This window comes from Vigna unguiculata, chromosome 11 (assembly GCF_037176805.1).
Source record: "Vigna unguiculata cultivar grain cowpea cultivar isolate G323 ecotype 2 chromosome 11, ASM3717680v1, whole genome shotgun sequence".
NCBI lineage: Eukaryota > Viridiplantae > Streptophyta > Magnoliopsida > Fabales > Fabaceae > Vigna > Vigna unguiculata.
In genome coordinates, this window is record NC_140802.1 from 45,209,456 (window position 1) to 45,497,813 (window position 288,358).

General features: G+C 30.1%; 21 protein-coding genes, 1 long non-coding RNA gene and 1 pseudogene across 31 annotated transcripts; 13 read left to right on the top strand and 10 right to left on the bottom strand.

Annotated features, from left to right (window-relative positions):
- Positions 1–1,046: 1,046 nt before the first annotated feature.
- On the bottom strand, positions 1,047–6,456 carry NUC-L1 (nucleolin like 1). Of its 4 annotated transcripts, none has more exons than XM_028054893.2 (21): positions 6,249–6,456; positions 6,076–6,124; positions 5,472–5,617; positions 5,121–5,372; positions 4,882–5,004; positions 4,663–4,770; positions 4,451–4,561; positions 4,161–4,268; positions 3,958–4,059; positions 3,757–3,846; positions 3,624–3,656; positions 3,452–3,514; positions 3,229–3,321; positions 3,079–3,126; positions 2,910–2,998; positions 2,700–2,817; positions 2,307–2,401; positions 2,135–2,225; positions 1,964–2,055; positions 1,447–1,799; positions 1,047–1,330 (listed from the first exon to the last, which is right to left on the bottom strand). In XM_028054893.2, the coding sequence occupies exons 1-21, from the start codon at positions 6,279–6,281 to the stop codon at positions 1,299–1,301; spliced, it is 2,229 nt and encodes a 742-aa protein (XP_027910694.2). In that variant the 5' UTR covers positions 6,282–6,456; the 3' UTR covers positions 1,047–1,298. The 4 variants fall into 4 exon arrangements, with proteins under 4 accessions (XP_027910694.2, XP_027910693.2, XP_085525248.1 ...); XM_028054892.2 differs by having other exon boundaries at positions 3,229–3,324; XM_085669122.1 differs by having other exon boundaries at positions 5,121–5,617.
- Positions 6,457–27,198: 20,742 nt separating this feature from the next.
- Positions 27,199–32,577, top strand: MOD1 (NAD(P)-binding Rossmann-fold superfamily protein). 2 transcript variants are annotated; one of them, XM_028055001.2, is made up of 13 exons: positions 27,199–27,488; positions 28,485–28,798; positions 29,107–29,216; positions 29,387–29,442; positions 29,522–29,606; positions 29,698–29,745; positions 30,593–30,667; positions 30,750–30,861; positions 30,952–31,003; positions 31,095–31,146; positions 31,263–31,320; positions 31,959–32,057; positions 32,154–32,577. In XM_028055001.2, the coding sequence occupies exons 2-13, from the start codon at positions 28,522–28,524 to the stop codon at positions 32,306–32,308; spliced, it is 1,179 nt and encodes a 392-aa protein (XP_027910802.1). In that variant the 5' UTR covers positions 27,199–27,488; positions 28,485–28,521; the 3' UTR covers positions 32,309–32,577. The 2 variants fall into 2 exon arrangements, with proteins under 2 accessions (XP_027910802.1, XP_027910801.1); XM_028055000.2 differs by having other exon boundaries at positions 27,318–27,488; positions 28,465–28,798.
- GH9C1 (glycosyl hydrolase 9C1) lies at positions 32,566–37,137 on the bottom strand. 2 transcript variants are annotated; one of them, XM_028054999.2, is made up of 12 exons: positions 36,866–37,137; positions 36,463–36,675; positions 36,012–36,212; positions 35,306–35,392; positions 35,053–35,217; positions 34,767–34,890; positions 34,486–34,649; positions 33,886–34,225; positions 33,748–33,792; positions 33,575–33,619; positions 33,288–33,329; positions 32,566–33,219 (listed from the first exon to the last, which is right to left on the bottom strand). In XM_028054999.2, exons 1-12 carry the CDS (start codon positions 37,073–37,075, stop codon positions 32,918–32,920), a joined length of 1,938 nt encoding a protein of 645 aa, XP_027910800.1. In that variant the 5' UTR covers positions 37,076–37,137; the 3' UTR covers positions 32,566–32,917. The 2 variants fall into 2 exon arrangements, with proteins under 2 accessions (XP_027910800.1, XP_085524854.1); XM_085668728.1 differs by having other exon boundaries at positions 32,566–33,207; positions 36,866–37,135.
- Positions 37,138–39,554: 2,417 nt separating this feature from the next.
- LOC114169249 (uncharacterized) lies at positions 39,555–42,934 on the bottom strand. Its single transcript, XM_028054305.2, has 6 exons — positions 42,373–42,934; positions 41,998–42,150; positions 41,719–41,838; positions 41,524–41,568; positions 40,757–41,340; positions 39,555–40,332 (listed from the first exon to the last, which is right to left on the bottom strand). The coding sequence occupies exons 1-6, from the start codon at positions 42,917–42,919 to the stop codon at positions 39,652–39,654; spliced, it is 2,130 nt and encodes a 709-aa protein (XP_027910106.1). The 5' UTR covers positions 42,920–42,934; the 3' UTR covers positions 39,555–39,651.
- A 1,890-nt stretch (positions 42,935–44,824) lies between these two features.
- On the bottom strand, positions 44,825–46,339 carry LOC114169251 (lignin-forming anionic peroxidase-like). Its single transcript, XM_028054308.2, has 4 exons — positions 46,001–46,339; positions 45,697–45,888; positions 45,446–45,611; positions 44,825–45,363 (listed from the first exon to the last, which is right to left on the bottom strand). Exons 1-4 carry the CDS (start codon positions 46,217–46,219, stop codon positions 44,966–44,968), a joined length of 975 nt encoding a protein of 324 aa, XP_027910109.1. The 5' UTR covers positions 46,220–46,339; the 3' UTR covers positions 44,825–44,965.
- Positions 46,340–48,091: 1,752 nt separating this feature from the next.
- LOC114169253 (lignin-forming anionic peroxidase-like) lies at positions 48,092–49,624 on the top strand. The gene is made up of 4 exons (XM_028054310.2): positions 48,092–48,441; positions 48,554–48,745; positions 48,833–48,998; positions 49,082–49,624. The coding sequence occupies exons 1-4, from the start codon at positions 48,226–48,228 to the stop codon at positions 49,477–49,479; spliced, it is 972 nt and encodes a 323-aa protein (XP_027910111.1). The 5' UTR covers positions 48,092–48,225; the 3' UTR covers positions 49,480–49,624.
- Positions 49,625–49,775: 151 nt separating this feature from the next.
- Positions 49,776–52,728, bottom strand: LOC114169254 (disease resistance protein Roq1-like; the record flags this gene model as incomplete). Its single annotated transcript, XM_028054311.2, has 4 exons — positions 49,776–50,548; positions 50,762–51,556; positions 51,692–51,967; positions 52,072–52,728. Coding segments are annotated over 4 exons (2,487 nt in total), but the record flags the coding sequence as incomplete, so codon positions are not given.
- A 53-nt stretch (positions 52,729–52,781) lies between these two features.
- LOC114169250 (disease resistance protein Roq1-like) lies at positions 52,782–59,196 on the top strand. The gene is made up of 6 exons (XM_028054306.2): positions 52,782–52,844; positions 52,995–53,654; positions 53,759–54,034; positions 54,167–54,961; positions 55,038–58,776; positions 58,927–59,196. Exons 1-5 carry the CDS (start codon positions 52,782–52,784, stop codon positions 55,848–55,850), a joined length of 2,607 nt encoding a protein of 868 aa, XP_027910107.2. The 3' UTR covers positions 55,851–58,776; positions 58,927–59,196.
- Positions 59,197–64,197: 5,001 nt separating this feature from the next.
- Positions 64,198–65,702, top strand: LOC114169252 (lignin-forming anionic peroxidase-like). The gene is made up of 4 exons (XM_028054309.2): positions 64,198–64,541; positions 64,654–64,845; positions 64,931–65,096; positions 65,179–65,702. Exons 1-4 carry the CDS (start codon positions 64,323–64,325, stop codon positions 65,574–65,576), a joined length of 975 nt encoding a protein of 324 aa, XP_027910110.1. The 5' UTR covers positions 64,198–64,322; the 3' UTR covers positions 65,577–65,702.
- An 862-nt stretch (positions 65,703–66,564) lies between these two features.
- LOC114169248 (uncharacterized) lies at positions 66,565–69,562 on the bottom strand. The gene is made up of 6 exons (XM_028054304.2): positions 68,867–69,562; positions 68,585–68,737; positions 68,301–68,423; positions 68,178–68,222; positions 67,401–67,984; positions 66,565–67,291 (listed from the first exon to the last, which is right to left on the bottom strand). Exons 1-6 carry the CDS (start codon positions 69,447–69,449, stop codon positions 66,617–66,619), a joined length of 2,163 nt encoding a protein of 720 aa, XP_027910105.1. The 5' UTR covers positions 69,450–69,562; the 3' UTR covers positions 66,565–66,616.
- A 1,512-nt stretch (positions 69,563–71,074) lies between these two features.
- On the top strand, positions 71,075–75,359 carry LOC114168524 (photosystem II stability/assembly factor HCF136, chloroplastic-like). Its single transcript, XM_028053377.2, has 9 exons — positions 71,075–71,473; positions 71,569–71,804; positions 71,900–72,030; positions 72,303–72,435; positions 73,045–73,167; positions 73,793–73,867; positions 74,034–74,149; positions 74,664–74,747; positions 75,092–75,359. Exons 1-8 carry the CDS (start codon positions 71,173–71,175, stop codon positions 74,728–74,730), a joined length of 1,182 nt encoding a protein of 393 aa, XP_027909178.1. The 5' UTR covers positions 71,075–71,172; the 3' UTR covers positions 74,731–74,747; positions 75,092–75,359.
- Positions 75,360–80,968: 5,609 nt separating this feature from the next.
- On the top strand, positions 80,969–83,952 carry PPAN (PETER PAN-like protein). Its single transcript, XM_028053150.2, has 7 exons — positions 80,969–81,074; positions 81,175–81,378; positions 81,748–81,978; positions 82,371–82,463; positions 82,546–82,733; positions 82,911–83,104; positions 83,623–83,952. The coding sequence occupies exons 1-7, from the start codon at positions 81,072–81,074 to the stop codon at positions 83,739–83,741; spliced, it is 1,032 nt and encodes a 343-aa protein (XP_027908951.2). The 5' UTR covers positions 80,969–81,071; the 3' UTR covers positions 83,742–83,952.
- Positions 83,953–84,634: 682 nt separating this feature from the next.
- Positions 84,635–86,447, top strand: LOC114169830 (uncharacterized). 2 transcript variants are annotated; one of them, XM_085669513.1, is made up of 4 exons: positions 84,635–84,748; positions 84,964–85,282; positions 85,527–85,636; positions 85,895–86,447. In XM_085669513.1, the coding sequence occupies exons 2-4, from the start codon at positions 85,112–85,114 to the stop codon at positions 86,445–86,447; spliced, it is 834 nt and encodes a 277-aa protein (XP_085525639.1). In that variant the 5' UTR covers positions 84,635–84,748; positions 84,964–85,111. The 2 variants fall into 2 exon arrangements, with proteins under 2 accessions (XP_085525639.1, XP_027910953.2); XM_028055152.2 differs by lacking the exon at positions 84,635–84,748 and having other exon boundaries at positions 84,782–85,282.
- Positions 85,740–104,358, bottom strand: LOC114169828 (ENHANCER OF AG-4 protein 2-like). Of its 2 annotated transcripts, XM_085669511.1 has the most exons (16): positions 103,905–104,358; positions 103,143–103,219; positions 99,174–101,114; positions 98,631–99,090; positions 97,911–98,019; positions 97,650–97,762; positions 97,019–97,206; positions 95,902–96,562; positions 95,325–95,817; positions 94,538–94,630; positions 94,233–94,333; positions 93,129–93,326; positions 89,582–89,687; positions 87,366–87,612; positions 86,137–86,701; positions 85,740–86,037 (listed from the first exon to the last, which is right to left on the bottom strand). In XM_085669511.1, exons 1-11 carry the CDS (start codon positions 104,013–104,015, stop codon positions 94,263–94,265), a joined length of 4,317 nt encoding a protein of 1,438 aa, XP_085525637.1. In that variant the 5' UTR covers positions 104,016–104,358; the 3' UTR covers positions 85,740–86,037; positions 86,137–86,701; positions 87,366–87,612; positions 89,582–89,687; positions 93,129–93,326; positions 94,233–94,262. The 2 variants fall into 2 exon arrangements, with proteins under 2 accessions (XP_085525637.1, XP_085525638.1); XM_085669512.1 differs by lacking the exon at positions 103,143–103,219 and having other exon boundaries at positions 103,905–104,357.
- Positions 104,359–108,417: 4,059 nt separating this feature from the next.
- Positions 108,418–110,209, bottom strand: LOC114168598 (ATP-dependent Clp protease proteolytic subunit 2, mitochondrial-like). Its single transcript, XM_028053481.2, has 2 exons — positions 109,797–110,209; positions 108,418–109,110 (listed from the first exon to the last, which is right to left on the bottom strand). Exons 1-2 carry the CDS (start codon positions 110,104–110,106, stop codon positions 108,692–108,694), a joined length of 729 nt encoding a protein of 242 aa, XP_027909282.1. The 5' UTR covers positions 110,107–110,209; the 3' UTR covers positions 108,418–108,691.
- A 2,268-nt stretch (positions 110,210–112,477) lies between these two features.
- On the bottom strand, positions 112,478–113,554 carry LOC114170709 (uncharacterized). Its single transcript, XM_028056248.2, has 2 exons — positions 113,085–113,554; positions 112,478–112,927 (listed from the first exon to the last, which is right to left on the bottom strand). Exons 1-2 carry the CDS (start codon positions 113,457–113,459, stop codon positions 112,649–112,651), a joined length of 654 nt encoding a protein of 217 aa, XP_027912049.2. The 5' UTR covers positions 113,460–113,554; the 3' UTR covers positions 112,478–112,648.
- Positions 113,555–114,497: 943 nt separating this feature from the next.
- Positions 114,498–118,739, top strand: LOC114169444 (Metal-dependent phosphohydrolase). 2 transcript variants are annotated; one of them, XM_085668758.1, is made up of 6 exons: positions 114,498–114,750; positions 114,846–114,895; positions 115,130–115,227; positions 115,832–115,930; positions 116,265–116,437; positions 118,579–118,739. In XM_085668758.1, the coding sequence occupies exons 1-6, from the start codon at positions 114,592–114,594 to the stop codon at positions 118,597–118,599; spliced, it is 600 nt and encodes a 199-aa protein (XP_085524884.1). In that variant the 5' UTR covers positions 114,498–114,591; the 3' UTR covers positions 118,600–118,739. The 2 variants fall into 2 exon arrangements, with proteins under 2 accessions (XP_085524884.1, XP_027910399.1); XM_028054598.2 differs by lacking the exon at positions 118,579–118,739 and adding an exon at positions 116,602–116,918 and having other exon boundaries at positions 114,499–114,750.
- Positions 117,197–119,971, bottom strand: LOC114169443 (cytochrome P450 86B1-like). The gene is made up of 2 exons (XM_028054597.2): positions 118,562–119,971; positions 117,197–117,865 (listed from the first exon to the last, which is right to left on the bottom strand). Exons 1-2 carry the CDS (start codon positions 119,837–119,839, stop codon positions 117,458–117,460), a joined length of 1,686 nt encoding a protein of 561 aa, XP_027910398.2. The 5' UTR covers positions 119,840–119,971; the 3' UTR covers positions 117,197–117,457.
- A 6,942-nt stretch (positions 119,972–126,913) lies between these two features.
- LOC114170583 (isoflavone 4'-O-methyltransferase-like) lies at positions 126,914–128,379 on the top strand. Its single transcript, XM_028056092.2, has 2 exons — positions 126,914–127,748; positions 127,981–128,379. The coding sequence occupies exons 1-2, from the start codon at positions 126,966–126,968 to the stop codon at positions 128,281–128,283; spliced, it is 1,086 nt and encodes a 361-aa protein (XP_027911893.2). The 5' UTR covers positions 126,914–126,965; the 3' UTR covers positions 128,284–128,379.
- A 27,664-nt stretch (positions 128,380–156,043) lies between these two features.
- On the top strand, positions 156,044–157,380 carry LOC114170426 (uncharacterized). Its single transcript, XM_028055902.2, has 2 exons — positions 156,044–157,043; positions 157,091–157,380. The coding sequence occupies exons 1-2, from the start codon at positions 156,044–156,046 to the stop codon at positions 157,378–157,380; spliced, it is 1,290 nt and encodes a 429-aa protein (XP_027911703.2).
- Positions 157,381–167,841: 10,461 nt separating this feature from the next.
- On the top strand, positions 167,842–168,443 carry LOC114168372 (uncharacterized). Its single transcript, XR_003600665.2, has 2 exons — positions 167,842–167,969; positions 168,155–168,443. It is a non-coding gene; the product is annotated as an uncharacterized LOC114168372 (long non-coding RNA).
- A 59,852-nt stretch (positions 168,444–228,295) lies between these two features.
- On the top strand, positions 228,296–230,594 carry LOC114168919 (serine carboxypeptidase-like 35). Its single transcript, XM_028053898.2, has 8 exons — positions 228,296–228,641; positions 228,739–228,843; positions 228,939–229,127; positions 229,249–229,328; positions 229,441–229,722; positions 229,825–229,964; positions 230,049–230,141; positions 230,215–230,594. Exons 1-8 carry the CDS (start codon positions 228,395–228,397, stop codon positions 230,471–230,473), a joined length of 1,395 nt encoding a protein of 464 aa, XP_027909699.1. The 5' UTR covers positions 228,296–228,394; the 3' UTR covers positions 230,474–230,594.
- Positions 230,595–272,057: 41,463 nt separating this feature from the next.
- LOC114168457 (serine carboxypeptidase-like 35) lies at positions 272,058–276,495 on the top strand (annotated as a pseudogene). Its single transcript, XR_014986122.1, has 8 exons — positions 272,058–272,426; positions 274,394–274,651; positions 274,748–274,852; positions 274,955–275,143; positions 275,241–275,320; positions 275,445–275,726; positions 275,819–276,034; positions 276,119–276,495. The product of XR_014986122.1 is annotated as a serine carboxypeptidase-like 35 (transcript).
- Positions 276,496–288,358: the final 11,863 nt, after the last annotated feature.

Below are 288,358 nucleotides of genomic sequence, written 5' to 3' on the forward strand. Positions count from 1 at the left end.
ATTTCCCCTTAGTCAAATGGATTATTATAATTGAACATCATAAAAAAAGAGTAAAAAATTTCCGCATATTTCAAAAGTAAGATAAGATTTAATGTTTTTTTTTTTTGCTTTCTTATCAACAATGCAAAAGAGTAGGTATTCAAATTGGAGGTATGGAATTTTGACCAAAAACTACTTTAATTTTTAAATATTCTAAATCAATTTCTAAAATTGATTTGCACATATAAAAGATTGTTTAACTTCTCGAAAGAATTATTGGCGTTGATGTTCGTGTCAAAAAGCATGCGTTAAAACAAACTTTATACATGTCAAATATAATACAGATTAATGAAATCATGAAAAGTTTTAATAGGCAGCAACAATGTTTATCTTATTGACCAAGTTTTTGTAGTAAAATATGATAATAACAACTATTATAGCACAAACATATCAGACACTGAAAACACATACGATCAAAGATAACAAGTGATAAATATAAAAGAAACATTCACGAAATAAAAAACAAAAAAGTCAACATTGTCAGGGAGGTATTTTTTGAAAATGAAATCCTTGATATTAAATATATACACTATACAATTGAAATATTTTAACTAAATAAAAAAATAATTATTAGTTAATAAAAAAAGACACTGTATTCATAATATAACTCTACCTGTGCAAAATAAATGAAAAATATAAAACATAATATTTCAAACTTTATCATGAACCGATTACCCTAACTAAATCAATTCAAATTTATTATATTTAAATTTAAATTGGCAGAAAAATTATTAACTGAATTAAGCATATGTAATTTCATTTTAAAGTCAAATGAATCCAAGTTATAAACACCACAAGTATCACTAATTATTAAATGATTAATATTTGCGGAAACAAAAGTACAACGGAAATTTAATGATTCGACACTAATAACTTTAATTTTAGAAGTTTACTTAGACATTAATTTTGGAATATGTATAATTAAGAGAATGTTTGAATTAAACCTATCTATTAACAAAAAATCAAATACGTAATCCATTCTTGTAGAAGAACCCAAAAAGATTGAGTTTTCCGATAAATATATAAATATATATTTATATTTGCTTCGGCTTAAAGTAATCCGCGATGCTGAAGAGCTACAATTACTGTAATATAATAATGCATAAAAGACAAATGTATCAAATCTCAAAATTTCCCAATACAAGCAAAATACTAAGAATTCATACTAACAAATACCAAAACTGATGTGACAAAAAACCTAATAGAAGGTGAAGAAAACAAATACTAATTCAGTATCTGCAAGAAAGACTCAGGCCACTCTAGTCTTCATCGTTAAACTTGGTCTTTTTCCCTGCATAATCATAAATCACATAAAACTAGTGAATCATCCGTGCAGCAGTAAAACAGTTTTATGCAGCAATTGCACATGACAACTAAAACAAGGTAAATCCTAATAAAAAACTATACCTGTGCCTTCCGCCATGGATCTATTTGGTGGTCCACGACCTCTTCCACCACCGCCTCTTCCACCAAATCTACCACCACCACCACCGCCTCTTCCACCTCCACCAAATCGGCCACCACCACTACCACCAAAACGTCCACCACCACTGCCGCCAAACCTACCGCCACTGCCACCTCTTCCACCAAACCTACCACCACCACCTCTTCCACCACCGCCTCTTCCACCTCCACCGGATCCTTGATTATCCCTAGGCTTGGCTTCATCCACTGAGAGGGTATAACCTCCAAGTTCACTTTCATGGAGTTCTAGAGCTTTGCCAAAGCTATCAGCATCACCAAAGTCCATGTAAGCAAACCTGTAAATATTACAAATGTCAAATTGTAGGTAAAAGAACAATCCTGACAATCATTTATGCATGACTAAAATGGAAGGAAAAAATGCAATTAAGTCAAGCTACCAAATCACATAATAGTGAAACAACAGGACGAGAATAGAAAATAGAAGACACAGATAACATACCCCTTGACAGCACCAGTGTCGTAATCTTTCGGAATTGATACCCTTGTAATCTCTCCACAAGAACCAAAATGTTCTTCCAAACTAGCCCTTATCTAAAATAAAGCCAAAATATTATACACACCTATAATAGCAATAAATTATAGCCAACGGGTACTGAATTAGATATATTACCTCATCTTCCCCAAGTGATTTATCAAAACCCCTAACAAATAGTGTTTGAGACTGGCCTCTTCCACTTCTCTGGGATGAGTCTTTCCAATTGCTACAGTAATGGAAATAAGAAAATCGGTTAAGTGATGTTGACGATGATGCTTACAAAAAAATAATATAAAACACCAATTACCTGCTATTGGGAGTAAAAGCACCCTTGTCCCGGACCCTGGCTGAATCCAGACGCAGGGGACGATTCAATAATTCTTCTCCATTCAACTCAAGAGCCTAATAATAAATAATGAAGAGATTCTCAACTAAATAATATTAATACGCATATACTCAATTCAGAACACACATAATAGCCAAAAAGGAAAAACTACTGATAGATAATACCACACAACATAGAAAATAGCCCCTTCAATGCTAATAATCTCTAATAGCTTTTACTTTCTTAAACGAGAAAAATAACAGGACAAATCCTTAAAACTTTAAAAGTTCACCAAAGAACAGAATTAAAAAATTCTTGTAATAAAAAATTTACAAGAATTAAATGTATATAGATCATAAGGTATCAGAAACTCACCTTCTGCGCAGCTTCAACTGTTGCAAACTCAACATGACCAAATCCTTTAAAATTACCCTCCGGATCTGTAGCAAGACGAACATCAACAACTTCTCCACAATCCTGGAAGAAATTTTCCCTGCACAAATACCAAACATCAAATTAGTAGTTAAATAAGTTAAAAAGGCAAGAATAGGTAAGAACAAATATTGAATGAGAAAGAGCACATACACATCAGCTCGGGTAACACTGTACGCCAGGTTCCCCACAAAAAGAGTATTTGAGCCGCTCTCTGCATTTGGTGTAATTGGAGTATTGGGCTGCAAAATTGCCACATAAAACATCACACAACTGGCATTCAAAGCAAGAAAGAATACAAAAGAAGATTAAGTTTAAATACAGTTTTCTTTCCGGATGAAGCAGCATCTACCATCTCAACATCCCTAGCCTGTTTTGCAAGAATAAAGTAAATATTAGAATAGCATCAAAAAAAGATCGAACAAATTAACCGTAAAAACATAACATAAGAAAAAGAATTGTCGCTGCTTACTCTTTTTTGCGGAGTTTTGGAGGGTTCCTCCTCACTTTCTTCCTCACTATCATCATCTGAACTGTCACTACTTTCTTTGACTTTTTTCACAGCCTTCTAAGAAAAAGGGAAAAAATTAAACCTTACTTTTAAACAAATAAGAATGCAAACAACATTAAAATATAAAAGTACCAAACCAGAACAATTCTACTAAACCAATAATAGGCCAAAAGGGAGTTTGTACCTTCTTCTGAGGCTTTTCACTTTCATCAGAACTATCATCCTCGTCTATATCCATCTTCTTTCCCTGCGGATAGCAACAATTCAATGAATTCAAATTGACAAGTGATCACCAAATACAGAAAAAGCTTCATTCGAGGGGAATATGCATAAAATACAACCAAAATTGAACCAACCTTTTCCTCTTCAGAATCACTTTCAGAAGACTCCTGCAAAAGTTATATAAATTTCACCAAAATGTCAGAAAAGTTAAATTTATTAAAAAACTATAAAACCAAAACAATGGAAAAGAAGAATTAAATAAAATACCTCTTCTGAATCACTAGTTTTTGAGGTCTTAACAGGCTGCTTAGACACAGGCACTGACTTGACATTGGAAACCTTTTTGGTAGCCTCCTTCTAGAAACACAAACATTGGAATTGTTTAAGGTTGACAAAACCAGCTTATCATTGACTTGAAGAGCATGAACCAAAAACACTATTCAAAGATGATAAAATTGGAAAATTTACATCGTCTTCATCAGAGCTGCTATCATCAGAATCAGAGCTATCAACTTTCTTCTTTGGCACAGCAGAAGGCTTTGACACAGCAGTTGCAGAGGGCTTGACATCCTATGTATTTACAATTATAAGAACAGACATAACGCCTAAAAACAATTTACATGAACAAAACAGGTTCGATTTCCACTCACAACCAATAACCGACAACTTACATCATCTTCATCAGAGTCTTCACTTGAATCATCATCTGAGCTTTCCACTTTCTTAGCGGGAGCAACTGATGAGGCAGGCGGCTTTGTAGTTGCAGATGTTTTCTTTTTCTAATATTATCAACCAAATAAACCCAAGGACAAAAGCAGAAAATTATTGCACAATGTTCCCACATATAATGGAGAAATAAAGATTGTCTCAATAGAAACACACTGAACAATCTACTAGATATAATTTCTTATTTCAATTCCAGATAAAATATAGAAAATTTTGGTGTTAGTATAAAACTTACATCGTCCTCATCAGAGCTGCTATCAGAGTCAGAACCTCCACTAGGCTGAGTCTTCTTGTTAGAAGACGCTATATTCTTCCCTGCAGCAGGGACCACCTTGGTTTTTGGAACCTTAGAACAATATCAAAAAAACAAGAATGGTGAATATTTCAACAAACAAATAAATTGATTTGGCTTCCACCAGTTGAGATATGATGAAATGTATTACTCACATCATCCTCGTCAGAGGACTCCTCAGATGAATCAGAAGAGCTTGCAGCTGCAGCTGGCTTGCCTTTCTTTGCAGCGGCAGTTACAGAGCCATTCTTGGCAGCTGGTTTCTGAAACCAAAAAAGAAAGAAAAAGTAATGACAAAGCCGACAACAATACCAATGAGTGATAATTCAACTAACGTAAAATTTAAGCAATTTTAGTAATTTAATCATAAATACCTCATCTTCAGAGGAGTCATCTTCAGAAGACTCCGAGTTGCTAACTGGCTTGCCTTTCTTTGCTGGGGCACCATTTTTAGCAGGAGCCTTTTGTGAAGGCACGACAGCTTTTGGTACAGGCTTCTGATTGAAGAAAAATAGAAACACAATGAAGGAATAGATACAAGAAAGTATGACTATGTTGACAGGAAGTACAAATTTCATTTATAAATTCAACAATAAATAATCAGGTTTAATACCTCCTCCTCAGACTCTGAAGAAGAATCATCTGAGCTACTCTCCTTTTTATTGGGCAGTGGTGCAGCTTTCTTTTGTTTCGCGGCTGCCACTTTCTGTGGCTTCTTTGCACTCACTTCGTCCTCATCAGAAGAGTCATCTTCAGATGATTCAGAAGAACTGGAAGCTGGTTTTCCTTTCTTTGCAGGGGCTTTTACAGCACCATTATTAGCAGGGGTCTTCTTTGGAAGAGCAGCAGGTTTAGCAGCAGGTTTCTTGTACAAAAAACAATAAAAAATAGTTAGAGACGATAAAGATGACATGAAATTTAGACATTGTAATCCATTAAACCATAAATAAGACTTGTGCAATACCTCATCTTCAGAAGAAGAATCGTCAGAACTGCTCTCCTTCTTCTTTTGCACCTTTGCTTCCTTCTTTTGCTTCTGCACAACCTCTTCTATCTTCTGTTTTTTTGCAATCGCTTTCTCACTTTCTTCTTCAGCTTGTCGCTTGCCACCTGAAAGAGAAAAATAGTTCAAGAAAAAGAACAACTAAAAAACAAAATATCAAGATGAAGTTCCAAACCCGAAGTGACAGTGTTTGTGTGGTATGTTAACTAGTTCTCAACAAATACTTGGTACAGATTCTCACTTAAAAGCACAAGACAAACAAGACCAACGAAAAAGTTAATCATCTCAGTTCAAACTTGAATTATATTCCACAAAATGACAACCATGAGTTACAAAATCAACCAAACTTATTCATTCGTTTCAAACTGAATTTCAAAACAACATTGGTTTTAACCAATACAAGACAGACCCGAACCAAACCTAAAAACAAGCCATTAAGTAAAACTGATCAACAAAAATATAATATAGATAACATGATGTATAAACAAATAACATAAGGACACCGAACAAAATACAAAAAACACATCAGACAAAGCTCAAACAAAAGTAGAGAACTATATGGTACCCTTCTTCGCGGATTTGGATGGCGGAACAGCAGCTGGAGCGGCGTCAACCTTCAAGAAACCAAAACAACATCAAAAAATAAAACAAAGAGAAGTTAGCTCAGAAAAAATAGGTAAACAGAAAAACGTCGAACGAAAAATAAAATTCATATAAAGATTGAAACAAAGCACAAACCTTGACAGCTGATTTCTTGCTAGACTTGCCCATTTCAGATTAGAGGAACGTGAAAAGCAGGGTGGCGCCGGTTAGGAGGAAGAAAATGCGAAAGAAGAAAGAGGCTCTGCAAAACCCTACCGTTGCGAAGGATTAGGGTTTTGGGAACAACAGAGTGTGTCCGAGAGGATACAGCTGCTATATTTATATACTACGCGCCTCTCTTTGGTCAGGGGTTAGGGTTTTGGGCCTTGCAACAATGTCACTGCGCGTTTTGTTGACTAACGCTTTCATGGGCTTAGATTTTTTTTTCTTTCCAAATTAAATTATATATGCAGTTAAAATTGTAATAGTTTTTTTTATTAATCTTTGTAAAAAAAAACTCAATAAATAAAAATTTGTTTATAAGAATTAAATATTTTTAACATAGTATTTATAATATTACTTTTTTTATTATTCAAATTATTTATAAAATTAAATTTCAGTTAAATCTAAATGTATTGAAAATGATAAATCAAAAAATGTAAAAAAATAAGAAAAATATTTAGAGAAACTCTATTCAAAAAAGGATGATTAAGAGTGTTTTTTTTATATTATAATAACTAAAAAAATTTAAATCAAGTTAGATATTTTTATATTTCTTTATATATTCACAATGTTCCCTTCGAATAATGTTATATTCAGATTTTTTTAAAATGTATATAAATTATTTACTTAATAGGCTTAAGTATATACCCCGCACAAATAATATTTTAGTTTACAAAAATTATATACAATTTAATAGAAAATTTAATGCAGGTGTTTGAATATTTTTCTTCTCACTTTTAAATTAACATCGACTTGAATCGTCTAATTTCTTGCTCGAATTTTATTTTCAAAATAAGTGTGCAATGTTGTGCAATGTTGTGTGGGAATATATGAAATAAAAAATTACTTTTAAGTTATAAAAAAACATATCAAAAATTTTATATCTTTATCATAAACATATCATACAAAAATTAACTATTTATATCTTTGTACTAACAAGTTACCTTTTCAAAAAATTATATGTTCAAATTTAAAATCACATTTTTTTTATTGCACACATAGGAGTTTTTGAGAAGGTATTTCGGCAAATCCATAACTAAGGATAATAGCCATTTTTTTAATGAAAAAGTTAGAAAGAAACATGTAAGCCTTTTTTAGTTTTAATATATTATTTACTCAAACTTATTTATGTCATGTGATGATAATTCCTCAATTTTAATATGAAGAAGAATTTGAAATTAAACTTTCACATGTCAAATATGAGCTTTCCTTGTGTGGCGATGGATCATAATAACATAACAATATTGATCTCATACAACAAGAGATCATCAGGACTCAATGTTAAGTTCAAATTGTTGGTGAAAAAAAAAGGAATAATATATGGTAGGATAACTTTTTACTCATTATACATTTGCAAATGTAGTCTCAATCAACCTCCATCACTATCTTTGCCTTACATTTTATAAGGTTTCACACGACTTACACAACGACTTAATGCAAATGGAAAGGCAAATCAGACGTTGAAGAGGGAGGTTCAATCTTTAAGACACTAGTTAGACAATTCCTCCATTTTCATGAGCACTCTCTCTGTAACACTGACACAAACACTAGGACTAGCAATAACACCAAGATCAACAACAACAGCAACAATAACTACATATTGACCAACATAATGACTAGGAGGATGAAGATGTGCATGATGCATCAACTTCCCTTGAATACAAAGATTATCAAACATTTATAATTATTGCTAACATCCTCATGCAACCTTTTCAAAAATTCTAGTTTATATGAATTTGCACCATTACACTTTTTTTTTACACATTACATTTAAATTATATCATAACTTTGACATATTTGTATTAAGTTATTAAATAAAATGTATGTTTGTAATATAAATGTTGTTTTGATTGTATACATGTTTCTTTGGTTGAAATGTAAAACCATAGTTGGCAGCAAAATAGCCTTAAATAATTGATGGACAATACTAATGAAAATATTTGTTGATAATTGGTTATAATAACTTAGTGACAAAATATGTCTTTCAATAATAACTGACAAAATATTTTCGTTGTACAATTCAACACATAATTGTTCAGAATATTGACGGATATATCATTGATAAAGTTATTTTCTACCTTTTATTGGTGTTAAGTTTCGTGAATAAAATCAACTTCTCCATACTCAAGTTTATGTTATTTTTGTATTGTTTTGTATTTTAGTTGCTTTGTGGTTTTTTACTCCTACTCTCTATTATGAGTGTGTGAAATGAGTCAATAAAAAAAATTTTGATGGAAGAAAATAAGTTAGAACTCAAGGAAGCACGGTTTGATAAAAACTAATGATTTTTAGACATATACTCACATCGGGAGCATTAGAATCCTACCCAACACTACAAACACAGAGAAATGACTCACCTATAGTATACATTGCCCTAGATCACCCCGGAAGGCCAAAAAATCACCATTGGGCGTTAGGTTAACTCGATGGGCGAGTTGGTGACTCGCTAGGCGAAAATAAGGCTCACCCAACAAGTTACAATACAAAAAACATAGATTTTGGGTATCGTTGGACGAGAATGAAGTCATTAGGCGAGAATATCGACCATAATACGCGAATATGGTTTGATCATGTTTCTACAAGGATTTTAGGGCATTTTTGCACAAATATAAACACTTTGGGTGCTTTTGAGAGGTTCTTGGAGGTTGTTAGGGGTGTTGGAAAACTCTCTCTTCTCCTTCTCGGGTCTCCTTCTTCGTCCACTAAGGTTTTACCCCTTTTGGATTAGAGAGGATGATGAGCTACGAAATTGGAGACAAAGATGCAAATGAGAGGCATAATTGTAGCATGAAATAGTTGTCAATAACATTGGGGTGGGATTGCTTCTACTTTATGGTTCCAATTTCTTCCATATTATTCAATTTTGTAAAACCCTAGGTTCTCCACCATAGAAAACAATTTCTATTTGTTGAGTTTATGTGTAAAATGTTGGTCTCTTGGCAAGCGTACCAAAAGTCAATTGTAGTATAATAATTTGAAGTAAGAGTGTCGAAACCACGAGGAACGGATTCAGTTAAAATAATTAATTATCTCGATCAGCATATATATACAAAAATTTTAATTTGATAGATCATTGACGTTTAAACTAATTTGCATAAACAAATACAGTAAAAGCAGAAAATTAGATAAAAATTCAGTAAAAGAAACTGAGATTGAATTTCATCTATCTCCCTTGTCTGTAATGTGGATGAATATAATATATAACATCTAAAAATACCAATATTGATGCACACTCAAAAATCATTTATATCGATCCCTCGCGTATAAAATTCATAAGATTAGTTCCCTGAATATTGATTCCTCACATATTCAACAAACTATCCAGCATTACAGTCAAGTGTTAAAAGCAATTGATATATTGAGATCTATTCCTAGCATCACAGTATATCAAGTATCATTGTTCAAATCAGATTTTCAAAAATACCTTCCGGCCATATCTAAAAATCAAAATCAAAACATCTATTGATCAGATAGAAGTAAGCATTAAGAGCAGAACAATAATACCAATATTGAGTAAAACAGAAATGCTATGTATAAATATCACCAGATTACATCCAAGTTTGAGTAGATTACATTCAATCCCAAGGAAAGAGATTAGCCACTCATGGTAGCCAACAAAATCCTATGAGCTAAGAAGAAGAAGAAGAAGAAAATGAGAAATTGTGTTCTGCTTTCGTGGTTCCAGCTCTCCAGATCTTCAAGTGCGTTTCTTCTCCCAAAATTCCAAGCTCTCCTGTAGTTCTGAACCTCCAAAATATATATACAGCCCAAACTCTCGCTTGGGCTACTGAATCTCGCTTGGGCTACTGAATCTCGCTTGGGCTACTGAATCTCGCTTGGGCGAGATAAAGTACTTCAGCATGAAGGAAGGGTCTCGCTTGGGCCACTCATTCTCGCTTAGGCGAGATAGAGTTCTTCAGCCTGAAGGAAGGTCTCACTTGGGCGACCATGTTCTTGCTTAGGCGAGAATTGAAAAACTGGTAATGGCTTCTTCACAGAATCTCGCCTAAGCGAGATCAAGCTCGCTTGAGCGAGAAAGGCGGCAAGTGTCTCGCTTAGGCGAGAAGACTTTAACTTTGGGCGAGCCTGTCCTAGCTTGAGCGAAACACCTTAGCTTTGAGCGACCTATTGCAGATTTTCCTCCTTTTCTTCTCTATTTCTTGCTTTCTCCTTCACTCTTCTTGAGTTCTCTTCAATCTTTCCTGAAAAACACACAAAATAGGATCAAATGATTTCTTTAAATCAAAACTTGGAAGCATGTGATTGAAACTTAGATTTAGGGAGAATCAATATGAAATACACAAATTAAAAGCATAAATGCCAGATTTTGTTATGAATCTTTACTAAATTTTGGCACTTATCATAAAACACTAAATTCTTGTGTAAAATTATGTTGCTACAATCACTACAAGAAAAATTGATTATAGTGATATAAATATTCATCACTAAAAGGTATAAATATGTCACTAATAGTACTTTGTGACAAAATTAAAATTGTCACTAACAATTATGTCACTATTATACTTGTGACAATAATTTTAAATGTCACTAAAACTAAATTTTATTGTGACAAAAATAGTTGTCACTGTTAATTTTGTGTAATAGTGACAATAATGAAATATCACAAACATATAAGATAGTAGTGACAAATTTATTATCACTATTATATTTTTTTAATAGTGATAATAAAAAATTATGACAAATATATAAAAGAGTAAAATTAATTAGTTATTACTATTATTAATTATTATTATTATTATTATTATATTATTGTCAAATTTTATGTGATAATTAATTATTATCATTATTATTATTATTATTATTATTATTATTATTATTATTATATTTATTATTATTATTATTATAAATGATATAGTAATTGCTGTAAATAGCTAACATGTTATAATGAATAGATAAGTCACATTTACATTTTAAAAATAAATATCAATTAAAATAAATAAACATGAAATATAAATATATAACATCCATTACATTTAAAATTACAAAAACAAAAATATGTAACTATATATCCAAAAATTACATATAAAATGATACCAAATTCTACTTTATACAATTACATTAAATAAGTATTTTAAAAGTAACATTAGACAACATCTTCAAAGGATTTTGATCCTGCAAAATAACAAAAAAAAAAGTAAATCATTAGTATTTAATAAAAAATATTCGATAATATATTATAAATGTAAAAATATCCATTACATTTAAAATTACAAAAACTAAGATATGTAATTATATATCCAAAAGTGTACATATAAAATGATACCTAATTTTATTTTATACAAACATCTTCAAGGATTTTGATCCTGCAAAATAAAAAAAATGGTAAATCATTAGTATTTAATAAAAAATAATCGATAATATATTATAAATGTAAAAATATCCATTACATTTAAAATTACAAAAACTAAGATATGTAATTATATATCCAAAAATGTACATATAAAATGATACCTAATTTTATTTTATATAATTACATTAAATAAGTATTTAAAAAATGGCATATGACAATCTTCAAGTATTTGGTACCTAAAAAAAAGTAAGTCATTAGTATTTAATAAAAAATAATCGACAATATATTACAAATTTAAAAATATAATCATTGATATTAAACAAAATATTCCTAAACCTTGCAAGTGTGTTGGTCTTGTTCTTAAGGTACAAATTCAATATGCTTAACTAACAGTACATGCTTTTGAATTTTTTTTTCTCTCCATTCACATTTTTTAAATTGTCCTGTACAATATTAATATAAAATAGTTAACACCAAAAATATTCATGATAATAAAATAAATTTGTATGAATATGATTATACCAAACATAAAATAAATTTAATGGTAATATGACATTCAATATGTCAATATATGTAACAAATGAATATTAATAATGATGTATAACCAGATGGTTAATTGTTATGGGGTGATTATGATTATTTTTTATGTTTATTTTTCCTATGAAGTGTTTTAAGTATTTTTCTAAGTGTTTCCATACCTATATGGAGGCCTAATGTTTTAGTGCTTCCTCTTTTTAGAGCTTAATCAACATTCACATAAGGCTTGTAGTGGAATTAGTTTTTCAATCGAGACTCTTCTTCAAACAAGAGTATAACTTTGTGTCGATGCTAAATTATGTGGATTCAAGCATACTATCATTGGTTTGAGTTATTCTAGGGGAGAAAAATGAAACTAAGAAGAAAACATTTTATACTAAAAGTTGAATGGGTAGAGAAAACTACATGCAGTTATTCAAGCACTCATCAAATTTCACATATAGAGGAAGTATTATGTTTTCTTATCAATATTAAATTAAATTTTGAAAAATGTGAAATAAATTCTCACTACCAAAATCAATGTGTTATTATTTAAAAAATGAAACAATTAAATTTTTACAACATTTTTCCCTAGAGTAAAGAGGTAGATGGAAATTTTTAGGTTTAATTCCTAGTTAATACTCACATGATTATTATTACTATTAGAGTTTCATATAAAAAAAAAGTTACATATTTTCATAGATCAATGGCAGAAAAGAACAATATTCTCATAAGTCAGGCATAACAAAAGAGGAGATGAACAATGCCTTATTGAAAGACAACAAATTAAGAAAGAAAGAGAAATTAATACCCCAGAGAGATTAGTTCCTTCTACTTATGGACAAGATTTGATTAATGTGACACCCCGACTACTATACTAAATAATTATTATTTGATAAAAAGATATGGAATTGATTGTTTTTTTTACCATAAGATTATCCTTGAGAGAACATTAATAATAACATAACTTCATATTTATATATATAGTTTACATCTCTATAATTGTTCATGAAATATTACAAAAATATATATTTGTAAAATATTAAGAGTTCTACATCAGAATAGAAGATTATCTATATTTTTAATATCTCCTAAATAGAAATTATCCATGAGTCAATCTTCAGAAGATCCACCAATAATATCCCGAACAACTCTCACTGAGCAGGGTCCTCTTCTGCTCATGCAACAGGTACATATGAAAGAAAAATATGAAAGGAGTGAGGTCTTTATAAGCCTTAAATATCAATCTTAATAAACTCAACAAACAATGCAGACACCGGGGGCCTAGATTTGGACCTATAACCACCAAACTTGATCTTGTTTTACCAGACATATGGATCCATATTCCACTTCTGATGATCCAATCTGAACATCAAAAGTTACTTTGGGAAGTGATTAGGTAGTTGAGTATTTCTCATAAAACATTGGTACAATCATAATTATTTATTTCTCGAGAATATTAGCCATTCATCGGCTCACAAAAGAGATATATACTCACTACCTAACCTTGGCGATGCCGAGCAGGTATCGGATAGTCCCAAGTTTGGCCTATGAATATCCTAGTCCAGTGCGCTATTCTGAACTATCCAGATATTCACCTACTTGGTAAAACTTCCTTAGACCCCACCATGGTCCCTGCCTTTCATCCCGCAGTGTACCAAACTGTGACTTCCCAAATACAAACACTCTGACACTGGTTTAATATCAACTTATTGAAACCAGACTTAACTTTTACTTGACTGACATACTCTTGGATATTTTCAAAAGTCATAAAATGTGATGACTATCATGTCATTGTATAAACTATACACAAAGAATATAAAACAACGATAAAATGTCCATGCAATTTTCTTCTATCCACATTTATTTTTATTTTCTAATTATAATGATAAAATAAGAATCAAAGCAAGAACTTTAAATAAATAATTAGATAAGGATTATAACATTATGAATAAATATAATAACAAAAATATAAATTAAACGGGACCACTGCGTAACTGGAGATAAATAAAATAAAATAAATAAACAGAACCAGTGCATAACTGGATATAAATAAAATAAAATAAATAAATAGGACCAGTGCATAACTGGAGATAAATAAATAGGACCAATGCATAACTGGAGATAAATTAAATAAAATAAATAAACAGGACCAGTGCATAAATGGAGATAAATTAAATAAAATAAATAAACATGACCAGTGCATAACTGGAGATAAATTAAATAAAATAAATAAACATGACCAATGCATAACTGGAGATAAATTAAATAAAATAAATAAACAGGACCAATGCATAACTGGAGATAAATTAAATAAAATAAATAAAGAGGACCAGTGCATAACTGAAGATAAATTAAATTAAATAAATAAACAGGACCAGTGCATAACTGGAGATAAATTAAATAAAATAAATAAACAGGACCAGTGCATAACTGGAGATAAATTAAATTAAATAAATAAACAGGATCAGTGCATAACTGGAGATAAATTAAATTAAATAAATAAACAGGACCAGTGCATAACTGGAGATAAATTAAATAAAATAAATAAATAGGACCAGTATAATTGAAGATTAAATAAAATAAATTTAAGAGGATAATAAATAAAAATAAGTTAAATGAAAGTAAATAGAATAATAGATGAGTCAAAATAAATAAAAGATTAATATAAAACTCATGAGTTTATCAAGATTAATATAAAAAGAGCTTAACCTCACCCCCCCTTACCTGATTAGTTGGAGGGACACACTAGTAATACTTCTAGAAGACCAAGATCTTTTTGAATATTTGCTCTAAACTTTCTCTCTCTATTTTCTCTTTCTCTATTTTCTCTTTCTCTATTTTTCTTTCTTTCTCTCCTTTCTTTCTTTCCTTTCTTTCTTTCTTTCCTTTCTTTCTCACTTTCTCATTTTCTTACTTTCTTACGTAACTCACTTTCACTCTTTCTTCATTTCTTCCATGTATTTATAGGTTAGGATAAGATTCCTTTCATTAATGAAAGGTAATCCAAAACTTTCCAAAGTAATCCATGTGGATGATGTAATCTTAGGTCATTTTTCTTTCATCATCCATTTCTTTCATCCATTTATAAGCCATGCATGTGTCATCTTGCCAAGTAATGAATGTATGCATTAAATGTAAGGTTATCACTTCTAATTATTCTTATCTTCTATGTATTTAGATAAAACTCCTTTAAATCTCATTATCTTCTTTCTTTTTCTTTTATTTCTTTTCTTTTCTTTGTTTTTATTTTTCTTTTCCTTTTCTAATTTTTTTTTCTTTTAGAAGATTCTTTATTATTATTTTTTTTCACATACTTATTTAATTAAAATATTTTTACCTAATATTTTTATATATATATATATATATATATATATTATTTGTTTTGTTTTGTTTTGTTCTTATTGTTATTTTTATTAAGTAAAAACTACATTATGATAAAATATATATTTTTTTGTTTAAACTACATTTAGATAAAATATTAAACATTAGTAAAACCATAAGATTTTCTAATTGTTTTATTTAAAATAAATAATACAGTTTATTAAAAATAGGGATGTTACATTTCTCTCCTCCTTTTAGGAATTTCGTCCCCGAAATTCACGTGGTTGCAAAAAGATGGGGATACATCTCTCTCATTTTACTTTCTAATTCCCAAGTTGCATCACCTTCATCTTGTTGATTCCACAATACCTTTACCAAAGGTATGTCCTTTCCCCGAAGTTGTTTAATCCTTCGATCTCCAATCCTCACAGGAAGCACATCATAAGTAAGATTTTCTCGTATTTGTACTATATCAGGTTCTATCACATGAAAAGGGTCATGAATATATTTATGAAGTTGAGACACATGAAAAACATTATGAAGTTTTGAAAGGTTTGGAGGTAAAGCAATTTGGTATGCGACAGAACCAATTCTTTTAAGAATTTGATAAGGACCTATGAATTTGGGTGTAAGTTTTCTAGATTTGAGAGCTCTACCAACCCCAGTTACAGGTGTAACTTTCAAGAAAACATGATCTCCTTCTTCAAACTCGAGAGGTTTCCTTCGTTTGTCATAGTAACTTTTATGCCTATCTTGAGAAGTTTTCATCTTTTCCCTGATCATTTTGATCTTCTCAGTTGCTTGTTGAATTACCTCTGGACCCAAAACTAAGGAATTTCCATTCTCATACCAACACAACGGGGTTCTACATCTTCTCCCATATAGAGCCTCATATGGAGCCATTCCTATGCTTGAGTGGAAACTGTTGTTATAAGTGAACTCTATCAGTGGTAGAAATTGCTCCCAACTTTCAGTTTGTTCTAAAACACAAGCTCTCAACAAGTCTTCTAAAGATTGGATAGTCCTTTCCGATTGTCCATCAGTTTGAGGATGATAAGCTGAACTAAGCCTAACTTTTGTTCCCAAGGCTTTTTGTAAGCTATCCCAAAATCTAGATGTGAAACGAGGGTCTCTATCAGAAATTATACTAGAAGGTACTCCATGCAGCTTGATAATTTCTTTTATGTACAAATGAGCTAACTTTTCTAAGGAAAATCTAATGTTAATAGGTAAAAAGTGAGCAGATTTTGTTAACCTATCCACAATGACCCAAATTGCATCATGACCAGACACAGTCTTTGGTAAACCTGTCACAAAATCCATGGATATGCTTTCCCATTTCCATTCTGGTACATCTAAGGATTGTAGTTCCCCATAAGGCTTTCTATGTTCAACTTTTGTTTTCTGACACACTAGACAACGTGCAACAAACTCCACCACTTCTTTCTTCATCCCAGACCACCAAAACATTTTCTTTAAGTCTTGATACATCTTTGTAGTACTCGGATGAATACTTAAGCTACTCTTATGAGCTTCCTCCATTATCAACTTTCTCAACTCTTCTTTTGCAGGTATGCAAATTCTATCTCTAAACTTGATGATTCCATTTGAATCTTTGTGGAATTCAGATTCCTTTCCTTCAACTTTTGCTATCAATTTTTCTTGCAAAAATTGATCTCTTTCTTGAGCTCTCTTTATTTCTTCTAAGAATTCACTTGATATTTTTAACATTCCTAAGCATATGCTATTGGGTCTAAGTTTTACAGCTAAGTTCAAGTCTCTGAATGATTCTATCAGATCCAATTCTTTCACCATCATCATAGATGCATGTATAGACTTTCGACTCAAAGCATCAGCAACAACATTTGCTTTCCTAGGGTGATATTGCAGCTCAAAGTCATAATCCTTAAGAAATTCCATCCATCTACGTTGTCTCATGTTTAGTTCTTTTTGATCAAAAAGGTACTTTAAACTTTTATGGTCACTGAAAACTTCAAACCTTGCTCCATACAAGTAATGTCTCCATATTTTTAATGCAAACACCACTGTAGCTAATTCCAAATCGTGTGTAGGATAATTAAGCTCATGTTGCTTGAGTTGTCGTGAAGCATAAGCTGCAACTTTTCTTTCTTGCATCAACACACATCCTAATCCTTGTCCACATGCATCACAATATACCTCAAAATTTTTTGTAGGGTCAGGAAGGATTAAAACAGGTGCAGATGTTAATTTTTTCTTCAACTCCTGAAAACTAAACTCACATGCTTCATTCCATTCGAAAGGTTGTCCCTTACGTGTTAACTTAGTCAAAGGCAATGCTAATTTAGAAAATCCTTCAATGAATTTTCTATAGTAGCCTGCCAATCCTAAGAAACTACGTATTTCTGTGACATTCTTTGGTTGTTCCCAAAGCAATACCGCTTGAACCTTTGAGGGATCAACTGCAATGCCATTTTGTGATATCACATGTCCCAAAAATTGAACTTCTTTCAACCAGAATTCACACTTTGACCATTTTCCATATAATTGTCTCTCTCTCAGAATATGTAACACAATCCTCAAATGTCTCTCATGTTCTTTATGATTTTTAGAATAAATTAAAATGTCGTCAATGAAAACAACCACAAATTTATCCAAAAATTCATGAAAAATACGATTCATATAATCCATAAAAATGGCAGGAGCATTGGTCACACCAAAAGGCATTACCAAGTACTCATAATGACCGTATCTTGTCCTAAAAGCTGTCTTTTGAATATCTTCCGCCTTGACTCGAATCTGATGATAACCAGATTTTAAGTCAATTTTGGAATATACCACAGCACCTCTCAATTGATCCATCAAATCATCAATCCTTGGTAGAGGGTATTTGTTCTTAATGGTGATTTTGTTAAGCTGACGATAATCCACACACAACCTCATAGTGCCATCCTTTTTCTTAACTAACAATACTGGCGCACCCCAGGGAGAAACACTAGGTCTGATGAATTGTTTATCCAACAATTCTTCTATTTGTTTTTTCAACTCTGCTAACTCTAGAGGTGACATCCTATAAGGGGCTATAGACACAGGTCTTGATCCTGGTACCAAGTCTATAGTAAATTCTATTTCTCTTTGTGGAGGTAACCCAAGAACATCCTCAGGGAAAACATCAAGATACTCACAAACAACAGGAAACTTATTAATGTCTGGAATTTCCTTGACTTTTAAAGAAGTTAAGATCATGTATACTTGAGATCCTTTTGGGATTTCATTGTGATTGGTAGTACTCTCTTTTAATTCTTCTGAGTCAAAAACTTCACCTATGTGTGATTCAAAAATTAAAGTCTTATCATGACAGTTTAGGAGAACATGGTTGGAAGATAACCAGTCCATTCCAAGAACAATATCCAAATGAGACAAGGGTAGACATATAAGATTCACAGAAAAATTTCTATTGCCTATACAAATATGACAATTTGTGCATGCAAATGAAGTTGTGACTGGAACATTGGTAGGAGTAGACACAGTTAAATCATATGACAATAAAGAGACATGTAACTTCAAATGTTTGACACATTCATGTGATATGAAAGAATGAGTAGCACCTGAATCATATAGTACATTAACAAGGTGACCATTTATGATGCATTTACCTTGGATTAGATCTTCAGATTGAACAGCTTCAGTACCATTCATCGTGAAAACTCTTCCAGTTGTCTTTGGTCTTCCAAGTTAATTATTTCCTCTATTGTTGCTTCCCCCACTTCCTTGATCCTTAATTAACTCTTTGCATTCATTGCGATAATGACCCAATTTCCCACAATTGAAGCAAGTTACAGTCCTTGTGGTGTAGTTTCTTGACAGATGAGGTCCTCCACAATGGAAACATTTGATAGGATTGGTTATGCCTGAATTATTGGCAGCAGAGGAATGTCTTTGTCCTGAAGAATTCCACGAAGTATGAGATGGACGTTGGTAGGGTTTCTTATTATTAAAATCATTTATTTTGTGCCTTAAAGGCCCTCCTTGCCTCCATTGAGTTTGTCTTGCCTTAGTATCATCCTCATAAATTCTACAACGGTTTACAAGAGTAGGAAAAGACGAAATCTCTAAATAACCAACTGCTTGTTTAATATCAGGTCTCAGTCCACTTTCAAACTTGGAACAACGAGAACGTTCATCAACTCTATCATGAAAGTAAGGACAAAATTTTGACAACTCGTCAAACTTTGCTGCATATTCTCCTACAGACATGATACCTTGCTGAAGATTAAGGAATTCAACCTCCTTCCTCCTTCGAAGATCCTCTGGAAAATATTTTTCCAGAAACTTTTGTTTGAAGACTTCCCAAGTAATTTGTCTCCCTTCATCCTCCAATTGTTGTTTTGTAAATCTTCACCAGTTTTCAGCTTCTTCAATGAGCATAAATGTAGCAAATGTGACTTTATTTGCATCAGCACACGTCATTGCGATGAATATTTTCTCAATTTCTGCTATCCATGATTGAGCACCTTCAGGATTAAATCCTCCTTTAAATTTTTGTGGATTGTTCCTGCGAAAAGTTTATAATCCTTGATTTTCCATGGGTTCAACATTTTGTTTTTGGCTCATATTTTCCAGGACAATTGTCATTCTTTCCAACAACTCATTGGTAATGTTTGGTCCATTATCCATCTTTTCCTGAAAGAATGAACAATTTCCTTAGTTTTCTTTAGATTTTTTTTTTCAACTATTGTTAAAACTTATCCTTACTACAAGTATTAATTGTTGTTATTACTTACTTTTATTAGTCTACTTATCTTGCATTTCTCCTTTACAAGAAAAATGTAAGAACAAACAACTTGCACCTCTACTTACTAGTAGAGACTACAAACATGAAAGACACCATACCCAAGGTCTTGACAGAAGGAACTGCTCTGATACCACTCAATGTGACACCCCGACTACTATACTAAATAATTATTATTTGATAAAAAGATATGGAATTAATTTTTTTTTATACCATAAGATTATCCTTGAGAGAACATTAATAATAACATAACTTCATATTTATATATATAGTTTACATCTCTATAATTGTTCATGAAATATTACAAAAATATATATTTGTAAAATATTAAGAGTTCTACATCAGAATAGAAGATTATCTATATTTTTAATATCTCCTAAATAGAAATTATCCATGAGTCAATCTTCAGAAGATCCACCAATAATATCCCGAACAACTCTCACTGAGCAGGTTCCTCTTCTGCTCATGCAACAGGTACATATGAAAGAAAAATATGAAAGGAGTGAGGTCTTTATAAGCCTTAAATATCAATCTTAATAAACTCAACAAACAATGCAGACACCGGGGGCCTAGATTTGGACCTATAACCACCAAACTTGATCTTGTTTTACCAGACATATGGATCCATATTCCACTTCTGATGATCCAATCTGAACATCAAAAGTTACTTTGGGAAGTGATTAGGTAGTTGAGTATTTCTCATAAAACATTGGTACAATCATAATTATTTATTTCTCGAGAATATTAGCCATTCATCGGCTCACAAAAGAGATATATACTCACTACCTAACCTTGGCGATGCCGAGCAGGTATCAGATAGTCCCAAGTTTGGCCTATGAATATCCTAGTCCAGTGCGCTATTCTGAACTATCCAGATATTCACCTACTTGGTAAAACTTCCTTAGACCCCACCATGGTCCCTGCCTTTCATCCCACAGTGTACCAAACTGTGACTTCCCAAATACAAACACTCTGACACTGGTTTAATATCAACTTATTGAAACCAGACTTAACTTTTACTTGACTGACATACTCTTGGATATTTTCAAAAGTCATAAAATGTGATGACTATCATGTCATTGTATAAACTATACACAAAGAATATAAAACAACGATAAAATGTCCATGCAATTTTCTTCTATCCACATTTATTTTTATTTTCTAATTATAATGATAAAATAAGAATCAAAGCAAGAACTTTAAATAAATAATTAGATAAGGATTATAACATTATGAATAAATATAATAACAAAAATATAAATTAAACGGGACCACTGCGTAACTGGAGATAAATAAAATAAAATAAATAAACAGAACCAGTGCATAACTGGATATAAATAAAATAAAATAAATAAATAGGACCAGTGCATAACTGGAGATAAATAAATAGGACCAATGCATAACTGGAGATAAATTAAATAAAATAAATAAACAGGACCAGTGCATAAATGGAGATAAATTAAATAAAATAAATAAACATGACCAGTGCATAACTGGAGATAAATTAAATAAAATAAATAAACATGACCAATGCATAACTGGAGATAAATTAAATAAAATAAATAAACAGGACCAGTGCATAACTGGAGATAAATTAAATATAATAAATAAAGAGGACCAGTGCATAACTGGAGATAAATTAAATTAAATAAATAAACAGGACCAGTGCATAAATGGAGATAAATTAAATAAAATAAATAAACAGGACCAGTATAATTGAAGATTAAATAAAATAAATTTAAGAGGATAATAAATAAAAATAAGTTAAATGAAAGTAAATAGAATAATAGATGAGTCAAAATAAATAAAAGATTAATATAAAACTCATGAGTTTATCAAGATTAATATAAAAAGAGCTTAACCTCACTCCCCCCTTACCTGATTAGTTGGAGGGACACACTAGTAATACTTCTAGAAGACCAAGATCTTTTTGAATATTTGCTCTAAACTTTCTCTCTCTATTTTCTCTTTCTCTATTTTCTCTTTCTCTATTTTTCTTTCTTTCTCTCCTTTCTTTCTTTCTTTCCTTTCTTTCTCACTTTCTCATTTTCTTACTTTCTTACGTAACTCACTTTCACTCTTTCTTCATTTCTTCCATGTATTTATAGGTTAGGATAAGATTTCTTTCATTAATGAAAGGTAATCCAAAACTTTCCAAAGTAATCCATGTGGATGATGTAATCTTAGGTCATTTTTCTTTCATCATCCATTTCTTTCATCCATTTATAAGCCATGCATGTGTCATATTTCCAAGTAATGAATGTATGCATTAAATGTAAGGTTATCACTTCTAATTATTCTTATCTTCCATGTATTTAGATAAAACTCCTTTAAATCTCCTTATCTTCTTTCTTTTTCTTTTATTTCTTTTCTTTTCTTTGTTTTTATTTTTCTTTTCCTTTTCTAATTTTTTTTTCTTTTAGAAGATTCTTTATTATTATTTTTTTTCACATACTTATTTAATTAAAATATTTTTACCTAATATTTATATATATATATATATATATATTTTATTTGTTTTGTTTTGTTCTTATTGTTATTTTTATTAAGTAAAAACTATATTATGATAAAATATATTTTTTTTTTGTTTAAACTACATTTAGATAAAATATTAAACATTAGTAAAACCATAAGATTTTCTAATTGTTTTATTTAAAATAAATAATACAGTTTATTAAAAATAGGGATGTTACAATTAACATATAGTCATTAAAAAGCATGATGAAATTAACAATATGTATGACAATAAGAAACAACATGACAATAAGAAATTAATGGAGTTCCAAATTTCGAAAGATATATAAGACCAACCTGTTGGGAGGTGAAACAATGAGAGTGGAATGTCAATAGTGAAAATAATAAATAAATATTATTCGATCTATATCCAATAAAATATATCGGATTTATAATTCAAATCCATTTAACTAGATTAATTAGATTTACATTTTTTAAATTAAATTTAAATTGATTTAAAAAATAGATTGAATCTTCTTTATCAATTAGATAAAATCCAATGAGATATGTAATGTATTAAAAAAATATCTTTAGCACTTTAAATTTTAAATGTTGAATTTAAATTTAAAGTAAATATCTTATTTATTAATATCATAATAAACTAAAAATATCTTATTTATTGATTGTAAAGTGGCAGAATAGGTGTAACATGAGCAGAAGGACCTAAGTTCAAATCTAAGATAAAACAAATTCATTATTTTTTTTAACAATTACTAATAATAGTATAATAATAAAATGATATTATATGATCATAAATATTTTATAAAATTGCAACAAATTTTGTATTAATTATATTCTTTTCAAAAGATTTTTTTTTTATTATCTCACATTATGTTAACTAGTAACTATTTGTTACAAGTATATTTTATCATTTTACAAGGAATTTTTTGTGACAAATTAAAAAATAATATATAAATAGTGAAAATGTGTATATATTACCATTAATTACGTTATATCAAAAGTAAATAATTTAATTCCTTTTAACAATTATAATATCACAATTAAAAATTAATATTATATTATTATTAATTTATAAACAATTATTTTGTTAATTATACTCTTATAAAAAAGAAAAGTAATTCTATCGCATAATATTTTATATTAATGAACAATCATTTGTGACATTATATATATTTTGTCATTTTTAATGAATTTTTAAATAAATTAAAAAATAGTTGTAAATGATATACAAATAGTGACAAAATTTATATCTATCACAACTAATTACATTTTAATAAAAGATAAATATTGAATTATTTAATATATTTAAACTTAAAGCTATAATAATATATTTAATATATTTTATCACAAATAAATATATAATACTAAAAAGAAAATTATTAACACAAATATTTTAGTTTTATAATAATCAATAATTTATTATTAGTAATATATAAACATTATTTTATAAATATTTAATATATGCTATGTTAATTAAATATTTTTATGAAAAATGAAACATTTTTTTAAAATATATTTAACATTTTTTTAGTTTTTGTAATATAATTATTGTGACTTTTTTTTAATTTTGTCACTATTATAAATAGTAATTATGACAAATAAAAAGTTAGTCACAAATAAAATATATATAGTGATAAAATTTATATTTGTCACTATATTTTTGTCACAAAAACTCATATTTATTGTAGTGAATATATGCTTTTCCAATTAAAGTTAGTGTTTGAATTTTCATGCTTCATGCTTGACGTGAATTATTCCCATGCTTATATTTTTGAATCTTGAGGTGTTGGGAAATATCTTTAGAATCTAAACTTGAAATTAAATACATAATGGATGTTTGTATCTATGAATAAAATTTGGTTCATTAGTAATCTTAGACTTTTGAAACTAATGTATGATTTCACTTGTTGAGGATTGAATGGATTGAAACTTAATGAGTGATCATAGGCTAAAAGGCTATAGGAATAGGATTTGAGTATTATTGTGAACTAATTTTAACACAAATATGGAATTGAGATAATTTATAACGCATGAGAATGAAGTGGTTGAAGTATAATATTGACAAATTGTAAATTCACTATATTAAATTCTTGTTGCACACCAACTTTTGATAAAAATACAAAAATAGTTTTTATTGTGTTTTTGCGATATTTGTTGTTTAATTGAGTTGTGAATAAAAGAGTTGTCATATATTGCACGAGTCACTTAAGTGAGAACGATAAAATACTTATTACTTGCTATGTTACGACTGATGCACTTACCATGTTGATTTTGTGACTAACAATCATCGAAGATTTACAACGAATATATTAGTCTCTGTAGTACCAACATGTGTTAAATGTGTCGGTAAAGTTTCTCGATAACCATTTTACCAAAATAATATGACTTTATTGATGGATTTTAACCATTGATAATTTTGTTTTTCTCACCGTAATTATATTTAACATACTTTTGTCATTTAAGTGTTTTTATTTTGAGTTGAATACAATTATTACTCTATATATATTAAGACTTTTTTTTAAATCACATGTAATGATTTTTGGTGATATAAACATTCATACTTTATATATATATATATATATATATACATATATATATATATATATATATATAATTTTATGATTTTATCTTACTTTATTGTGATTTTATTTCGAAATTTAATTTACTTTTTATAGTAGTTGACTATTATTTTATTAATTCCTTAATTATCGAACTATATTATTACAGTATATTTCAACACTACGAAAAAATATTTTTATTTGAACATTTAGTTAAGACGAAAAGAATACCACACTTGTACTATTTTATTTCACTAGTAAAGATTCCTCGACAGAAAATTAAAAATAAGTTTTGGTAAAAAATAAAATTGTTATATTTAATCTATTATTACAAACAAGTTGTTAAGGAAATACAAGTTTTGTAATGCATAAACTTTATTTAGTTTTATATTTTGGGTATCTATCTCTATCTGCAATGTTTTTGTTGGAATAAAAATGTTAGCGAAGATCCAGGTACATCCTACGGCCACAACTTACCTAAGAAAATAAGTTAGCTTTAATAATGGATTATAACAATGCATTGCAATTTCTGCATTTAATCAACACATTAATAATTGATCTTTACAAAACAGGGAAAAAAGTAAATTTAATAATAGAAACTATTTACAAACAAAGCTAAGGAATTTTATTTATTTAGTACTTGATACATTTAACTAAAAACACCACAGAGCTCTTTAATAATAGAAACTATTTAATTAAGTTTGAAGTCTTTAATAAATTTGAAAATATTTAATTAAATTCTTGTTACATTTTTATGGGTTATTTAGTATTTAAAAAAATATGTATATTTTCAATTTAATTTTTGCGTTTAATTTTTATGTGATAAAAATTGTTACAATTGTGATAGTTAAAATATAAAATTATAAAATTGTATCTGACAACAATTAAGTGAAATAACGAGACATCAATTATATTATCTGATTAACAAAAATTTAAATAACAAGATTGAAAAATACAAACTTTAATAGTGCATGAACTGTACAAATTTCATAAAGACCCTAATAAAATTTTTAAAATTTGAGAAGTTAAAACTTATCAAACGTAGAAAGTGTAATACCTCAATTTGGATGTAAGAAAAATTATAAAATGAACAATTTTAAGGGAAAACGATTATGTCAAAACATACTTAAGTAAAAAAATTACACTTTAATTATAAGTTTTTAGAACTCAAAACATCCTTTTGTTTTGAACTTTTCAAATAACAACACAATTTCATAATAAAAAAAAGACTAATTTTCTTAATTCATCCTATTTTCTCGTCAATCTACTTACGTCAGAAATATCTACATCATTACTTACTTCTTTGGTCCGGTATAACACCTACATCATACTATCATCACACTCGACAAAACAAATAAATAGAAAGTTAAGACTTATTAATCCTATTAAACCTAAAAGCAAAATAAAATCAAATTATTATACAAGTTTCATACCATCTTTTAAACCGGCCCTATTTTTTTTTTTTATTTTTATTTACAAATCAAATTACCAACAAATATATATACTCCAATGCACATCATTCATTTATTTCCTTAGAGCACTGATCAAATTAATTACAAATTATAATCTAAACTGATTTTATTGTCAATAATTCTCACTTAAAGCACACATGATCTAATCTAATATACACACAAATGTAAATATAAAATTAACATTGGCTGAAAGGATTTTTTATAAAGTAAAAAGTAATATTTGACATTTATAATGAATATAAAGCTATTTTTTTAAAAATAATACCCACATAATACATGGCATCATCAACATAGGACACATCATTATTTTATCTCTAAGAGTATAAAGAGCTCAGTTTTTAAAGTAACAATAAAATATCAAACAAATATTTATATTTATAATGTCCCTTCTATTCCTAAACTCATTACATTAGTTGAATTTGAGGAATTTTACTTTCAAAAATTCCGAGGGAGTAAAAAAAATTTGAGACAAATACCAGTAAGAATATTTTTACCAAAAAAAATTACACCAGATAACTAGCAATAATAGTAGATGAGAGAGAGAGAAACTCGCCACATTGTGATGTGCTTTTCGACAATTACAAAGTCCCTCGACAATTCCAAAGTCACAAGTTAAACTCTCAGTGGCCTGCAGCCGCTATACACAACACAAGTTTTCTCATCCTCCAAACCTCAAACTCTGTTCTCTCTATAACATTGTCTCTGCTCATTTCCATTCCTCACATTGGCCCTTTTATCACATATCAGGTAACCCCCACCTTCCCCTTCAGGCCTTTATGCCATGTTTGTTAAAGCACTCGACTTTCGTGGTAAAATGTTTGTGGGGTTTTAGTGAGAAGTGCAGATTTAGTTACTATGCTTAAGAATGTTGCTGGGTTTTTCTTGATCGGCAAAATATGAGCTAAAGTTTTGTTCTTTTTGTGGATTCTGGGTGCATTTTGCTGCATTGTGTGCTGGACCTAGCCTTTTGTGCTCACTGGTCAGTAACTATTTTGTGAAAACTGGAGATTTTAGATGTGATTTGACTAAATGACTGATAGATTGGTAAACACCTCAGGATTTGTGTATTTCTCCTGTGGTTTTCCTTTTTTAAATGCATAATTGTTCGAGGATGTCAGATTGCTGGTTTTATGGGAGTGTCCTTGTAAAGGGATTTAGCAGTCGTAAGTCATGTTTTGAAAATATTTTTTATAGGTTGGTTGAATAATTTTCTAGTATTTATTCCTTTTGGACTCGTAAGTATTTGCTAAGTCTTTTAATTTAATGTCCACGTCCCTTTTGAAGCCGCTGGTTTCATTTGAATTAGAATGTTTTGTTCTCTTGTTGGAGATGACGTTAATTTGTTGGATTTGTGTTTTTGTGCTTGTTAAAATATATGAAGGGTATTTTTCAGCTACGAAGAATTCAGAGGAGTTATGGAGGTCCAATGAATATTATTTTGTATATTTATTCTTGACTACTTTCATACTTTGAGATTAATGTAATCTGAAGTGATACCTACTCTTTATATGATAATTTCTGTTCAAACATGAAAGTTTTGGACTTTATTACGACTTTAACACAATAATAATAATCATGTGGACTTTGTCAATCGTCTAAACTTTATTCTGTAATCAATCTGTTGATGACTAGAACCCACTGTTTTTCTATGTCACATTTAAATATAAGATCCGAAGAATAAGAAATCAGTTATGTCTAATCTCTAGTGACTTTTAAGCTATAGATGCCTGTTTTCTTTTGTAGATTTGGGGCCCCTTCTGCCATACTGCACACATTGAAGATGGCGACAACACCATTTTCTGGTTTGCAATTTGCAATGTCAAGATCATGCATTCCATCATCACAGAAGATTGCAGATGCAAGTGCTTTGGTTCTTGGTGGCAAGTCCAAGATTGAATCATGGAATAAACTTGCAAGTGCATGTAATGTTGCCTCAGTGCAACCTCTCCAGCGGGGCTTCACTTCATCGTCCATGAAATCTGTCAAAAGTGTCACAAAGGCTACATCTGAGTCTAGTGCAGAAAGTGCTGTCTCAGGATTGCCAATTAATCTGAAAGGTATCGTTCACTTGCTCTGATGCTCTTTGTTAATATTAATTTTTATTTACATGTCTCAATGATGTTTAACTAGAGTTTAGGCAACATGTTAAATTTCTAACTATTTAACCTGCTCATTCTATGTTTACTACAATTATTTCAAGGTATACTGAGCCTCTGATTAATATACAAGTCAACATAACCTGTTTCCTCGAAGCTACTTTAGAATTTTGTAATTTGAGTGATTATCTTTTTTATATATATGGGTTTTTCTATCATGGTGTATGAAAGTTATTATAGCTTTACTGAAAATGGCAATATATGCATAGGTAAAAGGGCTTTCATTGCTGGTGTTGCTGATGACAATGGATACGGATGGGCAATTGCAAAATCTCTTGCTGCAGCAGGAGCTGAAATTCTTGTCGGCACATGGGTTCCTGTAAGTTATTTGTTTTTGGGATAAAAAAGTGGTTACTTATTAGTTGTTATACAAATTCACTAGGTTCTGTCTGCTGACTTTTGGAACAACACCTCCTCCCCTCTAATGCATATGTTTTCCACCAGTCCAATTATGTTGAATCATTTACTAACTGTAAATAATTTCTACAGGCTCTGAATATTTTTGAGTCCAGCCTACGGCGTGGAAAGTTTGACGAGTCACGCGTGTATGGCTTTCAATACTGTTACTGATTTTGTCTGTTAGACTATGCAATGCTCTGCTAATACAAAACTATTTTTTTCCAGATTACCAGACGGATCAATGATGGAGATTACCAAAGTTTATCCATTGGATGCAGTTTTTGACAATCTCGATGAAGTGCCAGAAGATGTAAAAAAGAAAAGCCTAGGTTTTTTCTTGTTTTTCACGTCAGAATTTATATCCTCATGCTTTCTTTGTTTTTTTTTGGAAATTTTTACAGATAAAAACAAACAAGCGGTACGCAGGATCCACTAAATGGACTGTTCAGGTATACACTAAATTTTACATGGTTAAAATGGTCTTATGGTTGCCATCTTGGATAAAGTTGTTGAATGATATACTTTTGGAAAAAAAAAACTGGAATTTAGGGCTGAAAATTATGATTGCTTATTTTTATGCTTAAAATTCATTTCAGTAGACTTTTGTAGCCTTTACTAATCTGTTGTCACATGCTGTAGCGTGTATGACATCTTTAGTCAAGAAGAACACCCCTCTCCCCCACCAAATAGAAGCTTAGAAACATTTTTTCTTTGTTTTCATCTCTATGACAAAAAAGGCTAAATTAAGAATGTATTTTAATTTACCCTTACTCTTGCACATTTTGGTTGTTTTTCTTCTTTCCTTTCTTGTAAATGTGAACACATGATTTTCTTATACATCTTAAATAGTATTTCAAAACTAGAGCTTGACATGTTTGATATAAGATTATTAAGTTTTAACCAATATGTTTCATGCCTTGTTTGACTTTATGAACAAATAACAGTTATGGCGACCATGTTTCCCTTTATTTTTGAGTACGAATTTTGCATAGGCCATTCAACTACTATTCTTACATCGTATGCTTTGTATTACAAAATGTCTTAAGCTAAAGCCGCATCACTTTTATATTCTACATGAAGGAAATGATTCTTTACCGATGTCTTTTCATTTGGCTAGTTAAGCTTATGATACTTTTGTCCTGGGGAGTTGAACGACCCTGGCATTCAATGAAATATTTAAGCCAAGTGGTATTTTTGGATAATATTATGAACTGTGCCTCGAATTGTCCTCCTGATTCCTGTTTGACAGAATTTGTGACCTTTGATACATCGGTTGTTTATTGCTATACTTTTCAGGAAGTTGCTGAATCTGTTAAAGAAGACTTTGGCAGCATAGATATCCTTGTGCACTCACTTGCCAACGGACCAGAGGTACAATAGATACGTTAATAAGCTTCAAAGTTCCTTTTTGCATCTGGCATCTAGCTTTAGTAAGATGTTAACTTTGATATAGGTGACAAAACCATTGTTGGAGACATCTCGGAATGGATATCTTGCTGCAATATCTGCATCTAGCTACTCCTATGTCTCTTTACTAAAGCATTTTCTTCCAATTCTGAACACAGGTATGTCTCCTATCTTACATGGCTTGCATTGTATTACTTCCTACTTTCACCTATATCATTTTATCTTTTACTTTTATGATTTTGTTTTAGGTGGCTCTTCAATCTCTCTGACATACATTGCTTCTGAAAGGATCATTCCTGGGTATGTTGTTGATCATGTTATAGAAAGTACTTATCGTTCTTGGATTCATAATTTTAGACCCGCAATATTCACTATCTATATACCGGTACAGATATGGTGGTGGTATGAGTTCTGCAAAAGCTGCGCTGGAGAGTGATACCCGAGTAAGTTTCCTCCCCCCAATTCTCCATTTCGTGGACTGACTCAGTTGTGCTTCGATGCTTCTTATTCTTCTTCTCCTCCTCTCTCTCTATTTACATCATATTTCATATCTTTTCAGGTTCTTGCTTTTGAAGCAGGAAGAAAGCGCAGAATTAGAGTCAATACTATATCTGCTGGTAAACTCTCTCTTTTCCAATTTCGGGAATGTTCATTCTGTCTTGCTAAAGATTTCATAATGGGGAAGACTTGGTGGGGACCCATGTGTGCCGTGCTTGGTCTGTGACATTTTTCACAAGTGGGCATAGCATAGTCCTAAAATTTTGTTCTTTTATACCATGCGGATGCAAGAATCTACCAATTACATTGGTTGGGTATCTTATATTTGTTAAACAAATGCCAGACCATCTCTTTTGTTATGTATTGGTAATTAAAAATGAGCTGTTCATCTGGGCACCTATGTTTGGACTTGGTTTGAATTTCCACACCAAGATTTTACGCTCTGTTATATTTAATGCTGGCTCTAGTCAACTGTGTCCTTGACTGCCACCAAAATGATGCCAAATAGTTGAGTGGCACTTTATTCTATTATGTCAACACTTTCTATATAATTAACACAAATTAAGTCTTACCCACAATAGAATAACCTTGTAGTTCCATTTAGATTACGTGTTTTTTTGCTATTTCATGGTTCTCTCACCTACTTGCGTATAATTCCATCTCTGAAGTTAACAAATTTCCTTCACTGTCTGTTTATATGTTCACTGAATTTAGTTTTTGTGATTAACATGTTGACACTGTATTTTTTTTTCCCTAGGTCCACTGAGAAGTCGGGCTGCAAAGGCTATTGGATTCATTGATATGATGATTGATTATTCATTAGCCAATGCACCTCTACAGAAAGAACTATCGGCAGGTAACACTTTCTTCAGAATGATTCCTTGTAATGTAAAACTTCCAGTTTCAATCTGTGATCATATGCTCAACTGAGTTGAATTTTGTGTTCTTACAGAGGAGGTGGGCAACGCAGCTGCCTTCTTAGCATCACCTTTGGCATCTGCTATCACTGGTACTGTTCTGTATGTTGACAATGGTCTGAATGCTATGGGTGTTGGAGTTGACAGTCCAATATTTAAAGATCTTGACATTCCCAAAGACCAGCATTAAGTGGCAGAAACCCCACAAAAGCTAGTATCACCGGAATAAGCATAGGCATTGGCGATTTTTTCTTTTTTCTTTTTTGCAATCAAACAGTAGGATTCAGGGTTGAGCATTTGCTTTGCAATTTGTAGGCTTGTTTTTGGAGTTTTTCCCTTACGGCTTTTAAACCTTTCTTTTGGCACTATGCTAAAAAATGCAGGTCATATGAATATTAATGTAAGAATCATTATGTGGTCTATGCTCATCAGAATTAAAATATAAACTTGCAACAAAAATGTACTCTTGCGAGTTGTGACATTACAGAGAGTACCTTAGCTAACATTTGCTCTTGCACATGACAATGATTGGCATGACATGAAAAGTTTGCATGCACCTTAATACCATAATACAAGCTCGTATATAATTTTTTGGACTCGTTGGTAACTTTTCATACATTGATTGTTTGTAGGATCAAATAGGGAGGTTTCATAAACTGATATTACAATTAAGTGTGGACAGTAAGGTATGAACTGGGTTGATAAATTGATAATACAAAATTACAATCGTGGAGAGACAAGTTTAACTGTCAAATTTGTGGAAGAAGTGTTCCCTTTGTGAGGTGGTCTCTAAAAATGATCATTGGAAGCTTTTAATGGAAACTTTAGCTTGGGGTCCGCCTTGAACATATACAAATATACACTCAGAGCCAGGATTCAAGACCTTCTGCCATTGGGGAAGTTCATAGGTGTCCTTTTCTTCTGTTGAAGAGAGACCCCATAAAGAGCCTGTGAGGTCCTTAACCACCAACTTAAGATCTGAGATTGGCTTCGAAGAAGTATTCTTGATTATGACCCTGTGACGGTAGTAGGTTGCACCTCCAACAGTCCATGAGCTACTTATTGAGTGAAGAAATTGCACGGGGCAACCTGCAACACAACCTTATCATTCATTAGCCAGTGATAGCAAAAATAAAATTTGGAAAGCAGCGATCATTAGATTTAGATACCTTCTGATGTTTTAGATGCTGTTTCTTTTCCTGCATATGTGCCTATCAAGCCAACAGATGTTAGTTAACGGTGCAATGACAGCCAGAGCAGAAGTTTTCTAAATTAAAACAAGGTTAAGACTCTTTTTTCAACTTTACTAGTTTAGTTTACTGTATGCATGTTGGGAAACCAAAGTCAGAAATAATGTTACATAATGTAAAAGCTAAAACTATTAGCTTCTGAGTAAACATGAAAAATCACCAAATGAACGTGGAACCAAACAAGTTCTATATACTATAGTACTCACTCGGTGTTTTTTGCTGAGGCACTTGTGATTCATCTTGGTTGTAACCTGTGACATATAAGAGAAAAGTGATGATGATTCATAGTGTACGAGAAAGACAACAGAGCATAGAAGTTTAGAATAGCGATTATCCCTCACATCTGGACGTGGAACTAAACAAGTTCTATGATACTCACTTTGTGTTTTTTGTTGGGTTACTGGTGATTCATTATGGTTGTAACCTGTGACAAGAGAAAAGTGATTGAGGATTCATACCGGAAGAGAAAAAAACAACAGGGCAGATTAGTGTGTGAGGGATGAAGATTATTTCTCACCTTCACCTATATTACCATACAAACTCTGCAGTTTAGCAAAGATGCCCACAAGAGGAGCAGAACCTGAAAGTGTAGGCTCAGTTTGTTCATAATTGGATCTGTCATCGGAGAAGCCATCATTTTTATCAGGACCACCCACGAGGGCACCACAGATGACATTAGGATTTGACTCAGCACGGTTATACCACAGCTCAAATCCTTGAGTGCAGCCAACCTCACTGTGAAGAGAAAAGATTGAAGCAATGGAAGCGCCCCTGTGGTGAACATGAAGAGGATATTTTGCTCCATATCCAACCAAGTAGCTCGTATCCGCAGGGTTATTACCAAGGATATAATCAGCCTGTGTCAATCAAAATTCACAGTTTCAGTTTATTAATTAAACCACGCATTAAATCATGATGAGAAAAACTTTTATTAGATGCATTTTCTTAGGTGTCTTCGGTGCTACTCAATTAAAATTGGAGTTTCACTGGAGTGACTAGTAGTAATCTTTTATACAAACCTTTATTATGCAGAATTCGGAGACTCAGCAGAATTTTTGTTAGATAACATCAAACTAAAGATTTTTATGCAGGGCAGATTACAATTTACAAAAGATACCTGAGACTTAACAAAGTTGAGGAGCTCCTGAGGCTGAGTTTGTCCATCTGGACAGTTGAGATTTGCTTTTGTTGCTGAGAGGTAATTAGAGTAAACAGCTAAAAGGAATGTAGCAGAAGAAACATACTGCATGTTGTTCCATTCACGCACGTATAGTAAGCCACCTGATAAGCAAGAAATAAAATGAAATGATTGTAGTTTTCCATGAATGTTCTTTTGAATCCATTTGAGAAAAGGAGTTTAAGAGGCTTTTGAATTAGTTTTCTACATTTGCATCTAACCTGGTGTTTTCTGGACATTGTAACCATCATTCTTTTGCAAGCAGGCACATGAAAAATAATCTGCCTTGGCCTGGTATTGCTTTAGTGTATCAGCATAAGGACCAGCTTTCCCTTCCAGTAATATCTGCAAATTAGGTAAGTTGGTGAAATGATACTACATAGTTCTGTAAAGATCATCTTATAATAAATTATCTTCAAATATAGCCATTATACTTTCAGAACATGAAATTGATTTAAATTAAGTGGCTAGGAAGCAGGGATTATGTTTTGGTCACAAATAATTTACCTTTGTTAGGAGGATCTGCACACCAGCATATTTGTTGTCCCAAGAGAACTCTTTCATTGCCCAGCCAGTTCCACCCATGTACACACCATTGTCCACCACATACTTTAGGTAGTATTCATCTCCAGTTGCCAGGTGTAGCCACGTGGCAGCCCATAATAATTCATCCTATACAGCAGCAGCAGCAGAGTCAGGCTTTTTATTTGATAATGGATACTGATGAAAGTAAAAGCAGAATAGAGAAATGTTAACTCACTGAGTAACCGGAAGAAGTGTAGAATTGCTGAGCACTTGAAATAGAGTCATCATAGAGACCTCTGAACCTGTCTGCGAATGTGAACAGCTGCAGCAGATTCAACATTATCAATAACAAGTTAACAAATCCATTAACTTTAAGCTATTAAGAGGTTTTCTGTAAATATACCGTACTTAGCCTTAATCATTAAGGGAATGGAATACCATGTGTTTTGAGATTTGCTGTCCTTATTTTTAAATAGAATTAAATATATTTTTAGTTCCTAAACTTTAACATAATTGAAATTTGTCCTTATCTTAAACTTTGATACAATACAATTTGATCATCAAACGTTAAAAATGAATGAATATAATCTTTTTAATCCAATTGTGTTAAATATTTTTGAAGTGTCGAGCGACATTTTGGACTGACGTTTAAGTTGTTTATGCAGTTTGTAAAAGATGGGACTGACACATTTTAACTCAAATGTCAGTTTGGAACACCGTTTGTACATAAAAAAAATTGATGTCATTTAGTTAACAAGATTATATCTATTCACTTTTAAAATTTGGAAACTAAAATGTATCAAAATTTCGAATATCAAAGAATTTTAGGGACTAACATTTATCCCTTTTAAATATTACACCAAAACTCATTGTCCTTTCAATGTCATGTGTTGCTTTTAAGTGCTGTAAGTGATTTTTAACCAGTAGTTGTAAATCCTCACCTGTTTTGCATGAACCAGCAGAAGACCAGAGTAAGATGAATTGTAGGGCCTGAAAGCTAAAGCTGCTGCAGCCAATGCAGCTGCAGTTTCACCTGCCAGATCAGAACCAGGGTGTTGTTCATCAATTTTGTAAGCACCTCTTGATGTAGTCATGTCTTCAGCACGCTCCCAGCAGTAATGATCAGAAACTCCATCTCCCACCTGAAATTTGTCCCGACAAAGCAACATCTTATATACTTAAACTTTTGAAGAAGTCACATGAAGAAACTAATGTAAAAATTAGTGTTATGACTTTCTCACAAGAAAGTAGTTTGTTAAACTAAATCATATATAGATTCGAAGTGGTAATGATGTTAATGTGGTCTTAATCAGGAAACTAAAATTTTGTGTCATACTATGATCATTAATTCAGGCAGATGAAAATTGGTGAACGAACGAAAGAACACAGTACCTGTCCCCAAAGAACATTGGGTTGAGTGTGTGCTTTGACAAAGTAATCAGTTCCCCATTTAATGGCCCATAATGCATGTCCCATTTGGTTCAAGTTCGTAATTTCCTTGCTGAATTCAATGGCTCCCCATGCAAGCATTGTCACACTGTACGCCATTGGCAACCCAAACTTCACATGATCTCCTGCATCATAGTACCCTCCCACCAGGTCTACCTGCATCATCACGCAACAACAAAAATGAAAACAAACCCCAAAAGAAATCACACAGTGCACTTAACTACATAGAAGTTTTTCATATAACTTCTCCAAAATCTTAGCTTCTCTGAACACCATCGTTAAAAATGTGAACTTTAAACTTAACTCAACCCTATAAAATTGAGTTACGACGATGATGATGACTCACTCCTTGCTGAAAACCATCTTGGAGGCCAGAATCACCACGCCACTTGACTCGCTGCTGCAGTGGTAGCTTCCCAGATCTCTGTGCTTCAAAGAACATCAAACTCTTGTCAAGGGCATCACCATAGTTGAAGCTTGATGGTGCACTTCCCCCTAAGCGCACAAGAGCTATGAGAAGCACGCACAAAGAGATGTTCAGGTTCTTCATGTTCATGACGATGGTTAATTTGCAGCCTCAGGGAAATCAGAAAAAGTGACCATATAATATATATAGAACTATAAACTTTCCTTATGCATGCATTGCATTGCATTCCTAATTCTTGTATATATAAGAAAAAGAAGAAGAAGAAGAAGAAGAAAAACCGGTTTGGTGAATAGGTGGTAGCCATCACGTTCGGGTTGACATTGTACAAATGAAACATTCGGAAGTACGAAGAGGTTCTCACGTTTGGACGTGCCAATGTGTAAACTATATTCATACTTAATGGGTGGTGATACCCTGCTGCACCTCTATGAGGTTGAAGATACACTGCACCAATCTGAGACGTGGGCCTTCCTGAATGTTTTGTTTATCTTATTGAAGAACTATCTCGAATCCCTTTCATTTTCGAAAAATATGGAAACGAGAATCTTTTAGTACAAATAAAATCGTTAGATATGATATAAAACTAAATATAAATTTGTATAACTTTTTTTTATATAAATAAAGAAATTTAAAATAAAAATATGGTTTAATACCATTCTTGATCCCAATTTGTTGAAGGTTCTCAATTTTTTTTTACTTAATCTAGTCTCCATATTTTTAATGTGATAGTATAATGACATGTGTCATTATCCATCATGGTTGAATTCTTTAATGTGATATCAATATCAATATTTTACTGTGTCATCTACATTGTCAGATATTCATCTAATAAATGATGTCAACTGAAAGAACCACCTTAACTTTTTAAAATAAATATAAAAATTGCATTGAGAAAAAAAAAAATTGAGAGACAACGTTGATGATTTCGATAAAATTTGGGACCATTATTAAACTAAAAAATAAATCAATATTTATATTTTAAATTATGTTTACTGATTTTAAAATGAGAGATCTCGTGCCCCTATTCATAAGCACGTGGGTGGTGTATATGTAAGTTATTAATTTGCCAGAAAAGTATTTTTAATGAGAGTTAACTCCTTTGTTTTTTTTTTATCGTATTTTTACCTACACACATTAAAATATGGTGGACTATCATGATGAATTTATGGCCCACGTAGTTACTGGCAGGCCTGGGCCTGACCTGCTTTTAAAGTTTTTATGGCTGCAGTTGTGAACGATGGCCCTTCTATCAAAAGTTTTACAAAATGCAAATTTTCGACAATTTGCAAAGCCGAATTAAGAATATATATTTTATTTATAATACTAAATTGCCCTTTTTATTTAATGTGTGATATATTTTATTTCGATAATTTTTTTGATATATTTAATTTATTTTTTGTTGTACCCTGTCATAATAATTTTAGAGATGATGAACCTAAATCCTAAATATTGAATACATGTATGACAAATGTAAAATGTAAAAACATGAAAAAATTTCAATTTAACGTAGAATACGCTAGAATTTTTTTTAGAATTTTTTGAATTATAAGTAAGTAAATAAAATAGTGTCAATGAAAGTAAAAACAATTTTGGTATCAAAGTACCATCGTCTTAAAAGCAATGTTATAATCTTAAAAATAATTTCCTAACAAAAAACAATCCATTGAAAGCCATGTTAGTTTTGTGTAATGAGATTTATTATTGACTTAAATACTTTGTTCGTCCTCATTTGTAGTGTTTGTTACGAATGGTCCTCATTTCTACCACATGTTTAAAATGATCATCATCTTTGCAATTCGTATTTAATATCTTTGCAATTCGTATTTAATTTAGTCATTTTCTGTGACGCCGTTTAAATCAGTAATGAAGCACGGTACATGTGACACTGTTTGTATTATATTGAATTGTGGTGTATTACGTGTGTACAGTACATGTGTAGTAAAGATAGGGGATAAATAGGTGAGCTAGGGTTTTGAAAATGAATTGTTGGGTAGTTGGTGCCATCCTGTAGTTTTCTTCCTCCATTCCCAATTCGTTTGGGTGTCTTGCCGCAATCTTCTTCTTACAATCCCATTATATAGGTATGTCATGGTCCCAATCTTCTTCCTTTACCTATGGTTGTAATCGTTGGAGGCAACACTGTGTTGTAACACTTGAACCACAAACAAATCCCAAAACATAATCACGAAAACCCTAACCCCAACTGATTGAAATGTGCAAAATTTATCACAATCCCAAAAACCCTAAACCCACGAGCAAAACACTTACCTCGTTGATGATGATTATATGGAAAATTGAAGTCGAATGAAGAAATCACCATGTCCAATTGCTTCTTCTGCAAATCAGAGATGCAGAAATCGTCTCCCACCCACGACAATCCCTAATTGCAGTGACAATACCTAATTGCACATTTTGCCCCAAATTGAAATTTTAACATTAATAATCCACATCCAAAATTCAACGTAATACACGTAAGTGCCGCTTGTACAGTGCTTCGTTACTGATTTAAACGGTGTCACAGAAAATGATTAAATTAAACATGAATTGCGAGAATGATGACCATTTTAAACATTTGGTAAAGATGAGGATCATTCGTAACAAACGAAAATAAGGACGAAAAAAATATTTAAGCATTTATTTTTGTATGGTATATCTTTTTCAAAGTTTAAGATGACATGAATCGATTATTATTTTCTCATAACTAGCTAGCTAGTCATTGATATCCCGTGATAATTTCTTGTCTGAGACCTTTTCCCGGAATATTTGACAAGGTAGTTTGGTACTGCTCGCGTAAGCTTCTTAAATAGCCGCTGGGCGAGACGTTGGAACATGTTGTACAGTGGAAATTGCATTCGCCAAAAAATGACGACAGGGAAGAACACAGCACAGCCAAACAAAACGTAAGCCCATTTCTGGTGATTCCCCAACCGAATGGTCAGCAAAACTGTTGCACTGAGTGTGAGCATCGTGCACACCAACGAGAAGAAGAGAAAGGCAAACCCTAAGCTCAGTTTTCGCGGCAGATAACTCCGGAAATCCCACAGCTCATAAGGGGAGGTTAGTATTGACAGAAACATCAGCACTGATGCCAGTGAGCTCACAAGTGCCACAACGTCCGTCACAGTGTAGAACAGAAACACTCGAGAACCAAGAAACATTGGGAAGCCATTGTTCTGATTAGTGCCACCTGGGATGGTGTACGCCGCCGCAAAAACCACCGTGGCAACAAGGACAGCCACGGTTGAGCATGACTGCGCCGTTTCCTTAATCCACCCTTTTGCTTCTTTGTGCATCTCTCGATGCTCCATTTCCAACACATCCTCCGCCGTTAGCCCGTCTTTGTCACAGTGCATCAGGTAGTATGTTGGAACAATGTGTTTCACTCGCTGCACACCACAAATTCAAGTATTAGGAATACAAGTGTCACAAATTCAAGTATTAGGAATACAAGTGTGAATCTAAGTCCACATTTGATATAAATCAGAAAATAGAGCACTAAATAGAATAAAGATCCATAAACCTATTGTTTTAAGGTTATAGGTTGAGAATGATGTTAATCTCTTGTGTGATTAAGTTCAGATTTCATTGTGTTATGTCCCTCGGTGAAACTCCTCCTATAAGCCTAGCAGTGATATCATAATCGATGGATAAAATCGGTTCAGACGATGTTGTGTCTCCCCAGTAAAACTCTCTCCATAAACCTAACATCAAGTACTAATTAATTCACTATTTTGTTGAATGCATTAAAGAATAAACGGAAAAGGGTGTAATGATTTCTTCTTGTAAAGGATGAGATGAATAGGACCTTACTTCGTACCAGCGCAACTCGTCCTGGAGTTGGAATGCAACACCAGGTAGGTGCTGCTCTACGTAAAACTCCATTCTCGAAATTTGGTGCAAGAGAGTTCGACCTTCTGCAGTTATCCGGAATATCAATGATTTGAACGCCGAATGTTTCTTTAGCAAGTTGAAGATTTTCAGCTGACGGTGCTTCACAGCCATGTGCAGAACGTTGTGTTCGTCCTGGCTAACGTGACAAATGGCCTCCGGAAACCTGTCAATGATTTTCCCAACGATTTCCACGATTCCTGAGCCAGCTGCCAAGAGAAGTGGCGTGTAGTTCTTATAATGGGGAATGCTAAGTTTTTCTGTGGTTATAGGTCTGTAACTTGTAGAACGGGACATTTCACTATTGGTCTTGTGCATCTCCTTCATGTGGTGAGTGTGTTTTATCCTGTCTGATTTGGAAAGAACCGGGGACATAATAAGGGGGTGCAAGTTTTCGTGAAATGAAATCTGCCATGAAAAGTCCTTCTGCACTAACAACTCAGAAAGATGCTCTGCTAACTTATGCTGTTTCTTTAGTTTCCATATACGTCCAATCCCATCGAACTCTGCACATGCATGATCATGCAGAGAACTGATCAAACAGAAACTAACTATAAGACACAATTAATCTGGTTTGTTTTGTCAGTAGTTGACGGATGAGATAATCTTACTCATGTTAAATCAAATCGCATGACAAAATAATAAGATATAACATCTGTTAATGATTAAAGCTATCTGTAACTCGTAACCTTTAGCCAGCGTTCTCCAAATAGCATAGTTGATCCTCCACCGATCTGCAAATTTGTGAATTTTTGTCGCGTGAGCATTGACTTACACTTGTGGTTTACACTTTCCACTAGGAATTTCATTTTCTTAATTCTTGTGTGTGAAGAATGTGGTGATTATGCCTGCACATTAACAAACAATTTTAATGACAAGAGTACCTGAACTAGGAAACTTGGCCTCGTCTTGTTGGCCACTTTCTATATCTTTCCTTTGATGTGTGTAGTCAGCGCTTTCATTTTCATCATCATCATGGATTTCATATCCTTCCTCCGGAAGCACTGTGTCAGCCAAATTTCAATCAATGAGAACCAATTCATGTTGTGTGTGTCTCTATATACCCATTGTATTCAAAAGTGAAGTGTGACTTTTGAAAAAATTGATTGTAACATAATATATGTAGATTTAGGAAAATGGAATATTGAGACAGAGAGATGTACTTTTATATATAAGATTCTTCACTGTTCCCATGGCAGGGGCTTGGCTCCTAAATACAAGTGGCATATTGGATAGAAGTTGAAGACATGTCATTCCATTCATATCCTTGTGTTGAGCTAGTTTCTCATCCATTTTTATCAACCAGACAGCAACATCTGTACCAGAAAGAGAGAATCAACACCCTAGTCACTGTCTTCTTATACACCATCATGAAATCTTTTCTTAATTCTACACTTCTCTTTACATATTAAAAAAGAGTATACTTTTGCTTTAAGTATTATAGATCGATTTGGTATCACTACAAACCCTTATTCTTTTCATGGTTAATAATACTGAGTAGATAGAGACAGAAAACACAAAGTGAGACATTTACGTACCAAAAAACTGTCCAAGAATGCTAGCATGAAGAGCCGAATATTTGTCAAATCTAACAAAATGACTTGTTATGTCACCCTCAACATGTCTGGCCATATATTTGAGCATCTCAAGCCTGCCAAGCTTAGCAGCAACAAAGAGAGGTGTCTCACCTGAGTCATTTTGGATCTCTAGCAATGCCACCCTTCTCTTTTCTTCTTCTGGTGCTGCCTCTTTCTCAAACTTCAACACAACACCAACCATCTCAACCGCAGTACCAAGGACGATCTCATGGAGAAGGGTGTTATTCACACAATTCCCCTTCCTCAATGCATGCCACCGCTCCTTCTCACTCAGCATTTCCAACAACTCGTGGAGAAGCCTTGGATTGTTCGAACGTGTTGCAATGTGAATTGCAGTGTTCCCGAACAAGTCAAAAGGCTCCACCAAACGCTTCTTGTCTTCCTCAAAGATTTTCTTGAACAATCTCCAGTTTTCACTCCTTGCAGCCCTTTGAGCTTTTATCGTTGTCTCATCAAACATAGACACTACTTCTTCCTCTGCCACCATTTCTTTCTCTTTATCGATTATTGCAACTATACACGCAAGCCCTCTTCCTTTCTCTCTCTCTCTCTCTCTCACTCACCCACACGCACTACTCACACCAAACAACAAACAAACCCATAACAGGAACAGAACCAAACTATAACAATGAGAAACCCAAACCTTCGCGCAGAGCAAAGTAACAGTACAGTAAAACACAACAAAAAAGTCCACACTTCTTTAATCGTTAAAACAAAGTGGTGACAACTTAAATTGGAGAAACTGATGCATAAAACGCGTTTTGGAGCCTGATGAAAGAAAGACTTTGACCAATCTGAAGATGATCGATCCGAAGAACATGAGAGAGGGTAGAGAAAAAGAAAATTATTTTTTAACAATTATATTTTCATAACTTTATTTGACGTATATTTTTTCATTTTCTTATTTTTTTATGTTTTAAAATTACTTAAAATATCTCACTTCAAATTATAAAAAAATATTGTTGAAATATCATTATAAAAAAAATATAATATATTTATCAAATTAATTTAAAATTATAAAAGTATAATTAAATTTATAGTCTTTTAATAATTTTTATGATCAAAATGTATTTAAATTATTTATATATATATTTCTAACAAAGTATATTGTATATAATTATATGAAATAAATATTAAGATTGAGTTAATCAAAATTAATAAAGTAAACTTAATTTTAAATGAAATATTATATTAAATAAACAACGTAGAAAAGTGTGAATAGTAATTTTTTTTAAACTAAAAATGAATGATACAAAAATTATAAAGTAAACTATCTAAAAGAAAAAAAAAATTGTTAAGTAATATTGGCCTGCTTTTAAAGTTTTTATGACCCCGAACGGTAGCCCTTCTATCAAAAGTAATTTTTTAGACAATTTTCTATCAAAGTAGACAATTTGCAAAGCCGAATTAGGAATATATATTTTTATTTATAATACTAAATTGTCTATTTTATTCAATATCATATATATATATATATATATATATATATATATATATATTAATTTTGTTTTTCGATCTATCAAGTTGTTTATATAGTAAGAAAGAATATATATTTTTTTATCATACTGCATACACCATTCTTTGGTATATTTTTTGTTTTTTTTAACGCGTAGTTGACTTTTATAATTCTAAGTTGGTGTTTAGATTAGCATTCAGATCCTTTTAAAAGTATATTGTGAGCAAAATATACAAACTATTTCTTTCTGTGAAAAAGCAAGTTAATTAGCACCTTTCAACGAATTTCTATTGGCATCAGAGATGGTTAAAAGATAATGATATCTTGACTATTAAATTTTGACAATTTTTTCTTAGAATATGAGGATATTTTTTAAGTGATTTTGAAATATTGAGAATGAGAAAATACAAAGATGGAGAATCACTTAAAAAATAACACATAAAATTATAAAAGAAAGTTGTCAAAATTTAGTAGTCAAAAATATAATTTTTTATGTTTAAAACATGGTTTTGAACTATATCGTTAAATATAGTCATAAAATCACCTTAGATTTCTTTTGTGCAAAAACAACATTTCATAATATACAGACACATAAATAGAGCTTTGAAAAAAAAAAAAAAATTAAAGTACAGTGCAATGAAAAAAAGTTTCCTTTTAAAAATATATTATGTATTTTAGTGTAACAAAAAATTAAATTTATTTTAAACCAAAATAAATATAAACGAAAATTGACATTTGAAGAGTGTTAACCTTGGTCAACAACTTGTATCATCTACGACTGACTCAATTTTGGCCTTTCGGATTGAGATGGCTAGAAATTAAGCCTAGTTTAAAATATTTAGAAACTATTTTTAAATTTTTTTTCCAAGGACTAAAATAATAATAAAAAACGAGTAAATTCTGGAAGTGAATTGAAACTTCACAAAAACAAATAAATAAAGAGAACCAATGAAACTTATACTTTATTGATCATTGAAAACGAAAGGATTACATACAATTAAATGAATAACACTTGTTTCGGTGAAAATGAAATAATTTATGAAAGGAAACACAGTAAGAACTGATATGTCCATGAACTTAGTTGATAGAGGTACAAATCTTTCTGATAATTCCAGCTGAACCAGTTAAAGGCTGAATATCTCCCATTTTGATCATAGCAGCTGCAAAGTCAGACTTAAAGGTTGTTGGATTTTCGCTGTATTCGGACACAATAGAATCTGTAGAGCCTCCACTGAATAACACTTGATCAGAGTGAAGAAGACCCTTCTTCTGAATCAAATTCTTGAAGTAGTTGTTGTCAAATGAATTAGGTGTCACCAAATCTAGTGCTGCCAATTTCTTGTCATTTTCGTTGTTATTAAGGGAAGGACAACCTCGTCGACGAGTGCTAGCAAATCCAGCATCAATGTCACTTGCATTGTTGTATATCCTTCCACGGAATGTGAAACATTGAGCTTGTCCAATTGTGTGAGCACCTGCACTCATTGGAACACATATAAAAAACTATACTCTGAAACCGGTGAAAGAAAAATATAAGCAATTTGATTCATCAATTACCAGATAGAGTAACCATGTCTCTGGCAGTGAGTCCCTTCTTTTGGAATCTAGAAATAAGAGTGTCAAGATCGTCTGTGAAAAGTGGAAGGTCACTAGTAGCTTCACTTTTGCTTGCTGTGGTAGAATCTCTTCTTCCAAGATTCACTGTCCATGATGGACCACCCACCTGATCAAGAATTCAAAAAATGAATGATTAATTGCTATATGAGTTAAAACCATCAAACATTTGTGAAGCTAAGTTTGTAACTCACAGCAAATGATGCATCACGAGCAGCTACTGCCACAATGTCTGCACATGATACAACTCCTGGACAAACTTTCTCCACCTCAGTTTTTGCTTGATCGATGACGTTATATCCCCTTACTGAGTTAACATTCTGAAGTGCAGTCTTTTCGCTCTCAATGGAGGAGCTGTCATCAAGCAAAATTGATGCATCACAACCCTGCAACGCATATCAAAACATTCCCAGTTATTGTTCATGAATCTATATGTTCCAAATTAAGCTTATATATGGTGTTATTAACAGATAAAGATAAACTAATGGGTTTGTATACCTGAACAAAACAATCGTGAAAATGAAGGCGAATGAGAGAGGCAGCCATGCGGCGTTCTTTAGAAACTGCAGTACGAATCACAGTTCTGATGGTGGAAAGTGCATTGGGACATGTACTGTCATAAAACTTTGAAGACAATTGTGCATCACATACTGTGGCTAACAACACCAACGTAGTGACAACAAAACCTATAGTGATACTTGGATTTCTATGTGCCATGAATTTGTGTGGTTTTTTGGAAGGCTAAATAAGAATCGAATATGTATAAGTGTAACCTAACACTCAAAAGAAGAAAGGAAGTGAATGATGCTTAAGAAGAAAGAAAATGATTGAAGATGATGAAAAAAAGGGTGGAATGGTGGTGAATTTATAGGGCATGATTTGGTTGTGTGAGAAATTGGCATAGTGAAATGAATGTAATGTGCAAAAGCTGGCTGGGTCACTATTATCTGCTGCAACGTGTTTTTGTGAGTTGATGGCGCGGTAGGAGTTGACCAACTCTATAACTATGCCTATACTATAACCCAAAATGGGAATTTGGATTACTTCAATTTTGCTTTGCCAAGTTATTTGATCCATTAATTGCAATTTATTTGTTTAACAGAGGATTTGTTGCTCTCTATTTCACGTGCTTTCGTGTTGCATGCATTTTTCTATTAATCTTATCTTACCATTACAAAGCTTCCTTGAAAGACACCTTGTCGGCTTCTCCTTGTCTTTATGTTTTTTCACATGATATTGTTTAATTAACAGATTAGTTTGACCAAAACAAAGTTGCAAAGTGACTTGATTTTTGTGATTGAAACAGTATCCCACATCATAATTTTGATTCATCCATTTATACAAACAGAATAATAGATAGAATTGACGTCGATTATATACAAAATTTACTGAATATTACCCGTTCGATGACTTTATATATAATCTAAATTAATTAACTATCTTGATGCCGTGTTTTATATAAAAAAATTACCAATATGATAGCAATTAAATAATTACATCTGTATATATTTTTAGAAGGATATATTAAGAAATATTAAATTTATTTTCGACAAAAAAATTAGAAAACCTATTTGATTACTTTTAGTGAAAATATTTCAATCAGTTTTTTTTTTTTTTTCAAAACGAACTATTTTAGATAAGGTGTACGATGAACAGAATGAATTGCTTTATTTCGATAAGAGTTTACTAGTCACTCTAAAGAAATGTACTGATACGCGCTGAAGTCAAATTAAGGAAAATAAAAGTATTTATTTTTTTTCAAAAGAAAATAAATTTGTGGGTGGGAACTTTCTCTTTTTTGAAGGTTGACAAACTGTCAACATCAAGAATGGCAACTATATAAAGAATCAAATTCAGAATAGATAATTGTTATAATCAGAAAGTCAACTACAATTACGTTAGCAAAGTATGATAAAAAGTCAAACTGACTAATCATACAATTACCGTTAGCAAAATTGTATATAAAATAAGTGATTAATGATTAGAGAAGCCTTGGTCAAAAAAATTAATAAATTAATCATTAGAGTGACAAAGCAACTAAATATAGCATGGTAACAATGGTTAGATGCTAAACAGTACAATATTTATACGTTACATCTATTTTATTCCACGTACTTTTCCTCCCTTGTTAATTTACAAACAAATTTGATCCATGATTTTAAAAGTTTCCAATACTAATAACTAAGTACATGTATTTCAAAATGATAGTTCAATTAATATTTGTAGCACGTGTGTGTGATTATGGCACAACACAAACAAACAAACATGTTCGTACAAGTTTGTCATGGCATTTTCTTGGAAACTAGCCACCGTTCATGAACTTATACGATGAACGACTTGTCATATACTAAGATATATTCAAAACAGAAAATGTCAAAATAATTAACATGCCACCAGCTGGAATTAGCGACAAAAAGATTAATGAACGCAAGAATTGGTCATAAATCACAATGTCAAATCAAAAAGTTTTATACAATGCATATCGCAAGCTACCACCTTTAGCACAACACCGCGTTGAGCAGATTTTAATGACTGCGAATGATTCTAACACAAACTAAAACCTCCTATAAATTCACCACCATTCCACCATCTTTTTCCATCATCTTCATATTCATTCCCTCTCTTTATTCTTCAATACCAATTAGTTCTTAACTTCTCTTCAGTGTTGAGTTAAATAACAGATTCAGTTCATTGTAATTCATATTAGAACGTGACATTCATAGATGGCGCGCAGAACCTCAAGCACAGCAAGTTTTGTTGTCACTACGTTGGTGTTGTTAGCCACAGTATGTGATGCACAATTGTCTTCTAAGTTTTACGACAGTACATGTCCCAATGCACTTTCCACCATCAGAACTGTGATTCGTAGCGCAGTTTCTAAGGAACGCCGCATGGCTGCATCTCTCATTCGCCTTCATTTTCACGATTGTTTTGTTCAGGTATACATACACATCAGTTCATCTTTATCTCTTAATAACACCATATATCAGCTTAAGTCGGAACATATAGATTCATGAACAATAACTGGGAATGTTTTGATCTGCGTTGTAGGGTTGTGATGCATCAATTTTGCTTGATGACAGCTCCTCCATCGAGAGCGAAAAGACTGCACTTCAGAATGTTGACTCAGTAAGGGGATATAACGTCATCGATCAAGCAAAAACTGAGGTTGAGAAAGTGTGTCCAGGAGTTGTATCATGTGCAGACATTGTGGCAGTAGCTGCTCGTGATGCATCATTTGCTGTGAGTAACAAATTTAGCTTCACAAATGTTTGATGGTTTTTTAACTTATATAGCAATTAATCATTCATTTTTTTAATTCTTGATCAGGTGGGTGGTCCATCATGGACTGTGAATCTTGGAAGAAGAGATTCTACCACAGCAAGCAAAAGTGAAGCTACTGGTGACCTTCCACTTTTCACAGACGATCTTGACACTCTTATTTCTAGATTCCAAAAGAAGGGACTCACTGCCAGAGACATGGTTACTCTTTCTGGTAATTGATGAATCAAATTGCTTATATTTTTCTTTCACCGGTTTCAGAGTACAGTTTTTTTATATATGTTCTAATGAGTGCAGGTGCTCACACAATTGGACAAGCTCAATGTTTCACATTCCGTGGAAGGATATACAGCAATGCAAGTGACATTGATGCTGGATTTGCTAGCACTCGTCGACGAGGTTGTCCTTCCCTTAATAACAACGAAAATGATAAGAAATTGGCAGCACTAGATTTGGTGACACCTAATTCATTTGACAACAACTACTTCAAGAATTTGATTCAGAAGAAGGGTCTTCTTCACTCTGATCAAGTGCTATTTAGTGGAGGCTCTACAGATTCTATTGTGTCTGAATACAGCAACAATCCAACAACCTTTAAGTCTGACTTTGCAGCTGCTATGATCAAAATGGGAGATATTCAACCTTTAACCGGATCAGCTGGAATCATCAGAAAGATTTGCAGCTCTGTCAACTAAATCAAGATTTTGCCTTTCATTAAGCTCTTAAGAATTCGTTATTCAATGCTTTGTTGTTTCTATTTCATTCATCAATTGTATTTAATTCTAAATGTATGCATTCTTTTTGAATTTATGAAACTGAAATTCTATTTAGGTCCCATAACATTCATTCTTAGATACTGAAATGTAGCTAGGCAGACAGTACATATGCCAAATCTTAGAGAAGGAACTTAGGTAAGAAAATTCACAGAGAAAAGAAGCAGAGAAGTTTGCTTAAAATTGACAGCAACATTGCGAAGTGAAGGGTTCATCAGTGTGAGTGTTAAGGTTAATCAAAATGTTTATCAAGTTCTGCAGTTGCCAGCATATCCAACAGTGAATCCACCTCCTTGTTTTTCTCATCCTCAATGTTCATTCCTGATCCACCTTCCTCCTCTCTTAAGGCCATCACCCTTCTCCATGCTTTTTCCAAATCTCGGCTACTTTCACCTTCAAAAGACAAGCCTTTTCTAGATCCAGTTCTCCATATACGAAACTCCCTATGCATTTCTGGCAGATTCAAACTTTTTTTCTTGATTTGTTTTTTGAACCGATCACTTATCATCTGGCGACGACTCAACGCAAAAGAGGAACTGGGATCTTGACTCACGAACTTGATATCCTCCATGTTCGTCTCAGTTTTGTACACATAAACTCCCCATGAACGTAGACTCAAGTTTGTTTCACATAAAACTCGTACGTTCTTCCAATCCTTACCTACTCCAAAACCTAAATCATCCCACTCTTCCAAATTGAACAAAACTCGTAGGTCACACAACAACACATGATTCTTGGCCACACTGAAATTATGGTACCGTCTGCGTTCACCTTCAATGAATAAGTGCATTCCAACAGTTCTCCACCGACCTGGCATTTTTTTTCTCTTGGTTTTAGCATCCTCCTCACCGAACACTAAAGCTAGAGCAACAGCTGGGAACTTTATACGGGCATTGAAAATTGGAATCCCTCCCTCATTAACATGGTCGAACCATTCTGGAATCTCCCTTGTCGGCATTACCAACTCTAATCTTGTCATCTCTTTACGAACCTGTGAAACATTCCACACATCAGAAAAAAAAAAACTTACTTTTGTGTTTTCCACTCTCATATATTATATACTTTGTTATTTTCTTTTGTTATACGAATGAAATAATATGCAAATGAACTTGTGGAACTAGGTCCAAAAAGATCCCTTAAAGACCAAAATACTAAGTTGTTGGCTATGTAAATATATATATCAGTAAAAGTAGTGCTACTTAACCTGAGACCACAAGATGTTTGATGACTCCGATGTTAAGGAACTGCAGTATTTTGCATCTACTTTCTGAACACTTGACGGCAGTGCGGGAATTTCTTGAAGCTGATAACAATACCTCAGGTGAAGACTTGTCAACTTTGTAGATTCTTTAATGCATGCTGGGAGATGCACAACTGGGTTGCACGATATATTTAACTCTTTCAAGTTAGGAAAATGGTACATAATCATACGAACATCATCGTCTGATAGATAAGCATTGTCGAAATGTAATGTCTCGAGTTTTGGGTGCACTGAATGACTTCCTTTGATCCTTGTAAATGACTCTCGAAGTCGACGACATCCTCCAACTTTTAATGTGACAAAATTTGGCAACGTAAATAAGGTACTTGGTATATGTTGAAGTTCCTTGCAATCTGTCATCTCAAGAGAGTTAAGCCCAGTAAGTTTCTCAATGGATTCTGGAAGCTTCTTAATAGCTGTATCCAACATATTAATCTTTAATTTGCTGTTCATCGTTCCGCTGATCTCTGGGAAGAATGCTAGTTTTGTGCAGAGGTTTATGGAAAGATATTCGAGAGAAGGCAAATACATTGTTGGCACAAACTTTGTGAGTAGGTTGCATTCTGACGCACTTAGAAAAACAAGGTTACCCAGAAGTCCAACTGATTCATGAATAGTAACCAGGTTCTCGCATCCATCGAGTCTCAATTCTCTTAAATTTTTGGCCCCAGACACATCAGGAAATTCAGTAACCATATTACAGTAAGATATATTCATATAAGTCAAATGCTGAAATCTCTGCAAAACATAAGTAAATCACTTAATCAACAACAATTCATCCGCATCATGTCAATTGTTTTAGAAGAAGATGATTGAAAGAACAAATGTTTATATACAGTAAGATCAAGAAATCTAAAAAAGAAGCACTAGTACCTTAAATGGCTTTTCCAGTTTGAGTAGAGGACTTCTACGTAAATTGAATGCCCCAATTTTCCTGGGGTAAAATTCTGAAGGGAAAGATTGTGAAGGGTAATTCTTCCAATCAAGTAGCCTCAAGTTATTTGGGAGACAACTAGGCTCATGTGAAAAGCTCGTATTACGAACAATGAGAATTCTAAGGTTCTTCATCTTCTCAAATACAGTATCAGTACATTCAATTTCTTCTCTTTGAGGGGGATCAAGCATTAGTCCTTGAATCTTCCCACTTCCCTTCAAAACAATCACAAGTGAAATCAATTATGTTGTCACAATTTTAAGCTAAGATGTTTGAAAATGATAAAAATCAAGAAACAAAGTTGGTCACTGTCACTTACCATATTACCATCAAGCACTTGAAGAACATCTTCGTGAAACCATAATCTGCTGCGTTCACCAATTTCATTTAATGCTTCCTGTTTGACAATCTCTCTACCCATGTCTTGTATCAGTTCATGCATCTCCAAACATTTACTTTGGCTGTTAACAGTTAATAAAGATTTATTAACTAATGTATCAATGCCATCTCCTGAATTCAAGTCACACGCATCCAATACTCTTTCTACATATTCTGATCTTTGCCCTTTGAAGAAGCATGCAATGTCCAGAAAAATATTTTTCTCATTCAAGGGCAAGCTATCATAGCTGATTCTGAGAACTTTCTGAACATCTTCATGTGGACTATTTTCATATCTCTCTAATGCTTTCAACCATGCACCAAAATCCTTTCCTTTTATATGAGAGCCCAGAACTCTTAAGGCCAGTGGGAGGCCTTTGCAACAGCTTATTGCACGATTTGACAGATCTTCATATTTTGTTTCAGGAAAACTGTTTCCAAAGGCTCTTTGACAGAAGAGTTCCAGAGACTCTTGGTTGTTTAGCACTTTCACTTCATATCTGTTTTTGATTTCACCAACATCAAGTAAATGTTTATCTCTAGTTGTAACAATGATTCTGCTCCCATCACCATACCAAAATCTTTTCCCTGCCAAATTTCTCTTTCAAAGAAGCTTTCGAATGATAATTTTAATAGAAAAAAAATGAAAAAATGCATGCAATTAAAGCACGTGAAATAGAGCAAACAAGTGCTTTGTTCAACAAATTAATTGCAGTCAAGTGTATAATTATCAAATATAACAATAGTATGTATAAAATTATAGGTTGAACAAAGCACTTGTTTGCTCTATTTCACGTGCTTTAATTGCATGCATTTTTTCATTTTTTTTCTATTAAAATTATCATTCGAAAGCTTCTTTGAAAGAGAAATTTGGCAGGGAAAAGATTTTGGTATGGTGATGGGAGCAGAATCATTGTTACAACTAGAGATAAACATTTACTTGATGTTGGTGAAATCAAAAACAGATATGAAGTGAAAGTGCTAAACAACCAAGAGTCTCTGGAACTCTTCTGTCAAAGAGCCTTTGGAAACAGTTTTCCTGAAACAAAATATGAAGATCTGTCAAATCGTGCAATAAGCTGTTGCAAAGGCCTCCCACTGGCCTTAAGAGTTCTGGGCTCTCATATAAAAGGAAAGGATTTTGGTGCATGGTTGAAAGCATTAGAGAGATATGAAAAGAGTCCACATCGAGATGTTCAGAAAGTTCTCAGAATCAGCTATGATAGCTTGCCCTTGAATGAGAAAAATATTTTTCTGGACATTGCATGCTTCTTCAAAGGGCAAAGATCAGAATATGTAGAAAGAGTATTGGATGCGTGTGACTTCAACTCAGGAGATGGCATTGATACATTAGTTAATAAATCTTTATTAACTGTTGACAGCCAAAGTAAATGTTTGGAGATGCATGACCTGATACAAGACATGGGTAAAGAGATTGTCAAAGAGGAAGCATGGAATGAAATTGGTGAACGCAGCAGATTATGGTTTCACGAAGATGTTCTGCAAGTGCTTGATGGTAATCTGGTAAGTGACAGTGGCCAACTTTGTTTCTTGATTTTTATCATTTTCAAACATCTTAGCTTAAAAATGCGAGAACATAATTGATTTCACTTGTGATTGTTTTAAAGGGAAGTGGGAAGATTCAAGGACTAATGCTTGATCCCCCTCAAAGAGAAGAAATTAAATGTACTGACACTGTATTTGAGAAGATGAAGAACCTTAGAATTCTCATTGTTCGTAATACGAGCTTTTCACATGAGCCTAGTTGTCTCCCAAATAACTTGAGGCTACTTGATTGGAAGAATTACCCTTCACAATCTTTCCCTTCAGAATTTAACCCCAGGAAAATTGGGGCATTCAATTTAAGTAGAAGTCCTCTACTCAAACTGGAAAAGCCATTTAAGGTACTAGTGCTTCTTTTTTAGATTTCTTGATCTTACTGTATATAAACATTTGTTCTTTCAATCATCTTCTAAAACAAATGACATGATGCGGATGAATTGTTGTTGATTAAGTGATTTACTTATGTTTTGCAGAGATTTCAGCATCTGACTTATATGAATATATCTTACTGTAATATGGTTACTGAATTTCCTGATGTGTCTGAGGCCAAAAATTTAAGAGAATTGAGACTCGATGGATGCGAGAAACTGGCTACTATTCATGAATCAGTTGGACTTCTGGGTAACCTTGTTTTTCTAAGCGCTTCAGAATGCAACCTACTCACAAAGTTTGTGCCAACAATGTATTTGCCTTCTCTCGAATACCTTTCCTTAAACCTCTGCACAAAACTAGCATTCTTCCCAGAGATCAGCGGAACGATGAACAGCAAATTAAAGATTAATATGTTGGATACAGCAATTAAGAAGCTTCCAGAATCCATTGAGAAACTTACTGGGCTTAACTCTCTTGAGATGACAGATTGCAAGGAACTTCAACATATACCAAGTACTTTATTTACGTTACCAAATTTTGTCACATTAAAAGTTGGAGGATGTCGTCGACTTCGAGAGTCATTTACAAGGATCAAAGGAAGTGATTCAGTTCACCCAAAACTCGAGACATTACATTTCGACAATGCTTATCTATCAGACGAAGAAGTTCGTATGATTATGTACCATTTTCCTAACTTGAAAGAGTTAAATATATCGTGCAACCCAGTTGTGCATCTCCCAGCATGCATTAAAGAATCCACAAATTTGACAAGTCTTCACCTGAGGTATTGTCATCGCCTTCAAGAAATTCCAGCACTGCCGTCAAGCGTTCAGAAAGTAGATGCAAAATACTGTTATTCCTTAACATCGAAGTCATCAAACATCATGTGGTCTCAGGTTAACACAAACCTATGTAGTTTTCAATGGATTTGATCAAAGGACAAATATAACTTTTTTTTTTTTCTGGTGACAGGTTTGTAAAGAGATGAAAAGATTAGAAGTGGCCATGCCGAAAAAGAAGATTCCAGAATGGTTCGACCATGTTAATGAGGGAGGGATTCCATTTTTCAATGCCCGTAAAAAGCTCCCGGCTGTTGCTCTAGCTTTAGTGTTCGGTGAAGTGGATGCCAAACCCGACAGAGAAATAATGGAAGGTCGGTGGAGAACTGTTGGAATGCACTTATTCATTGAAGGTGAACGCAGACGGTACCATAATTTCAGTGTGGCCGAGAATCATGTGTTGTTGTGTGACCTACGAGTTTTGTTCAATTTGGAAGAGAGGGGGGATTTAGGTTTTGGAGTTGGAAAGGATTGGAAGAGCATACAAGTTTTCTGTGAAACAAACTTGAGTCTGTGTTCATGGGGAGTGTATGTGTACAAAACGGAGACTAACATGGAGGATATCAAGTTCACGAGTGAAGATCCTGGTTCCTCTTTGGTGTGGAGTGACGACCAGATAATCAGTGATATGCATAAAATAGCAAGCAAGAAAATAAGTTTGAATCTACCAGAAATGCATAGGGAGTTTCGTATATGGAGGACTGGATCTCGAAAACACGGGTCTTTTAAAGATGGAAGTAGCCGAGATTTGGAAAAAGCATCGAGAAGGGTGATGGCCTTAAGAGAGGAGGAAGGTGGATCAGGAATGAACATTGAGGATGAGAAAAATGAGGAGGTGGATTCACTGTTGGATATGCTGGCAACCGCAGAACTTGATAAACATTTTCATCAACCTAGCAACACTCACACAGAACCCTTTACTTTGCAATGTTGCTGTCAATTTTAAGGAAACTTCTCTGCGAATCACAGTTCTGATGGTGGAAAGTGCATTGCGAATGCTAGTCCGACAGGATCGTTAGGATCAACCACCGTATTTCAGAGATATTCAGAGATATTGTCCTCTTTGTAACGCAGAACTCCATCAAGTTTTATCTTTAAAAATATGGAAAATGATAAAATGACTACTAAAATTTGACTACTTTGTTACTCCCTGACGTGGCTTTTTAATTTCTGATTTCTTTTCCTTTTGAAACAATCCAAACTCTTGTCCAGCCTCTTCACGTGATGCAGTGGAGCAAGTCGGCAGTGAAGAAGGGTTCCAAGTTCCGAAAGTTCCTCGACGCCTTCTTCATTGTTGGGAATAGTCCAAGTGTGAGTCAAAAAGTCCCACATTGGATAGAAAAGACAAAGTTAAACACTATATAAGAATAAAGACCCATAACAACATTGCCTTAAGGTTTTGGGGTTAAAGTGGTGTCTAAGGTCTTATATGTGTAAGACTAATGTCATATAACCATATAGAACCATAATCTCCCAATAACCATATGCCATAACCATGCCCATAACCGTATATGAGAAATATATATAACTTATCAGTGGTATCAGAGCCGATGGTTCGGAGTGACTGACCGCATAACCACCACCATAAACAAAAGGGGTCACCGATGTGACTGACCGCATAACCATAACCAAAGGGGTCACTCATACACCTGAAGGGAAAATATACCATATGAAAAAGGAAAAAAAACAACAAGGGACTCACCCTTGAGGGGAGATGTTGGGAATAGTCCAAGTGTGAGTCAAAAAGTCCCACATTGGATAGAAAAGACAAAGTTAAACACCATATAAGAATAAAGACCCATAACAACATTGCCTTAAGGTTTTGGTGTAAAAGTGGTGTCTAAGGTCTTATATGTGTAAGACTAATGTTATATAACCATATAGAACCACAATCTCTCAATGACCATAACTATGCCATGACCATGACTATAAACCATATATGAAAAAATATAACCTATCATTCATTGACCGTAACTTCTTCCCAGCCATTCGCCTCATACTCCCCAACCTCGCGAGCGCGACTCTTACGGACTCAAGGAATTCGTCCTCGCCACCTCCCTCATCGACGCCCTTGGCATCTCCCGTTACTCCCTCGATGCCCTCCGACTCATCAATTGGCGTAAAAGTGGCGCCGCCACCAACGCTACAGTTGGAAATTTCGTCCTCGTCGCCATTGAGGTTAGTGCACGACGTCGTTTTGTCTGTTTTAGGGTTCTGTTATGTTGTGATGAGGTGAAAAGTGAAATGTTGTTGGTTTTGATCCAAGTGCTGCACAACAGGCAAGGGACCGCTTCAGGAGGGTTGACGATAAGGGAGTTGAATGAATTGCTTTACCGATTGGCTTCCGGTGAAAACAGATTTGTTTGTTGTTGTTGTTTACATTGAAGTTTCGCATGTGATTGTTGTAGGTGCTATGCGAGGTTGTATAAGTTCTGATAGTGGGAAAATTTTGAGAAAAAAATTGAATGAATTTCGAGACAAATGCACAAGAAATGAAGTGGATTATCATGATAATCCTGAAAGGAGTTTCTCATTTATACCAGTAAATAAATTGATTTAATATCCTAAAATTAGCTTTGAGCCTGTAATTAAAATTTGTTGCAGATATATAAAGTTGGGAATTAGTGAAAAGATATTTTTCATGAGTTCCATCCTGATGCAGAAGACTTGTTTAATGTTACTTGTGACTTAAAATTAGTTTGTGAAAAGCTAAGGGATTGGAATCATCAGCATAAGCGGCATGTTAGTTGTGATTTAAAAAAATAGTTTGAAATTTGTATAGTCTTCAATGATGTAATTAGTGTCTTCATTATTCTTTGAACTTGGGGCTTTAAATGTACTTGATACATGTTATGATAATTCTTGGTGAGAAATTAAGTGATGAGGAGGTGGAGCGGATGATTAAAGAAGTACACTCTAAGCATACAATGAATTTTTTTATTACAATTTTAATTTTATAAATACCTGCAATAGTTTTTTAGCAGTTGAAATTGATATTTTGTAATTACTGTTTCTAGTTAATTCTAATGGTATTAATCCTGTTTTAGTTTTAAATACTCATTTTAGTAGTCTTCTAGAGTAGTTTATCAAGTGGTGCAAAGGAAAATTTTAAATATTTGCATAATTTTTAGTAGTTATTTTTATTTCCATTAATCTTTTGCTATTTTTAAGTTTGCATGAATTAGTAAATAGTTTGTCATAGTTGTTTTAAGTCTATGTAGTTTTAAGTTCTGTTTTTACTGGTTTTAGCTAGTCTCTTAGGTTCATAGGTCATATTTTAGATTTCATCCTTTCTTAAATAGATAGAAGTAAAATTATGTACTAAGCCTCTTTTTGTTCTTCTTTAAAGTTGGCTACAATGTTATGTGATTTCTCATACTTAAATGGTTGCATGAAAAATTGATTTCTCATAATCTATTAAAGGAAGTGATGTCAAAGGATGTAATAGAGAAGATATCTTCTCTTTCTCTGATTTGCATGAACCAATTTTCTACAATAAGCAAATCATGTCACATTATATAGTTACTGTCATTTAATTTCTGTTAGACAAATTTAAATTCAGCATTCACATTTCTGTTTAGATATTTATTGTGAATATTGCTCATGCTGTCAAGGGCCTTACATTTCTTCACTAATGAAGTAGATGTAGTATTCATACATTTCTTCACTAATGAAGTAGATGTAGTATTCAGGACCTCAAAATTTATGTTAGTCTTGGGTTTCTAAAATTTGTTTTTGTGAATGACAGAGTTATAATCCAAAACTCTCTGATAATGGGTTGACAAAAAATGGACCAGAAGGTGACAAGAGTCATGTTTGTACAAGGGTGATGGGCACCTTTGGCTACGTTGCTCTTGATTATATTGCCACAGGTATTAAGCTTTTCAAAAATGGGTGTGTGTTGTTTGAAAAATTATTTCATAAACAGTTTAAGGAAAAAATATCCTTTATATTATAACCATTAACATTTTTTCAGTTGTGTTATAACCACTGATATTTTTTCAATTGTGTATATTGTGAAGGCGACCTAAGGACAAGGAGTGACATATATAGTTTTGGAGTTCTTTTAAGCTTGAGAGAAGACGAACCTCCAATAGCGGCAACATGATGAAGACCTTTGAGAGCAAAAAGAGAAGAAGAATAGCTAAATCTAAATTTGCCACAATTTCAAGAATATCTAATTTTCCATGACTTTTGTATGTATTATTAGTATTATTAATGTATTGTGTTATCTCATCAAACACATACAAGAATAGAAACAAAATACACTTTATTAACATTTTTTTAGTTAATATGTTTTTGTGGAAATAGAAAATAATGTATTTTATCAATTAAACATGGATTTCTTTTAGTAAAAGTTAAAAATTAATAAATTTTATATATAAATTAACACGTAATTGGATAATCATGAAAAAAATCCATGTGTCAGCTTAGGTAGACTTGTACAAAAAGTCTTCTTCAATTCCTCACTTATTTGTTCTAAGTCATCAAATATGTTTGACAAGTTTTGTGTCATTTTTTTGAAAACCAGTCAAGTTAGTTAATTAGTTTGAATTGTTAAATGTAATTACATGGGTGGTTTATAACAAGTACATGTAAGTTGGTGTGTACAAAAAATATTAATTTTTCAAGTTTTGGTAAACTTGTACAAAATGTCATTTTCAACTCTTCACTTATTTGCACTTGGGTCATCAGATATGTTTATTTGCACTTGGATCACCAAATATGTTTGACAGGTATTGTGTCATGTTTTTTGGAGACCAATGAAGCCAATTAATTATTTGGGTTTATAACCAGTTAAATGTAATAACATTTGTGGACCATAACAAGTACATGTGAGTTGTGTACAGAAAAAATTAATTTTACAAGTTTTGGTAGACTTGTGTAAAAAGTTCTTTTCAACTCCTCACTTATTTGTACTTGGGTAACTAGATATGTTTGACAGATCTTGTGTCATTTTTTAGGAGACAAGACAAACTAATTAATTAGTTTGGGTTCATAAAAAATTTATTGTAATTACATTGATTGTCTATAACAAGTACATGTAAGCTGGTGTGTACAAAAAAGATTAAGTTTACAAATTTTGGTAGACTTGTACAAAAAGTCATTTTTAGCTTCTCACCTATTTGCACTTGGGTCACCATATATGTTTGATATGTTTTGTGTCATTTTTATTTGATATCAGTGAAGCCAGTTAATTAGTTTGAGTTCATAACTATTTAATTGTAATTACATTGGTGGTCCATAAGAAATACATGTAAGTTGGTGTTAAAGAAACAATTAATTTTACAAATTTTGGTAGACTTCTACAAAAAGTTTTTTTTAGCTTGTCATTTATTTGCACTTGGGTCACCATATATGTTTTGACAGGTTTTGTGTCATTTTATTTGGAGACCAGTCAGGTCAGTTAATTAGTTTGGATTCATAAGTAGCTAATTGTAATTTGTAATTACATTGTTGATCTATAACAAGTACATGTAACTTGATATATACAAAAAAGATTAATTTTGCAAGTTTTGTTAGACTTGTACAAAGAGTCTTTCATAGCTCCTCACTTATTTGTACTTGGATCACCATATGTGTTTGACAGATTTTATGTTATTTGTTTTGGAGACCATTTAAGTCAATTAATTACCACTAAGCTTCAACGAGTAATAAATTCAAGAGAACCAACGTTTAGGAAATTTTTTTTGGTAACACTATCCTCCCTGAAAAAGAAAAAACTGAAAATTGTTATAGAAAGAACATCCCATTTTCATTTTACAAATAACTAAAGATTCCAACCATAAATACTTGGCTTTGCAAATATGCATTCCAAGTACTGATTTGACATTTGACCATTAAAAACACTTGATTTACTTACAAAATTATTGAACCACTGGAACTTGGCATTTTAAAGCAGAGGCCAACATTATATTTCGTAAATTTGGCAAGACTTGTTGAATAGCTCGTTTATGCTCGAAAGGCAAAGCTGGGAGTGCCCATTGTCATTGAAAAATGAATAGCAGGAGCTGGTTAAACCAAAAAGAAGCACAGAGACACCAAGAAGAAGAAAAAAGAAATCTATGCTACATTTGAACCAACGCTGTTCTCTCCTTTCCAAGCTTGCAGGTTGGGGAGAATGAGATGAACGATTGAGAAGAAGTTACGGTCAAAAGGCGTCGAGGAACTTTCGAAGGTTGGAGCGCGTTTTCACTACCGACTTGCTTCATTGTATCCTTATGAAGAAACTGAATAACAAGCTGAGTTTAGATTATTCTAAAAGAAAAAAAAATTAAAAATTAAAAAGCCACGTCAGAAAATAACAAAGTAGTCAAATTTTGATAGTCATTACATCATTTTCCTAAAAGGAAAATATTTCAGATAATAAAAGAACCATAAAATATTTAAAGTGCGTTTTACTTCTATTTATTAAAATATTTGATGTAGCGGACAATAATGAAAAATAAAGAAAGATAATGAATATGAAGAGGGTGGAATGGGGGGAATTTAGAGGAGGTTTTGGTTGCGTTAGAATCATTGGGAGTCACTAAAATCTGCTACAACGCGGAGTGTGCTGAAGGCGGCTTGCGATATAGATTGTATAAAAGCTTTTTGATTTGACACTGTGATTTATGACCAATTCTTGCATTCATTATCCTTTGATGTTATGTGCTAATTCCTGCTCGTGGCATGTTAATTATTTTGACATTTCCTGTTTTGAATAAATCTTAGTATAACAAAACTTTGCATGAAAAAAAGTATTCTTGTATGACATGTTCTTCCTCGTATATCATGAACGGTGGCTAGTTTCCAAGAAAATGCCAGAACAAACTTCTACGAACAGGTTTATTTGTTTGTATCGTGCATGATAACAGATACCTGCTACAAATTGAATTATCATTTTGAAATAGTGTGTCAGCATTAGTTATTAGTATTGGAAACTTTTAAATGATCAAATATATTGAATAAGGAAAATAATTTTTTAACTCATTTTTTTATTATTTTTAACTCACTACACTCATCATTCTTAAATTATGTATTTTAATTTTTTATAATGATGTGATGAAGTGATTTAAGGATGATGAGAGTGGTAAATTAAAAATAAATTAAAAAAATAAGTTAAAACATTATTATTCATTGTATAATTTGTTTGTAAAATAAGAAGGAAGGAAAAGTGCGTGGAATAAAATAGATGGAACGTACAATTAAGAAAATAAATAAATAAATATTTTATTTGACCAGGGTTTCTCTACTAAAATTCTTATTACCTCTCTCTTAGGCATAAATATTGTACTGTTTAGCATCTAACAATTAATCAATTTGATTTTTTTATATATACTTTTGCTAACGGTAATGGTACGATTAGTCAGTTTGACTTTTGTATACATACTTTACTAACAATTGTAGTTGACTTTTTCATTATAACAATTATCTATTATGAATTTGATTCTTTTTTAGTTGTCATTCTTGATTAGGGATGTCAAAAATATCCGTATTCACGGGTATCCACGGATAAAACCCGCAATAGATAGAAAATGGATATTAAAAATGGATATCCGCTACCCGCGGGTATGGGTATTTTTGATACCCGCATTTTAACGAGGCGGGTACGGGTATCATAGTATCCGTACCCGTGGATATCCGTACCCGTTAAATTTTAATTCACAAAAATATCCTTATATATATATATATATATATATATATATATATATATATATATATTAGTAAAAAAATATTATGATCTAATATTTTCTAAGCTGCACATCTTATCTTCTTCTGTCTTCATTCTTCCCGCTTCAAATATTGGTACGTTGTCTTCTTTTAAGTACACCTCTTGACATTCTTCTCTTTCTCTTCTTTGAAATTGGGCATATACATCAAATCCTATATAGACAGTGACGTTTATAGTATGCTTGTTGTCAAATAATGGAATAAAAATAAGAATACTTGGCACGTGGCAGTTGGGATTTATTATTTGATTATTTTTCAGAAATCAATCGGAGAAAGTGGACTTGTTGATCAAAACACTAATTAAAGAATTTTCATCGTGTTGAATGTCATTTTATATCTATTTTTATAATTATTTGGACTTGTATGAACATGAGTTTGTTTGAACTTTATTTAAAATTATGACAGTGATGTATTTTATTTTAATTTATAATTACATATTTATTTTTTAAATAATTTTGTAAATACCCGTAGATATCTCTGTGGATATTCACGGGTACCCGTGGATTTGAAAAAAATAGACGGGTACCCGCATGACGGATACCCGACAGATATGGGTACGGGTACGGGGCGAATATTTATCCAGCGGGTAGGGTACGGGGGAGCTACTATCCGTACCCTACCCGCCCCGTTGACATCCCTATTCTTGATGTTGACAGTTTGTCAACCTTCAAAAAAGAGAAAGTTCCCACCCACAAATTTATTTTCTTTTGAAAAAAAAAAACTTTTATTTTCCTTAATTTGACTTCAGCGCGTATAAGTACATTTCTTTAGAGTGACTAGTAAACTCTTATCGAAATAAAGCAATTCATTCTGTTCATCGTACACCTTATCTAAAATAGTTCGTTTTGAAAAAAAAAACTGATTGAAATATTTTCACTAAAAGTAATCAAATAGGTTTTCTAATTTTTTTGTCGAAAATAAATTTAATATTTCTTAATATATCCTTCTAAAAATATATACAGATGTAATTATTTAATTGCTATCATATTGGTAATTTTTTTATATAAAACACGGCATCAAGATAGTTAATTAATTTAGATTATATATAAAGTCATCGAACGGGTAATATTCAGTAAATTTTGTATATAATCGACGTCAATTCTATCTATTATTCTGTTTGTATAAATGGATGAATCAAAATTATGATGTGGGAAAAATCGAGTCACTTTGCAACTTTGTTTTGGTCAAACTAATCTGTTAATTAAATGTCATGTGAAAAACAAAAAGACAAGGAGAAGCCGACAAGGTGTCTTTCAATAAGATTAATAGAAAAATGCATGCAACACGAAAGCACGTGAAATAGAGAGCAAGAAACCCTCTGTTGACAAATAAATTGCAATTAATGGATCAAATAATAACTTGGCAAAGCAAAATTGAAGTAATCGAAACTCCGATTTTGGGTTATAGTATAGCCATAGTTATAGAGTTGGTCAACTCCTACCGCGCCATCAACTCACAAAAACACGTTGCAGCAGATAATAGTGACCCAGCCAGCTTTTGCACATTACATTCATTTCACTATGCCAATTTCTCACACAACCAAATCATGCCCTATAAATTCACCACCATTCCACCCTTTTTTTCATCATCTTCAATCATTTTCTTTCTTCTTAAGCATCATTCACTTCCTTTCTTCTTTTGAGTGTTAGGTTACACTTATACATATTCGATTCTTATTTAGCCTTCCAAAAAACCACACAAATTCATGGCACATAGAAATCCAAGTATCACTATAGGTTTTGTTGTCACTACGTTGGTGTTGTTAGCCACAGTATGTGATGCACAATTGTCTTCAAAGTTTTATGACAGTACATGTCCCAATGCACTTTCCACCATCAGAACTGTGATTCGTACTGCAGTTTCTAAAGAACGCCGCATGGCTGCCTCTCTCATTCGCCTTCATTTTCACGATTGTTTTGTTCAGGTATACAAACCCATTAGTTTATCTTTATCTGTTAATAACACCATATATAAGCTTAATTTGGAACATATAGATTCATGAACAATAACTGGGAATGTTTTGATATGCGTTGCAGGGTTGTGATGCATCAATTTTGCTTGATGACAGCTCCTCCATTGAGAGCGAAAAGACTGCACTTCAGAATGTTAACTCAGTAAGGGGATATAACGTCATCGATCAAGCAAAAACTGAGGTGGAGAAAGTTTGTCCAGGAGTTGTATCATGTGCAGACATTGTGGCAGTAGCTGCTCGTGATGCATCATTTGCTGTGAGTTACAAACTTAGCTTCACAAATGTTTGATGGTTTTAACTCATATAGCAATTAATCATTCATTTTTTGAATTCTTGATCAGGTGGGTGGTCCATCATGGACAGTGAATCTTGGAAGAAGAGATTCTACCACAGCAAGCAAAAGTGAAGCTACTAGTGACCTTCCACTTTTCACAGACGATCTTGACACTCTTATTTCTAGATTCCAAAAGAAGGGACTCACTGCCAGAGACATGGTTACTCTATCTGGTAATTGATGAATCAAATTGCTTATATTTTTCTTTCACCGGTTTCAGAGTATAGTTTTTTATATGTGTTCCAATGAGTGCAGGTGCTCACACAATTGGACAAGCTCAATGTTTCACATTCCGTGGAAGGATATACAACAATGCAAGTGACATTGATGCTGGATTTGCTAGCACTCGTCGACGAGGTTGTCCTTCCCTTAATAACAACGAAAATGACAAGAAATTGGCAGCACTAGATTTGGTGACACCTAATTCATTTGACAACAACTACTTCAAGAATTTGATTCAGAAGAAGGGTCTTCTTCACTCTGATCAAGTGTTATTCAGTGGAGGCTCTACAGATTCTATTGTGTCCGAATACAGCGAAAATCCAACAACCTTTAAGTCTGACTTTGCAGCTGCTATGATCAAAATGGGAGATATTCAGCCTTTAACCGGTTCAGCTGGAATTATCAGAAAGATTTGCAGCTCTGTCAATTAAGTCAAGTTTTTGCATTTCCCCCTATTTTTTATGCTCTTAATAATTCATTATTCAATTGTTTATTGTTCCTATTTCATTCATCAATTGTATTTAATCCATTCAAGCAATCTTAAGTTATTTCACAGATATTATTGCCGCAATCAAATGAGTGTTCCAAACAATTAGCATTCTAATCTTGAGTTTCATAAATGCATTATATGATCAAGGAAACAGTTTTACTACAGGGGATCTAGCACTATTCCTTTAATTTCTCTACTTCCCTTAAAACAATTATATATGACATCAATCAACTATTTTAACATGATCTAAAATGTCATGACAACAAAAATCATGAAAAAGAAAGTTGATTACTGGTGAAATCTACAGCTATGTTAATTATTTCACTAAAGTAATAAATAATAAAGAAACTGAAATGTAGCTAAGCAGATAACATATGCCAAATCTTAGATAAGGAACTTACTTAAGAAAAAGCCAGAAAAAGAAGAAGCAGAGAAGTTTCCTTAATCCACCCATTTGCTTCTTTGAGCATGACATAGATTCCTGCATTTTTTTTCCTCTTTTGTACATATATTATTCTAAAAAGGGCTGCTATCATTCTTTGCTTGCATTAATAAAAGATATACATTCTTTTTATTCTGTGCTGCATCAGAATTTAAATTATTCATTTCAATAAATCCCTATGTAGAAGTCCGAATTTATTTCCTAAACCTTTTTTTGTATGCATTCAATTTCTAGTCTGGCATGAAAAATGCTATCGGAAATTTCAAGCTAGCACATCGGAAGGATGTATGCTTTTAATTATCTCAATAATAAAATATGATTTTTGGTGTCTCGTGAATCAGGAATTAGGAAGACAAATATATGAATGAAGGAACTCATGGCACATTTTCAGTATTATGTAGGGCCACACACACGTCTTTATATATATATATATATATATATATATATATATATATATATATATATATATATATATATATATATATATCATTTTAGAAGTTTAAGATGACATGAATTATTGGTTTCTCAGAACTAGCCAGCTAGTCATTGATAACGTTATAATTTCTTGTCTGAGCCCTTTTCCGAGAATATTTGACAAACGTAGTTGGCACTACTTGTCTAAGCGTCTTGAACAGTCGCTTAGCGAGATGTCGAATCATCTTGTAAAGTGGAAACTGCATTCTCCAAAAAAATGCCACAGGAAAGAACACAGCACAGCAAAACAAAACAGAAGCCCATTTCTGGTGATTCTCCAACCGAATGGTCAGCAAAACTGTTGCACTGAATGTGAGCATCGTGCACACCAACGAGAAGAAGAGAGAGGCAAACCCTAAGCTCAGTTTCTGCGGCAGAGACCTTCGGAAATCCCAAAGCTCAAACGGGGATGTTAGGATTGACAGAAACATCACCACCGATGCCAGTGAACTCACAAGTGCCACAACATCCGTCACAGTGTAGAACAGAAACACTCGAGAACCAAGAAACAAAGGCGTGCCATTGTTCTGATTAGTGCCACCTGGGATGGTGTACGCCGCCGCAAAAACCACCGTGGCAACAAGAACAGCCACGGTCGAGCATGACTGTGCCGTTTCCTTAATCCACCCTTTTGCTTCTTTGTGCATCTCTCGATGCTCCATTTCCAACACATCCTCCGCCGTTAGCCCGTCTTTGTCACAGTGCATCAGGTAGTATGTTGGAACAATGTCTTTCACTCGCTGCACACTCATACACACCACAGATTCAAGTACTAATTCATTCACTATTTCATTGCATGCATTAAAGGATAAACGGAAAAGGGTGTAATGCATTAATATAGGAAGTTACTTCGTACCAGCGCAACTCGTCTTGGAGTTGGAATGCAACACCGGGTAGGTGCTGCTCTACGTAAAACTCCATTCTCGATATTTGGTGCAAGAGAGTTCGACCTTCTGCAGTTATCCGGAATATCAATGATTTGAATGCGGAATGTTTCCTTAGCATGTTGAAGATTTTCAGCTGACGGTGCTTCACAGCCATGTGCAGAACGTTGTGTTCGTCCTGGCTAACGTGACAAATGGCCTCCGGAAACCTGTCAATGATTTTCCCAACGATTTCCACGATTCCTGAGCCAGCTGCCATGAGAAGTGGCGTGTAGTTCTGAGAATGGGGAAGACTTGTTGCGGTGGTTATAGGTCTGTAACTTCTAGAACGAGACATTTCACTGTTGGTCTTGTGCATCTCCTTCGTGTAGTGAAGGTGTTTTATCCTGTCTGATTTGGAGGAAAGAACCGGCAATACAATCAAGGGTTGAAAGTTTTCGTGAAACGAAATCTGCCATGAAAAGTCCTTCTCCACTAACAACTCAGACAGATGCTCTACTAATTTATGCTGCTTCTTTAGTTGCCATATGCGTCCAATCCCATCGAATTCTGCACATGCATGATCATGCAGAAAACTGATCAAACAGAAACTAACTATAAGACACAGTTAATCTGGTTTGTTTTGTCAGTAGTTGACAGATGTTTGAGGATGAGACAGTCTTACCTATGTTAAATCAGATCGCATGACAACAAAATAAAATATAACATCTGTTAATAATTAAAGCTAGCTGTAACTTGTAACCTTTAGCCAGAGTTCTCCAAACAGCATAGTTGATCCTCGAAAGAACTGCAAATTTGTGAATTTTTGTCACACTTGTGATTTATATTCTTGACCTTAAGAAACAATTTTCTTGACCAGGAGTACCTGAACTAGGAAAATTGTTCTTCTCTTGTTGGCCACTTTCTATATCGTTCCTTTGACGTGTGTAGTCAGCACTGCCATTTTCATCATCATCATCATGGATTTCATATCCTTCCTCCGGAAGCACTGTGTCAGCCAAATTTCAATCCATGAGAACCAATTCATGTTGTGTGTGTGTCTCTATATACCCATTGTATTCAAAAGTGAAGTGTGACCTTTGAAAAAATTGATTGTAACATAATATATGTGGAATTAGGAAAATGGAATATTGAGACAGAGAGATGTACTGCTATATATAAGGTTCTTCAGTGTTCCCATGGTAGGGGCTTGGCTCCTAAACACAAGTGGCATATTGGATAGAAGTTGAAGACATGTCATTCCATTCATATCCTTGTGTTGAGCTAGTTTTTCATCCATTTTTAACAACCAGATAGCAACATCTGTACCAGAAAGAGAGAATCAACACCCTAGTCACTGTCTTATGAAAAAAGTATTCTTCTTTATTCTTTTCATGGTTAATAGTGAGTAGTAGATAGAGACATAGAACACAAAGTGAGAGATGTAGGTACCAAAAAACTGTCCAAGAATGCTTGCATGAAGAATGGAATATTTGTCAAATCTAACAAAAAGCCTTCTTATGTCACCCTCAGCATGTTTGGCCATATACTTGAGCATCTTAAGCCTGCCAAGTTTAGCAGCTCTAAAGAGAGGGGTTTCACCTGAGTCATTTACGATCTCTAGCAATGGCACCCTTCTCTTTTCTTCTGGTATTTCTTCTGATATCTCTTCTGGTGCAGCCTCATTCTGAAACTTCAACACAACACCAGCCATCTCCATCGTAGTACAGAAGATGATCTCATGGAGAAGGGTGTTATTCACACAATTCCCCTTCCTCAATGCATGCCACCTCTCCTTCTCACTCAGCATTTCCAACAACTCACGGAGAAGCCCTGGATTGTTGGAACGTGTTGCAATGTGAATCGCAGTGTTCCCAAACAAGTCAAAAGGCTCCACCAAACGCTTTGTGTCTTTCTCCAAGATTTTCTTGAACATTCTCCAGTTTCCACTCCTTGCAGCTCTTTGAGCGCTTATCGTTGTCTCATCAAACTTCAACACTTCTCCTTCTGCCATTATTTCTTTCTCTTTCTCCATTGTTCCATGCAACAATGCCTTCAACTCAAGCACTCGTTATATATGTATGTACTTGCTAATGCAAACTCTAGTTAGATAGTTGAATGCGTGCATTTTGATTTAGTTTTGAAATGATGTAATTAAGAGGGTTTATCATTATTTATACATGTTTGTGCGATTCTTGATTACTTCCACAAGGAAAGTTTCCTGCACTCTTTCTCTCTTTTGTATATATATTATTCTAAAGTGTTGTCATCATCATTCTTTGCTTACATGAATAAAAGATGGAAAATTGTATTTTTACTATCATTTTTTACTCCCATCATTTATTTTTTTGACGTGGTTTACTTTATATCATTGATTTTTTAAAATAAAAAGATAGTAATATATTAATTAATAACTTACATTAAACCATGTAAAAGAAATAGAAGATAGAAGTAAAAAATAGAGTCATAGGATCATTGACTAAAAGATATATATATTCAGTAATTTTTTTATTCTGTGTTGTATATCAGTTTTATTGTTTTCTCTTATATTTGAACGCAGAAAATTCAAGTAGAGATTAAATTTGTTTCAGATATGAAAAGAGAGTTTATTTGATTGAAAATGATAACACGGGCAACTTTACGAATGTCTGGAATCTATTTTTCCTCTCCACGTAGTGGCTGTTTGTGATTGAGAATCAATGTCTTAATATCTTTCTGCTTTAAACTTTTTACTAATCCCTGCATCATTTTAAAATTAGGGGAAACTTTAGAATTTTAATGTGTCTTAATGTCTTAATCCCTGCATAATATTTTAGTAATTTTAAATTTGGAATCTAGTTAACAAAAAGTTACATAAATGGGTTATTTATGGTCCCTGTTTTTAGCACAAGGATCTTTGTTCTATTCCTTTTAGTCTCTATAAAGAGAAAAAAAAAAAAAACTAAGGTCCTTTATATCACTTTTAACCTCATTATTTTCGTCATTCCCAATCACAATATATATTTCCAATGATTATTAATTAGAAAATAACCCAAATAATTTGTTGTCAGAGTATAAGTTATCTTTCAATTCCTTCTACAAATTAACAAAATTTCTCATTCATAACAGGTCAAATTTTGTAACCTTAGTAATTGAAGTAGTAATATTAAATAATCAATCTCAGGTTTCATAATTCAGAAATGGATATTGGAAAACAACCAAAAGATTATAAGGTAACAAAATTATATGTTGTAGCATGCAATATGGTATCTATTTTGTTTACTTTTTGTTTTTCTATTCTGATGCGGTGAATAGAAAAGAATGTAAAAAGTATTAGTTACGTACAAATGAGCCCGTGTAAGAATATTACTCAAAAATTTCTACTAAATTTCTACTAATATATTTGTTAGATCGAGGGAGTTTTACGAGAAAATATAATATCAATAGATCTGAATTTAATTATATAAAATATTAATATTATTTTTAACCTAAAATTTTAAGATAATGAATCTTTATTTTTGTACAATTCTATATTTTTTATTTCTAGTCTATACTTGAGATTCCTAACACTTATTTTATTTATCGTTTTAAGAGGAAAAAAAAATGTGGTAGAAAAATTAGTTCTGATGTAGAAGTGGTGGATAGAATAAATATAAAAGAAAAAAAGAAAGATTTGGAAATTGGAAGCATATGATCCACTGAGTGAAGGTGAAGTGGTTGAAATCACCCGCGAAGCCCGTTAGGATAAGGCAGAGAGAGAAAACACAGAGAACACGAAAATGGCCACTCTGCAATTCACCTTCACCGACTCAACCTCCTTGTTCAGGCCTTCTCTACATTCTTCGCGAACCTTCCCTCGGAATCGAAGCCTCGTTGTCAAAGCCTCTTCTTCTTCTTCCGACGACATTTCCCGGAGCAGGAGACGCTTCCTCGCCGAAACCGCCGCAATATCGGTTTCGCTTCCTCACTTTCCGGCGAGGGCCGAAGACACGCTTTCGGAGTGGGAGAGAGTGTACCTCCCTATCGACCCCGGCGTCGTGCTTCTCGACATCGCTTTTGTCCCCGACGACCCCAACCACGGTATTGTAAATTTGTGGTATTCTCTCGTGTCGACTTGGATGCTGTTGTTTTGGTTTGAATTGGAGTTGAATGAATGAACGGTGTTCGTATTTTAGGTTTTCTTCTCGGGACGAGGCAAACAATTCTGGAGACGAAGGACGGAGGAAACACTTGGGCTGCGCGTTCGATTCCCTCTGCCGAAGATGAAGATTTCAACTATCGCTTTAATTCTATCAGTTTCAAGGGGAAGGAAGGGTGGATAGTTGGAAAACCTGCGATTCTGTTGTACACTGCTGATGCTGGAGAAAGCTGGGAGAGGATACCTCTCAGTGCTGAACTTCCTGGGGATATGGTTGTTTATGCTTTGTTATTCATTCTAATAATAATATTTGTGTTTATTTCTGTGTTTGTGAAAATTGTGCTGAAATGTAATGGGGTGTATTGCAGGTGTACATAAAAGCGACTGGTGAGAAGAGTGCAGAGATGGTCACTGACGAAGGTGCAATATACGTTACTGCTAACAGGGGTTACAACTGGAGAGCTGCTGTTCAGGAAACTGTGTCGGCTACTCTTAACAGGTGAGTTTCCAATAATGCACAAGTGTCTATGTATGCATTGAACTGTCACGGATATGGTGTAGTGTCCTAATGCTACTCTTTCAAAATAGTAAGTGGAGTGTTAACAAAATTGAAATGTTTGAGTTTGGCTGTAGGGTGAGTGTTGATGGGTTTGTTTGTTGAAGAAGTTTGTCTTATTCGGCTTTGTGCTTCAAAAACTCATTGTTATGTGAATGTTGAACGTTTTCAATTTTATATGTCAAGGCATTTATCTATCTGTGTTGCTTCTTCAGAACAGTTTCTAGTGGTATTAGTGGTGCAAGCTATTACACTGGGACTTTCAATACTGTCAATCGCTCTCCAGATGGAAGGTATGTTGCAGTCTCAAGTCGGGGCAACTTCTACTTAACCTGGGAGCCTGGTCAGGTGAGGATTTTACTTCAGGATGACCTTTTTTTTGCCTTTGTTGTGTGTGGTAATTGTGCTATGCCTTTCCTAGAATTTGAGTTATGAGAAAATGTTCGCCTGAAATGAAATTGTCAATATGAAAATTCTGAAGTAGCAGCCATAAGCTGGTCAGGTGAAACAGATTACATCAGTTACTGAAGTAATGAAAATATTTTTCTCTGATGTTGGGTCTTCTTGGTTGTAAGGCCCAAAAAGTAAGCTAAAGTGATGTACAAAACTTTCCTTTTGGATTTGTCCTAGAATTTCTTTTCTTTGTTTTCATCCAGTTGATTCCATAGATAGAATATACCTCCGTGGAAAAATAGTTATTTAACAACAGACAAAATCAGAGGATTTTCTCTGTTTCTTCTTCACCAGCTTTTTTACTGTAAAAACTTTCTTCCTTTTTCAATGCTTAATGATTCTAAATTCTATGGTGGTGCATTAGCTCTTCCTTAGGATATATATATCTCAGATAGTGGATTGTATAGATGATTTCTTTTCTATTTAACCATGAGGTATCACATTGACTGGTGATTTGTCTTCTGCGTAGTAGGCAATAACTCTTTTATTTTATTTTATTTTCAGCCGTTCTGGCAGCCACATAATAGAGCAGTTGCCAGAAGAATACAGAACATGGGATGGAGAGCTGATGGTGGTCTTTGGCTTCTTGTTCGTGGAGGTGGTCTTTATCTCAGCAAGGGCACAGGGGTAAGTAGTTCTGAGAATTTCATTCCATGGTATGAATGTGAGATAAAAGTCTTCCATTTCAGTCCTTAATTGTGGATAATCTTTTAAATATTTTCCTAAGTCTTAAATTACTTTTAATTTTGTTACCCTTCCTCACTCGGACATTTCCATCTTTATGTTATACATTCATAGACTGGTTTTTTCTCCCTTCTCTCATTTATTAACAGGAAACTTCTGTTTTTGATCAAAGATCTTTCTTGCATTCAATTTCCTTTTGTTGTTGTCGTGTGACACTAAGTGCATGTTTGGAAATGGATTGATTTTGGAAAATAATGATTGCCCGGTACATGTTTTATCAAACTTATCTGTGTTCCCAATTCAACTAGCCCAAAATGTTTGAGTTGCATCTTGTTAAACTAGGGAGAAGTTGAAGAGGGTTATAGGAATGAAAGCTCTTTCTAACAAAGCACTCAAGTGCTTGAAACTTTTTTGTTTCTGTTGTTTTTGTACAAAATAGGATAGATTTCTAAACTGATGAGTTAAAATCTATTGATAAGAGATAATTGGCTCTGTTGCACTTTTTGCTTGCTGTAGATGTCTGCTTCATTTCTTTTCAAATATGAGCTAATATATATTATTGTTTCAGTTAACTGAAGAATTTGAGGAGGTTCCTGTTCAAAGCCGAGGTTTTGGCATTCTTGATGTTGGATATCGTTCAACGGTAAAGTGTTCCTTCATTCAAATAATTGCTTTATTAAGTAAGCAATTCTTGCGTGTAAACAATCTTGCGTGTAACAAGTATTGCAATATTCTTTTTAATTTTTAAACCAGAGAGCAATGAGGAAGCCATTCTTTTGTATATGTAATTTGCTAAATTATGTATACAGGATGAGGCTTGGGCAGCAGGAGGAAGTGGTATTCTTTTGAGAACTACTAATGGTGGCCAGTCATGGATCCGTGACAAAGCTGCTGACAACATTGCTGCAAATTTATACTCAGTGAAGTCAGTCTAACTATTACTGAGCCTCAAATTTATAATTATAGCGATTTATTTTCTACCCTTTAAAAACTAAAGTTTAATTGGGCAAGTTCCCTGTCTAACCACACCAGGCTCCACATGTTGCCTTTTTTTTTTATATTTATATTTGAGTAAATCACACTCATTTCCCCTATCTTTCTTCACTAATTTCTCCTAATTGTTTGAAAAGTGTTGTGTACCCTTATAAAGGGGTTGTTGTAAACGTAAAGAAAACAAATATATTATGCGAAATCTTAAAAAATATTAAGGGATTCCAATGTACTCTTTGTATTTTTTATTTGTCTTTATGATACTTTCCAATTTTATGATGGATGCAGTTGACTAGAAATAGAATGTTATCTTTTATGTTTTAAAAATAACGGAATGACAAATTTTCCCGGAAAGAGTATACAGGAGTTTTGGGAATTGGTTAATGCTATTTTGAAGGTTATAAAACTTCTGAAGTAAAATCTTATTGTATATGGTCTACTTGTTGCAGGTTCATTGATGACAAAAAAGGATTTGTATTGGGGAATGACGGAGTCTTGCTTCGCTACCTTGGATAGAGTTATAATTCAACATGGTAAGTAATGTTTTACTCCTGATTCTGGATGACATTAGCAGCATATCTTTGAACATCACCTGTAGTTTTTAGAAGCTGAAAATGCCAGAAGAGTATCTCCCTGTCTTTCTGGTTTACAATAAGATAGAAGTTGTAGAAGGAAAGAAAAAATAGAGGGGAGAAAAATATTGACTATTAACTAGACAAGACAAATTATGAAGTAAATCTGAAACTACCTTCAACAGTCAGGAACTTATTATCTGAAAGCTGGTTAGATGATTTTAAGTTGATCGTCCTTGGCTACATTAATTTTGCTAGGTTATCTGAATTGCGTGACTTTATGATTGAATTAAGTAATTTTGTAGGTTTGTTGCCTCGATTGCAATTTTGTAGCAGATTACATATCCATGATTAACATTCATTACTCTGGAGAGAGCTATGGGATCAAATCGACTCTTGCTGTTGTGCTAAACAAAAAATGTGAGGAAGTATAGGAACAAATTACTGTAAAGAGAGTTATGTTATGTCAATGTAAAATTGTAATGGCATGTTATTATCACATTAAAATTAAATTTTATAATGCATATATGTTGTACGGCAAAAGTAAAGTATTGCAAAAGCACTTCTTCGGCATCAGAGATCATCACACGATAGATTGTATCATTAGCTGTTATTTCAATAAGCATATTTGGATTCAGATGCATACTCTGAAAACCGACAAATTTATCAAACAGGCTTGATTTCTTTTTTTGAAATTAGTAGATTTAAAAAAAAATTATCCCTACAGTAATTCGTGCTTGAAGACACAACTTTACATTGAGAAAAAAAAAATATTTCAATGACTTTATCAAATCTACTTTAGAAGTCATTTCTTATTTTTATTAAAAATGCTAGTAAAGTTCTAAGTAAGTGAATGAATTGATTAAAAATTTGTTCAAAGCCGGTTAACGAAATTTGTTTAGAATGAATTTCTTAAGAAAATTATTTTTATAGTTTTCTTTCAAAATAGAGTGTAAAGTATTTGTCATTGTCTTTTCAAAAAGTTGTTTTTGATATGATATTATGTATTACTGAACTATGATCTTAAAAAGCGTCCATGAGCAGAAACATTGTGCATGCAACTACACATTTATTGTTCCTTAAATTAGTAACATGCAATGTTAAAATGTTGTCTTTAAATTAGTTTCGTGTGACTAGCTATTAGTGTCTGGAAAATTTTCCCCACTGATTTATTGTTTAGTTTTATTTATAATTAATTTACTGCATAAATACTTAATTTGAATGATTAAATGATTTGTCAAAGGAGGAGAGGTGGATATATGCAATTATTTTAGAAATTTAACATTTGTATAGTAGGATATTACTAAAACAAATCAAGATCAAATGATAAAAAGAAAGTTTAATTTAAACGTTCTTAACAGATCTCAAAAGAAAGTATAGTTCTGTTGTTGAAAACAACAAAATAATGACACAATTCATTTTATCATGTTGAAACGGATTAATCGTCGTAGTAAAGTAGTTAAAAATCTTGATTCATCCTATCCATGGACTTGACTAAATTAGTGTGGATTAATTTCTTGAATCAAAGATCTTCAAAAAAAAAAATGTGATCAAAATAAATGGTGCATATCATAATCATATCATCATACTCTAACGAATAACACCTCATAATTGGAGACCAAGATTTTAGAGTTGAAGTTAATCTTATATGTTTTTCAAGATGGTACGTTAGGGTTATATTCACAGTATTCCTTTTACTATTTCATGGCCTTGTATCCTAAACATTGTGTACACTCTATTTTTAATTTAACTACTACTATTGAGACAATGATCAAGAGTTTCTCATCACCATCCTTATCGTTGATGGTCATGCCACTCCTTCCCCTTTGCTCTCGCCTTCACACCTTACCACCTTCAGCACAATTCTAACACCTCCCACTCCACCAATTGTATGTCTTTTTTTGAACCCTAACCCTAACATTTTATCATTCTCTTATTTGTCTTTTACATTATTCTCATCTTTTTATACTCAATGTTTAATCACAATCATTTCACTTTTTTTTCTCTTTTTAAAAACTTATCTTCAATATTTACGCTTTTATTATTTTTGAAACTCGTTCTCCATTTTGACAACATAATTATTTTTGTCAAAGGTTAATACACACCAATTTAAGTTTGTCCTTTGGATTTTTTTTGTTGAAAATACACAATTTGTTTATGTTATTATTTATACACTTGTTATATTTAATTTAGAGAATAACATTATGCTTAATTTTTTTAATTGAAAGTATATAGATTGTTTATGTTATTGTTTATAGACTTATTATATTTAATTTAGTGAATAACATTATGTCTGATTTGTTGAAGAGGGAGCTTACGATTATAGTATTGTTGCTGAAAAGATTGGGTGTGACATTTTTACGCAATTAAAAAACAACTTTCCTATGTCGGTTAAGTTCAGTCCGGTCCAATTTAGTACGGTCCAGTTCGGTTCGGTCTAGTTCAGTTTGGTTCGGTTTAGCCCGATTCGGTTTGGTCCAAATCGGTTCGGTTTGGTCTGGCTCGGTCCAATTCGATTCGGTTTGGTCCAATTCGATTCGGTTCGGTTCGGTTTGGTTCGGTAGAATTCAGTTCGGTTCGACTCGGTCCGGTTCGGTCTGGTTTAGTTTGGTCCGGTTTGGTTCAGTCTGGTTCGGTTCGGTCCAGTTCGGTTCGATTCAGTTTGGTCAGGTCCGGTTCAGTCCAATCCGGTTTGGTCCGGTCCAATCCGGTTCAGTTCAGTTCGGTCCCGTTCGATTTGGTCCGGTTCAATTCGGTCTGGTTCGGTTCAGTCCGGTACAATTCAATCTGGTCTGATCCGGTTTGGTCCGATTCGGTCTGTTTCGGACTGGTTATGTTCGGTCCAATTCGATTCGGTTTGGTCCAATTCGATCGGTTTGGTTCGTTTCGGTTTGGTTCGGTCCGATTTAGTTTGGTCCGTTCCGGTTCGTCTGGTCCGGTCCAGTCTGGTTTGGTCCGGTCCGGTCAGGTCCTGTCTGGTTTGGTTTGGTTCGTTTTGGTTCGGTCCAGCATGGTCTGGTCTGGTCCGATTTGGTCTGGTGCGGTCCGGTCTGGTTTGGTTAGGTTGGGTTTGGTTCGATTCAGTTTGGTCCGGTCCGGTTCGGTTCAGTTCGGTTCGGTCCAGTTCAGGTCGGTTCAATTTGGTCCGGTTCGGTTTGATTCGATCTGGTTCGATTTGGTCCGGTCTAATTCGGTTTGGTTTGGTTTGGTTTGGTCTGTTCCGGTTCGGCCTGGTTCGGTCCGTTGCGGTCCGGTCCGATTTGGTTTGGTTCATTTTGGTTCGGTCCGATTTGGTCTGGTCCAGTCCGATTTGGTTCGGTCTGGTCTGATTTGCTTTGGTTCGATCCGGTTCGGTTCAGTTCGGTTCGGTCAAGTTTGGGTCGGTTCGGTTCGATTCGGTCCGGTTCGGTTTGATTTGATCCGGTTCAGTTCGGTCCGGTCTAATTTGGTTCGGTTCGGTTTGATTCGGTTCGGTTTGGTTTGGTCTGGTCCGTTCCGATTCGGCCTGGTCTGGTCCGTTATGGTCCGGTTTGATTTGGTTTGGTTCATTTTGGTTCGGTCCGGTTTGGTCTGGTCCAGTCTGGTTTGGTCCGGTTTTGTTTGGTTCACCTCGATCCGGTTCGGTTCGGGTAGGTTCGGTTTGGTTTGATTCGATCTGGTCCGGTTCGGTTTGATTCGGTCTGGTTTGGTTCGGTTCGGTTTGGTCCGATTCAGTTCCGTCCGATTCGGTTCGGCTGGTTCGGTTCAGTTCATTTTTGTTCGGTTCAGTCCGGTTTGGTTTAGTTCGGTTCGATTTTATTTAGTCTTGTCCGGTCTGGTTCGGTCTGATCCGGTCTGGTTTGGTTTGGTTTGGTCCAGTTTGGTTTAGTCCGATTTAGTGCAGTTCAGCTTAGTTCGATTTAGTCTGGTTCAATTCAGTCTGGTTCAGTTTGTTCCAGTCTGATTCATTTCAGTCCGGTGGAGTTTGGTTCGCTTTGGTCTGGTGCAGTTCGGTTCGATATGATCCAGTTCAGTTTTTTCGGCTTCGGTTCGGTTCAATGGGGTTTGGTTCAGTCTGCTCTGATTCGATTCAGTCCGATCAAGTTCGGTCTGATCTGATCTGGTTCAATGTAGTTCGGTTCGGTTCGGTCTGGTTTAGTTCAATCTAGTTTCTTCGGTTTGATTTCGTTCGGTTTTGTTTGTTCCGGTTCGATCCAATACGATTCAATTTAGTCCGGTTCAGTTCAGTCCAGTTCGATTTGATTCAGATCAAAATTATTCGGTTCGGTTTTGATCAGTCTGGTAGGGGTTGGTTTGGTCTGATTCAGTTCGGTTCAGTTCAATTCGGTCTGATCTGATTCGGTCAGGTTTGGTTTGTTCTAATTCAGTTTGGTTCGGTTCAGTCCGGTCTGATCTGATTTGGGCTGGTTTGGTTTGTTCTGATTCTGTTCGATTCGATTCAATCCGATCTGATCTGATTCGGTCCGGTTTGGTTCGGTCTACTTCGGTTCGGTCCGATTCGTTTCGATCTGGTTCGTCTCAGTTCGATTCGATCCAATTCCGTTTATTCTTGTCCGGTCTGGTTTGGTTCAGTTGGGTTCGGTCTGGTTGGGTTCGGTCCGGTTTGGTGTAGTTCAGCTCAGTTCGATTCAGTCTGGTTCGATTCAGTGCGATTCAATTTTGTCGAATTCTATTCAGTTCGATCTGGTCTTGTTTGGTTTGGTTCAGTCTGGTGAAGTTTGGTTCGATCTGATCCAGTTCAGTTCGGTCCATTTCGATTTGGTCCAGTCTGGTCCGGTTCAGTTGGGCTCAGTCTGGTTTAGTTTTGTCTGATTCGGTTTAATGCGGTTCGATTCGGTTCGGTTTGGTTCAGTCCGGTCTGGTCCTTTCCGATTTAGTCCAGTTCAGTTCAGTCCGATTCAGTTTGGTTTGGTTCAGTCTGATTTAGTTCGGTCTGGTCCGATCCGGTTCGGTCTGGTCCGGTTTGGTCCGGCTTGGTTCGGTCCATTTCGATTCGATCTGGTTCGGTTTGGTCCAGTTCAGTTTGATCCAGTTTGGTTCAGTCCGGTTCGGTTCAGTCCAGTTCAGTTTGGTCCAATTCGGTTCATTCTGGTTCGATTCGGTTCAGTCTGGTCTGGTTTGGTTCGGTCTGGTTCAGTTTGTTTCAGTTCGGTTCGGTTCGATTCCGTGAGGTTCAGTTTGGTTTGATTCAGTCTGATTCAGTTGAGTCATGTGCTGTTCAATCCGGTTTAGTTTGGTCTGGTCTGGTCCGATTTGGTTTGGTTTTGTTCGGTGCAATTCGATTCGATATGATCTAGTTCAGTTCGGTCTGATTCGGTCCAAATTTTAAAATAAATATGGACACGTTTGTTACAATAATTGTAATCAATAAAAAAGAAGAAATCTTGCACGAGGAAGAAATTGATGAGAAAGGTTTTTAGAAAGAAATTACACTTAAGTTATAATTAAATTTATTGAGTTAATTTTTCAAACTTTTTTTCCTGCACAAAAGTATAAGGTATTTTTTTAAAAGTGTGTTTACTTAAACATATTCTTATAAGTAAAAAATTGGATCAAACAAGACCAAACTTTGGTAAAAAGAAATTGTAGAAATATTTTGTTAAAAGATAATGTTTGAAATAATTTGAAAATTATTAATGTTGTGTATCTTAATGGTAGTGGACTCAAGACCCTTGAGTAAGGTCTTAAATTTTAATTTTGTGGATAGGATATTTAAGAAATGGTCCTCAATTTTTAAATAGAATCAATTTTCTTTAAGAAATATTAAAGTTTCAGTCTTTAATACGCTATTATATTTTATTTTTAATGTCTAATGATTTGTTATAAAATAAGTTTTTAACTTATTTACATCAATTTTACTATTCACTTACTATTATTTAAGTTAAAATATGAATAACAAGATCTAGAATATTAAAAACTTATACATAATAAATTATTTTTGTTAACTGTTTTAACAGTACACCCGATTCTATGATGAAAATATATAGAATATCAAATGATAAAAAAAATAATACTTTGATAGTTAGGCTAAAAATATTTTAAAGATAAATTAAAAAGAAAGTAACAAATACAATATAAATATTTTTTTGAAATTTAAATTTATTAAATACTAAAAAAATACATTTTAAATTAAGAACCTAATACCTATTCAAACTATTTATTTATTTTTTATCAATTTTAAGATATATTTCACCTTCGTCACTGTCTCCCATTTAGTTATATACTCTAAACCTTTGTGCAGCTCCTTCAGGCCTAAACCCTTTCGGCGGCACACAACCTTAAACAATGGTAATGTTTCTGTCTCTCTTTTTCTGCGTTTCTCTTTTCTCATTTCGATTATGGTTTTCCGTTATCGTAACTCATAGTATTCTCTGTTTGAATGGAACAGAGGAAGAATAAACATGGGTTTAGGAAACCCTTTGTGATGAAAAAGCTGAAGCAACCGGAAGAGCAACCCACCGTGGATCCTATTACGGGAAAGAAAATCCCCAAAAGTTTCGTCTTTTCACGAGGAAAGATACCGGCCTCTCTCAAACAGCTTCAGATGGACCTCAGAAAGTTGATGCTCCCATATACTGCTCTCAGCCTTAGGGTTAATTCAATATTCCCTTATTCTTCTTAACTTTCGTTGTTCATCTTTGACTTAACTGTGTAGAGATTGATGTAATCTTTTCAGGGCTGGATTCAAAATTGATTCTTGTTTTGTGTTCCTGCAACTAGAAATGTAGTAAAAATTATAATTTGTGAAAGGGTAAAACAAATTTTTCTGTGATTATATCCCCAGACATGGGGATTAATTGGCATAGGGTTAATTTCACTTTACAAGTAGTGTTGAGTTGGAGTCAATTTCAATATTTGAAAGGGAGAATTTTGTCTTTCATAGTGGTCTTACAAGGTTTTAGCGAAATTGTTTTGTGTGTCTTAAAGTTAAATGTATAAATTTTTGTCTTCTATGTTGCAGGAAAAGAAACGGAATAATTTGAGAGACTTTCTGAATGTTGCTGGACCAATGGGTGTCACGCATTTCTTTATATTGTCAAAAACTGCAAGTTCACCCTACTTGAGGGTTGCAACAACCCCTCAAGGGCCTACTCTTACGCTTAAGATACAAGAATATTCATTGGCTGCTGACATTGCGCGATCTCAATTGCATCCTAGATGCCCTAAGGATCTTTTCAAAAATTCTGCTTTGGTAAAGTATTCTTTGTACTCACTTTCTACTGAAGGGTTACAGATTCTTGAAAGTAAGGCATAATTGATAATTTTTTGTGATAATATTTATTCCTCAAATGCAATTCACCATGTTGTTATCACTAGTGATGTGATACGAAGAGATGATTTATTATGTTTTACTTTTAATCCTTATCAAGTTGAAGACTGATAAGATGGTCAAGAACTCTTAGTTTGTATGAAACTTTATTTTTTTTCTTATACATTCTTAACTGTTTGAGCTAGATGAAACTTTTTGCAACGGGTTGAAACTTTGGTTTTAAAAGATGTAACCAGTTACTTAGTAACTATTGATAGTTTAAGTTGTATATATTTGTTGTTTGTCTAACATTTATGTCTCTGTTTTCTTGTCAGATTGTGCTTTCAGGATTTGTGAGAGGAGAGTTACCTCTACAGCTTACAACTAACATGTTTCAGAATATTTTTCCAACAATTGATGTCAAAACTGTGAGTTTATATGCACACATCACATCTGACTTACTTCACACCCAAGTCCTTCATCTCTTACTGTGACGACTTTTTATTTCAGGTTAAGCTCTCCACTTGCCAAAGAATCCTGTTGCTTAATTATAACAAAGACACTAAGCTCATTGATTTTCGGCATTATTCCATTAGATTACAACCTGTAGGTGTTTCACGCAGATTAAGAAAACTTGTACAGACCCATCAGGTTCCTGATCTAAGGAATCTTCAAGACGTTAGTGATTTTGTCACAAAGTACGATACTTCCTTAATTAATCAAGTTTTCATTTTTTTTTTTACTTTTTGATTTTGAATGATGATCTGGAAGAAAACTTGTATGATATGATCCAATTGACCTTTGCATTCTGCTATCTGTACAAAATAATTAGCCAGGCTGTTTCCTCCTAATTCTTTAACTTTTTGATTTTTAAGGGCTGGCTATGGATCCGAAAGTGAAGCTGATGAGGAAGCAGCAACAATTACTTTGTCTAGTGATCTTGGTAGAGTTAATCGTGCTTCTACAAAAAGTGCTGTCAAATTGCAAGAGATTGGACCCAGGATGACTCTTCAACTAGTTAAAATTGAGAAGGGACTGTGTTCGGGTGAAATTCTCTTCAGTGAATATGGTATCTGATCCTACACTTCGACCTCAAGTAGATTCTTTTGTTATTACTAAAAATTCTATCGAAACACCAATTATATTAGCTGTCTAATATTCACCAAGAGTGTGGTGAATAGCAGTTCTTCATATCTTGATTTGAAAGTACCAAATCCAGAAGTACTTTTACTAAAAGCGTGGTGAATAGCAGTTCATTAGACATATTCCCTTGATGCTGATAGATGACATTGTCATTAAAGTTGTCATTTTTATTACTTTCTGGTATAATGGACATGGTGATCCTTCTGAAATCAATTGATTATGTCCTGTAGAGAAGTCTTTGCTTCTTGAGCAACTCTCATAAGTTAATTTTTTTCTTTTCCTCTTCTCCCTTGATCATTGCTTTTAGCCCCCTAGTCATTTTTCTTCTAATTTTGAAGTCTTCAATTGCCTGCATCATTTGTCTACGAACTTGTTCTTTGCACATGCTTCCCACATAACCCTTCTCGGTCTTTTCTAACTACTGTGCTTACTCTTCCTTATCAGGAAATACTGGAGGCAAAGGAAAAGGTGATAAAGAGATGGAGGGTGAAGAAGATGCAGAAGGCGACAAAGAAGGAGAACATGCAGAGGATAGTGAAGATGAAGATGAAGAACTTGATTAGTCGCATGTGGTATCAGATGGTGGTGTAACATTGAACTTGTGTTGTAGATCTTTAACACTCCAATAGATGCCACTGGAAAATTTTCACATCGAGTATTCTGGTGGTTGTGCAATACAATTCATATATTTCTGTCAAAATCCATAAATTTAGAGTAATCAAACGATGTTCGTTCGTTTTTACTATCATTTTATTTGTAACTTTACTTTCACCACTTGCTTCCTTTGAGGTTTCATTTTTTGCTTTTAAAATGTGTTTACATTGCTCTTAACCAGAATTTATAATGTGTTCACATGATTATTCTCTTCTGATGTTTTATAATGACTGACATTTTAATCAACTGAAACCTCCTAATCCGTAATATATGGAATCTAATCTGCTTAGATTAATTATTTCTTGAACACTTTCAATTGAAAAAATATATAAATTTTGTAAGTAAACTAATTCACAGCTTAAAAATGAAACTTCATTTTCTATAGAAACTGTGTAAGGGTTTCTATAAATCAATTTACAGAAGTAATTTTATTTGTTTATGAAGGTAATTGTTTTGGTTTATTTATAGAACATTCGTCTGTAATACAAATTCCAAAAGTTATTAGTGGCGAATAACATATATCACAGTGGGATCAAACACAATAGTATTGAGGTTGTGTAGAAGATCCACTCAACTGGAGAAATGAAAAAATGACCCTGAAAATTAATGTTATGTTAAAAAAAACGTAATTGCTTTTTGTTAATTAAATTGCTTTTGTTAAAAAAACATAAATTTAGAGTAATGAAATGCTGTTAAGAAAGATATTCCTATAGCCACTGAATGTTAAGCAATTATGAAGATGGTGTGAAGTTTGAGAAGCCTTAAATAGAGTGGGTTGTTTTTTATTGGTAGGGATGAATATCAACAGCTATACATAAAATACAAACCACCAAGATCTCCTTTTCATATTAAGAAATGCCAAAAATGCATTTGGAAAATGTCTATTTTTAAGTGTTTTTTCAACGCAATCTAGCTGGTACGTATTTATAGCTCTAATCATTAGTAATTCATTTTTAGCTTTGACGGATATTTATAAAAAAATAAAATTAGTCAAGGCTCGAGTAATCTTCATCGCAAAAGGGTGAAAGAAATCCTCGTTTTTTCTTTTCTGTGAAATAACAACCTGCGATCCACAGTTAACATTGTTCAGTTCTTCACCTGCATTTGTATTACCGTTCTGATTTGACGCAGTTGTGATGGGCTTGCATCGGTGATTCCAATGTCTAAGTGGAAAGAGCATAACGATCGAAAATCAGAATCGGTTTATCGACCTGTTTGGTTGAGTTGGCAGAGGACTTAAATTTAGGATATTTGCAATTGATTTTTAAAGAGAATCGCAATGCAGATCCAAACACGACCTAAGTATGAATACGATGAAAACCTACCGAATAGGCAAATGATGATGGTGTCATCTTTTGCATCAACATCTCCTCCAACACCAGTTTACATTCAACATTCTATTTCCAAATTTGATACTCTAGCTGGCATTGCAATCAAGTATGGTGTTGAGGTATTCTTCTTTCTGATTAAAGGTTTCAGGAATTTCATAAGGAAACTGAGTCACAAATTCTGTATCGAACGTGGAAAAAAGGCTGATGCATATTTCTATTGACTTTGGATGAAACAAAAGCATGGAAAAGTTTTATCTTGTACAAGATTTAATTATATGAAATGGTTTTGAACTTTTTTGTTGCATGTATATATTTTTCTCTGGGTAAGTTATGGATGAAATTCTGATGTTTGGGAAATTGTAGGTGGCAGACATAAGGAAGGTGAATGGACTTGTGACTGATATGCACATGTTTGCTCTCAAGACCCTTCACATTCCACTTAATGGAAAGCACCCTCAGCCAAGTTCTCCAGGGTAAGTTCAGTTTATTTATTCATTGACGAATATCAGTAAATACCACCACAAGTTAATCTAAACCCTTTTAGCGGGTACTGATTGATTTTAAAGTTATGAGAAGTATGCAAAGGGGCTATGTTATTTTAACTATGGTTACAGGTTACAAATATACAAGTTTTCTATTTGGATTAAATAAAATATAGAATCTCCTTGAATATGATTACTTGTAATGAGCATTTAATTCAGTGATGAGCATAAAAATTGTTATTCCTTCAGACAAGATGAGACAGAGAACAACAGTCCAGCTGATAGTACAAGCTGTGAACTGTTTGAATCATTCCAGCCGCTGAGAAGGAAGTCCTCGGAGCCGAAGCTCTCCCCAGTGATGCGCTCTTTGCAGGGTCATTACGGAGCTAAACCTAAAATGAAGAAATGTGCATCTGAAATCTTTAGCATGGTAGAGTACGAAAAAAGGTCTCTTAAGTATTCAGAAAATGGTTCGTCCAACCCAAACTCACCTTTGTCCCGCAAAACTCTCAGTCACTACCGAAATGCTTTTAGTCTGGCCACTGGTAGTGAGGTGAGGTCTGATGTTATGGAAGGTATAGCAGACAGGAAAAGTAACCTTGATAAAAGGAAGGCTACACTTATCAGGAGGAATCATAAATCTGAAGTTAACCTTCAGCATATTCCAGAGTTGCTCTTGAAGCAGGATAGTAGTAGCAATGGTGGGTTTTCTACAAGATCAGCAAATGGTCTAGGCCTAGCTCAGAGGCAGAAATCTTCTAGCCGATTAGCCTTCACACCTTATTCCAAACAAGTGGTTTAAGCAGAGTGCTAATTTAGTATAATGGAAGCAAATTCATGTCAAAATCATGGGTTGAGCCAACTTCAAGGTGCAGTTTAAAACCAATTTTGCATACCATTTCAGCTGCAGCCATTGCGAAACTTATCTGTGATGGCTTGCAAAAGGATTACAACTGCATTTGATTTGTATATGTAGTTAGTGATCAAACCAGTTCTGTTGCCCTTTCTAAGGTTCTCGGACCTTTGGCTTTCACACCAATGGGTTGAGGTAAAAATCTGCAATGGAAGTTTTTTATCAATGAAAACGTTATTTTATTCTAGGTTCTACAAATACGAGCTTCGTAAAACTGAAAAAAAAAAAAAAATCACAAACAGGGCTCTTCAATTCTAAAATATCGTGTATGCAAGATTCAAATTAAAATAATGCTTTATTAATAAGAAACTTCCTTTAAAATGCTCTAGCATGGCACAAATAATGTTATCTTAGAAATGGGTAAGCAGATAAGTTCAGGAAATTTTCTACCCGATTTGTTTTGCTTGTTCTACGGGCAGAAGATTACATAGGTGCAATAATCTTACGAAAATCGTTCCGAAGCAGGATATAAATAAATGACCAAATCCGCAAGGGTTAATTTTTGGATTTTTATTTGATGCTTCTTAACTCTTTTTTCTTTAGCTTTGTTAAAACGTTAAAATTACCAAACAATAAACGATTAAATATAAAAATTCTTCATGTTCATCAGTTTCTACTGTGTCAGCGTTAAAACTAAAAATTAAAATTAGTATACGCGATTAAACAGTATTTGGTAAGCATTAAATTATATTGACAGCAATATTAAACTTTCTAAAATGAGTAAATCATTTCTAAAATATGAAGTTAAATAGATATGACAAGTCATTAGCAGAGTGAGTAAAATTAAATAAAAAAATTGCATCTTACCATAGTTTAAATGTAGATATTTTTACCGTAAACTTTTTGTTGAAGGTCCACAATTCTTCTTGTAATGGCTTCTTAGCTCCCAAATACAGGTTTTGCCCTCAAATTTAGGTTGCTTGAATCTTTTAAAATATAGCGGCTATGAAACATGCCTAAACACCCTCTCAAGAATGTTTAAGAGTCCAAAACACCTCTTTTCTGTACAGCGAATTTGAGACCGTCCCCTTGGACTTGCAACTTTCTGTACACACTTTAAATAATTACCACATATTAACCTTACACGAAAGCTTACCTACGAATTTCGTATCTTCATCCCCAAAATAAGATATGAAAAAATATTAAACTAACTACTATCTTAATTATGAAAATTACACCAATAACTTGTATTATAAAATTACTCCCACCTTTATAAACATCTTTATTATCTCTTACAAAAAGTACGTACTATTGCCTTCATCAGTCAACTTTCGAACTACACTCTGTATAAACTTGGAACATAGATCTCTAGAATGAAGTGTAATTTTAATGCGTATCTATATATTTCCTCCGAAATAATGAGATTGTTTCTTTTCATCAGTGGTTTTTCTTAAATGATCTCCGAAGGTGTACAACATTGCATAAACTTGTTTTCAATTTCAACAAACCAGAAGTGCACAATTTGCTACTACTTCTACATACCTAATGTTAAATTTCAATAACGACGAGTAGCTATTTAAATATATTAAGTAAAAAAAATTATTTATACAAATACCCAAAGAAACAGTTTTAAGAAATATATACAAAAATTCAACGTTAAGAGTACCACATTAATTGGAATTGAATTCAATTAGCACTATCAATTCCGCTAATGATAAGAATATTATGCTTACACAATTAAACAAAAATTCAAATAAGACGAATTAGTTACCTATACAGTATTTCAGTTTTACATAAAGTAACAAGGCAAATGAAAAAAAAAAAAATGTACTCAGCATGAGCAATCGTGAAGCTAAAGAATCGATTGTAATCAAGTAAAATAAATAAATTGGCGAACAAAGCTAAGATGATATTTGAGGAATAAAAGAGCAAGTTGAAGAATGATATAAAAAACCAGAAACACAAATAAAATGGCCCTAAAAGTATCAACTCGATAATAGGATTTGTCGTAGGAACAGCTCGAGAAGCCTAAAACGGGTAAAGAAAATACACTTGATAACATAATGAAACAAAATGCCTAGTATAAAAGTAGTGTTCAAAATTAGAGAGCAGCGATGGTCGCATATAAAATGCAAATTGTTTCACAAGAATTCTCATTTAAGAAGCAAAAATCAAGTCCAATGTCATAAATCAAGTATAGCTTCTTCGAGTGACAGAATTTAATTGAAGTACCTCAAGTTTCCCAAAATTACTGACTGGTTTACTATCTAATTCGATAACCAAATTTTTTTTCTTCCCAGGAAGTATAACAAACTAAAGGATAGAACTACTCACAACTTAACAATCAGAAAGAACAAACCAGAGGGCGTTTTATTCATAATTAGTGTGAGCCACATAAATAATCATGTTTCAAATGTAAGACAATCTTGGAAAAGAAAAAACTCAAATAAACTCTTGAAGACACGAAGGTTTCAGGAATTTAGGACTATGTTGGCCGTCTAAGGCTGTCATCTATGTTATCTCTCTTAGCCTATCAGAATCAAATCATTCCATATACAATGTGTTACTTTCCAATCCTCAAGCAATTCTGAGTGAAGTTGAAGAATTGTTTCTTAGAACATATTGAACATCTCTTCCAACCATGCATTGGAAAAACAGAGACAAACATCAAGCAAATGTATAGCACACGACAAGATATCTATGACAACAAATTAAACCCCTACGTTTCAAGGTAAATAATTGTATATATAATCATATGGTGAAAATAGGAAGATGGAAATTCAATCCATCCATTAATCAGATAAAAATACGATCCTAATGACCAAACTTAATCATTTCAACTTCCTACTGTAAGAATTCAGAAAAATTGATCAGAATTGCATGGAGACATGCATGCATTACACATAACAGGAAAACAACCAAGACATTGTGATGTATAATATACGCAAACTCGTCATAAAAGAATAGAGTTCTTATAAAACATCCATAAGAACTATGTTTACAACTATGGATCCCTAGCACAGTAATTGAAGTAAAGAAATAACTAAAGCGTGGTCAGTTCTTAAATTCCATGACAGTATTACCTCAATAATCAGCAGTCTTTATGAGAAGTTGCACTGTAATCTTTGTTCAGTTATCACATTCAAAACATGAAAAAATGATCACCATCTTCTTTGGTATTAACAAAACCTGAAATCGCCGAGATATTCAGAATTCCTTTTCAGCAATATCAAAAGGTTACCACTTGACAGAACACATCATATACCATAATATGCATTAAATAAAAGCTACATCACAAGCCATCATCATTGAAATAAGGTAACACTCAATGCAATGCTAACACTGGGAATGACTTGATGAATCCAACTGAAAAGAACTGCGTGGAAAAAAATGCATCTTAAAACAAGGGGAGGATAATTGATTTCCATAACTTCAAATTTTATACATTGATCCATCGTGTCCAAATTTACAACAAAAATGAGGGAAACAAGTATTAGAATATGAAAATGAGAGATATTAACAACAAACAAGCAAGCTGAACACATATTCAAGTTGACTTATGCTAACAATAATAAGAACACCATAATATCAAGACAAAGAGTTAAGTGCTCGAGCTTCTAAAGAACAGTAAAAGTAATTATAGAAATTATACAAAGAAAGAATCCACCACTATTTAATTCAAAATTTGAAAAAAAATGTTTGTGCATTCTCTCATGTAAATATAAATGCATAAATAGCTTATCCTCAAATATACTTTTAGTGTTACCTGTCTTTTTCTTCCTTCAAACACAGTTTAAAAAAATCTTCAAGGGTAAATGCAATGGACATCACTTATTTGTCGCCCTTTCTCACAGAAGCATTTTAAAAAGTACATATTCAAAAGCTAGCCAATCGGCTAACTCATCTACTCATTACACAACCACGCAAAATACTCATATCAGAAATACCTCAAGTTCAACTATATTTTCTATAAAACTGCAACATGCCGTTGGTATTAACTACGTGAACTTGTTAGACAGAAGACTCATATGCGGTGTTTCAAATTTTTAAAAGGACTGGTCAAGAAGGAAGGCTTCACATTTAGGAGAATGAGTGAAAAACTCCTAACAAAACTTGCATATGAATACCAATGATATAAATTACATTCACTATGGAAGACATATGAGTACAATCAGACAAAGACCGAAGGCCTTATATAAAGAACTGGTCTCTTTCCCTATCATTAAACTCCTGAATAAGTGAAAATTCCAACACAGAGAAGAAAGAAAGAATATAATAAAATTATTTTGATTGGTGAATCAAGACAGAATAAAAATTATATTTGCACGTCTGGATAATACAGAATAACATTGTTGTATTTTAACTATAACACATTAAATAACTTAGTAATACAGAATAACAAATTAGATAATATTAAGGTTAAAGTAGGCCAAAAGGATTAATAAACAAATTGCGCAAAGATAGTATATCCAAAAATAATAAGAGAAAGAAAATTGTCATAAAAATGGAGTTTAAGAGAATTCCAACTTGCAGTTTGATCAAAATAAATGTTCAAAATTCGAACATGATCACTTAATTGAAAGAGTTTCAAAATTGATCGCAACTTAACTCTTCAATCAAAAAACATTGTTGAAAATATTGCATATAAAGATGCCCGTTTATGCCAGAGCCTGAAGCATTTTTTATTCAAATTGGCAATGGCAGTTGGTAGTAAGCAATCTAATCTATCAGCATCAGTGAAAGATCTAAATGAAACTTGTGGAATGCCCTGGTATCTTTGAAATGGGGTAGCCTCCCCATTTAGGAAGCTACAAACAAAAATAAAATAAAATAAAAACTAAAACATCTCACGTCACGTTATACAAATAGAAGGATAACAACTATCAAAATCAATAGACAACATCTCACGTTATACTATTTATTCTTAGATGTAAACTCGATACAGAATTAGGGAAGAGAATAAATGAATAAATCATACAAAATTTACATAAACAGTCCTTGAAACAAAGAGGAAAACTGCCATCATAAGTGGTTTGCCTGAGAAAATGAATGCAGCTAAAAGAAGTAGCATAAATTTTATTAATGTAACATGAATAGAAAACAAACATAAAATCTGTCACACACAGACTTTGTAAGTATAAATTCATCTGTACAGCTAGATATGATTTCACGGGTTAAATAAATTTTTAGTATCTTTAAAATTAACACGTCTTCTATATCCACATTTAATAAATATGTTAATTTAATTCAAACAGTTACTATGTAAGTTTTGAATTAACAGCTGTTAACTTGCTAATTTTTACATTATCAAATACCAATGTATATGCAAATATCTAACTACTATTATTGCATGTCAATCCCATTAATTCAAGGGTAATAAAATTACTGTCAGAACCAACTTTAAAGACACCAAAAATTCATTTAACCCTAATTGCATCTCATGAAAATGGTCTTCAACTGTAGGAGAAACACAGAAATTTAACAATTCTCACCCCGAACATAATTATAAACATAATAAATCTGTAAAAAGATTACTATTCAATTCATAAAACTAATAGGTATAAAAAATAAAAGGCCACAATTTAAAAGTAAAAAGACTGATTATTCAGATTCAAATATACACACCATTAAGATTTCAAATGTGAATTTGAGTCTCACATTGAACAAGAATAAATAAGATGAAAAATATGTAAAAAAGAAGACCCACAAACTCATTGTCTTAAAGTTTTGAGTTGAAGGTGATGTTTCAGTATCATATATGATTTGCTCATGACTTATTTGTGCCGAATCTCCTCGGCATTTCTTCTCATAAGAACCCAGCACATACATTTATTTCACAGAAATCCACAATCAAAGGGAAAATAAAGCTTGCTCAATATTTTCTGAACACAAGTTTCTAAATATTGACAAAAGGTTAGATACTAGCTGGTACTTCCCCTGAATTTGAATATAAACAAAAAATGGTCATGTTTGGTGGACTTAAATATAAACTAATTTAAATCACCTTAACCCTATTTATGCTACTTTTTTTAAAAAATACCGTTATATTTAACACTAAACACCATCCCTAATAAATATAATCGAGGGTAGTGGAGATCCCAAATAGACTTAACATATAAAGTGAACTTTAAACCTAAATCAACTTTAGAAAATCATCTTGTAAGACTAAATTTACAATCACTTATATACTATAGTTTTGTGAAGTATCTAACATACCCACGCGCTCAGAACTAGATATCTTTGTGCCTAAGAAAAATAGTTATGGATGATCCTCCGATAATAGGTGACATGATAGAACCAACAAATCAGGTCATGATAGGATATGATACCATCTTAAAAGCATATTTTAAGTCTCACTCAACCTCATAAAATTGACTTTCAAAGTGAAGTTTGCACCCACTTACATACTATAATGACTAATAGGCATTTAGTCATGAAATATGATATTTTACTTATCAAGAAAGTGCAATGGACTATGGGAAAAGAAATTGAAGTAAGAAAAAACAAGCCTTTTAAATATTGAAAATAAAGATAACATTCATTTATTGCAGTTAAAATTGAGTACTTGAAACAGATTTCTATATAGATATAATGTAATAATTACAAGGGATGAGAAACAGATAAACTAACCAAGTGAAAAACATGGGCTAAACTTGTAAGCAAATGTTCCTGGGATACATTGTCAGGAAAAATTACAATATACACAATCCTGTCAAAGGCCTCCTCGAGTTTTCAAAATTTCTTCATGGGTAAGTTGTATGTACTACACAGGCGAATCTAACTTTGTGGCACAATTTAACCTTTCATGTTGATCCACCAGCAACACCACTGAAAGATAAAGAGCAGTAATAATCAACAAGGCAATATTGAGATACATTACTTTCTTGAATAAAAACAGAAATAGAATAACATTAAACTTTTTCCTAAAAGAAATCCATTCCATACACACAAGGAGGTTAAATAGTAAAAGTTCACTCTCGTAACGTAAAGAATTAACATAAGTTTGGGTTTACAAAAGTTCCGTGAAAGAGTTTCCTGATAATAATGAACTCAGTCACTATTCACCAATTTTGCAAATGAAGGGGAAGGGAAACTTATAATTATGAAATCAATTATTTACATGTCAAACTACAGAAGAAGTTCATAATTTTTTTTTTCAGAAAATAAATTGTTCATGGGGAATTATCCCTGATGTTTCAATCATGTCATTGTCCGCCACAATAGAAGGGAAATAACTAGAGGTCATTACCTCTTCATTGAAGAAATTACTAAAAGGAGGGAGAAATAAAAGAAAAACAAGGAGAATAAACTAACTCAAAAATGTTCTCATTTTCCTCCAGTAACATACACACAAATTTCAAACTGTTCAAATACAGAAACACTCAGAAGAATTTACCTAAGATAATAAAACTAGAAAATATATTTAGCAGAGGGCCAATTTTTCCAACAACCAAGACTACCCAACATCAGAACGTCAAGTGGCACTTCAAGAGGCACGGGACTTCATTTAACAATAGATAATTTAACCTTCCTAAGTATCACATAAAGAAACTATTGTATTTCCATTTTTATTCAACATTTCTTTTTTTTTTCAATATTTGGGTACATCCACACATTTCAATGAGACACGGAAGCCAAAGTTCATTGAACAATCACCTATTGCAACTTTTGGTTCAACCACACTGTTAAACCATTATTGCAGAAAGAAATCCTCCCAAACACAAAAAAGTTTACCTAAAACTAAAAAGAAGACTCCATTCAACTTCAAGTGGGTCTCCAACAATTAACAGAAGGAATGTCCGGCCTACAGGGCATCATCTGAGGCACAACGTGTCCTGAAAAGGGCAAAATGTATTTTAAATTTAGTTTAATAAGTATTAAACTCAAAAGAAGTGCATTAGAGGAGTCAATCTCAACCATGGAATTAAAATAGATGTTTAAGATTTGGTTTAACTAAAATAATCGTAATCATCCACCCAAGACTGTATGATGAAAATTAACATCTCACATCTAACAATATAGATAGATATTAAATATACCTGAGATTGGAGCAACAGGTAGGTTGCTTGAAATTGGTCGCTGAAAACCTACAGTGGTTACTGGTGTCCTTTCAAATGGTGGCTGAAAATGACCTTCATCACCATAATCAAAAACAACTTTTACAAACGACATTTAGATTGCTTGTACAAACAACACAGAAATACAAATAACAATAGTTGAACTAAAATGTTGTGCTAGGAACCAAACAATTTGATTGATAGGTGGGAAATATGTATTACCGAAGCAGTCTATGCAAGTTGATACTGATTAGCAACAAAAAAACAAACAGAATAATTATAAAGGAAAATGCAGAACAGGAAATGATACGAACAACTCCCTCAAACCAGCAGGCTTGCCCAATGTTTTCCTAATATTTTTTGCTCCCTTCCCCATCTCCCACCACCCTATTTACAACCAACTCCATTATTCTCCAAATGTTACCATATCTCTCTCCCCCAATCTTTCAATGACACCTATCCTCCTTCTGTTCCTTCTGTCTCTTTTCTCACCAGAATTGTCCATCTCTAGTGTTGGTGCCCTCCCTTTTTTACATACACTACGAGACCTTCATCAATCAAAATCATTGGGCTTATGGCTGCCCTTCTCCTCTTATACACCTTAGTTATGGGCCTATCACTTTCACTTGTATGAACAATAAAAAAGTATGCAAAAACATATCAACCTCTATAAGCTGTGAACAAACTTGAATTATATACACATATGAAAACGCCTACAATAAACAATATTTGCATTTAAGACATTTAGAGTGAGCCAAGTAGATCATACCTTCTTGCCCATAAGGTGGACCAGGACATGATGGATTTCTCCCTCTCCATACACTATGTTGATTGTTTGTTTTATATTCACTAGATGGCATTCGCCATTGCTCATCAGTAACAAATTGTCTCCTGCCATCAGGAAGAGATGGTAAAGGGAAGGGAGGATGGAATGAATGTGGAAGATGTTGCTGAACTGTAGGATTTGAATATGGATACGGATTTGGTGGATTTTGGGGTGGGCCAGGGTGTGTGTGTCTTTGTGCATATGGGGGATTACCCTGCTGAAATTGATGGTTAGGTTGAGGAACTTGAGCATTTAGATACATATCATTCTGTCCGTACTCTAATTGCCTTGAAGGGTTAAAACCAGAAGGTTCCTGGGAGCTACAACCTGCTGTTGGAGCATAAGAAGGAGGCTGTGGAAATATTTCATTTTTGGCAGCTGCATTATTGTGACTTCCAGGAAAAGAATTCCCAGCCATTGGAACTATTTGGTTACCCTGCACACATGACAGCATTTATCAAAATCAACAATTCAAAAAATTCATGACAACCAAGTGACACCAAAAGAAAAACAGTCTTACATTATTAGTGCCACTAAAGTCATGAGGTACACTCTGCTGATACCCCAACTGTGGGGATGACTGATGTGATGACTGAGATGGCATTAATGGTTGGGACAGAAGTGGCCGAGCTGGTACAGACAATTGAGGAACCAAGGACACTGGAGGGGCTGATGGTGGTAAAGGAGGAGGTGGGGGTTGTAGCATTGGGGGTGGTGGGGGTGGGGGAGGAGATGGTGATAATGGAGGAGGAGGGGGCGGTGGTGATGAAGGCAAAGGTGGGGGTGGAGGAGGTGAATCAAGGGGCAAAGGAGGAGAACCCTCAGGAGTAGCTGACATTTCTTTTGAAATGCTTGGAGTCAGATCCAAATTTCTATCTGACACCTGAAGTTGCAAATCAATTTCATCAGAACTGTTAAAAATTATTGGCCTTTCATCCTTGGGATGACCTGAAACATCTTCCATTTCCAGCTCACGATCCACATCCTTTAAGATACAGTGGCGCTTGTCATTTGGGGTAACAGTAGAAGTTTCTGATTCTCCAAGGGTATGGGTGGGATCTGCTGGAGATGCATCAAATGTCTCCTTACACAATTTGATTGGTATATCATCTTCATATTCGTCTTCATCTTCTTCAAATGCATGTGAAGATAAAAAGCCAGGCAGCTGAAATGTTGCATTACTGATACACAATTACAGGAATATAACATGAATCAGAAATAGAATTAATATTTAAAGCAAACAGAATAGTTTTAATTTTTCTTTCACTCTGTCCTATTAAATCGCAAGTTTCTTAACCAGAACTTAAATGTGCAAAACTCTGATCAAACAATGCATTACTTTAACTAAAAAAATTGACACAGTTCTTTTTTTGCATTTTCGGTATTATTCAGTTTACTAACTCTTAATACAACCTATCTTGTTCATCATTGCACCTACCATCAAGCACATTCGGGATTCAGTAATTATAAAAGTAACCTCCGTGGTTGTTTATGCTGCCTTATTTAATTATTCTTCTGACTTTATGCTCTATCCTTGATTCTAGTAAGGAAGAAGGAAATAATTGTACAATATACATGATGAACACAAATCTAATATAAGCAGTCAGCCTAAAAAATTGACAGAACAAGTTACATACCTTCCATACTCATCAACAAGCATGCCTTCCATTTCTCTAATAGGGTCATCCACAGCTCGTTCTGCCCGAGATGGACGTCTAAGAGCAAAACTAACTGTAATATCATCATTTGAGACTCCAATATCATCCATGTAACCGCGAAGAACTGATTCAGGAAAAATTTTCCTCTCAAGCCACAACCTCAAAACCTGCAATCCACCCCAAAATAAAAATAAAGACAAAGCTGATATCCACCAAACTTCCATCCCCTTGAAAAGTAAAACTTAATCCAATTTAGACAAATCCAATTTCATTAAACATAGGCTGCAGCCAGAGTCAAGTAACTTCAAGCTGCATTTTGAGAAAGCTTGTGATTGAATAAGTGTAACTTGATAACATCATTAATACAACAGAATTGCTGAAGATGGCGATGTTAGGCAGAGAGGTTGAATTTGAATTGCCTCTACTATTTGCAGTGGAAAGTCATCCATGATATCTTCTTGAGTCATGAATGAAACGAGAACCACTATCTCAATTTGTTGATTCCGTTATTGGATAATATCTTAACATCCCCCTAGTTCTACTGTTTTTGCTTTCCTCTTGATGCAATTCCTTCTGTAATTAAATATTAACTATGGGAGAAGGAGCTGACCTTGAGACACTGACGACGATTTTCACGGGCACTAGCTCCAGGGGGAGCAGCAGCACCAAGAAGACGTGGCAATGCTGCCTGAACAGTGGGAATGTAGGATGCTCCTGCAATGCCTAAAAATTTCCTATACAATTAGGGAAATCAATGCCATGAAAAGAATACTACTGAAACTAACATTTTTTGGTATGAGAGCGCAGGGAGGAAAACAGTGATAACAATTGTTACTAGTATTCTATTCTAATATCTTCAGTAATCACCCACCTTTTTGATTATGTGAGCACTGGGTGATAGAATCAACAAGAAAAAACAAATCCACTTTGCGATGAAAACTAGGTTCATTTTCCAGCTTTCGTATGAGAAGTTCAACAACCTGAACAAAAAGGACTACGAAGTAAGTCCACAACAGTTACATTAACAGAACTGCCAGAATCAGTAGCCAAAGAATGACATTTAGGAAAAGCATTCACATTCCAATCAATGATCAACTAAATATAAATGAAACAAAAAAGATACAATTCTTATCTTTGATGGATCCTTGATGTTCTTACTAAAGATTTTCTATGACAAAAATTAATTATCACAATCATATAAGCAAGAAAACTAAATAAAAAGCAAAAAGTAAACTAATAGTACTTAAACTAAAATTTAGACCATATTAATAGCAAACAGACGAATAAATAATTTTCCAAGGCCTTTATAATCAATGAAATTATTGCTTAGCCTCACACTTATCCACAGGCTGTGCTTTCCTTGCAATCAAACTGACAATGTATTAGGGATACCAAACTTCATATTTCCAACATAATTCAAAATTAAAACTTGCCAACAACCGAATCAAAGTATTCTCATTAAGCTAAATATTAAGACACTTTTCTGCCAATTCCATTTTCTGTAATGGTTCATAAAGCTAGGAAACAATTTGGATGAAAGCCACTGTCTAATTCACAACTCTTAAACCATAAATAATACGATGAAGTGTACCTCGTTGGCAATACCATACTTGGCACAGTCAATGGCAAGACGGGTTGCACGGCCAATACTTTCCTTGGTCCTTGACAATGTTTCAATCATTCCTTCAAATGCATCCCGAGCAACAGCAGCCTCAGTACCACCACTCAGTGAGCCACCTAGACCCCTTTGCCCTGAATCAACTCTTCTATCCTCAATTTCATCAGCATCAAGTTGATTATGAGAAGCAGAATGATGTTCTTTAGCGGGTGGAGAAGCCAATGATGTGTGCTCATAAACTCCTTGCATGTCTGCATGCAGAAAATTGCTCGAGACAGACAGAAATGGCTGAACTGTAGACGGGCTAGGAGTTTCCCCCTGAACATTGGGAAAGCCAGATGGAAGAAACTGTGAATGAGCCTGTTTCCTTTTCGCCAGGGCAGCAGCAATAAGATGCTTCATAGTACTTTTCTCTTCTGTGCTTACCTCCAATCTTTAATAAAATATAGAAACAAGAGGGAGAAGGATCAGTCAATAGTAAAAAAGAAACAAAAAAAGAAAACAAAGTATGTTTACCTATCAACATGTAGAGCATCAGTATCCTTAAAACCAATTGTTGAAACAGGAACTTCAACTGCCTGAGGCAATGTCTCAGGTGTAGTTTTAGAAATTTCCGCCAATGATGCAGGCTTCTTTTTATGTGTAGCAACTTGATTCTGAGAAGAGCTCAGGTTATGTGAATACTTTGAAGGCGCATGATCAACCCTCTTTTGAGTAGCATTACCGGAAACTTTAAGTGACAGCTTTGAAGCTTTATTCCGCTCAGCACTTGACTTATTTGCAGGTACCAATTGAGGTGATTTCAGGGGAGAGATAGAGCTCAATTTTGCTGCATTGGAGGGAAGCTGCTTCAAATCTAAATTTTCAGGACTATGAGGAATATGCACAGGAATGACTTCATCATCTTTCTCTCTATCTTTCTCTTTTAGAGGCTGCTTGATTGACAAACTTTCGTTATATAATTGAGATGATGGCTCTTTCAAATGGCTATCCTCACGCTCACTAGAACTTCCTTGAGCCAGCGGAACATCAGACTTCTCTGAGTGTGCATTGTTGCTCCTCTTGGCATCTGAAACAGAAGATGATTTAACATTTTTTCCAGCTGCTCCATGAACAGGAGTTTTAGGTTCATCGTCATCATCATCAAAAAGACAAACAGCTCTACGTTTCCTCTCTACTTGTTTTACCATAACATTACTTGTATCACCTTTCAGTCTGAGATAATTCCTTTCTTTCTTTTCCTCAGATGCAATGACTGAAGAATCAGGCGTAACTTTTTGAACCTGAATATGATGTCTAGTCGCTGATAGCAGCTCATGGACAGAATCATCTGAAACTGCACCACTTATTTTACCCCTTGATGACAAGCTTTTTTCTGTTTTCAAATTTGGTGTAGACTTCTTCAATTCTGACTTCTTAAATGGTCTCTCTTCAATAACTGTAGAACCAGGTGAAGTTTTTTTCAGAACTTTTGAAGGATATCCCAAAGTTGAATCATCTTTGGTATCCGTGCGTTTCAACTTCTTGGTAGCATGTAAAGATTCATTTGCCCCTAACGTATAGGTTGCATGAAGTTGCATCTTCTTCCGCATACTAGAACTTTTACCATCGCCATCCTTGGAATCAACCGAGAACTCAGGCAACTCATTTTTTACCTCAAGACTTGTTTTGACTTTTATCATATTGCTATCTTTTTCCCCAGTATTATCATTATTGTCTGATTTAAGAGTATCTGGAGAATCCAATTTAACGTCAAATGCATTTTTCCTTTTCTTCCCAGCTTTCATTGTTTCTCTGGACCTAGATAGGTCACCACGACCAATACAATTTTCCTCCTTAAAAATTCCAGTAGATGATCCACCATTTCTATCTCTATCACTTGCAGCTTCACTTCTCTTTCGCAAACCATTGACAAGCTTTCTTGGCTTGGTCCCATTTGCTAAACCACTATGTCTGTTATCATCTTGCCCAAAATCATTAACATTACTAGCAACTTTAAGACTTGATTTGTTAGCATTCTTCTTTGGCTCTGAACCCATGGATAATTTGCTTTTGATCACTGGCGATGAAACAGAAGAACTTTCGTTTGGATGGTCAGATACAGAGTGTTTTTCATCTTGGCTGTCATTTTCCCCTACTCTCGGTGTACAGTGCTCTAGATTAGAATCAATATTCTCCATATCAATGTTATCTTGTTCTGCATTTGATAACACAGTGTCAATTGCATCCTTAAGGTTAACTACTACCCCATCATTAGAAGGAGCCTCTGAACCAATACGAGAATCATCAGTGTCATCTGTCAAACCACTAGCCTTCTGTTTCTGCATCTCATCAAATGCTGCACATATTTCCTTCACAGCTTGGGCAAAGTACTTAGTCTTGCCTTGAAGACGAGCTGACAGCTTATTTTTAGCCTCACTGGTAAATGCCTGAATATCTGCTGGTGCAACAAAGGCACTGCAAAGGAAAATAACATAGCATAAGTACAACTGTAAGAAACTAAAACGCAGAATATTCAACATTTAATATAATAAAAAGAATTAACATGAAGGAGCAAAAACACAAGTTTTACTTTACTAATTTGGGGGCTAAATGGAAGAAAATGGTGAAATTATAGTGCAACATTAATCTTCAAAATCTTGTTACCATCTACTTCAAATATAAATTAGTCAAGACACTACCATAGAGGATAAAAGAACATCAAGACAATATACATGAGCTTAAAAGAGTTGTTTAAGCCCTTTACCATGAAGGATACAATCTCAAAAGATTCATCAAACACTAAAAAGTTTCTCAAGCCACTTGTCCATCATCGACAAGTTTTCTATAAGGCTATTGCTGATATAGAATTAATATTTTCATTGATCTTTAAAGGTCTAAAAAACTACGTAGAAGTTAAAAGTTCATAGCTATAACCACAAAATCAAGCTTTTCAGGAAGAGGATTGAAAATTCAAGCAGCATGTTCCACTATAAATCATACTAAATCCCCAAATTTCATTCTCTCATCTCTTAAAAACTGACCATCTAATTAGTTGGGTATATGACTCCTCCTCTCTCCTTTTCTCTTTGGATACATTCAAGGACCATGGTATTATACAGAGTCTAGACAGGATCGAACCCCTCTATCCCTTAAAAGACAAAGATGGTTTAAGTAATTTACACAACCAAAATCTCAAACTTTGTCAAATGAACTGTTAAATCATTTCTGTAACAGTCAAATCATCTCTGCAACCCTAACTGCATGAATTATGACAGAATATCCTTACATTTAAAGAAAAGGAACACTTTTATACAACGTCATCTTCAATCACATCAGAAGTTGCAGTCTTTCTCTTAAGGCAAGTAATCTTAGAAATATATGTTACAGATATAAAAAATTAAAGTCATCCCTATGCCTCCACCTAATAGCTTAAGCTTTTACCAAATTATAGCCTCTAGTCCAAGACTAAATAATTAGGAATAACATAGCACATTCTCACCACTCCCATTTTTTCAGTTGAGTTTTTTCAACACATAGTAAATGATATGCATGGTCCATTCTTTAAGCAAAAAGAATCTTGTCAAGGAGGATGCATTAAAGATGTAAACCTTTCTTTGGGCTTAACCTAATAGCTTAATATTTTAGATATGTTAGTCCTCCATTGATAGCAAAGACAATTATACACTAAAAGTAATTAATGAGAATAGTTATTTACATTACCAATTAGACACCAGACATCATCAATCTCATAATGAAACCACCATAATTGTTATGCTAACAACCACCACTTCCACTGTTGTGGCCAAAACTTTTGTCACCATTGTTACCATAATCATTATTGCTATCATTGTTATCACCACTTCATCTCTATTGCACAACTACCACTACATTAGTATCACCATTATTAGCAAAATCGCTTCTTTGTCATTGTCACCATCATCTCGTTATTACCATTGTCATCACCACCACTACAACAGTTGTCATCTGCCTGTTGTTACCACCTTGTAATTATTGTTGACGTCAGTATCACCATCATTGTCACTACCATCATCATCACCATTGTTGCCACCACCACTACCACAACCTACCACTATCTGATCCTTATCATGGTGTGCACCAAACACCAGGTAGTGTGTTTATCTTACTTTTATCCAATCATGTTCCTATCTTAGCCGTGTATCCTATCCTATCATATCTTGACCACCAAACAAGCTCTTAAAGCTCAAAATACTAACATATAGTGTGACAGCAAGTGAAAGGGTGTTTTTTCCATAATTCTGCATGTCGCCTCTATCACTTTTTCTCATCCAAACTACACTACAATCTTGACAAATTAAGGGTCTTCCTCTTTACTAATTCACATAATAGTTCCTCTTTTAATAGCAAAGTTATTAAAGCCATTGCGGCAGAACTTAACACCATTTATCAGACCACTTGGCAACCTGTGCATTCACATCTTTTAACTGCATGTAAGTTACAAGAAATCAAGTGAAAGAGGCTTACATTTCTTTTGTACCAAAGAATTGAACAAAATATTTCTTTGGATCAGGGATTTTCTCCCAATCCTCAGGCCTGCTTATCTGAAAAAAATACAACAAAATTAGCATCATCCTCGGTGCTATGCTAATAATAACCATAAGCTGAAAACCTTATAACAAGCAGAAAGGAACTTCTTAAAATCGGGAGGGCAGATCAAATTTACCAAAACAACTTACAGCATTCAGCTAAAATAATTTGTTCACTAAAAGCAAAGTAGGTCATATCTTAGAATTTGGATTTCTACCTAACTCACTCTAAAAAGGGTCCTTAAGCACCATTTTAGTCATACTATTACTAGTCGGGGTGAATTCTCCAACACATCCGCTTGCACGTCCGATAACAGATTAGCTTGTGCAATAGGCTCGACAACAACCATATCTCTCCGATACCATTTAAGAATTTGGATTCAGACCTAACTCAATCCTAAACACTAGCTTATCAATGAAGCTTACTCCTACTTACTTTATCCCTGTATCCCTAAGTAGGATCGCTAACACATCACATTAACAAAGCAAAATTCTTCATCAGTGCAATTCCACAAACTTAAAAGAAAAAAGGTCTTGAAAGTCATGCTGAACCATTGAAAACCTTAGCAAAATAACCTAAGAGTGCCGTCACTGAAAATCAGCAGCCAAATAGACACATATGAGCTATGCAGAGCAAAACAAAAGAAATAACGATAATAATTTTGAAGAAAGAAAAATAGTTGACGGAAGAGAGTGAGACCTTAGCAGGCCACGCGGGGAAGCCCTTGACCTTAGCAAGCACAAGATCGCCCAGACTCAAGTGGCCATTTGCCTTGGCTTTGTTCGCTCCGCGTCGACGCCCGGGAGCCATGACGGCTCGTGGACGCTACACAGAGTGAGCGCAATTGAAAAACGACGTCCTGGAAGAAGGATAGGAACGAAAGATCAGAAAACCCTAGAGAAGTCCCGCGGAAGCGCCGCGGGGATCTTGCACGGGTTTCAGCGACGGCGGAGGGAGAGGCGGCACACGGCGGAGCGCAGAGAAGAATCGGGAGAGGATGGAGGAGAATCTGAGAGTGAAGGAGTTGCAGGAATTGCGATTCGAGGCGGTCGCAGGGAGAAGGAAGAGGAAGAGAGAGAATAGTAGATTTTGTTGTTGTTTTTGTTTTTGTTTTTGTAAGAATGGCTTTCGGCACAATGAGTATGGGACCTAATGGGAATTTTCTGATCTTTTTCTTTTTTGGTTTTGCTACTGCCCACAATGTTTTGCTTCTTGTTTAGATCATAGCATACATCACTTCAAAATCCAATTTTTTTTCTTCTACAAAAACTATTTATATTTTTTTTCACTATATATAATCTTTAATTAAGATATTATTTAAACATATTGATGAATCATATGTGACAAAAAAAATTATTGTGCTAATGTTGCTTTTAACTCATTAGATAGATTAATCTTATCAAACCTGAGTACATTAGAATGATTAATCAACTTTATGGAAATTTATTAAAATTATCAAATTGTGTGTTTTGTTCTTAACATTTACTAAAATGGTCAAAGTTTATATTTTATTTTAAATATTTAATTTAAGTGGGTATTTATAGCTCCTTATCAACACAACAAATTAAATCTAAATATTGTTTAGATCTCAACAATGTTATGCTAATTATTCCTAAACTATATTTTTAATGAAAAGTTTAAGTCCAACGACATTCTGGTATAATAATATACTAAAAAATAGTCTTAATACAAATAAAAACTAACAAACTTATCATCTATAGTCATTGGTGATTTTTTATACATATTAGAATCATCCTAAGTAACAAAAATTATACATTTAAAAAGTGTATACTAAAAATTTAATAATATATTATGTTCTCAAATTTACTGTGTGCTTAAAGAGTCTGGTTACAATTCTGTTTCTGAAGTTATTTATATTATTAAGTAGATTGTTTTGGTATAAAAATAAAAAACTATTTAAATTTGTTTTTATTTTCTTTTTCTCGTGTTCATTAATGTCAAATCCTAAATCTTATGCACAACCAACACTTGTTTCAGGAAAATGTTTACTTTCCATGCAGGTTATAAATAATTATACCCAACAAAAATTGGAAGTGATTATCAAATTAAGGACGGAAATTAGGAACAATAGCTGTGGAATAATAATGAATTATTTTAAAATTCAATCCGAGTAATTAAAAAATCAATTCAAAACAATTATATTAATAAGTTATAAACAAATGTTTTTCTTAAATAATTCATAAAGTATTACTCATGAATTTATTTTTCAAAATTTTATCAAAAATAGTTATGCAGTCTATAAAATATTGAGTTAGCTTACTAAATTACAAATATATGTGAACTGTATTGTCAATATTTTATATATTATTATATAGATATCAAGCTATTTTAAAAGTGGTTTACAATAATTATTATACACTTATTTTTTGTTAATAAAGGTTATTGTTCGGCTGTCTATTACGTGAAATTATTAGTTTAAAAAAATAGTTTGTATTTATATTTAAATTGTGCAAATGCTATTTTTTAACATAGATAAGTTCTAAATGGATAAAAAATAGAAAGTTTACAAAAAGGTCATGGGTTATTTTTTTTTATTAAAATTTTGATCTGTTTAAATTCTCTTTAAGATTAAAATTAGAAGATAAGTTGAATATCATTATTTTAGCAAATTATATTCTCAATGAAGTAATAAGAAAAACAATTAAATTATAAGGTCAAATAATTGGTTAAATCTCTATTCAAAACCCTTTTCTTCCTTTCTTATATATGTAAAGAAGAGAAGGTGGTGTTTGTTTAAGTATTGATATTTTGGATTACTAAAGGTTGGTGAGAAAACTCTATTAAGAGTTACCCTACCACTTAGCTTGAAAAATTCATTATAATATGTAATCAATTGAATAATTGTTTATAGTTACGTAAATAGACATTTTTGTTAAAATATTATACATGTGGAGTTTGTCTATATAACCTTTCCACATAATTGTTGAAATAATGTAAAGTAGTTATGTGTTAGACTTTGATATATGTATATGTGTTTAAAATGGAAATTCACATTTGTGCATATTTCTGTAAATTCATATGATCACAGAGATAATGATTTAGATTTTATAATGTATTATATCTTGTTTACTTAATATTTTAGTAATTTATAATATACCCAGATGCACTACATTAGTTTTCATATATTTAACTCCACAGAGAATCTCAACCTTCATACATGTATTTTCATATTTCTTATTTACAATACCCATTAACCGAAAACAACATTAAATATTTTCATTTAGGTCTAAAATAGTTTTTAATTTTCCTTAAGAAAATAATATTCATGAAAAACATTATATTTAATGTTTAAGATGGATGTTGAAAATACACTTTAAAAAATTGCATTATTATATTCATGAGAACATAAGTTAGTAACAAATAAAGTAAACAATTCATAAACTCGTCACAGTAATTTATATATACTGGACTCACTTAATCATGTAAATAAACTACTTTAGTATATTCATTGGTCTAGATTACAAATATGTCCATGCATCATATATGTTTGGTTTTTAATTAACTAGGGGTTAGAATACTTTTTGAAAAACTCATCTTAAAAACATTACAAATTAGACATCGATATTTTAAACCCTTGCAAAATAAATCAATTTTTGATTTTCTTACTTTTCATTCCTCTAAAAGTGAAAAATAATTATTTTCTATCTTTAAAAATCAAGTAATTATTCATCTTTAATAGCTGTTCTCCAATATCTGATATCACTATTTAAAATATAAATATTATATGTTAATACAATATACAATATAAGGAACAATTACCACCTCGATGTAGCCATTTCACTTCAATTAAACACATTAGAATACGGGGGAAAACAATTAGTGTAGACTTTTAATGATGTATATATATATATATATATATATATAATAACTAAAAAAAAACTTATTCTATAAAACCTAAAAGCATATTTAAATTTGGTATATTATTGTAAATGCCAAAAAAATGTCATAGCTAGAATTTAAAGACAAAAATAATTCAAACTGGATCAATATATTTATTGTAGAAAATAAATGTCACTGTCAAATAGCTTCATGTAAGAGTTTTGTAATAATAGTGAGATTAATATTTTTTTAAGTTATAAAAATAGAATAGTTAAGAAATGCATAGTTAAGCAGCAAAAGTTACAAAAATTGTTTTTTTATTGAATGTAACAGCTTCTAAAGTTTATAATCATGAATGGTTGATGGGAGAAATAGGTGGAGATGGTGAAGAAAATTATGAAGATCAATTGGTGTTTGATAACAATACCTTGACATGGTAGAACTTTTGCTAATGCAATGTGAGGCTAGTGTACCTTAAAATTCACTAGGTAACAACAATATTGAAGATCATAACTTACTCTAGTTCTAACTCTAAGCCTTCAAGCTCTAAGGGTAAAAGAAATGAAATACAAGAAGATGAATGAAGGTATGAAGAAACTCAAGAAGAGAAAGAGTTTTACAAGAGTAGTGAAAGAACAACTGAGGAAGAGATGACAGGCCTAGAAGAAGGAGATGATGATGATGAGATATATTAAAAAAACCTATGTTGGAATTTAAATACTTAGCTCTAAAACCTTGAAGACTTAAACTTGTTCGATTCCTTCATTTTGTTGTTATAGAGATGCGTGCTTAGTTCTTAAATAAGAACTTCTGGTCAATAACTGTGAATATACCATTGTTTTCCAGCACAGATAATTGTAGTGTAAATTTTTGTTTAGGGTTCAAAATATTGGTGATCATACTATTGGCTGTTTTGTTATAACGCTATTTGAAATTGATTACTACGCTTCAACAATTAATCATTTCTACTTCATATACTCCACACACATACACAAAATGGCATTTACCAACAGCAAAAAGTTAATCAAAATCTCCACATATTTTATATGAATATCTAATTAAATAACCAAAAAATTACCATAGTAGTAAGTTACACATATCACTACCAAATTATCATGACAGGAATACATTTTAATACATACAATGACTATCATTTAAGGATCTCCTTTTGCCTTGTAGAATATATATGCAATAAACACATAAACAAGATAAATCCAAGAGCATGGCAATTTAGGATGGACATATTTGATTATCAAACCTCTTATCAGTATTTAAGAGCTAAGGTAGCCTCAAGTAGTAAAACTCAATAGATATCAAAATTTTCGTTTTCACACACAAGTTAGTAATTAAAAGTAGAATTAGATACCCCCACTGAAACAATCATCTGGTATTATTGTGGATATAATTAGCAATTTAAGATAAAGGTGCTTAATGTTCCAAATTTGTGTGACAAAAAATATGCCAATGAAATTATGAAACCGAATTGAGCACAATACTGAAGTTTAATGATCAAATCTAACTCAAAACTGACAGATTATGTTCGGTTGATAAAAAACTATATCAGCTGCAACTTATACCTAAGGTGACAGGCAAAGCATTTAAATACAGCAAGGGTTCCCAAAAGAAATCTTACCCTCCATCTGGATCTAATTGGAACCTTTGTCTTTCCCTTCATTACCAACAGCATCAGAAACCAAAGTGATAGGTCTCTGATCAATGACCTCGTCAATGATCCCAAACTCTTTGGCCTCTTGTGGAGTCATGAAGTTATCTGCGTCCATATTTGCCTGAATGACCTCAACCGACTTGCCCGTATGCCTGGCATACAACTCATTCAAAGAATCCCAAACTCTAACAATCTGCTTGGCATGAACCGCAATATTCTTTGCCTGGCCACTAAAACCACCAGAAGGTTGGTGAATCATGATTGTTGCATTTGGAAGAGCTCGCCTCTCGCCCCTGGCACCCGCAGCCAATAGGAGAGAACCCATGGATGCAGCTTGGCCCATGCACACTGTATTGACCGGAGACCTAATATACTGCATCGTATCATAGATAGCTAGCCCTACACATAACAGTGACAACAATGGCAGGTCTCAGAACAGAGCATAAATTATACACACTAGAAAAAAAAAACACAAACCAATGTGCCTATAGTCAGCACTTCATAGAGAATGTGAGCAATTAATTTATAACAATCCAAAGTTAAAAAAATTTAATGATTTCTATAGTTGTCTCCATTTTAAGTTGCAGTCCCTTTGTTCCCTGTACCATTCTTTGTTGCAATTTATAACTAATCTCTACAAGGAAATCCACTGACATGAAGAAAGTCTATCTCAGTTGGTTAAGCAGAGTGTGTTAGTTGCTGGAAGCTCTTTAACATCTATTCAATTCTTACGGATAAAAAGAATCTAGTAACCAAGTCAACTGAAATCTCTCTTCTCTGATTACATTTTTTTTTTTCATGTAGGAAACTCAAAATCGAATCCCAAGTAAAACACCAGAACATTCTATTACAAGAACCAACTAAACGGTTTACCTATTAGAAGATAATTTACTTGACCCATTGAGCAATTACCATCGATTATAGATTAAAGAACAAAAAAACCACACGTTTTACACATCACAGGTGCGTTTCATTTTATTTTTTAACAATTAGGGATGTTGCAAGATGGGTTCATCGAAAAATGCGATTTTGAAGAAGCAAACGCAATTAGAGAGAGACAAGGGACGATGAAATGAAAAGGGTACCTGCAGTGACGGCACCACCGGGGGAGTTGACGTACATGTGGATGGGTTTGGAAGGGTTTTCGGATTCGAGGAAGAGAAGCTGCGCAACGACGACGTGAGCAGTGTCGTCGGAGATGGGTCCATTGATGCAGATAATGCGCTCTTTGAGGAGGCGCGAGAAGATGTCGTAAGCTCTCTCCCCTCGGGAAGAGTGCTCAATCACCATTGGGATGAGACTGTACGAACGACTACTGCATTGGGATTGAGCGTTCCTTCCATGGAACAACAACTTCCTCGCCAACGAGTTCGAGCTTCTGGCAAAACCTCTCATGGCTCCCAACACGATCCAAAATTGGGGTTTTTCGATTTGCTTTCTTTGATTAGGGCTTCTCCGTTTTGGTTTTGTTTATGCTCTCGTTTCAGTTCATCTTTTTAACTTCAAAAAAGTCATTTTATTTTGACAACTTATGATAAATATCTCAATTTATAAAATGTATTGTAATTAAAATTACATGTGTGTAAATTATACTCCTTTTTAAAAAAACATTAACAGATGTTTTTGAATATTGGATATATTTGAGATTTATCTATCCTATGTCTTAATTTTCTTTTCGATTGAATATGTTATTTTGAATTTAAATAATTATATATACCTATATCTTAAAGAATGTTTTGCATTGCGAACTAACTTCGTAAAATTATTCAATTTAATTAAAGAATACAAAATTTAGAAAAAATTACAATAAAACATTTTGAATGCTTAAAATGAAAGTATATATATATATATATATATATATATATATATATATATATATATATATATATATATATATATATATATATATATATATTAATGCTTGCTAGGGAAGTTATTTTATGCATATTTTTAAGCATGAATTTATCTTTGTTTGGAAGGTGAAGAAAGAATTAAAATATTTTCTTCCTTTAATTTTGAATGCCCCGAAAATTAAACAGATGTGGAGGAAAATAGGAAATTTTACATTCTTCAACGGAATTGCTATTAACTAATCATCATTACACATAATAATTTATTTTTTTTACTTTTCTTCTTGTTTTCTTCTAATGAAAGTAAGGTTTATTTTATTATTTAGAATATATTTAAATAAAAAATGAACATGTTAAAACTAATTTATAGGACATATAATTTTGTTAAGTGTAATAACTATTTTAAAATAAATAATTGAGAACATCTTAAAATGCAAGATTATTCTTTTCTTTTACATGGGTAAATTTATTATTTGCAATTCAATACATGAATACCATAGCATCTAATTTTCAACTAATAAACTTTTAACTACTAGTTACTTTTTGATGTTTTAAATAACATATTAATTATTTTTAAAAACATAATTATTCAATGACACAACATATAAATGTAATCATAATATTTTACTCTAAAAATATTTTCTTCTAAACCCAAAAAAATTGTCAAAAGATAAAAGTTCCCAACCAAACATTCAACCTCTTCCTAAGTTCTTATCTGCATTTTCACACATATCGTTTTCTGCTTAAACTTACAACCTTATAAAATTGTTCATGGCTTAAAACCAAAACACTTAACCTTTTCTGTGGTTCTTATCCATATTTGATTAAAGTTCCTTCACAACCAAACATGTATATGTACAAACTTTGATCTTTGTTTGTTTGAATCCTCCACATTAATAATTTATTTAATGCTACTCCATGCCACGTAGTGTAATTAGAATCTAACAAATTTCCTAATTTTTCTTGTTTGTGCTTACGTGATCAATGCAAAAGTTTTAACAGGAGTAGTTAGAAATGAGATTTTTTCCAAGAAGTTTAGTTTATATTAATTACTAATTTTAGTTAGTTTCATATTTTATTGACTTGCTAAACAAAAGAGCAAAAGTAAAGGTTGGGTATGCAAGAATTTACATGTCTTGTGATTAATGGTAGCAAATATCCAGCGTAACATTCGATGATGCAACCATTTAAATTTTCAATAGTCCATAACATAAGAAAAGCAACAATTGTGTAAATTCCAACCACTCCAACATTGGGTTATTGATCTTATCTTATATATTAAAATATTTTCACACTTGTTTATACGTGTTTCTCACATTTTAGGCAATCATGCCACGATTCTTGGGAGCAATAGAGTGACATAACAAAAATTACTTTTGTAATATTTAATCACCCTCAAATCGTAAATATATATATATATATATATATATATATATATATATATATAACTTTATCCTTTAACTTTTATTTAAAATTAGAATTAGTATTTTTTTTAACTTTAATCCGATCTAAATTTTAAAAAATATATGAATTTAATTATTTGAACTAAATTTTATTAAATTTATTTAATATTTTAAATGTATTTTTTATTTAATATTAAAGCAGAAATATGTTAAATGATATAAATAACTTAAATATTATACTGAAATATATATAAGATGTCAAATATACTTAACAAGCTATGATTAGAATGACTAAATTTATATATTTTCAAAAGTTAATGAACTAAATTAAATTAAAATTTCAAAAATGAATTAATTTTAATTTTTATTAAAAATTAAGACACTAAAAATATATTTAATCATGTATATAATATATTTAAGACTTAAGAAATATAAGAAATACGTATACGTGTAATACTTTATAAATTGAAAAAAGATAATGCAATGTAAAAAATACCGATAATTACTAGAAAACTACTACAACATGTAAAACGCGATAATAATGTGATTGATTTGAGGAGTTTTTATTATACAAAATACAAAATAGAAATACACGCATATTATACACAATTTTCTCGAGAGTTATTATCAGTATCTACTGCGAAGCCGCGACATCTTTGGATGACTTTGTTGTCGTTTGAAGCATCAACGACGGAATTGTCGTGTCGTTTTGACGAAGGCAGGGATGAGATAGACGAAAGAGGTGGTACAAACGATCGAACCTAAACGACCCAACACTATCATCGACACCAAACTTAGTATAACCATGCACGCGCCAATCACGTGATCCTGTTGATGCTTCTGCTTCTGCTTCTGCTTCCAGTCTTTCCCCGCCGTTTCATGCACCACATGCTGCCGTTTTGAACTCGGGAGAGAAACCGCATGTTGACGCGTGTCGTACTCTGATTTGTTTCGTTGATTGGGCTGAAATTAATTAATCGAGTAACAGTAGAAGAGAGATTAATTTCATTAATCTCGCAAATTTTCTAATTTTTTTAATTATTAACGGTAAAATATATGAAAAAAATTAGCAATAAAATTATAAAAAAATCATTTTGATGAAATATGCAAATAACCATACCATTGAGTGTGATTGTGAGAGTGGTTGGTTTAGGGTGGAATTGATTTGAGTGTTACTGAGAGACTTTGACTTTGACATTGACATTGACTTTGACTTTGACCTCCACTTCCAGCTTGATGAATGCATTTTGGTAGTATAACTCTTCATGTCAGCGAACTCTAACCCTTCATGAAGCGGCATCGTTTTGGCCATTGATTTCTTCACTGCAACTTGGCATTGAAAGCAGGTGCAGGCAATGTTTTTTGGTGGGTTATGTTGAGTGATGATGGTGGAGTGATCTTTTGGCGTTTTGTTCTGAACTGATCCAAAGCAACACAGATAAAGAGAGGCTTTGGGTTTTGGATATCGTAAGCCTTTAGTTTTGGTTTTGGCCATGGCTATGAAAAAGAAGGAGTAATGGAGGTTTTTGAATGATGAAAATGGTGAGAGCCCCTTACTATTTAAGGTACTCACACTCCATGTAGTGTTTCTATATCTTACACCCAAGACTTTGACCTAGTCTTTCTGGCTCATCCCTTCAACTTTTAGGTCACCTAAGCTCATTTCATATTCATTAACTATTAATGAATTTTTTTTCCTGTTTTAGTATATTCAATAAGTCACAAATAATTTAGAAATTGAGATCAAATGAAGTTTAACATCTTTCGAAATGATTTTTAAAGACAAAATCGTGATGAAACTTAAACATTCTAAAACAAACAACATATTAGAAATACAGTGATTATTTCTGATGATTATTGCCGGATAAATTTGGATCAGAATCAAAACATTTCAAAAAATGACACTTCATAAAATAATTTCCATTTGAAATTTTATATATATTATATTTATATCTTTATAGGCCATGTGTTAACATACCATGTAATGTCATGACTTAACAGTTGTATGGTAAGATGGAACAAATATTTTACATGAATTACTTTGAATGTTAAAAATATATGTGTTAATTTAATAAAACTATCTCTTACACATTATCAAACTTTATCATGTAAATCTTTTAGTTTAAGCAAATCTTACGACGCTAACAATATTTTTAAGTCCTTTAGTTTTTCTTTTCGTAAATTCTACGATGATATTTTACAAGAGTCATATTTCTGTATGTTCTGTCTCATAATTCAAATTTTTACGACTTAAAAAGGTAATTATGCTATTTTAATTAAAGCATTATTCTAAATTTTAATTGAGGATATATATATATATATATATATATATATATATATATATATATATATATATATATATTAAAAACTATAACTAGTAGTGATTCTTATTTTATATGTTTTTCAATTTATGTTTGATTATTGCACATGATAAAATTCATTATTTGAATGAGTAGAATAATGTTTTTTACTTTTAAAGTTTAATATTATTTAAAAAGTTGTTTTTTTTTAAATATCCCTTCATTGCAAAATGTGATAAAGAAAAGTCAAAAAGTAAGTGTTGAGTTAGGCTAATCTGGTTCGGATAAGACCCCCCTAATCATGATGGGTTGAAGGGAGATGCAGAGATGGAGAGTGTAAGAAGAAATGCAGAGGCTCTTGTGGAGAAGATGATGAAAGGGAACGATGCTTCTCATGACGCAGCTCATGTTTGGAGAGTTCGTGATCTTGCTCTCTCACTTGCTGAAGAGGAAGGCCTCTCTTCCGATCCTCACTCCATGCAAATCGTGATTTTTCTCATCACTGCTTTCCCCATTCACACCCTTCTTCTCTTCTTTCTCTTGTTCTATTTTTCAGCTTTGTATCTTATTCTTATTCCTAGGTTGAACTTGCTGCACTGCTCCATGACATAGCTGACTACAAATACCTTAGGTTAGAAAATTTACCTATCTTCTGTTTGTGATGTATGACCTATTCAGTTCAAGCATGATGCTTTTATCTTGTTCCTTTCATACAATACAACAAAGTGCTGTTGTTTCCATTCATTCCTGTTATAAATCCCACCATGTGGCAAAAGGGTCTGCTTGTTGTTCATTTTTACTCCTTTTCTTCCTGTTCACAATTCTGTTCCTTTGTTTTTTTTTGGGAAACTGCTTTGTCATCCAGGGACCCATCTGAGGAAAAAATTGTTGAGAATTTTCTTGACCAAGAGGGAGTTGAGGAGGAGAAGAAATTAAAAATTTTGAAGATCATCAGAGAAATGGGTGAGTTTTGAGGGAAATTATAAATTTGTTGTCTCCACAACATTGTTATTTGTTACCTTTTTTTTTTTTTTTTTATTGGAATTGATGTTCTATTTCAAGCTGTAATGTGTAAAATGTTTTAGCTTATGAGTGATCAATCGGATATATTCTTTACTCTTGATGTTATTTTTTAATTTTTTGTATATTCTTTTATTTTTATGCTCTGATGATGATGTGCTTATGACAGCTTTCTTTGGAAAAATTTTTTAGTTGGTGCTTTCTGATGGGTACTGGGATGGGGAAATATTTAGAACACATAAAGATATATCGCTTCCGTTGATTATCTATATCCCCAAAAGTAAGAAACTCTGCTTCGAGGCTTTTGGACATTTTATAACTATCTTTCACGGGTGCTAGATGTTAGGAAGAAATTGTGCATTTTCCCTGGGATGAGTGTACGTACTTGTTACACTTCTTAGTACCTCTTATGTATTTTTTCTAACAACTGTTGGTAAATTTCTACATTTTGTATGTGTGCTCTTAACAATATTTTGCTTCTACTACTTTTCAATTACATTTCTATCGCTATAAAATACTCAGATAAGATGCTGCTTCCAATATCTAGGTTTCAAGGAAGAGGTGACTGGAAATGGAAGTAATGATTGGTTTCCAGAATTTGGAGTTGTGCAAGATGCTGATCGACTTGATGCTATTGGTGCTATAGGTATTTTGTTAAATTAGCTGTGTTTCAGCTTTCATGTAGGGGGTGCCCCAAAGGTACTTAAATTAGATATTAGTGTCCAAAGCCTAAAAATCCAAAAGCTGGAGCAGTAATTGGGATATTAAAGCATAGCGAAATGATTTTTTGACACCTTACTGGGTTGTCTACACCCTTATAGAGAGACATAGGAAGACAGGGAAAAATTAATAGCTAATATAAGTGATGTAATGAGAGAAGTAGTGGGAGAAAGAGAGGGATTTGAAGTGGGTGTTAAAAATGAGTTATGAAAAGTATAAATGGAAAATCTCTTAGTTTGAGTCTTTTACCTCAATATCAGGAATTGCACGTTGCTTCACCTTTGGAGGGAGTAAGAAGAGGTTGCTGCATGATCCCGCCATTCTGCCACGTTCTGATTTGTCCAAGGAGCAATACATGAACAAAGAGGAACAGACTACTATCAATCATTTTCATGAGAAGCTTCTCAAGCTCAAAGATATGATGAAAACCAAGGTATGGCTATATAACTACTTTGCCGAACACACCAAATTTTGCAAAAGCACCACGTTATTTTGTAAAGTCTGTCAAGAAAATGCTAATGTATTAAGTCTGTGTAGAAATACATGCATATGTATTAAAGTCTGTAGAGGAAATTGAATGTCAACTACTTATTTCAGGCTGGGAAAAGGAGGGCTGAAAGAAGGCATAAGTTCATGGAGGAGTTTGTGAAAGAGTTCTATGATGAATGGAATGGCTTAAACTGATAAACATTTTTCATATTTTCTTTCCTTGAAGTATAGGGTCAGAGCTTCTTAAAAATGAAGCTCAAGCGAGATGCTGGGAAATGTTCAAATATTGTTATTAACAGTCCATGACATATGCGTTTCATTCTCAGCATGTTAGACTATATAGTGAGCTTGTTTGTTGGTTACAAACTTTGTGGTGGATTTCAAGTATGTTTAGAAAGATAGAACTTGTTTATTGTATAGCCCCAGCATAAGGTGTTTGATCCTAGAAAATGAATAAGTCTCTTGTAAGAAGTAAGGATTAAGAATAGAGATAAGAGAATAAAATTTATGAAACTATAAATCCTCTTTGGACGTAATCCAAAAAACCAACTGATCTTGATGTGGAAAACCAATTCGTTGAAGAAAAAAAAAATTGCTGTTCCTGTTTATAGGATATATATTGCTGAATACTAGACAGATTATATTGACGTGTTTAATTTTTTTTGGAGAAATTCCTATGAATCGTGCAATAAGAAGTGACAGGGAGTTGTGAAGCATTTATTCATTAAAGATAACAAAGCAAATGTTTGTAAAAGTACTGTCTATCTAATCCACACGGATCAGAAATATTCATTAGGAAATACAGTTCTGCAATATCCCATCAACAGAATATGAACTCCATTATTTAGCGTTTTCCAGCTCCATATCTATCCAATCCAGTTTCTTTATCATTTTTGTACTTACAAACTTTCCAAATAAGAAACAAACTGAAAACTATATTACTACTGCATGATCATGAATTAGTTTATTTGAACCCTTCTTCCAAGTGTCTGTGAATTTGTGCAACATCCCTGCGGTATAGGTTAACTTTTAAGCCATGCTTCATGTACATAGTTAAGGCAAGTTTTGGTTCTACAGGGTGGTTCTCCACCACCTTCACACGGTATCGGAATATGATGCTGGCCGCAGCATATTTCATCTGGTAGTATGCAAAATCTTTGCCTAAGCACAAACGAGGACCACCATTGAATGCAGTGAATTTGTAAGCAGACTCACTCATGAACCTCCCATCTCGTAGCCACCTTTCTGGCTTGAACTCCTTCCAGTCGTTCCCCCATATGCTCTCCATTCTTCCCATTGCATAGATTGCATAGATCACTTTTGTGCCTTTCTTTAGTACCGTTCCATCTGGGAATGTGTCATCTTTAACAACCTGAAAATTTCATAATTGCACACTAGCATCACTTCTAGCTGCATTCAATATCACTTTGAATTGTGTGTTTTCTCTCACTACAGTATTTACTACGCATGTGTGTTTTTGATCGACTTGTCAGATTCATGTTTTGTCAGTAAAATTTGACAGACCTTAAAAACAAATTTGACTCTCAAGACATTAAACTATTCCTAGGATTTCGCACTTTTTTATGAATATGTTATCATTTCTGTGACCCGTGCCTAATTTGTCTAGGGGGCTGCCAAAGAGTTGTGCTAGTTAGATAGACCTAGTAATACCCAGTAGCACTGGATCAGCTCGGAGAATTTAATAACTCATGGCCGCTTTGAAGGAACAGATTCAACATATATCAGAACAAAACATAGGAGTACAGTACTATTTTTTTATGTGTGTGGTGTGGTCCTATTTCCTACCGAGAATTAATTATGTCTTATAATCTATGTTGACTTTTGATGTAAAAAAATTATTATTTAAATTATCTAAACAAAGTTTCAGGTCTAATTGAACAACAACTCTGAAAACAGACTGTCCTGGCTTTACTAGACAAGGAACATGTAGTGCTAAGATGAATTTTACATCTCAAAACAGATATTAATAACCAAAATGGAATTATTCAAAAGCTTATAGCAATTGGAATGGAAAATGAGTGAGTATGAAAGAAAATTGAATAAATACCTCCTTGTGATCCACAGGCACAGAAGGGTATAACCTGAGAGCTTCTGATAAAGCAGCATGCAGATAATCCATCTTCTTGATCTCCTCTGGCCTAAATCTCAAAGAATTATCAAACTCTTCTCTTTTTATGTCGATCCTTTGACTCACCAACCTGCATATCTCTGCTAGAATATTCTCCTCCACTTCAGGATTCTGTTCAAGCAACCAGAAAAACCAACTCAAAGCAACCGAAGAGGTGTCCCTCCCTGCCAGTATAAAGTTCACACATATATCCCTCAAAAACTTATCCGAGTAGGGTCTTCCATTCTCATCCTTCAGCCTCATGAACACAGTTAACAAATCTGACCTATTCTTCGTGTCTTCACATTGCAAAGAGAGTTCCTTCTTTCTAGTCCGAATGACATTCTCAGCAAACTCATCAACCCCTTTTATGGACTTCTTCAGCTTCCTTTCCACCCCCAGGTTGAGAAGCCTCATGGCCTTCCAAACGCACGTTGGCGTAACAAAACGAAACACTGTGGCTTCTGTTGCATCCTCAAAGGCTTTGGCAAACGGTATCTCAGGTAAACCCAAGCGCAAACAACCTGGATCAACACCAAAGGCTATCATGCAAACATTGTCAAAAGTTAGCCTCAAGAGAATGTCTTGCAGGTCTATTGCAACTGATTTCTTAACCGATGCCTCTAACACAGGCAAGAGCCTGTAGTGGACAAGCTCGAACAAAGATTCCGTTGTTAATTGTCTGAACTTGGTTGAATGAAACTCAATGCTTGCTATTTTCCTTTGCTTCTGCCAGGTATCATCGTCTGCATTGAATATTCCATCTCCTAGAAGGTCTCTAACCGTGTTCCTGAAGTATCCTCCCTTAGGGAAAAGAGGGAACTTGGTTTTGAGAAGGTGCTCCAGGTTGCGAGGATCAGCAGTGACAATGCAGTTGAGGTTGCTGAACCAAGGCCCTTTGAATCTGAAGGTCCCGTTTTGCCTTTTGAGCACTTCTGTGATCCATTCATACAAGTTGGTTCTGAGTGCTGTGACCAAAGATGGAACCATTCCAAGAACAGGCCAAACGCCTAGGCCATGGTACCTCTTTTGTCTAAGAGAATGAATGAGAACGAAGACAAGAAGCGCAAGGAAAATCTCCAAAATTTGGATGTCTTGCATGAAGAAGGTGAGGTTGAGGGTTCTTGGTTTGGTCATGGCGTTGTAATGAAAAGGAATGTGGGAATGCATGGTATTGGTATGTTTTGAAGTGTAATATTGCGGGGTGGTGTTGGTCATGTATGTTATATGAAGTGGTGCACAGCATGCCTTGTGTTTTCTTGGCGTGCTTAGTTTTGCATAATCAGATTGATTTGGTGAGCTGAAATGTTTGCAATTGTGTTGGCTTTGGGTGTGTTTTCTTGGTTGAAATTGTTCCAGGAATGGGAATTTGAACACTGAAAGTTTGAGTGTCAAAATACCTCGTTTTGTTGTATGACTAGGAGGATGGAAAGTGGATGTAGCTGATCACCTAAGTCAGAACTGTTTGTACAGGTTTAATGTCACACGTTACTTTCTGTTTACGAACTTCATCAATAACTACCTAGTTGTTTGATTTTATCTTATATTGTATTGCATTGAATATGAGTCTAGTTTTCTTGTGGGTCCACTATTTGTGCGAAAACTTGTGGGGTTGCCTTTTTGGTAGCACTCGGCAACTTCATCTTCTTAATGCTTTATGTGTCAACACTTGGCAAACTTCCACATTTTGACACACTCAATCAATTCAACCAGCAAGGAAATTGGTTTGGCGTAACTGTAATTATTTTATAGAATTAAATATGATTATAGTAATACAGTTTAGTCGTCAAATTTTGAAAATCAACATATATAATTCTTTTAACCCAATTTTGATTTTTGTTGACGTGTTAAAAGATGTTTTAGGTTTATTTTTTAGTTAGTTAACCATTTGACATGTTTTAACTCTATCAGCCTAGAATATTATTTAATACGTTAAAAATAGTTAATCTTGTTTGATTTAAAAAATTATATTCATTCGTTTTTTAAGTTTTAAGATTAAAATGTATCAAAATTTTGAATAAGTATAATTAAATTTAGTGACTAACAATACACCAAATACTTAATTAATATTTTATTGTGTAGGTTGAAAATAAAAACGATTCCTCTCAAGAATCAACAGCAGTAGATAAAATTGCAGCATAATCTTACTGTCATGAACATTATATAACTATCAGTACTACGTAAATTATAATAAATTGTATTTGTGAGCATTGATTATTGTGCTTAGATGTCTGTGGTTGAAGGATGATGAGAAGGAATTTGAAGGCTGTTTCTGAATTTGGTTGGAACGTTTAATCAGAGAAGTTTACATGGCAGCATTGTGGGTACAATGTTGCTTAATACAGAAGAAAATGAGGTAAGAATTTAAACTATTGTCTTTGCAGTTAAGAATGCAGAAGTACATAATAACCATTGACAAGTAAAAAAGAAGGTGAAAAAAAGAACAAGGTAGCATTTGTTATTTTATTAGCATTGAAGCAGTGGTTGATGTTTAGTCAAAAAAGGTTTGACTAAAATTTGAAATCGAATTGTAGTTGTGAAAGTGAGATGTGACAAAATTGAGAAGAAGAGAAAAAATAGATGAAGTGGAGATGATGCTGTTGCTCAACTAATACACACCTAATGCACACGCATAACGCAACCGTTCCCAAAACAAAAACCTAATTACGGTAAACAATTTTTTTTTGGGTTATAGAGATTTTTGCTGGTATAATTTGGTCTTTAATTCATTACGCACATTTTTATTCTAAAAGAGTATTTAAGTCTTATTTAAAAAGCTTTAATTATTCTATCTTAAAATGCAGTGGTTAATCTGCACTTCAATCCATTACGGTCTGATCCTGGATCATCTTCCACGACTATTGTTATTTCTGCAGATACTATTTTTGTCATTACTGTGTAAAATCAAACTTCAAAACATTTATATTTCAATTATTTTAATTTCCACACAAAATATGATACTATTTATCAACTTATTTCATATTCATTTATATTATAATAATAATGCAAAAGAGATATTTTATTCATCGAACTTGTATGTTACAAATAAACTAAATGAAAAAAGTGAAATTATTCTGCTAGTTACCTGCTAAAGTAGAACCAAAGTTATAAATAACATTCCAAAAATAAAAAGGTTACTAGAACGATAATTCATTTCTAACAAGCAAATATAAGTTAATAATGTAAGAAGTTAGTGTATAATATTGATGTAAGTAGTGGTATTTATACCCATTTTTTTTAAAATGTTAAATATCCTTGTATTAAATAAAATTTATTTTTCATCAGTTTCTATAAAAACAGACGTGATTCAAATAAAATATTTAGGCCAAGATACGATTTTAAAGAAAAAAAATTACTTATCCATAGATATATAACTGAATGTTATGTTTTTATTTTGTGTTAGACTAAACTAAATAAAATTTAATTGTATTAAATTTTATGAAAACATGTGATGGTAAACAAATAAACTAAAAAATATGGTCAAATTTAGGAATTAGACTAAGCAAAACTCAAAACAGTTATATTCCAATTTTGTTTTTTTGTGTTTTATCTAAAAGTGTTAAAACATCCCAAATATTTTTTATTAATTTAACTTTTTAGTGATAAAAAAGAAAAAAATGTTACCTTAGGAGATTTATTACTCATCAAATCAACACCGAGATATATTATTAGAAATTTAAATTTAATTACTATTGTCTTTTTAAATATATAAGTGTATTTATATATATTAAATAAAAAGTAAATGAATAAATAAATATATATTATGTAATGACAATATACCTGGTATGAGTTTATTTGAAAATGGAAAATATATTTATTTCATTAATTTAAAGATATTTTGATTCAGAAGAATAAAAGTATTAAATACCTTCAATGTTATTCATATAATTATTAAATATAAGGAAAATATAAAAAAAATCTATTAAATTAATTATCAATTAATTTTATTATATGATTTGACACTTTACATTTAATTATTTATCTATGGTGATTTATGTTTGATTTTATGTCAATTAAATATGTATTATTAAGTCAATTAATATTAATAATTAATTTTAAATAAAGTCATGTTACATTACTATGACATTGTAAAAATTAATTAAAAAGTAAATAAAAAATACAAATTATGGAAAAACCAAATTAAATTTATGATAAAATTTATATTTTATGAAATATAGATAAACTATTTTTATTATAAAAAAATTAAATAAATTTATCAAGATAAAACATTAAATTACTTAATTGTTTTATAAATGAAAGTTAAATTAACTAAATTTCATATTCATTAAGAAATTCAAACAGACACAATGATGCCACTAAACCACGTAATTTCGTTATAGACATTTTTGCTGGTATCATATGGTCTTTAATTCATTACGCACAATTTGATTCTTTGATAAATGATTATAACAACGAAGACCAAAATAAAATGCAATATTTAAGAAATAAAAAGCAATTTTTATAGAAATAAGACTCAGTTTTTTTTATTGTGTAATTCAGATGTTTTACTTCCTCTAAGTATATTTAGTTTGAATTTAATTTCTTTAATAAACTCTGTTTTTATTCTAGTGCCTCTTATTATAAATTTAAATATATTTTACGTTCTCCAATTTAATACACCTATTTCTTTAGCTTTTATCTTCTGTCATAAGTTAATCATCGAAAAAGTACATTTTTTTTTCTATAAATAACTTGAAAAATATTGGATGATTAGTTTTTGGAAAAAAAAAATAGTCATTAATATTGTTGCTTAGGTGATAAAAGAAAGGGCATGTCACCAACGGTTGAGTTATTAAAAACTAAGTTTATGATATAATAATTTTGTTTTTTACAACAAAAATCCAAGACGTCACAATAAATATGAATACATATATTTTAGATGTCTCAGCATAGAGGTTGGCAATGCGAACAGTAACTACATTACATATTTAAAAAAAAAAAACTATATTAAATTAAAAAAATTAAATAATTATTATAAATACCAGCATTCACACGTCGTGTCTATGTATATACATTATTTTTAATATACATGATATTATATTGGTAGGTGATGATAATGTAATGTTATTAAGTTAATATATAAAATAAAATTATATTTATTAAAAATAAAGTGAAGTATATAAGAAAATATGAAAAAATAATTGTTGATAAATAATAAAAAAGAAAAAAAAAGATAGACGATTTTATAAAAAAAGTTTATAAAATTAACGGTCAATTTTTAAAAACTTAATAAATAATTATATTTTAAAGAGTAAAATTGATATTTTGAAATGTCAAAATAAAAGAGAGATTATATATTATTATAAATAAGAATCACATGTGGTATTAAAGTATACTTTTATCATTCTCGATATTTATTATAATATACTTTGTATAAACTTTATAAAAATAAACTTATTTACTTGCATCTTAACTTATAAACAGTGATCAGTATAAATATCTCATGCATTATTTTTTATGGCCATGACAAAGTTTATTTATCTAAATGAAGGTTATAATTACTTATTTGTGTATTTTCCTAAATAGGTTTACTTAGGTAAAACGTTATTGTAATATACATCAAACTTAGGTAAACAGTGATCAGTATAAATTTCTCATGCATTATTTTTTATGGCCATGACAAAGTCTATTTATCTAAATGAAGGTTATAATTACTTATTTGTGTATTTTCCTAAATAGGTTTACTTAGGTAAAACGTTATTGTAATATACATCAAATTTAATGCACTCACATCATATAATCACACTATTGTTTTTTATTAGAATGGGTAGCTGTTTTTATTTTAGTTTGGAGCCCATTTCTTCCCGCACCCTTAATTTTCTTCCTGCACCCATTAAATGTTTCATCACCATTTAATCCTTAAATAAAATATGTTAAAAACCTTAAACTTTTTTCTTCCTTCTTCAAATTTGGACTTTCTTCTTGACTTTAAGCTTCCATATTTATCAACTTCCTCACACATCACTAATCTCATCTTCATCATCTTTACACAATTATCAACACAGTTAGGTCAATTTAAAATACACTTAATATTGAGCAAGTATGCTAACAAATATATTTTTAAATAGATTAGAAAAAGAATTTTAATTTACTTTTAATAAAAAAAATAATTTTAACGTAATTATAAAAAATTCTTTGATTTTTTTTTAATTTTAAACAAATTAAAACAGAAAAGAAAACCTTACCTTTAAATTAACCGTTTGGTGTAAAAGAAAACAAAATATTTAATTTATATTGTACAAATAAAAAATATACAAATTTAAATATTCACATTCCCCTTAAATCAATTAGCACATGATTAATAATTAATTCATTAAACCACCTAACTGGTTTAAATATATTAATGTTATTTTTTTTATCGAAAAGAAAAAAAATGTTATCTTATTATTCTTTTAGTATTAAGAGATTTTATTACTCATCAAATCAATATTAGAGCTGAGATATATTTTATTGAACACTTAAATTAAGGTGTTAAAAATGTACATGTAAAAAAAATACATACATTAATAAAAATATTAAAAAAAGTAAAAATATCTAAATTTGTGATATAAAATTATTTAATTGACATACATCATTTGAATATAATTTCAAATTGCATAAAAGTTGTGATAAGAATAAAAATACATTAAAAATATGGATGAATTTCATGATAAGATAAACAATTACAAAAAATAAAAAATAAAAAATATGTAGTATATATATATATATATAAAACACGATGCACATATGTATATCTCCATCTCTATTCACATCTACATACTCAGTTAATAAAGTCGATTATCTTCCATATTCATATCAATGCAGGAATAGAGATGGAGATATACATATGTGCATCGTGTTATATATATATATATATATATATATATATATATATATATATATATATATATATATATATATAAGGGGACTGAGAAGCACAAAGATATTTTTTCATTAAATTAATTATTAATTTATTTTATTAGATGATTTAACATTTTACATCTAACTTAATTATATGTGATGTTGGTTTGATTTTATCTTAATTAAATATGTATGTTAAGTTAATTAATATTAATAATTAACTCTAAATAAATTCATGTCATGAGACATTAACAAACTATTCCTATTATGAAAAAATATTTAAATAAATTCATGAAGGTAAAAATTTAAATCACCTAATTGTTTTTTATAATTGAGAGTTAAATTAGCTAAATTGTATATACGTAGAGAGATACAAACAATGATGTCTAAGACTCAAGGAAATTAGTATGGAATAAAAATTGTTGGGAATAGTCAAAGTGTGAGTCAAAGTTTCACATTGGATATAATAGACAAAGTTAATGACCCATAACATCATTACCTTAAGATTTTTGTGTAAAAGTGGTGTTAAAGGTCTTATATGTGTAAGACTAATGTCATATAACCATATAGAAACCTCAATCTCTCAATGAGTATATATAACTATAACCATATGATGAAATATAGCCCAACAAAAATAATTGACAAATAAAAAAATAATCATTTTCTGAAAGTTCTTCTTAAAACATGTTTAAATCATAGATGATTGTCGACCTATGATGCACGATATATGAATATTGAAATGTATAACAATTCTTACAAACATAATAAATATATGATTGTTATTAAGACTAATTATTTTAATAGTCAAAGTCAAAATCTTAGTAACTAATGTTAGGGATCAATTTATAAACCAATGCATAATAAAAACTATTTTAATTATGAATTTAGACACCAATTATAATTTTTTTTGAACTATTTTAGTTGCAAATAATTTTTAGTTTTTAAATTGGTACTTAAATTTGTCACTATATAATGATTAATTATTTTTTGTCACTAAAATGTGTCATTATTTTAAAATTTTCTCGTATTGTACCATGACTTTATATATTAGATATTTTACTTCTTCACTAAGTATCGATAAAGTATCATAAAGTATGGAACACGAACACGTGTCGGACACAATTAGGTGACCCAAAATTTAAAGTATCAGTGCATCATAGCTGTTAACATTCTAGACTAATTACCGGATGAATAATGATTAATTCATTAATCTGTCAATTAATATTAATAATTAATTTATTAAAATGTCAATTAATGTTAATAATTAATTCATTAAAGTCTCAATTAATATTAATTAATTCATTAAAGTAATCTGATACGTTTCAAGATTGATTTAAATTTAGACAAACAATAAATGAAGTAACATTAACTTAAAATAAAAATTTATATATTTTTTTACAAATTTACGTATACATCCATGGAAGCACCTATAAATAAGCATGTATCACACACACAAAGCACATCACATCAAACCAAGATCTTCCAAAAAAAAGAAGAAAAAAAAATGGTTTTCACAGACAATGACAGTGCAAACACAAGTGAAATATACAAAGCTCAAATGCACGTGAACAAATATCTCCTCGGCTTCCAAAGCTGCATGGCGGTGAAGTATGCGACGGAGCTAGGCATCGCCGACGCAATCCACCGCCACGGAAAACCTATCACTCTCTCCGACTTGGCCGCAGCGCTGAATCTTCCCCCTTCAAAAGTTGGTGTTCTCCATCGCTTCATGCGCCTTCTGTCACACAATGGCTTCTTCACCAAAACACCTTCACAGAACTCTGAAGAAGAAGAAGAAACATATTCTCTGACTCTTGCATCAAAGTTTCTGGTCAGAAGCAACTCCTTCTGCTTAGCACCTAATGCGGAAGTGGCGTATCATCCCAGTTTGTTCAACATGTGGAACTCCTCCAACAAGGAAGTGCTTACAGAGGATACTCAGGTTCCGTTGTTCCAGAGCGTGACCGGAGAGACTTACTTTAACTTCATCAACAATGATTCTCAGTTTCTGAACGTATTTCAGAAGGCTGTGGCCGCTGATTCTGAAATGATCAAACTGGGTCTGCAACAATGCAAGCACGTGTTTGAAGGATTGGATTCTCTTATCGATGTGGGAGGTGGCACTGGTGCTGTCTCCAGGGTCATACTCGAAGCCTTTCCTCACTTGAAATGCACAGTCCTTGACCAACCACAAGTTGTGGCTAATTTGGAAACAACCCAAAATCTCAGTTTTGTTGGTGGTGATATGTTTCAATCAATTCCTTCCGCTGATGCAGTTTTACTCAAGGTATATGTTTAAAGTTCCTTATCGATCAGAGATAAAACAATTTCATACCATATATATATAAGTGAGGTGCAAATCTTACCTCACAAGCAGATTTTGTAGAATTGATTTTGTAGAATTGAGTTAAGTTTAAACTCCACATTTAACATGATATTAAAATCAATATAGAGTCTATGTAACGAATTTTCCTGATGTTGATCGTATATAGCTGAAATTTGTGTGAATTATTTTGCAGTGGGTTCTGCATAATTGGGATGATGAGCATTCTATAAAGATATTGAAGAAGTGCAAAGAAGCGATTTCTGGGAAAGGGAAGGAGGGAAAGGTGATAATCATAGACGTGGTGATTGATGAAGTAGGTGATGATCGAGATGTGACTGAGTTGAAACTGAACTTTGACTTGGCGATGTTGACTCTCTTGAATGGAAAAGAAAGAGAAAAGAAAGAATGGGAGAAACTTATACACCGTGCTGGCTTCAACAGCTGCAAGTTTAGTCCAGCGTTTGGCTTCAAATCTATCATAGAAGTTTATCCTTGATATTTGTTTTAAACTGTTTTAATTAATGTGGGCTACCATTTCAATAATAAGTTTCTGCTTCAGGCATATTAATAAGAATAAATTTCTTTATGACAATCATTCCATGGAAATTTTCCATTTTGTTTCCATTTTTTTTTTTTGAAGTAGTCGTCAATTTTTATTTATCTTTTACTAATTTGTTTGTGAGAGTGAAAACAAATGGGATTGACGTGATTATGGAATTTTCTTTGCAAACACTTGGAGAGTGTGGTCCTCCCAAAGGGTTTTGCCATCTCCCATCTTCCAAAAATTCAAAAAGAAATACAAAGATTAAAACAAATTAATATTATAAATAGAGAAATCAAATTATTAATTAAATCTTAAAATTATAATATATATATTTTTTATCAATTTAAATTTAGAAAAATATAATTATAAATTAATATATATATTTTATTTTATAAAATTAAATAATATATTTTTATTATTTTAATAAGAAGGTATTTGAGTTATTTATATATATATTTTTTAATAAAATACGTTTTATATAGTTATTTTAAATGGTATTTTATGATTGAGTTACCTAAAATTAATAATTTAAATTTAATTTTAATTGAAATATTAGTTAGATAATAAAAAAATTATAAAAATAATAGAAAAAATGGACAATGCATAAAATGTTGAATAAATTTCATAAAATACAAAGGTTAGACAATATTAAAAAATGCAAAAAGTAAACTATATAAAACTATAAAGAATGATGTAAATAGTATACCGGAAAAATAGAAAAGTTATATTAAATAAATATATTTTTTATCATTTAATGCCTTTGTTATTAACTAACATATGCATTACAAACTAATTTTACAAATTTATGAATTTTGTATACTCTGTTTTGAATTTTATTTTATTTATTAAATTACCTGTACTATATAGTTGAACTCTATTTTTTCATGTATTAACATTCTCATTCCATTAATGAAACTAACAAATTGATGAATGTAACACATGAAATAAATTAATTTCTTAATAATTAAAAAATTACAACTATAATTACTAATTAAAAATATAAAAGATACACAAAAAGTTAAGTTATTACATGGTTAACATACAATATTCGAATAAATCAATAGTCAATAAATATAAATCAATAATCAATAAAAAATATTCCCGCATTCTAAATAAGTTAGTAAATCATTTTTAATAAATCAATAATCAATGAAACTAAATAAATAATCAATAATAAAAAAGATTATAATAACTAGGTTACTAATAAGTTAATAAATCAATATTAAATATGAAAAAATAATGAAAAAGTGGACAAAGGTGACTAGGGTTTGTTTGTTTAAAGAATTTATTTTTTGGGATTTGTATTTGACTATTTAAACCTGTTTTATCCATTTTAATTTATCTAATTTTATCTATATTTATGCAAAACGGACTAATTATTTATTTTTTCCCTATGTTTGGTCGGATGCGTACGGATCCACACATTTTGTTCACCCCTTTCTCTATTTATTCATATTCTTCCTAAGGAATTCATGTTTTTCTATTTTCTTTTTATTGACACTGCTACTATGTCCTTTCTATATAATGTTTCAAAATCCTTCTTAATTGTCTTCATTTACCGGTTATCATTCGAAATTATTTTACACATCATTTTTTTTTATTTATCTTTAACAACAAATTAAATTTAATTTACTAACTTTGCACTGAATTATGAGAAGGTTTTTTTTTTTTTCCTCGAGACTGAGGATGTTGAATCGGGATTTCTTGCTATAGCTTGTCCTGAGCAAGAGCTGCATCTTGAAAGAAAAAATATATCTAAATCTTTATTGAAGACAAATAAATAAAAAATAATAGTGTAAAATAATTCTAATTGACAAAATGGAGTGAATTTTAATATGCAATATAAAAATATTAGATTTACAAAAATATATTTTAATTTACTTTTAATTGAGACATCCCTTATTCTTCTTAAAAATCATTTTTATTTATTTACAGCAGGAAAGGGTGTGGAATTCTGGAAAACAATGTTAACATTTAGAGTAATAGCAAAATCAATAATAAAAGAATTGTGGTATTGATCTCTTTATTAGTCGACAGTCGATCGTAATAAATCTGAAGACTTATGTTCTTACTAAAAGTAGGTTGCTAACAACTAGAGATGTCAAAATGGGTTTCAACCCGTGAGTCAACCCGGCTCACCACGGGTTCGAGCCGGGTTGGGTTGAGAAAAATTCAACTTTTTCAAAAGTGGGTTGAACTCAATCCGGCTCACTTAACCCACGGGTTAAACGGGTTCGAGCCGGGTTGAAGGTGGGTTGGCCCACTTAACCCACCAACATTTTTTTACAATTTTTTTTTATTTTTAAATTTTTATTTTTAAATTTTCTTTTAATTTTTTTTTAAATTATTTATTACTCCAATTATATTTGTTCACAATTTCATATTTTTAAATGCTAGAATGTTGCTTAATTATATTTGAATTATTTGAATGTTTAATTAATTTGATTGTCAAGTTATATATATGTTGATACTTTAATTTTTAACTATAATCTTTATAGTAAATTACTCAAGTAACCGTCTTATAAAAATTTTTTCTAAATTAGCATGAAAAAAATGTATAGTTTTTTCTATTTATATTTTGTTGAATAGCATGACAGAAAATTTGTAATATTAGTCATGCTTTCTTAGACTAATGGATACTTTCTTGGAAATAATTTTTCATATATTGGTGGTGAGCATGATCAAAACATTGGTTCTTGATTTTACTATGATTCTCATCTCATGAGTTACTTAAAAATTTATTTAAATATTTGAATAATAAAAAAAATAAATAAATAATTTTTTTAGGTGGGTTGGTGAGCCAACCCACTTAACCCACCAACCCGTGGTGGGTTGAGCCGAGTTACAAAATTTCTGGCTCACCAGAAAGTGAGCCGGGTTGGGTTCACTCATTTTGAACCCGGCTCGTGGTGAGCCAACCCGTGTGAGCCGGGTTGGCTCACTTTGACATGTCTACTAACAACGTATCTGTTAATTGAAAAATACTGAAAAAATATGGTAGAACTAATTTCTAAAAAGTTTAAAAGGATTAACAACATACTAAAATACTAGGAAAATAAGAAAAAAATGAGTAAAAAAATAATATATATATATATATATATAATTTAGCTTGATTAAAATTTTATAATATATTTTAGTTTTTGTATGGAGTGAACTTTAAACCTGACTTAACTTCACAAAATTGTAAAGTTAGGTTTACATATTGGTGTTATCTTTAGTAGATGTGAGACTTCTAACACCTCTAACATTGAAGTAATATTAATGGGTGATTCGATAATAATTTTTACTTTAGCATAAATTTCTTTTAATGATATTTTATTATAAGATATAACATATACAGGAGTTATCTTAACAATGGTCTCTAAAAGTTGGTGAAGAAAATTAGATACTTAAGGTGAAGGAGATGAGGTGGGAATAATGAAAAAGAAGGAGGTGCAAACAGTAAAAAGAGTGTGCTAACTCGTAAAACGTTGGGGTGTGGCTACTGCAAGCAAAACAGGTAAACGTGAAACGGGGCTTCTCCCTGCACCTCCAATGATTTCTCCTGTACCCCCAAAACTTACTTTAATTCCATCTTTGCCCATGGTTAAAAAATGAATTACTGTTTTTTTACCGTAGTGCACCCCCAAATACTCGTGCCTCACCGCACTGCACCCCCAAAAGCAGATTCCCTGCACGCTCTGCACCCCCTGCACTTGGAATCTTTGACCTAAGTTTTTTTTACCTTAGTTTTTTTAAGGTGCAGGGCCTCCATCCTCCACACACTATCCCCCTTCTCCCTCTTCTCCCTCTTCTCCCACACAACAGCACCCACCTTCTCCCTCTTCTCCCACACAACAGCACCCACGCCATCCTTTTCTCTTCTCCACACACCATTCTTCTCCCTAGCGTCGGCAACCGCGTTTCATCTCTTCCCGTCGCTTCTCCATTTTTCACAATACATGTGTATTTTGATTTTAATTGATTTTAGTTGTAGGTTTGAATGTGTACATCTTCGTTGTTTTGTCTTAAACCTTCTTCGGAAATAGTTTGGAAGGTGTGTTGTGTTGATGTTTGTGTATTTGAGAGAGGGTTTTCGAGTTTTTTTTTCTTTGTTTTAGGAAACGGATTGTGGAATCCGTTCTCCATTTTTCACATTACGTGTGTATTTTGATTTTAATTGATTTTAGTTGTAGGTTTGAATGTGTACATCTTCGCTGTTTTGTCTTAAACCTGCTTCGGAAATAGTTTGGAAGGTGTGTTGTGTTGATATCTGTGTATTTGAGAGAGGGTTTTCGAGTTTTTTTTTTCTTTGTTTTAGGAAACGGATTGTGGAAGCCGTTTCCCCTCTTTTTTTTTTACAAAACGAATTGTGGAATCCGTTTGGGATTTTTTTTTTTAGGAAACGGATTGTGGAATCCGTTTCCTTTTTATTTTTTTTTTCAAAAACGGATTGTGAAATCCGTTTGGTTTTTTTTTCTTTGTTTTTGGGAAACGGATTGTGGAAGCCGTTTCCCCTCTTTTTTTTTTTTTACAAAACGGATTATGGAATCCGTTTGGGTTTTTTTTTTAGGAAACAGATTGTGGAATTCGTTTCCTTTTTATTTATTTTTTTCAAAAACGGATTGTGAAATCCGTTTGGTTTTTTCGGATTGTGTAATCCGTTTCCTTTTTTTTTTTTTTTTCAAAAACGGATTGTGAAATCCGTTTGTTTTTTTTTTTGGAAACGGATTGTGTAATCCGTTTCCTTTTTTTTATTTTTTTTTTTCAAAAACGGATTGTGAAATCCGTTTGGTTTTTTTTTTTTTTTTTGGAAACGGATTATGTAATCCGTTTCCTTTTTTTTTCAAAAACGAATTGTGGAATCCGTTTTGTTTTGTTTTTTTTTTAGGAAACGAATTCCTTTTTTTTATTTTAGGTCAAGCCGTTTCCCACACTGTTGAAACGGAACCTGGAATCCGTTTTGGCTGTGTTTTTTGGTTTTCGAGTGAAATGTGAAATCCGTTTTATCATTTGATTTACTTCTTTAATTTTTATTTAAATTAGTCTTCAATTTGTGAAATTCAACCTGCACTTACAGTTATTGTTTTGTTATTGTTTTTACGAGTACAAAAAAAACGAAAGATGAGGGCGAGTATTTCTTATTTATTAATTTTTATTTTATTTTATTATAGCTATGGTTAGGACACGAGAAAATTTATCTATACGTGGTTCAAATGATGTACCCGAGAGTTCCACACAAGGTGGTGCACGCAAGAGACCGACAGCCTCGGCTCGTAGAAGGGGTTAACATGAGGCTAATGTTGTTGAGGATGATATTGTTGAGAATGAGGTCTCCGACGTTCCTCAGGAGGATGAGCAGGGGATTGATAACGATGGTGGAGGATTTCCTGGTGGTCCATATGATACATCTTTATTGACTCGGTACGAGGATCATGTTGCACGCATGATATGGGATGGTCAGGTCAGTAAGAAGTTATTATCTATGTTTAATTTTGTTGTTGTTAAGTACTTTTATTTATTTTTTGTTTCTTTTGTTAGGATCGAGTTGTTAAAGTAGTGTCCCATATTAAAAAAGTGAAGAAATTAGGACGTCCTCACCCTTCTGTTACACCTTTTGTGTTAGCTTCTGGATTATCGCCTCTGTGCGATATTTTATATGAATATATCGATCTTGGGTTAGTATTGGGTTTCGTGGAGAGATGGCATCCCGAGACTAATACTTTTCATCTACCCATTGGGGAGATGACGATAACTTTAGATGACGTATGGTCACTTCTCCATCTTCCCATCATAAAAAAATTTGCAAATTTTTTTATCAAACGGATTACAGAATCCGTTTCACAGTGTATGAAACGGATTCTGTAATCCGTTTCCCATAAATTTTGATTTTTTTCCTGAAACGGCTTTTGTAAAAGTTTGAAACGCGTTTATATAGTTTATGAAACGGAAAATTTCACTTCACAAGCAAACAGAAAAAAACTTTAACTCGTCAGAAGCTGCTAAGAAGGCTAACCTGGATGGGAAAAGAAAACACAATTACTCACAACGACCTTCTTTCAAAGAACCAATGAAATAACCTTCAATCACAATAAACATAAATGCAAAGTAAAGACAACGACAGAATAAACAACATTCCTTAAAAAAAAGTGATACAAACCAGAGGGACCACCACTAGAGACAATGAAAGAGTGAATGAAGGAAAGAAAATCTGAGGGACCACGGAACACATAGAAGAGAATGAGGGCAAGATTTTAAAAGAAAGCACTGAAGAAGAAACAAAATGCGAGCACAAAAAATAGTTGGGGGTGTAGGAGGTTGGTGACGCAGTAAATGAAATTTACTGCGTCCCTAAAGACTTTCACCCACTTTGATAAATAAGGGTATAAGAGTCTTTTTTGGGATACAGAAGAAGTATCGGAGATGCAGGGAGAAGCCCCCAACGTGAAGTTAGCATATCTGAATTTTTTTTTTAAGGTTCTATATAATGTCTGTGTGGTTAAATTGAATTGACCTTTTCTTTAAACAGATATCCTACGAGTACAAATAAATATAATTGATGAGAAATTTTGTAGCACAATTTATATTATAATTTATGCATGCATAGTAATTAAAAAGGTATGAGTGCATGTTATATTCAAATAGATAATAACAGTTCATAAATTATTAATTTGAAGAAAACTTTCACTTTTAAATACAATTGAATAATAAGTTCAAAAATACAATAACAATAATAGTATTAATGTTGATAGTTAATTAGTAATTAATAATTTGAATAAATATTGCAGTAAATTATGAAATAATTTAGTAATTAATAATTAGTAAACTATTAGTCGGAAAAAATCAAGGAAAGTTAATATTATACATCTTCTAATAAAGCAAGAGTTTCAAAAACATTATAACACGTCTTCATACTTTTTGTGTATTAATACTATTCTTAACAACTCAAAAGTTTTTTTTTTCTCATAATATTATTCTTTAAGTCACTACTAATATTATACTTTTCGGTACCTCTCATGTTAACTTGTCATTAAAAATAAAAAAATAATTTTTTAACAATTAAATTTTGATAAATTATTTTTTTAATCTGATATAACATTTTTTAAGTAATTTTTTGTTTTTTATTTTTTATATTCTAAAATCACTTGAAAAATATCACTTTAAATTGTAAAAAAAAAATCATTATCTCTAAAAATATTAATGACTTTCAATAATCCGAGAATACTTCCCATTAGACGGTTTGCTCCTTTCCATGTCAATGATACTTCATCAAGATAAAATCTAAATCTTTTTGACGTGGTAGTTGGAAAAAGGTGTTGAAAAAGATAGCATATGGGAGAAGAAGCAGAATGATCCAAAATATGGAATGAGAAAAAGTGTTGTTAGTGATAAAAGAGATGACGTATCAAAGAGGAGTCAAGTGACTGTGTAAAGAAATGTACAGGGGTGTAAATATTAACTGTTTATTATTATAATGGGGAGGTGAAAATAGACAAATGGGGAAGTCGAGAGAAAATATGTTGATAATATGTTGGGCTGTTGATCCATTAGGAAGAAGCGTGTGAACATATAATCTATTGGTGTAGTAAGTAAAATAATTTTTTATCTTCTCTAGTTTGTTTGTTTTATTGATAATCAATATAATAATAATAATAATAATAATAATAATAATAATTAAAGAATTAACTGTTTTCTTTTTTAGTCTACCGTTAAAACTTAATATTAATTATCATTAAAATCATATCATACAAATATCCTATAATTAAAATATTTTAGATCTCATATCATCGTTACAAAGATATAATTTCAGGACATAATAAAAAAATTAAAATTTCATTATTATCTTGAGGATATTTCATCTTGAAAACAAGTATAAATATGATTTCTTAACTCAAGACAACCATGAACATTTTCTTCTATTTGATTATTGTGGTAAACTAAACTTTTCATATCATCTAACTCCTTCCTATGGCTTCTCAATTCAATCGACATCTTTTAATGGGAATTCTAATTATAGTTTTGGTTCTACCTTCAGGTAATTCATAGATTAATTTATTTATTTTTTATCTTTATGTCCCATGAAAGTAAAGATTATCGTGTTTTATAATCTTCTTTCTTTTATGTTTTAACAAATGACACTCATAGTTTTGAATTTGGTTTAATGTTGAAAAACAAAAGAATAAATGAAAGAAAATTGTTACAACATTATGATTTTCTTTTTTTGCAGGATTAGTTGCTGAAGATCCACCACCAGATTGCAATGGATTGAAATGCAGTTTAGGAACTCGATTTTGTACAATTTGCTGCAATGAACAAGGATCTAAGCAGGGCATATGTGTTCCAAAAGGAACATTTTATGTTTGTCAATGCCAATAAAATTAGAATATTGTACCAATTCTCATGAGAGAAATAAATAAAATGCATGCTTTAAATATCAATTTTATTATAATTACAAATAACATATAAAAATTTGAAAAAGAATTATGAAGTAAATTGAATTTTAATTATGATCTACGTTTTTTTTTAAGTTTTATGAAGTAAATTCAATTTTAATTTATTACACTTTATTATTTTCTCATTGGAGGGTTAGTTTCAATATTAATATATATTTTTTTAATATTATTATTATTACTATTGTCATTGTTATTGTGTGTTGTTATTTATTTAAAGTGGTGGTTTGAGACCACTCCTATTTTAAAGTTCATTTGACACTAAATTTTAATATAATAAAACATTAAATTAACTTAATGAAAAAAAATTATTATAGTAATTTTTTTTTTAAAGTATAAAGTGGGAATAAAAGAAAATTGCAGCGTCAATATTATTCTGATACATCAATTCCGCGGTTATACAGTAAAAGACCATGAAAAAAAAGTGGAAAACCACTATAGTAATAAAAAAAGCTGCCACACCTTGAAACGAGCACTCACGATGAAATAAAACCAGTAAAAAAAAGTTTCTTTCTATATTAGTTTTACGGTAAACCAAGTATAAATATAACAATGAACATAGTTTGAGTAAGTGTGGTAAATGTTAATTGTTTATTATAATTTATTTATTTTTATCATTTATAACAACAAATATTAGTACTTTTTGCTTATATTTCAAATAAAAGCTACTGATTTATTTATTTAATATTTTTTTACAACATATATTACTTATAATTATAATTTTTATTTATTTAAAAAATTTAATCTATAATAGTATGACTGTCTCATTTCATAAGATATCTATTACAAGAATTGTAAAGAAGTGAGTTAATTAATCAAGTTGTTGTATTATAACTCATCAATACAGGATGGAATAAATAAAAGTGATATTTAACATTGGTTGTCAATTAATTTAAATTAAGGAAAAATATATATTTTAATAAGTTAAAAGAATATATTTAGCTTTTAAAAAAAGTAGAAGGAAATAATTGAATCATATCAGTTGCACATTATAAATGCTATCGAAATAAAAAACGAGTATGCATGATGAAATAAAAAACCAGTGAAGAAAAGTTTCGATGTTTTTATACCAATTTTACACGGTAAACCAAGTATATATAAATTTATAACAATGAAAATATTTTGAGTAAATGTGGTAAATGTTACTTGTTTATTTTAATCGTAATTATTTTATCATTTATCACCATAAATATTAGTACTTTGCATATATTTCCAACAAAATCTACTGACTTATTTATTTAATATTTGTTACAATATATATTACTTATAATTATAATTTTTCTTTGTTTAGAAAATTTAATCTATAATAGTATAACTATCTCATTTCATAACATATGTATTACAAATTTATATATGTCCATCGAAGTTGGTTTAAAAAATATTGTCTATAGTTTTCTTTTCTTCGTGTGATGATACAATAAAAGTTCTTGTTACTAGTTTCACGATAAACCAAAATAAAGTTACATCATTTTACTTTTTCTATTTTTATCCAAAATTTCAGTGAAAGAAGAGTCCACACAACAAAAATGCAAAATAATAGTGAGTGGAACAGTTTTCTTGTGACGTACAAAAAGACATTGATAAAGAAAAAGTTTTGACACAGATAAAAATAAAATAAAATGGAATGATTAATTAACTTAACTTATTATTTTGAAATTTTTTAATAAGTTATATAAATAACCATTTAACAAGTATATTTTACGCAAGAAACAATAGTATTTTTTTTCTTATATCTCAAACTAAAGATACTGATTTATTTATTTCTCTTGTTTATTTAATATTTGTTACAAATTACAATATATATTACTTATGATTGTAATTTTTCTTTATTTTAGAGAGTTTGGTCAATAATGCAATTGTGAGAGTGTATTGGACCCTTTCCTTATAAAACTAGCCTTCTTTATCTATAATTAGGGATGTCAAAAAAATTCGTACCTGCGGGTATCCGTGGATAAAAGGTAGAAAATGAATATTAAAAATGGATACCCGCTACCCGCGAGTATGGGTATTTTTGATACCCGCATGTTAACGGGGTGGGTACAGGTATCATAGTATCCGTACCCGTGGATACCCGTACCCGCTAAACTTTACCTTATATATATATATATATATATATATATATATATATATATATATATATATATATATATATATATATTAGTAAACAACATTATGAGTCTTCATCCAATAATGGTGGTCAGATTCTTACCCCACAAATGAGTAAATTACTTCCATATACTGTGGAGGTATTGATGTGTCTCTAAGACTGGTTATGGACTAACATGGAAGGTAAGAAATTAACACTTTTACTTAGATATTTTAATTAAGTGATTGTTAGAAATTTTTACTGAACTTCTTATGTTTTAAGGCTCTTCTAGATTAAAATTGGACAACATGAAACTTTATACAATGTTGCAAGAGGTGGACATTGATGAGGTTAGTAATTTCTTTAATATTTTATTCAAAAATAAACTACAATATAAATTGGTAGTGATTTTTTATTTGTTTGTTTTTCAATAATCAATCGGAGAAAGGGGACTTGTTGATCTAAGCACTAATTATGGTTAAATATTTATTTTTTAAAATATTTTTGTAAATACCCGCGGATACCCGTGAATATGAAAAAAATAGACGGGTACCCGCATAACGGAAACCTGACGGATATGGGTACGGGTACGGGGTAAATATTTATCCAGCGGGTAGGGTACGGGGGAGCTAATACCCGTACCCTACCCGCCCCGTTGACATCCCTATCTATAATCCTATTTTGTGTTTATTTTCTTTGGGTAACCCTTTTCATCTTGGGTATCATCACGGGCACTAAAACTTTGGTTGGAATAATTGTACAGGGAGATGGATGAAAGAAACCATTAAAGCTTAATTTTACCAAATTTATTATTCAGCCTGAAAGCTTCAATTCACCTCTACAGAAGGTGGATTGATTAGCCTTAGAAGAGCACCAATCTCAATCAAGGGCTCATTTTCTCTTCTTTGTAACTTACACAATTCTCTTCTTTGTAACTTACACAATTTTTTTTTCTTCTCTGTCACTTCTGAATATGTCTGTTTCTATGTCACCAAGGTCTGCAAACATGATGTTTGGAGTTATTCTTGTTCTACTCGTTTCCTGCTTCTTTATCAATATCACCGCCGGAACACCAGCACCCGATTGTAAAGGGTTAAAATGTAGTTTAGGAGTTGAGTTTTGTATAATTTGCTGCAATGGTCAGGGGATATAAAGATGGTATGTGTGTTCTCTCAGGCACTTCTTATGTCTGTCAATGTAAGATTAGGGTTTGATTTGTTGTATCCATGATTATGATAAAATATAAATAAAATATAAATGTTTGAATTACTAGTTTTATAACAGTAAGATCTGGTAGAAGTTTTTTAGTAATAAATACACTCGCGTTTCAATGTTTGTAATTTAGTTGTCTTAAAATCATTCACAATTACTTTAAAACATATTTAATTTTTATATTTAATAAAAAGTTGGTGCTGATAAAAAAAATTAATAAAAAGTTGGTAAATATATGAGAGATACTTAAGGTGAAGGAGATGAGGTGAGAATAATGAAAAAGAAGGAGGTGCAAACAGTAAAAAGAGTGTGCTAACACATGATCGTGCAACTGGTAAAACGTTGGGGTGTGGCTACTAAAAGCAAAACAGGTATACGTGGAGTTAGCATATCTTTCTTCTTCAAACTCTAAGAAACCGAATTTTGGTAATATAACCAAAGTTTTTTGTTACCAATTTTGCAGTAGACCAAATATAAAGTTGTATTATTCCATTTTTCCATTTTTATCTAAAGTTTCAATCAAAAAAGTCAAAATATTTTAAAATGGTTAGTTTATTAAATTTGAAGGTGTAATCATTTAAAAATTGTGGTTTAAAATTTTAATAATTTAAAAATCGTAACCTACAAATAAAAATAAAACGTTAATAAATTTATGACCATTAATAAAACCCTTAAAAGTTAAAATATTTTCTATCGGTTTTGATACACAATCAATAATGAAACGCTTTTAAACTCAATTGTTTTTAGTGAGTTTAACATTTCAAAAACCATTCTATTAAACATAAGATTGCGTGCAAGAAAAAAACAAGGTGGTTAATCTTATAAAAAAACCACATGGTTGCAGGTTTTTGGATCCAGATTAATTTGATGAAGTTAAAAACATATTTAAAGTTTAATATATTTCATAATTATTTATTGTTTAAATTATTATATATTTTTTGTTATTGTAATAAAATTGCTATTTAAAGAATGTATTTCATCACTGATGGAGAATTCAGAAGCTGTAATTTCTAAAAAATGCTAAGATATTCATTCGTTTATAAAATGGGAAAGAATTGATTATCTTACAAAATATTAGACTTTGGACATTTGGTAATTTTATTGAATGCTTTAATTCGATGAAACTTAAAAACACACGTATATCATAATTAAAATTCAATTTATTTCATAATTATTTATTTTTCAAACTTCAATATGTTATTTATAATTATAACAAAATTAATATTTAAAGCATACATTTTATTTATTTCTCTCATGAGATTTGGTATAATATTCTAATTCTATTGACATTTACAAACATAAAATGTTCTTTTGGAACACATGTGTCCTGTTTAGATCCTTTGTCGATTGTAACAAATTGTACAAAATCGAATTCCTAAACTACATTTCAATCCATTGTAATCTGGTGGTGGATCTGCAGCAACTAGTCCTGCCAAAAAGATAATCATAGTCTTACAATAATTTTCTTTCTTTATTTATTTACTTTTTAATATTAAACAAATATTAAACTATGAGTGTCATCTTTTGATACATCAAAGAAAGAAGATAGTAAAACACAATAATATTTTCTTTCAAGGGACATAAAATAAAAAATAAAATTAATTTATAAATTACCTGATGGTAGAACCAAAACTATAATTAGAAATCCCAACAAAAGAGGTTGATTGAAATGAAAAGTCACGAGAAGAAAATTATAAGGAATGAAATTCTTTTCTAATATTTTGAATCAAAACAATCAGATATAAGAATATGTTTGTATTTGTTGTGGGTTATAGGTCATATTTATACTTGTTTTAAGCTTAAGATAATAATGAAATTTTAGATGAAATACATTTAAGATAACAATGAAATTTGATCTTTTCTTATTATATCTTTTGTAACTGGTGAGATGAGATTTAAAATATATTAATTACATAATATTTATACGATACGATTTTAATGACAATTAATATTAAGTTATAATAATAAACTAAAAAAATGGAAACATATAAAATTTCTTTAATAATAATAATTATTATATTTATTATTAGTATAAACAAAAAAAAATATAAAAAATTATTTTGCTTACTACACTCATAGATTATATACTACACTCATAGATTATATGTTCACACTCCTTTCCTAATGAATCAATTTATAATTTTTTAGTTTTCAATTTGTAATTTGATAATGTTATAATTTTATTAATTTATAATTTTATACATTTATAAGTTTATAATTATAATTTTATAACTTTATAGTATTCTAATTTTCTAATGTTAAATATTAATATAATACCAATAATTTGTATTTATTTATTTTAAGATTTGTTTTGACGTTTTAAGATAAATAATTAAATAATAATTTTAATTAATACAACTAATGTTATTGATTTATTATTTCATCAATTAATTAATTAATACTTAATATTAATACATTAATGAAATTGTAAATATGGAATCAATAATTTCTATTTATTTATTTTAAGATTTATTTCAACGTTTTAAGTTAAATTATTAAATTTTAATTTTAATTAATACAACTAATGTTATTGATCTATTATTTCATAAATTAATTAATTAATTAATAATTAATATTGATACATTATTGAAATTGTAAATATATATTCAATACTTTCTATTTATTTATTTTAAGATTTATTTCATCCTATGATGCACCGGTACTTTAATATGGATCGTTATGTATTCAACGATAGATCTACATTGTGACATAGAGGACCATGACAACCCCCTCCCCGCCAATTTTTTATTTATTTATACTATTTATTATATATTAAAATTTTTTATATATCAATACATAAGAAAATATTTTTTGATTGTCGACGTTTATTTTTCTATTTGACCTTTTAAATATTTTTTAAATAAAAATAATTATTTTGTTAATATTACTTTTTAAATGATCATTTATTTAGTTTAACCATCTTTTTATTTAATTATTTTTTAAAATTTAATCACTTTAAATGAAAATTAATTATAATAAAATTATAAAAATTATTTATATTTAATTTTATAATTATAATTATAATTATAACAATAACAATAACAATAAAAATAATTTTAATTTTATTATTTTTTAATATCATACAAAAATAAATATAATATTTTTACTAGTTTATATAAAATGTTTGGGATTACTCTTTTGATTTTTATTTTAATTCAGAAATATTAAGTTAGTCCTCTATCTTTTTTTTAGTTTCATTTTGGTTCCGATTTCTGAAAGAATGAAGCAATTTGATTTTTTTTTTTGTTGAATTTCTTGGATTGAATCAATGGTTTTCCATAAAAGTTATAGTTGTGAATAATGATTTTCTTTATTAATGTAATTGATATAATCCTAGTGTCAATTTTGATGAAAAATCCTTGTTTCGCTTCAAGAAATTTAACAAAAAGGATAAAATTGCATCAATTTTTAAAAGATCGGAACCGATTTAAGACTGAAAAAACTAGAGAACCAATATAACATTTTTTGACGAAAAAATGAACCACAAAAGTAATTCAACCAAAATTTTAGCACCCCCAAAATATTGGTTGAAGATCCGTCATTGCATGTATTCACGTCTATGTCCGATACTTTAGGAGACTAATACTTTAAGAATAAAGTATCTAATTTATGAAGTCGTAGTAAACTACAAAAAAAAAATCAATTTTTGTGACAAACAATAATTAGTCACTATAGTGACCAATTTAGGTACCAATTTATAAACTAAACATTATTGGCAACAAAAAAACATAAATAGTTAAAAAAATTATAATTGATCTATAAATTGGTAACTAATATTATAATTTGGTTTATAAATTGGTCACTAACATTAGATACTAAAGTTTTAATTTGGATTCACACACTAACAATCATAGATTTATTAAGTATTATGTTTTTAATAATCATTGTATATTTTTTAATATTTATATATCACGTATCTATTACGTATCGTATTCTATTATTTTCTTAATTTTCAAAATAAATGTATTGACGTATTGGATACGTGTCGTATCCAATACACATATCGTATTCATGCATCACATGATACATTAATAAAATACAAGAACAAGTTCTTTTATACAATATATATATATATATATATATATATATATATATATATATATATTATCTCTCATATATTTCATACCTTTCATATTTTCAAAAACACTAAAAAGTCTCAACAATTTTTGTATATACATTAGTTGAAAAATAAATCAATATGAACTAGTTGATAATATCACGTATATTTTATGTTGAAATTAAAATAATTGAAATATAAAAGTTGTGAACTTCATTTTTTATACGACATCGATTGCAGAAAGTTTTTTTTTTTTGACCAATAATAATGGAAGATCAGTCAACTCCATATTGTAATGAAGTGAAGTGACATAGTTCTTATTCCTATTTTGTGATAAATCAAGTACACTATAAGAAAATATCTCATTAACAACTAATTTTAGTGTTAGTGACTAAAAGTTGTTAGCCACTATAGTTAATAATTCATATACCAATTTACAAAATAAAAAATTATTGATTACAAAAATAGACGTTATTTTGAATAAAAAATTATAATTGCTCTTTAAATTGGTTTCTAAAATTTAGCTACCTGATTACTATTTTTTCAACAACCATTTCCTAGCAAGTGTACTGCTAGTACGTAGTAATATCAACAAGTGTTGTATCCACATGGATTTAGCAAGTATATTAGTTGTTTGATTTTTGTGTTTTTGGTTTATAGAAAGTGCAAGTAAATAAAAATAGTAGTTATTAGATAAATTGAATGGATTAGGGACTATGAGTTGATTTCATATCATCTTCTTCTACTATACCATTACCATCTTGTTTACTTTGCAAATCATTCAATGTCTTGAGAATACTCTTTTCATATAGATCTAGTTTCATATCTGAATGCACTAGAACCTAAGGACTCCAAACCCCAGTGTGAGCTCTCTACTCTTGGTAGAATGAGTCCTTGCATTAATGTGCAAGACTCTCTCCTCCAGCATCCACTCTGGTATGTCATGAAGCATCCAATACATGTTTATGATTTGATTGGACCAACGTTTGGACTGGTTTCTCAACTCAAAATCCAAACCAGTTAAATAGATGACTAATCAAGTAATCATTAAGCATAAATCAAACCACAAACAACTGAATGAAAGTAAAGATATAAATACTCAAGAAATAGAAGTGAACAAAATCAGAATTCATTATATCTTGGACATGACGGAGTTCAACTACTCATAAAATATTACAATACAATTCCAACAACATCTACACATAAGATCTACACTAAGAGTACCTCCCTCGTGCCTCACAGACCCTATTCTGTCCTAGTACTACATTGTGGATCCTCCACTCAATGCTTAGAATGAAGACCCCAGGTCTTTATTTATAGGAATTTTTGGACGGTGCTCAGCCCAACTTTTGGTGCTCAGCCACAGGGGTTACTTTATAAGTGGGTTTCCTCCTCAGCTCAGCCCCTTGCCCTAGTGCTTAGCACGTGACTTTTCCTTCTTGGAAGGATTTTCTTGGCTGTTGAGCCTCATAGATTTGGGCTCCAGGTTTCCAAGCAAATAGGGTTTTCTAATGAGGCTCAGCTGCATTTCTTGTGCTCAGTTAGAAAGTCCAAATATGTTGTCCTGTCTTTTCTATTTTCATGGCTCAGCTCCAGTATTGTGGCTCAGCTGCATACTTATATTTTTTTTTTTATTTTCACTGCAAAACAGGAAAATATCATTATAATTCATAAAACTTTATATCTCAATATCTCATTTTGTATCTTAAGCTAAGGAGGTTTGTTTTGTACATACATAGAACCATTTGATACATGATAAGTGTCAATTTCAAATGGAAAATTTATTTATTCTCAACACTTATCACTACCAAAGAAAATTGTTCACTAAATATTAACTATTAAAGTTTTTGCTACTAAAGGGATTGATTACTAAATTAGTCTTTTGATCAATTACTAACTAATTTAGCGACTAATTATAATTTTTTATATAATAGTGATTATTTTAATAATCAATAATTTTTTATTTTGTAAATTGGTATCTAAATTTGTTATTATAACTTTTGATCACCAAAATTGATTGTTAATGAGACATTTTATTATAATCCTTTCCAACTTTCATCTTTATCTCTTTTAATTAATTTAATTATATTTATGGGATTTTATTTATAATTTTTTATTAAATAAATATCTTATACACTAATTCATATATATATATATATATATATATATATATATATATATATATATATATATATATATATTAATTGTATTGACACATTAAGATTCAAACTAGAATGTTTTTTTTATAATTATGTGAATATTTAAATTTGTATATTGTTTGTTTGCACAATATAAATTAAGTTTTTTTTCCTTTTACTCCAAACGGTTAATTTAAAGGTCTGGTTTTCTTTTCTGTTTTATTTTTTTTTAAATCAAAGCATTTTTTGTAATTAAGTTAAAATTACTTTTTTAACTAATTTTTATTATAAAAGAAATTAAGCTTTTTTAATTAAAAGTAAATTAAAACTCTTTTTTTAATCTATTTAAAAATAGATTTTTTAGCATACTTAGGATGTGTTTGGAAACACTATGAGAAAATTGATTCTATTTGATGTAGGAGAATTAATTTTGGTTGATGGAGAAGCTAGAAAGAGTTGCTTCTCTTTGATGTGAATTTTTTATCTATAATTGATTTTAGAAATTGATTTCAGGTGTCTCTAAACAATTTATTAACATATAATTTGATTTTAGGTGTTTCTAAACAATTTATTAAATATAAATTGATTTTAGGAATTGATTTTAGGTGTTTCTGAAGTGAAACAAAACATACACTTATTTAATTTTAAGTTTATTTCAAATTGATTAATCCGAAATTCACTATCTTAAAAGTTGTGTGAAGATGATAAAGATGACATTGGTGATGGACGAGAAAGATGATGGGGATGAGAGCTTGAAGTCAAGAAGAAAGTCCGTTGAAGAAGGTAGGAAGAAGTTTAAGGTTTTTAATATATTTTATTTAGTGGTGAAATGGTACTAAAATATTTAATGGGGTGCAGGAAGCAAAATAGGGGTACAGGAAGAAATGGCCTCCAAATTAAAATTCAAAACAACCAACTTGTTTACCCCTTCTAATAAGAACACAGGTGTGATTATCGGATGTGATGTGAGTGAGTGTATTAAATTTGATGTATATTACAATAATTGAATTTTGTTTACCTAAGTAAACCTATTTAGGAAAATTACACAAATAAGTAATCATAGCCTTTATTTAGAAAAATAGACCATGTCATGGGCCATAAAAAAAATTCATGACAAAAAATTCATAATTTTTTTTTCATCAAAACCTCTAATATAATACAAATTATTATTTAATTATCAATATTCAAAATGACATGCTTAATATTGAACACATCTATTTATACTTTTATTAATATTAGTGAAGTACAATTACTTAACACTTACAAAAACTAATTGGTTATTCTTACAAATCATATTATCATAAACACAACAATAAATACCCTTTTATGTCATTTTTTTTACACACACACATGTTCTCCTAAATAAAGACGTTCCGTAATCTTAAATAAAAATGGTATAAAGGTTACAAATCATTAAAGAAAATTGTTACCAACTTTTCTTTTATATCTAAATAATATTATGTTTGCATGTAAATACATTTTTTTTAAAGAAAGCAAAAGTCCAGATTTTCGACTAGTAGAACCATTTTTAAAATGGTTTTTGAAGATTTTCTTGTAATCAGTGGCAGATTTCTTTGGGGCAGGGAGGGGTCCTGGTTCTCAAAATTGATTTTTTTTTTGTTATATATATATATATATATTTATTTATTTAAAATTTATTAAATTTTTTAAATTGTATGTAATATATATTAGAAATGAATAAAAATTAATTTTTTTATTTATTTTATTTAAACATAATATTTAATGTAAATACATAATAAAATATAAAATTAAATATAAAAAAAATATTCAAATTTAATTTTTCTTTTGGTTCCTATTTTCATTTAAAATTGACACTAGAATTAGGTTAATTACACCAACAAAGCAAATCATTTATATTAAAAGTCTCAATTTGAATAAAAAGATCATTGATCTGTTTCAAAGAATTTAACGAAATTTATCGTAAAAGATCGAATTATATCAGTTTTTAAAAAAATCGAGACCAAATTGAGATTAAAAAAAATGAAGGACCAACTTAAAATTTTAAAGGAAAGCATGAATCAAAAAAGTAATTAAACCAAATATTTATTAACATAATTTTTATTTTCCTTTTCATTGCCTTTTTAGTTTTTCACAAATTGTAATAATTTCTCACTCTCATCTGTCTTCTTTTTGTTTTTAAAGAAAAAAAAGTTAGACATAAACTCATTATATTTCTCATTTATCCTCTTCTTTTTCTGTCTCTTATCTTACTTGATAGTGAAAATATATGTTTTTTTATCTCAAGAGCTTTTTGTATATTCATTTTTTTATGAATGTAGAAAAAAAAGAATGTATTATGTATTAATAATAATGAATATATTTTTCTTTTAATAATTACTTGTCTTAATTTTTTATTAGATTATGATCAATTATTTTTTAGTATTATTTCCAAAAAAAGGCATATTGATAAAGAATGGAAGAATAAATTAATCGTTTAAGAGTGATGAAAAAGAAATTATTGACTAAAACAAGATAGATTCTACGTCATCATATATTTTGAAATATTATACTAATGATAAAAAAAGTTCAGTTAGAGAAGTCATCTTTTGAAGCATTATACTAATGATCGAATCTAATGATCGCAAAATTATATTATTTTGACCCCTCCGACACTTTTAGTCATGATCCGCCACTGCTTATAATGATGTGATATTATGTTACCTTATTATTCTTTTAGTATTAAGATATCTTATAACAGGTGCACTCCTTCATTAACATATTATGTATGTCAACTCTTTAAAAAGAAGTGGAAAGATTGGTGGAAGACAACGAGATAATACCATCTTAAATGAGACATAACTAAAATACACATGTTACATGTTAAGTAATATGTAAATTAAAAGTGATACCGACAAACAAAAGTAAAAGTGATAATTTTACACACATGTCACAAAAATCAAACTTTATTCATGCAATGGCCTCACCTTTTTCTTTGGATTGGGAACACCAAGATACAATTGAAAGTTCTCTGCAATTACTTCCTTTCTAGAACCAAAAAAATATCATTTATTCTATTCTGAATTTTCTACTTTTACTTTATTTTAAAAGCAAATTATCAACCAAATTCGTCAAATATAAGCTTTTTCTTCTCTATATGAAAAATTGTTCTTCCATTTTCAGACATAGTAAAACGAAAGAAAAATGTGTGCATATTTGTCATTACAAGGGTACATTATTCAGTCTTTTCTTATTCCATGAACATGAGCCTCTTTTAATTCATTATGAATTTGAATAGTTATTTGAAACATATTTATACATGAAAGTTCATTTTAAATACTTATTAAATATAAAACTAATCATTTGATCTCAATTTTTTATTTTATGTGATGAGAGTTATTACATTAGTAAACACTTGGAACTTCTTCTTCTACAGTAAATTTCTACTTTTCCAAACTCGAAAAACTCTTAGTTTTATAACCTTTTCGAACCATTTTCTTTTTCTCCTACGTGAGCATTGATGTTAGAGAATAATGTTTTGGTGGTGACGAGAGGGGTGTTAAAATGAGCCAACGCAGTTTATGTGAGTTGACTCATCATGGATTGAGTTAAAAAAGAGACAGTTTAACCAGACTTATTTTTTGGTGAACTAGAAATTTTGTAATTCGACCTGTCCACCACAAGTTGGTGGGTTACTTGATTAACTCACTTAAGTTAACTTTTTCTAATTTGGTTTATTGGAGGTATGCGAATCACACCATGTGGTTACGTAAAATTATAATGGAACAAAAAAGAAGCATTATTTTATTGGATCTTCGAATCTCAACGTAGTCCATTAAGTAAACTTTTTCTAATTTGGTTTATTGGAGGTATGTGGATCACGTCATGTGGTTACGTAAAATTATAATGGAACAAAAAAAAAACATTGTTTTATTGGATCTTCGAATCTCAACGTATTCCATTAAGTAAACTTTTTCTAATTTGGTTTATTGGAGGTATGTGGATCACACCATGTGGTTACATAAAATTATAATGGAACAAAAAAAAGTATTGTTTTATTGGATCTTCGAATCTCAACGTATCCCATTAAGTAAACTTTTTCTAATTTGGTTTATTGGAGGTATGTGGATCACACCATGTGGTTACATAAAATTATAATGGAACAAAAAAAAAACATTATTTTATTGGATCTTCGAATCTCAACGTATTCCATTAAGTAAACTTTTTCTAATTTGGTTTATTGGAGGTATGTGGATCACACCATGTGGTTACGTAAAATTATAATGGAACAAAAAAAAACATTGTTTTATTGGATCTTCGAATCTCAACGTATTCCATTAAGTAAACTTTTTCTAATTTGGTTTATTGGAGGTATGTGGATCACACCATGTGGTTACGTAAAATTATAATGGAACCACAGAGAAGCATTGTTTTATTGGATCTTCGTATCCCAACGTATTCCATTAAGTAAACTTTTTCTAATTTGGTTTATTGGAGGTATGTGGATCACACCATGTGGTTACGTAAAATTATAATGGAACAAAAAAAATTGTTTTATTGGATCTTCGAATCTCAACGTATTCCATTAAGTAAACTTTTCCTAATTTGGTTTATTGGAGGTATGTGGATCACACCATGTGGTTACGTAAAATTATAATGGAACGAAAAAAAAAACAATATTTTATTGGACTTTGGAATCTCATCGTATTCCATTAAGTAAACTTTTTCTAATTTGGTTTATTGGAGGTATGTGGATCACACCATGTGGTTACGTAAAATTATAATGGAACAAAAAAAAGCATTGTTTTATTGGATCTTCGAATCTTAACGTATTCTATTAAGTAAACTTTTTCTAATTTGATTTATTTGAGGTATATGGATCACACCATGTGGTTACGTAAAATTATAATGGAACCAAAGAGAAGCATTGTTTTATTGGATCTTCGTATCCCAACGTATTCCATTAAGTAAACTTTTTCTAATTTGGTTTATTGAAGGTAGTTGAATCACACCATGTGGTTACATAAAATGATAATGGAACAAAAAAAGCATTATTTTATTGGATCTTCGAATCTCAACGTATTTCATTAAGTAAACTTTTTCTAATTTGGTTTATTGGAGGTATGAGGATCACACCATGTGGTTACGTAAAATTGTAATGAAACAAAAAAAAAACATTGTTTTATTGGATCTTCGAATCTCAACGTATTCTATTAAGTAAACTTTTTCTAATTTGGTTTATTGGAGGTATGTGAATCACACCATGTGGTTACGTAAAATTATAATGGAATAAAAAAAAAGCCTTGTTTTATTGCATCTTTGAATTTCAACGTATTCCATTAAGTAAACTTTTTCTAATTTGGTTTATTGGAGGTATGTGGATCACACCTTGTGGTTACGATTATAATGGAACAAAAGAAAAACATTGTTTTATTGGATCTTCGAATCTCAACGTATTTCATTAAGTAAACTTTTTCTAATTTGGTTTATTGGAGGTATGTGAATCACACCATGTACTTTGCTTTATTTATATTAATTCACTTTTAAGTTAATACAATTAATAATAATAATAATAATAATTAAAAGAGCAACCTTAATTGGTAATACATGATAAATTAGTTTTTTAATCTCTATTATTTGATTACGGGTACCTGGTTGTTCATTTCTTGGCTCATTTTTGGTAAATAAACAACAAGACTTCCAATTCAATAAAGTATATAGAAATAAAGTTATGCAATTACTTTTGCCTTCACTTTTATTAGTGTTGCCATCAAACTTTTGTTTTTTATCTCAACAATCACTTTCTTTTCTATCTTCTCTCACTAAAAATTTGAAAAAGAAATTGTACACGCACCTTACACTCCTAGATATTTTTTTTAAGTTTTGTCGCTGGATAAAGGTAAAGCAACTTAGTAGGATAGTCACCTCTTTACAAAATTTCCGTTTTGTTTCTACCAAACGAAAATAGAGATAATACGTCATAATTGATAGAATCTAAGATGAAATGAGATGTTAAAACTCATTTAGAGAAACTTATTTTCACAATTTCAAAAATTATATTAAATATGATATATGTACTGTATGTCTCATCGGGCCATCAGCAACGCACAGTCCTCCGGTCCATCGAACAAGGCTGGGAGGACTTGCTTGTAAAACAGGACCATCAGTCGAACGACCCCACAGATGAACTATAAAGTACCATCGGTCGATCAGTCCCACAAATAAATCACGCGCTACCCCAAAAGAGACCATCAGTTGATCGGTCCCACAGACGAATAGCATGGTACCTCACAAGGGATCATCGGTCGATCGGTCCCACAGACGAATAACTTGTTACCTCGTAAAGGACCATCGGTCGATCGGTCTCACAGATAAATCACTCGTTACCTCGTAAAGGACCATCAATCGATCGGTCCCACAGACGAACCACGTGTTACCTTGTAAGGGACCATTGGTCGATCGGTCCCACAGACGAATCATGCGTTAGCTCGTAAAAGACCATCGGTGGATCGATCCCCAGGTCGATCACGCATCAACCCATGGAGATCCATCGGTCGATCAGTCTCATAAGTGATTCGCGTAGTGCCTTACGTATGACCATCAATCGATCGGCCATATAGATTAGTTATTCACTTAAGGTTGTTAAACTCAGAAGATAACCATCCTAGTCAAGCGGCAATCGGTCGATCGGCCAAACGAGGCCAGTCAGCTGGATTAATTAACATTAAACAAGTCAGTAATTTTGATTAGAGGATCATTGGACCGTGATTAAGGAACCCTAATCATAGGCCCACACCGGAAACTATAAATAGGGCCCAAAGGTAGGTTGGTGAGAATCTTTAATTCGCATTTATTACAGCAGTTATACTTATACACCGATCGGTCCATCAATTGACTTAAGCATCAGAGCCTTTTAGACAGGTACCCCGATCGTCTGTTGAACCGATCGAGCGAGGAGGAAGATTTCTTGGTGAGGAAGTTATCGCGGGTTCTAAAGAGAGGAGACTTAGACCTTAAACCCTTATGGTGACCACATGAAATCGAACAAGCAACGTTAACGGAGGAAGGATGGCTGATGATCAGGCAGACACGAGAGAGATGATCTGGGCGATGCAACAGAGGATGGATGAGATGCAGAGGAACTATGAAGTGCAGATACAGGTTCTGCGAGAAGAAAATGCAGCCCTTCGGCGGAAGGAGGAGGCCATCCCTTCTATCCCCACCATGCCTGACCCGCTCCGAGCAGGTGGAAAGTCGCCTGCCCGAGAGATGGAAGATGCCGACATTCGACAAGTACGACGGAACTACCAACCTCGATAATCACGTGCGGGTGTTCACCCACCAGATGATGTTCCATGCTGTAAGCGACCCGATCTGGTGTCCCGTTTTCTCGACCTCCCTGACGGAAGAGGCGTTGGAGTGGTTCTTCGAGCTGCTGGCCAATAGTATCGACTCCTTCGCCACTCTGAAGGATAGGTTCAGCACGCAGTTTTCCCCCCTAAGACCGGCTATCCTAACGGTGGATAATTTGGTCAACATCTGCCAGGAGGACGGGGAGTCGTTGAGGAGTTACCTCAATTAGTACAATTGTATGTCGGTCAAGATAAAAGACCTCAGCGACGAAATCGCTCGGCATCACTTTTCGTACGGACTGCAGCCGGGCGTGTTCGCAGATAAGATAAGCCGCAATAAGCCAAAGATGATAGAGGAGATGAGGGAGCGAGCGGCTAAATTTATCCAGATGAAAGACATGCAGGAGTTTAGGGTGAAGAAGAGGGAGAAGGAAGATGCAGCATCACAGAAAAACGCCCCCCGACCGGGCAAACCCCTTGCTCGTCCCAACCAGAAGAAAACGCCCAAGTTCACCACGTATACCCCCTTGCCCGTTCCCCGGGCAAAGATCTTGCAGGAGGCCTTCAGTGTCAACTCACTTCCAGCGTCTAGAAAGAAGCCTCCACCTCCCGACGCTGATGGCAGCAAGCATTGCCAGTACCATCGGACGATCAACCATACCACGGAGGAGTGCCATACGCTCCGCGACAAGATTGAGGAGCTGATTCGCCAACGGCACCTGAAGAAGTACATTCAGTAGGACCACCCCCAACGAAGCCTGGTCAGGAACAGAAGCCCGACACAGAGACAGGCCCCAGCCAGGTGGGAGAAGCGGCGAGAGCGGGAGCCCGATAGGCGAAGGAGGGAGTCGTCCAGAGCCCACCGAAGCCCGAGGAGGAGTCGCAGTCAGAGCAGGGATAAACCCTTAAGGGGTTACATCAATACCATTTTAGGAGGATTCGTCGGAGGAGGATCGAGCTCATCTGCTTGGAAGAGGCACGTTCGGGCGCTCAAGTCAGTCCATCGAGTGGAGAAGAAGGTGCGATCGATGCCCCCTATCACCTTCACTGATGAGGACTTCAAGGCTCCCAATCTCGATCATGATGATCCTATGGTCATCTCCATCGAGATAGCAGAGTATGGAATCGGGAAGGTTCTGGCGGATCAGGGGAGCTCGGTCAACATTCTGTACTGGAAAACATTCCAGAGGTTGAACTTGTCCGCAGACCTGATCGTACCCTATAATGAACAGGTCGTCAGTTTCTTGGGCGAGCGAGTAGACACGAGGGGCTACCTGGATCTCTGCACCAGGATCGGCTCGCGGAAGGACGGTCGGGAGGTAAGGGTTAGATTCCTTTTGGTTGAAGCTAACACTTCCTACAATGTCTTGCTAGGAAGACCTTGCCTGAATGCCTTCGAAGAGATCGTCTCCACCCTGCACATGGCCATGAAGTTCCCGTTGGATAGAGGAACGATATGCACCATACACGCGGATCAACAGATCGCGAGGCAGTGCTATGCCGCTGGGTTAAGGATCACCCCATACAATCGTCCCAGAAAACAGCACCGATCAGAAGTCGCCATGATTGATCTGGACCCCCGAACGAACACCGAGGATCAGATCCAACCTGGTGGAGTTACCAAGGAGATCTTGATCGGCGCCCAGCCAGGCCATGTCACTAAGATAGGGGGAGCTCTGAAACCGGATGAAGAAGAACTCTTGGGAGCGGTCATCCTGGAGAACCGAGACCTCTTTGCATGGTCATCAACCGACATGCCGGGAATCCATCCTGATGTTATGTCCCATAAGCTAGCAATTTTCAAAGAAGCACGGTCGGTCGCCCAGAAGAAGAGGAAGATAGGGGAAGAACGCAGACGAGCGGTCGAAGAGGAGGTGAAGAAGCTGGAGGGGGCTTGTTTCATAAAGGAGATCAAGTACACCACGTGGCTGGCGAACGTGGTAATGGTGGAAAAAGCGAACGGGAAGTGGAGGATGTGCATGGACTTCACAGATCTCAACAAGACATGCCCGAAGGACGCATACCTTTTGTCCAGCATCGATCGGCTGGTAGATGGAGCTTCGGGGCACAATTTCCTGAGCTTTCTGGACGCATACTCAGGGTACAATCAGATCCCTATGTATGGTCCAGACAGATCTAAGACAACGTTCATCACCGATCAAGCCAACTTTTGCTACGAAGTCATGCCGTTCGGCCTGAAGAATGCTGGGGCGACCTACCAAAGGCTAATGGATCGGGTCTTCAGAGGGCAGATCGGTCGAACCATAGTGGTATATGTAGACGACATGGTTGTAAAATCACAGACGGTTGAGGACCACGTTCGTGACCTCAAGGAGGTCTTCCACCAAGTTTGCAAGTACAACATGTGTTTTAACCCGGAGAAGTGCGTGTTCGGAGTGCCGACCGGCAAATTCCTGGGATTCATGCTGACCGCCTGAGGGATCGAAGGCAACCTTGACAAGTGCACCGCCAACACTGAGATGAGGAGTGCAAAGAACCTTAAGGAGATCCAACGGTTGGTCGGGCGTCTAACGTCTCTTGTGCGTTTCCTACCCAAGTTAACAGAGAAGATCAAGCCGATCCTCAAGATCATGAAGAAGCAGAGCGCAGACAAATGGGACGATCGATGCGAGGAGGCGTTTCAGCAGATAAAGGTGATGATCAACAGACCCCCGATAATGAGCCGACCGGTAGAGGAACTGCCTCTGCAGTTATACCTATCGGTCTCGGACGACACGATCAGCACGACCCTGGTGCAAGAAAATCCGGAGCAGCGACCGATATACTTTATCAGACGGGTATTGCAGAGCACAGAAACCAGATACCAGCTGGTAGAAAAAATAGCCCTAGCGCTATTGACAGCCGCGCGTCGATTGCGCCAATACTTCCAAAGCCACCAGGTGATCGTCCGCACAGATCATCCCATAGCCAAGATACTCAGGAAGCCCGACCTGGCCGAAAGGATGATTTCTTGGTCGGTTGAGTTGTCAGAGTTTGGTCTCAAGTACGAGCCGAGAGGATCGGTCAAGGGGCAACACTTGGCAGATTTCGCAGTAGAACTCCACGGGCCGACCTCCCAGTCGGAACAAACGTGGGTGTTTTTCGTCGATGGCTCATCAGATAATCGCAACACAGGAGCAGGGATCATCATCGAAGGACCGGGCGGCTTCACGGTCGACCATTCACTGCAATTCAAGTTCAAGGCGACGAATAACCAGACAGAATATGAAGCACTGATCGCGGGCCTGAGGCTAGCAAAGAACCTGGGAGCCCAAAAGCTTAAGTGTAACACCGATTCACGACTTGTGGTCGAGCAAGTGCAGGGGGAATATCAAGTCAAAGATGATCTGCTGCTGCAGTATTATTACAAAGTGGTCGAAGCCATGAAAGAATTTGAAGAGGTGACCGTCCATCATATACCCCGGGCGGAGAATGCCAGAGCCGATAGGCTATCCAAGCTGGCGGAAGGAAAAGAGAAAGGTCAGCTGAAGACCATATTAGGCAAACCCTAATGAAGCCCTTGACAGGAGAATGTGCAGCCGTCGACCGGCCAGCGGACTGGAGAAGTGAGGTTCGGAAACTCCTGAGAAGAAGCGACGCTGGGGAAGATATGAAACCAATCGAGCGGTGCCGGACGCTCCGATTTATCATAATCGAAGAGGACTTGTACAAACGAGGGTTCACCGCACCGCTCCTGAAATGCCTTTCGGAGGAAGAAGTAGGCTACGTCATGAACGAGGTCCACAATAGCGTTTGCGGGATGCATATCGGCCGAAGAGCAATGAAGGCACGAATACTCCGGGCGGGGTATTACTAGCCGACCATGGAACAGGATTGTGAGGCGATGATACAAAATGTGAAGGTTGCCAGGCCCACGGAAACGATGTCAAGAGAGCTCCGATCGAGCTGCACAGCCTAATGGCCCCACGGCCGTTCGCACAGTGGGGTATGGACATCGTCGGCCCATTTCCTATTGGCAGAGCACAGAAGAAGTTAATACTAGTCGTCGTAGATTACTTCACCAAGTGGGTCGAAGTAGAGGCCCTGGCCAACATCACCGTTCGGCAAGTCCACTCGTTCGTCTGGCGGAACATTGTCTGCCGTTTTGGCCTGCCCCATACCATCATCATCGACAACGGCCGGCAGTTCATCGACAAGAAGTTAAGGGATTTCTATAAGCAAGTAGGGATACGCCACCTAACCAGCTCGGTCGAACATCCCCAAACCAATGGTCAAGCCGAAGCCATGAACAAGGTCATAGTGGCAGAGTTGAAGAAAAGATTGGGAGAGGCTAAGGGAGCATGGGTGGACTAACTACTGCAGATCCTTTGGGTCTATCAGTGCACTCCGGACGGGACGACCAGAGAATCCCCCTTTAATCTGACGTACAGAACGGATGCTATGTTGCTAGTTGAAGTAGGAGAACCGACGCTCCAGCGGGAGATGCAAAACCTCGACGTGAATTGCGGGCGCATGCGAGAAGAGTTGGACTGGACGATCGAGCGGAGAGAAAGAGAGGTCGTGCGAGCTGAAGCGTGCAAGAGAATGGTGGCAAGAAGGTACAATGCAAAGGTGAAACCGACGAGCTTCATCCGAGGAGACCTGCTGTGGAGGAAGACCAATGAGGCGCGCAAAAAATCGGCACAAGGGAAGCTGGCATCGAACTGGGAAGGACCGTTTCGCGTGACCGAAAGCGTACAGAACGGAGCCTATCGGCTAGAATACCTGAGCGGCAAGGAAATACCAAATACATGGAACGCTTCGCATTTAAAAATGTATTACAGTTGACACCACTATAAATAAAACGAGCGTTTCATGCAACTCCAACTAACCGACTGGGCTCCCTACGAGACCCGAACAAAAGCCTGACCGGTCAAGGTGCGGGCTTCCATGAGGAAGCCCCGCTCGATCAGCACCGATCCAAGCGATCTAACTAACCCTACGGGTAAAGAAAGTGACACGAGCTGTCGGCTACGATCAAGGCATAACGCCAACGATCTAAACTGGTTAAAAATAAACGCGTAATAAAGTCGGATCGTTTAGGCCATAAGCGCAGTAATTAAACCAGGTCCACAACGCCGAACCAACGATAGTTAAAGACAGCTAAGATTAAAGGTGTAACCACGGGTCGACCGCCCGACTTAGGTAAACGTGAAATAGCGATCTATCACCTTGTTGTATAAACGCGAAACTATTAAAAGACAAGCTGACCGCTCCAACAGGTTAGCTAAAAAGGAAAGGGCCGATAGCCCTGCACATCAACGCGAGTGTAACCAAGATAAAATAGGCCGACTGCCCTAAGTATTCAACGTAAGAAGTACAAAAGTAATAAAGGCCGACCGCCCTGAATATTCAACGTAAGGAGGACAAAGATAAATAAGGCCGATCGCCATCAACAACAATAAACAAGAACAAACCTGATGGAGCAAAAGGAAAACATGCCTGCCATATACATGTAATTGTTTGTCAAAAAATGGCCTAATAACCGAACGAGCGCGATCGACCACAAGGCCGATTGAACTCGATCGATTATATCAAAATATACAAAAAAACAAGTTAAAGTAAGCTAAGAATCAGCCGTGGGAGGAGCGGAGGTTGAAGCAGGAACAATCGCTTCATCGAGCCGGTCGAAAACCCTCTCTAGCTTCCCATCAACAACCTCCAAGTGAACGTCAAACCGATCGGGGGAGCAGCGATAGAAGTAGACGGCTTGATCGACGGCGTTCTGGAAACCTGTCTCATACTGAGTAAAGACCTGCTCATCGGCGATGCGAAGCTCGACTTGATATTCTTTGGCCTTCTTCTGCCAATCCGCAGCCGATGCAACAACGGCCAGGTGCTCCAATGACAAGTCATCGAAGCGTCTTTGAAGTTTACGCAGCTCGTCGACCGCCTCCTTGGCCTTCAGCTGCTCTTCCTTCGCCCGATCGTCGACAACTTTAAGTACGCCGGCACACTTGGCATGTTCGGCCTTCATGACGTTCAGTTGATCAAACTGCATCTTCAAATCTGAAGCGGAGGCCTTTACCTCTTGAAGATCCACCTTGGCCGCCGCGAGCTCCTTCTCTAGGCCATCGATCCTGCTCCGATCGGCCATGGGAAACTTAGTGCAAATCGCGGAGAACCTCAAACTTAGCTCCCCAACCGTCCACAAGGCCTCTTCTTTAGACACATCCTTCAACATGTCTTTGACGCGAGGACCCAGGTGGAAGGATACTTCCTCGTCAAGCCGAACCTCGCTACCAAGGAAGGCGGTGGCCAATGACCCCGAAGCCTCGACCTTCTTACTTCTTTTGGACGAACGGCCCGCAAGGGAATCGTCCTTCTTCGTCTTCTTCCCCTTATCTGCTGCAGCGGTTGGAACGGTAGTGACGGGGGGATGACGACAAACCGAGGCCTGGTGACGACACCCGACGCACCGGTCGGTGCATTGGCTGTAGGAGAGGGTGTCGTCGAGGGACCACCTTGGACGCTCTGAAGGGGCGCAACCTCTTCCGCTAGATCATCCTCCCTTCGCCGAGTCTTTGCCCAGGCCATGAACTCAGTGTTGGAGATCGTCGTCCGGGCCATGATATCTGCAAACAAGACAATTGCGTAAGTTAATATCGACCTCTACAACGATCAGGAAGATTAGAACAACTAACCATAAACCGCCCTCGGCAAGTCCGGAGAGCGGAGGCATTGGATCAGCGGCCTCGGTGGGATCTTGCCAGGAAGGGTCTTGAGGACGGCAAGGTCAGCCTGCTCGGCAGGGGTCAAACGGTCCTCCGCCCAAGGATCGACTGGCGGGGGCAACGCCGTCCAATAGAGGGGGAACTTCGACTGATCCTCCTCATCAAAGATGTACTTCCTGCCCCGATCGGGAATTGAGACCTTGAAAAAACTGGTCTTAAAACCCTTGTACGAAGCGAGGTAAAGGCTGAACAAGCTCTTGTTCGCCCCATGAAAAGAAACCCAACCTTTAGATGTGGTGGGTCGGGTCTTGTAGAAGTGCAGGAATAGAGGCATCGTTGCGGTCAAATCAGCCGCTCGGTAGAGAACTTCAAAGGCCTGCATGGACGCCCAGGCGTTCGGGTGTATCTGGGTCGGAGCACACTTGATCTCCCTTAGCACCGCCATTTGCCAGTCGGTGAACGGCACGGTCAGGCCCAAATCATGGAACAAGTAAGCATAGACATAGAAAAAGTCTAGCTTCACTGCTTCCTTGTCGTGGCACACCCTTTCGTTGCTCGCACAGACCTTCACCTAGAGGAACCCGTCCTCCACTTCGTCGCTAAAGACCTTTGTCCGCTCGACCAGGTCCCCGAGGTCATTCCCTCATCGGAACCTCATTGCATGCGTGCGCGGCTCGTAGGGTGCCCACTCATACCCCTGCACCACCGGCAGGTTGGCCTGTTCCCCCTCGTCAGCGACATCAATGCTGATCACATCTCCACTCTCTGCAGGAGCGTTGGCTTGCTCCACCGTTGCGTCGATCGACTCCTCGACTGGACGTCTATCGTTACTTGGGACAGGAGAATCCGCTGAAGATGATACCTCCCGAGCGATGTCCCCACATCTGACGAGCTGAACAGGGCGGAGATCGACGATTCGTCTGAACTCGATACACTGGAAGCATTATTACCTGTAGAAAGAGAAGGACGATCGGTGGCTCGGGTAGAAAGAGAGAAGGAAGCGTGAAAATAACGACAACCACACACACTTATTTATAGAAAGGTCTGGGGACACGTGGCAACACCTAGGCCAAACGATCAACGGCCCAAACTTTGCAACGCTTCGCATCCCAACTGATAGGCACGATCTACGAAGCCAAGTAACTGTCAGGGAACCCTTTCGACCCATCGGCACAGCAGTCTTTGTAAACCTTCTCGCTTCACCTTCGCCATCGCTCAAGGCTGGGGGGCTTGTGTACAGTATGTCCCATCGGGCCATCGACAACGCACAATCCTCCGGTCCATCGGTCGATCGGTCCCATAGACGAACCACGCGTTACCTTGTAAGGGACCATCGGTCGATCGGTCCCACAAACGAATCATGCGTTAGCTCGTAAAAGACCATCGGTGGATCGGTCCCCAGGTCGATCACGCATCAACCCATGGAGATCCATCAGTCGATCGGCCATATAGATTAGTTATTCACTTAAGGTTGTTAAACTCAGAAGATAACCATCCTAGTTAAGCGTCATCGGTCGTTCGGCCAAACGAGGCCAGTCAGCTGGATTAATTAACATTAAACAAGTCAGTAATTTTGATTAGAGGATCATTGGGCCGTGATTAAGAACCCTAATCATAGGCCCACACCGGAAAGTATAAATAGGGCCCAAAGGTAGGTTGGTGAGGATCTTTAATTCGCATTTATTACGGCAGTTATACCTATACACCGATCGGTTCATCAACTGACTTAAGCATCAGAGCCTTTTAGACAGGTACCCCCGATCGTCTGTTCAACCGATCGAGCGAGGAGGAAGATTTCTTGGTGAGGAAGTTATCGCGGGTTCTGAAGAGAGGAGACTTAGAGAAGAAATGAGTAAAATTGAAGTGATTCTTAGTAGATACTTGGTCCCTACACCTGAAACACGTTTCTTAGAGTTTGAAGAAGAAAGATATGCTAACTCCATGTTTACTTGTTTTACTTGCAGTAGCCACACCCCAACGTTTTACGAGTTAGCACCCTCTTTTTACTGTTTGCACCTCCTTCTTTTTCATTATTTGCACCTCATCTCCTTCACCAACTTTTTGAAACATTATATAGAAAGGATTTTGAAACATTACATAGAAAGGACATAGTAGCAATGTCAATAAAAAGAAAATAGAAAAACATGAATTCCTTAGGAAGAATATGAATAAATAGAGAGAGGGGTGAACAAAATGAGTGAATCCGTACGTATCCGACCAAACATAGAAAGATTAATTTCATTTGCTTTATCTTTATATCATTTATTGTAAGAATAATCCCTTAAATGAAAATAGAAAAATGGAATAGTAAAATTATTATTTTTTTCTCCATCACAACTGTAACAAATTTAGGAAAACAAAAAGAACAGAAGTATTCATTCATGCACTTGCACTGTGCTGGAAATAGAGAAAGGTTTTAAGAAAATAAATCTTTTCACATCGAAGGTATGATTTTTGAAGGTGCAACACAAATTCACCCGCCATTATTGTGTGCACTCTTTCTTGATTGAAACTTTAGATAGAAATGGAAAAATGAAATAATACAACTTTATATTTGATTTACTGCAAAACTAGTAACAAAAAATTTTGATTGTATTACCACATGCTGCATGCAAAACTATAGACAATATTTTTTGCACCAACTTCAATAAACTTATATAAATTACTAATAGATATCTTATGAAATAAGATAGTCAAACTGCATACAAAGAGCCACAACAAAAAAACAATTTAAATTCAAGGACAATTCCATTATTGATGAAACTTTCTAAAATAAACAAAAATTACGATCATAAGTAATATCTATTGTAAAAAAATATTAAATAAACAAGAAAAATAAACAAATCAGTAACTTTAGTTTGAGATAGAGAAAAAAATACTATTGTTTCTTGCGTAAAAAATATTTGAAGTTAAATGGTTATTTATATAATTTATTAGAAATTTTCAAAATAATAAGTTAAGTTAATTAATCATTTCATTTTATTTTATTTTTTATGTGTATCAAAACTTTTTCTTAAGGTCCTTTTGTAGCGTTACAAGAAAACTAGTCCATTCCATTCTAGTAGATAACTAACAACGTCTTAAGGTTAACAAATTCTCTTGAAAAAGTTACGAAGTGCTTGGTTAACAATAATTATAAATAAGTAAGCTAATTAATTAAGTTGTTGTATATATTATAACTCAACGATACGGGATGGAATAAATAAAATTGTTTTTTAACTTTGGTTGTCAATTTTTTCAAAAATTAACATATGAAATAATAGTGTTATAGAAACAACGCACTTTTTATGAATCTTGCAAATATGACACCAAAATACCTGTCATAAGCTCTTTTTACCTTTCATAAGATGTGTTTTATACGCTATTTAAATATTATTTATGCACTTGTATTGTGGTCAACTTGATTCCACTCACTATTATTTTGCTTTTTTATTGCGTAGACTCTTCTTTCACTGAAATTTTGGATAAAAATAGAAAAAGAAAAATAATGCAACTTTATTTTGGTTTACCGTGAAACTAGTAACAAAAACTTTTATTGTATCATCACATGAAAAAAAAAATATATATACACAATATTTTTTAAATGAACTTTAATGGACATATATAAATTTGTAATACATATCTTGTGAAATGAGATAGTTATACTATTATAGATTAAATTTTCCAAAAAAAAAGTTATAATTATAAGTAATATATATTGTAAAAAATATTAAATGAATAAGTCAGTAGATTTTCTTTGAAATATATGCAAAAAACACTAATATTTATGGTTATAAATGATAAAAGAATTACAATTAAAATAAACAAGTAACATTGTTTTTATGGCCTTTTACTTTATAACCGCGGAATTGATGTATCAGGATGAATAAAAGGAATGTACGGAACTGGGTAATTGAAGTTATAGAACATTTTGGACAGTGGTAGGTTGGTGCTGTAATTTTCTCTTATTCCCAATTTACACTTTAAAAAATTATTATTTTATTATAATATTTTATTTTATTTATTTTTATTAACTTAATGTAATTTTTCATTGTATTAAAATTTAGTGTCAAATGAACTTTAAAATAAGAGTGGTGTCAAACCACCACTTTCCAAATTTTGTATACTTTGAATGATTTTTGGATCCAGATTAATTTGATATAACTTAAAACCATAATTAAAATTTAATATATTTCATATTTATTTATTGTTTAAAATCTTATATATTATTTGTTATTGTAATAAAATTGTTATTTAAAGAATGTATTTAATTACTGATGGAGAATTCAGGAGTTGTAATTTCTAAAATATACTAAAAGGATATTCATTCGTTTAATCAGGAAATAAGTGATTATTTTACAAAATATCGGACTTAGGACATTTTTCAGTTTTATTGGATCCATTCATTCGATGAAACTCAAAAAAAAAAAAAAAGTAGATCATAATTAAAATTCAATTTACTTTATGATTATTTATTTTTCAAATTTTTATATGTTATTTGTAATTATAATAAAATTGATATTTAAAGTATATATTTTATTTAGTTCTCTCAAAATTGATATAATATTGTAATTCTATTAACACTAGTATTTCATACATGCAAATGCACGGATTTTCGCTTTAATTTTTTTTTTAAATTTTATATTAAGAAAAATAATTAATTTTTATTATATTCGAAAAAGGAATTTAATATTTTAATTTTTTACTTGTATTCAAAATTAAAATAATTATTCTTATATTTATGTAAATAATTTATTTAATGATATAATTAAGTTTTATATTTATATATAGTTTTTAATATAAAAGTTTTAAAAAAATATTTATATGAAAAAAAAATAATTATGAGTTTTTTATATAAGAAATTAAATTATTTTAATATTGATTTTATTATGTTAAAATAATATATTATTAAAAGAATATAACTAATAACATCAATAATAATACAAATAATTAAAATTAGATTAAAAAATAATATTTGGATATGAATTTATTTTTTTTAAATTATAAAATTAATATAATAATTAGTCTCTTATGTGTATACTGACATGAATACTCAAATTTGAAATTAAAATTTTCACAAAAATAGATGTAATTGTTATCATTAATGTAGACATGTATAGTGACATGAATACTTGAATTTGAAATTAAAATTTTTACAAAAATAGATGCAATTGTTATCATTAATGTAGACATTGACATTATGATAATTAATTATTGTTACATATGTATGATTTTGTTTGTTGAGAAATTATGCATTTGAGTATTCTTTTTTATTTATGTTAAATTATAAAATTGACATAATAATCGATTAGTGATGTGTAGTAAAATAATATTATTATATGAATAAAATTTATGATTAAACATTTAAGTTTTATTTATATTTAAATAAAATGTGTGTATAAACATGTCCCACTTTTTTTTTCTCTCTCAAACTCATCAAATTTTCCTTTTTCAACTTAGTACACAATACAAAGTAAAAAGAAGATCGGACACAAAACCCTCTTCTTCCATCAAATCACCCACCCTATCAAGCTACTTGATTCCTTTCTGATACATCATATTTTATCACTGACAACGCTTCCTTTCACTCTATATTTTGGATCATTCAACTTCTCCTTCCATCTGTTATCTTCTTCGATACCTTTTTCCAACTATCACATCACATTACACCAAGATTTGGGTTTTATCTTGATGAAGTATCATTGAGTTTCATCTCAGCCTGAGGTTGGGATTTTGTGTTGACTTGGGAGTGTTTGTGGAACTTTGATCGTAAAAGGTTCACAGAGACATTTAGGTTGTTCGTTAATGTAGTTGATTGATCAAATGAATGTGACGGTAACCAAAATAAAAACAAGATTCTAAATTCAATACGACCAAATTTTAGACATCTTTTATTATGTGATAATACCATACCAATTAAGTTGTTGTTGTCCACAATGCTTGTTTAGAATTTGAAATTATGGAATCCCGTTTGTTTTAATATTTGGTAGGAAGACGTGTGGTGTGAATGATATGATGCAATGTTTTGGTGAATTTGATTGAAGGAGGACATCAAAATCCATTGGAAGGATATCAATTTTTTATTTAGCCACATAAAATATAGTATTTATTGATGTATGATTTGATGATACTAAGTTTTGCTACCATTAATTATGCAACATAAATCGCAACAGGACGGTGTTTAAGGGATAAATAGTCGAAAAACATAGTTTGGAGTCGTCACCATAGTTTTATTCTGGTAAACTATGAAAAAATCATAAAATAAGTGTGTCTGCGAAAAATCAGATTTTGAATTAGATTTTGAGTTTGGGAATCAGTTACATGTAGGGAAGGTATTGGCACCCTAAAACGTTCGTCCTAAAAGAGTAAGTTTAATCAAATATGCAAAATACATGTGACTTTTATAAATGTTTATTTTCTCCAAAAATAAATTAAAAGTGTATATAAAGAAACAACAACAAAAATTAACTTTTAGGCCTGACAATAATTAACCTCGATTGTATGTATTTTCATTCACAATGAAAAATCAGGGATCACGTAGTTCTAGATAAAAAAACTATTTAGAAAATAATTTTGAAATATTTTAGATTTTTGAAAGTGAACTTGACAATTATTGACTTCGGTCCTACGTATATTATTGTATCATAGGATGATATAAATAAAAAAAATATTGGGGGTGCATCATAGGATGAAACAAACCTTAAAATAAATAAATAGAAAGCATTGAATATATATTTACAATTCCAATAATGTATTAATATTAATTATTAAATAATTAATTAATTATTGAAATAATATATCAATAACATTAGTTTTATTAATTAAAATTAAAATTAAAATTTAATAATTTAACTTAAAATGTTGAAATAAATAAATAGAAATTATTGATTCCATATTTACAATTTCTTTAATGTATTAATATTAAGTATTAATTAATTAATTTATTGATGAAATAATAAATCAATAACATTAGTTGTATTAATTAAAATTAATATTTAATTATTTATGTTAAAACGTCGAAACAAATCTTAAAATAAATAAATACAAATTATTGATCTTATATTAATATTTAACATTACAAAATTATAAATTAGAGAATTAGAAGACTATAAAGTTATAAAATTATAAAATTAAAATTATGAACTTATAAATGTATAAAATTATAAATCAATAAAATTATAACATTATCAAATTACAAAATTGAAAACTATAAAATTATAAATTGATTCATTAGGAAAGGGGTGTGAACATATAATCTATGGGTGTAGTAAGCAAAATAATTTTTAATCTTTTTATTTTTTTTGTTATACTAATAATAAATGTAATAATAATAATTATTATTATTATTAAAGAAACTTTATATGTTTCCGTTTTTTACTCTATCATTATAACTTAATATTAATTGTCATTAAAATCGTATCGTTATAACTTAATATTAATTGTCATTAATAATGTATCGTACAAATATTATGTAATTTATATATTTTAAATCTCATCTCACCAATCACAAAAGATACAATACTAAAAAATCAAATTTCATTATTATCTTAACTCTCATCTAAAATTTCATTATTATAAAACTTATTTCATATGAAAAACAAGTATAAATATGACTTATAACATAAGACAAATACAAACATATTCTTATACTTGATTGTTTTGATAAAGTGTATTTAGAATAATAGAATGGCTTTTCATTTCAATCAACATCTTTTCTTGGGAATTCTAATTATGGTTTTGGCTCTACCATCAGGTAATATGTAGATTAATTTTATTTTTTATCTTTATGTTTCTTGAAAGAAAATATTATTGTGTTTTATAATCTTCTCTTCTTTATGTATCAAAAGATGACCTTCATAGTTTGTATTTGTTTGATATTAAAAAGTAAAATAATAAAGAAAGAAAATTATTATAACACTATGATTATCTTTTTTACAGAACTCGTGGTTGCAAAACTATTCCCTACAGAATCGGTAGGAGTGGATGGTGGACCAAATTGCAATGGATTGAAATGCAGTTTAGGAACCGAATTTTGTACAACTTGCTGCAATGGACAAGGATCTAAAGAGGGCAAATGTGTTCCAAAAGGAGCATTTTTTGTTTGTCAATGTCAATAGAGTTACAATATTGTATCAATTTTAATGAGAAAACTAAATAAAATGCATGTTTTAAATATTAATTTTATTATCTATAACAATATATAAAGAGATTTGCTCTTTTGTGTCCACATTTCATAAGTCAATTCTACTCTTCACAATATAATTATTTATTAAATTTTTTAAAATTAATGGTTATCTTTTACCTATTTTCTATAAAATTGTCTATCTTTTTTAATAAATATAAATTTATTTTATATATTAACTTAATAACATTACACTATTATTACTTATTATCATACTATCATCCATATTTAAGAAATGCAACGCGTGTATACTAGTAATTATAAATAACGTATAGAAGTTTGAAAAAGTAAATAATTATGAAATAAATTGAATTTTAATTATGACATACGTGTGTGTTTAAGTTTCATCGAATTAATACATTCAATAAAATTATGAAATGTCCAAAGTCTAATATTTTGTAAGATGATCGATTGTTTCCCATTTTTTAAACGAATGAATATCTTAGCATTTTTTAGAAATTACAGCTTCTGAATTCTCCATCAGTGATGAAATACATTCTTTAAATAGCAATTTTATTATAATAACAAAAATATATAAGAATTTAAACAATAAATAATTATGAAAAATATTAAACTTTAATTATGTTTCAGAAAACCCGAACCACCCAAGAAACACGGTTTATCTCCATTACTCTATATTCTAAACGCTGCATCTGAGAGCAATCATAACCAAAGCCACCATCTCTAGACTGCTTCAAGCATACACTCATCATGTGTTAGCATACTCTTTTTACTGTTTGCACCTCTTTCTTTTTCATTATTTCCACCTCATCTCCTCCACCAACTTTTTGAAACATTATATAGAAAGGGTATATTGATTATTGATTTATTCGAATATTGTATTATAAATAAAATAAACACAAAAATAAGATATAAGATTATAGATAAAGGAAGACTAGTTTTATACACTTGATAAGAAAGGGTCCAATGCACCCTCACAATTGTAACTCATAATAAAAGAGTGACACCATCAACCACTCACTTTCTTGTACTTCTTTCACTTCTTTCACTAACATACAACATAAATCATATTTGTCACAAGGAGACAAAAAATGTTTCATATAGAATAGAAGTGTACATTATGAAAACTAAAACAATATAAAAACTTAATAAATTACCCTATGTAAAATTGTTTATTAGTTAACCATTTTCTTTTAAATCTAAAAGAAACTTTTATATAATCACACATTTTTTCTTAATCTTAAAAGCTAGTATTAGTGCATTAAAAGATTAATTTCATTTGCTATATATTTATATCCTTTATTGTACGAATAATCCCTTAAATGAAAATAGAAAAATGAAATAGTAAAATTATATTTTTTTTTTCTCCATCAAAACTGTAACAAGTTTAGAAAAACAAGAAGAACACAAGTATTCATTCATGCACTTGCATTGTGCTGGAAATAGAGAAAGGTTTAAAGAAAATAAATCTTTTCACATCGAAGGTATGATTTTTGAAGGTGCAACACAAATTCACCCACCATTATTGTGCGCACTCTTTCTTGGTTGAAACTTTAGATAGAAATGGAAAAATGAAATAATACAACTTTATATTTGATTTACTACAAAACTGGTAACAAAAAATTTTGATTGTATTACCACATGCTGCATGCAAAACTATAGACAATATTCTTTGCACCAACTTCAATAAACTTATATAAATTACTAATAGATATCTTATGAAATAAGATAGTCAAACTGCATACAAAGAGCAATAGCAAAAAAACAATTTAAATTCAAGGACAATTTCATTATTGATGAAACTTTCTAAAATAAACAAAAATTATGATCATAAGTAATATCTATTGTAAAAAAATATTAAATAAACAAGAAAAATAAACAAATCAGTAACTTTAGTTTGAGATAAAGGAAAAAATACTATTGTTTCTTGCGTAAAAAATATTTGAAGTTAAATGGTTATTTATATAATTTATTAGAAATTTTCAAAATAATAACTTAAGTTAATTAATCATTTCATTTTATTTTATTTTTTATGTGTATCAAAACTTTGTCTTAAGGTCCTTTTGTAGCTTTACAAGAAAACTAGTCCATTCCATTCTAGTAGATAACTAACAACTTCTTAAGGTTAACAAATTCTCTTGAAAAAGTTACAAACATCATATGCTTGGTTAACAATAATTATAAAGAAGTAAGCTAATTAAACTCTTGCAAATATGACGTCAAAATACCTGTCATAAGCTCTTTTTACCTTTCATAAGATGTATTTTATATGCTATTTAAATATTATTTATGCACTTATATTGTGGTCAACTTCATTTCATTTACTATTATTTTGCTTTTTTATCGTGTAGACTCTTCTTTCACTGAAATTTTGGATAAAAATAGAAAAAGAATAATAATGCAACTTTATTTTGGTTTACCGTGAAACTAATAACAAAAACTTTTATTGTATCATCACATGAAAAAAAAATATAGACAATATTTTTTAAACCAACTTTAATGGATATATATAAAATGTGTGTATACATATGTCCCACTTTTTTTTCTCTCTCAAACTCATCCAATTTTTCTTTTCAACTTAGTACACAATACAAAGTAAAAAGGAGATCGGACACAAAACTCTCTTCTCCCATCAAATCACCCACCCTACCAAGCTACTTGTCTCCTTCTGATAGATCATATTTTATCAATAACAACGCTTTATTTCACTCCATATTTTGGATCATTCTACTTCTCCTCCCATTTGTTATATTCTTCAGCACCTTTTTTTAACTACCACATCACATTACACCAAGATTTGGTTTTTATCTTGATGAAGTATCACTGAGTTTTATCTCAGCTTAGGGTTGGGATTTTGTGTTGACTTTGGAGTGTTTGTGGAACTTTGATCGTTAAAGGTTCATGGAGACATTTAAGTTGTTCGTTAATGTAGTTGATTGATTGGATGAATGTGACGGTAACCAAAATAAAAACAAGATTCTAAATTCAATACGTTCTAATTTTCGACATATTTTATTATGTCATAATACCATACCAATTAAGTTGTTGTTGTCCACAATGCTTGTTTAGAATTTGAAATTATGGCATCCCGTTTATTTTAATATTTGGTAGGAAGACCTATGGTGTGAATGATATGATGCAATGTTTTGGTGAATTTGATTGAAGGAGGACATCAAAATCCATTTAAAGTTCATCGGAATGATATCAATTTTTTATTTAGCCACATAAAATATAGTGTGTGCTCTTTTTTCACCTATCTCTTTATTTTTCTCCCTCACTCATGCCTAATATTAACGTGGCCAAAAAATTAAGAAAAATTAAATAAAATATTTGAGATAAAGAGGAGAATAGTAGGTGAGTGAGTGCATAATCATTATTTGACATAAGAAGAAACACATTGCACCCAATCAAAACATTAAAACACATAATCACGTGAGTACGGGAGATTCTTTATTAAAGTAGTGCTCCTTTGTTTTGAATTAAAGTTGTGGAGGAAGCACAGTTGTCGACGAAGGAGACTCCCACCGTGGTGCCACGGGAGTTCTCATGGTGGTGGATTTGAAACAAAAGTACAAATGATAATTTTACCGCATGTCATTCTTTAATAAAGCAAACGTTATTCACTCAATGGCCTCACTTTTTTCTTTGGAGTGAGAACACCGAGATACAATTGAAAATTCTGTGCAATTACTTCAAACATATAGGAGACATAACGTTGTAGCACCAAAAAAACATTCTAATTTTTCTACTTTTACTTTATTTTAAAAGCAAATTATCAACCAAATTCGTCAAATATAAGTTTTTTCTTCTCTATATGAAAGTTGTTCTTCCATTGTCAGACATAGTAAAACAGAAGAAATGTGTGCATATTTGTCATTATAAGGGTACATTATTCAGCCTTTTCTTATCCCATGAACATAAACCTCTTTTAAGTCATTATGAATTTGAATAGTTCTTTGAAACATATTTATACATGAAAATTCATTTTAATACTTATTAAATATAAAATAATCATTTGATCTCAAATTTTTATTTTATGTGATAAGAGTTATTATATGAGTAAAGACTTCCAACTTCTATCCTACAAACAATTTCTACTTTTTCAAACTCGAAAAACTTAGTTTTATGATCTAACTCCTCTTCATACCTTATTTGCTTGACACCACTCAAAAGAGTAACCCATTTTATAAAACATCTTGTAGAAAATCCAAGAAAAGTCTTCTTTTTTATACAAAAGGAGACAACTACGATAGCTCTAAAACTAATATTGTTTTAAAATCAATTTAATTTAAAACATTAAAAATATTTTTTTATATTAATATATCATATTTGCGGAAAAGTTAATCATAAGTGAAAATACCTATCATGCAACTTGTGAAGTTTTGATTCATAAATATGATTTCATACACATGATGATTAAGTTAAAAGTATTAAAAATACAAATATTTAAATAATATTTAAAAAAATATAAAATTTTACCATGATGAATAAAACACTATGAGAAAGTAAGCACTGTGCAAAAGTTTCTCTTACCAGTTTTACGGTAAACAAATTATAAAGTTGCATTATTTCATTTTTCTATTTCTATCTAAAGTTGCACATTCAAAAATCATACCTACGCTTGAAACTGAAAAACTTAGCTTCGTTTTCTTTAAACCTTTCTCTATTTCTAGCACAGTGCAAGTACATGAATTAATGCCTCTATTTTTCTTGTTTTCTTAAACTTGTTACGGTTTTGCTCGAGAACAAATATATAATTTTACTATTCAAATGGTGGTAGAACGTTTATGGAATGAGTAAAGAATATATTTTGGTGCAATAAATAAAAAAAAGAAAAAGAAAACATCAAACTGGATGGCATTACGTCAAAGTAAAAAGGTATTTCAATTTTGCTCTCTTAATGTCTTCACTATGTTGTTTACTTTATAGATGACCTTAACCAATCGAGGTACATTGAACAGTTTGAGTATCTTATTTTATAAGAAATCATTTACAAGTTTATGTCTACTAAAATTGTTTTATAAATTACTGGGTTTAGTTCTGCATACAGTTAGAGATGGCAAATAAACTCGTCCCCGTGGGTATTGCTCGAACCCGTCCCCGTTTTGACGGGGAATCCCCGCATTGACTGGGTATGTGTATGGGTATGGGGAATCCCCGACTTTTTCAGTTGGGTATGGGGATGGGTATGGGGATGTACATATACCCGCCATAATACCCGTCCCCGCCATATCTCCATTCTTGTTTAAATTATTAAAATATTCACAATTAATCAAGTAACTCATATATATATATATATATATATATATATATATATATATATATATATATATATATTTTCTTTTAATTATTTCATTTGTCATGAAACTCATTCTCATCTCCAATATATTTTTTATCTTATCATAACCTTTATGTAATTATGTTAAAATGATGTATGTTAATAAAAAAAAAATATTATGCCTCACATTTGAATATTTATATTATTTTTAATATTTTTATTTATTATAAATTTTCCTTTCACATGAGAATGTTTATACTCTCAATTTAAGGTAATATAAAAAAAATTCTTTACTTATTATTATTATTATTATTATTAATTTTTGTTTAATTTGAAGAACTCTTTTGTTTCATTAAAATAATTTTCGTTATTTTTCAACCATTAAGTATATATGTTGATATTTGAAAATTTTTCTTAGTTCTCTAAGATATTTTTTGTCTTATCATACCTTAGTTATACATTTGATTTCCTTTGTGTGATTTTTTTCGATGGTCTCTCAAATTATTTCTAAAACACACATTTGTTAGTTTTTTAATATTTTTATTTATTGTTTTTATTTTTATCATGTAGAATAATATTTCGATATATTCTATCTAATTATTTTTTATTTTATAACTCATTATTAATCATAATGTAATTTTTTCACTTTAAATTCTGTTTGAAGTGGTTAAAATTATATATATATATATATATATATATATATATATATATATATATAATGATATTTAGGAATAATATATGATAATTCACTACAAGAAAAACATGAAATGGTGACTGATTTAGTCAGTAACCCATATCAGTCACTATTTTCTGTCATTGGTGGTAGTAGTTGATTTATTGTCTGAATCAATTACTAAATTAGTGACTAATTCAATGATCGAATCGATACTTGATTTAATGACCAATTTAATTACTAATTTATTTGTAATTTAATGACAAATTTTTTGGTCACTAATGATATTTCTATTTAATTTTAACCACTTCAAACGTAATTTAATAATTAGTTCTCTAAGGTATTTTTCATTTTATCATACCTTAATTATACATTTGATTTCCTTTGTGCGATTTCTTTCGATAGTCTCTCAAATTATTTCTAAAACACACATTTGTTAGTTTTTTAATATTTTTATTTATTGTTTATTTTCATCATGTAGAATAATATTTCGATATATTCTATCTAATTATTTGTTATTTTATAACTCACTATTAATCATATTGTAATTTTTTTCACTTTAATTGTACAAATAACTTTTATTTACTACAATATAAAAATTTAATGTAATTGCTATGAATATTTTGTTGTCACTATCCAACATATATTGAAGTTCAAAAGATACAAAATCTATGTCAAAATTTTATTATTATGTTTATTATTTGTTCTTTGTGTCATTTTGATCAAGTGATGTATTATAACTTTTATTAGTGTATAAAAAAGAGATTTATTATAATTTAAAAAATTGAAGTAAACAAACATTTAAAATATATTTTAATTTGAATATTTGTTTTCCTTTTATTATTATGTTTATTATTTGTTCTTTGTGTCATTTTGATCAAGTGATATATTATAACTTTTATTAGTGTATAAAAAAGAGAATCATTAGAATTTAAAAAATTGAAGTAAACAAACATTTAAAATATATTTTAATTTGAATATTTGTTTTCCTTTTATATTTTTTTGAAATATTTTTTAATTTTATCAACTAAGTTCATCAATGTTGTAGTTTGCAAATTTAATAAATGTTTTGGTTCACATGAAATTTATTTGGTATTCTAATATAAAATCTAAACAATTATAATTTATTTTAAGGTATTTGGCATCGAAAAAAATCCTCCTAATATTGAATATTTTATAATATTATGTTTTCTTTACCGTAATTTTTTTTCTTTTATAAAAATTAATATTGAAGTAGTTAGAACACGGGTACGAGTATGGGTACGAGATTATATCCGTTACCCGGTGGGGATGGGGATGGAAAAAAAGTTTGATACCCGTTGGGTTTGGGTATGGGGATGGGGATGAATTTTTTATGCGGGGATGGGTATGGGATAGCGAAACCCGTCCCCGCCCCGCCCCGTTGCCATCCCTACATACAGTAAACCGTACTAGAGAATAAAAGTTTTTGTTACTACTTTTGTGGTAAAAGATACCGACAACTTTTTTGGTGCTAGGTTCGTAAGATATCAAACATAAAACTTTAATATTCCAATTTCACATCTTTATGTCTCTCCTATTCCTCTTCTTGTACTGACACACTCGCAGCTTCATCAACTAACACTTCACCTTTACTTTCCCTTTCAAACATAGATAAGTATGAAAGATTTTAATATATCATTTTTAAATTTTCAACAATTTTAAAATAATCTAAATTAGCATTGCATCTAAAGTAATTTAAAATATTAAAATAGCTAAGTTTGAAGTGATCCAAAGTGATTTAAAACATTGGAATAATCAAATTAAAATACATCTAAAGTGGTTTAAAATATTGGAATAAACAAATTAAAAATAAATCTAAAGTGGTTTTAAATCTTGAGATAACCAAATAGGAAGTATATTCAAAATGGTTTTAAAATATTAAAATATATTAAAAACATCCAAAATAATTTTAAAATAATAAACTTAAAAGTGTAAGTAAACAAATATTATTTGCATTATTACTTTAAAATATATTTTGTATTATTATTTTTTTAATAAAAGTTAGTGCACGCTTAAAAATATGAATAACTAAATATAATAAAAGGTAAAAATATTATTAATAGAATAAATGTTGTGAAAAGTAAAATAGAGGTTAGTACAAAAAAAGTAATGGAGTGAAAGTAGTGAAACGAGGGGTACAAACAGCAGAGAAAGTGTGAATGAAGGTGCAACTTAATAAAACGTGAGGGTTTGAAAGTAGAAATTTAGTGCAAACAAAATATGGGTATGGGAAGCAAAATGTGGGGGAACATAGGTGCATGAGGTAAGAATAGTGCTTTTAACAATGGGTTGCAGCTAGTAAACCGTGGGAGTGCAGTAAACAAAAGTAAAGATGCCCGGGGGCAAAACGTGGGCTGCAAGGAGCAACTATGCAAGGGCTTTATATGTTTCTTCTTTTGAATCTATCATTATAACTTAATATTTATTGTAATTAAATTAAAATTATATCATTAAATGTTGTCTAATTACAATATTTTTATTAATGAAAATATTTGGCTATAGTTAATAGGTTTAATTATGTTTTAAGCTCCTCATAATTTTAAAATTTTTTAATAGAGTAGCTAATAAATTTTTGTGGTCAATTTAAGTTGGAGCTGTCAAAACGGATAATCAGACCTGACCCCACTGACCTACCACGGGTTGATCACTTAATGAGTCAACCCAACCCGGTTCACTTATTAGCGAGTCAAAAAAATCCTAATTCGACCCACCCATCGCGGGTTGGTGGGTTAAACGGGTTGGCTCACAGGCTCACTTAATTAAAAAAAAAATATTTTTTTATATATTTTTTGATTCAAAACTAGATTATAATTCTAATTAAAATCTAAATAAACTTTAATACAATCTAAATACAAACCAAAATCACAAAAATACAAATTATCTATGTGTTGGCTAAAAAAAACAACCTAACATGACCCAAATACAAAACCCAACTTAGCAAAAAATACTTGTGTAACCCTTTATTTGCGGGTTGGTGAGCTAACCCGGCTCAATACGGGTTCAACCCGGGTGAGCCGAGTTCAAGGTGAGCCAGGTCAAAAATCAACTCGTATTGAAATTTATAAAAAAAATTTAATCCAACCCGGCACAAACCCGTGGTGAGCCCGAGTTGGCTTGCGAGTTTCAACCAATTTTGACAGCTCTTTGAGTACCCAATAAATTAAATTTTTTCAATTGAGTCCCAATTGTTAACTTTTATGTTAACTTTGTAGATTTAATGATGTAACTATTAAATGGCTGACTAAAGTAGTTATTATGATGTCATGTTTCATTGTTCACTTGTCACCACATGTTATTTTATTATTTAATTATTTTATAATATAATTTATAATTTTATAATTGTATCATAATTATATTTCTTCGTATTTTAAGATAAAAGAAAGATGATTCTCAAAACTAACATTTTTCTTAAAGTATTTATTATCACCTATCAACTAAATATTATTGTCAATCCAATCAACTGTCTCTTCAAGGTAAATGTTTATAAGAATTTCTCAAAAATAAAATTATTTTGATTTTATGAAATATAAAATTATGATATATTTTCAATTTTTATTAAAATATTAAAATCATAATTTTAAAATTAAATAGTTTCAAATTAAAATGATAAAAATATAAAGGTATATAATTATAAAATTATAATTTTGTAAAATTTTAAAACAAAAAATAATAAAATGACAAGATAATAACCATACTAACTTATTAACATCACATCACCGATTAACAGAGAAAATTAACAGCGAGATCTAAATTACAAAAAAAAAATATGATTGAGTACTCAGTAGATTACAAAATCTTTAAAGAACTCATTTGAAAGATTCCAAATGTATCAATAACTTATAACATAATTAAGACTAGTTAATATTATCTCAACGAGAATTACAATAGTTAAAGTAATAAAATGCATTATTTTCCATAAAATCAAACACAAAATATATAAATAAAAGTTGATAATAATTCTAATAGTAATAATTGATGATTGACTTTATATGATTCCTTTTTTAATCTACCATTATAACTTAATATTCATTGTCATTAAATAAAATCATTAAAATCACATCTTACCAAGCACAAAATATATGATTTAAGGATATGATAATAAAAAATAAGATTTCATTATTATTTTTAGATACATTTCATTGCTATAAATATGACCTACTAATGCATGACAAACACAAACATTTTTATATTCTTATATTTGATTATTGTGGTAAAGTGTACTCAAAATCTTAAAAAACTTCTTCATACTATCTAATATTCTTTCTATGACTTTTCATTTCAATCAATATTTTTCATTGGGAATTCTAGTTATGGTTTTGATTCTACCTTCATGTAATTTGTAAATTAATTTCATTTTTGATAGTCTCGTGAAGGAATGAAACATTGTTGTGTGTTTCGCAATCTTCTTCTTCTTTATTCTACGCATTCAAAAGATAATGCTCAATTTTTATTTGTTTAATATTGAAAAGTTAAAGAAGAAATGAAAGAAAACTATTATAACAATGGAACTTTTTTTTAGGACTAGTTGTTGCGAAATCAGTATCTACAGAATCAATAAGATTTGAGAGTAATGCAATTCTAAATTGTAATGGATTGAAATGTAGTTTAGAAACTCAATTTTATATAACATGCTGCAAGAGACAAGGATTTAAGAAGGGCACATGGATCCCAAAAGAAAGTTTTTTTGTTTGTCAATGTCAAAATTAGAATTACATTGTATCAATTTTCATAAGATAAGATGCTTGTTTTAGCAATTTTATTATGAAGACAAAATAATATATAGGAGTTTGAATAATAAATAATTGCGAAGTAAATTGAATTTTAATTATAATTTTTGCCAATTATGTTTTTAAGTTTGATCAAATTAATCATTCAAACATGAATCTAATGAAACTGTGAAATCTCCGATGGCTAATATTTTGTAAGATATTAACCACTTTTTTATTTCTTCTGGTTTGTTAAACGAATGATATTATCATATACTAAATAATATACAAATATTATTTTAGATCACAGATAATATACAAACACATGAAACTCTAAAACATACGAAATGACGGAACATATCTGTTTCCGTTAGGTTGCAAGCGTATGAACATGTAAAAATTAAATGATTTCAGTTGACAAACTCCAAAACACAAATAACAAATTTCAAATTAGAAAGGTATGCACTTTTGATTAAAATGTTGAAACAAATCCAAAAATAAATAAATAGAAATTGTTGATTATATATTTATAATTTTATTAACGTATTAATATTAATTAATAATTAATCGATGATATAATAAATCAATAACATTAGTTGTATTAATTAAAATTAATATTTAATCACTTAACTTAAAACGTTGAAAAATATCTTAAAATAAATAAATAAAAATTATTAATATTAATTAAAGTATCAGTTCATGTATTAATATTAATTATATGAATTTATTTTATTAGTAACATTTAGGGTATTTGATACCTTTAATCTTATGAATCAAAATAACTTTAAATTAATGAAATAAATATATTTTCCTTTTTCAAATAAGCTGATGCTAGACACAGTACCATTATATAATATTTTATTAAACAAAAAGAAACAAAAAAAATATGATAAAATTACATCACCCATATCGAAAAAAAAAAGTATTATGAAAAAAAACCATGATTTCCATCACCAAAATCATCTTAGTTATAACTATATATTCATTTAATAATTATACTTATTAATATTTATTTAGTTTTTATATATTTATTAATATATCCATCACAAAAACCTATTAATATATATTTATATATTCATTTATTTTTTACTTAATAAATATAATTATACTTATTATTTGATTATTTCATGTTATTTAATATATATATATATATATATAGATTATTTTTTTACTTACTAAATATAATTATACTCATATATATTTAAAAATATAATAGTAATTAAATTCTAATTTCTAATAATATATCTCGCTCCAATGTTGATTTCTATATTTTTTTAGTTTATTTGTTTGATATCTAAGACAATGATAAATACAATTAAAATTTAATACTTGGTTACCTAGCTGGGTAAGTTATTTTTTCATTAAAACTGTGTACTTCCTAAATATTTTATTGGTATAATGTGACTTATATTCATTTCTTTTTTACTTAATAAATGTAGTTATATTTATTATTTGATAATTTCATGTTATTTAATTAATATATATTTATAAATTCATTTTTTACTTAATAAATATAATTATACTTATATATTTAAAAAGGTAATACTAATTAAATTCAAAATTCTAATAATATATCTTGCTCCGATGTTAATTTGATAAGTAATAAAATATCTTAATACTAAAAAAATATTAAGGTAACATAATATCACATGTTTCAAAGTATATATGTTACCATAATTCGAATATAACTGTTCTTAGTTTTGTTTACTCTAATTCCTAAATGACTCAATTTTTTAGTTTATTTGTTTACCACCACATGTTTTCATAACATTTAATACAATTAACACTTTATTTGGTTTAATTTAACACAAAAATAAATACAAATAACATTTAATATCCAGCTATCTATATATGGATAAGTTATTTTTTCTTTAAAATGGTGTCTTCGACTAAATATTTTATTTGAATCACGTCTGTTTTCATAACACGAAACTAATGAAAAATAAATTTTATTTAATATAAGGATACTTAACATTTTTTCAAAAAATGGGTATAAATATCATTTCTTGTATACACTAATATCATATACTATAACATTCTTATAGAACATTGCTTGTAAGAAATGACTTCTCATTCTTCCAACATTTTTCATCCTAATGTTATTTAATACAAGGAAATTTAACGTTCTTTTTAAAAATAGGTATAAATATCGCATACACCAATATAATATATTATGATGTTCTTACATAACATTTGCTTGTTAGGAATGACTTCTCATCGTTCCAACCTTTTTATTTTTTGTATGTTATTTAATACAAAGATACTTAACGTTTTTTCAGCCAAAAGGAATAAAAATGTAAATACTGTTAGTTTATAAAGTTAGTGAACACAAGGATGTTGAGTATTTAGATAAGATGAAAGCAGGTAAATTGTGTAGGTGGAAAGGAAGATCATGAAGGTGTTCGTGCAGAAGAATGAAATGGTTGGTTGGAAAAAAATTAAGACCTAATCGTTTTTTAATACAAGTATACTTAATGTTCTTCTAAAAAATTAGTATAAATATCACTACTTGCATGCACCAATATCATATACAATAACATTTCTTACACAACATTTCCTTGTTATAAATGGTTTCTCATTCCTCCAACCTTTCTATTTTTAGGATGTTATTTAATACAAGAATACTCAAAGTTTTTATTTTCTTCAAAATATGGGTATAAATATCACAATTCCATATATCAATATCCTATACTATAACATTCTTACATAACTTTTGCTGGTTAGAAATGACATCTCATTCTTCCAACCTTTTATTCTTTGTATGTTATTTAATACAAGAATACTCAAAGTTTTTATTTTCTTCAAAATATGGGTATAAATATCACAATTCCATATATCAATATCCTATATTATAACATTCTTACATAACGTTTGCTGGTTAGAAATGACATCTCATTCTTCCAACCTTTTATTTTTTGTATGTTATTGAATACAAATATACTTAACATTTTTTTTCGGCCTCAAGGAATAAAAATATAGATAATGATAGTTTATGAAGTAGGTGAACACAAGGATGTTGTGTGTAGATAAAGATGAAAGCAGGTAAATGTGTGTAGGGGGAAAGAAGATCATGCAGGTGTGCGTGCAGGAGAATGGAATGATTGGTTGGAAGAGAAATAAGATCTCACCGTTCTTTCATACAAGCATACTTAATGTTTTTTGAAAAATTTAGTATAAATATTACTACTTGCATGCACAATTGTCATATACTATAACGTTCTTACACAACATTTGGTTCTTAGAAATGACTTCTCATTTCCAACCTTTTTATTTTTGGGATTTTATTTAATACAAGGATACTTAACGTCTTTTCAGACTAAAAGAATAAAAATATAGATAGTGTTAGTTTCCGATTTTGATGAACACAAGGAAGTTGAGTGTGTAAATAAAGATGAAAGCATATAAATATGAGAGTTATACTAAACTATATATATATATATATATATATATATATATATATATATATATATATATATATATATATATTCTCATTAATGAGATGTGATACCATTTGAAGACGTGTTAATTTTCAAAAATTTTAATTTCTAAAACTGAATAATATTATGAAAAAAATACTTTAGAGTTGATTAGAATAGTATTAATACATAAAAAATATTATAATAGTTACGTAGTATTTGGATAAAATGTCAATTAAAACATTATTTCAATATGATATTTTTAAGTTAAAAAAGTTCACGAGATATATTAAAACAGTTTCATGTCTTAAAACTTTTTAATAATAATAATATATTATAATTTCAGTATTAATTAAAAAAAAGTTTATAAGATTAACCACCTTGTTTTTTTTCTTGCACGTAATCTTATGTTTAATGCAATGTTTTCTGAAATGTTAGACTCACTAACAAAAAATCGAGTTTTAATAGCGTTTAATTATTGATTGTGTATCAAAACTGATAGAAAATATTTTAACTTCTAAGAGTTTAATTAATTGTCTTAAATTTATTAACATTTTATTTTTATTTGTAAGTTACGATTTTGAAATTATTAAAATTTTAAACCACAATTTTTAAATCATTACAACTTCAAATTTAATAAACTAACCATTTTAAAATATTTTGATTTTTTTTTTCTTTCATAGAAAAGTTTATCTTATTTCCCTTCGTCTTCTGTATCATTTCCATCTAATATTTTCTTCACCAATCTCCATTTTAGCATTCTTCAACATCAATTATATATGAGAAAGTTGAATCATTGTTATTCATTGTGTTGGCGAAACCATGAAGCATGAGGGTTTCATCAATGAAGCATGAGGGTTTCATCAACAGTTGCGCGTCTTCCTCGTTTGAAACGCTAGAAATGATTCTGCATAAACAATTAGGTTCGCGTAATAAATATATATTATTAATTACGCCATGTGAATATTAAATATTAAGTTTCTAATATATGACAGAGACATGATTTAAATGTATAATATATATATATATATATAAATTACTAATAGATATCTTATGAAATAAGATAATCAAACTATGCATACAAAGAGCCATAGCAAAAAAAAACAATTTAAATTCAAGGACAATTCCATTATTGATGAAACTTTCTAAAATAAAGAAAAATTACAATCATAAGTAATATCTATTGTAAAAAAATATTAAATAAACAAGAAAAATAAACAAATCAGTAACTTTAGTTTGAGATAAAGAAAAAAATACTATTGTTTCTTGCGTAAAAGATATTTGAAGTTAAATGGTTATTTATATAATTTATTAAAAATTTTCAAAATAATAAGTTAAGTTAATTAATCATTTCATTTTATTTTATTTTTATCTATGTCAAAACTTTTTCTTAAGATTCTTTTGTCCTTTTGTCCTTTTGTAGTGTTACAAGAAAACTAGTCCATTCCATTCTAGTAGATAACTAACAACGTCTTAAGGTTAACAGATTCTCTTGAAAAAGTTACAAACATCATATGCTTGGTTAACAATAATTATAAAGAAGTAAGCTAATTAATCAAGTTGTTGTATATATTATAACTCAACCATACGAAATGGAATAAATAAAATTGTTTTTTAACTTTGGTTGTCAATTTTTTCAAAAATTGACATATGAAATACATATAAACTATTTATAATTTTTTCAAAAAACATATTAAAATCACAATTTTTTCATGTACTATTTATAAATATTAAAAAAAATATAATATGTATTTAATTATATAAAATATTTAAATATGCAAAATGTATTTATTATATATTCTTTTATCTTAAATATAAATATGTTTTATTATTATATGTCTTAGTTTTTTTTGTTCTCTGTCATTGTGATTCTGCATTTCAATTCCTACTTTCTCCCATGACCACCCTCACTACAGGTTCGGTTCTCTTTCGCAATCCTAGTAAAGTCAGATTTATTATGACAAGTTTTCATAGTGTCATAGAAGCAACACACTTTTTATGACTCTTACAAATATGACGTCAAAATACCTGTCATAAGCTCTCTTTACCATTCATAAGATGTGTTTTATACGCTATTTAAATATTATTTATGCACTTGTACTGTGGTTAACTTGATTCCACTCACTATTATTTTGCTTTTTTATTGCGTAGACTCTTCTTTTACTGAAATTTTGGATAAAAATAAAAAAGGAAGAAGAATAATACAACTTTATTTTGGTTTACTGTGAAATTAGTACCAAAAACTTTTATTGTATCATCACATGAAAAAAAAAATATAGACAATATTTTTTAAACCAACTTCAATGGACATATATAAATTTGTAATACATATCTTGTGAAATGAGATAGTTATACTATTATAGATTAAATTTTCCAAACAAAGAAAAATTATAATTATAAGTAATATATATTGTAAACAATATTAAATAAATAAGTAAGTAGATTTTGTTTGAAATATATGCAAAAAGTACTAAGATTTATGGTTATAAATGATAAAAGATTCACAATTAAAATAAGATTTAATTATGCCTTTGGTTCCCATTTTGGAGTCAAAATCTCAAAATGGTACCCAAATTTTTTAAAGTTTCAAAATGGTCCCCTTTTTTGTTGAAACGTCTCACGTTTGCCATTCCCGTTAAGTAAAGGTTGACGCCATTAGAGGGAGTGCCACGTGTCAGTTCCTCGATTTTTAAAATTTTTTTATTAATTTTTTTTTGAAATTTTTTTTTATTTTTAATTTTTTTTTTTGAATTTTTAAAAAAAATTTAAAAATTGTCACGTGTCAAGCTGTCATCGTGCCACGTGGCAGTGATAGTGACACGTGTTAGTATTATGCCACGTGTCATTTTGTTAGTCTCAATTTGGTCTCTTTATTTTAATTTGTCTCAATTTAGTCCCAATTTTTGTAAAAATTGAGCAATTTTGTCCCTCTCCAAATTGAAATCAAATTTAATTTCTGTATAAATGTACACAAATATTTCCATCAAAATTAATATTTTAAGTAAATATTTTTAACCAAATTAAGTTCATTTAATTAATATTTTACATTAAACTTTATTTAAAATGGTTTAAAAGTTGTTAATAGAAAATAATGTTAATAGAAAATTACCTAGTTCATGTTACAATAAAACACATATAAATTTAAAATTTGAAAACAATTTTAAGTAAAGTTGAATGTGAAACATAATTTTAACTAAACTTAGCTATGTTAAAAATATATAATAAAAATATCAATTTGAATAAAAATATCAAATTTAATAAAAATATTTGTATAACATTTATATAAAATTAAATTTTGTTTCAATTTGAATGGGGACAAAATTGCTCATTTTTACAAAAATTGGGACTAAATTGAGACAAACAAATTGAGACTAACAAAATGACACGTGGCGTAATACTGACACGTGTCACTGTCACTGCCACGTGGCACGATGACAGCTTGACACGTAGCAATTTTTTTGATTTTTTTAAAAAAATTCAAAAAAAAAATTCAAAAGAAATTAATAAAAAAATTCAAAAAATTGAGGAACTGACACGTGGCACTCTCTCTAACGGCGTCAACCTTGACTTAACGGAAAGGACAAACGTGAAACGGTTCAACAAAAAAGGGGACCATTTTGAAATTTTTAAAAATTTGAGTACCATTTTAAAATTTTGACTCCAAAATAGGAATTAAAGGCATAATTAAACCTTAAAATAAACAAGTAACATTTTGTTTTATGGCCTTTTACTTTATAACTGCGGAATTGATGTATCAGAATGAATAGAAGGAGTGTACGGAACTGGGTAATTGAAGTTATAGAAAACTTTAAATGGGCGAAACTTTTTGGACACTGGTAGGTTGACGCTGTAATTTTCTCTTATTCCCACCTTACACTTTAAAAGATTATTATTTTATTATAATATTTTTTTTTTTCATTAACTTAATATAATGTTTCATTGTATTAAAATTTAGTGTCAAATGAACTTTAAAATAAGAGTGGTGTCAAACCACCACTTTCCAAATTTTGTATACATTGAATGATTTTTGGATCCAGATTAATTTGATATAACTTAAAACCATAATTAAAATTTAATATATTTCATATTTATTTATTGTTTAAAATCTTATATATTATTTGTTATTATAATAAAATTGTTATTTAAAGAATGTATTTAATTACTCATGGAGAATTCAGGAGTTGTAATTTCTAAAATATACTAAAAGGATATTCATTCGTTTAATCAGGAAATAAGTGATTATTTTACACAATATCGGACTTAGGACATTTTTCAGTTTTATTGGATCCATTCATTCGATGAAACTCAAAAAAAAAAAAAGTTGATCATAATTAAAATTCAATTTACTTTATGATTATCTATTTTTCAAATTTTTATATGTTATTTGTAATTATAATAAAATTGATATTTAAAGTATATATTTTATTTAGTTCTCTCAAAATTGATATAATATTGTAATTCTATTAACACTAGTATTTGATACATGCAAATGCGCGGATTTTCGCTTTAATTTTTTTTATAAATTTTATATTAACAAAAATAATTAATTTTTATTATATTCGAAAAAGGAATTTTATATTTTAATTTTTTACTTGTATTCAAAATTAAAATAATTATTCTAATATTTATGTAAATAATTTATTCATATGATATAATTAAGTTTTATATTTATATATAGTTATTAATATAAAAGTTTTAAAAAAAATATTATATGAAAAAAAAATTAATTATGAGTTTTTTATATAAGAAATTAAATTAAATTATTTTAATATTGATTTTATTATGTTAAAATAATATATTATTAAAAGAATATAACTAATAACATCAATAATAATACAAATAATTAAAATTAGATTAAAAAATAATATTTGGATATGAATTTATTTGTTTTAAATTATAAAATTAATATAATAATTAGTCTCTTATGCGTAAAGTGACATGAATACTTGAATTTGAAATTAATTTTTTTTTTTAAAATAGATGCAATGGTTATTATTAATGTAGATATTGACATTATGATAATTAATTATTGTTACATATGTATGATTTTGTTGGTTGAGCAATTATGCATTTGAGTATTTTTTTTTATTTATGTTAAATTATAAAATTGACATAATAATCAATTAGTGATGTGTAGTAAAACAATATTATTATATGAATAAAATTTATAATTAAACATTTAAGTTTAATTTATATTAAAATAAGATGTGTGTATACAAATGTTCCACTTTTTTTTTCTTTCTCTCAAACTCACCCAATTTTCCTTTTCAACTTGGTACACAATACAAATAAAAAGGAGATCGGACACAAAACCCTCTTCTTTCATCAAATCACCCACCCTATCAAGCTACTTGATTCCTTTCTAATACATCATATTTTATCACTAACAACGCTTTCTTTTCACTCCATATTTTGGATCATTCTACTTCTCCTCCAATTTATTATCTTCTTCGACAACTTTTTTCCAACTACCACATCACATTACACCAAGATTTGGGTTTTATCTTGATGAAGTATCACTGAGTTTTATCTCAGCCAGGGGTTAGGATTTTGTGTTGACTTGGAGTGTTGGTGGAACTTTGATCGTAAAAGGTTTATGGAGACATTTTGGTTGTTCGTTAATGTAGTTGATTGATCGGATGAATGTGACGGTAACCAAAATAAAAACAAGATTCTAAATTCAATACCATCAAATTTTTGACATCTTTTATTATGTGATAATACCATACCAATTAAGTTGTTGTTGTCCACAATGTTTGTTTAGAATTTGAAATTATGGAATCCCGTTTGTTTTAATATTTGGTAGGAAGACCTGTGGTGTGAATGATATGATGCAATGTTTTGGTAAATTTGATTAAAGGAGGACATCAAAATCCATTTAAAGTTCATTGGAATGATATCAATTTTTTATTTAGCCACATAAAATATAGTATTGATGTATGATTTGATGGTACTATGTTTTGCTACAATTAATTGTGCAACCTAAATCGCAACGGGACCGTGACTAAGGGATAAATAGTCGAAAAACATAATTTGGAGTCGCCACCATAGTTTTATTTCGGTAAACTATGAAAAAACCATAAAATAAGAGTGTGTATGCGAAAATCATATTTTGAGTTCGGATGTGTAGGGAAGGTATTGGCACCCTACAACGTTCGTCCTAAAAAAGTACCTTTAATCAAATATACCAAATACAAGTGACTTTTATAAATGTTTATTTTCCCCAAAAATAAACTAAAAGTGTATATAAAGAAACAACCAAAATAAATTAACTTTTAGGCCCTAACCTCGATTGTATGTATTTTCATTCACAATGAAAAATCAGGAACCACTTAGTTCTAGATAAAAAAGACTATTTAGAAAATAATTTTGAAATATTTTAGATTTTTAGAAAGTGAACCCGACAAGAATTGACCTCAGTCCTACGTATATTATTTCATCATAGGATGATATAAATAAATAAATAATTGGGGGTGTATCATAGGATGAAACAAATCTTAGAATAAATAAATAGAAAGCATTGAATATATATTTATAATTTCAATAATTTCAATAATTTCAATAATGTATCAATATTAATTATTGATTCATTAATTAATTAATTTATGAAATAATATATCAATAACATTAGTTGTATTAATTAAAATTAAAATTAAAATTTAATAATTTAACTTAAAATGTTGAAATAAATAAATAGAAATTATTGATTCCATATTTACAATTTCTTCAATGTATTAATATTAAGTATTAATTAATTAATTTATTGATGAAATAATAAATCAATAACATTAGTTGTATTAATTAAAATTAATATTTAATTATTTATGTTAAAACGTCGAAACAAATCTTAAAATAAATAAATACAAATTATTGATCTTATATTAATATTTAACATTAAAAAATTATAAATTAGAGAATTAGAAGACTATAAAGTTATAAAATTACAAAAACTTATAAATGTATAAAATTATAAATCAATAAAATTATAACATTATCAAATTACAAAATTGAAAACTATAAAATTATAAATTGATTCATTAGGAAAACTATATAATCTATGGGTGTAGTAAGCAAAATAATTTTTGATCTTTTTATTTTGTTTGTTATACTAATAATAAATATAATAATAATTATTATTATTATTAAAGAAACTTTATATGTTTCCGATTTTTAGTCTATCATTATAACTTAATATTAATTGTCATTAAAATCGTATCGCACAAATATGATGTAATTAATATATTTTAAATCTCATCTCACCAATCACAAAAGATATAATACTAAAAAATCAAATTTCATAATTATCTTAAGTGTCATCTAAAATTTCATTATTATTAAACTTATTTCATATGAAAAACAAGTATAAATATGACTTAAAACCCAAGACAAATACAAACATATTCTTATAGTTGATTGTTTTGATAAAGTGTATTCAGAATACTAGAATGGCTTTTCATTTCAATCAACATCTTTTCTTGGGAATTCTAATTATGGTTTTGGTTCTACCATCAGGTAATCTGTAGGTTAATTTTATTTTTTATCTTTATGTTCCTTGAAAGAAAAAATTATTGTGTTTTATAATCTTCTCTTCTTTATGTATCGAAAGATGACACTCATAGTTTATATTTGTTTAATATTAAAAAATAAAATAATAAAGAAAGAAAATTATTATAAACTAAATTATTATAAACTATGATTATCTTTTTTGCAGAACTTGTTGTTGCAAAACCGTTCCCTACAGAATCGGTAGGAGTGGAGGTGGACCAAATTGTAATGGATTGAAATGCAGTTTAGGAACTGAATTTTGTACAATTTGCTGCAATGGACAAGGATCTAAACAGGGCAAATGTGTTCCAAAAGGAGCATTTTTTGTCTGTCAATGTCAATAGAGTTACAATATTGTATCAATTTTCATGAGAAAACTAAATAAAATGCATGCTTTAAATATTAATTTTATTATCTATAATAATATATAAAGAGATTTCCTCTTTTGTGTCCACATCTCATAATGTCAATTCTACCCTTTACAATATAATTATATATTAAATTTTTTAAAATTAATGGTTATTTTTTACCTATTTTCTATAAAATTGTTTATCTTTTTTGTATTCATTAACAGTTAATTTTTCTATTCATTTCACTTTATTTTTAATAAATATAAATTTATTTTATATATTAACTTAATAACATTACACTATTATTACTTATTATCATACTATCATTCATATTTAAAAAATGCAGCGTTGTGTGTATACTGTATACTAGTCGATATAAATAACATATAGTAATTTTCTTTTAAATCTAAAAGAAACTTTTATATAATCACACATTTTTTCTTATTCTTAAAAGCTAGTATTAGTGCATGGACAATGATACTTTAACCCACTTTTTTTGACTCACTTTTAACCCACCACTTCAATCACCATTAGATCATCACATCACATCACTAAAAAGAATAAAAAAAGATGATCTAATGGTGATTAAAGCAATGGGTTAAAAGTGGGTCAAAAAAAGTGGGTTAAAATATCATTTTCCATTAGTGCATTAAAAGATTAATTTCATTTGCTATATCTTTATATCATTTATTATACGAATAATCCCTTAAATGAAAATAGAAAAATGGAATAGTAAAATTATATATTTTTTCTCCATCAAAACTGTAACAAGTTTAGGAAAACAAGAAGAACAGAAGTATTCATTCATGCACTTGCACTGTGCTGGAAATAGAGAAAGGTTTAAAGAAAATAAATCTTTTCATATTGAAGGTATGATTTTTGAAGGTGCAACCAAATTCACCCACCATTATTGTGCGCACTCTTTCTTGGTTGAAACTTTAGATAGAAATGGAAAAATGAGATAATACAACTTTATATTTGATTTACTACAAAACTGGTGACAAAAAATTTTGATTGTATTACCACATGCTGCATGCAAAACTATAGACAATATTTTTTGCACCAACTTCAATAAACTTATATGAATTACTAATAGATATCTTATGAAATAAGATAGTCAAACTGCATTCAAAGAGACATAGCAAAAAAACAATTTAAATTCAAGGACAATTTTATTGATGAAACTTTCTAAAATAAACAAAAATTACGATCATAAATAATATCTATTGTAAAAAATATTAAATAAACAAGAAAAATAAACAAATCAGTAACTTTAGTTTGAGATAAAGAAAAAAAAATACTATTGTTTCTTGCGTAAAAAATATTTGAAGTTAAATGGTTATTTATATAATTTATTAGAAATTTTCAAAATAATAAGTTAATTAATCATTTCATTTTATTTTATTTTTTATGTGTATCAAGACTTTTTCTTAAGGTCCTTTTGTAGCGTTACAAGAAAATTAGTCCATTCCATTCTAGTAGATAACTAACAACGTCTTAAGGTTAACAATTTCTCTTGAAAAAGTTACATCATATGCTTGATTATCAATAATTATAAAGAAGTAAGCTAATTAATTAAGTTGTTGTATATATTATAACTCAACGATACGGGATGGAATAAATAAAATAGTTTTTTAACTTTGGTTGTCAATTTTTTCAAAAATTGACATATGAAATACATAGTGTCATAGGAACAACGCACATTTTATGAATCTTGCAAATATGACGCTAAAATACCTGTGATAAGCTCTTTTTACCTCTCATAAAATGTGTTTTATAAGTTATTTAAATATTATTTATGCACTTGTACTGTGGTCAACTTGATTCCACTCACTATTATTTTACTTTTTTATTGCATAGACTCTTTTTCCCTGAAATTTTGGACAAAAATAGAAAGAGAAGAATAATGCAACTTTATTTTGGTTTACCGTGAAACTAGTAACAAATACTTTTATTGTATCATCACATAAAAAAAAAATTTGACAATATTTTTTAAACCAACTTTAATGGACATATATAAATTTGTAATACATATCTTGTGAAATCAGATAGTTATACTATTATAGATTAAATTTTCCAAAAAGAAAAATTATAATTATAAGTAATATATATTGTAAAAAATATTAAACAAATAAGTTAGTAGATTTTGTTTGAAATATATGAAAAAAGTACTAATATTTATGGTTATAAGTGATAAAAGAATTACAATTAAAATAAACAAGTAACATTCTTTTTATGACCTTTTACTTTATAACCGCAGAATTGATGTATCAGGATGAATAAAAGGAGTGTACCAACTTTTAAATGGGCGAAACGTTTTGGACAGTGGTAGTTTTGGACAGTGGTAGGTTGACGCTGTAATTTTCTCTTATTCCCACTTTACACTTTAAAAAATTATTATTTTATTATAATATTTTATTTTTATTTATTTTCATTAACTTAATGTATTGTTTCATTGTATTAAAATTTAGTGCCAAATGAACTTTAAAATAAGAGTGGTGTCAAACCACCACTTTCCAAATTTTGTATACATTGAATGATTCTTGGATCCAGATTAATTTGATGTAACTTAAAATCATAATTAAAATTAATATATTTCAAATTACTTATTGTTTAAAATCTTATATATTATTTATTATTGTAATAAAATTGTTATTTAAAGATTGTATTTAATTATTTATGGAGAATTCAGGAGTTGTAATTTCTAAAATATACTAAAAGGATATTCATTCGTTTAATCAGGAAAAAAGTGATTATTTTACAAAATATCGGACTTAGGACATTTTTCAGTTTTATTGGATCCATTCATTCGATGAAACTCAAAAAAAAAAAAACGTAGATCATAATTAAAATTCAATTTCTTTTATGATTATTTATTTTTCAAATTTCTATATGTTATTTGTAATTATAATAAAATTGATATTTAAAGTATATATTTTATTTAGTTCTCTCAAAATTGATATAATATTATAATTCTATTAACACTAGTATTTGATACATGCAAATGCGCGGATTTTTGCTTTTTTTTTTCTATTTTATAGTAAGAAAATAATTAATTTTTATTATGTTCGAAAAAGGAATTTTATATTTTAATTTCTTACTTGTATTCAAAATTAAAATAATTATTCTTTTATTTATGTAAATAATTTATTTATATGATATAATTAAGTGTTATATTTATATATAGTTATTAATATAAAAGTTTAAAAAAAATTATTTATATGAAAATAAAATAATTAATTATGAGTTTTTTATATAAGAAATTTAATTTAATTAAATTAAATTATTTTAATATTGATTTTATTATGTTAAAATAATATATTATTAGAAGAATATAACTAATAACATCAATAATAATACAAATAATTAAAATTAAATTAAAAAATAATATTTGGATATGAATTTATTTTTTTAAATTTATAAAATTAATATAATAATTAGTCGTATAGAGACATGAATACTCGAATTTGAAATTAAATTTTTTACAAAAATAGATGTAATTATTATCATTAATGTAGGCATTGACATTATGATAATTAATTATTCTTGTATATGTATGATTTTGTTTGTTGAGAAATTATGCATTTGAGTATTTTTTTTTTATGTTAAATTATAAAATTGACATAATAATCTATCAGTGATGTGTATTAAAACAATATTATTATATAAATAAATTTTATATTTAAAAATTTAAATAAAATTGATATTTAAAGTATATATTTTATTTAGTTATCTCAAAATTGATATAATATTGTAATTCTATTAACACTAGTATTTGATACATGCAAATGCGCGGATTTTTGCTTTAATTTTTCTTAATTTTATATTAATAAAAATAATTATTTTTTATTATATTCTAAAAGGAATTGTATTTTTTAATTTTTTATTTTAACTTGTATTAAAAGGTAGAGTAATTATTCTTATATTTATGTAAATAATTTATTTATATAATATAATTAAGTGTTATATTTATATATAGTTATTAATATAAAATTTTTATAAAAATTTTATTTATATGAGAAAAAAATATATAATTAATTATGAGTTTTTTATATAAGAAATTAAATTACATTAAATTTAATTATATTAATATAGATATTATTATGTTAAAATAATATGTTATTAAAAGAGTATATAATTATTAACATCAACAATAATAATATAAATGATTAAAATTAGATTGAAAAATAATATTTGAATATGAATTTATTTGTTTTAAATTACAAGATTGATATAATAATTAGTCTCTGATGCGTGACATGAATACACGAATTTGAGGATAAAATTTTTACAAAAATAGATGCAATTGTTATCATTAAGGTAGACATTAACACTATGATTATTAATTATTGTTGCATATGTATGATTTTTTTTTTTTGAGAAATTATGCATTTGAGTTTTTTGTTGTTGTTTATGTTAAATTATAAAATTGATACAATAATCAATTAGTGATGTATAGTAAAACAATATTATTATATGAATAAAATTTATAATTAAACATTTAAGTTTTATTTATATTAAAATAAAATGTGTGTATACAAATGTTTCACTTCTTTTTTTCTTTCTCTCAAACTCACCCAATTTTTCTTTTCAACTTAGTACACAATGCAAAGTAAAAAGGGTATGAGACACAAAACCCTCTTCTTCCATCAAATCACTCACCCTACCAAACCACTTGATTCCTTTTTGATATATTATCTTTTATCACTAACAACACTTTCTCTCGCTCCATTTTTTGGATCATTCACTCTTAAGCACCGAGTTTTCTCTCAGTCTGGGATTGAGATTTTGTTTAAGATTTTGGAGTGTTTGTGAAACTTTAATTGTAAAAGGTTAATGGAGACATTTAGGTTGTTCATCAATGTAACCGATTTATCAGATGAATGTGACAGTAACTAAAATGAAAACATGAAAACAAGATTATGAATCCAATACGGTCAAATTTTTGGCATCTTTGATTATTTGTTGTTGTCCACAATGATTGTTTAGAATTTGAAATTGAAGGAGGACATCAAAATCCATTTAAAGTTCATTGGAATGACATCAATTTTTTATTTAGTCACATAAAATATAGTATTGATGTATGATTTGATGGTACTATGTTTTGCTACAATTAATTGTGCAACCTAAATCGCGATGGGACGGTGACTAAGGGATAAATAGTCGAAAAACAGAGTTTGAAGTCGCCACCGTAGTTTTATTCTGGTAAACTACGGAAAAACCATAAAATAAGAGTGTGTTTGCGAAAATCCGATTTTGAGTTCGGGAATCAATTACATGTAGGGAAGGTATTGACACCCTACAACGTTCGTCCTAAAAGAGTAACTTTAATCAAATATGCAAAATACAAGTGACTTTTATAAATGTTAATTTTCCCCAAAAATAAACTAAAAGTGTATATAAAGAAACAACAACAAAAATTAACTTTTAGGCCCGACAAAAATTAACCTCGATTGTACGGATTTTCATTCACAATGAAAAATCAGAGACCACATAGTTCTAGTTAAAAAGACTATTTAGAAAATAATTTTAAAATATTTTAAATTTTTGAAAAGTGAACCTGACACTGATTGACCTCTGTCCTACGTATATTATTGCATCATAGGATGATATAAATAAATAAATAAATAAATTGGGGGTGCATCATAGGATGAAACAAACCTTAAAATCAATAAATAGAAAGCATTGAATATATATTTACAATTTCAATAATGTATCAATATTAATTATTAATTAATTTATGAAATAATAGATCAATAACATTATTTGTATTAATTAAAATTAAAATTAAAATTTAATAATTTAACTTAAAATGTTGAAATAAATAAATAGAAATTACTGATTCCATATTTATAATTTCTTTAATGTATTAATATTAAGTATTAATTAATTAATTTATTGATGAAATAATAAATCAATAACATTAGTTGTATTAATTAAAATTAATATTTAATTATTTATGTTAAAACGTTGAAACAAATCTTAAAATAAATAAATACAAATTATTGATCTTATATTAATATTTAACATTACAAAATTATAAATTAGAGAATTAGAAGACTATAAAGTTATAAAATTATAAAACTAAAATTATGAACTTATAAATGTATAAAATTATAACATTATCAAATTACAAAATTGAAAACTATAAAATTATAAATTGATTCATTAGGAAAGGGGTGTGAACATATAATCTATGGGTGTAGTAAGCAAAATAATTTTTGATCTTTTTATTTTATTTGTTATACTAATAATAAATATAATAATAATTATTATTATTATTAAAGAAACTTTATATGTTTCCGTTTTTTAGTCTATCATTATAACTTAATATTAATTGTCATTCAAATCGTATCGTTATAACTTAATATTAATTGTCATTAAAATTGTATCGTACAAATATTATGTAATTAATATATTTTAAATCTCATCTTTCTAATCACACAAGATATAGTACTAAAAAATCAAATTTCATTATTTTCTTAAGTCTCATCTAAAATTTCATTATTATTAAACTTATTTCATATGAAAAACAAGTATAAATATGACTTATAACCCAAGACAAATACAAACATATTCTTAAAGTTGATTGTTTTGATAAAGTGTATTCAGAATACTAGAATGGTTTTTCATTTCAATCAACATCTTTTCTTGGGAATTCTAATTATGATTTTGGTTCTACCATCAGGTAATATGTAGATTAATTTTATTTTTTATCTTTATGTTCCTTGAAAGAAAATATTATTGTGTTTTATAATCTTCTCTTCTTTATGTATCAAAAGATGGCCCTCATGGTTTGTATTTGTTTAATATTAAAAAGTAAAATAATAAAGAAAGAAAATTATTATAACACTATGATTATCCTTTTTGCAGAACTCATTGTTGCAAAACCATTCCCTACAGAATCGGTAGGAGTGGACGGTGGACCAAATTGCAATGGATTGAAATGCAGTTTAGGAACTGAATTTTGTACAACTTGCTGCAATGGACAAGGATTTAAACAGGGCAAATGTGTTCCAAAAGGAGCATTTTTTGTTTGTCAATGTCAATAAAGTTACAATATTGTATCAATTTTCATGAGAAAACTAAATAAAATGTATGCTTTAAATATTAATTTTATTATCTATAACAATATATAAAGAGATTTCTTCTTTTTGTGTCTACATTTCATAATGTCAATTCTACCCTTTACAATATAATTATTTATTAAATTTTTTAAAATTAATGGTTATTTTTTAACTATTTTCTATAAAATTGTTCATCTTTTTTTTTTGTTCATCAACAATTAATTTTTCTATTTATTTCACTTTATTTTTAATAAATATAAATTTATTTTATATATTAACTTAATAACATTACACTATTATTACTTATTATTATACTATCATTCATATTTAAAAAATGCAGCATCTGTGTGTATACTAGTAATTATAAATAACGTATAGAAATTTGAGAAAGTAAATAATTATGAAATAAATTGAATTTTAATTATGATACACGTGTGTTTTTAAGTTTCATCGAATTAATGCATTCAATAAAATTATGAAATGTCCAAAGTCTAATATTTTGTAAGATAATCGATTCTTTCCCATTTTTTAAACGAATGAATATCTTAGATTTTTTAGAAAGGACAATGATACTTTAACCTACTTCTTTTGACCCACTTTTAATTCACCACTTTAATCACCATTAGATCGTCACATCATTAAAAAGAATCAAAATAGATTATCTGACGGTAATTACATTACTGGGTTAAAAACAGGTCAAAAAATATTGGTTAAAATATCATTTTCCTTTTAGAAATTACAGCTTCTGAATTCTCCGTCATTGATGAAATACATTATTTAAATAACAATTTTATTACAATAACAAAAATATATACGAATTTAAACAATAAATAATTATGAAAAATATTAAACTTTAATTATGTTTTTAACTTCATCAAATTAATCTCGATCCAAAAACCTGCAACCATGTGGTTTTTTTATAAGATTAACCACCTTGTTTTTTTCTTGCACGCAATCTTTAAAATCTTTAACACTTGTCTCACTTTTTTTTTCTCTCTCTCAAACACACGACATTACACCATCATTCATCTTTTATCACCTTCTCCATTACAAAATCCTTCAGAAAACCCGAACCACCCAAGAACCATCTCTAGACTGCTTCAAGCATACACTCATCACATGTTTATCATCAACCTCCGACAAACCATTCTTTCAACCCTACCATTTCTGAAGAAGAGGAAGAAGATGCTGCTGCAGGAAACTTGCCTTGCGGAGAGGAGAGTAAGGAAGAACCTTCCGTTTTTGTACTGTATGTCCTATTGGACCATCGGCAACGCACAGTCCTCCGGTCCATCAAACAAGGCTGGGAGGACTTGTCTGTAAAACAGGACTATCGGTCGAACGACCCCACAAATGAACTATAAAATACCATCGGTCGATCGGCCCCACAAATAAATCACGCGCTACCCCAAAAGGGACCATCGGTCGATCGGTTCCACAGACGAATCGCATGGTACCTCACAAGGGACCATCGGTCGATCGGTCCCACAGAAGAATCACTCATTACCTCGTAAAGGACCATCGGTCGATCAGTCCCACAGACGAATCACTCATTACCTCGTAAAGGACCATCGGTTAGCTCGTAAAAGACCATTGGTGGATCGGTCCCCAGGTCGATCACGCATCAACCCATGGAGATCCATCGATCGATCAGTCTCATAAGTGATTCGCGTAGGGCCTTACGTATGACCATCAGTCGATCGACCATATAGATTAGTTATTCACTTAAGGTTGTTAAACTTAGAAGATAACCAGCCTAGTCAAGCGGCCATCGGTCGATCGGCCAAACGAGGCCAGTCAGCTGGATTAATTAACATTAAACAAGTCAGTAATTTTGATTAGAGCCCACACCGAAAACTATAAATAGGGCCCAAAGGTAGGTTTGTGAGGATCTTTAATTCGCATTTATTACGACAGTTATACCTATACACCGATCGGAGCCTTTTAGACATGTAACCCGATCATCTGTTCAACCGATCGAGCAAGGAAGAAGATTTCCTGGTGAAGAAGTTATTGCGGGTTCTGAAGAGAGGAGACTTAGAGAAGAAAGGAGTAAAATTGAAGTGGTTCTTAATAGATGTTGGGTCCCTACACTCGAAACAATATCTAAATACGACTTTAAATAAACATTAAAATATATTTTTAAACTAATACTTCACATTCGTGAGAACAGTTTAGCATTTTATTAACAAAATTACTTTAAAACTTATCACCCTTGTTAAAACTTAACTTAATTTTCTTAAGTTAAGTTTCTTGATTTTCTAGATGAATGGTACCAAATTCTCCATCGATGATAGCCAGAGCGTGTAAATAGATTTCTGATTTTTTTTTTTTTTGAAGGTTCTATATAATGTCTGTGTGGTTAAATTGAATTGACCTCTCCCTAAAACAGATATCATATCGTACGAGTACAAATAAATATAACTGATGAGAAATTTTGTAGCACAATTTATATTATAATTTATGTATGCATAGCAATTAAAAAGGTATGATTTCTCCATCAGTAGTTAAATATATTTTTTAAATAACAAATTTATTACAATAATAAGTAATATATAAGATTTTAAACAATAAATAATTATGAAATATATTAAATTTTAATTATGTTTTTAAGTTACATCAAATTATTCTGGATCCAAAAACCATTCCATGTATACAAAATTTGGAAAGTGGTGGTTTGAGACCATTCCTATTTTAAAGTTCATTGGACACTAAATTTTAATATAACAAAACATTAAATTAACTTAATGAAAAAAAAATTATTATAGTAAAATATTTATTTTTAAAGTATAAAGTGGGAATAAAAGAAAATTGCAGGGTCAATATTATTCGTTCTGATACATCAATTCCGCGGTTATAGAGTAAAAGGCCATAAAAAAAATGTGAAAAACCACTGTAGTAATAAATAAAGCTACCACACCTTGAAACGAGCACTCACGATGAAATAAAACCAGTAAAAGAAAGTTTCTTTCTATACTAGTTTTACGGTAAACCAAGTATAAATATAACAATGAATATAGTTTGAGTAAGTGTGGTAAATGTTAATTGTTTATTATAATTTATTTATTTTTATCATTTATAACAATAAATATTAGTACTTTTGCTTATATTTCAAATAAAAGCTACTGATTTATTTATTAAATATTCTTTTACAACATATATTACTTATAATTATAAATTTTATTTATTTAAAAAATTTAATCTATAATATGACTATCTCATCGTGTAAGATATCTATTACAAAGAATTGTAAAAAAGTGAGCTAATTAATTAAGTTGTTGTATTATAACTCATCGATACGGGATGGAATAAATAAAAGTGTTCTTTAACTTTGATTGTCAATTAATTTAAATTAAAGAAAAAATATTTTTTAATAAGTTAAAAGAATATATTTAGCTTTTAAAAAAATAGAAGGAAATAATTGAATCATATCAGTTGTACATTATAAATGCTATCGAAATAAAGCCGCCACGCGTTGAAACGAGTATGCATGATGAAATGAAAGACCAGTGAAGAAAAGTTTCGATGTTTTTATACCAATTTTACACGATAAACTAGTATAAATTTATAACAATGAAAATAGTTTGAGTAAATGTGGTCAATGTTACTTGTTTATTTTAATTGTAATTCTTTTATCATTTATAACCATACATATTAGTACTTTTTGCATATATTTCCAACAAAATCTACTGACTTATTTATTTAATATTTGTTACTATATATATTAATTATAATTATAATTTTTCTTTGTTTAAAAAATTTAATCTATAATAGTATAACTATCTCATTTCATAACATATGTATTATAAATTTATATATGTCCAGTTGGTTTAAAAAATATTGTCTATAGTTTTCTTTTCTTCGTGTATGATACAATAAAAGTTTTTGTTACTAGTTTCACGGTAAACCAAAATAAAGTTGCATCATTCTATTTTTTTTATTTTTATCCAAAATTTTAGTGAAAGAAGAGTCCACACAAAAAAAAAATGCAAAATAATAGTGAGTGGACCAGTTCTTGTGATACTAAAAAAGGTAATGGATAAAGAAAAATTTTTAACACGGATAAAAATAAAATAAAATGGAATGATTAATTAACTTAACTTATTATTTTGAAAATTTCTAATAAGTTATATAAATAACCATTTAACACTTCAAGTATTTTTTACGCAAGGAACAATAGTATTTTATTTCTTATATCTCAAACTAAAGTTGCTGATTTATTTATTTTTCTTGTTTATTTGATATTTGTTACAAATTACAATATATATTACTTATGATTATTGTAATTTTTCTTTATTTTAGAAAGTTTCATCAATAATGCAATTGTGAGAGTGTATCGGACCCTTTCTTTATAAAACTAGCCTTCTTTATCTATAATCCTATTTTGTGTTTATTTTCTTTGGGTAACCCTTTTCATCTTGGGTATCATTAGGGGCACTGAAACTTTGGTTGGAATAATTGTACAGGGAGATGGATGAAAGAAACCATTAAAGCTTAATTTTACCAAATTTATTATTAGAGAAAATTTTTAGTGGTATGAGAATCATTGTCAAAATAAACTTAAATTACCTCTCGTATTCGCATTTTTAATTATCTCTCGTATTCGCATTGTTGTTAATTTTAAGTGTGTGTGTGCGTGCGTTCATATGTCCGTACATGTGATTGGGTATTTGTGTATGCGTATTACATGTTATGTTGAATAAAATTCTATTAGAATAAATTCGTAGTGCTACAAAAACTATTGTCAAAATAAAGTTAAATGTCATCTACATTGGAATTATGAGAATGTTGTGAAATAAAATTCGGTGTTGCTAACTTACAAGAGATAAACATAGTCAAAGCATTAATGACAACCACAGATTTCAAGTTTTGAAATTTTTTCCCCCTCAAGAGAGAAAGTCATGAAATCAATTATGAAACTATGCAAAAGTTTAAGTTTCCATGTGAAAATCTTAGCTTCGTTTTGATGAAATGAGATTAATGCAGCCTTCTTTATTAAGCTAGGTTAAACGAACAAAGCCCGACAACCTTGTAGCTAGTGGAGAAAGAAAGCGTAGGGTGTTGTCTCTCAATAAACTCAATTAGGTCCTAAGATTCCAAGCCTGCTAGCAACATGGAAAAACACTATGAGAGAGTAAGCACTATGCAAAAGTTTTGTGATCAACAGATGCACATGTGTGCGTGTGCGTGCACATATGTACGTGGATCTTCGAATCTCAACGTATTTCATTAAGTAAACTTTTTCTAATTTAGTTTATTGGAGGTATGTGGATCACACCATGTACTTTGCTTTATTTATATTTGATGACCGGTACCTGGTTGCTCATTTGTTGGCTCATTTCTGGTAAATAAACAACAAGACTTCCAATTCAATAAAGTATATAGAAATAAAGTTATGCAATTACTTTTGCCTTCATTATTATCAGTGTTGCCATCAACTTTTGTTTTTGTATCTCACTTCTTTTCTATCTTCTCTCACTAAAAATTTGAAAAAGAAATTGTACATGCACCTTACACACCAAAAGAATCTGCCTTTAAAACATAAAATAGGAGAGACACGGAAAAGGATGGAAGACACTAGAAGAACTCACAAAAGAAACATAAAAAAAGAGAGACGCACCAACCGTGGTGCATAGGCATTGAGGAGAATAAATCCAACATGTTCACTAATTTCTATAATAAACTTTTCATCACTCAAATTTTATTTACCACACATTACATTTCTTTTTTCTTCAATCATGCACGTTGATTTTTGAACATGTTCACTTTATATAAAAGATAAGCTACAACCTCGACCATAATTCATGAAAAATATAACCATTTATATATAATGATATATTTATATATTTAAAATTTATATTATTATATTATTTTTATTAAGTTATAATATATGTTATATATATATATTTATTATTTAAAAAGTAAAATAAAAATTAATTTGATGGATTAATAACTAGATTAAAGAGATTAAGGTTCTATATCTGATTAAAAGGTTTTTTCACAACAAATCATAAAGAAAAGTGTGAAATGAAAGAAAGAAAAATTAGAGAAAAAAAATTGGAGAACAAGGAGAACAAATAATACATACTCAAACAATCTCATAAATAAGTATCCTAGTATGATTTATGTATGTTAGAGTTATGATTCTTCCATTACGATATTTCTTCCAAATTAAGTTTTCCCAAATTAGTATGAACTCTAACTATGATTTTAGGAATTGTTTTGTATGAAATTAGGTTGAACCCTAATTATATTTTCTCAAATTAGTATAACCCAACATTATTATAAAATGTTGATATTTTGTATTTTCGACTAGGAAGATTAAAAATTGAAAAGTTACTGATTTATTTATTTTTCTTGCTTATTTAATATTTTTTAACAATAGATATTACTTATGATTGTAATTTTTCTTTATTTTAGAAAGTTTCATCAATAATAAAATTGTCCTTGAATTTAAATTGTTTTTTTTCTTTGTCATGGCTCTTTGTATGCATAGTTTGACTATAAGATATCTATTAGTAATTTATATATGTCTATTGAAGTTGGTGCAAAAAATATTGTCTATAACTTTGCATGCAGCATGTGATAATATAACCAAAGTTTTTTGTTACCAATTTTGTAGTAGACCAAATATAAAGTTGTATTATTCCATTTTTTCATTTCTATCTAAAGTTTCAACCAAAGAATAATGCGCACAATAACGGTGGGTTTCAAAAATCATACCTATACCTATGCTTTAATAAGCTTCCATGCGAAAAGATTTATTACAGTTTTGATGGAGAAAAAAAATAATAATTTTATGGGTTATCTGTTGGCTTGGAAGGTTTTACTTGAAGGAATATTCCGCAAGATTAGTGGAGGAATATCACTTTGTTTGTTGTCCCTACTGCATTTGTAGAGCAGCAGTCGGTGATGAAAGTTATTCCTAAACCAGGGACAATATCAATGCCTTTTATCTAACCTCTTTTTTCCATTCTGCCTCGTGTTTCGACATTATCATACAACACTCATGCTTCCTGGTACACTCATGTAACCTTTCATCCTTTTATATTTTCTCAGATCAAGAGAAATTGTCATCATCGAAATCCTCTTTCTCGCCATCTTTATGTAATTTTTCATCTTTTTATATCTTCTAGAGAATTTATCATCATCTAAACCCTAATTTACGGAATATATATATATATATATATATATATATATATATATATATATATATATATATATCACAAACTATTTTAACACAAATATTATCTATTAACTACAAAAATATTAACAAATTGTTTACGCAGAATCATTTGTAGCGTTGCAAACGAGGAAGACGCAACTGTTGATGAAACCCTCATGCTTCATGGTTTCGCCAACACAATGAATGAATGACACTGATTCAACTTTCTCAGATATATAATTGATGTTGAAGAATACTATAAATGAAGATTGGTGAAGAAATATTTGGACGCAAATGTAGGGTTTAACCAACTTTTTGTATGAAAGGGACGGAAATTATATAGAAAGACGAAGAGAAAGATAAACTCTTTTACGAAAAAAAAATCAAAATATTTTAAAATGGTTAGTTTATTAAATTTGAAGGTATAATGATTTAAAATTGTGGTTTAAGATGTGTGGTTTAAAATTTTAATAATTTAAAAATCGTAACCTACAAATAAAAATAAATCGTTAATAAATTTATGACAATTAATTAAACTCTTAGAAGTTAAAATATTTTCTATCGGTTTTGATACACAATCAATAATTAAACGCTTTTAAACACAATTGTTTTCAGTGAGTTTAACATTTCAAAAACAATTCTATTAAACATGAGATTGCGTGCAAGAAAAAAAAAAGGTGGTTAATCTTATAAAAAAATCACATGGTTGCAGGTTTTATTTTTCAAACTTAAAAACACACGTATATCATAATTAAAATTCAATTTATCTCATAATTATTTATTTTTCAAACTTCTATACGTTATTTATAATTACTAGGCGCTGCATTTTTTAAATATGAATGATAGTATGATAATAAGTAATAATAGTGTAATGTTATTAAGTTAATATATTAAATAAATTTATATTTATTAAAAATAACAGACAATTTTATAGAAAATAGGTAAAAAATAACCGTTAATTTTAAAAAATTTAATAAATAATTATATTGTGAAGGGTAGAATTGACATTATGAAATGTGGACACAAAAGAGGAAATCTTTTTATATATTGTTATAGATAATAAAATTAATATTTAAAACATGCATTTTATTTAGTTTTCTCATGAAAATTGATACAATATTGTAACTCTATTGACATTGACAAACAAAAAATGCTCCTTTTGGAACACATTTGCCCTGTTTAGATCCTTGTCCATTGCAGCAAGTTGTACAAAATTCGGTTCCTACACTGCATTTCAATCCATTGCAATTTGGTCCACCGTCCACTCCTACCGATTCTGTAGGGAATGGTTTTGCAACCACGAGTTCTGTAAAAAAGATAATCATAGTGTTATAATAATTTTCTTTCTTTATTATTTTACTTTTTAATATTAAACAACTACAAACTATGAGTGTCATCTTTTGATACATAAAGAAGAGAAGATTATAAAACACAATAATATTTTCTTTCAAGAAACATAAAGATAAAAAATAAAATTAATCTACATATTACCTGATGGTAGAGCCAAAACCATAATTAGAATTCCCAAGAAAAGATGTTGATTGAAATGAAAAGCCATTCTATTTTCTGAATACACTTTATCAAAACAATCAAGTATAAGAATATGTTTGTATTTGTCTTGGGTTATAAGTCATATTTATACTTGTTTTTCATATGAAATAAGTTTTATAATAATGAAATTTTAGATGAGAGTTAAGATAATAATGAAATTTGATTTTTTAGTATTATATCTTTTGTGATTGGTGAGATGAGATTTAAAATATATAAATTACATAATATTTGTACGATACATTTTTAATGACAATTAATATTAAGTTATAACGATATGATTTTAATGACAATTAATATTAAGTTATAATGATAGAATAAAAAACGGAAACATATAAAGTTTCTTTAATAGTAATAATAATTATTAGTATATTTATTACTAGTATAACAAAAAAAAATAAAAATATTAAAAATTATTTTGCTTACTACACCCCATAGATTATATGTTCACACCCCTTTCCTAATGAATCAATTTATAATTTTATAGTTTTCAATTTTGTAATTTGATAATGTTATAATTTTATTGATTTATAATTTTATACATTTATAAGTTCATAATTTTAATTTTATAATTTTATAACTTTATAGTCTTCTAATTCTCTAATTTATAATTTTGTAATGTTAAATATTAATATAAGATCAATAATTTGTATTTATTTATTTTAAGATTTGTTTCGTCGTTTTAACATAAATAATTAAATATTAATTTTAATTAATACAACTAATGTTATTGATTTATTATTTCATCAATAAATTAATTAATTAATACTTAATATTAATACATTAAAGAAATCGTAAATATGGAATCAATAATTTCTATTAATACATTAAAGAAATTGTAAATATGGAATCAATAATTTCTATTTATTTATTTCAACGTTTTAAATTAAATTATTAAATTTTAATTTTAATTTTAATTAATACAACTAATGTTATTGATCTATTATTTCATAAATAAATAAATTAATTAATTAATAATTAATATTGATACATTATTGAAATTGTAAATATATATTCAATGCTTTCTATGTATTTATTTTAAGGTTTGTTTAATCCTATGATACACCCTCCAATTTTTTATTTATTGATATGTAGGACCGAGGTCAATCCTTGTCATGTTCACTTTCAAAAATTCTAAAATATTTCAAAATTATTTTCTAAATAGTCTTTTTATCTAGAATTACGTGTTCCCTGATTTTTCATTGTGAATGAAAATACATACAATCGAGGTTATGGCCTAAAGTTTTTTTTTTCTTTTGTTTCTTTATATACACTTTTAGTTTATTTTTGGGGAAAATAAACATTATAAAAGTCACTTGTATTTTGCATATTTGATTAAAGTTACTCTTTTAGGATGAACGTTGTAGGGTGTCAATACCTTCCCTACATGTAACTGATTCTCAAACTGAAAAATATGATTTTCATAGACACATTCTTATTTTATGGTTTTTCCGTAGTTTACCAGAATAAAACTATAGTGGCGACTCCAAACTCTGTTTTTCGACTATTTATCCCTTAGTCACCTTTCCGTCACGATTTAGGTTGCACAATTAATTGTAGCAAAACATAGTACCATCAAATCATACATCAATACTATATTTTATGTGGCTAAATAAAAAATTGATATCATTCCAATGAACTTTAAATGGATTTTGATGTCCTCCTTCAATCAAATTCACCAAATCATTGCATCATATCATTCACACACAGATCTTCCTACCAAATATTAAAACAAACGGGATACCATAATTTCAATTTCTAAACAAGCATCGTGGACAACAACAACTTAATTGGTATGGTATTATCATATAATAAAAGATGTCAAAAATTTGATTCAGAATATTGTTTTTATTTTGGTTACCGTCACATTCATCCAATCAATCAACTACATAACGAACAACCTAAGTCAACACAAAATCTCAATCCCAGGCTGAGATAAAACTCAGTGATACTTCATCAAGATAAAACTCAAATCTTAGTGTAATGTGATGTGGTAGTTAAAAAAAAGTTGTCGAAAAAGATAATAGATGGGAGGAGAAGTAGAATGGTCCAAAATATGGAGTGAACAGAAATGTGGGGTGCAAATAGTAGGAGATTATGAGTGCAGTGAATAGAAATTAATGTAGACAAAGCAAGGGTGCAGGAGAAAACGTGGGTGCAACCAGTAAAAACCCAATCAGAAAATAATCAAGACGAATATAAATAATGGAAAACAAAAGTGAAAGGTGAAAAAAAAAAAAGAAAAAGAAAAAAAAAGGGCGGATGAAGTAAATGGGGGTGCACGCAGTAAAGGACTTTCACAAACCCAAATTTCTCTTCTTTCGAAACCCTAACACACTAAAGGTTTCTCCTTTTCCCCTCTCACGTGAGCACAACCTCTTTGCACAGATCCATCACTATTGCACGTCCATGGCCACCCACGATCGTCATCGGCCCCGCCATCACCGTCGGATGTGTCGGTGGTTATCAGGCTCCTCCACTCTTCATCAGCTTCCTTCTTTGACATTTATGCAAACCATCACGACTCCGGTAGCGGACGCCGTCCCCGCACGTGCCACGGTAGGAGAGAGACGCTGCCAACGAAGTCGTTTATAAAAAATAATAAACAAAACATGAATAATTAATAAAAAAGTAATTAATAGAGTAATATGTTAAAAAGTCATTTTTAATAAAAAGTATTAGTATAACATTTATATAAATAATAAATTTGGTCTGAAATTAAGATAAATAATTTAAATATTTATAATTAATGTTGTAAAAATATTTATATTTAATTATTTTTAATTTTATAAAAAATAGATTACAAAATTATTTTAATTATTAAAAAATTGGAACAAAATTGAATGAGATATATATAAGTGGATACTAAATTCAAATAAAAAGACATATATGAAAACTAAATTGAAATCAAAACAATCACATTTAATGAACACGGGATATTGTAATTGCACGTGGCACACAGAATCTAAAATGTGACATTTTTCTTTTTCAAAAAATTAAATTACAACAAAAATTAAGAAAAAAAAACACAAACAGATATGTGACATTTTATTAATGGCGTTAATAATTCCGTTTGAAAAAACCTAATTAAAGTATTTTTTTAAATCTTAAGATACAACTGATATTTTTTCAAAAGAAAGATGAGATTAACATATTATATGGTCCATCTAATCAATCTAAATGAATGGTGATGTATCAAGAAAAGTGGAAGTGAAACGTGAATGTGAAGTTGGGGTGACGTGTGTAAGAAAAAGTGACATTGAAAGGTCACTGAGTTGATTGAGGGTGACGGAATAAGAGAAATCAGAGAGATACTTGAGTTGAAGGGTGGCTGGTAACAAGAAAAAAAAGGACACGTGGCAGTTTCTGAGTGGAGAGATTTTAGTTGGTGTGAAAAGAAAATAAAGAGAGTATGAATGTAAATTTTTGGATTATTAGCCCATTTCTAAAGAGGGGAAACGAGTAAACCAGGAAGTGTGAGTAGAAATTGTTGGACTGTCAGTTCATGTAAAAAGAAGGGTGAAGGAAATAATGTAATAAAAACAAAAAGAATAATACAAATAAAATTTCTTAACTCCTAACATTAATTAGACCGCTATGATAACACATGGACAAAATTATGAATGTGTACCAATTTAAGAATGAGCACATAATTTCTCAAAAAAATCAAACAAAATATTCATTATTTATTTTTAATTCTTTTAGAATATTTTTTATTTTTCAATATCTTTCCTTTTTTAAACTTTTAGAAATAAATTTGATTACTCTGACGAAACAGGATGTTTACATATATTTTTGTTAAAATTAATATATTAATACTTCACCTAAAAGTCAAAATATTCAAATTAATTTTATTTTGTAAATAGAGTAATTTGATGTACAAATTATGAAGAATTTTTAAAGTCATTTTAAAGAATTAAAGGAATAAATTAAAACAAATATAAAAAGAGAAATCTAATTGAATTTTTTGTAAAAATGAGTGGATCAAAATATAATTTTAACCTAAATTTATAATTAAATGAAAATTTAAAGCAACTCAGTAAAGTCTTTTTTGATTAATACTGAAATTATAATATATTATTATTATTAAAAAGAAATAAGACATGAAACTGTTTTAATATATGTCGTGAATTTTTTAACTTAAAAATATCATATTGAAATAATGTTTTAATTGACATTTTATCCACATACTACGTAACTATTGTAATATTTTTATGTATTAATACTATTCTAATCAACTCTAAAATATTTTTTTTCATAATATTATTCAGTTTTAGAAAATTAAACTTTTTGAAAATTAACACGTCTTCAAATCATATCACAACTAATTGATGAGAATATGTATATAGTTTAGTATAACTCTCATGTAGTTAGTGATTAATTGTAGCAAAATATACTACCATCAAATCATATATCAATACTATGTTTTATGTGACTAAATAAAAAATTGATATAATTCCAATGAATTTTAAATGGATTTTAATGTCCTCCTTCAATTTCAAATTCTAAACGAGCATTGTGGACAACAACAAATAATCAAAGATGCCCAAAATTTGACCGTATTGGATTCATATTCTTGTTTTCATGTTTTCATTTTAGTTACTGTCGCATTCATCTGATCAATCAGTTACATTGATGAACAACCTAAATGTCTTCATTAACCTTTTATGATTAAAGTTTCACAAACACTCCAAAATTTTACACAAAATCTCATTCCCAGACTGAGATAAAACTCGGTGCTTAAGAGTGAATGATCCAAAATATGGAGTGAAAAAAAGTGTTGTCAGTGATAAAAGATGATATATCAAAAATGAATCAAGTGGTTTGGTAGAGTGAGTGATTTGATGGAAGAAGAGGGTTTTGTGTCCCATATCCTTTTTATTTTGCATTGTGTACCAAGTTGAAAAGAAAAATTGGATGAGTTTGAGAGAAAAAAAAAAGAAGTGAAACATTTGTATACACACATTTTATTTTAATTAAATAAAACTTAAATATTTAATTATAAATTTTATTTATATAATAATATTGTTTTACTGTACATCACTAATCGATTATTATATCAATTTTATAATTTAACATAAACAACAACAAAAAATACTCAAATGCATAATTTCTCAACCAAAAAAAATCATAATTAATTATTTATTTTTTTCTCATATAAATAAAATTTTTATAAAAATTGTATATAAATATAACACTTAATTATATCATATAAATAAATTATTTACATAAATATAAGAATAATTATTTTAATTTTTAATACAAGTTAAAATAAAAAATAAAAAATAAAATTCCTTTTTCGAATTTAATAAAAATTAATTATTTTTCTTAATATAAAATTAAAAAAAAAATTTAGAATTTAGAATAACTAACACATGATGGTGCAACTCGTAAAACGTTAGGGTGTGGGGGAAAGAATTTAGAATTTTACTGCAAGCAAAACAGGTAAGGTAAAGGTGGAGTTAGCATATCTTTCTTCTTGAAACTCTAAGAAATAGAAGGATTCTTCCTTACTCTCCTCTCCGCAAGGCAACTTTCCTGCATCACCATCTTCTTTCTCTTCTTCACAAATGCTAGGGTTGAAAGAATGGTTTGTGGGAGGTTGATGATAAACATTAACGTAGTGATTGTTCGTGTTAGAAATTAAAAGAAAAGGAATGAATGTAGTTCGTGTGTGTGTGATGTGTGTATGCGTGAAGCAGTCTAGAGATGGTGGCTTTGGTTATGATTGGTCTCAGATGCAGCAGCGTTTAGAATATAGAGTAATGGAGATAAATCGTGTTTCTTGGGTGGTTCGAGTTTTCTGAAGGATTTTGTTACGGAGAAGGTGATAAAGATGAATGATGGTGTAATGTCGTGTGTTTGAGAGAGAGAAAAAAAAGAAAAAAGTGGGACAAGTGTTAAAGATTTTAAATAATGTATTAGAGTGTTGAGGGCAGAGAAATAAAAGGGAGAGAGTAAAAGTAAGTCACGTGACAACGCGAGAGTGAAAGGATTGAGGGTTGTGTAAAGAGATGTATAGGAATGAAAATATTAAAAAAAGGAAATGTAAATGTACAACATTGGTGTGTTAAGTCATTTGACCCATTAGGAAGAAGCGTGTGAACATTTAATCTATGGGTGTAGTAAGTAAAATAATTTTTTTATGCTTTTTATTTTGTTTGTTGTATTGATAATCAATATGATAATTAAGTGTTTCTTTTTTTAGTCTACCATTATAACTTAATATTAATTGTAATTAAAAAATATTGTCTAATTACAATATTTTAGATCTCATATCACCTATTACATATATATAATTTGAGGACGTAATAGAAAAAATTAAAATTTCATTATTATTAAGGATATTTCATCTTAAAAACAAGTATAAATTATGATTTCCTAACCCAAGATAAACACAAACATTTTCTTCTATTTGATTGTTGTAGTAAATTATACTCATCAAAATCTTAGAAAGGCTATTTATATCATATAACGACCTTTCTGTGGCTTCTCATCTCAATCAACATCTTTTACTGGAAATTCTAGTTGTGGTTTTGGTTCTACCTTCAAGTTATTTATAGACTAATTTCATTTTTTTATCTTATATCCCATGAAAAAAAAAAAAGATTATTGTGTTTTGTAATCTTTTTTCTTTTATGTATTTAAAAGATGACACTAGCTTTGGATTTTGTTTAATATTGAAAAACAAAAGAATAAATGAAAGAAAATTGTTAAAATAATATGATTTTCTTTTTTGTAAGACTAGTTGCTGCAAAATCACTCTCTACAAAATCATTAAGAGTAGAGAGTGATCCACCACCAAATTACAATAGATTGAAACAATAGATTGAAAGGTAGTTTAGAAACTGGATTTTGTACCGTATGTTGCAAAGAACAAGGATCTAAATAAGACATATGTGTTAAAAAAAATTATTTTTTGTTTGTTAATGTCCATAGAATTAGAATATTGTATCAATTCTTATGAAAGAACTAAATAAAATACATACTTTAAATATCAGTTTTATTATAATTACAAATAACATATAAAAATTTCAAAAATAAATAATTATGAAGTAAATTTAATTTTAATTATGATTTACGTATTTTTTTTAAGTTTTACGAAGTAAATTCAATTTAATTTAATTTAATTTGAAGTTGTAATGATTTAAAATTTGTGGTTTAAAATTTTAATAATTTCAAAATCGTAACTTACAAATAAAAATAAAATGTTAATAAATTTAAGACAATTAATTAAACTCTTAGAAGTTAAAATATTTTCTATCAGTTTTGATACACAATCAATAATTAAACGCTATTAAAACTCGATTTTTTGTTAGTGAGTCTAACATTTCAGAAAACATTGCATTAAACATAAGATTACGTGCAAGAAAAAAAACAAGGTGGTTAATCTTATAAACTTTTTTTTAATTAATACTGAAATTATAATATATTATTATTATTAAAAAGTTTTAAGACATGAAACTGTTTTAATATATGTCGTGAACTTTTTTAACTTAAAAATATCATATTGAAATAATGTTTTAATTGACATTTTATCCAAATACTACGTAACTATTATAATATTTTTTATGTATTAATACTATTCTAATCAACTCTAAAGTATTTTTTTCATAATATTATTCAGTTTTAGAAATTAAAATTTTTGAAAATTAACACGTCTTCAAATGGTATCACATCTCGTTGATGAGAATATATATATATATATATATATATATATATATATATATATATATATATATATAGTTTAGTATAACTCTCATGTAGTTAGTGATTAATTGTAGTAAAACATACTACCATCATATCATACATCAATATTATATTTTGTGTGGCTAAATAAAAAATTGATATCATTTCAATGAACTTTAAATGGATTTTGATGTCCTCCTTCAATCAAATTCACCAAAACATTACATCATATCATTCACACTAAAGGTCTTCCTACCAAATATTAAAACAAACGGGATGCCATAATTTCAAATTCTAAACAAACATTGTGGACAACAACAACTTAATTGGTATGGTATTATCACATAATAAAAGATGTCCAAAATTTGACTGTATTGAATTCAGAATCTTGTTTTTGATTTTGGTTACTGTCACATTCATCCAATCAATCAGCTACATTAACGAACAATCTAAATGTCTCCATGAACCTAAACCCAACACGTTTTGCCTAAATTCGTAATTTTTTAAAAATTTGCCTAATCTCGTAATTATGGAGAGTGATTTGCCTATTACTGAAAAAAAAAACCACAATTCACACTTCTCAATTTTTAATTTTCCTAATTGATTGAATTCATACAAAATAGGTATTTTAATTTCTATTCTAATTCAAGATTATTCAATTAATTCATTGTATGCATGGAAAAACATAAATCTCAACATTTTATAAAGTAAGGTTATACTTTTACAAAATATTCAAAATAATATAATAACATAAAAATATTCAAAAATAAATATAATAAATTTCAAAATTATATAAATATACAAATATATATATTTTGTGTTTGATTTTATGGAAAATAATGCATTTTATTACTTTAACTATTGTAATTCTCTTTGAGATAATATTAACTAGTCTTAATTATGTTATAAGTTATTGATACATTTGGAATCTTTCAAATGAGTTCTTTAAAGATTTTGTAGTCTCCTTTTGTATAAAAAAGAAGACTTCTCTTGGATTTTCTACAAGATGTTTTATAAAATGGGTTGCTCTGCTGAGTGGTGTCAGGCAAATAAGATATGAAGAGGAGTTAGATCATAAAACTAAGTTTTTCGAGTTTAAAAAAGTATAAATTGTTTGTAGGATAGAAGTTCGAAGTCTTTACTCATATAATAACTCTTATCACATAAAATAAAAATTTGAGATCAAATGATTATTTTATATTTAATAAGTATTAAAATAAATTTTCATGTATAAATATGTTTCAAAGAACTATTCAAATTCATAATGACTTAAAAGAGATTTATGTTCATGGGATAAGAAAAGGCTGAATAATGTACCCTTATAATGACAAATATGCACACATTTATTCTATTTTACTATGTCTGACAATGGAAGAATAACTTTCATATATTTGACAAATTTGGTTGATAATTAGCTTTTAAAATAAAGTAAAAGTAGAAAAATCAGAATTTTTTTTTGGTGTAACAACGTTATGCCCCCTATATGTTTGAAGTAATTGCACATAACTTTCAATTGTATCTCGGTGTTCTCACTCCAAAGAAAAAAGTGAGGCCATTGAATGAATAACGTTATCACTTTTACTTTTGTTTCAAATCCACCACCATGAGAACTCCCGTGGGACCACGGTGGGAGTCTCCTCCGTCGACAACTGTGCTTCCTTCACAACTTTAATTCAAAACAAAGGAGCACTACTTTAATAAAGAATCTCTCCCGTACTCACGTGATTATGTGTTTTAATGTTTTGATTGGGTGCAATGTGTTTCTTCTTATGTCAAATAATGATTATGCACTCACTCACCCACTATTCTCCTCTTTATACACACTCACAATTGCAACTCATAATAAAGAGTGACAAGATAAACCACTCACTTTCTTATTATGCAATACAATGAAATTCACAAAGAGAAACAAATAAAAGTGAGTACCAAGAGTCCTGCATAACAAATTATGTGACAAGATTGTTATAACATCATGTATACATGTCTCATTCACGATCATCATTGCATTCTTAGGTGTTAGGTAAATATAATTTATGCTAATTAGGTCAATGTTATTCTGCTTTAGAGAATTGTGATCATATGTAAATTTCTAACTCAATATTTAACATCTTCTTCATCGATTGATATTATGCGACAAGATCTCACATGTTTTGCGAAACTTAAATTCTCTTACCAGAATTTTGTAAAACTTTATTAGAAATATAAACTGAAAAGAATATTATTATGACAAATTAGTAGAAAATAAAAATATTCTCATAATTATTAGGTTACTCCACTTATTAAAGCTTAAAAGTCGACACATAAAGAACATATAATTTTGGAGAAAAGGACAATACATACTTAACTCAATTACTTTCATCATCTAATTAATAGATATCGCATAACCAAACATTATTTCTACCATTCTAATTTTCAAGTAATGAAAAAGCAATAAATATTCTATATATTATATTATGTTATGTACTTTTGATGAACTATCGTCTCTTTTATATAGACCAAGTTAGAAAAATGATTTGCTTTAAATAAAGTAAAAGGAAAAAATGAAGTAGATAATTATGTTAATGTTTGACAATTTATAGTAAAAAATTGTACAAATGACAAAGAGTAGATGAATGCTTTTCTTTTTAGTCGTGGGACATTGAAATAGGGTAGGAAAAATTCTTCATCAAAGCCATACACCATCAAGACAATTTTAAAATTCTCAACATTTGCTACCAATCCAAATAAAAAGCTAGGTCGTTACTTTGAAATTCTCAACATTTCTGGATATTCCTCAATGGACCGACTATTCATGGAACGTGAGAAGCATATGAATAATCATCTGCTTCCGGAAGAAATCGAAGAATTTCTTGGAAATCCTGCAAGAGCCACTCGTTCTTTTTTCTCTGACAGATGGTCAAAACTTCATCTGGGTTCGAATCCTACTACTATTTAATTTTAAAATTATGATTTTAATATTTTAATAAAAATTGAAAATATATCATAATTTTATATTTCATAAAATCAAAATAATTTTATTTTTGAGAAATTCTTATAAACATTTACCTTGGAAGAGACAGTTGATTAGATTGACAACAATATTTCAAAAATTAGTTGATAGGTGATAATAAATACTTTAAGAAAAATGTTATTTTTGAGAATAGTCTTTCTTTTATCTTAAATATGAAGAAATATAATTATGATACAATTATAAAATTATAAACTATATTATAAAATAATAAAATAATAAAATAACATGCGGTGACAGGTGAACAATGAAACATGACATCATAATAACTACTTTAGTAAGCCATTTAACAGTTACATCACCAAGTCTACAAAGTTAACATAAAAGTTAACAACAGGGACTCAATTGAAAAAAATTAATTTATTGGGTACTAAAAAAGCTGTTAAAATGGGTTGGAACTCGTGAGCCAACTCGGGCTCACCACGGGTTTGGGTCGGGTTGGATTAAATTTTTTTTACAAATTTCAATACGGGTTGAACCCGTATTGAGCCGGGTTAGCTCACCAATTAAGTGAGCTTGTGAGCTAACCCGTTTAACCCACCAATCCGCGTGGGTCGGGTCGAATTGAAATTTTTTTGACTCACTAATAAGTGAACTGGGTTGGGTTGACTCATTAAGTGATCAACCCGTGGTGGGTCGAGTGAGGTCGGATCGGATTATCCGTTTTGACAGCTCCAACACAAATTGACCACAAGAATTTATTAGCTACTCTATTAAAAATTTTCAAAATTATCATGAGCTTAAAACATAATTAAACCTATTAACTATAGCCAAATATTTTCATTAATAAAAATATTGTAATTAGACAACATTTAATGATATAATTTTAATTTAATTACAATAAATATTAAGTTATAATGATAGATTCAAAAGAAGAAACATATAAAGCCCTTGCATAGTTGCTCCTTGCAGCCCACGTTTTGCCCCCGGGCATCTTTACTTTTGTTTACTGCACTCCCACGGTTTACTAGCTGCAACCCATTGTTAAAAGCACTATTCTTACCTCATGCACCTATGTTCCCCCACATTTTGCTTCCCATACCCATATTTTGTTTGCACTAAATTTCTACTTTCAAACCCTCACGTTTTATTAAGTTGCACCTTCATTCACACTTTCTCTGCTGTTTGTACCCCTCGTTTCACTACTTTCACTCCATTACTTTTTTTGGACTAACCTCTATTTTACTTTTCACAACATTTATTCTATTAATAATATTTTTACCTTTTATTATATTTAGCTATTCATATTTTTAAGCGTGCACTAACTTTTATTAAAAAAATAATAATACAAAATATATTTTAAAGTAATAATGCAAATAATATTTGTTTACTTACACTTTTAAGTTTATTATTTTAAAATTATTTTGGATGTTTTTAATATATTTTAATATTTTAAAACCATTTTGAATACACTTCCTATTTGGTTATCTCAAGATTTGAAACCACTTTAGATTTATTTTTAATTTGTTTATTCTAATATTTTAAACCACTTTAGATGCAATTTTAATTTGATTATTCCAATGTTTTAAATCACTTTAGATCACTTCAAACTTAGCTATTTTAATATTTTAAATTATTTTAGATGCAATGCTAATTTAGATTATTTTAAAATTGTTGAAAATATAAAAATGATATATTAAAATCTTTCATACGTATCTATGTTTGAAAGGGAAAGTAAAGGTGAAGTGTTAGTTGATGAAGCTGCGAGTGTGTCAGTATAAGAAGAGGAATAGGAGAGACATAAAGATGTGAAATTGGAATATTAAAGTTCTATTTTTGATATCTTACGAACCTAGCACCAAAAAAGTTGTCGGTATCTTTTACCACAAAAGTAGTAACAAAAGCTTTTATTCTCTAGTACGGTTTACAGTATGTAGAACTAAACCCAGTAATTTATAAAACAATTTTAGTAGACATAAACTTGTAAATGATTTCTTATAAAATAAGATACTCGAACTGTGCAATGTACCTCGATTGGTTGAGGTCATCTATAAAGTAAACAACAAAGTAGAGAAATTAAGAGAGCAAAATTGAAATACCTTTTTACTTTTACGTAATGCCATCCACTTTGATGTTTCTTTCTCTTTTTTCTTTTCTTTTCTTTTCTTTATTGCACCAAAATATATTCTTTACTCATTCCATAAACGTTCTACCACCATTTGAAATGCTCTCTAACTTTGATTCTCCAATTTTCATGCATCACTTTTATATGAAGATTGATTCATCACTCACGTATCGATAAGGATAAATCACTCATCAAAATTTATATGCACTCAATCATTAGTATGGACTAATATATTTCAAATATATCTCTGTGGGCTATATTTTCTATGCTCTCTTAATTACCCATTAGCAACATTTTCTACTAAATATAGAAAGGGTACTCATCACATTTTGATGATTAATTAATTCTAATGAAAGTTGTAATGTTAATGACACAAATCATACTTTAAATATGTGTATCTAGTTTGGACAATATTCGTTTGTTCTGGTTTCTTCAAAAGAAATTGGCGTTCTTAATCACCATTGTCTAGACTAGTTTTTATTTAATAGTGTGTTACAAAAGACAACAAAATATTTAATTGGTTTAGTTTATTGGAGCAGTTAAAATAACCGTTGGTGCACTAGATTCATTTAGTATGTTTTTATTTATTTTAACATTTATCATCTATTTTTACAATAGATTTCTTCATATTTTAATTCTAGGACACCGATTTTTTGACATCACTCTTTTTCTATTATCATTTGACATTATTTTTCATTATTGTTCACTTTCTTTTTCTTCTAAAAATATAAATGTTAATTTTTATTAAGACTATTTTACCCTTATTTGATTGTTTAAAGTATACTAAAAATTATTAACTTATAATAAGAACGTACAAACTTAAGAAAGTTTGGGAGGGTTGAAGATTTTACAGATTCCAAAGACATCAAAACTTTTTTACACATTATTATTATTTCATCTTAAATAACATTCAATTTTATTTTGACAGTAATTTTCGAAAGTTTCCTTTAATAACCTTTCATTCCATTGTACATAACGCACACAAATGCTCGAATATACATTCGTACTTACGAAATGAATAAAGAATATTAGTGAATTCAGAGATTAATTTCATTTGCTACATCTTTATATTATTTATTGTATGAATAGTGCCTTAAATGAAAAAAAAAATGGAATAGTAAAATTATATATTTGTTCTCGAGCAAAACTGTAACAAGTTTAAGAAAACAAGAAAAATAGAGACATTAATTTATGTACTTGCACTGTACTAGAAATATAGAAAGGTTTAAAGAAAACGAAGCTAAGTTTTTCAGTTTCAAACGTAGGTATGATTTTTGAATGTGCAACTTTAGATACAAATAGAAAAATGAAATAATACAACTTTATAATTTGTTTACCGCAAAACTGGTAAGAGAAACTTTTGCATAGTGCTTACTTTCTCATAGTGTTTTATTCATCATGGTAAAATTTTATGTTTTTTTAAATATTATTTAAATATTTGTATTTTTAATACTTTTAACTTAATCGTCATGTGTATGAAATTATATTTATGAATCAAAACTTCACAAGTTTCAATTATGATTAACTTTTCCGCAAATATGATATATTAACATAAAAAAAGATATTTTTAATGTTTAAAATTAAATTGATCTTAAATCAATATTAGTTTTAGAGCTAACGTAATTGTCTCCTTTTGTATAAAAAAGAAGACTTCTCTTGGATTTTCTACAAGATGTTTTATAAAATGGGTTGTGTCTGACAATGGAAGAACAACTTTCATATAGAGAAAAAAAAGCTTATATTTGATGAATTTGGTTGATAATTTGCTTTTAAAATAAAGTAAAAGTAGAAAAATCAGAATGTTTTTTTTTTTGGTGCTACAACGTTATGCCTCCTATATGTTTGAAGTAATTGCACATAACTTTCAATTGTATCTCGGTGTTCTCACTCCAAAGAAAAAAGTGAGGCCATTGAATGAATAACGTTATCACTTTTACTTTTGTTTCAAATCCACCACCATGAGAAATCCCGTGGGACCACGGTGGGAGTCTCCTCCGTCGACAACTGTGCTTCCTTCACAACTTTAATTCAAAACAAAGGAGCACTACTTTAATAAAGAATCTCTCCCGTACTCACGTGATTATGTGTTTTAATGTTTTGATTGGGTGCAATGTGTTTCTTCTTATGTCAAATAATGATTATGCACTCACTCACCCACTAATCTCCTCTTTATACACACTCACAATTGCAACTCATAATAAAGAGTGACAAGATAAACAACTCACTTTCTTATTATGCAATACAATGAAATTCACAAAGAGAAACAAATAAAAGTGAGTACCAAGAGTCCTGCATAACAAATTATGTGACAAGATTGTTATAACATCATGTATACATGTCTCATTCACGATCATCATTGCATTCTTGGGTGTTAGGTAAATATAATTTATGCTAATTAGGTCAAAGTTATTCTGTTTTAGAGAACTGTGATCATATGTAAATTTCTAACTCAATATTTAACATCTTCTTCATCGATTGATATTATGCGACAAGATCTCACATGTTTTGCGAAACTTAAATTCTCTTACCAGAATTTTGTAAAACTTTATTAGAAATATAAACTGAAAAGAATATTATTATGACAAATTAGTAGAAAATAAAAATATTCTCATAATTATTAGGTTACTCCACTTATTAAAGCTTAAAAGTCGACACATAAAGAACATATAATTTTGGAGAAAAGGACAATACACACTTAACTCAATTACTTTCATCATCTAATTAATAGATATCGCATAACCAAACATTATTTCTACCATTCTAATTTTCAAGTAATGAAAAAGCAATACATATTCTATATATTATATTATGTTATGTACTTTTGTTGAACTATCGTCTCTTTTATATAGACCAAGTTAGAAAAATGATTTGCTTTAAATAAAGTAAAAGGAAAAAATGAAGTAGATAATTATGTTAATGTTTGACAATTTATAGTAAAAAATTGTACTAATGACAGAGAGTAGATGAATGCTTTTCTATTTATCGTGGGACATCAAAATAGGGTAGGAAAAATTCTTCATCAAAGCCATACACCATCAAGATAATTTTAAAATTCTCAACATTTCCTACCAATCCAAATAAAAAGCTACGTCGCTACTTTAAAATATGCTACATTTTAAATTTACACTTCAAATAACGAAATTTTAATATTTTTTAAAATTAAGATTCATACGGTCAACAATACACAGAAAAATTAAAATTCAAAAATTAACACTCTACATATATTTCCTCATAAATGTATTCTATATATAAATATAAATAAATATATATATATATATATATATATATATATATATATACATATAATATATATATATATATATTATTTATTTATTTACATTCAATTAAAAAATAATATATTACAAACACAAATAAAATATTTCAACGACAAGAATGTTCAGATAAAAAATAATATACTTCATCAAACATCTTTTTATCGTTTATCGTATAACTAATACCTTAAATAAAAATTAAAAAATGACATACCATATATTTAGTTTTGGCAAAAAAGTTTAGGGAAATAAAGAATGACACATGTATTATTCATGCACTTGTATTTTGCTGAAAATACATAAAGTTTTAATGGAAAAATGAATCATTTCATGTGATAAGCCTAAACCATATTGAAGATACAACTTATTTCACTCATTATTATTTTGTATTTTTATCTCTTTCACTGAAATTTTAGATAAAAATAGAGAAAGTAAAATAATAAAACTTTATTTTGGTTTAGCATAAAACTAGTAACAAAAAAACTTTTATTGTATCATCACATAAAAATAAATTATAGACAATAATTTTTATTGTATCCTATTTTTACCGTGTTTTCATATGTCAATGTAAAAATGTACCATTCTTATTTTTAATAAAGTAACATTTAAAAAAATTATCCTCATTTTTTTTTTCTTTATAGCCAAATTTTCCCTTTCCTTAATCTGGATGCTGCTATTTTGTTTTTCAAGAAACCCTATTTGATCAAATTCAAATAATTTAACCTTGTATTCCATTAAAAAATAATATATTACAAACACAAATAAAATATTTCAACGACAAGAATGTTCAGATAAAAAATAATATACTTCATCAAACATCTTTCTATCGTTTATCGTATAACTAATACCTTAAATAAAAATAAAAAAATGAAATATCATATATTTATTTTTGGCAAAACTGTAACCGAGTTTAGGAAAATAAAGAAAAACACAAGTATTATTCATGCACTTGTACTTTGCTAAAAATACATAAAATTTTAAAAGAAAAATGAATCAATTCACGTGTTAAGCCTAAACCATATTGAAGGTACAACTTATTTCACTCATTATTATTTTGTATTTTTATCTCTTTCACTGAAATTTTAGATAAAAATAGAAAAAGTAGAATAATGAAACTTTATTTTGGTTTAGCATAGAACTAGTAACAAAAACTTTTATTGTATCATGACATAAAAAAAATTATAGACAATATTTTTTATTGTATCCTATTTTTACCGTGTTTTCATATGTCAATGTAAAAATGTACCATTCTTATTTTTAATAAAGTAACATTTAAAATAATTATCCTCATTTTTTTTTCTTTTTAGCCAAATTTTCCGTTTCCTTAATTTGGATGCTGCTACTTTGTCTTTCAAGAAACCCTATTTGATCAAATTCAAATAATTTAACCTTGTATTTCATTAAAAAATAATATATTACAAACACAAATAAAATATTTCAACGACAAGAATGTTCAGATAAAAAATAATATACTTCATCAAACATCTTTCTATTGTTTATCATATAACTAATACCTTAAATAAAAATAAAAAATTGAAATATCATATATTTATTTTTGGCAAAACTGTAACCGAGTTTAGGGAAATAAAGAAAGACACAGGTATTATTCATGCACTTGTACTTTGCTAAAAATACATACAGTTTTAAAAGAAAAATGAATCATTTCACGTGTTAAACCTAAACCATATGGAAGGTACAACTTATTTCACTCATTATTATTTTGTATTTTTATCTCTTTCACTGAAATTTTAGATAAAAATAGAAAAAGTAGAATAATAAAACTTTATTTTGGTTTAAAATAAAACTAGTAACAAAAACTTTTATTGTATCATCACATAAAAAAAATTATAGACAATATTTTTTATTGTATCCTATTTTTATTGTGTTTTCATATGTCAATGTAAAAATGTACCATTCTTATTTTTAATAAAGTAACATTTAAAAAAATTATTTTTTTTTTCTTTTTAGCCAAATTTTCCCTTTCCTTGATCTGGATGCTGCTATTTTGTTTTTCAAGAAACTCTATTTGATCAAATTCAAATAATTTAACCTTGTATTCCATTAAAAAATAATATATTACAAACACAAATAAAATATTACAACGACAAGGATGTTCAGATAAAAAATAATATACTTCATCAAACATCTTTCTATCGTTTATCGTATAACTAATACCTTAAATAAAAATAAAAAAATGAAATATCATATATTTATTTTTGGCAAAACTGTAACCGAGTTTAGGGAAATAAAGAAATCCCTAACGTTAGGTCTTTTTTAAAATTATAAGATTGGTTTCATTTTGAATTCATTTTGAAATAAAATATCATGACATCTGTATTGTATATCTAGGAAGAATTCTTTCTGAACCTACTAATCCCTAGATACATCTATTCCTTTTTAGATATATTCTGACCATTAGGATTTGTTCTAAATATTTAAATTACATATTTTGACCTTTCATTTTGAGTTTAGAAAAAAAATCAATTTGAAAAAATCCTATGTTAATAGATTTCAATTTTATGCAAAATACTTTTGTATTTTTAAAATGTCCAATATAGATTTTCCATCTTCTACGCGAAAATGTTCAAATTTCAGAAGGTCTTCTTGACTGTTATTCAAAAGTTCTAATAATGTATGAATATTGGATCTTTTGAGACAATTATAGATCCTGGGAGGTAATTCTAATTGGTCAATAAAAATAGATTTCAATGCTATTTCTTTTTTATTTTTCCTTAGTTTATCTTTAACCAATATATCATGAAAAGTAAAAAGGGGCAAAGTCACTTTGTCTTGATTTTTTTCTAAATGAAAGTTATCTTCTTCTGCGTGTAAAAAGGGAAGAAATAAATCAATCAAATTTTGGGAGGCTTCATAAAAGTATTATTCATGTACTTGTACTTTGCTAAGAATACATAAAGTTTTAAAAGAAAAATGAATTAAGCCTAAAGCATATTGAAAGTACAACTTATTTCACTTATTATTATTTTGTATTTTTATCTCTTTCACTAAAATTTGAGATAAAAATAGAAAAAGTAGAATAATAAAACTTTATTTTGGTTTAGCATAAAACTAGTAACAAAAACTTTTATTGTATCATCACATAAAAAAAATTATAGACAATATTTTTTATTGTATCGTGTTTTCATATGTAAATGTAAAAATGTACCATACTTATTTTTAATAAAGTAACATTTAAAAAAATTATCCTCATTTTTTTTTCTTTTTAGCCAAATTTTTCCTTTCCTTAGTCTGGATGCTGCTATTTTGTTTTTCAAGAAACCCTATTTGATCAAATTCAAATAATTTAACCTTGTATTCCATTAAAAAATAATATATTACAAACACAAATAAAATATTTCAACGACAAGAATGTTCAGATAAAAAATAATATACTTCATCAAACATCTTTCTATCGTATAACTAATACCTTAAATAGAAATAAAAAAATGAAATATCATATATTTAATTTTGGCAAAACTGTAACCGAGTTTAGGGAAATAAAGAAAGACACATGTATTGTTCATGCACTTGTACTTTGCTAAGAATACATAAAGTTTTAAAAGAAAAATGAATTAAGCCTAAACCATATTGAAGGTACAACTTATTTCACTCATTATTATTTTGTATTTTTATCTCTTTCACTGAAATTTTAGATAAAAATAGAAAAAGTAGAATAATAAAACTTTATTTTGGTTTAGCATAAAACTAGTAACAAAAACTTTTATTGTATCATCAGATAAAAACAAATTATAGACAATATTTTTTATTATATCCTATTTTTACCGTATTTTCATATGTGAATGTAAAAATGTACCATTCTTATTTTTAATAAAGTAACATTTAAAAAAATTATCCTCATTTTTTTTTCTTTTTAGCCAAATTTTCCCTTTCCTTAATCTCGATGTTACTATTTTGTTTTTGAAGAAACCCTATTTGATCAAATTCCAATAATTTAACCTCGTATAACTAATACCTTAAATAAAAATAAAAAATGAAATATCATATATTTATTTTTGGCAAAACTGTAACCGGGAAATAAAGAAAGACACAGGTATTATTCATGCACTTGTACTTTGCTGAAAATACATAAAGTTTTAAAAGAAAAATGAATCATTTCACGTGTTAAAATGGGTTGGAACTCGCGAGCCAACTCGGGCTCACCATGGGTTTGGGCCGGGTTGGATTAAATTTTTTTACAAATTTCAATACGGGTTGATTTTTGACCCGGCTCACCTAGAACCCGATTCATCCGGGTTGAACCCGTATTGAGCCGGGTTAGCTCACCAAACCGCAAATAAAGGGTCACACAAGTATTTTTTTTCTAAGTTGGGTTTTGTATTTGGGTCATGTTAGGTTTTTTTTTTTTTTAGCCAACACATAGACAATTTGTATTTTTGTAATTTTGGTATGTATTTGGAGTGTATTAAAGTTTATTTAGATTTTAATTAGAATTATAATCTAGTTTTGAATAAAAAAAATATATAAAAAAATATTTTTTTAATTAAGTGAGTATGTGAGCCAACCCGTTTAACCCACCAACCCGCGATGGGTCGGGTTGAATTGGAATTTTTTTGACTCGCTAATAAGTGAACCGGGTTGGGTTGACTCATTAAGTGATCAACCCGTGGTGGGTCGAGTGAGGTCAGGTCGGATTATCCGTTTTGACAGCTCCAACTCAAATTGACCACAAGAATTTATTAGCTACTCTATTAGAAAATTTCAAAATTATCATGAGCTTAAAACATAATTAAACCTATTAACTATAGCCAAATATTTTCATTAATAAAAATATTATAATTAGACAACATTTAATGATATAATTTTAATTTAATTACAATAAATATTAAGTTATAATGATAGATTCAAAAGAAGAAACATATAAAGCCCTTGCATAGTTGCTCCTTGCAGCCCACGTTTTGCGCCCGGGCATCTTTACTTTTGTTTACTGCACTCCCACGGTTTACTTGCTGCAACCCATTGTTAAAAGCACTATTCTTACCTCATGCACCTATGTTCCCCCACATTTTGCTTCCCATACTCATATTGCAGTTTAATTAGTGCAATTGATAATAAAAGAAGACAAAGAATAAAGTGGTTCGGTATGTTTGAAATAAGTAGAGGTTATTGCAACTTGGCCACTTTTGTTTGCATGTGCAGAACTATCCATTCCATGTTTTCTATCTCTCAATCTTTTCCTTTTCAATACGCAGAATTCCTGTCATGTCGTTTTTCAGTTGGTGTTACGTTCAATCTTAGCCCTATAACCTGATCCTACTTCTATACTGTTACTACTTTATTATAAAATGAGTTGAACTTATAATGTCGCACTTTCTCTTCTAAACTTAACTAAACTTTATCCTAAACCACCTTACAACTTCCGTGTGCTGTGTTGGTGATCTAATTAATTGTTATATTATGTTATATTTAACTTTTACTAAGTAAACTTTAATATTGACTAACTTTATTAATGCTTCTGTCATCCATGGCCAATCTTTCAGACTAAGAATTTGGTCGGCTAGTTCATCTCTCAACACCAATACTTCTTTGAAATTTCCCTGCTTTTGCACCATTTCTTTTACTTTTCATAAAGAGACTACATATAAAGCTGAATCCAGAATTATATGTTTCAACTTTTCAATCCTCGCAGATAATAGAACAACCCTTATTTCCCTTTCTGTAACAACATAATACTGTACAGTACAAAAACTTATTTCCTCCTATACAAATAACTTTTCTTCTTTATTATATTAAATCAAACCCCGCGGTAGTATGGTCCATGAATCACCTAATTTTAATGCCTAGCTAGCCCTCTTATTAGGTAGTGTCTTCTTTCTCCTTTATAACCATTTCAGGTGTGGTGGGGAACCTCTCTAACTATTCTTTCTTTTTCCCATTTCACACACATTCTGCTCCAAATCAAGACTCACTCCTTAATTACATTCAACAACGTTAATTACGTCAATCACCGGCTAAACATCTGCTTAATTCAAGCTCTTGTTAGAGACTAACAGATTGGATCGAAAGAAAATGAAGCTAAAGCGAACAGAGAATATAGCAACTTTCAAAGAATATCACAATAAGTAAAGACCATGACATGTTGTCTTTCAGTGTTGGCACCTTCAACTCTATAAATAACCTCACTTCATCACTCACTTCATCACTTCATCACTCACTTGAACTCTATAGCTTTTCGTTTCTCTCTCTCTCCTGATATCTCTACACGTCCAACAGCAATGGCTATGGAAATCTTACTCGTTGTCTTTCTGTTGAGCAACGTTGCCGCCGGAGCTGAATATTCCGCCGGCTATAACATACGGGATGATAAGGTGACAAATTTGCCGGGACAACCACCGGTAAAATTTGATCATTATGCTGGTTACGTGAAGCTAAGAGAAGAAGAAGACAAAGCACTATTTTATTGGTTTTTTGAAGCTCAAGAGGCTCCGTCGGATAAACCTCTTGTGCTTTGGCTTAGTGGAGGTATGCGTGAACCATATATGTCCACTCCTCTGTTTTTCATTTTATTTCATTTTCAAGTCATGCTAAGTGATAAATTAATTTTCTGATACCTGCACAGGACCTGGTTGTTCGTCAATTGCTTTTGGAGCAGCCCAGGAGATTGGTCCTTTTCTTGTTGATGGTCATGAGCGTCTTACGTTCAACAGATACTCCTGGAACAGAGGTATACAATATTATAATATGATTGTCGTAAATTTTAGATATTTATTTGGTTAATCGGTTGTATATGTAATTTGGGTGTTGGTGTTTCAATTCTAGTTGCCAATATCATATTCTTGGAATCACCTATTAGTGTGGGTTTTTCTTACACTAATAATTCCGAAGACTTAAGTAAGCTCGGTGATCAAGTTGTTGCTCTTGATAACTATGCTTTCTTAGTTGGTTGGTTCAAGAGATTTCCAAGATTCAAATCTCATGAATTTTACATCGTAGGAGAGAGCTATGGAGGTACTTTTCTAATCTCTACATTTAATCAATAATTTACTAACTAATTTCATTGAAGTGATACAGTTGCAATTATAGATAGTTCCACATGTTCTAATGCGGTTTTTTATGTTTGAAATCATAGGACATTATGCTCCTCAGCTGGCCGAGGTCATACATGAAGGAAACAGGAACGGCCCTTACATAAATCTGAAGGGATTCATGGTAATATGATTGCTCACTTTTAAACTAATTAGATAAACTCAAAAAATAAAATACATATTTATATTAAATTTGACAGCTTATAACTGATGAATTTTGTGTAATTGAAATGCAGGTAGGAAATGCTGTGATTAACTATGTCACAGATTTAAAAGGCGTGTTTGATTTTGCTCTGTGTCATGCCATCATTACAAAGCAAGTATATGATGGCATAAGAGAGACGTGCGATTTCACGAGAAAGGAGCAGACGAAGGAATGTAGCCAGAACGTGGGCAACTTTCTAGAGGCCTATACTGATATAAATATATTCAGTATCTACTCTCCTGTCTGTCCGGCTGACTATGACAAACCACTTTCAGACACGCCTAATGTTGCTCCGTATGCTGTCTCTGAATTTGTAAGTATAATTTTTCCGATTTAGAACTCATCCATTTCTTAGTTAATAATATAATTATATATATATTGTGGAGAAAGTAAATTATTTTGTGCTTTATTTTAGGATATCTGGAATATGATGCCGTCAACGGGATACGATCCATGTGAAGTAATTCACGTGCAGAAGTATTTCAATAAGATGGACGTCCAGAAGGCCATTCATGCATACCTCCCTAACATGTCTCAACCCCACACCGTATGCAGGTGCCTATTCTGATAATATGACATGTATTTATTTCATTGCTAATTTTAGATAATTAAATTAACATTGTTATTTTTGTGATGAAGCACAAAAATAAAAAATTGGAATGACTCGCCAACCACAGTTCTCCCGGTGATTCAGAAACTCTTGCGTGCCGGTTTACGCATTTGGATATACAGGTATACTTATAATTATTTGCATGATGAGTTCAAATGATGATATTTTAACATGTATATACATTTGTGCATGCAGTGGAGATACTGATGGTAGAGTTCCACTGATATCAACGAGATACAGTTTGCGAGAGTTGAATCTGAATGTGACGGAAAAGTGGAGAGTTTGGTTTGAAGAAAGAGAAGTGGCGGGGTGGGTGGAGGAGTACGAGGGTGGTCTCACTTTTGCCTCCGTCAGAGGTGCTGGCCACCAGGTTCCAGTTTATAAACCACAGCAAGCTCTTTCTCTTTTCTCCCACTTTCTATCTGCACAACCACTTCCGTCCTCTCGCTTCTGATTCATTCCATTAAGTTGTTTCCACTATGTTTCTGCATTTTTAAATCTCGTTTGGGACAAGCAAGTTAGATGATTAAAGAGGTGGTGAGGACTCGACTTAATATATTCTCGTAATTGAACAATTTCCTCTCCTTGATCCTTTCCTGTACTAATTGCTAATTTTTTTTTACAAATTAGAAAAATTAATAAAAACCACCTCCTCTATGTTTGGTTGTGGAAGGAAGAATCATTTTAAACTTCAAAGATTAATAAAATATGAAATGAAGGATAACAATATATATCTCGTTTCTGAGAATCAAAAAATGCAAAATTGTAAGAAAGAATAAAATAAATCAGAATAATATAAATTTGTTGCACACAATGATAATGAAAGAAGTTGAGCAGCATCAATCTCCCAAATCTTCATAGAAAATGTGGGTTCAGGGCCACTTAACATTTCATCTTCATCTTCATCTTCCTCCTCACTGGACATGAAACTGTAACGGCACCAATAATCTTCTACAGAGGGAAGGGAAGAAAAATTTACATGTGTGCAAACTAGGGTTTGTTGTGTGGGAAGACAACATCTGCGACGGCTACACAGATAGGGTTTCTGAAAATATAAAACTAATACAGTTTCATCACATCTAAAAATAAAACTTACAATTCCATATTTAAAAATTATAACATTAATTTTTATATCGGGTCGGGTCGGGTCGACATTTTAATTTAAAATTCGAACCCAATCATTAATACTCATCCGTTTTATCTATATTAATTTATTTATATTTATCCAAATTCAAAAACACATGTCCGTTCAGCTACTCTTTAGAAATTTTAACTCCTCTCTTTTTGGGTGCCTTATTTTGCACACCACACACACCTGTATGCTAAGCATTGGTTGCACCCACGTTTTCTCTGCGTACCCCTACGTTTTACTTAGTTGCATTCCATGTTATTAGATTTTTATTTGCTGTTTGTACCCCCACGTTCATTATTTATACCCTGTTAGTTTTTTTTGGGCTAATCTCTATTTTACATTTCACACCCCTATTTTATTATTAATCATACTTCATCTTTTTATCATTCAACATCTCATATTTTCTTGTGTGCACCATATCTTCATTAAATATAAAAAATAAATATATTCTAAACTAATATAAACTTTTTAATAATGATAAATAATAAAAATATTAAAACCATTTTAGATGCACTATTCATTTGGTTATTCCAAGTTTTTAAAATCATTTTAAATGTATTTCTAATTTAGTTATTTCCAAATTTTAAAACTACTTTAGATGCATTTCTAATTTGATTATTCCAATATTTTAAAATCAATTTAGATGCATCTCTATCTAATTTGGTTATTCTAAGATTTTAAAATCACTTGAGATACACTTCTAATTTGGATATTTTAAATTTTTATAGTCACTCTAGATACATTTGTAATTTGTTATCCCAAAATTTCAAAACTAATTTAGATGCATTTCTAATTTAATTATCCAAAAATTTTAAAATAATTTTAGATATACTTCTAATTTCGTCATTTCAAAAACAATTAAATTACTGTTGTCATTTCATCGGAGCATTTAAAATTACTGTTGACACACTAAATTCATCTTATATGTTTTTAATTTATTTTAATATCATGTATATCCATTTGGCTGACGTTGGATTTTTTCACATATTTAATTCCATTCATTTTCTCATGTTAGATACACATGACCTACTTTATTTTTGTTCGGCAACTTTGTTTTTAATATATTTACTTTTCTACTGGCTATATAAAACAAAAATTTGCTTAAGAAATTCCCAAGATATGTGTTAGATTATATATTATTCTTTTACAATGCAAGAAAAAGAAAAATATATTTACCTAACCCAAACTTTATCTTCATGAGTTAGTAGGTTCACCTAAAATATGTACGTTACACATTATACTAGCAAGCAGTGATTCTACCACTGGATACCTCCACTTTAGCATATTCTAAAATCAAACTATTATAAAATGTTTGAAAAGAATCTCCAAATAACTGGATAGGACACTTGTACAGTTTCGTTTAGTAAAAATAGAAAAGTTGATAGTGAAATAATATACTTTTGAAGAAAATAATAAAAATCAAAGACATTCCTAAAATGTTGAAAAAATGACAATCCATATATAACTCAACCAGTGTCTTCACATGCATAAGATTAGTTCAGATTCGATCACAACTTAACAATTTTACTTTAGATTGTGAAGTGTTTATAATTATTTGTAATGAAATTATGTCAAAGAATTGGATGATGGCATGAGTGAGATATATACAGTGCAATGTCTAGTTACTTTAACAAGAAAACACAAAATTACAACTTTCAATCTAATGGTGTTTTTCTTTTTCTTAATTTTTTACAATACATTTATTTATTTATTTAAAATACATCATTTTATAGGCAAAAGGGAAAAGAATTTTGGAAAAAACAGCATTGGTATCACAAAGGGAAAGAAGAGTGAAATGCATTAAAAGTGAAAGATGGTGTAGTGTATAAAGCATAAATAAACTTAGGATTAAACTTGTAACTTTGTGTTTTCCTAAATAACGTAGACACAGCCAGGGACCGATCATTGATAGGGCAGGGTGGGGGAGGGGCATGCCCCCAATATTTTTGATTTTTTTTTTAAATTATGTGTATGTTTTTGAATTTTTTTAAATTATATTTATATTTTTGAAATTATTTTAAATTCTATATATCTTTTAAATTTTTATATTTTTTAAAAATTATATGTAGTATATTTTAGAAATTAATGGAAATTAAATTGTGTGATTTTTTTTTTATAAAATACAACCTTTAATCTTAACAAAGTTGGTCATCTAGTTTTTTTAGTCTCAATTTGGTTATTTTTATTCAATTTTTTTGAAGCGAATCAATTTTTTTTTTCATACACTTGGATTATGTTAATTGCACCAACAAAACAAAATATCTTTATTAACTGTTTCAATTTTCAACAAATTGAGACTAAAAAAACATTAGACAACCAATTAGACATGTCTGGACAAATAAAGAAACAAAAAAAAATCATTAAACCAAATATTTATTAAGATACTTTTTATTTATTTCTCATTGTCTTTCTAATTTTTCACAAATTGTATTCATCTCTCATTCTCACATGTTTTCGTTTTTCTTTTTGAAGAAAAAAAAAATTAGACACAAACTCATTTATTTTTTCTGATTTCTCATTTGTTTTCTTTCTTTCTTGAAAAAAAAGACAACTCTCTATCATCTTACCTGATAATAAAATATTAGTTTACGAGTTATTAACATGATTTTTTTTATCTTACAAGCCTTTTGTAAATTCATTTTTTATGAATATATTAGAAAAAAAATTTTATTCTAATATTATTTTGAAAAAAATATATATATAAATGGAAAATAAAATAATAGATTTATTTATTTTTAAATGATTAAAGGGAAGCTATTCGCGTGAAGATAAAAATAGATACATTCTACTTCTTCATATATTTTAAAACATTATACTAATAATCTAATCTAATTATCTAATTATTTAGTTTAAAGAATTATTTTTTGAAATATTATATTAATAATTTAATTTAATAATCAAAAAATTATATTATTTTGGTCCTTCCAAAATTTTTGGTGAAGATGCCTTCATCATCAGATTCTTTCATGTTAAGAAAATTACATAATTTCATTACAAAAACACATAACAATCTAAAGTAAAATAGTTAGGCTGTGATGGAATCTGTATTAATCTTATGCCTGTACTGTGAAGACACCGGTTGATTTATGTATGGATTGTTATTTTCTCAACATCCTAGAAATTTAGGAATAGGTTTGATTTTTATTAGTTTTTTTCAAAAATATATTATTTCACTTTCAACTTATCTATTTTTACTTAATGGAATTATACAAGTGACCTAACTAGTTATTTGGAGATTCATTTTCGAACATTTTGTTATAATAATGTGATTTTAAGTTATGCTAAAGGTGGAGGTATCAAGTCCTGGAATTGGTCCTTGCTAGTACAATGTGTAGTATTCAAAGTTTAGGTGAACCTATTGTCACTCATAGAGTTTGGGTTAGGTAAATATTTTGTTCTTTTCTTTACATCATAAAATAATAATATATAATATAACATATATATTACAAATTTCTCAGGCAATTTTTTGTCTTATGCAACTAGTAGGAAAAGTAAATCTAGAAAAAAACAAACTTTCAAAAAGAAAAAGATAAATAGGTTAATTATGTGATCTAAGATAAGAAAAGGGACCAATAGAATTAAATATGCGAAAAAAATCTTTTGTCAAATAGATTATACTAAAATAAATTGAAAACATATAAAATGAACTTAGTGTAATGTGTTGTTTATCTTCTTTTTGTCTTTTCTCTCCTTTATGTAAATAATGAAATACATATATTGAATTTTTTACATACTTGTTTTTTTTTTCTCTTATAATATTATATAACTTATAAATTTATTATTTTTATTCTGTTTCTAAATGTTTATTAAATATTATTAAGTGTTAATGTAAGGTTTTGTTCTGTCTCTCCTCCACTCCTTCTTTCAGTGCTTTTTATCTCTAACCTATGTAACTACCTCTCTCTTTTTAGTGTTTCAGTGTATTATAGAGTTTAAATAGGCAGAAACACAATTTAAAAGGGATATTTTAAATTTTACTAACCATAGAAAGACATTATTTATGCATTACTTTATTGATGCATATGCATTATCAAAGGAAACAAATGAAAATAATTATGTGTTGTATTTTATTGAAAGGAAAAACATTTAATATACACAAATAGGGTATTTATAATTAATATATATAATATCTATAATTATGTTATTATTCTTATAATACTCCGCAAAGAACGTGCAAAATTATTTCTGTAATTAAGGTATTTTAATAATTAAAATATTTTTTCATCATTTAATTTTTAAAAACTTTCTCACTTTTTTTCCCTTAATAAAGTTTATCCCACTTACTTATTTTTCGAGCCAGGAAGAGGACTAAATCTTAGTTAGCCAATAAAGTTGTCAAACGAGAACGAGCAAGGAATAGATAAAGGTTAAAGATAATAAAAGAAATGATAAAGTTTTCTTTTGTAAAGCAAACACTATTGTTCTCATTCCTTCCTTACAATTAGCACTATATGACGCGAAGACGCATGAAGACAAATCACCATAGTGAGGCATAGAGTCTAGGAGACACATAAATGAAAAAGGCGTGTAGCACAAAGATGCATAGGTGCAATTTAGTATGAATAGACATAAAAGCGCAGATAGGCACGAAAATGTGCAGAAAGACGGGACGAAGAATAACATAGGTGCAGAGATGCACAAAGACAAAGAGACACATGGAGGCACGAAGACACGTAAAGGTGCAGGGACGCACGGAGGCGTGGAGACTCAAATGGGTTTGGAGACGTGGATACACACAAAGGTAAGGCACAAAGACGTATCGTTCTACCTACCGTGACACGTAGACGTACAGTGGTTGAAGTTATATTTATTTCATTAATTTAAAGTTATTTTGATTCATAAGATTAAAGGTATCAAATACCCTAAATGTTACTAATAAAATAAATTCATATAATTATTAAATACTTGGAAAATGAAAAACACAAAGATCTTAATTATTTTAAAATCGTAACTTACAGATAAAAGTAAAATGTTAATAAATTTATGAAAATTAATTAAACTCTTAGTGAGTTTTCAATATTTCAGGAAATGTTATATTAAACACAAGATTGCGTGCAAGAAAACCAAAAAATTACAAAACAAATCCAGCCTTTTGCCTTTTGGACATGGTTGAAGGTTTTTGGATCCAGATTAATTTGATGAAACTTAAAAACATAATTTAAATTTAATATATTTTATAATTATTTATTATTTAAATTTTTATATATTATTTTTTATTGTAATAAAATTGCTATTTAAAGAATGTATTTAGAATTTGGAAGCTGTAATTTCTAATAAATACTAAAAGGATATTCATTTATCAACAAAATTGGGAAAGAAGTAGTCATTTTACAAAATATCAGACTTGGGACATTTCGTAGTTTTATTGAAGCCATTAGTTTGTGAAACTTTAAAAACACATGTAGATCAAAATTAAAATTGAATTTACTTCATAATTATTTATTGTTCAAACTCTCTTATTCTTTAAATTTCTATATATTATTTGTAATTATAATAAAATTGATGTTCAAAGCATTGATTTTATTTACTTCTTTCATAAAAATTGATATAATATCGTAATTCTATTGACATTAACAACCAAAATGTTATTTTTTTAACACACATGTCATTTCTAGTTCCTTGTTCGTTAAAGTTTATTGTAAAAAGTTTAGTTCCTAAACTGCAACAACCAATACTGAAAAAAAAAAGTATAATAATTTTTCCTTTGTTTTTTTTTTCTCTTTTAAACATTAAACAAATATAAAACTATAAATCTCATCTTTTAATACATAAATTAAAGAAGATCAAAAGACACAATAATATTTCCTTTTCAACACATCTGAAAAGGGAGTCATATTATACTTGTTTTGCAGGTGAAAAACACTTAAATAATAATGAAATTTAAGATGGAATACATTTAATTTAATATAATAATGATTTTTTTTTCATTTTAGTATTATATTTTTGTGATTGGTGAGATGAGATTTAAATTATTGTAATTAGATAATATTTGTATGATATGATTTTAATGACAATTATTAATAAGTTATAACGATATACTAAAAAACGAAATATAATTTTTAAATTATTATTATTATTATTATTATTATTATATTTATATTTATTATTGGTATTACAAACAAAATAAAAAATATAAAAAAATATTTTTCTTACTTCACCCAGAGATTATATGTTCGCATCCCTTTTCCTAATCGATCAATTTTTAATTTTGTATTTTGATGTGTTCCGTCATTTCGTATGTTTTAGAGTTTAATGTGTTTGTTTGTATATTATCTGTGTTCTAAAGTAATATTTGTATATTATTTAGTATATGATAATATCATTCGTCTAACAAACCAGAAGAAATAAAAAAGTGGTTAATATCTTACAAAATATTAGCCATCGGAGATTTCACAGTTTTACTAGATTCATGTTTGAATGATTAATTTGATCAAACTTAAAAAACATAATTGGTAAAAATTATAATTAAAATTCAATTTACTTCGCAATTATTTATTATTCAAACTCCTATATATTATTTTGTCTTCATAATAAAATTGCTAAAGCAAGCATCTTAGTTCTCTTATGAAAATTGATACAATATAATTCTAATTTTGACATTCACAAACAAAAAAACTTCCTTTTGGGACACATTTGCCGTTCTTAAATCCTTGTCTGTTGCAGCATGTTATACAAAATTGAGTTTTTAAACTACATTTCAATCCATTACAATTTGGAATTGCATTACTCTCAACTCTTAATGATTCTGTATATTTGGAATTGCATTACTCTCAACTCTTATTGATTCTGTATATAGTGATTTTGCAACAACCAGTCCTAAAAAAAATTACATTGTTATAATAGTTTTCTTTCATTTCTTCTTTAACTTTTCAATATTAAACAAATAAAAATTGAGCATTATTTTTTGAATGCATAGAATAAAGAAGAAGAAGATTGCAAAACACACAGCAATGTTTCATTTCTTCACAAGACTATCAAAAATGAAATTAATCTACAAATTACATGAAGGTAGAATCAAAACCATAACTAAAATTCCCAATAAAAAATATTGATTGAAATGAAAAGTCATAGAAAGAATATTAGGTAGTATGAAATAGTTTTTTAAGATTTTGAGTACACTTTACCACAATAATCAAATATAAGAATATAAAAATGTTTGTGTTTGTCATGCATTAGTAGGTCATATTTATAGCAATGAAATGTATCTAAAAATAATAATGAAATCTTATTTTTTATTATCATATCCTTAAATAATATCTTTTGTGATTGGTAAGATGTTATTTTAATGATTTTATTTAATGACAATGAATATTGAGTTATAATGGTAGATTAAAAAAGGAATAATATCAACTTTTATTTATATATTTTGTGTTTGATTTTATGGAAAATAATGCATTTTATTACTTTAACTATGGTAATTCTCTTTTAGATAATATTAACTAGCCTTAATTATGTTATAAGTTATTGAGAATCTTTCAAATGAGTTATTTAAAGATTTTTTAGTCTACTGAGTACTCAATCGTATTTTTTTTTTTAATTTGGATCTGGCTGTTAATTCTCTCTTTCAAACGGAACGAACAGAGATAGAATCAGAGCGATTCCTTAAAATCCTTTCTGGATATTCCTCAATGGGCCGACTATTCATGGAACGTGAGAAGCATGTGAATAATCATCTGGTTCGGAAGAAATCGAAGAATTTCTTGGAAATCCTGCAAGAGCCACTCGTTCTTTTTTCTCTGACAGATGGTCAGAACTTCATCTGGGTTCGAATCCTACTACTATTTAATTTTAAAATTATGATTTTAATATTTTAATAAAAATTGAAAATATATCATAATTTTATATTTCATAAAATCAAAATAATTTTATTTTTGAGAAATTCTTATAAACATTTACTTGGAAGAGACAGTTGATTAGATTGACAACGATATTTCAAAAATTAGTAGGTGATAATAAATACTTAAAAAAAAATGTTAGTTTTGAGAATAGTCTTTCTTTTATCTTAAATATGAAGAAATATAATTATGATACAATTATAAAATTATAAACTATATTATAAAATAATTAAATAATAAAATAACATGCGGTGACAGGTAAACAATGAAACATGACATCATAATAACCACTTTAGTAAGTCATTTAACAGTTACATCACCAAGTCTACAAAGTTAACATAAAAGTTAATCACCAAGTCTACAAAGTTAACATAAAAGTTAACAACAGGGACTCAATTGAAAAAATTTAATTTATTGGGTACTCAAAAAGCTGTTAAAATGGGTTGGAACTGTTGGAAGGGGGAGCCTTTCATCCATAAATGAAGAACAATTTTGATGATGTCTACTGATCTAGGATAAAATATAGCTTGGTCCAGTTAGGATATGCATTAGGCAATTAGCTTCTCTTTATCAATTGTATTTCAGGCCTGCTGTGTAATCCTGCACATGATTAGTTTCTGATCTAATGGATTAGCTGTGAAGTCTGGCACAAAGTGAGTGAAAATATACTCACGATAATCGATTAGGTAATTTGCTAATCAAATTAGTGACAGCAAAAACCTTTGTATAAAAGCTGTTTTGTAATCTGTTTTGGCTCTGGATTTTTGAGAGAGATCACGCAGTCTTCATTTGAGAAAGAGAAATCTGAGAGACACAAGAGCTTCAGAAGATTCTGCAATAACTCAAGTACAGATCCAAGAAGGGTTGATGGTTGATTCTACCATGATGGATCTTGCTTGATTCAAGAAGCATCAAGTCAAATCTGCACAGTATAGGTGTATTCGTTTCTTGTTTTGTTTTCTGTACTTTTGATTATAGTAGCTTCAGTGTTTGAAGTGTGGACCTAGGTGCAATTGTGTGGATGCATTGCTCCTAGGGGGAGTTCTTGATTGTTGAATCAAGTTCTTGGGTTTTAGGGGTTAGAATTACATAGGTGTGCTTGTAATTCTTGGAACCTTTCTGTTTAGTGGAATCCTCCTAAGTGTGTTACTTAGGAGAAGACTGGATGTAGATTCTTTTTGAATCGAACCAGTATAAATTGTGTGTCTTGCTTCCTTCTTCCCTCTCATAATCTTTCTTGATTGATTTAAACAGTCCATTAACCCAGAACTGCGAAATTGATTAATTGAGTTTTAAACCTTAAAGACTCCTTCAAGATTCACATTAAGTAAGTGAAAAACTCATTAATCAATTCAGATCCCTTTGTGGTTAAGAGTATTAGACAGAACTGTTTTTAACAGGAACCCGCGAGCTAACCCGGGCTCACCACGGGTTTGGGCCGGGTTGGATTAAATTTTTTTTACAAATTTCAATACGGGTTGATTTTTGACCCGGCTCACCTAGAACCCGACTTACCCGGGTTGAACCCGTATTGAGCCGAGTTAGCTCACCAACCCGCAAATAAAGGGTCACACAAGTATTTTTTGCTAAGTTGGGTTTTGTATTTGGATCATGTTAAGTTGTTTTTTTTAGCCAACGCATAGATAATTTGTATTTTTGTGATTTTGGTTTGTATTTGGATTGTATTAAAGTTTATTTAGATTTTAATTAGAATTATAATCTAGTTTTGAATATAAAAAATAAAATAAAAAATAATATTTTTTTAATTAAGTGAGCTTGTGAGCCAACCCGTTTAACCCACCAATCCGCGTGGGTCGGGTCGAATTGAAATTTTTTTGACTCGCTAATAAGTGAACCGAGTTGGGTTGACTCATTAAGTGATCAACCCGTGGTGGATCGAGTGAGGTCGGGTCGGATTATCCGTTTTGACAGCTCCAACACAAGACCACAAGAATTTATTAGCTACTCTATTAAAAATTTTCAAAATTATCATGAGCTTAAAACATAATTAAACCTATTAACTATAGCCAAATATTTTCATTAATAAACATATTGTAATTAGACAACATTTAATGATATAATTTTAATTTAATTACAATAAATATTAAGTTATAATGATAGATTCAAAAGAAGAAACATATAAAGCCCTTGCATAGTTGCTCCTTGCAGCCCACATTTTGCCCCCGGGCATCTTTACTTTTGTTTACTGCACTCCCACGGTTTACTAGCTGCAACCCATTGTTAAAAGCACTATTCTTACCTCATGCACCTATGTTCCCCCACATTTTGCTTCCCATACCCATATTTTGTTTGCACTAAATTTCTACTTTCAAACCCTCACGTTTTATTAAGTTGCACATTCACACTTTCTCTGCTGTTTGTACCCCTCGTTTCACTACTTTCACTCCATTACTTTTTTTGGACTAACCTCTATTTTACTTTTCACAACATTTATTCTATTAATAATATTTTTACCTTTTATTATATTTAGCTATTCATATTTTTAAGCGTGCACTAACTTTTATTAAAAAAATAATAATACAAAATATATTTTAAAGTAATAATGCAAATAATATTTGTTTACTTACACTTTTAAGTTTATTATTTTAAAATTATTTTGGATGTTTTTAATATATTTTAATATTTTAAAACCATTTTGAATACACTTCCTATTTGGTTATCTAAAGATTTAAAACCACTTTAGATTTATTTTTAATTTGTTTATATTCCAATATTTTAAACCACTTTAGATGCAATTTTAATTTGATTATTTCAATGTTTTAAATCACTTTGGATCACTTCAAACTTAGCTATTTTAATATTTTAAATTACTTTAGATGCAATGCTAATTTAGATTATTTTAAAATTGTTGAAAATTTAAAAATGATATTTTAAAATCTTTCATACGTATCTATGTTTGAAAGGGAAAGTAAAGGTGAAGTGTTAGTTGATGAAGCCGCGAGTGTGTCAGTATAAGAAGAGGAATAGGAGAGACGTAAAGATGTGAAATTGGAATATTAAAGTTCTATTTTTGATATCTTACGAACCTAGCACCAAAAAAGTTGTCGGTATCTTTTACCACAAAAGTAGTAACAAAAGCTTTTATTCTCTAGTACGGTTTACAGTACGTAGAACTAAACCCAGTAATTTATAAAACAATTTTAGTAGACATAAACTTGTAAATGATTTCTTATAAAATAAGATACTCAAACTGTTCAATGTACCTCGATTGGTTGAGGTCATCTATAAAGTAAACAATAAAATGGAGAAATTAAGAGAGCAAAATTGAAATACCTTTTTACTTTTACGTAATGCCATCCACTTTGATGTTTCTTTCTCTCTTTTTTTCTTTCTTTTTTATTTATTGCACCAAAATATATTCTTTACTCATTCCATAAACGTTCTACCACCATTTGAAATGCTCTCTAACTTTGATTCTTCAATTTTCAAGCATCACTTTTATATGAAGATTGATTCATCACTCACGTATCGATAAGGATAAATCACTCATCAAAATTGATATGCACTCAATCATTAGTATGGACTAATATATTTCAAATATATCTCTGTGGGCTATATTTTCTATGCTCTCTTAATTACCCATTAGCAACATTTTCTACTAAATATAGAAAGGGTCCTCATCACATTTTGATGATTAATTAATTCTAATGAAAGTTGTAATGTTAATGACACAAATCATACTTTAAATTTGTGTGTATCTAGTTCGGGCAATATTCGTTTGTTCTGGTTTCTTCAAAAGAAATTGGCGTTCTTAATCACCATTGTCTAGACTAGTTTTTATTTAATAGTGTGTTACAAAAGACAACAAAATATTAAATTGGTTTAGTTTATTGGAGCATTTAAAATAACCGTTGGTGTACTAGATTCATTTAATATGTTTTTATTTATTTTAACATTTATCATCTATTTTTACAGTAGATTTCTTTATATTTTAATTCTAGGACACCGATCTTTTGACACCACTCTTTTTTTATTATCATTTGACATTATTTCTCATTATTGTTCACTTTCTTTTTCTTCTAAAAATATAAATGTTAGTTTTTATTAAGACTATTTTACCCTTGTATTTGATTGTTTAAAGTATACTAAAAATTATTAACAAATACTTATTAACTTATAATAAGAACGTACAAACTTAAGAAAGTTTGGGAGGGGTGAAGATTTTACAGATTCCAAAGACACCGAAACTTTTTTACACACTATTATTATTTCATCTTAAATAACATTCAATTTTATTTTGACAGTAATTTTCGAAAGTTTCCTTTAATAACCTTTCATTCCATTGTACATGAGATTAATTTCATTTGCTACATCTTTATATTATTTATTGTATGAACAGTGCTTTAAATGAAAAAAAATAAAATAGTAAAATTATATATTTGTTCTCGAGCAAAACTGTAACAAGTTTAAAAAAACAAGAAAAATAGAGACATTAATTCATATACTTGCACTGTACTAGAAATATAGAAAGGTTTAAAGAAAACGAAACTAAGTTTTTCAGTTTCAAGCTTAGGTATGATTTTTGAATGTGCAACTTTAGATACAAATAGAAAAATGAAATAATACAACTTTATAATTTGTTTACCGCAAAACTGGTAAGAGAAACTTTTGCATAGTGCTTACTTTCTCATAGTGTTTTATTCATCATAGTAAAATTTTATGTTTTTTTAAATATTATTTAAATATTTGTATTTTTAATACTTTTAACTTAATCGTCATGCGTATGAAATTATATTTATGAATCAAAACTTCACAAATTGCATGATAGGTATTTTCAATTATGATTAACTTTTCCGCAAATATGATATATTAACATAAAAAAAGATATTTTTAATGTTTAAAATTAAATTGATCTTAAAACAATATTAGTTTTAGAGCTAACGTAATTGTCTCCTTTTGTATAAAAAGGAAGACTTCTTTTGGATTGTCTACAAGATGTTTTATAAAATGGGTTGCTCTGCTGAGTGGTGTCAGGCAAATAAGATATGAAGAGGAGTTAGATCATAAAACTAAGTTTTTCGAGTTTGAAAAAGTATAAATTGTTTGTAGGATAGAAGTTCGAAGTCTTTACTCATATAATAACTCTTATCACATAAAATAAAAATTTGAGATCAAAGGATTATTTTATATTTAATAAGTATTAAAATGAATTTTCATGTATAAATATGTTTCAAAGAACTATTCAAATTCATAATGACTTAAAAGAGATTTATGTTCATGGGATAAGAAAAGGCTGAATAATGTACCCTTATAATGACAAATACTTATTCTATTTTACTATGTCTGACAATGGAAGAACAATTTTCATATATTTGACGAATTTGGTTGATAATTTGCTTTTAAAATAAAGTAAAAGTAGAAAAATCAGAATATTTTTTTTGGTGCTACAACGTTATGCCCCCTATATGTTTGAAGTAATTGCACAAAACTTTCAATTGTACCTTGGTGTTCTCACTCCAAAGAAAAAAGTGAGGCCATTGAATGAATAATTTTATCACTTTTACTTTTGTTTCAAATCCACCACCATGAGAACTCCCGTGGGACCACGGTGGGAGTCTCCTCCGTCGACAACTGTGCTTCCTTCACAACTTTAATTCAAAACAAAGGAGCACTACTTTAATAAAGAATCTCTCCCGTACTCATGTGATTATGTGTTTTAATGTTTTGATTGGGTGCAATGTGTTTCTTCTTATGTCAAATCATGATTATGCACTCACTCACCCACTATTCTCCTCTTTATACACACTCACAATTGCAACTCATAATAAAGAGTGACAAGATAAACCACTCACTTTCTTATTATGCAATACAATGAAATTCACAAAGAGAAACAAATAAAAGTGAGTACCAAGAGTCCTGCATAACAAATTATGTGACAAGATTGTTATAACCTTTCTGTTGTAACATCATGTATACATGTCTCATTCACGATCATCATTGCATTCTTGGGTGTTAGGTAAATATAATTTATGCTAATTAGGTCAATGTTATTCTGCATTAGAGAACTGTGATCATATGTAAATTTCTAACTCAATATTTAACATCTTCTTCATCGATTGATATTATGCGACAAGATCTCACATGTTTTGCGAAACTTAAATTCTCTTACCAGAGTTTTGTAAAACTTTATTAGAAATATAAACTGAAAAGAATATTATTATGACAAATTAGTAGAAAATAAAAATATTCTCATAATTATTAGGTTACTCCACTTATTAAAGCTTAAAAGTCGACACATGAAGAACATATAATTTTGGAGAAAAGGACAATACACACTTAACTCAATTACTTTCATCATCTAATTAATAGACATCGCATAACCAAACATTATTTCTACCATTCTAATTTTCAAGTAATGAAAAAGCAATACATATTCTATATATTATATTATGTTATGTACTTTTGATGAACTATCGTCTCTTTTATATAGACCAAGTTAGAAAAATGATTTGCTTTAAATAAAGTAAAAGGAAAAAATGAAGTAGATAATTATGTTAATGTTTGACAATTTATAGTAAAAAATTGTACTAATGACAGAGAGTAGATGAATGCTTTTCTGTTTAGTCGTGGGACATCAAAATAGGGTAGGAAAAATTCTTCATTAAAGCCATACACCATCAAGATAATTTTAAAATTACTTTAGATGCATTTCTAATTTGATTATTATAATATTTTAAAACCATTTTAGATGCATCTCTAATTTGGTTATTCTAAGATTTTAAAATCACTTGAGATGCACTTTTAATTTGGTTATTTCAAACTTTTAAAGTCACTCTAGATACACTTCTAATTTGTTATCCCAAAATTTCAAAACCAATTTAGATGCACTTCTAATTTGGTTATCCAAAGGTTTTTAAATCATTTTAGATGTACTTCTAATTTGGTCATTTCAAAATTCTAAAATTATTTTAGATGCACTTCTAATTTGATTATTTTAACATTTTAAAATCACTTTAGATGTAGTTTAGATGTTAAATTCATAAGTTGTGTTGTGTGTATCCACATTTTCTTACATCTCCAAACCCTTCTTTGAGTCTTCACGCCTCCGTTTGTTCCTGCACCTTTGCGTGTCTCCATGTCTTTATGCATATCTATGTATTTGTGTGTCTTCGCACCTATGTTCTTCTCTGTCCCTCTACGTTTTTGTACATCTTCACAATTTCGTGCCTATTCGCGTCTTTGTGTCAATTTGTACTTTAGTACACCTATGCACCTTCGTGCTACGTAAACTCTATGCCTAATTGGGAGAAAAAAAACACACACACACACAAACATATATTGCAATAAATAAAGAATTTATTTTATTATAATTTTTATCGTAACTAAATAATATACATCTATCTTTAACATAGACAAATATAATAATAGTCTGGTTTCACACATGTACCACTCTTATATTCCTGTTCAACACAACGTGTGTTACAAAATGCAGGGCCTAAACTGCATTTCAATCCATTGCAGTTTGGTTCTGGACCATCTTACACAGCTACTCTTTCTGCAGATACTGTCTCTGCCATTACTGTCATTACTGATCCTGTATAAAAACAAACTTCAAAACTTTTATATTTCAATTATTTTAATTTCGACACAAAATATGATACTATCAACTTATTTGATATTCATTTATATTTTAATTGATATATATATATATATACTACAATAATAATAATGCAAAAGAGATATGTTGTTGATGGAACTTGTATGTTATAAGTAAACTAAATGAAAAAAAGTAAAATTATTTTAATAATTACCTGAAGGTAGGACCAAAGCCATACAAAATATTCCAAAAATAAAAAAAGGTTGAAAAAATGAGAAGCCATTTCTAACAAATTATAAGTTAAAAATGATCGTTAGTATATGATGTTGGTGCTTGCAAAGTGATGTTTATACCAATTTTTTCTAAGAACGTTAAGTATACTTTTATGAAAGAACTAGGTCTTAAGTCTCTTCCAACCAACCCTTTCATTCTTCCGCACCCACACCTTGATGATCTTCCTTTCCACCTACACACATTTATCTACACACTCAACATCCTTGTGTTCACCAACCTCATAAACTAAAACTAACTACATTTTTATTCTCTTTGGCTCTGAAACATCGATCTTCATCTTCTCTAAGCGATCATATATATATATATATATATATTAATATACTCACTCATTCTTTCCAACTTTCATCTTTATTTCTTTTAGTTATAATTTAATTATATTTATGGGACAAACATTATAAATTTGTACGTCGTGGTTTAACTATGCATCTATGCATCTCCTAAACTTTATGCCTAATTGTGTTTATTCGCCTCTGTGTGTTTTCGAGCATCTTCGTGCGTCTTCGTGTATATACATTTATTTTATTATAATTTTTATCATAACTAAATAATATAGATCTATCTTTAACATTAACAAATATAATAATAGCCTGGTTTCACACATGTACCACTCTTATATCCATGTTCAACACAACATGTGTTACAAAATGCAGTGCCTAAACTGCATTTCAATCCATTGTAGTTTGGTTCTGGACCATCTTACACAACTACTCTTTCTGCAGATACTGTCTCTGCCATTACCGTCATTACTGATCCTGTATAAAAATAAACTTGAAAACTTTTATATTTCAATTATTTTAATTTCGACACAAAATATGATACTATCAACTTATTTCATATTCTTTTATATTTCAATTGATATATATATTACAATAATAATAGAGCAAAAGAGATATGATGTTGATGGAACTTGTATGTTATAAGTAAACTAAACGAAAAAAAGTGAAATTATTTTACTAATTATCTGAAGGTAGGACCAAAGTCATACAAAATATCCCAAAAATAAGAAAGGTTGAAAAAATGAGAAGCCATTTCTAACAAACTATAAGTTAAAAGTGATCCTTAGTATATGATATTGGTGCATCCAAAGTGATATTTATACCAATTTTTTCTAAGAACGTTAAGTATAATTTAGCATACTTCTATAAGGAACTATTAGGTCTTAATTCTCTTTCAACCAACCCTTTCGTTCTTCCGCACCCACACCTTCATGATCTTCCTTTCCACCTACACTCATTTATCTACACACTCAACATCCTTGTGTTCACCAACTTTATAAACTAACACTATCTACGTTTTTATTCTCTTTGGCTCTGAAACCTCGATCTTCATCTTCTCTAAGCAACCATATATATCCCTTATTATACTCACTCATCCTTTCCAACTTTCATCTTTATCTCTTTTAGTTATAATTTAATTATATTTATGAACATTATAAATTTGTACGTCGTGGTTTAACTATGCGTCTATGCATCTCTTAAACTTTATGGCTAATTATGTTTATTTGCCTCTGTGTGTTTTCGTGCGTCTTCGTGCGTCTTCGTGTCTATACATTTATTTTTAATATAATTTTTAACATAATAACTAAATAATATACATCTATTTTTGACATTGACAAATATAATGATAGTCTGGTTTCACACATGTACCACTCTTATATCCCTGTTCAACATAACATGTGTTACAAAATGCAGTGCCTAAACTACATTTCAATCCGTTGCAGTTTGGTCTTGTACTATCTTACACATCTACTGTTTCTGCTATTAATGTCATTACTGATCCTCTATAAAAACAAACTTCAAAACTTTTTTATTTAAATTATTTAAATTTCAACACGAAATATGATACTATCAACTTATTTCATATTCATTTATATTTCAATTGATATATATATATATATATATATATATACATACTACCATACTAATAATGCAAAAGAGATATATTGTTGATAGAACTTGTATGTTATAAGTAAACTAAATGAAAAAAAGTGAAATTATTTTACTAATTACCTGAAGGTAGGACTAAAGTCATATAAAATCTACCAAAAATAAAAAGGTTGAAAAGTGATATTTATACCAATTTTTTCTAAGAACCTTAAGTATACTTAAGTGTACTTCTATGAAAAAACTATTAAATCTTAATTCTCTTCCAACCAACCCTTTCATTCTTCCGCACCCACTCCTTCATGATCTTCCTTTCCATCTACACACATTTATCTACACATGTGTTATGATTATATTTGATATTTTCACCATCAAAATGTGATAATCGTGACAATAACAATAATCAACATCCTAAAACTTGTGTCCATATTGAACAATTTGGAAACTTCTCAAATTACATTTTTTTTAATAAAACAAAGATTTTAGCATTCTATATAATTAAGAAATAAAACTTTTATTTCAAGTTATATAGTCATCGTGGTAGATATTTTGTTAATTATATTATCGATCATTGTTTTAGTTGTTATACAAATTAATATCATTACACATTTATTTAGTTATATTTTAGTTAGTAATTAAAACTTGAAACATATTTAGCGACTAAAACTTTTTAGTCACTAATTCGATCACTAAAAACACTATATTTAGCACCGAAATTGTTTGGTCGCTAATTACCTCATCATACATATTTTGTGACCACCAATTTTTCGGTTGCTAGTAAAATATTTATTTGGTCGCTAATTCGGTCACTAAATACATTACATTTAGCGACCGATATATTTCAGTCGCTAATACAAGACCCATATTGGTCGCTAATTCGGTTGCTAAAAATATTGCTTCCAAATTGAATAAATAGCAACCGATTTAGCGACTAGATTTTTACTACTGAAAAGTTTGGTCACTATTTTAGTCGCTAACCATATTGTTGTCACTTGAAAAGTAATCGGTTGCTATTTCAGTGGAAAATTTGCAACAAATATCGTTCGCTAGCTATTTCGGTCTCACATAGCGACCTAATTTTTTCAGTCGCTAATTTCAGTCGCTAAAAAAACTTATTTCTAGTAGTGACACTCAACATCCTTATGTTCACCAATCTCATAAACTAACACTATCTACATTTTTATTCTCTTTGGCTCTGAAACGTCGATCTTCATCTTCTCTAAGCAATCGTATATATCCATTAATATACTCACTCATCCTTTCCAACTTTCATCTTTATCTCTTTTAGTTATAATTTAATTTAATTATATTTATGGGACAAATATTATAAATTTGTATGTTGTGGTTTAACTATGCATCTATGCATCTCTTAAACTCTATGCCTAATTGTGCTTATTCGCCTCTGTGTGTTTTCGTGCGTCTTCGTGCTTTTTCGTGTCTATACATTCATTTTATTATAATTTTTATCATAATAACTAAATAATATACATTTATTTTTGACATTGACAAATATAATAATAGCTTGGTTTCACGCATGTACCATTCTTGTATACTTGTTCAACACAACATGTGTTACAAAATGCAGTGCCTAAACTGCATCTCAATCCATTGCAATTTGGTCCTGTACCATCTTACATAGCTACTATTTTTGCAGATACTATTTCTGCTATTGCAGTCATTACTGATCCTGTATATAAACAAACTTCACAACTTTTATATTTCAATTATTTTAATTTCAACACAAAATATGATACTATCAACTTATTTCATATTCATTTATATTTCAATTTATATATATATATATATATATATATATATATATATATATATATATACTACAATAAAATAATGCAAAAGAGATATGTAGTTGATGGAACTTGTATGTTATAAGTAAACTAAATGAAAAAGAGTGAAGTTATTTTACTAATTACTTGAAGGTAGGACCAAATTCATACAAAATATCCCAAAAATAAAAATGTTGAAAAAATCAGAAGCCATTTCTAACAAACTATATAGGTTGAAAATGATCGTTAGTATATGATATTGGTGCATGCAAAATGATATTTATACCAATTTTTTCTAAGAACGTTAAGTAAATTTAAGTATACTTCTATGAAAGAACTATTAGGTCTTAATTCTCTTCCAACCAACCCTTTCATTCTTCCGCACCCACACCTTCATGATCTACCTTTCCACCAACACACATTTATCTACACACTCAACATCCTTGTGTTCACCAACTTCATAAACTAACACTATCTACATTTTTATTTTCTTTGGCTCTGAAACCTCGATCTTCATCTTCTCTAAGCAGTCATATATATCCATTAATATATTCACTCATACTTTCCAACTTTCATCTCTATCTCTTTTAGTTATAATTTAATTTAATTATATTTATGGGACAAACATTATAAATTTGTACGTTGTAGTTTAATTATGCGTCTATGCATCTCTTAAACTCTATGCCTAATTGTGCTTATTCGCCTCTGTATGTTTTTGTGCGTCTTCATGCATCTTTGTGTCTATACATTTATTTTATTATAATTTTTATCATAATAACTAAATAATATACATTTATTTTTGACATTGACAAATATAATAATAGCCTGCTTTCACGCATGTACCACTCTTATATCCCTGTTCAACACAACATGTGTTACAAAATGCAGTGCCTAAACTGCATTTCAATCCATTGCAGTTTGGTCCTGTACCATCTTACACAGCTACTGTTTTTGCAGATATTGTTTTTTCTATTACTGTCATTACCGATCCTGTATAAAAACAAACTTTAAAACTTTTATATTTCAATTATTTTAATTTCAACACAAAATATCATACTATCAACTTATTTCATATTCATTTATATTTCAATTAATATACATATATATATATATATATATATACTACAATAATAATAATGCAAAAGAGATATGTTGTTGATGAAATTTGTATGTTATAAGTAAACTAAATGAAAAAAAGTGAAATTATTTTACTAATTACCTGAAGGTAGGACAAAAATCATACAAAATATCCTAAAAATAAAAAGGTTGAAAAAAATGAGAAGCCATTTCTATCAAACTATAAGTTAAAAATGACCGTTAGTATATAATATTGGTACATGCAAAAAGTGATATTTATACAAATTTTTTCTGCTTCTTTACACTTCCAACTAACACTATTTGTTTTTTATTTTGGGTTATAAATTAGGTAATATTTGATAATATGTTTTGGTGTGAAAGTGATTTTGAATTATCCTGCTAACTTATCCAGCTTCCTCTGCTACATCTACTACTTTTTTTTTTTCCGGTACCATAAGTTTGAGGGTTAGTTATTTTCTCCGTCTCTTCGTTTTTGGCAGAAATTATTTTCATATCTTTGTATCTTCGTTATCATAGTGTGATATAGTACTTTTGATTTGATTTGTTTTATTTATCTTCGTTGGAGTTTCTTTTAGTATATTAGATTTTTTTTTTCACATCTATCATCTTCGAGTTCTTTGTAGTTTTTTTTGGGTTTTTATGTACTGTGGTTATTGAAGTGATGGAGTTATAAGCTCAAATCGGGAGGTTCTCATTTCTTATTTTATCCAGAGGTTGTAAAGGTTTTATTTTATGAGGTTCTTATATTTTGAGGTTGCAGAGTAAGGTATGGTTTTTTGTATTTTAACAATTGAAAAGGTGAGATTTTTGGATTGTAAAGTTTAAATACTCCGTTAGCTCTTTATTTTTATTTTCATTACAAAACCTAAATACTCCAGATTTTATAGTTTATTTTGTTCTTTCAAAATTTTCACATATTGTTATATATGTATTATTCGTATAATACAAACACAAAAACCATTTGTATCCACCTTCTATATAGATCAATATGAAACGTTTGGATGACATCCAAGGACCTATGTATGTGGAACGTCTTAGGCATTTTATGCATATGAGGCTCCTGCTACGAACCTAAATTATTTTTTTATCTACATTTTTGGCTGAAGGACGTGTTAGAAATTATAAATAACTTATCACTGATCCTCATCCTGTTTTACAATTAGCTTTGGTTTATTGTATTTTAGAAAATTAAGATATTTTAATTGTTTTTTTTAATTATACTGTATTAACTATCTCTGTATATATATTTTTTTATTTTACGTGTATTTAGCACTCAAGAATATTCACTCAAGATCAGTCTTCTATTTCTTTTTATCAATTTTATAACATTAACTACGTTGTGAATATTCCGGTGTCAGCATTTGACTTTTTCGTGTTTGCAAGAAGATATAAAATATGCCTTTGATGTTATTTGCATTCAGATTACATATAACTGTCGGTTTCCTTCGATCTTTTTTTTTTTTTCTTTTTTTGTAAACAAAAAGGTGTTCAAGGTTTTTTCTTGACATTCAACTCCCTTTTATTTTTATTTTTGTCACGATCTGCCATCCTAAGTAGTTGTACAATAGAAAAAACAAATTCAAACAATTGGTATACGAGAGAGGACACGAGGGCTTAAGTATTACACATTTTTTTATACGAAATATATTTAATCAATTCATATAATTTTGCATAACTTAAATTTTGTAGATATATTATATAACAACAATTATTTACATATCTTTAGATATTATATTATAAGTTAAAAATAAATTGTGTGAGTGATATATTTTATACTTAATGGTATTAACAATAATATGAAATTTAACTCTGAATTAATTAGATTTATACGTTATTACTATATTATGATGCAGTATCTTTAGTATTTTTATACTTATTATATTTATCACAACTTTATCTCCTGTATTAAATATTAAATATATTGTCGCAACTTAACTCGTGATGGGACTGTGACTAAAAGATAAATCATTGAAAAATAGAGTTTGGAGTCGTCACTCTAGATTATTTTGAAAAATTATAAAGTAATAGTTTATTTGCGACAACCTGATTTTGGTTTGGGGAGCCAATTACGTGTGAGAATGATATTAGCATCCTACAACCATTCTAAGACGATACCTTTAATTAAATATGCAAAATGAATGTGATTTTTCTATAATATATTTCCATTCACAATGGAAAATCAGGAACCATGTAGTTATAGAGAAAAATTATTTGAATAATGATTTTGGAATATTTTAGATTTTTTAAGAATAAACTTGACAAGGACTGACATCGATCTTACCTATCTGTTTTATCCATTATTAATGGAGAATCAGGATCGTTTGAAAAAAAAAAAAAACATTTGTCAGTAGAAATTTTATATAGAAAACATTCATGGGTAGAAAAGGTTTTAATTTTAATGCAATATTTTATAAGACCAAAACTATGAAATACAAAAGAAAAGATTAGAAATAAATTTAAAAACAACTAAATTAGAAATGTATTCAAGGTTATTTAAAATATTGAAATAATCAAAATAGAAATACATCTAAAGTGGTTTAAAATATTAAAATAATTACATTGAAAAAGTGGTTTAAAATATTAAAATAATTACATTGAAAATGCATCCAAAATGATTAAAAATATTGAAATAACCAAATTAGAAGTGTATCTAAAATCATTTTTAAATCTTGGAATAACCACATTGGAAATATATCCAAAATAATTAAAAACATTGAAATAACCAAATTAAAAGTGCATAAAATGATTTTAAAATCTTAAAATAACCAAATTAAAAATGCATCCAAAATATTTTAGAATATTCAAATATATTAAAAACATCCAAAAAGATTTTTAATAATTTTAAAGTAACCAACTTAAAAATATATATAAACATGTAACGATTTTTATAATTTTATTAAAAAATATAATTTTTATTATTACTTTAAAACATTACTGTTATTTTTTATTGACATTTTAGTAGAAGAAGGGATTTTGTAAAAACTTTTAATTAAATTAAAGCGTAAAATTAGAATGAGAGTGGGGGCGTGTGAATCAATAGGAATCAATAAAGAGCAAAATGAAATATATAGATAGGGGTGCGGAAATATTAAAACGTGTTTCAGTGGACAATTATTGTGAAGCGTGTAATGTGTAAAGTGAAGGTGCATCAAGTAAAATAAAACACATAGGATGTGGGGTTAACAAAATATGGAGGTGGGGTGAGCAAATAAACGTGATCCACCAAAGTGAGGGTGTGTGCAGTGTCGGCACGGGGTGCAACCAATATTATTGATAGAGTCCAAAAGCAAACATGTGAGATGCCAAATATCAAGAATAGGGGTTCAGAATATAAAAAAACGGTGCATAGAGTATAATGAGGATGAATAGAGAAAAGTTGGGTGCACGAAGTAAGAATTAGCCCAGACCCAATTTTTATTGTATTTTGAAAACCAGCAAGGTTTTCCTCTTCTTCTCAGCCACCACCTTCCTCCATCTCAGCCAAATTCCACTGCCGCTACAGGGCCTTCTGGCGCGCCTCCATCTCCGTCGATCCAGGCCGCCGTCGCCACGATCGCTGTCATCGCCACCGGCGTCATGGTGCTTGGGGTCTCCCGCTCCATCTTCTTCTCCTCGAAGACGCGCTAGGGTTTCTTCTTTGGCTCATCTCCACGCATAGACGAAGACACAGCTGCCTCCTAAACCGGCCAAAGATGCGCCATCCACCACGGCCTCTGCGTTGCTCCGACCTATCCATTATCCTTCATCATGCAAGAGAACCAAGCACCATATCCCCTGTAACGCGCCTCCTTCGTCGTCAGCCCAGACAGCCTCCGGCGACACCGGTCGGAGCCAAAGTTGTAGCCGATGCTGAACGAACCCAGGCGCGAGACATCAATGCCGCCAACGCCCACTGCTTGCCAACAAGGGCGTTCCTCTTGAACTTGAGATTGGGTAGTGATTGTCTGTGTTTTTCTGGAAATGCAAGTGGTGAAAGAATGACGTTGGGTGATAATTGTGGAGTTGAAAGTTTGATGATGAAATGGGTGGTGAAGTAAAACGATGGCGTTTTGAAAGGGTATAGGATTTGGGATGGATAGGTTGATGGGGGAGATCGGTGTTGGGTTTCTTTGTCTTGGTGTACCTTGTGGTTGATGATGAATGATGATGAATCAACAAGTCGTTACGTTGTATGTAGTGATGATGAATGAAAAAGTGGTGGTGGAAATCAGTGATGGGACGTGTGAAGAAATGTAGAGGGGTGATAATATTAAAAAGGCAAGTGTACATTTAAAACATCTATCTCTAAACCCATTTTAAAATATAGGTGAAAAGAGAGAAAAGAAGAGGTGAGAATAGAACATGTGTTTGGTCTTGTTAGCCTCACAGGAAGAGAAAATAGGATGGATGATATATTTTTAAATCTTTTAGATATTGTTTTTATTTCACTTTTTATTTCATTTTTAATTGATTTTTCTAAAATAAAAATTATTGATTCGGATAACATATATAGATTTTTATTAGGATTATTTAATTATAAATCCTCATTATATTATTGTGACTTTTCTATTAATATTTTTAAAATGACATATAACTACACGTTACTAATCAACTATTATAGCAATTGTATAATTTAGTATAAACAAATCCACGTCTAAATGTTATTTGTTATAATGTATCATTCAAAAAAATCTATGATTATATATCTGTATCTGCAACATTACAAAATATATAATATATCAATGTATTTTATTTTAATATAATATATAATTTAAAAGTTTAATTTCTAAAATTTAATCGTATATAATTATTGTTTCATTGCATATCACTAATCAATAATTGCATCAATTTATAATTTAAAATGAATATATTCAAATATTATTTTTTTAATCTAGTTGTTATTATTATTAATATTAGTATTATTATTAGTATAATTTATTATTATTACTATTAATATTAACATTATTAGTAGTAGTATAATCTATTATTATTATTATTATTATTACTGATTTTACTGTATTTTAGTATTGATATATAATTTCGTTGCGTTGGATTCTCTGAAATAGAATGACTAATAGTTAATATTCTCCTACAACTAACAATATTTACCATTTCAAAAAAAGAAAAATAAACCCGTGCTACCCAAATATTAGTATAGTTATTATTATTATTATTATTATTATTATTATTATTATTATTATTATTATTATTATTATTATCGGTAATAGTAGTATTATTATCTGTGTTATTATTATTATTTGTGTATTATGATTATTATTTATGTTATCAGTAGCCATAGTAGTATTTGTATTATTCTTGGTATTTGTATTATTATTATTATTATTATTATTATTATTATTATTATTATTATTATTATTATTTGTGTTATTATTTGTCTTGATTTTAATTTATTCTTTTCATTTTGAACATCTAATACTTTTAAATGAAGGTGTTCTTCCTTGTCCTTTTGACTTCATCCGTGTTTTCATGGGTTACTTCCAAGACATTCCACATTTCTTTGGTTGATTCACACACAGATACCCTGTAAAATTGATTCAAAGTTAGCGCAAAAGATATAATATTATTGGCTCTAACATCATATTGTGCCCTCTTATTCTCATCAGAAGTTCACTGTGAGAACTCTTTAGGAACAAAGGAGGTTTGTTGATGGATGCCCCTTCAGCAAAGATTTGAGATGTATTAGACATATCAGGATTATTCTAATCGATTAACGTGATTAACCAGCTTTGGTGCCAATTGTTAAATCAGATTTGTCTAATATAACCCAACCAATAGGGAGGATGAATTGGTTATTTCAATCTTTGACTGATTTTAAAAGAATCTTGAAAGTTTCTTTAATCTTTACCAAATAACCAATTTTCCAGTTCTTTATTAATGGAATGATTGAGGCAATTAGGAAAAGCATAAAAGATGAGAAAAACAACATACACAAAAATTTATACTGGTTCGATTCAAGATGAATCTACGTCCAGTCTTCTCCTAAGCAACCCACTTAGGAGGATTCTACTAAATCAAGAGAGTTACAAGAATTACAAGAGCATCTATATAATTCAAGACCTTAAAGACTAAGGAGCTTGATCTACAAATCAAGAACTCTCCCTAGAAGCAATGCATCCACACAATTGCACCTAAACCTTCACTTTACATAGTGAATCAACTCTAAACAGAAATACAATAAGAAAAGAAACAAGGAACGAATACACCTAGTAGATGTTTAGATTTATCACTTGATCCATCCTAGATCCAAGCTTGACCCATCAAGGTTGAATCCACCATCAATCTTCTTAAATTTCCAATTGAATGATCTCACAAGAAAGCACAAGAACTCTGTGTATCTTATCTCATAAAAGAAGTCTCTTAGTTCGTTCCCCAGTAATTCAGTTATTTTCCTCTCTGTTTTAAACTGAGTTCATACCAGAGTTCTGCTGCAGTAATTAATGGATTAGGAATTCACCTAATAGATTATCATGGGTGTATTTTGACTGTATCAGTGCAGTGCCCTCATATAATCTATTAGTTAAGTATTTAATCCATTTACGAGTATTGCTTTCGACACATTCAAAAGTTTGATAATTGATTTAATTTAATTCAAGCTTGTTTTACATGTAATTCTAGATCTACAACACCTAATGCAAAAGATAAAGAATCAAGACTAAGTCTAAACCAGTGATGCACATGTTTGTGTAGCTTTCGACATCATCAAAACCATCTTCGTTGGAGTTGAGCAAGCTCCAGTGGCAGAGCCACATAAGAGCAGGCGGGGGCCACGACCCCCCCAACTTTTTTAATTCTTTTTTAAGTTTTATGTATTTAAATATTTTTAAATTATATATTTTTAATTTTTTTAAATTATGTGTATATTTTAAATTAGACAATAATATACTGAAAATTAATAAAAAACAAATTAGATATTTTTTTATAAAGTAAATCATTTAATTTTAATAAATAGTGCAATATAAAATTAAATATAATAAAGAAAAATATTGTTAAGATCATTTTTATTTTTTTTCACATTATTTTTTATGTTTTTTCACGTGTTGTATTCATTTCTTACTTTTACTTGATTTCTTTTGTTACTGAAAAAAAAAATTAAACAGAAACTCATTATTTTTGTTCTCATCTTTTTCATATCTTCTCTTATTTTTAAAGGAAAAAAAATTTCTCTTGTCTCACTAGTGCAATACTTGTTTAATATTTAGTCCTATTTTTTTTATCTCATTACTCTTTTGTATATTCATTTTTTATGAAAAGAGAAGAACAAATAATGTATTATGTGATTTTTTATAGAGGATTTTTACGTGTAACTTGATTATCATAATTATTTTTAGTAATTATGTCTCTCAGTTTTTTATTAAATTATAATAAATTATTTTTTTAGTCTTAAACTTGTTTTATAGACAGGTATATTGATAAAAAGAATTAAAGAATAAATTTATTTTTTAAAAATTGATAAAAAAGAAGTGAAGATGAGAACAAAATATTGTGATGACTTTTGAATCGATATATGCATATTAGTAAAATGGAAAATCAATATTTTGCAGATAATATGGTTATTTACATTGAAAAAAAAGAGCTAAAAAATGTAGGTATGATTCAATTATTTGATAAGTTCAAGAATATGAAAAAACGAATGATGACAATATTATTTAGATATATGTATTTTCTGTTATAATTATAGCTATATTAAATTATGTATTAATTTTTCCTGAATTAGTGACAAAATCTTAAATATATAAATTGAGTATATTATTTTGGCTCTCCCATAAATTTTGGCCAAGATCTGCCACTGGCAAGCTCCCCTTTCAACATGGCTATCACATTTGATTCAAATATGATTTACAATTCTGTATTTTTTTTATAGAATTTTATAATAAATATAAATATTAACACCCACAAAGTTTATGAACCTCTAACAAAATTATTATTTTTATCGATAATAACAGTATATTAAAAAAGTATTTACTTGAATTGTCAAAAGACAATTAGAAGAAAATTGTCAAAAGAATTCTGAGTAATAAACTTTTATAAACACAGAGAATTTTCTTTATTTAAACAATATGTGTCAAATTATCTATAAATAACATAATAATGTAATATTATATTATAAATATTTTTTTTATATGTTTTACTATTAGTTAACCATATTATATGATGTAAAATATTTATTGGCTATAAATTTTTAATCAAGGTCGACTAGTAGAAAAATATAATTAACAAAACTATATATTAGTCTGTTATATATTCATGTGTAATAAACAATATTTAAAAAAAATACAATTTCACTTTTATGTTCTAATTAGAAATAGATACAATTATCTTTTAGTTAAAAAGTTGATTTAGAAGAAATTAGTTAATTAACACGAGACTTATAAGCCAAAGAACATAGCTATTTCTTTGATTAACACATGTACTTGTCCACCTAAAGATTTAATTTTAACACTTCTTACTATTAAACAAAAATACAAAATTTAAAATCATTACTTTACCACATTATTTATTTTACATGGTTTGTCTTCGACAAACTCGGTAAGAAATGAATGGTTAAATGTGAGCATGTACAAACTTTGCCTTAACATTAAAATTAATTGAGATACATTTACCTAACTTTAGGTATACAACTTTATGGTTTCCATTGACAATTCAAACCATAAATAGTGGTTCTAAATAAAGGAACATAATATCACATCACATGTTTCTAAGTATATACGTTGCGGAATATAAATGAATTCTTTTCGGTTTTGTTTTCTAATTCTTCTAGAAGTTGAACTTTTTTTTTTTTAAGTTTATTTGTTTGATATATATCAAACTAACACAAAAATAAATACAATTAACATTTCATAAATAAATGTTATTTTTTCTTTAAAATCGTATCTGGCCAAAATATTTTATTTGAATCTCGTCTGTTTTGATAAAACGAAATTAATGAAAAATAAATTTTATTTAATACAAGATACTTAACGTTTTGTAAGAAATGTGTATAAATATCACTACTTATACCAATATTATACACTAACATTCTTACATTTTTAACTTATAAGCTAGCATTTGATCGGCAGAAATGGCTTCTCATTCTTGCAATCTTTTTATCTTTGGAATGTTATTTGCGACTTTGGTTCTACTGTCGGGTAATTAGCAGAATAGTTTTACTTTTTCATTATGTTCACTTGTAACATACAAGTTGAATGAACAAAATATCTCTTTTATATTATTATTGTTGTAGTATACACATCAATTGAAATATAATAAATACGAAATAAGTTGATAGTATTGAATTTTGTGTGAAAATTAAAATAATTGAAATATAAAAGTTTTGAATTTTGATTTTACACGGTAATGGGAGAAACAGTATTTGCAGAAGCAGTAGCTGTGGAAGATAGTCCAGTACCATCCTGTGATGGATTGAAGTGCAGTTTAGGCACTGCAGTTTGTAATATATGTTGCATTGGACAGGGATACACGAGTGGTACCTGTGTAAAACAAGGCTTTTATTATATTTGTCAATGTAAAATATAGATGTATATTATTTAGATTTTATCATCAAAAGTATAATAAAATAAATGCTTAATTACTCTTTTAATTCATTCAAAATTTTCGTGTATCGATAATTATTTCGTGTACAAAATTGAATTTGATTTAATTTTAGAAGACAATTTATTGATTTCCAATTTTAGGAAGTGAGAGAAAAAAAAACAAAAATTTATTAAAGTAATGACTTCACTTTTGTTTCGGATGATTGGAAAAAAGAGTAGAGAACATATGGAGATGAAGTTAGAAAGGGATGGAATATAAGTGATATTGTTTAATTATTAAAAAGTTATAATTAAAAATATATTTATTTATAATAACATATCTAACTAATATTGCAATAATATTGCAATTAACATTTCATAAATGAATGTTATTTTTTCTTTAAAATCTTATCTTGACCAAAATATTTTATTTGAATTGAGTGGAAATCCGATGTTACGCTTGAGTAACGTTGGGGCGTGAGAAAATTAATGATAAGTAACGGCTTCACATATGTTAATTTAATTTTTTATTTACAAAAATGTTATCGATTATTTCTTATGTGTGTACTTTCTCCACAAGACATTAATTAAACGACTTATGTGTGTACTTTCTCCACAAGACATTAATTAAACGACCTTATAGACATTTTTTTATGTCAACGTAATCACTGCTTATAGCTTGATTTTTAAATAGAAAGAATGAATTTCTCATTAACTTTAAAACACAAAAATAGAACAGACACAGGAAAAGATGGAAGAATTCACAAAGGGGAAAAAAAGGAAAAAGCGGGACGCACCAACGGTGGTGCATAGGTTTTTGTATCACCCATTTCAAAATAAGATTTTTAAAATATCAAAATGTACTTGTGATGAATATAACTTTATTTTTCTCAAGATTTAAAAGTTATTTTATAATTTTTATACGCATATAACTTAATTATCTGATGTTATCTTTTATTATACATATCAACTTAAAATTAATTTTACTGTAGCCTCTTCATGTTTTCTAAATACTGAGACAGATGCGTGTTGATAACTTACCTATGTAAGAATGTGCTTTCAGTCTTTAGTTTTATGTTAATGTAAAAAAATCATACTAATATGACTTACTAATATAAAACAATTTTTTTATATTTAATTGTTTAAAGTGTAATAAAAATTATAGAAAAACACTTCTTATTTACTAACATCGATTTTTTCTTTTCACAACATTTTTATTATTCCATCATAGACAATATTTAACTTTATTCTATTGTGCATAATATGTAATACACATGTACGAACATCTGGACACATGAATGAACGCACACACGCACATGGCACATGCTGATCACCGAATGGTCGTATCCAATAATAATAATAATAATAATAATTATTATTATTATTATTATTATTATTATAATATTTCCCTTTCTAACTCCATCTAATATATAACTTTTTTTGTTGTTTTTATCTTATTTTGTTAGAGAATAAATGGATGCTTTTGTCCGTCATCAAAGTATACATTATCATAATGATTACATCTCTACCATTGTTCCCAATATTGGCGTAAGACCATTATAGTTCAGAAAAGTCTAATGACAATATTTAAAATCTAAAGTATATAAAAAAAAATATGAAATGAATATACTAATAAGTTAAAACTTAGAATTATACGAATATGATCATTAAAAGATTTATAATGAGGATTTTGATATCTAGATTCAAAACATACAAAAATAATTTTGTAATACAAATGCAAGAACACCTGCCCGAACACGGACACACATACTAACATACGAATGCACGCATACACACAAACATGTTAATCACAAAAGATATAGTTTAAAGTGTGCACTTGTTTAATTAGTTGGAGTCACCAACTGGTGTTGGGTTTTCGTACACCAACAATAAAAAGAATTGAAATAAACTTGGTGACCAAGTTGTTTCATCAGATAATTATGCTTTTCTATTTTCACCTACCTCTTTACCTCTTCAAATGGGTTAACACACCAATGTTATTCACACTTCCTCTTTTTAATATTTTCACCCGTGTACATTTCTTTACACAACCCTCAATCCTTCCCCTCTCTCACACTGTCACGTGGCTTACTTATTCTCTATGCCTTTTTGTTTGCCTACCCTCTACACTCTAATACATTACTTAAAATCCTTCCGTTTCTTAGAGTTTGAAGAAGAAAGATATGCTAACTCCACGTTTACCTATTTTGCTTGCAGTAGCCACACCCCAACATTTTACGAGTTAGCACACTCTTTTTACTGTTTGCACCTCCTTCTTTTTCCTTATTCCCACCTCATCTCCTTCACCTTTAGTATCTCTCATATCTTCACCAACTTTTTATTATTTTTTTTAACAGCACCAATTTTTATTAGATGTAAAAATTAAATATGTTTTAAAGTAATTGTGAATGATTTTAAGACAACTAAACTACAAACATTGAAACGCGATTGTATTTATTACTGAGAAACTTCTACCAGATCTTACTATTATAAAACTAGTAATTCAAACATTTATATTTTATTTTTATTTTATCATAATCATGGATATAACAAATCAAACCCTAATCTTACATTGTCAGACATAAGAAGTGTGTGAGATAACACACACGCAAATTATACAGAATTCAACACCTAAATTACATTCTAACCCATTACAATCGGGTGCTGGTGTTCCGGCGGTGACATTGATAAAGAAGCAGGAAATGAGTAGAAGAAAAATAACTCCAAACATCATGTTTGCAGACCTTGGTGACATAGAAACAGACATATTCAGAAGTGACAGAGAAGAGAATTGTGTAAGTTACAGAGAAGAAAGAAGGAGCCCTTGGTTGAGATTGGTGCTCTTCTAAGGCTAATCAATCCACCTTATATAGAGGAGAAACCATTTTATTATTATTACAATTTTTCTTACTTTTCTGGCGTGATTAATATACTACACCAGGTTAGTCATGAGTGAGGGAGAAAATAAAGAGACAGTGACACAAGTAAAAAAAGAGCACACACATCACCAGGAACTGTCCTTATAACACTAAATAAGATATTACAATCGGGTGCTGGTGTTTCGGCGGTAACATTGATAAAGAAGCAGGAAACGAGTAGAACAAAAATAACTCCAAACATCATGTTTGCAGATCTTGGTCACATAGAAACAAACATATTCAGAAGTGATAGAGAAGAGAAGATAATTGTGTAAGTTACAAAGAAGAGAGAATGAGTCCTTGGTTGAGATGGTGCTCTTCCAAGACTAATTACTCCATCTTATATAGAGGTGAAGCTTACATGAAAGGATTGAGGGTTGTAATATGCAGTAAAATGCCATGAAAGAATTTTTTTTTCTTTCAAAAACCTAAAAGTAATAATGTTTGGTGACTCACTCATGAGTGGGAACATTAGTAGAACGGTGACAAGGGAAAGTTTCTACTTCTATCTAAAGTTCCCAAATGGAATTATGAAACATTGTGTATATTTTTGCATGTGATAAATCACACTGTACAATCAAAGTTTTTGTTATCATTTTGGGCTAAACCAACCATAAAACTGCATTAAAACTCTTAGATAAAAACTTTCTATATTTAGTAGAACATGATTAAATGTTGGAAGGAGAAAGAACGTTTATGTAATAGGTAAAGAATATATTGTGGTGCAATAATTGAGAGAAAAATGAACGGAGAAAGAAGATCAAAGTGGAGACATTATGTAAAAATAAGAGGTATACGAAGGGTTAAAGGAACCTTATGTATCAAATTAAATAGAATAGGAATACGAAGGGAAGAGGATAAACTCTTTTATGAAAGAAAAAAAAATTATTTTTTTTAAAAATGGTTAGTTTATTAAATTTGAAGTTTTAATGATTTAAAAATGTTGGTTTAAAATGTGTGGTTTGAGTTTTTAATAATTTAAAAATTATAACTTACAAATAAAAATAAAATGTTGATAATATACAATTTTTTAAATATGCGTGATATTATATTAGTAGGTGATAATATTGTAATGTTATTAAGTTAATATATAAACTAAAATTATATTTATTAAAAATAGAGTAAAATATGTCTAAACAGATGAAAAAATAACCATTTATAAATAAAAAATAAGGGAAGAAGCAGATGTAGTCCATTTTATAAAAAGCTTGTAGAAGAAACGGTCAATTTCTAAAAATTTAATAAATTATTATATTTAAAAGGTAAAATTGGTATTTTGAAATGTTGACACAAAAAGATAAATTCCCTTTATATATTGTTATAGTTTAAAACTTATTTTGTTTTTGTTTTTTTTATATTAAAAAAAATAATTAATTTTTATTATATTCGAAAAATAAATTGTATTTTTTATTTATTATTTTAACTTGTATTAAAAATTAAAATAATTATTCTTCTCTTTATTTATATGATATAATTAAGTTTTATATTTATATATAGTTATTAATATAAAATTTTTATAAAAATTTAATGATATGAGAAAAAATAAATAATTAATTATGATTATTTTTAATATAAAAAATAAAATAAAATAAAATAAAATAATTTTAATATTGATTTTATTATATTAAAATAATATATTATTAAAAGAGTATAACTAATAACATCAATAATAGTACAAATAATTAAAATTATATTAAAAAATAATATTTGGATATGAATTTATTTATTTCAAATTATAAAATTAATATAATAATTAGTCTCTCATGAGTAGATGACATGAATACACGAATTTGAGATTAAAATGTTTAAATTAAAATAGATGCAATTGTTATCATTAATGCTCACATTGACACTATGATAATCAATTATTGTTGCATATGTATGATTTCTTCAGGAAAATTATGCATTTAGATTTTTTTTGTTAAATTATAAAATTAACATAATAATCAACGAGTGATGTATAGTAAAATTAATATTATTGTTTGAATAAAATTTATAATTAAACATTTAAGTTTTATATTAAAGTAAAAAGTGTATACCATTAAACTAAAATATAAACATATTTTGTATTATGAATTTTGTACGAAATAAATACAACGAAGTTGATATTAAAATTTATCAATGATATGTAGATATGAGCAGTTTAAAAAATATAAAATTAAAAAATTAAAGAATATATTAACCATATGAAATTAAAGAATAAATGAAATTAAACTTAAAATATCATAAACAATAAATTTAACAAACACGTCACTGCCTTTAAAACACAAAAATAGAACAGAGACAGAAAAAGATGGAGGAATTCACAGAGAAAAAAAAGAAAAAGAAAAAGCGGGACGCACCAACGGTGGTGCATAGGTTTTTGTATCACCCATTTCAAAATAAGATTTTTAAAATATCAAAAATGTACTTGAGATGAATAAAACTTTATTTTTCTCAAGATTTAAAAGTTATTTTATAATTTTATAGGCATATAACTTAATTATCTGTTGTTATATTTTATCATACATATCAACTTAAAATTAATTTTGCTGTAGCCTTTTGATATTTTCTAAATACTCAGACAGATGCGTGTTGATAACTTATCTATGTAAGAAACGTGCTTTTAGTCTTTAGTTTTATGTTAATGTAAAAAAAGATTAACAGTACAATTCTTTTTATTATTTTCTTTGTATTGTTGTAATCGGTGCTTACTAGTAATATTGTTTCTTGCTTAGTGGAATGTATAGTGGACAGAGTTAGGTAACCTAATGTTACTAGTAAAATATCATTAAAGAAAAAATAAATAAAAAACCTAAAAGTTATTACTAAAGTAATTAATTGAACTCGACAAATTATTGAATGCAAAAAGAGAACATACAAATAAAAAAGAAGAGCGGGATGGAGTGAAAATGCACATTGACATCAATAATTTAGATTTATAGTGAAAACTTTGTGTTTTCTTTCTAACTTAAACTAAACACTGCTCTTCTATCATTCTTTCATTTTAAAAATATTTGCCATTACAACGTTGTGGTTGGTGATGGTAAGTCGAAGAAGTAGTAACATTAGTGGAAGACGATAAAATATTCATAATTAATGGTAAGAAAAATCCTACACTATAAAAGAAAGATTAATATAAATATTTTTCTATAATTAAAATTATTTTTATCAATAAAATTTAAATGCATTTATTAATTAATTAACACAAAAATAAAATGAATAATATCAATACTTAATGGTGAGAAAAATCTTACACAAGAAAATTTTGAATAAATATATTTTTATAATTAAAATTATTTTTATCCAGTCATTTATTGACGAAAATTTTTATTGATTATTTAAATTTGTCTTACTGACAAATTTCTTGATTGATTTTGTCGTTCAAAATAAATCCTTCGATAAAATCCACTAATTTTTTTTTTTTAATTTATCGGTTAAATCTGTCAAAAAAATAAATTTACCGATAGATACAAATTTGCGATAAAATTTTATCCGCAATTTCAAAAATTCAAATAAGTCAAATCAAAATTTGGCTATTAATTAATTAATTAACACGAAAATTAAAAACATAATAAAATATTAATAATTATTGATGAAAAAAATCTTATACTATAAAACAGAAAGGAAATTTGGAATAAATAGTTCTCCATAATTAAAATTACTTTTATAAATAAAATGTAAATAAATGAATTGATTAACTAACACAAAAGGTAAAAGAATAATAAAATAACAATAATTATTGGTGTGAAAAATCTTAGAATATATAAGAATTTTTTTTGGGATAAATATTTTTCTATAATTAAAATTATTTTAATCAATAAATTTTAAATAAATGATAAGAAAATTTACAATAAATGCTTTCCTATAATTAAAATTATTACTATTATTAAAATTTAAATGAATTAATTAATTAATTAACGCAATAGTAAATAAATAATAAAATATTAATAATTAATGGTAAGAAAAATCCTATACTATAAAAAGAGAGAAAATTTGGGATAAATATTTTTTTATGATTAAAATTTTTTTTATCAATAAAATTTAAGTGGTTGAATTAATTAATTAACACACAAACTAAAAGAATAGTAAAATATCAATAATTAATCGTGAGAAAAATCTTATACTATAAAACAAAGAAATTTTGGGATAAATGTTTCTGTATAATTAAATTATTTTTATAATAAAATTTAAATGAATTAATTAATTAAAACAAAAATTAAAAGAATAATTTGATTTTGTCTTACTGACATATGTTTTGTCAAATTTTATTGTTAAAAATACATATATCGGTAAAATTTATTGATAATATATTTTTTGAATTTATCGATAGATATAAATTCATCAATAAAATTTCGTACTAATTTCAAATTTTTTGTAGTGAACTTCACTAAGATTTTCCACAAATCCATGGCTGATTCTTTGGTGTTTTTTTTTCTTCTAAAAGTAAAAAACGTTGTTGTATAATTTTGTCAAATTCAAAAATCTCTCTTTTGTTTTCTTTGAGATAAAACATCCAAAATTTCATTTACCGTGATTATGATGTGATTAAAATATATTATTTTTAATATATTATTTTATTTTTTAATTAAAACATATATTTATAGATAAAAATATAATAGTTATTAAATTCAAATTTTTAATAATATATCTCACCCACATGTTGTTTTAGATGAGTAATCAAATTCCATGATACTAAAAAAGGTTTGTTTTAAAAATAATAAAGTAACATAATATCTCATCACATGTTTCTAAGTATATACGTTGTGGAATATAAATGAATTCTTTTCGGTTTTGTTTTCTAATTCTTCTAGAAAGTTGAACTTGTTTTTTGAAGTTTATTTGTTTGATATATATCAAACTAACACAAAAATAAATACAATTAACATTTCATAAATAAATGTTATTTTTTCTTTAAAATCGTATCCTGGCCAAAATATTTTATTTGAATCTCGTCTGTTTTGATAAAACGAAATTAATGAAAAATAAATTTTATTTAATACAAGATACTTAACGTTTTGTAAGAAATGTGTATAAATATCACTACTTATACCAATATTATGCACTAGCATTCTTAGATTTTTAACTTATAAGCTAGCATTTGATCGGCAGAAATGGCTTCTCATTCTTGCAATCTTTTTATCTTTGGAATGTTATTTGCGACAATGGTTCTACTGTCAGGTAATTAGCAGAATAGTTTTACTTTTTCATTATGTTCACTTGTAACATACAAGTTGAATGAACAAAATATCTCTTTTATATTATTATTGTAGTATACACATCAATTGAAATATAATAAATACGAAATAAGTTGATAGTATCATATTTTGTGTGAAAATTAAAATAATTGAAATATAAAAATTTTGAATTTTGATTTTATACAGTAATGGGAGAAACAGTATTTGCAGAAGTAGTAGCTGTGGAAGATAGTCCAGTACCATCCTGTGATGGATTGAAGTGCAGTTTAGGCACTGCAGTTTATTAAAGTAGTGACATCACTTTTGCTTCGTGATTGGAAAAAAGGTAGAGAACAGATGGAGATGAAGTTAGAAAGGGATGGAATATAAGTGAGATTGTTTAATTATTAAAAAGTTATAATTAAAAATATATTTATTTATAATAACATATCTAACTAATATTGCAATAATAGCGGTTGAATAGAGTTATATCAACTATACGGTCAAGGTTCCATTTTCCTCCACTCACAAATAAAAGGTTCTTCTTTACCTAAAACAACAAGGGAAAAAAAAAAGAAGAAAAAACATCACATTAAAAAAGAAATAAAAGTTAAATTTAAGTTAAAAAGTTGTTTAGACATTTATAATTGGTATACTGAGATTAAAGAAATGACATCTAAGGAAGAATGGCCATTGATGAGAAGCAGTTGATAATTTTTTCACCGATAATTTATGGTTAAGATTATAACCTAACTTGCAAAATAAGTTGATTTGAATAATTGTCTCATGAAAGACTTCCTTTGTGGAAACTATATTTAAAAAGTTTAACCAAAATTTAAAAAGATGGTAGTTTCAGCTCATTGTAGATAAGAGTAAAGCCAAAAATTGAAGCCACTATAATTTAGGAAGAAACAAACAAGTAGATAACTCAGTCTTTTTACATCTAACACAAGTAGATGGTAAAATTTACTTCACCCAAATTCTGAAGCGTATAAAATAATAAATAATTGGACTTAATCAAAGTATATATTTGAATGATGCTAATCAAAGAACAAAAACAAAGAAAAAACAAAACAAAACAACACCCACAGTCAGCAACATTGAACTTATTACGAATATGCCATTTGTCTAAATTACCAATTCTAGAAACCCGTGATTTTCTTAACAACTATTTCAAAAAACATTGTTAAATGAATCTGGTTAGAGAGAGAGATTGTAGTAGGTTTAAGCCGGTCTAGTAAAGGAAAAATGGAAAAATGCACTATTAAAGAAAAAGATAAAGAAGTGAGAATGGTGACGAGAGTGGTAAGAAAGGAAAAAGAAGAATGTGGTTTGATGAAATGAGATTAATACAACCTTCTTTATTAAGAGAGCTAGGCTAGACGAATAAAAAGGAAAACCTTTCCATGTTTTGAGTTTTGGTGCGTTTCATTTACTTCTGAAACCCCATTTCCTATATTGCATCACCATAAGTGACACAGTAGTGGCCAGTAACCTTTTAAAGGGACTGGTTCCCACATTAACTATTTTCTTCTATAAATTGGTCATTAATTTTTACGACCATTCCCTATTCATTTTCATTTCCATTATTATTACTATTTATCTGTCCATGTGTTTTTTTATAACACTATGCTATAATAATATCATTCTTATACTTTTCATATTTTATTTTCTTCTCCAATTTTCCCGTCAGACGATGCTCTCTCCACAAAAATGTAACTATTATATTAATTTTATATTTTCACATGACTTCTCGCTCTCCTCACAATAATAGACTTTTTTCTTTCTCAATAAAACTTTTATCATATAACGTCGTATTACAGTGAAAAATGTTTGTATTTCTTCGGATACTCGTAAAAAAAGAGAAAAGCTTTTACATTCTTGTTATGTGTATTATGTTGTTTACCACAGTTTTTGGTAAAACTACATTATGCTAATTATTTTGCCATTTTTTGATAAAATACTTTATGCAGAGAAGCAAGCATCTGAACAGAAGCACTCACGGAAGTACCTTTTTTAAACATATTTCCTCGTCAACTTCTCGTGAACTTCTTTTAAACATAGAATAAATGTAGTTTAAACATAGAATAAACATAGAACTTTTTGTTTTGAAAAAGTAAATAAAATTCAACCTGCAAGTTTATTTGTTTTCCTCTAGAAAAAGAAGATTTTATCATGAAAAAAAATTTGAATAGTAAAATAAAATGTAACTAAGAGTCACCTGAGTTTAAATATATGTAAGGGAGTGAATGAACTGCGGTTAATAATCAAATAATAATAATAAAACAGAATACAACACAAGAAAAATAAACATGAAAACAGTTTTTGTGATGACGTTCGTAGTGGGTCAGCAAAAAATAAAAACAAGAAGTGGTCACCCATATTTACATTAGAAAAATATTGAAAAAGCTTTTATAAAAATATATTAATCAAAAGTTAATATATGCAATGTGAATGTGAGATATCAGGATGTGTTTTATTTATTAAAGAGTTACTTTTATGATTTTTTAATAATATCAATGTTTAATTTCGTCCGAACAAAAACTAAAATTTTAACTTTGATAATTATTAAAAAAAAACGTAAAAAAATAAAATAAACATAGAATATAAATATTTATTTTTATTTTTACTTTACGTATACTTTTTTTATTTTTTTTATTGTTTTTTATTCTTACTTTATATATTATTTTTATTTTATTTTTTAATTTATATTCAAATTTTCATCTTATCTTATTTTATTTCCCTTTTATTATTCTTGTTTTGTTTTAAAAAAAATAATAAAAAAAGGTAAAAGATAAAAAAATGCATACTAATATTTTAAAAAATTTAAGATGAAGCGAAAAGGTGAAAATTGAAAATCAACTTAAGCCGATGCTGAGCATTTCCTTCCATGGAGGAACCGTTTAGATTTTACTCCATCTCTGTGTCTTACCACAAAAATGGAAATGTTGGATATTTGTGTATCACTGTGGCACCCATGACATCCTTAGCAGCAGAGGTATAGGACATTAGGAGGAGAGAGCCGTTTGACGAGAAGAGAGCCGTTTGACAATTTCCTAGCACTAGCACTCGGAGAAGAGGATTTAACCTGTTGAGAACACACAACAAAGGCAACAAAGGAGCGAGAGAGCGAGGGAGATCGGTGGCAAAAGAGGAGCAGAGAGCGTACTAAGGGCAGAGGAAGGGTGCCAAGACTGGAAAAGGAAGAAGGTGACTGGTAAGTTGGGTTTCATCATCAAGGTAAGTGTCCTAACTTCTCAACCTTTAGTTTCGCCCATGGCCTGATACTGGTTTTTAGGAATTGAGCATTGTTTATCATGTGCATCAAAAATAAGCCATCACCTTCATCTTACATCTGCATGAAAACCAAAATAACAAACAGAGAACTGAAACCCCAATTCCAGTGTCAAACACTCAAGTCTCACTTCTCCATTCACACCCAAGAACAAATCAGAAATAGAGAAACAGAGAAGAAAGAAAATCGCCGGCGGCATAGCCACCGGCGAGTCGGAGTCTCGGACAGGAGCGGTCGTTGTCACGGCCGCCGGAGGGCTGGTTTCCATGGTGCTCCCGGACCCAGTCTCGGTGGCTGGCACGGTGGCAGCGAATCGTAGGGCCTAGGGCGCTTTTCTCTCTTGCGGAAGGAGAGAACCAGGTGATTTTTGCTCTGTTCGTGCGTGAGGTGAAAGAAAGAGGGGATCCAGGTGACTTGGGGGTCTGCTTTGCTAATCAAGAAGAAGAGATTAGGGTTAGATTAATTAGAGTTTCGCATTTCTTTATTTGGGCCGAGATTGGGTTTCAGATCCATCCTTCTTCACGCACCCCCTCAAGTTGATACATACATCCCACGTAGGATAGTCCATCCCGTATCTTTGTTTATTGTTTTTGGACCTCTTGTTGAGTTTATTTCATGCATTTCTCACTAATTAATTGTGTACTTTCACATCTTATTTTTCATTTTCATACTTCTTAATTAAATTGTTTCTTTTTTTTTTCTTTTTATTATTTTTTTTAATTTTTATTTCTAAAAAAACAAAATATTTGAAAATTATTAAAAACTAAAAAAAATGAAAAAAATACTAAAAATAATTTTTTTTCTCTTTTAGTGTCTTGTGTGACACTTATTTTCAATAATTCAAAAAAGACAAAAAAATATAAAATTTCAAAAATATAAAAATATCAACATTTTCAAACAACTACATTTTTAAAACTTTGTAAAATTTCATTTTGATAATTTTTTTTATTGACAGCCGTAACAATGAAATTTTAATTTACACAAAAAATTTTATTTTATTAAGATTAATGATATTTTGACCTGTTAATTTTGACCCACTTTTAATCTATCATTTCAATCATCATTTAATTATCTATTTTTATTTTTGTTAATGATGTAATGATTGAAATAGTAAGATGATTGAAATAGTAAATTAAAAGAGAATAAAAAAAATGATCAAAATATCATTTTTCATTTTCAGTTATCTATCATTAAAGCTGTCGATGAAAATGGAAAAATGGAATATGGAAGATATACATGTCAGTTTTCCACAAAACGAGTAATCTAGAATTTTGAAATATTATTTGCCAAACAACTTGCTAGCTCTTTAATTTATTTATGCATTACTGTACTTATTTAGCTTAGATACTCTCCAAACTACTATCATTATTATTATTATTATTATTATTATTATTATTATTATTATTATTATTATTATTATTACTATTATTATTAACAATCAAATTTGGTGCATATGATAATGAAAGAAGGTAGGTGACATCAATCTCCCTCATTATCTCCCTATTTGTTTTACTAATAATAATAAGTTGTGCCATTTTGTTTGACACTCTCCACATTTATTTATTTGCCACTCCTTTGTTATTTTGTAAAGAAATTAAAGAGTCTCCCCCTGTCACGAGAGCAAGATAGAAGACTAGACATGAAAATAGAAAATTAGGATAACGAAGTTACGTATACGTGCAGCTACAGAACAGGAAACAATAAAATTAATTTGTGTTTTTTTATGTGAAAAAAAAATACTTTGCTTTTGTAGGTGATAAATAAAAAGAAACAAAAAGATGGGAAAATTTAGTTTGCATATTTTTCTTTTTATATTTCATAAACAAAATTAAAAGTATTATTAAGTGAATCATGTATTTTTCATATATATTGTGAGTATGACATGGTTATAACAGTTTGCATTACTCAACAGATTTCATGGCATTCTCTTTTTATCGGAGTCTTTTCTTCACCTTCCTTTTAACTATAGAAATCCAAGAACAAAGTTCCGATAGAAATGAACAAGAAGGTGATAGGGTAAAATATTTACCTGAACAACCAATAGTGAATTTTAATCCTTATGCTGGTTATGTCAGTTTAAAACCTGACAAGGATAAAGCACTCTTCTACTGGTTTTTTGAAGCAGAAAATGATCCATCACAAAAACCTCTTGTACTTTGGCTCACCGGAGGTATTGTATCATATACCATTCGCTTTATTCATTAATTCATATTCATGATACATTGCATTTCTAATATTTATATTATTTATATTATTTGTTGGTTAGGACCTGGTTGTTCCTCGGTTAGCTTTGGAGCAACACAAGAGATCGGTCCGTTTTTGGTGGATCAAGAAAAACACTTAAAACTAAATGAATTTTCTTGGAATAAAGGTATGGAATAATCTTAATTAATTCTCGTATTCGAATTGTTGTTAATTTAAAGTGTTTACGTGTTTAATGCATAATTTGGATACGTTACTTTCAATTTCGCAGTTGCAAACATCATATTCCTGGAGTCACCTATTGGTGTTGGATTTTCATACACCAATAATACCAAGGACTTAGATGAACTTGGTGACCAAGTTGTTGCATCAGATAATTATGATTTTCTGCTTGGTTGGTTCAGAAGGTTTCCAAATTTCAGAACCAACGAATTTTACATTGTAGCAGAGAGTTATGGAGGTACTGCTATGATCTTTATAATTAATTAAGAAATTCTTATTTATTTTGCTAACAGTAAGTACGTGTATTTTAATGTGCATTTTGATTCAAATGACAGGACATTATGCTCCACAACTTGCGGACCTTATCCATGAAGGAAATAAAAAAGGTCCATACATTAATCTGAAAGGATTCATGGTAATTACAACTAATTTTATTGTTATTTCTTTTTTTTTTTATACCACAACTTCTTTTTCTTTAGTAAGTAAATTGATGGAAAGATATATACTAATGTTTATTTAATATTTTGATAAAAATTCAGATGGGAAATGCTGTAATAAATGATATTACAGATTTTAAGGGAATCTACGACTTTGCATTGGGACATACAATAATCTCAAAGGAGGTCTACGATGGAATCACAGGAGACTGTGATCTCACTAAAGAGAGACAGACAAATGATTGTATAATGAATTTGGCCAGGTTCTTAAAGGCTTATTCAGATATTGACATGTTCAACATTTACTCGCCGATTTGTTTCAGAGATAATAACAAAACAGTCCCAAAAAAACCCATTGTAACTCGTCATGATCTCACCCAAGATGTAAGTATTACATTTACGTGATCCTTTCACCATGACATATAGAGATACCTTTCAATGCATAATTTGATAAAATCTTTTGTGCTGCATTTCAGGTTCATTGGAACATATTGCCATTATCAGGATACGATTTTTGTCCTCCTGATGATCACGTGATAGAATATTTTAATAGGAAGGATGTTCAGAGGGCCATCCATGCTAATGTTACAAATTTATCTTATCAGCACTGTAATTGAGAAATGGAACGACTCACCAACCATGCCACTGATTAAGAAACTTTTAGGGATTGGTTTACGTATTTGGATGTACAGGTATCAACTTAGATTTATTTGAATGAGTTTGTTTTGAATATGATATTTTGAAATGTAATTAATTTTATGTGTATGTATATGCAGTGGAGACACTGATGGCAGAGTTCCAGTACTGTCGACCAGATACAGTCTTGAGGAGATGAAGTTGAATGTAACGGAAGAATGGAGAGCATGGTTTTCCGGTGGACAAGTGGGAGGATGGGTGGAGGAGTACGACGGTGGTCTTACTTTTGCCTCCATTAGAGGTGCTGGCCACCAAGCTCCGGCGCATAAACCACAACAAGCGCTCTTTCTTTTCTCTCATTTCCTCTCTTCTCGACCTCTTCCATCTTCTCGTTTTTAACTCTTTTGGAGTGTGCTGACATATCAAAAACAATGTATTAACTTTCATGTTTTTCTCATCGTACTCCTAGTGTTTTTCTTATCGTCTATCATGAATGAAAATATCTTTTTCGTGAAAATATCTCTCTGTACATCATCACCGGAACGGTTTGCACTTATATAGATCAAAACTAATACATTTATTCTACCTTAATTTTAGGAAACAGTATACAAGCAGTTTTGATCGGTTATAAAATAGCCGAGCCTTTTCTTTAATAGTACATTTTTTCCATTTTTCCTTTACTAGACGTGTTATTATAAATAAATATATTTTTAATTATAACTTTTTAATAATTAAACAATCTCACTTATATTCCATCCCTTTCTAACTTCATCTCCATCTGTTCTCTACCCTTTTTTCCAATCATCCGAACCAAAAGTGATGTCATTACTTCAATAAACTTTTCTTTCTTCTTTTTCTCACTTCCTAAAATTGGAAATCAATAAATTATCCTTTAAAATTAAATCAAATTCAATTTTATCCACGAAGTACTTATCCATACACGAAAATTTTGAATGAATTAAAAGAGTAATTAAGCATTTATTTTATTATATTTTTGATGATAAAATCTAAATAATATACATCTATATTTTACATTGACAAATATAATAAAAGCCTTGTTTCACACAGGTACCACTCGTGTATCCCTGTCCAACGCAACATATATTACAAACTGCAGTGCCTAAACTGCACTTCAATCCATCACAGGATGGTACTGGACTATCTTCCACAGCTACTACTTCTGCAAATACTGTTTCTCCCATTACTGTATAAAATCAAAATTCAAAATTTTTATATTTCAATTATTTTAATTTTCACACAAAATATGATACTATCAACTTATTTCGTATTTATTATATTTCAATTGATGTGTATACTACAATAATAATATAAAAGAGATATTTTGTTCATTCAACTTGTATGTTACAAGTGAACATAATGAAAAAGTAAAACTATTCTGCTAATTACCTGACAGTAGAAGCAAAGTCGCAAATAACATTCCAAAGATAAAAAGATTGCAAGAATGAGAAGCCATTTCTGCCGATCAAATGCTAGCTTATAAGTTAAAAATGTAAGAATGTTAGTGTATAATATTGGTATAAGTAGTGATATTTATACACATTTCTTACAAAACGTTAAGTATCTTGTATTAAATAAAATTTATTTTTCATTAATTTCGTTTTATCAAAACAGACGAGATTCAAATAAAATATTTTGGCCAGGATACGATTTTAAAGAAAAAATAACATTTATTTATGAAATGTTAATTGTATTTATTTTTGTGTTAGTTTGATATATATCAAACAAATAAACTTTAAAAAAAAAAAGTTCAACTTCTAGAATATCAAACAAATAAACTTTAAAAAAAAAAGTTCAACTTCTAGAAGAATTAGAAAACAAAACCGAAAAAAATTCAATTATATTCCGCAACATGGCAAAATGGGCCAGGCCTGACGGGCCAGCCCGCCAACCCGATTGAAAAAGCATGGACCGAGCCAAAAATTTTAGCCCGCCAACCTATAACAGCTCGGTTCGTCAAGTCTGCTGGCCCGTCGAGCCAGCCTTCGAACCAAAACGGCCCAGCCCGCGGGCCGTATAAGTTAATGAATAAAAAAAAAAACACGTGCTGTAGCAGGAGGTGGGTGGAGTGTTTAATTTTTTTGAAGTCTCTTCTCTACTCTGCCACTGCCAGACTTATTCCTTCATTCCTCTCACACTCTCTTCTCCTCCTCCTCCACCACCCGCGTTTTGGGAAACCAGAAGAGAGCACCCTCGTTTCTCCTCCACCCACGTCGCTGGCCAAGAAACACGAAGGCAGAGTGCAGGCCATTCACGGCGTCTCCTTTCTCCTCCACCGTGACATCCACCACGTCGCTGGCAGGGGCAGCAGCGCCACCATCGGACTGCGATTGACGAACGATTTCGACCGCCACGACCACCACGAACACAGATTTGTTTGTAATTTGCGTTCTGGTTCCCTTTTCTTTCAATTTGTAACCTAAATTTATGATTTTCGTAACCCTAAAATTGGTGTCCTGTAATTGGAAGTTATGGTGTATGTGTGGTTGTTGTTCCTGTAACGGGCAGTACATCATAGAAGGCCTCTCCTCCGGCTTCATGTTCGTGCTCGGCGGCATCGGCATCATTCTCCTTGATCTCGCGCTCGATCGCAACCGCGCGAAGTCCGTCAAGGTCTCCTACGCCTCCGCCGGCGTCTCCTCCGTCGTCCTCGCCTACGTTATGAGTATGCTATTCATCCGCATTAAGATCCCCGCCTATCTCAGATGAACTCGTGCGCTTTAAGTCATTTGTAGTTTCACTTTTGATGAGGTTTCGTTTTCGCGGTTTCTAGGGTTGATGAAAGTACATTGGATATAGTAATTGGATCTGATTTGGTGTTATTTATATGGAATGTACTTTTTGGAGTAATTGGATCTGATTTGGTGTTAATTCGTTTTGTGATTGAGTGTCCTGCATTCTTCTAGCTCCAATTACTTAGAACAATAGTGGCTTGTGTTGTTGACCGCTACAAACCCACATAGGCCTCCCTTGTACCAAGTAAAAATTCCCTTCACCCCTTTCTCTGTAACACTATGCTACCGGGGTTTGATGATGGGGAGATTTCAGAAGATGGTCCTATTGATTTGGAGGGTTTAGATGCTTCTGCAGCACATGTTGCCAAACAAATTATACAACCTCTCATCCATAATTAATGCTTCTGTTTTTTTTTATGTAACTGTTTGCACTTTGGTAATGCTCCATGCCTAAAGTACTCTAATTCAGACTTGTTATTGATGTTGCAACAGTGTCTTGATGACTTGCAGAGAGCAAAATGTCATTTATATATATTGTAGGGTTGTTTGTTTTGTAATCAGTTATATTATATACTGCAGGGTTGTTTTTGTTGTAATAATTTTGTTGAAATCTGATTTTGGACTGAAAATGTAACATATGGAAAAAAGCCCGCGGGCCAGTCCGCCAACCCGCCAGTTTGCGGGCCGGGTTCAAAAGTGTAATCCGTTTCACCCTTGCGGGCCAGTTCGGTCCGGCCCGTATAAATCGGGCCGGGTCAAAACGGGCCGGACTGGCCCGTTTTGACATCTCTACCGCAACGTATATACTTAGAAACATGTGATGTGATATTATGTTACTTTATTATTTTTAAAACAAAACTTTTTAGTATCATGGAATTTGATTACTCATCTAAAACAACATGTGGGTTAGATATATTATTAAAAATTTGAATTTAATAACTATTATATTTTTATCTATAAATATGTTTTAATTAAAAAATAAAATAATATATTTTAATCACATCATAATCACGGTAAATGAAATTTTGGATTTTTTATCTCTTGTCAAAGAAAACAAAAGAGAGATTTTTGAATTTGACAAAATTATACAACAACGTTTTTTACTTTAGAAAAAAAAACACCAAAGAATCAGCCATGGATTTGTGGAAAATCCTAGTCAAGTTTACTACAAAAAATTTGAAATTAGTACGAAATTTTATTGATAAATTTATATCTATCGATAAATTCAAAAAAGAAATATATTATCAATAAATTTTACCGATATATTTATTTTTAACAATAAAATTTGACAAAACATATGTCAGTAAGACAAAATCAAATTATTAAAAAAAAATCGTCCATGAATTATTCTTTTAATTTTTGTTTTAATTAATTAATTCATTTAAATTTTATTATAAAAATAATTTAATTATACAGAAACATTTATCCCAAAATTTCTTTGTTTTATAGTATAAGATTTTTCTCACGATTAATTATTGATATTTTACTACTTTTAATTTTTGTGTTAATTAATTAATTCAACCACTTATATTTTATTGATAAAAAATTATTTTAATTATAAGAAAATATTTATCCAAAATTTTCTCTCTTTTATAGTATAGGATTTTTCTTACCATTAATTATTAATATTTTATTATTTATTTACTTTTGCGTTAATTAATTAATTAATTCATTTAAATTTTAATAATAGTAATAATTTTAATTATAGGAAAGCATTTATTGTAAATTTTCTTATCATTTATTTAAAATTTATTGATTAAAATAATTTTAATTATAGAAAAATATTTATCCCAAAAAAATTCTTATATATTATAAGATTTTTCACAACAATAATTATTGTTATTTTATTATTCTTTTACCTTTTGTGTTAGTTAATCAATTCATTTATTTACATTTTATTTATAAAAGTAATTTTAATTATGGAGAACTATTTATTCCAAATTTCCTTTCTGTTTTATAGTATAAGATTTTTTTCATCAATAATTATTAATATTTTATTATGTTTTTAATTTTCGTGTTAATTAATTAATTAATAGCCAAATTTTGATTTCACTTATTTGAATTTTTGAAATTGCGGATAAAATTTTATCGCAAATTTGTATCTATCGGTAAATTTAATTTTTGACAGATTTAACCGATAAATTAAAAAAAAATTATTAATGTATTTTATCGAAGGATTTATTTTGAACGACAAAATCAATCAAGAAATTTGTCAGTAAGACAAATTTAAATAATCAGTAAAAAATTTCGTCAATAAATTACTGGATAAAAATAATTTTAATTATAAAAATATATTTATTCAGAATTTTTTTGTGTAAGATTTTTCTCACCATTAACTATTGATATTGTATTATTCATTTTATTTTTGTGTTAATTAATTAATAAATGCATTTAAATTTTATTAATAAAAATAATTTTAATTATAGAAAAATATTTATATTAATCTTTCTTTTATAGTGTAGGATTTTTCTTATCATTAATTATGAATATTTTATTAAAAAATTGATTTTTTTTTCTTTCATAAAAGAGTTTATCCTCTTCCCTTCGTATTCCTATTCCATTTAATTTGATACATAAGGTTCCTTTAATCCTAAATTTCCTTTAACCCTTGGTATACCTCTTGCTTTTACATAATGATGTCTCCACTTTGATCTTCTTTCTCCATTTTTCTCTCAATTATTGCACCACAATATATTCTTTACCTATTACATAAACGTTCTTTCTCCTTCCTACATTTACTCATGTTCTACTAAATATAGAAAGTTTTTATCTAAGTTTTAATGCAATTTTATAGTTGGTTTAGCCCAAAATGATAACAAAAACTTTGATTGTATAGTATGATTTATCACATGCAAAAATATACACAATGTTTCATAAATCCATTTGGGAACTTTAGATAGAAGTAGAAACTTTTCCTTATCACCGTTCCACTAATGTTCCCACTCATGAGTGAGTCACCAAACATTATTACTTTTAGGTTTTTGAAAGAAAAGAAATTCTTTCATGGCATTTTACTGCATATTACAGCCCTCAATCCTTTTGTGTAAGCTTCACCTCTATATAAGATGGAGTAATTAGCCTTGGAAGAGCACTATCTCAACTGAGGGCTCATTCTCTCTTTTTTGTAACTTACACAATTCTCTTCTCTTCACTTCTGAATATGTCTGTTTCTATGTCACCAAGGTCTGCAAACATGATTTTTGGAGTTATTTTTGTTTTACTTGTTTTCTGCTTCTTTATCAATGTCATCGCCGAAACACCAGCACCCGGTTGTAATATCTTATTTAGTGTTATAAGGACAGTTCCTGGTGATGTGTGTGCTCTTTTTTCACTTGTCTCACTGTCTCTTTATTTTCTCCCTCACTCATGACTAACCTGGTATAGTATATTAATCATGCCAGAAAAGTAAGAAAAATTGTAATAATAATAAAATGGTTTCTCCTCTCTATATAAGGTGGATTGATTAGCCTTAGAAGAGTATCAATCTCAACTAAGGGCTCCTTCTCTCGTCTTTGTAACTTACACAATTCTCTTCTCTATCACTTCTGAATATGTTTGTTTCTATGTCACCAAGGTTTTGCAAACATGATGTTTGGAATTATTTTTCTTCTACTCGTTTCCTGCTTCTTTATCAATGTCACCGCCGGACACCCGATTGTAATGGGTTAAAATGTAGTTTAGGTGTTGAATTTTGTATAATTTGTTGCAATGGCCAGGGATATAAAGATGGCGTATGTGTTCTCTCATGTACTTCTTATGTCTGTCAATGTAAGATTAGGATTTGATTTGTTGTATCCATGATTATTATAAAATAAAAATAAAACATAAATGTTTGAATTACTAGTTTTATAACAGTAAGATCTGGTAGAAGTTTCTCAGTAATAAATACACTTGTTGTTTCAATGTTTGTAATTTAATTGTCTTAAAATCATTCACAATTACTTTAAAACATATTGAATTTTTACATCTAATAAAAAGTTGGTGCTGATAAAAAAAATAATAACAATATCTATCTTATCGATAAATTAATACGGAATTTTGTTGATAAATTTATATCTATCGATAAATTCAAAAAATATATTATCAATAAATTTTATCGATATATTTATTTTTAACAATAAAATTTGACAAAACATATGTCAGTAAGACAAAATCAAATTATTAAAAAAAAATCGTCCATGAATTATTCTTTTAATTTTTGTTTTAATTAATTAATTCATTTAAATTTTATTATAAAAACAATTTAATTATACAGAAACATTTATCCCAAAATTTCTTTGTTTTATAGTATAAGATTTTTCTCACGATTAATTATTGATATTTTACTATTCTTTTAATTTTTGTGTTAATTAATTAATTCAACCACTTATATTTTATTGATAAAAAATTATTTTAATCATAAAAAAATATTTATCCCAAATTTTCTCTCTTTTATAGTATAGGATTTTTCTTACCATTAATTATTAATATTTTATTATTTATTTACTTTTGCGTTAATTAATTAATTAATTCATTTAAATTTTAATAATAGTAATAATTTTAATTATAGGAAAGCATTTATTGTAAATTTTCTTATCATTTATTTAAAATTTATTGATTAAAATAATTTTAATTATAGAAAAATATTTATCCCAAAAAAATTCTTATATATTATAAGATTTTTCACACCAATAATTATTGTTATTTTATTATTCTTTTACCTTTTGTGTTAGTTAATCAATTCATTTATTTACATTTTATTTATAAAAGTAATTTTAATTATGGAGAACTATTTATTCCAAATTTCCTTTCTGTTTTATAGTATAAGATTTTTTTTCATCAATAATTATTAATATTTTATTATGTTTTTTATTTTCGTGTTAATTAATTAATTAATAGCCAAATTTTGATTTCACTTATTTGAATTTTTTAAATTGTGGATAAAAGTTTTTGGCAAATTTGTATTGATCGGTAAATTTAATTTTTTGACAGATTTAACCGATAAATTAAAAAAAAAAATTATTAGTGGATTTTATCGAAGGATTTATTTTGAACGACAAAATCAATCAAGAAATTTGTCAGTAAGACAAATTTAAATAATCAATAAAAATTTTCGTCAATAAATGACTGGATAAAAATAATTTTAATTATAAAAATATATTTATTCAAAATTTTCTTGTGTAAGATTTTTCTCACCATTAACTATTGATATTGTATTATTCATTTTATTTTTGTGTTAATTAATTAATAAATCCATTTAAATTTTATTAATAAAAGTAATTTTAATTATAGAAAAATATTTATATTAATCTTTCTTTTGTAGTGTAGGATTTTTCTTACCATTAATTATGAATTTTTTATCGTCTTCCACTAATGTTACTACTTCTTCGACTTACCATCACCAACCACAACGTTGTAATGACAAATATTTTTAAAATGAAAGAATGATAGAAGAGCAGTGTTTAGTTTAAGTTAGAAAGAAAACACAAAGTTTTCACTATAAATCCAAATTATTGATGTCAATGTGCATTTTCACTCCATCCCGCTCTTCTTTTTTATTTGTCTGTTCTCTTTTTGCATTCAATAATTTGTCGAGTTCAATTAATTACTTTAGTAATCACTTTTAGGTTTTTTATTTATTTTTTCTTTAATGATATTTTACTAGTAACATTAGGTTACCTAACTCTGTCCATTATATATTGCACTAAGCAAGAAACAATATTACTAGTAAGCACCGATTACAACAATACAAAGAAAATAATAAAAAGAATTATACCGTTAATCTTTTCTTACATTAACATAAAACTAAAGACTAAAAGCACGTTCTTACATAGGTAAGTTATCAACACTCATCTGTCTCAATATTTAGAAAATATCAAAAGGCTACAGTAAAATTAATTTTAAGTTGATATGTATAATAAAAGATAACATCAGATAATTAAGTTATATGTGTATAAAAATTATAAAATAACTTTTAAATCTTGAGAAAAATAAAGTTTTATTCATCTCAAGTACATTTTGATATTTTAAAAATCTTATTTTGAAATGGGTGATACAAAAACCTATTTACCACCGTTGGTGCTTCCCGCTTTTTTCTTTTTTTTCCCTTTTTGAATTCTTCCATCTATTTCTGTGTCTGTTCTATTTTTGTGTTTTAAAGTTAATGAGAAATTCATTCTTTCTATTGAAAAATCAAGCTATAAGCAGTGATTACATTGAGAAAGTACACACATAAAAAATAATCCGTAACATTTTTGTAAATAAAAAGTTAAATTAACATCTGTGAAGCCGTTACTTATCATTAATTTTCTCACGCCCCAACATTACTCAAGCGTAACATCGGATTTCCACTCCATTCAAATAAAATATTTTGGTCAAGATAAGATTTTAAAGAAAAAATAACATTCATTTATGAAATGTTAATTGTTTTTATTTTTGTGTTAGTTTAATATATGTTAATCTCAATAACAAGATAGAAAAAAACTGGTATTAAATTAAGAATCACCAAAACTCATTTGGAACAAAATATGTTTTGTATGACTGGTAGAACAGAATGTTGTATATGAGGAAAGTTTGATTTCTTATTTTGTGAGAGATATGGTGTTGGTTATATCAGATCTTAGTGTTATTATAAATTTATAAATAATTTTATTTATATATTGTTGTTCTTATTTTTAAAGTTATGTTAATTTCCTTCACACAGTCAACAAATCCCAACATACCATATACCCAACAAATAGCCTCCTCTTGAATAAAAAAATGTAAGACTTTTTACTCGACTAACGATTAAAAATCCATGTCATATTATAATTTAATAATATATTATATACATTATTTAACATTAATAAAAATTAAAACCATATAAATGTCCATAAAATATCCAAAATAATAAAATTATAAAAGAAATTGAATTCACAGTTTGCAAGTATAATATCCAGCTGAGAAAGTTGGCAAGAAATGCTGAAAAGCACTTTAAAGAATCTTTATTCACATGGACATACGGTGGAAGTGCTAGTGCTGCTTTCTATTGAACATTGTTTACTTTTACATAAAAGTGAGTTGCTCCACCAGTTATAAATAGTAGATCCACGCTTCATTACTCTCACCAACATTCCAATCTAAAGAAGCACCTGATGGAGCATTTGAACGGAGAGTACGAGGAAGAGAACAAATCCTACGATCCCGTCAAATTCGGTTTCGTAAGTTTCGCCTCAAAATATGTTTTCTATGACTGGTAGAGGCAAATGTTGTATATCACGGAAATTTTATATTTTTTCGGAAATTACAAATCTTCTTCGTCCAGTTTTTATGAACCAAACTGACAGATTCTTTTTAATGTAAACTTTTGTAAACTAAAATTGCAAACTCTTTTTAATATAATTTTTTTGACAAAAATTACAAACATTCCCATGATACACAATCTAAGTTCCTCGTAGTGTTGGTTATATCATATCTTTGTGTTTATGAACTCTCCATGGTCTTCAGTTATGTTTAACTATGATATCTTCTTCTACTTGTTGAGCATGCTGGGAAACCCATCACCACAACTTTTATATTAATTTAAAATCCTAACAAAGAATCATATATTTTGCTAGGATCTAAACAATTATAATACTGTTTGTTTCTTAAGTTTACGACCATTCCCTATTCCTTTTCATTTCCATTATTATTACTATTTATCTGTCCATGTGTTTTTTTATAACACTATGCTATAATAATATTATTCTTATACTTTTCATATTTTATTTTCTTCTCCAATTTTTCCGTCAGACTATGGTCTCTTGACAAAAATGTAACTTTATTATTTTAATTTTATATTTTCACATGCCTTCTAGCTCTCCTCACAATGATAGACTTTTTTCTTTCTCAATAAAACTTTTATCATATAACGTCGTATATTGACCGAACTTACAGTGAAAAATGCTTGTATTTCTTCGGATACTCATAAAAAAAGAGAAAAGCTTTTACATTCTTGTTATGTGTATTATGTTGTTTACCACAGTTTTTGGTAAAACTACATTATGCTAATTATTTTGCCATTTTTTGATAAAATACTTTATGCCGAGAAGTATTTGAGCATAAGCACTCAGGGAGGTAGTTTTTTAAACATATTCCCTTCTCATGAACTTCTTTTAAACATAGAATAAATGTAGTTTAAACATAGAATAAACATAGAACTTTTTATTTTGGAAAAGTAAATAAAATTCAACCTGCAAGTTTATTTGTTTTCCTCTAGAAAAAGAAGATTTTATCATGAAAAAAATTTGAATAGTAAAATAAAATGTAACTAAGAGTCACCTGAGTTTAAATATATAGGTAAGGGAGTGAATGAACTGCGGTTAATAATCAAATAATAAAACAGAATACAACACAGAAGAAAAATAAATATAAAAACAGTTTTTGTGATGACGTTCGTAGTGGGTCCGCGAAAAATAAAAACAAGAAGTGGTCACCGATAGATACATTAGAAAAATATTGAAAAAGCTTTTCTAAAAATATATTAATCAAAAGTTAATATATGCAATGTGAGATATCAGGATGTATTTTATTTATTAAAAAGTTACTTTTAGGATTTTTTAATAACAATGCAAGTCTTGAAGTTATACATTTTTGTTTTAATTTTATAATCAAATTTTGATTTAATTTTATAGGAGAATACACATTACTTAAAATCCTTCCGTTTCTTAGAGTTTGAAGAAGAAAGATATGCTAATTCCACCTTTACCTTACCTGTTTTGCTTGCAGTAGCCACACTCCAAACTTTTACGAGTTAGCACACTCTTTTTACTGTTTACATCTCCTTCTTTTCATTATTCCGACTCATCTCCTTCACCTTAAGTATCTCTCATATCTTCACCAACTTTTTATTATTTTTTTTATCACCAACAACTTTTTATTATTTTTTTATCAGCACCAACTTTTTATTAAATGTAAAAATTAAATATGTTTTAAAGTAATTGTGAATGATTTTAAGACAACTAAACTGCAAAACGTGAGTATATTTATTATTGAAAAACTTCTACCAGATCCGATCTTACTGTTATAAAACTAGTAATTCAAACATTTATCTTTTATTTTTATTTTATCATAATCATGGATACAACAAATCAAACCCTAATCTTACATTGACAGACATAAGAAGTGTGTGAGATAACACACACGCCATCTTTATATCCCTGGCCATTGCAGCAAATTATACAAAATTCAACACCTAAACTACATTTTAACCCATTACAATCGGGTGTTCGGCGGTGACATTGATAAAGAAGCAGGAAACGAGTAGAACAAAAATAACTCTAAATATCATGTTTGCAAACCTTGGTGACATAGAAACAGACATATTAGAAGTGACAGAGAAGAGAAGAGAATTATGTAAGTTACAAAGACGAGAGAATGAGCCCTTTATTGAGATTGGTGCTCTTCTAAAGCTAATCAATCCACCTTATATAGAGGAGAAACCATTTTATTATTATTACAATCCACCTTACAATTTTATAATAATAAAATGGTTTCTCCTCTATATAAGGTGGATTGATTAGCCTTAAAAGAGCACCAATCTCAACCAAGGGCTCCTTCTCTCGTCTTTGTAACTTACACAATTCTCTTCTCTGTCACTTCTGAATATGTCTGTTTCTATGTCACCAAAGT

Coding starts and splice junctions, on each gene's coding strand:
- LOC114170426 (XM_028055902.2), top strand. CDS start 156,044: ATGAGGAGTGCAAAGAACCTTAAGGAGATCCAACGGTTGGTCGGGCGT. Junction 157,044..157,090: donor GGCGGAAGGAAAAGAGAAAG/GTCAGCTGAAGA, acceptor AGCCCTTGACAG/GAGAATGTGCAGCCGTCGAC.
- GH9C1 (XM_028054999.2), bottom strand. CDS start 37,075: ATGAACATGAAGAACCTGAACATCTCTTTGTGCGTGCTTCTCATAGCT. Junction 35,393..36,011: donor TGCTGGTTCATGCAAAACAG/GTGAGGATTTAC, acceptor AATCTGCTGCAG/CTGTTCACATTCGCAGACAG. Junction 35,218..35,305: donor ACACTTCTTCCGGTTACTCA/GTGAGTTAACAT, acceptor GCTGCTGTATAG/GATGAATTATTATGGGCTGC.
- LOC114170583 (XM_028056092.2), top strand. CDS start 126,966: ATGGTTTTCACAGACAATGACAGTGCAAACACAAGTGAAATATACAAA. Junction 127,749..127,980: donor CTGATGCAGTTTTACTCAAG/GTATATGTTTAA, acceptor ATTATTTTGCAG/TGGGTTCTGCATAATTGGGA.
- LOC114168598 (XM_028053481.2), bottom strand. CDS start 110,106: ATGAGAGGTTTTGCCAGAAGCTCGAACTCGTTGGCGAGGAAGTTGTTG. Junction 109,111..109,796: donor CGGTGGTGCCGTCACTGCAG/GTACCCTTTTCA, acceptor TGTTATGTGTAG/GGCTAGCTATCTATGATACG.
- LOC114169830 (XM_085669513.1), top strand. CDS start 85,112: ATGCAGATCCAAACACGACCTAAGTATGAATACGATGAAAACCTACCG. Junction 85,283..85,526: donor CAATCAAGTATGGTGTTGAG/GTATTCTTCTTT, acceptor GGGAAATTGTAG/GTGGCAGACATAAGGAAGGT. Junction 85,637..85,894: donor CCTCAGCCAAGTTCTCCAGG/GTAAGTTCAGTT, acceptor TTATTCCTTCAG/ACAAGATGAGACAGAGAACA.
- LOC114169249 (XM_028054305.2), bottom strand. CDS start 42,919: ATGGTGGCAGAGGAAGAAGTAGTGTCTATGTTTGATGAGACAACGATA. Junction 42,151..42,372: donor CATTCTTGGACAGTTTTTTG/GTACGTAAATGT, acceptor TTTCTGGTACAG/ATGTTGCTGTCTGGTTGATA. Junction 41,569..41,718: donor GGCCAAGTTTCCTAGTTCAG/GTACTCTTGTCA, acceptor ACAAATTTGCAG/ATCGGTGGAGGATCAACTAT.
- LOC114169828 (XM_085669511.1), bottom strand. CDS start 104,015: ATGGCTCCCGGGCGTCGACGCGGAGCGAACAAAGCCAAGGCAAATGGC. Junction 99,091..99,173: donor GATGCTCTACATGTTGATAG/GTAAACATACTT, acceptor ATTTTATTAAAG/ATTGGAGGTAAGCACAGAAG. Junction 96,563..97,018: donor CTTGTTGATGAGTATGGAAG/GTATGTAACTTG, acceptor ATTGTGTATCAG/TAATGCAACATTTCAGCTGC.
- LOC114169253 (XM_028054310.2), top strand. CDS start 48,226: ATGGCGCGCAGAACCTCAAGCACAGCAAGTTTTGTTGTCACTACGTTG. Junction 48,746..48,832: donor CTCGTGATGCATCATTTGCT/GTGAGTAACAAA, acceptor ATTCTTGATCAG/GTGGGTGGTCCATCATGGAC. Junction 48,999..49,081: donor AGACATGGTTACTCTTTCTG/GTAATTGATGAA, acceptor TAATGAGTGCAG/GTGCTCACACAATTGGACAA.
- LOC114170709 (XM_028056248.2), bottom strand. CDS start 113,459: ATGGCCAAAACCAAAACTAAAGGCTTACGATATCCAAAACCCAAAGCC. Junction 112,928..113,084: donor TCTCACAATCACACTCAATG/GTATGGTTATTT, acceptor AATTAATTTCAG/CCCAATCAACGAAACAAATC.
- LOC114168919 (XM_028053898.2), top strand. CDS start 228,395: ATGGCTATGGAAATCTTACTCGTTGTCTTTCTGTTGAGCAACGTTGCC. Junction 229,329..229,440: donor TAAATCTGAAGGGATTCATG/GTAATATGATTG, acceptor ATTGAAATGCAG/GTAGGAAATGCTGTGATTAA. Junction 229,723..229,824: donor CGTATGCTGTCTCTGAATTT/GTAAGTATAATT, acceptor GCTTTATTTTAG/GATATCTGGAATATGATGCC.
- LOC114169443 (XM_028054597.2), bottom strand. CDS start 119,839: ATGACCAACACCACCCCGCAATATTACACTTCAAAACATACCAATACC. Junction 117,866..118,561: donor TGCCTGTGGATCACAAGGAG/GTATTTATTCAA, acceptor TGAAATTTTCAG/GTTGTTAAAGATGACACATT.
- LOC114169251 (XM_028054308.2), bottom strand. CDS start 46,219: ATGGCACATAGAAATCCAAGTATCACTATAGGTTTTGTTGTCACTACG. Junction 45,889..46,000: donor TTCACGATTGTTTTGTTCAG/GTATACAAACCC, acceptor TATGCGTTGCAG/GGTTGTGATGCATCAATTTT. Junction 45,612..45,696: donor CTCGTGATGCATCATTTGCT/GTGAGTTACAAA, acceptor ATTCTTGATCAG/GTGGGTGGTCCATCATGGAC.
- MOD1 (XM_028055000.2), top strand. CDS start 28,465: ATGCCTGTTTTCTTTTGTAGATTTGGGGCCCCTTCTGCCATACTGCAC. Junction 29,443..29,521: donor AAGTTTGACGAGTCACGCGT/GTATGGCTTTCA, acceptor ATTTTTTTCCAG/ATTACCAGACGGATCAATGA. Junction 30,862..30,951: donor TCTTCCAATTCTGAACACAG/GTATGTCTCCTA, acceptor ATTTTGTTTTAG/GTGGCTCTTCAATCTCTCTG.
- PPAN (XM_028053150.2), top strand. Junction 81,379..81,747: donor ATACTGCTCTCAGCCTTAGG/GTTAATTCAATA, acceptor TCTATGTTGCAG/GAAAAGAAACGGAATAATTT. Junction 83,105..83,622: donor AATTCTCTTCAGTGAATATG/GTATCTGATCCT, acceptor CTTCCTTATCAG/GAAATACTGGAGGCAAAGGA.
- LOC114169250 (XM_028054306.2), top strand. CDS start 52,782: ATGCATGCAATTAAAGCACGTGAAATAGAGCAAACAAGTGCTTTGTTC. Junction 53,655..53,758: donor AAGTGCTTGATGGTAATCTG/GTAAGTGACAGT, acceptor ATTGTTTTAAAG/GGAAGTGGGAAGATTCAAGG. Junction 54,035..54,166: donor AACTGGAAAAGCCATTTAAG/GTACTAGTGCTT, acceptor TATGTTTTGCAG/AGATTTCAGCATCTGACTTA.
- LOC114169252 (XM_028054309.2), top strand. CDS start 64,323: ATGGCACATAGAAATCCAAGTATCACTATAGGTTTTGTTGTCACTACG. Junction 64,846..64,930: donor CTCGTGATGCATCATTTGCT/GTGAGTTACAAA, acceptor ATTCTTGATCAG/GTGGGTGGTCCATCATGGAC. Junction 65,097..65,178: donor AGACATGGTTACTCTATCTG/GTAATTGATGAA, acceptor CAATGAGTGCAG/GTGCTCACACAATTGGACAA.
- LOC114169248 (XM_028054304.2), bottom strand. CDS start 69,449: ATGGAGAAAGAGAAAGAAATAATGGCAGAAGGAGAAGTGTTGAAGTTT. Junction 68,223..68,300: donor GAACAATTTTCCTAGTTCAG/GTACTCCTGGTC, acceptor ACAAATTTGCAG/TTCTTTCGAGGATCAACTAT. Junction 67,985..68,177: donor TTGGAGAACTCTGGCTAAAG/GTTACAAGTTAC, acceptor ATGCATGTGCAG/AATTCGATGGGATTGGACGC.
- NUC-L1 (XM_085669121.1), bottom strand. CDS start 6,281: ATGGGCAAGTCTAGCAAGAAATCAGCTGTCAAG. Junction 5,005..5,120: donor CTTCAGAGTCTGAGGAGGAG/GTATTAAACCTG, acceptor TTCTTCAATCAG/AAGCCTGTACCAAAAGCTGT. Junction 4,771..4,881: donor ATGACTCCTCTGAAGATGAG/GTATTTATGATT, acceptor TTTTGGTTTCAG/AAACCAGCTGCCAAGAATGG.
- LOC114169444 (XM_028054598.2), top strand. CDS start 114,592: ATGGAGAGTGTAAGAAGAAATGCAGAGGCTCTTGTGGAGAAGATGATG. Junction 115,228..115,831: donor GAAGATCATCAGAGAAATGG/GTGAGTTTTGAG, acceptor TCCAATATCTAG/GTTTCAAGGAAGAGGTGACT. Junction 116,438..116,601: donor AAGATATGATGAAAACCAAG/GTATGGCTATAT, acceptor TACTTATTTCAG/GCTGGGAAAAGGAGGGCTGA.
- LOC114168524 (XM_028053377.2), top strand. CDS start 71,173: ATGGCCACTCTGCAATTCACCTTCACCGACTCAACCTCCTTGTTCAGG. Junction 71,805..71,899: donor CTGAACTTCCTGGGGATATG/GTTGTTTATGCT, acceptor GGTGTATTGCAG/GTGTACATAAAAGCGACTGG. Junction 73,868..74,033: donor ATGTTGGATATCGTTCAACG/GTAAAGTGTTCC, acceptor TTATGTATACAG/GATGAGGCTTGGGCAGCAGG.